The 238,790-nt window shown below is 41.1% G+C and overlaps 12 protein-coding genes and 2 long non-coding RNA genes across 32 annotated transcripts; 7 read left to right on the plus strand and 7 right to left on the minus strand.

The window, feature by feature from the left end:
* Positions 1-4,672: 4,672 nt before the first annotated feature.
* Positions 4,673-11,933, plus strand: LOC148332100 (dnaJ homolog subfamily A member 3, mitochondrial-like). Of its 2 annotated transcripts, none has more exons than XM_088302608.1 (12): positions 4,673-4,907; positions 5,447-5,580; positions 5,669-5,752; positions 6,107-6,304; positions 6,740-6,892; positions 6,962-7,109; positions 7,885-7,949; positions 8,023-8,151; positions 8,255-8,370; positions 9,255-9,349; positions 10,018-10,166; positions 11,214-11,933. In XM_088302608.1, the coding sequence occupies exons 1-11, from the start codon at positions 4,709-4,711 to the stop codon at positions 10,149-10,151; spliced, it is 1,455 nt and encodes a 484-aa protein (XP_088158734.1). In that variant the 5' UTR covers positions 4,673-4,708; the 3' UTR covers positions 10,152-10,166; positions 11,214-11,933. The 2 variants fall into 2 exon arrangements, with proteins under 2 accessions (XP_088158734.1, XP_088158733.1); XM_088302607.1 differs by having other exon boundaries at positions 4,674-4,907; positions 10,015-10,166.
* A 19,530-nt stretch (positions 11,934-31,463) lies between these two features.
* On the plus strand, positions 31,464-44,293 carry LOC148332101 (uncharacterized). 4 transcript variants are annotated; one of them, XR_015844743.1, is made up of 5 exons: positions 31,464-31,767; positions 35,833-35,987; positions 36,072-36,284; positions 43,244-43,308; positions 43,576-44,293. It is a non-coding gene; the product is annotated as an uncharacterized LOC148332101 (long non-coding RNA). The 4 variants fall into 4 exon arrangements; XR_015844744.1 differs by having other exon boundaries at positions 35,833-36,019; positions 36,198-36,284; positions 43,576-44,291; XR_015844745.1 differs by having other exon boundaries at positions 35,833-36,004; positions 36,198-36,284; positions 43,576-44,291.
* Positions 39,101-62,975, minus strand: LOC148332102 (vasorin-like). Its single transcript, XM_088303700.1, has 2 exons — positions 62,778-62,975; positions 39,101-43,039 (listed from the first exon to the last, which is right to left on the minus strand). The coding sequence occupies exon 2, from the start codon at positions 43,016-43,018 to the stop codon at positions 40,898-40,900; it is 2,121 nt and encodes a 706-aa protein (XP_088159826.1). The 5' UTR covers positions 43,019-43,039; positions 62,778-62,975; the 3' UTR covers positions 39,101-40,897.
* Positions 62,976-71,064: 8,089 nt separating this feature from the next.
* LOC148332103 (beta-1,3-galactosyltransferase 2-like) lies at positions 71,065-76,098 on the minus strand. Its single transcript, XM_088303272.1, has 2 exons — positions 75,971-76,098; positions 71,065-72,374 (listed from the first exon to the last, which is right to left on the minus strand). Exons 1-2 carry the CDS (start codon positions 76,012-76,014, stop codon positions 71,306-71,308), a joined length of 1,113 nt encoding a protein of 370 aa, XP_088159398.1. The 5' UTR covers positions 76,015-76,098; the 3' UTR covers positions 71,065-71,305.
* Positions 76,099-79,685: 3,587 nt separating this feature from the next.
* Positions 79,686-106,571, minus strand: LOC148332104 (zinc finger protein GLIS2-like). Its single transcript, XM_088303807.1, has 7 exons — positions 106,237-106,571; positions 87,814-88,002; positions 86,869-87,071; positions 85,160-85,345; positions 84,809-84,942; positions 84,242-84,360; positions 79,686-81,210 (listed from the first exon to the last, which is right to left on the minus strand). Exons 2-7 carry the CDS (start codon positions 87,977-87,979, stop codon positions 80,585-80,587), a joined length of 1,434 nt encoding a protein of 477 aa, XP_088159933.1. The 5' UTR covers positions 87,980-88,002; positions 106,237-106,571; the 3' UTR covers positions 79,686-80,584.
* A 5,592-nt stretch (positions 106,572-112,163) lies between these two features.
* On the plus strand, positions 112,164-125,705 carry akap8l (A-kinase anchoring protein 8 like). 2 transcript variants are annotated; one of them, XM_088302583.1, is made up of 13 exons: positions 112,164-112,310; positions 114,234-114,272; positions 116,112-116,322; positions 117,241-117,793; positions 121,086-121,200; positions 121,312-121,361; positions 121,487-121,508; positions 122,310-122,418; positions 122,509-122,650; positions 122,948-123,053; positions 123,151-123,281; positions 123,753-123,848; positions 124,867-125,705. In XM_088302583.1, exons 1-13 carry the CDS (start codon positions 112,286-112,288, stop codon positions 125,269-125,271), a joined length of 2,004 nt encoding a protein of 667 aa, XP_088158709.1. In that variant the 5' UTR covers positions 112,164-112,285; the 3' UTR covers positions 125,272-125,705. The 2 variants fall into 2 exon arrangements, with proteins under 2 accessions (XP_088158709.1, XP_088158710.1); XM_088302584.1 differs by having other exon boundaries at positions 121,089-121,200.
* Positions 125,706-127,510: 1,805 nt separating this feature from the next.
* Positions 127,511-154,048, plus strand: LOC148332106 (bromodomain-containing protein 4-like). Of its 3 annotated transcripts, none has more exons than XM_088302214.1 (22): positions 127,511-127,653; positions 130,481-130,572; positions 133,705-133,945; positions 134,052-134,144; positions 135,072-135,209; positions 136,437-136,569; positions 136,642-136,946; positions 138,373-138,744; positions 139,428-139,556; positions 140,342-140,566; positions 141,858-142,072; positions 142,416-142,516; positions 143,598-143,855; positions 144,212-144,307; positions 144,377-144,811; positions 145,505-146,092; positions 146,830-146,927; positions 147,025-147,139; positions 147,916-148,049; positions 149,466-149,656; positions 150,438-150,720; positions 152,573-154,048. In XM_088302214.1, the coding sequence occupies exons 3-22, from the start codon at positions 133,817-133,819 to the stop codon at positions 152,639-152,641; spliced, it is 4,107 nt and encodes a 1,368-aa protein (XP_088158340.1). In that variant the 5' UTR covers positions 127,511-127,653; positions 130,481-130,572; positions 133,705-133,816; the 3' UTR covers positions 152,642-154,048. The 3 variants fall into 3 exon arrangements, with proteins under 3 accessions (XP_088158340.1, XP_088158341.1, XP_088158343.1); XM_088302215.1 differs by having other exon boundaries at positions 144,380-144,811; XM_088302217.1 differs by lacking the exons at positions 127,511-127,653; positions 130,481-130,572; positions 133,705-133,945; positions 134,052-134,144 and having other exon boundaries at positions 135,080-135,209; positions 135,684-136,569.
* Positions 130,159-148,931, minus strand: LOC148332107 (uncharacterized). Its single transcript, XR_015844617.1, has 3 exons — positions 148,788-148,931; positions 140,332-140,522; positions 130,159-130,177 (listed from the first exon to the last, which is right to left on the minus strand). It is a non-coding gene; the product is annotated as an uncharacterized LOC148332107 (long non-coding RNA).
* A 6,796-nt stretch (positions 154,049-160,844) lies between the features above and the next one.
* lpar2b (lysophosphatidic acid receptor 2b) lies at positions 160,845-177,750 on the plus strand. Its single transcript, XM_088303535.1, has 6 exons — positions 160,845-161,005; positions 161,076-161,182; positions 167,396-167,817; positions 169,324-169,818; positions 173,935-174,194; positions 177,321-177,750. The coding sequence occupies exons 3-6, from the start codon at positions 167,562-167,564 to the stop codon at positions 177,420-177,422; spliced, it is 1,113 nt and encodes a 370-aa protein (XP_088159661.1). The 5' UTR covers positions 160,845-161,005; positions 161,076-161,182; positions 167,396-167,561; the 3' UTR covers positions 177,423-177,750.
* Positions 177,751-181,138: 3,388 nt separating this feature from the next.
* LOC148332109 (calmodulin-regulated spectrin-associated protein 3-like) lies at positions 181,139-200,619 on the plus strand. Of its 6 annotated transcripts, none has more exons than XM_088302509.1 (19): positions 181,139-181,437; positions 185,893-186,170; positions 187,579-187,719; positions 188,558-188,647; positions 188,830-188,868; positions 190,160-190,207; positions 191,314-191,452; positions 191,541-191,680; positions 192,257-192,350; positions 192,580-192,631; positions 192,707-192,768; positions 193,587-193,617; positions 193,781-196,199; positions 196,478-196,593; positions 196,662-196,954; positions 197,022-197,109; positions 197,341-197,447; positions 197,531-197,649; positions 197,837-200,619. In XM_088302509.1, exons 1-19 carry the CDS (start codon positions 181,275-181,277, stop codon positions 198,182-198,184), a joined length of 4,767 nt encoding a protein of 1,588 aa, XP_088158635.1. In that variant the 5' UTR covers positions 181,139-181,274; the 3' UTR covers positions 198,185-200,619. The 6 variants fall into 6 exon arrangements, with proteins under 6 accessions (XP_088158635.1, XP_088158641.1, XP_088158636.1 ...); XM_088302515.1 differs by having other exon boundaries at positions 193,883-196,199; XM_088302510.1 differs by having other exon boundaries at positions 188,833-188,868.
* A 2,015-nt stretch (positions 200,620-202,634) lies between these two features.
* soul5l (heme-binding protein soul5, like) lies at positions 202,635-207,998 on the minus strand. Its single transcript, XM_088302366.1, has 7 exons — positions 207,874-207,998; positions 206,038-206,097; positions 205,762-205,843; positions 204,962-205,082; positions 204,741-204,880; positions 203,753-203,916; positions 202,635-203,336 (listed from the first exon to the last, which is right to left on the minus strand). The coding sequence occupies exons 1-7, from the start codon at positions 207,996-207,998 to the stop codon at positions 202,856-202,858; spliced, it is 1,173 nt and encodes a 390-aa protein (XP_088158492.1). The 3' UTR covers positions 202,635-202,855.
* An 866-nt stretch (positions 207,999-208,864) lies between these two features.
* On the minus strand, positions 208,865-221,861 carry gpr108 (G protein-coupled receptor 108). The gene is made up of 18 exons (XM_088303134.1): positions 221,449-221,861; positions 220,137-220,256; positions 219,922-219,972; positions 216,186-216,277; positions 216,032-216,111; positions 214,561-214,739; positions 214,430-214,492; positions 214,254-214,355; positions 214,046-214,179; positions 213,895-213,970; positions 212,547-212,620; positions 212,346-212,463; positions 212,142-212,272; positions 210,942-210,985; positions 210,819-210,868; positions 210,662-210,745; positions 210,469-210,590; positions 208,865-209,906 (listed from the first exon to the last, which is right to left on the minus strand). Exons 1-18 carry the CDS (start codon positions 221,542-221,544, stop codon positions 209,819-209,821), a joined length of 1,704 nt encoding a protein of 567 aa, XP_088159260.1. The 5' UTR covers positions 221,545-221,861; the 3' UTR covers positions 208,865-209,818.
* A 102-nt stretch (positions 221,862-221,963) lies between these two features.
* Positions 221,964-230,060, plus strand: LOC148332112 (intercellular adhesion molecule 1-like). Of its 4 annotated transcripts, none has more exons than XM_088303138.1 (8): positions 221,964-222,112; positions 224,290-224,406; positions 227,221-227,395; positions 227,473-227,548; positions 227,632-227,770; positions 228,073-228,402; positions 229,438-229,668; positions 229,745-230,060. In XM_088303138.1, the coding sequence occupies exons 2-8, from the start codon at positions 224,352-224,354 to the stop codon at positions 229,813-229,815; spliced, it is 1,077 nt and encodes a 358-aa protein (XP_088159264.1). In that variant the 5' UTR covers positions 221,964-222,112; positions 224,290-224,351; the 3' UTR covers positions 229,816-230,060. The 4 variants fall into 4 exon arrangements, with proteins under 4 accessions (XP_088159264.1, XP_088159262.1, XP_088159265.1 ...); XM_088303136.1 differs by having other exon boundaries at positions 221,965-222,112; positions 224,120-224,406; XM_088303139.1 differs by lacking the exon at positions 221,964-222,112 and adding an exon at positions 222,536-222,576.
* Positions 230,061-230,164: 104 nt separating this feature from the next.
* On the minus strand, positions 230,165-236,807 carry ubn1 (ubinuclein 1). Of its 4 annotated transcripts, none has more exons than XM_088302669.1 (14): positions 236,665-236,807; positions 235,937-236,161; positions 235,293-235,397; positions 235,123-235,215; positions 234,467-234,607; positions 234,267-234,358; positions 233,657-234,212; positions 233,513-233,583; positions 232,807-232,930; positions 232,614-232,738; positions 232,348-232,464; positions 231,823-231,966; positions 231,692-231,742; positions 230,165-231,520 (listed from the first exon to the last, which is right to left on the minus strand). In XM_088302669.1, the coding sequence occupies exons 2-14, from the start codon at positions 236,159-236,161 to the stop codon at positions 231,022-231,024; spliced, it is 2,343 nt and encodes a 780-aa protein (XP_088158795.1). In that variant the 5' UTR covers positions 236,665-236,807; the 3' UTR covers positions 230,165-231,021. The 4 variants fall into 4 exon arrangements, with proteins under 4 accessions (XP_088158795.1, XP_088158796.1, XP_088158797.1 ...); XM_088302670.1 differs by lacking the exon at positions 236,665-236,807 and adding an exon at positions 236,425-236,573; XM_088302671.1 differs by lacking the exon at positions 236,665-236,807 and having other exon boundaries at positions 231,823-231,915; positions 235,937-236,219.
* Between the last annotated feature and the right edge of the window lie 1,983 nt (positions 236,808-238,790).

Consider the following 238,790-nt stretch of genomic DNA (forward strand, 5'->3'; position numbering starts at 1 on the left):
TGGTAAAATAGTCATAATCAGGGATGATGATCCTGTATGTTGAATAATTGTCACTGCATGACATCTTAAGGACCAAGATGTCCATATGAAGTCTTGAGTCACACGCTGAGGCAAGTGCATCAATCAGCCCAACTTAAAAAACAGAAACATCCAACAGGTTTTCTCCACCCATCACATCAGGACTACTACCCCGACCTTTGGCTCCCAACCTCTTGACCTGGGCTTTGTCCTGCCGTCAGGTGCCAGCTTGCTTTCCATGGGCATCGAGATTCCTTCAAGATAGTCTCACAAGAGGGGGGCCGCCTATTGTCCATGCGGGACAAAGGAAGGAAAAACCACCCGTGGGACTTGCTGAGTCGTCACTGAGACTGAATTTACACTACTCATTTAGATTTAGAGCCTCCTTTCAATTGTCTTGCATTTATTACACGACAAAAATGACTAGCGTGAATGTAAAAGGCAGGAACCCAACTACAAAATTATTGGGACTGGGTCGTGCACCCCCATAAGACCACCACGACATTCGTCCCCCAACTGCTATCATTCATTGTATTCTGTTTCAAGGTCAATGCATCGCCACACATTCACAGGTTTTGTTGTTCGGGCAGATAGGTATATACGGGTTTCTATCTTCACAATGGTGTTCTGTTTAGTGACCCACATTTGTCACAAACTGGTAAACTCCAGAACCCTGATCAGGATTTACCAGTCCTGTGAAACAAACCAAACTGAAATGAAACACTTTGTGGAAACGCCTTAGAATGATCCAGAAGAAGGAAGTCATGAGTTTAACCCAATTCTTGACTGCACATCTTTAAATGAATTAGAGCACCAATTGAGAGCCAGGCCATCTTATCCAACATCAGTGAGTGTCCTCACCAATGCGCTTCGAGAAGAATTCCCAAAGGTTCCCATGAACACGTTCCTAAACTTGTGGAAAGCCTTCCCAGAACGGGAGTGAAATTGGACCAATGTCATATGAAGCTCTTTGAATTAGGAATGAGGCGTCATATGCGAGTCAAGGCAGGTGTGCAAATACTTTAGGCAATACAGTGTATTTTGAGGAATTCAATCTTAATCCTCGTTTTGTAACATCGACCTGAAAAGATCAAAGTTCTCGGTCATTCCTTTTGGAATCTCTTCTAAGCTCCCAAGCACATACCACCTTTGTCAACCGTCTTTGATATCACCATCCGCTTCTTCATCTTGTATCTCTTTGCCCTTTCGGTTCCTCATCCATCTCTTGTTGTGTCTTATAAGGACAGCTTGGGTATTCCAATCTAGGGATTTCCAGCGATCCCAAAACAAAAGTCATCTTTGTCAATGGGACGCTCACATAGTGCACTTTGTTCTTTTTTGCCTCCAGCCTTGTTCTCTCCCCCACCTTTCTCCTTGAACTAACTCTCCTTCTCCCTGGCGACCAGAGAAGTGTATATGCGGGATCAGACATGGAGGAAATCGGTGGCAAAGATTGGGGATTACAGATGTGAAGTTTCTGGAAAGAAAGGTTCATTCTTTTTAAAAGCTTTAAATTGTGCTTCAACTTTGATTTCTCATTGACACAATTGATCTGACGTCAGGAATTATGCTTAATACGTTGGGTCAGAAAAATAACTCAGATGGAGAATGACGGGAAAGGTGTTAACACATCAAACTCTTTTATCTCATTCTCATCCTCGGTGGTAAAATGAGTCAAGGATGCGACGGCTGCTTCGCTTGTTGACTAAACAGTTTGGAGAAAGAACGTAACATCCTGCCAAGTTGTGTGGCGTGCACTTCTTTCAGCCCTCGTTCACACCTCAGTAATATTTCTTCACACTGGGGCTTTAGAGGCCTTGTCACAGAGGATAAAAACAGAGCTGTGGTTTGAGGGGGGAGCAGATGAAGAAAGCCAGAAGGATACATGGATGACAGGAACACTTAACGGTGTATTCTGTCGGGTCTTTTGTCGGCCAATGAAAAAAAATCAGACCTGAGAGAGTTCTTCTTCTATCAACGGCGGGGCCGGTCATTGACCCACAGCTCTGGTCATTGACCTGTACCTGGAGGCTGCACTCAGGTGGGCAAGAAGGTCAGAGAAGTGGATGAACTGATACAGCTTCCTGTCTGTTGGCGTGAATCACCTTTTAAGGTAGAGGTGGGCAAACTTTTTTGATTGGTGGGCCACAATGGGTTTTAAAATTTGACAGAGGGGACCCGGAGCGGATTGATGGAGTGTTTTGGTAACCTCACCTCATCGGAGAAAAAAAAATACATTTAATTCTAAATGAAAGTGAACAAAAGCATTACAACAAAATATCTGTGTTTGACACACCAGAGTATTTAGAAAATAAAACATTAACAGGGTTTATTTATTTAACTTTTTTCAAGTTTGGCGGGCCGGATTAAACCGATTAATGGTCCGCGTGTGGCCCCCGGGCCGTAGTTTGCCCACATCTGATTTGGGGAAAACATTGTCATTTCAGTCACAATGAGTCTATACTTTTGATTTGGTTCCCGTAGGACACGTAGGATTGTTGGAAATAGAGACAAGATATTCCCTTTTACCCAAATATGTTTCTTAAAGATGTCGGTTTTTCAGATTTTTGCTGGTTTGTGGACTTACTCTTTGAATACCGTATTTGATCCATCCATTATCCGTTCCGCTTCTCCACACGAGGGTCACGGGATGCCGGAGCCTATCCCAGTTGTCTTCGGGCAGGAGGCAGTGTACACCCTGGACTGGTTGCCAGCCTGCCAATCGCAGGGCACGCAAAGACAAACAACCATTCACGGTCACACTCACAACTCGGGGGCGTTTCAGAGTGTCCAATCAACCTACCATGCATGTTTTGGGAATGTGGGAGGAAATCGGAGTACATGGAGGAAACCCTTACATTTATTCAACTTTTTTCCCTTGGCTTAGAGAACTAAAACAGACACTCGTGATTTAGGCACATGTACGACTGAATAGTTTGGCATTTCAGAGTCATCTTGTAACCATAACAGCTGCGTAATCTCCACAATTGGGAAGAGATGCCGAACATGGTGTGATTTATCGTATACGTATCGTCTGCCTACGGGCGAGGTTAACAGCTGTGTGCGTTTGAGAAAGCGAGGTCACTTTGCCGTCACGCTTTGCCAGCCCTCGCGAAGCCGAGCCGAAACTGATTGGTTACCAAAATCAAAAGCCTATTCAACAACAAGAGAATCTTTCTGCTTCCCTCTGATGTTTATACGTAACATTAGAATGTCACAGTCGCATCACCAAAGGGCAAACTCATGATGGCTAGCTGAAGACAAACACATTTGTTCATGATATTTATCAAGAGCATGAAAACCGAAAAAAGATTAAATACTTCTCACATTTTTATTGGCCAGCTGTGAGAAAAAAGAACTTTTGGGTGAAGTTGCAGGAGCATCAAGAAGGTCAAGCGAAAACCTGACAGCCCTCTGATCTGATGACTTAACCTCAGAGCATCCATCTCCATCGCTGGAGAGATTAAAACGCAAATAAATTATTAGTTGAGGAGAAGCATTTGACTCACAAGACTTACTGTCTTATGAGTCAAATGGTGGCTTGTTTGGACGATTTGCACAAGCAACAAACAGAAATATGATGTCTCCAGTCTGGAGTCAGCTTGCATGTGTAATAATATCGCAAGGACGTTGGCAGGGAGAGGGCTAGGAATGAGAAACAGAAATCCTCTTTCATTACTTCAGGAATGGCCCAGTTTGTGTTAAAGTACGACTCTCTCATTATTTATTTATTTATTTATTTATTAAACATGGGCTTTTTTGTTATTAACGGATTGGTGGCGCCACCTGCTGTTTGAATTTTGCTCTGGTTCCCAAAGGACCGCCAAGTCAAAGACCGGTCTTGAATCTGATTTTAATTCGATGGCGTGACCTTTAAAACGCCGTTTATGGTCGAAAACCCTCGAGGCCAAAATATCTCCCACGGGATGTGACTCATTTCCAGTTGTTGAACATTCTTGATTTCAGTTGTTCCTGCTGGAAGTGGCGATGCCAGGGATGTTGGGCACCATGAAAAGAACTCTGACTGGTGGAAAATGTTGATACCGTTTTACATAAAACTATGCATGTTATTGGTATTATTGACAAAACAATGAACAGATATTACACTCTTCCCCTAATTTGTTGATGATCTTAAACATTTAAGCGGGGAAAATACTTTTATTTCACAGGAGGGAAAATACTTTTTCACGGCAGGTAAGTGCAAAAGGTTTGGGGACCACTCCTCTAAATATTAAAAGAATAATATCGGAACAAATGAATGAAGAACTGGGGAAAACAAAAAAGGGTAGAAAGAGTAAATGTCAGTCCCAAATCGAAAGTTAGAAATATTATAGCAAATAGTCAATAATTTATACATGATAAGTATGAATTAAATACATAAGCTAGAATTAAATCATCAATATAACATTATTTATAGAAAACCTGAAAAATGGTAAAACTGTAACACATTGAAATTTATTCAAACATGCGTATCTATGCTTTATAAAATATGAGAGCGCAGAGAATTATGTGTTTCAAAATACTTGTTTTAGTTTTCTTTTACAAAAAGGAACCGTTTTCTACGAGATAGCGGTAATGCGCCAAATCACTGTGTAAACCGCCGTTCAAGTACAAAGAAGAAGTTGCCGCAAAATGATTTTTTTTTAGAGCATGCGCAGACCGTTGTCGACCCGGTAGTGACGACATTAAAATGGCGTCCCCCGCTAGCCGGCATAGTACACTCTTCGTCACATCGCTTATTTCCAAACTCTGCCGCGCTCATCTCCAGTTTGTATCCACCCACCATGCCTCTTTTTCGGCGACGGTCTCGGTCGCACACCGGGGAGGTTCGGCGTCTCTCCCGAGCCATCGTAGCCCCCAAAATGCGGTGACATTGAGCCGACTGACTGGTGAGTGCGAAACATTTCGAGTGCTTGTCATACTAGTAATTCTACGTGTTAAGAACGGGCTTTGAGATGTGATAAATGGGACAAATTAGACGTGACTGCTACCAAAACAAATTACATCTGTTTATGGCTGATGTCATGGCTTACTCGTTTGCTGACGTAGTCGAATTCACTGACATTGCATTAAATTAGCACTATGTACGCTGGACTAAATGGACATTTAATCACAACATGTCAATGTACAGTAGCGCACATTTAGTAACATGGTGGTATCAGTCACGCAATCACCCAGTGACACCAACTGTTTGTTGTAGAATAATGAATATTTGAATTACTGTAAGATAGCAAACGTCATGTAAATACTACGACCTCGGCTTTTTGGGTTAATCAAAGCAACATAAAATGGTTGATTTACATTTTTTTTCCCTCAAAAAGATTATACAGCTTATGGCTCATAATAAAATTGGGAAAAGTTTTCCAAATTTGTCTTGCAAATAAATTCAACCAAGGTGACAAGTGCAGTTGTGTCGTCCTGTCTGCAGTCTTGCGATGTCCTCACTTTGTCCCAAACCGATACCTGCGCACTAGCGCAAGATGCACCAACAAAGACTTGTACGAGGTGCTGGGTGTCACCCGCACGGCCTCACAAAGGGACATCAAAAAGGCTTATTACCAGGTGAGATGACCTCCATGGTTAGTCACCTCATTAAAGATCCTCGCGGAAGCCTACTTAGAAGTCTAATCTGAGTCCCTTATGTTTACAGTTGGCAAAGAAGTACCACCCAGACACTAACCCTGACGATCCGGAGGCCAAAGAGAAGTTTGCCAAGCTAGCAGAAGCCTACGAGGTAGTGGCTGGTAACATACACTCTGCAGTTTTATTATTTGTTTTATTATTATTTTTTTAATGTCGTAAGTACTATCTAGTGTACCTAAGTAAAAATACTTAATCGACTGTTAAAGGAAGCTGGCTGCATATCCCTATTGTTCGCGAAGATCACAATGATATTGCTGTGTTATACTCCTCGTGATAAAGGCACCCACATTACAAGAAGCCGGACAATCCATTGAACTGAAGCATAAAAACATCATGAAAAATTTGAATTATTTTCATTTGAATGAATTATGTTCTGTGTTTTTATAAAATACATCGATGTGTGGTGCCACTTTTTTCAAGTAACCAAATCCTTCTTGCATCGCAGGTGTTGAGTGACGAGTTGAAGAGGAAGCAGTACGACACGTACGGCTCGGCTGGCTTTGACGCCAGCCGGGCGGGCCAGCAGCAGTACTACAGAGCAGGGAGTGCCAATGTAGACCCTGAGGAGCTTTTCAGGAAAATCTTTGGGGATTTCGCCGGCGGCTTCCAAGATGTCAACAGCATGTTTGAGCAGCGGCCAGAGGTGAGGGAAAATGAGGTCTTTCACTAACTAACTTGTGATTGACGTAAAAAAAATAATACAATAATAATAATTCATTGCTCAAAGTGATTTATTTATTTATTTATTTGATGGTGCATTCTTACTGGTGTGCGCTGCTTGTAATTGAAAATGACTGAGAACAGAGAAGAGCTAATTTGCCAAAGCAGTCAGATTTGCCATCTTGGCAACTTTTTTGGTCCTTCTATGGACCATATTTTTTTTTTTCCCCCCAAAATCCAATACATGAGCATGGTAGTCAATTGCACTTGTTATTTTGAAGAATGTTATTTTTGTTTTCTTTGGATACATGAAGAGTACAAAAACACTTGAAATTGGATTTTTGTGAGGAATTGGTCTCCTAAAAGTTACAACAGATGATCGCTCACCACGTGACGCGTTTCTCTTGCATGTCAATAGTTTGTGATGGAGCTGACGTTTGCCGAGGCGGCGAAGGGCGTGGACAAGCAGCTGTCAGTCAACCTCGATGACGCCTGCCCAAGGTGCGACGGCAAGGGCAACGAGCCGGGCACCAAAGTATCGCACTGCCACTACTGCAATGGCACCGGCATGGTGAGTCGCACCTCTCTCCCCAGTTTCTTATTTAAGTTTGTTATCATGCCTGCGTTTTCCTTTCCACAGGAGTCGCTGCACACGGGCCCTTTCATGATGCGAAGTGCTTGTCGACGCTGCGGCGGCAAGGGCTCCATCGTAATCACGCCCTGCGCTCTGTGCAAAGGTTTGGGTCAGACCAAGAAGAGGCAGAGGGTCACGGTACCGGTTCCGGCAGGTAGGTGTTTGACACACCATAAATCAAACCAATTATAAATGAGCGAAACAGAATTAAATTAGTGAGGTTGGCGGTACATAGATGGATGGAAAATTAAAAGGTGGCTCAGAGTGTTAATTACCTCAACCGTGGATCTGAAGTGAAGTATTGAAATGGAGATAAGTGTTCAGAACTGAGGTAGACTGATGTCACGTCGTTTTTCTGTAACACCAATTGCTGGCAACTAAGTCGACGTCTCCATATTATGTCAAATCATCATTAATATTGCAATTTTGGTTAGCAACAGAGTTCAAACAGGCCAAGCGGTTAATTCTTAAATGACCACGTGTGAATAATAGCATCTGTGAAATTATACATTTACTTTTTTTCCCTTTCTCCAATGGAGTTGTCTTTTTGAGGGAGGCATGTTTAGTTTAGTTCTTTATTTTGTTCCCAGTTCACCAAAGACACACAAATGACCAGTAGAAAGACATCCATGTATCAAAGAAAGAGTCTAAACTTGCATTAATTTGCAGCCAAGCCCTTGACAAAAACTGAGACAAATAAAATGGCTTATACTTGAACAAATAATTCAGCCTTTCTTCAGCCAACATGAGGACATCAGACAATTTAGAAAAAAAAGCCTCCTCAAATCGTGATTATAAAGTAGATAAAGCACCCAGTCCACTGTAGGACTACGCTGTCTATTATGAGGACTATTTGATGTGTTGGCTCTCAAAATGTGCTGCTGCACCCAATCATGTGGCATGTGAGTGAATATGGCATTTGTTTGCAGGGGTTGAACACGGTCAGACCGTGCGGATGTCTGTCGGCACGAAGGAGATTCTCATTACTTTCCGGGTGCGTCTCATCAATTTGCCATGACAGTGAATGTATTTTCCCTTGTTGAACTGAATGAACTGGGCCCACACAGGTCCAGAGGAGCCCCGTGTTCAGGCGCAACGGAATTGACATTCACTCGGACGTGCTGATCTCTGTGGCTCAAGCCATCCTGGGAGGTACCGCCACAGCACAAGGCCTCTATGAAAGCATCAGTATAGTGGTGAGCTGGTTAGAAAACGGCACTCCTTGATTGTCGCATGCACCCCTAATATTGTGGCTGCAATATTTAATCCAAGCAACCGTGCTCGTCGCCATGTTTGCAGATACCTGCCGGCTGTCAAGCCGATCAGGTGATCCGGTTGCAGGGGAAAGGCATTCGCAGGCTGAACAGCTACAGCTACGGAGATCACTACGCGCACATCAAAGTCAGAGTTCCCAAGTAAGAAACTAGAAACTGGGTGAATACAACAAAACCTGACAGTGCTTAACTCTGAGACAAGACCCCAATTTCTTTCTATAGTCCTTTCCCCAAAAACAACAGCAGCCTTATCAAGTGATTTCAAATGAGTATTCTTCAGCATTATCTTCACAATTTTAAAATGTTTTCAGGTGTCTTAACGTGTCTGTTACAGGCAACATCTCTTTCCTCTTTAAAATACTTTATGAGTCAAGAATTACTGCAAACCTGCAATTTGTTGTCTTGCTCAAATTGGCTTGTTGTGAGCTACATAGCTGAGCCAATGGCAAGGAGGGATTTTGTTACCATGACAACACGGGTGGGAGCAGGGGGTAGCTCATCATGGTTTCATTTACCTCTTGGTGGCAGACATTGCAGATTCATACTTGTGGCGCGTGTAGCAGAAATTAGGCCCCCACATCAACAGCTTCACCAAAAAATGGATTATGTGCAGCTAATCTGTGCATCCAACAAAATTCAATGTAGGTCTGCTTGCCTTTTGACTTGTGTTTCAGAACTTGGGCTATGACTTGAAAGTGGCCTGGGCACTTCGCCTAGCTGCAATGTATAACTTAATGGGGCCAGAATTAGGTAAATTGACGGAATTTGGATGACCCAAATTGTAATTGTAACGGCTCGCTCACAGTTTTCCAAAAAAGGCAAAGTTTAAAAAAAAATAAAAAATAAATCCTTATATATCATGATTGTTTAATTTCACACTTGATTGGTCGGCAGGCAATTGAAAGCTCAAGCTATTTGCTGTGTACAAACTTCTATAAAGTAGTTTCCTAAATGTGTTACTTTTTAAGCTTCCATTGCATATCTCTTTTTCCACATCCTTCATTTTTGGTTGTTTGTCTCTGCAGGAAGTTAACGCGGAGGCAGCGTTCCCTCCTACTCAGTTACGCTGAGGAGGAGACGGATGTTTCTGGGATCGTTAATGGTGTCAATCGATCTCCAGGTAAGCCCAGCAATGTGAAAAGGATGGAAAAAAAATAAAAATTAAAAACATGCTTTGATGCATTATTCTTACATAAACAGTGCACTACAACACTGGCTGGTGTAAAGTTGATGAATAAAACTGGTACACTGATACCCGTTTTCAAAATCGTAACTGCTTTCTAGGATGTTTTATGATCGTAACGATTGAGCATATTTCACATTTCTGATAGTTGCCCCAAGTGTTTGCAAGCATTGCATTTCTCATAGACTTCATTTTGCTTCAGCTTGCTTATAAAAGTGTTTAGTTGCTTATCAATTTCTGTTATTATTAATTAAAAATAACTAATGCAATCGAGCAGAAGAATATTTTCAAGGTGACAATTTTCATTTTGAGATTTTTTTTTCAATTCTAGATTTTTGATATTTTTATTGGAGGCTGTGGTTTAAAAAATGGAAAAAAGATGGGCACAAACCAATTTTGTTGATTTTTTTTATTTTATTTATTTATTTTTTACATTTAATTAGCTAGATCTTCGTAACGTGATGCTTTGTAACGGGCATTAATAAAGATACATTTGTTTGAAATATTAATTGAAAATGGAAAGTAACTAATGTTACAAGGAATGTGACTTCCCATCTTGAGTAGAAAAATGTACACGAGTCGAGTTGATGCTTTGCGTTCAGCAGGGGGAGGCAGTGCGTCGGGTTCTTGTGAGAAGTCAAGCAGCTCAGCAGAGGCCGAAGAGAAACAGGAGAAGAAGGAAGAAGAGGAGGAGGAGAAGGGAGGCTTCTTTTCGAAACTGAAGAACATGTTTAGCTGAAATTACCAACACAAGGTGGGCACTTCACCGTCATGTATAGTCTTCGATCATCCAATTTCTCTAGTACTTGTCCTTACTTGCTGGGGGTGTTTGCGTAGATATATATTTTTTTATCCTCAAGTATACAACCTACCATTCATACGTGCACAATTTAGAGGTTGACCTAACGCGCATGCTGTTGAAATGTGGGTAGAAACCGACCCCAGAAAAAAACTCAAAAACACGGGGAGAGGGCGTGCCACTCTCACTTTATAAGAATCAAATTGATAGAAGCCACCCGAGCATTCGCAGCATGGATGTTTGAAAGATCATTGCCAAGCAACCTGTTTTTCAACAATCGGTCACCACGGCAAAAAGATACATTTTCTTGAAGATGACTATTTTCATTAAAAATGTGAAACTTTCTCTTCAAGTACATTTTCTTCAAGAATGATGGCGTTTAACAAAAAAAAAATCCATTTTATTTTAATATAGTCAGTCAATGCTTCAAATTTCTCAGTTACAGTTTGTATCCTTTCTCTTGAAATGGTAACATTTCTTCCTCAGAAAAATCCCCCACATGAAAATGAACCCCCCCCCCTCTAAAGTCTGCATTTGTTTCCTCCTTCCTCTTCTTTTTTGTGTTGAATATGGATAATTTAAAGCAGTGGTTCTAAAGCCGATCACATAAAAAAAAAAAATACATTGCTCTCAAGTACTACCATCATGACCAACATTAAAGTATAGTGTTAATGAAAAATTTAGGCTGGATTTTATTCCTAAAAAAATACATTAAATATTATTGTAAGCCACTGTAATATTATGTCTGCGCTTAAAAATAGAAAAATGCTGAATCTGTACTTAAATGATTCTTTAATTGAAATGTGTTGCGCAATGACGTTAGACCTTAAATGTTTTGGGTTAGCTGAGCCACTTCACATAACATGATGCACCGTTTGAACCTTGACTTCAGGGATTGTTGCATTTGGATTCTTAACAGACCTAACATGCATGATTTTGGAACGTGTGTGGCTGCTGGAGAAAATAACTGTCATTCCCCCCCCCCCCTTTTTCTTCTTCTAGGAAAATGAAAGTCAACACGGCATAAGAAAGCGGTGAATCCGGAAGGAGGCACGTTTGCATGGGGCCAGTTGTTAAAGTTGCGGGCAGCCAACAGGCCAGTAAAATGTGGCAAAGGACGATTGTAATTAGTGTAAAGATGTGTATGCCTCTCAGAAACTTGTAGCAAAGGCTTTAAAAATCTATTTAAATAAATTCCACAGGATAATTTCAAGCTTTCTTTCATTTTAGTTGATGTTTGACTACAGCCAGTGACGTCCTCACTTGCCGTGTGGTTTCAAAGCTTTGCAGTGAGACTCCAAAGGCACATTTAAGTTAGACGCCGGGCGTCCCCTTTCTCTGCTTTTTGGACCACAGAAAACTTTTTTTTTTTTCCCTCAGGGTGCGGTTTACACGCGACGCCTGTAAATGTCCTGACAAAGGCGACCGAGGCATCCACACTCCACGAGGCGGTTCTGTAGCTCTCCATTGTCCCAAATAAGTGATAGAATCCTTTTGCTACTCATGTCTTTGCTGTGGTTAGCAAGAAAAATATTTGTGTCAGCGTTGGGCTTATAGCTGCAGTGTTCAAAGTTGATTTCATTTAGAGAGGAAAAATGCCCCCAACAACAACACAATCAATCAACATTTGTTGAGTTTTAAGTTTTTTTTCTGAAATTCGCTTTCCAAAGCTCAGAATACACCAAATTAATTTTCAAGAAGAATAAATGGCTCCCATGAGAATTCTGCGCCCGTCTCTTTCTCCTCCTCATGTGGGCCTGGCCCCCCTCGTAAATTTTCTTCTTTCTGAGCTCCTAAATCACTCTTGTATAATTATGGAGCGACGGTTGTTGTTCCTTCGTCTGCCTGTGGTTGGAAAAAGTGCCGAGCCTGCAGACCGAAATGTTTCTTGTGATACTGTATTTATTTTGGGGGTCCCATTATTGCACTCAGTCCCCCAAAAACACTCTTAGTGGCGCCCCCTGGAACTTTTGAAAGAAAATAGCCCCTCACACCATTTTTGCTGGTCAAGATGAAATTAGGTGGTGATGCCTATCTCAAAAAGATGCACCAAAAAAACTCTTGAGGAACATGTGTGCAGTCTGAACAGTCTGACGTTTTAGTTTGATGCTGCCATCTGTGCAAATTTCAGGACTCCTATTTTGAAGAACTCTGAATGGTCCTCAATTGGAAGCAGGTGATGTACATCAGTGTTTGCCAACCTTTATTGAGTCAGGTCAAGTACTTTATTTTTCACTCATGGTACACAACCATACAAAACATTTCACAAAATAAAAAAAATATTGAGAATACTCAGTGTGAAACCTGGCCATGTTTAGTTTTATTTATTTTAACAACGTGTTCATTGCTGTGGTTGCGGAGGTGATGTCGAAGCATTCACTTGCTGTGTAATTACAGGCCAAAAAGTCAAACGTTGAGTGCGACCTTCCTGCAGCATTGTCGGCCAGCTAATTCAAACGCAAGCCTTTTAACTTTCATTCCTTTTGTGGAGTTCAGGCGCCAACGAAACCGAAGTGAGCAATCCAAAGCTTAAAAAAAAAACAACTATTTTATATTCACCGCAGATTCAAATTTGGCATGTTAAACAGAGTGGGAACACACAGACGACAATGTCTAGAACGGTGATTAGAGACCAAAGTCAATAAAAGCCTATTCAATGCTACGCCTCAAGACTTCCTCAAAGCTTTTCTCCTCTCTCGAGTCATAATGCCAGACGCTCAATGTCGGGTCTCGTGCTTTACAAACATGTAAAAATGGCCGTGTGTCAATCCCGTGTGACTGACAGCTGGTTGCCGTGAGTAACTGGGAAACGTGAGGAGGAGTTTGCCATCTGCATTGTCAGACGGCAGCACAAAGGCCCCAAAAAGGAGCAGGACGAGGCTAATTGGACGTGGACAAGTGGTGAAATGCACAAAATCGTCACTTGTTCGTGACACATCACTGAATGAAGTCGAGAAATGCGCGCCTTTATCTTTTTCACCAGGAGTCTTTTATTAGTTTTTGCTTTATGTGGTCACCACAAGCAGCTCATTCTTTCTCCACACTTTGGCCTTTTCCATTACTTTTGTAGAAGTTAATCTTGGTCTCATCACTCCATAAAACTTTGATTCAAACTTTCTGGGCTCATTTCTGAACTTCTTTGCTGAATCCAACTTGGCCTTGTGATTGTTTTTGCTGATGAATGATTTGCATTTTGTGAATCGTGATACATTCCCCCCTGCCGTGTGGAGTTTGGCACTGATGACACCGACGGTTGTCTTTGGGTGTTTCTTCACAGCTCTCACAATGTTTCTGTCCTCGATTTGCTGTTGCTACCCTTGGCTGACCTGTTTGACGTCTGTCGCTCTGGCGCTGAGTGAGTTAACAGAGCGAAAGATTCTAAGACCAAGTAGGATCTATTTTTCCAAGTTGTAGCAGTGGTAGTCGATTGAAAGTTGCCTGGGGTGTGGTCTGAAGCGGAGTGGCTTAATTTTTCACAATTTTTGATGCCGTTATTTTTATGCCGTCGTTCAAATTTGCCAAGGTTGTTCAGAACTCTCTTATTCGTGGTGTGTTGAATTGTGAAGACATCTTTACTCTACATCAGTGCCTCTCAAATAGTGAGGCGGGTCCCCCGAGGGGCAGGGGGGCGCGTGTGTACCTGGATACCGTGCGTTTTTTTTTTGCTGTACTACAATGAAGTGTAATTGCACATCCACTCCAGTAGTTGGCAGTGGCGTTCTCCTTGCCCACTGTCTGCAGCAAGTATTCACTCTACGGTGTAAGTTTGTTTTGCAACGAAAATACTATAATTCATAATTGTGGCGGAGAGTGGGTGGTGGTAGGTACGGCGCAAATTATTTTCTTCTTGGTGGGGGGGGGGTGTAACATAAAATAATTGAGAAGCACTGCTCTACATGGACTTTATTAAGCAATCCATGAGTACAAATGTTGACTGAACTGATGTAACGTCTTTTGAGTAGTTGCATTTGAACTCCCTCCTCTTGAGAGCAAATCTTTAAATCCAAGGCATTGCGTTCGGGTGACAAAAAGTGGGCTGGCGTGAGGGCAAACAGGCTACTTAGTCAGCTGTATGAAAATATAACCAAGCATGAGCTCATCCCCGAGTGTGTTTGTTATATGTCACAGTGTGTCTAAGGGCGGCCCCGAACCGATTATAAAAGCCCATATGGAAAGCATCAAGCAATCTCGTAATCTGATCCTCAATCTGGGGTCCGCTTTTGAGGCGAGGAACGTCTCCTTGACCCCTTTATATGGACTTAAAATACACACACTCAGCAGATGCATGTGGCAATGATCTGGATGGCCAATTAGCCGAGGCTGCGGGGGTGTAAGGACACGCAGGCCGAAAGTGGAAGAGACGTTGCTGTGATTGAGGCAAAATGGGAAACAGGCAGGAATCAGCGTCACCCTTTGGCCTCCCATGCACAAACACAACGCTGTTTACTACGCCAGTAAAAATATCTCGCGTCTATCTACTCTGTCATTACGGCTGCCAGCATGTCATATATCCCAAAAAGACTGTCTTTGGACGCTGTTATTATGCAAAGAATCACTGACGATTACGGACTAGTGTACTTTCGCACAAAGACGTTTTCTTTTTTTAAATTTTTCTTTGGCTTCTTTTTTTGTGATGTCACCACAGAAGCGCACCAGTAATGATAACTGTACAACAGGAAATGCGACTTGTTCTAATGTAAGAAAGTAAATTAGCTTCAGTATGACTGGTTAATTTTTTCTTTTTTTTTTTTCTCCATTTGAGCAATCATTAACTCATTCGCTGCAAAAGTGGTCCACTACCATCCGTGTTGGAGAATTTTGAGTTGTCTCCGATGAAATAAACAGATAATCTATCAAAAGAAACCGTAGACTCTCTTCAGCAGAGGGATTTTTATTCATGAATGAACTCATTTATTTATTAACTTTTCCGTTCCTTTGAAATCAGCAGAACCAACCCCAAAGTGGAGAAAATGTGATTGCTTGTGTTCATTACAATTAAACGGGAAGAAAACCTTGAAAACAAATAATCACAATCGCAATATGGAGGAAAAAGAATCGCAATTGTATAACGTTTCAAAAATCGTAATGTTATTCAGTGTAGCTTTATACGAACATGTCCTCGTGCAGCAAACTGCACTGGACATTCTCATCATTAATTTTCAGAAAATTTACCCTGCTGCGTGTCTGACCCCCCCCCCCCCCCCCCCCCCTCGGTTAGTCTACTCTGGTGATTTTTGTTGGCCTCATGGCTAACAACCGCCCTTATAAATCACATCCAGCCGCCAAGGCACCGTGAAGAATGATTACTCAGTACAAACACTAGTTCGAAATGATGTACTTATTTTTCATTTCTATTCATAAACTGGGGCGGAGTCACCCCAAAATGTCCAAATTTAGCTTGACAACCTGAGTGTAAATTGTCACTCTTGTCCTCCAACATCTTTGACACGGGTCAGATCACGTGATGTAAACAAAACACGAAAGGCGGCAACATGCCACAAAGAATGGTTGTTGGCTCGGCGGAGCGCGTTTGATTTCTTTGCTTTTAATAAGCCAAGAAATGTTCTGCTCTTCGTTGGCTCCGAAACGTAACCCAACCCTGCCTGATTGCTCCCAAAATGCAGGAGTGTTTCTGGCTTGCTCTATCTCCTGTGATTTTTGTTTTTGCCCTTTCTGAACATTTAGCCGTTGTTTCACCAGGAAAGTCAATTAAGGGCTAATTATAAATAATGACAGCAGCGCATGAGGCAAAATTACTGACGGGCAACTGGGAAATATGACAAAAGAAGTGGAGAAAAAAAAGGCAGATGTTTTCCTCGATAGTGATAAAAGCACTAACTAAACAACTGACCTGGAAAACTACTCTTTATTATTATTATTTTAAATTTTTTTTAAATGTATTTATATATTTATTTATCTTAATTTCAATTGGTCCTACAATGCTTATGTACCCTTCACTATCACTCCAATTTTTGTCATTTTTATTTTGGTGTACTCTTCTTGACTAGTTTAGCCGGCTAGCATTAGCTCGCTGTCAACTGTGAACCATTTATTTATTTATTTTTTTTTTATGATCTGTTCTTCTCAATGTAATATTAACTTTTGAGTAACTACAAAATTTTAAAAGTTGCTTTTTTTCACCACGGCGCCATCTGCTGGAGCAGGTGGAGCAACTTTCGCCTACTCCGAATGTTTGAATTACTGCTGGATATGCTACTAGCTATTCTCGAGGTGTGCATCATATATTCTTTGCCTTTCGCCATCCATCAATTACTTTCTTTCTTCTTTATTTTTTTTTCCTGACGAACACAACAAAGCACGGTGGGAACTACAAAAGTGACACGCGGCCTCAAGCAAGTTCTCGTATGGCTACACGTGACTTTTAACCTGCGACTCGCACATCTCGAGCTCTCGTACATCACCGCTACAGATAGTGGGGGTGTGGAGGAAAAAGTCAGGCCTGTCAACTCGCCGGTTCCGCTGAGGCTCCAAATATATGTTCGCATGAACTCTGGGACTATAAGTCAATTGTAGTCAACAGTTGAGGCTGATACAGGAGTGGATTTTCAATCCTGTCCCATCCCACTCCCACAGAAAAAAATGGGGAAAAAAAAATCTTGTCCGATTCTGTGCTGACGAAAAACAATCTTATCCTGCTCCTGTTCAGGATGACTCACTCCTGTCCCACTCCCATTTTGGAGGTCAGCTACATAAAAATCACAAACAAACAAAAGAGCAATGGTGCATTTTGCTTTCTCCTCATGGACTCTTACAACTTTGTGCGATATTTTTTTTTTTTCATACTATGGGGCTGTACACCAACATTTGCCCTGGTGCGACCAACTTTTTCAGTCAGTCATACCCTTTTTTTCCCCTATTTTTGGTGCAGTACAGCATCACATATAGTTATCTCAATTGTCATACCGTCGTTTTGTATCATGTAAGGATTGACAGTGACTGACTATGGAACTTGATGCAAGGAAATAGCTGGAAGACAGAAAAACAAGCGGTTTCAAAGCTTGTTTGGTTTTAAGGGGGGGGGGGGGAATGCAAATCCCAGAAGGGAAAATAACATCAAACAAGCAGAGCTTGTTTTGAATGTCATTGCTGAAACTGGACTTTTGTGAAAACCCCCCCCCCAATAATTTTATAGACATAATCGCACAGCTCTAGTTTTGGCTGGTTGATTGACGCCCAAATTTGACCACACCCCTTTCAATGACACTTGACTTCCAAGTTTCTCAACTCTACAATGATCTGTCGTGCAAGTGCAAAAACAAGTTGACTATTAGAGGAAAGTAAAACTACAAAAAGATCCTGTAAAGGAAAACAAACGTCTCATTAACTTGAGGAATAAAGGTGTTGCTAACCCCAAAACTCCAAAGAGGAAGCTCGTGCCGGTGAGAGTTTACCACATCAACGACTGCTCAGGTCCAAACACTGGCCACGATTGATGTAACGTTACAACTATGAAAAGCCAAAAAAAAAAAAAAAAGCAAAACTTTCTTGTAAACAGTCACTGAAGTATGGTGATGTGCGGATTTGTAAGTTAGCAAGTTGTTGAATTTTGTGCATTTTGAGTGCGTGCGTCCTGAGGTTAAGAGGCTCCTGCTTTCTGTCCTGGCTCATGTCACTTTTACACTCGCCTTCATCTCTCAGCGTTTGTTTGGACGATGTGGTGACAGCGCCGTGTAAGCACACGAGGGAGGCTTTGTTTTAATACTTCATCTTATGGAAGGCTGGATTTAATAACAGCATAGTGCATCATTCCCCCTTTTCTCACTGGTCTCTGCTCCCGTGAGTAGAAAGTGCTTTTGAAGACGTAGGGTGTAAATTTAAAACGACTCCTTGAAAAAAAAATTGACTTGGCTACAGTAGCAAAATATAAATACTTTGTTACTTCTCAATAAATAAAAGAACTTTAATCCTTAGCGCACGGCGAGCCAATGGTTGCATCCAAACAGGCGTCAAAAACAAACAGCAGATGTTGACGTAAGCCGATGAGATGAGGGCGTTGAGGAGAGAATGAAATGTGTTGCATGCGGGACCCGGAGAGAGAAGGGGGGGAATTTATTTTGCTCTTTTGTTATAACAGCTGCAGGCGTGTTGAGAGCGAGAGCACCTCGCGAGAAGAGTTGCTTATCATAGAACGCGTGCGCGCGCACGCACACACACACTGGGCTGTTTACACGTTGGTTTTGGCGTTCCGACTCCAAAGTGGTGTTCGATGGTCATGAGTCACTCGGGTGCAGTGCTGTCAAGTTATGTCGATTTTTCGTTTGTCTTTATTTTATTTATTCTTTCTGTTTATATTTTACATTTACTTCCTACATTCGAAATTCCTCCTTGCCTTGTCAAAGGAGACTTGTTAATATTTTCTAGTGCTCCACTAATTAATTGGCTGGCCAATAGTATCGGACGATATTTGACCTTTTTCAAAAATAAAATTGGCCAGCGTTTTGCCAATTAAACACTGATATCATACGCTGAAATGGGAAGTCATATCTTTGTTGTCGTGAGCCTTAAGGCAACCAAAAGTTATTTAATTTATGATATATTTTTCGAAATAATCGGCTAATTAATTGGTTATTACTATTTTTTTCAACCAAATATCAGAATTATCGAAATTCTGGTCAGTTGGGCCGAGCTTTTCTCAATCGCTCCAAATGAACGAACACGATGTAAACAAGACAAACTGCGGGAGGGAACAATCAACAATCTTGATTGATTGATATCATGTGGTTGTAAATAATACGAAGGACTCACGACTATCTGTTTTGTTTTCAATGCTACAGTATGTCGCCACAATTAAGTGCTGCACAGTTTGCTAAGTCTTTGAGCATACTTCAAGCAATTATCTCCCAACATGTATAACGTATTTAGAAACAAATCTCAGAATTCGCTCACTCGTGCAGTGAGTTTTTCCACTACTTCTGCTCAACTCTCCAGCAGAAAAAAGATGCCGCCCCCAAGCAACACTCCACGTCGGCCTTCAATCAGCACATCCTGAAATGTGCTGATGTTGATTTGCACGGATTGGTTCATTCCGAATCCAACCACATTCCAGTCATAAAAGGGTGTGCTCACTTATGCAAATATATGACCTTCTAAATGATTTTTCTTTTCTTCAATTTACCTTTGTTGTACCAGTCACGTTGGTATAATTTATCTTGGTCTCATTTTTTTAAATATCAATATCTAGAAATTAAACATGGGTGTGTAGACATATGAAACTTTTCTCAGGGATGATACTGGCTGCCAGGATGGCCGTGTGGTCTAAGGCGCCGCGTTCCGGACCCAGTCTCCCCAGGAGGCCTGGGTTCGAATCTCGAATTTCCCCATTGTGGGACTAATAAAGGGAATATTATATTATTGGCTGCCAGGATGGCCGAGTGGTCTAAGGCGCCGCGTTCCGGACCCAGTCTCCCCAGGAGGCCTGGGTTCGAATCTCGAATTTCCCCATTGTGGGACTAATAAAGGCATTATTATTATTATTATTATTATTACTGGTTTAAAAATGCCACTGAAGTCGATCATCATCATTTCATCATGCGGGGCATCAGCTCATCTTGTGGCACTTGTTCTTCATGAGATTTTTCTTTGGCTTTTTTTTTCACACCATCCATTCATCTATCCATTCTCCAAAGCGTTTCTCCTCACGAGGGTCGCAGGCGTGCTGGAGCCTATCCCAGCTGGCTTCGGGCAGTAGTACGCCCCTGAACTGGTTGCCAGCCAACCGCAGGGCACACAAAGACAAACAACCATCCGCATTCACACTCATACGTAGTTGTAATTTAGAGGGTCCAATCAACCTGCCATGCATGTTTTTGGAATGTGGGAGGAAACCGTAGTACCCGGAGGAAACCCACGCAGGCACGGGGAGAACATGCAACTTCCACACAGGAAGGCCGGAGCCAGAATTGAATCCACGACCTTTGCACTGTGAGGCCATCGTGTCTCGTGATGACAATCATGGAACCCCAAAATGTTATTTATTGTGACATATGAAGGAGCAAGGTTGTTATTGTTCACAAAATTTAACGAAAAACTAAAAATTTTACGTAAAACAAAGCATTTTTGTTCACAAAATAATAGTGACAATATTTATTTTTGTCAGTTAATATCGAGAGTTTGGGGTTAATTTTAAATGTATTCATTTCTGTAATTGTTTGAGATTTGTAGTTTACTTCATTACACTTACAGATTTAGTTTTTAATCTTTCACTTGACACATAGAAATATTAAGCATTGCCATTCACAAGATGAATAAACATGATCTTCCTTTTTTTTTTTTTCCTTTTTACTCCATGAGACTGACCCCCATTCAGAATTTAATTATGATTGTCTATTTTCAAACTGAAGATAGTTTACACTTTCTTTCGACAATTTAGCAAACATACTCTGGCCGTCGCTTGAAAGTGAATCTGGATCATTGAAGTGAGACGAAGCAAGATGTCCGTGGTTGTGGCGTGCCAGTTGAATGTAGAAGATGAGAACTGCCTGTTTACGCGAGTGTGGGCGGGCGGAAGAAAAGACCACCAGGAGGGGGATTTTTTTTAATAAACTGGACTCAGAAAGCGAATTGGGTAGTGGTGGTGGAGGGGAAAGTCCCAAAAGGTAGAGACGAAGGAGAAAGAAAGTAACCGGCTAAAGAAGTGAGGTTATTATTGTTGGAAAATGAGCTGGAACAGAGAACTGTGTGTGTGTGTGTGTGAGTGTATGCTGCCAACACACTTGATACAATCTCAACTTTCCTGGCCGCACTTCCCACACACGCGGCTGTAAAACCTGCAGGGTTGAAATCTGAATCTGAATCTCTTGCACTGTCTTCAAGTTGAAAACTGTTTGAATGATTCACCTCTGTGCTTATCAAACACAACAATTTGTTTAATTACGTGAAAGAGGAGATGTACCTTCGCATCTGGATGGAGGGAAACGCTGAGCACGTCAAGTTTGGATCAATGCTAAGCTGCTAAAAGTACCTGTCCATATGAGGCTGAAGTGGGTGGTCTATGCGCCGTTCTCACCGGTTTTGTTTTTCCAAAGCTGGCACCGTGCCCCAAAAATCAACCAGCGGTCTTCCTAAGTGAATGAAGAAGAGCGTATTGAGCAACAGTAGGACATACTGGGATCATTTCTGGCAGTTCTTACAATTCAATCGCTATAGGCATGGGCCAATGACCGGCCTACCCGTATACGGTGGTTTTATCAAGTCAACGTTTCAATAACCGCTCATTCTGTCCATCACCGGGAATGCGCTCTTCTTTTGCTTTGTCAGTGGACTTCTAAACTGGGCAACATATGATTGGCTGCTTGCAGAGAGAGTGGAAGCAGCACACTTAAGGCTGGCTGCATTAGAGGATTTAAGAAGATCCCAGTGATCAGGAGGAATAATCTTAGATTACCTCTGCTGAGAACTTCCTCTCTGGCGAACGGAAATATTAGAAACAGATCTCAGTAAGATGTAATAAAGTTCGACAATCACACATTTAATGAAGTAATTAGTGATCTTTTAGTGTAATTGTTATGTAGACCACCCATTCCAAGGGGTGGGGGGTGTTGACAAATGTATCAATGAGAAAAATCTTCAATTCGCACCGTTCGCCCACGTCACAATTTGGAGTTTTGCCCGCCACTTTTTGACAGATTTTTGGTCACCTCAGTTAGTGTTCATGCAATTTATTGATATTTTTTTACAAACGCAAAACTTAAAAAAACAAAACAAAAAAAAACACAACATTCGATACACGTTTTTCACGAAATGGGATGAAGAAACTATAAATATCGAGAAATATGATTTCTTGTTCAGCAGTTTTGTGCCACCCTTGAATAATCATTTTTACTTTGCACTTCAGGAAAGAAAGAAAACAAATCACAGTGTGTAGTTATTTTATTGCTTGCTTCAAACTCTTTTGAGAAGGTTTAGAATAGTTTATCTTTTATACATGCGTTGAAAAACGTATTATTAGAACTGAAATATATTTTGAGCTATTTTGCACATAATCACTTATATATTATATATCCATATTTAAAACAGCATTTTTGTCATACATCTTGTTAGAAAGTGTGTAGTCCTACGTTCCACCCCCGCCAGAAGTCCTACTGAAAAATTGCAGCATTAAAGTTGCCGATCCCTGCCCTAAGCTAAGAAGTCTCATGTTTCCCCTATAATTGTTCAACTTCACTCACCTGTAATCTGCACAATTGTAGAGCCTTAGCCCAAATTCAGTATTGACTCTTGCTTTCTGTCTTTGGTTTCCAACCCCAACCCCCGTGGGAAGACTCATGTTTGTAACCCACTTCCTCTTTCCAACATCGGGGCAATCGTAAAGTGTCATCAGCAAACACGAAAGGACAGCTGAACGAGCCAGCGGCATCACGGCTCCCACCTGGGTGTGTTCCGTTGTCCGGCGAGACCCCCGATTATCCTTGACGAGCAAACAAGCACCCTGCTTGGTAAACACAAGCAGTGCTGTGGAGATTAACCAGGACAAACACTTTCTTAACGGTCAAACAAATGTCAATTGCTTCAAAGTGAAATGCAAACATGTTTACTCACCATTAACTTTGATGACGCTGTGGAAAATGTGCATCGGTTGATGAATCTCTTCACATTGACACAAAATAGTGCTAAATTTGCATTGTGCATTCCTTTCTATTAGCGATGGTAACTTGTTTGTATTTCTGTTTGTATTCCGAAATGCTTCAGTTTAACTTTCATTAGTTTTATTTTTTTTTTGTTTAATACCCGGAATTACAGTCTGATACAAAAAAAAAAAAACAACAACGGCGGCTTGAATATACTTTGCCGCTGCAAAGAGCTGTAAGAGCTGAGTGCACGACAATAGGAGCAGCATAAAAAGAACTCATTTTGTAAATTCTTTTCACCAAAGTCAAGTCACTCAAAATGTTCGTATTATTCAGGTAGGCTACTATGTTTGTCCCACATGTCATTACAAATCCGCCAATAAACCATTTGGCCTGCTAACAATGTATTGTAGGGCTGAATATGACCATCTAGTGGCGAATGGTGATATTACAACTTAAAACTCTCAAGTGGACCCTCACGGCGGAGGGCACAGGCCGGTCTCTGAATAAAAAAAAATAAATTAAAAAAAATCCATGACGGCCATTGAAATGTAAATAATTTTTTTTTTTTTTTGTGAACCCAAAACAAATCTTCAAAAAACGCTGATCAACCTATATGCATTTTCCACATTTTATTTATCTATTTATTGATTATCAAATAATATTTTGTTTTTTGGGGGGAAAATTAATCGAGCGTGGGCCACCAATTTCCACCCCTGATCTAAAATATACTGCCCTGTGTTTGTGTGTACATGCATGGGTGCTTGTGTGTGCTTGCGTGCGTGTGTGACGGCGACACCCGTCTTGCCTCATTGGGATCGTGGGAAGATGCTCCCGCCTGAAAAGCAAAACAAGCAGATCAATAAAATAAAGGAGCAAAACAAAAATAAAGCGGCGCACAACTGGAGACCCCCACTCACCCATCAAACCATACCCCCAGCCCCCCCCTTTTCCTGTCACTGTGAGCTATTTATAGCAACAGTTCCTTTCCACAACGTGGGCCTGCATTGAGTCAGGCGTGAAATAATAACAGTGATCCCAGGGGACTCAATGTGTGGGAATACTCTAATATTGCAAGATTTTCTCAGTGCTAACAACAGTCGAGCCGTTAAACTTCCATTCCACAAAAAGCACGGTAATTACGGTGAATAAAATCGAAAAAGAATTCAAGTGTTCTTGGCACTCCGCTTTAATGAGTGGCGATTGTGCTGCACTTTTTGTTGTGCCCGTCTTGATCACCAGAGGGAAGTGTAAGACAGTTAGACAGATATTCATTATTTTGAGATGTCTCTACTTGTCTCAGGTCTTTAGAACAGAAGTAATATTTCTCATTCTTTGCAGAGGATAAATAAAATACGAATTTGTCTCGTTCAATTGTCTACATGTGTTGCTGCACTGTTTGTGTTCCATCTGTTGCTGAAACAATTGTAGCAATGTAACTTAGATGCTAATTAGCATGAAGCTAGTGGGCTGAAAGTCTAAGCTATGTGATTGTTTTAAAAAGACAAGAAGATCCATGAATCGTGTTTGCGTTTCAGCCAAGAGGAGAAGACGGCAGAGAGGAAGTTGCTGACGCTCGAGTGGGGAACGCGTGGGTGTCGAGGTTTGAGGCGAGTGGGGAGGACTGGCCAGCCACGAGGCGGAAGGGAAGATAGATGAGGGAAGATGACACCCATTCTGAAGTAAGTTTGAAGAATGTGAGAAAGGGAAAAAGTGGCTTTTGGGTGTCCAGGTGTAAGCAGCGAGCCTGCGTGTGAACTATGTTTGTGTGTTATTGTAATGAGGCGCTCTGAATTTGCCAATCCCAAAGATAAACCACGATAATACTTTCTCGCTTGCTCTGTCTTGCTCTCACTCACACACACACACACACACACACGCGCACAGCCAAAAGAACCTCCTCAGCCACATGCCGGGCCCACATGTGGCCCAAAATCCCAAATTCAAACCACCACACATTCACACACGCATACGCACTAACACACACAAGCTAGTTCATGACTGAGAATGAGGGGATTTCCAGCTTGATGCTTCACAGCTGCGAGTCGGCAGCCGGCACGCCACCTACCTGACGGTGGAGGGTTGTAACCTCGGATTTCTATACGAATGGACTAAGAGTGACAGTGTGGACTTAGTCGATGCAGTGAGAAGTGACGACACTGGCGGCCATCTTACATTGCCACTCGCTGCGCGTGCCGAACTTGACGACATTGATTTCTCTTCGGCGCAAATGCCACACTGTGTTGTGTACGGTTGGACCAAATGATCTGGGAGACGTGCTACATGCATATTTCATCTGTAGCAATGCGATTATTTAAAAAAGAAAAACACGCCACAAGTTAATGCTTGGATTTGTTGAGCTCTTGCTTGAGGGTGTTTGAAATGCACACCTTTTGCCTGACTTCTTTCGGTAGGATTCAAAATTCTAAAATGAAGTTTGAACACGTTTAACTGAGCTCTCGTGAGTTCTGCCATTCGTTCACATCAATTTTTTTTTAGTCCTGTTATAACGCAATTTTAGTGTATATTTTTGGGTGTAATTTCACTTTTGGCTACTAGGTGGCGGCAGAGTGTACAACAGTAAATTTGAAAGACGAAGAGAAGAGGACGCGTCAGCCTCATTTTTGCTGACGTGACAAGATTAGAAAGAGACATTATGTCGCATTCCTCTACCATTTATTTGTACATATATATGAACAAAATATTTTGAATATGTTTGCATTATTTTCAAGTGTGTTTAAAGACATTGAACAAAATAAGTGGGCAATGGAGTGGAAAATGCTTCTATGTTTCCGGAACAGATGAGGACATCGGGCAAGTCAACCAGGGAGATTCATTTTAAGAGCCCCACCATTAGTACACACACAATGTGTCAGGTTCGGTGCTTCTATAATGGAAGAAAGTGAGCAGAGCTGCGGTTTGCACTGGGTAAGTCCTAAATGTCAATTCGTACGGAAAGTGAGTGGCCAACCACAGAGACGCACCGCCAAAAGTTCCCTTGGATCATGTTTGCAGAATTTTTCCGTTTGTTTCGCCGTTGAAAGTGATTATTAAGCGGTGTTGTCTTTGGCCGGTGGTCGTTGAGCAGCCAAGTCTGGAGAAGTCATCAGCAGGCTGACGCTGTCTGAGACTCACTTTGTTGATAGAGGCCAAACACAAAGATGGAGCTGATAGAGGAGAAATGACGCAAGAATGAAAGAATATTCAAAAGATCAATTCTTTGGCCTCTTTGATTGATTTTAGGATATAGTGGAACCTCGAGTCAATGGACGTTAAAGCTTATTGTGTGTTAAATTGAAGGACTCTTTTTGAGTCTTTTACTGCTGCTGTCCAAAAGGGTGTTTTGAGTGCACTGGACACTGTTTTCTGTCCATTAAATCCAGAGTTTGTTTGTTCTGGGTATTTTAAATTGAGGTTTCACGTTACTGGTAAAGGACAGAAAGAAATGTCACAGATTTTAAGGAATAAATGTTAAGAGAATCGTGGACTACGAGAGTCAATATAAGCTTGTGTCAGAAATGTTCCAGGACTGGTGTCACAAAATGATATTTCAAAGCTAAACTACAAGTAAATCCCTTGGAGTCTGACACATTTTCCGGACTTATCTGCCACGCCTTCATGCATTCCTTGAGGAATTCTTCTGCAGCGCTGTCGTCACAGCTGTCTCGATGTCTTGAGAACTCCTTGATCATGGAAAAGAGCAAAAAACTGAAGGGAGCGATGCTCCTGCACGACCAGGAACTGTCGGATGCTCAAAATTATGTTGAACATTGGACAAGTTGTGGGCAAGTCAAACCTTTAGGTGTAGTAGAAATCTAAGCATATGACAACGAGAATTACACATAGGCTAATAAAATTAGCATTGTTGGTTCGGTGTTATAACCCTTTAAAAGCAGTGGATATTTGAACATAAAGAGTGAAGCGACACATGTAGACAGACATTCTTTATTCTTTGCTGCAGCTTTTTGAGTTGTGACTGGTCTTCTTCATGTATGTTATGTAAAACATGCATGTTTTTTTTTTAATTGACCAGAAGCAACCACACAATTAATGCATGAAGTGATCCACAAACCATTAACTTACTGTATTAACGTTCTTTTTAAAATTTTATTATGAATTGTTATCATTATCAAACACATTTTTTGCAGGGATTTCCCAGAGGTTGGAGCAGATAATTATTATTTTGTGCATTGTGATTTCTCGTGTTTTTCATTTTCATCTTTCATTGAATCATGTGTAGAATTTTGAAGGGAAAAACAAATTTAATCCATTTTAGAAAAGGTTTGTGACACAACAATATGGAAAAAGTGAAGCGGTCGGAAAACTTTCCCGATCCACTCTTATTATGGTGATGCTGAAACTGTTTATTTTCCATTTACTTTGAAAATTTGTTCTGGAATTTGTTCAACTGGTTCTGATACCATTGCATCATTTAAAATCAAAACAAAACATGAAAACAGAGATCTTCGGCGGTGACATAATCAGGGGGAAATTCAGAGTAAGAAGAATCTGAAATGCTAATTTTTCCTTGTTTGGAAGCCAAAACATAAATCACTTTAATGACAAAGTGAGGTCACAAATAGAAAAACACATTCTGTTCTGTTGGCGACTGGGAAATTGAATCAAGTTAGAAAAACAAATAAAACTCTGGTGGCTTTGTAACTGTAATCCTACAGGATACATAAGCATATTCATAACCACATCATATTACAGCAACGACTGACAAGGACATCCGCTTCGCAGTTCACAGGTCCTGGATTTGAATCTGGGTTCCTTTTTGTGTGGAATTTACATGGCTATTTGAACACCAAAGGTGGCGCAGCACAAAATAACAATACTTAACTGCACACATTCTTTATCCTCTGCGAAGAATGACTATTATTATTATTCCAGTTTACAGAGTCAGTTGTAAAACTCTTCTTTTTATTTGCTCCTTATTTGATATTTTCCACTGGTGGTCAAGGTGTGCACAGCAGCACAAGCAGCACAATGTTAAATGAACTGAAGCCAAACATGCAACAAAAAAAGTTCATTCTTTACATTCTTTTGAAGTCTGTCATTAGTGTGTTTCATGAAATACATTATGATAGTGATATTTTTTAAATATAATTAGAACACCTGACACAATGTTTGTTGTTCTTTTTGGGGGAAAGTGGAAGAGACTAAATACTAATACACATCACTTTGCTTGTTAAAGTGCTGTATAAATAAAATGGAGTTGAATTATAGACGTTAAACAGCGACATTATAAAGCAAAAATGAAAGCAAAACACGCTTGACACCAATGCGCAAATCTTCGATGTGACTGTGTAACAGGAGCCCTGTTTGATTGTATCTCAAAGCGGCCATGTTGCAATGTTGAATATTGTTGTGTCAGCAGGGCCCCAGCTGAGGTGAACAGTTGTTTTACAGACTTGGAAGGTTAACTTTTGTTCATTTTTGGGATATTTTACACAAGGGATTTAAAATTGCAGTCAAAAATAATGTGAAGGGGCGGAGTTGTTGATGGACGTTGCAGTATGTGGAAGAGACCTTTGACTGTGTGTGTGTGCGCACATTGCAGCAGTAAAGGTCCATTCTGAGTGGTAAATGAGGCATGACAAGAGCTACAACAGAGCAATTGTATCAATATTAACAAGCAGTGAAAAGAATTCAACTGCGTATATATTTTCACATCAATGATATGTAATACTCGTACTGATTTTGAAGAGTTAATTCATATTTTCCCGGTTCCGACTTCAGATCATGCGCAAGTGCTAACGAGCGTTGGCTTCCATGTCCCGCGGCACACGTGTTATATAGCCCATGTGCATCCCCTCTGCGCGAGAGGGGTCAAGGTGGCAATGTGTTGCCTTTGAAGTGGGGGGCCCAGGGTTGGCGTTCTGTCAGGGAAAAAAAAAAGGTCATTCGTGTGGAGGAGGGTGGGGTGGTGGTGGGGAGGGTTTGTAGCTGTCCGTCATCCTGCCGGCGTGATTCAAGACTCAAGGTCAGGTGACTTTTTGACCCGCCGCCTTGACTTCACATGGCGATCAAGATGAGACTAAACTGGGAACGTAGTCGTTGCATCATGACCACTTGCGCATTCCAGTGACCACCCTCGTAATTCCAAACTCTACAGTGCCGTTTTTTTTTTATCACAATTTATGTATGAGAAGTGTTGTAGAAGTGTGGCAAAACTACTTCAGTTTCCTCGTTCTGCAAAAGCTGTGTGGCAAAACTCTCACCTCTATTTAACGACTCGGTATTTTTTGGTTCGCTGGATTAAATCGGCTTGTTTGTTTAAATTCAAGCTCTGTGATTCTTGATTGCAGATGGTCCCTGATCATGTGTCATGGAGGTAATTAATTCTCTATTACATATTAATATCCACTTAATCCCCGGGGTTTGGCGTTAGCTTTTGTGACGTTTTCAAAGGATTTTTTTTTTTTTTTTTTGCATGGCTTCACATGATTGCGGATTTTGAAGCATTTTCAATTTAATGTATTTTTTAGGTAGTATTTTGTTGACATGAGTTTGCAATAACAATATAAGGTGTAATACAACCTGAACAAAGCAAGTGCCTAGAAAATCAAGTTGTATTTTTTTTTTCCTAATCTCATTCAATTGATTTAAATTGTTCTATTTTAAAATTAACTGTCCTTGAATCGTATGAAGATACACATTGAATCGTCTTTTATTGGAGTTATGCACTCACCTCGACACCATTGTGCAACCTCGTTCATTTTGTGCTATTCATAACCTTGAAACGAGGCACGTAGGGACGGTTGTAAATCTGTGGACCTCCTGTAATGTTTTCATTTCATCCTGCAGCTATTTGGAGAGATGACTCTCCTTTGTATGAGAACACGCCTACGCGGAGAGGCAGGGGGCACTCAGCGGGCATGGTTGTGATTAAACCTGATGAGGTACAGCGTGGAGGATTGCCAGAGTGTTTTCACAGTCTTCATTCCGCCTGTCACTCAGCACTCTATGTACACGTATTTTAACTCAGGCAAAGACACAGAATAATGGGAAAAACATTTGCCGCAGGAGCTCCACTCGCACGAATCGCTCACTTCGTGAGCTGGAGCAAGAATGGGAAATGATTCAGAGTGCATGTTGACAGGTTTGAAGAATACCATTATTACTCAAAAAAAAGATATAATTTAACATTTACCTTCCATCACATTCACTCCGAACCTTGACACTAAAATTGCAGGAGCAGTTCAAACTCATTATAGTCTAATAACATGACAAAAAACGTCAATAAAAAAACATGCTGCTCACCAGTGATGTTCATTTATGTATTGAGAAAAATCCATCCTTTTGCCAGCTGTGTTGTAAAGTCAATGGCCGCAAGTTGTTGGCGCTCTGAAAGTGGCAAAAATAAAATAAAATAAAACGGACAACATTCAAAACATTGAGTGAATGAGTTTTGTAGTGTTCCAGTCACTGTTTATTGTTTTAAATCCAGTTCGGTGGATTGTTGTAAATGTGTTAAGTAATTTAGTACAGTTCAGTTGCATTTCACTTTCAAATGCAGTAATATATGTTTGCATTGCACAATCTTGGAAAAAAAAGACCTATAAAGTTTTTACGTTCATCAACTTTTATGTGCAATATATTTAATTACGTTTACCTTCTTCTTTGCCTATATTTAAACACATTGTTATGTTTCAAAGTGTGCATAATGTCGCAATAAGTGTAATTATCATTTTTAGGGCTTGTTTTTGATTACCACTTAGGCCTGTTACTTACTGTAGTTGGTTAATGGAGAGTTCAGAATTTTTTCAGGTGGTACTTGAGAATCACTGGCTCACTGTGCGCACACACACACACACACACACGCACGTGTGCACACGCACACACAAGCTTCTTTGTTCACCAGTATCTCATAATGCCACTCAGTGTGGTTCTTACAACCTGCTGGCAACTTTTAATATTGAAGCCATCAAATTCTTCTTTTTTTTTTACCTGAATGAAAAGAGGCTCGCATTTAAACTAACTCCCTTAGGAGTTATTATTTCAAATTTAGAAAAAGAGTTGCAAGCCCCAAAAGTTCTCACATGAACGAAGTGACATCAGTATGTCGATATAATAACAGTTCCTGATCCTCACCTGGCACACACGCATGACAAGGCCTCTTTTTCTTGGTCGGTATTTCATGTTGTTTCTCAGTGGACTCGCCAGTCAGCTGCTGAGTTTTAATACTCAACCTGCCGCCAGCCTGTCTTTTAACTCATTCGCTACCATTGACGGATATATACGTACTTTCATTTTACCTGGGCTGGCAGTGAATGAGTTAACAATTGCTTAATTTGCGGGAGAGTTGCAGTGAAATTAGTTTGTTTGGCAACATTAATGTCGAGTGGGGTTGTTTCAGTTTAACACATATCACATTACGAGCAGTCTTTGACTGTTGGGCTTGTAATGGGACCGGCCTGTTGATACAAGCTATGTCATGATCTGCATTTGTTGTTTTTGATTTAGTATTTAGTTTCATGTTTTTCCTTGTTTAGAGTTTGTCTTGTGCTCTGATTGTGTTCACCTGTGCTTGTCGTCTCACTCCCTAGTGTGAACCAATCAGCTCCCTCCAACCCTTTGTGTCTTGTTCAGGTGCTCCTCGTTGTCTCGTTACTGTGTTTGTATTTAGTTGCCTGGTTGCTTTCACTTCTTGTTGGTCCTTTGTCACTGTCACTGTTCTTGTTGTTGTCCCCGGTCAGTTGCTAATCATGTCACGGTGTCCTGTCTCCTATTAATTGTCTGTCTTCTGGTTCTGAGCGTTTTTCAATTTTCTCAGTCATAGTCATAGTATTTCGTTCTTTTCTAGTCCTTGTTTTGTTGATCCTTGTTATTTTGCTTTTTGTTGATCCCAGTCCCTTGCTTGTCTTTTTATTTTTTAATTAAACACCATTTAAGTTACCCAATCCTTGCTTCCCTGGGTTTGGGTCCTCCTCTACCTCTACCTCCACCTCAACCTGACAAGCTAAGTGAGATTCTTGATAAATATGTGTCAAAAATAGTATCTAGACTACAGACTGTAAAAACATTGTAGCATTTGTGTTCTATAATTAATTTTATTTTAATAATAATAATTGTAGGTTTATATAGTGCTGAATAAGTGACTTGTTGCTAGTTACCAATAACTACTACTTTTGACGCAATTGTTTTTTTTTTTTTTGCTTTTGGGACTCCTATAACGGTGTTTTCCTGTGTGGGTGTGGGGGTGGGTGTGCGCGTGTGCATGTGTGTGTGTGTGTGTGTGGTCCTGAGTGGCAGCATAGCTGACCTTGTGTGCCTGGTCTCCCAGGGCTAAGCCATTGTGCGCTCGCACCTGCTGACCGACTCGATATTAAACATTTCATCACAGTGAGTCCTGTCAATACAGACGGGACATAATGTCTTTGTGTTTGAGCAGGGAAAAGTCACATATTTGTTTAAAAGCCTCTTGCGGATTTTCTACATGAAGGGAAGTGGTTGTCAGTCAACGAGCTCAAAGTAGCAAGCGCCACGGAGGGTCAGATGGGAAAATAGAAAGGGGCTCATTTCTTTTTCACAGTCGCATTACATTGAGGCACTTGGATGTTTTAAAAAAGTGTTGGTACAATTGACGTGCACGGAAAATAAATAAATCTTTCACACAAGTGAAAAAGAATACAAAAATCTGAGTATTAATCAAGATTAGTGCTTTGACACTCTAGCACACAATCAACACTGCCAAGTTTAACTGAATAAAGTTCATTCGGCCTCTTATTCTTAATTAAAATCATTGATTCTTTTATCTCACTCATTTTTTTTAATTAAATTATTTACCTGGCATGTTTCAGCAACAGGCTTCAGAAGGCGAAAGACTGCTGCCGAAGCATGTCAGGTAAAAAAACCTTTAAAAAAAGCGTCTGAGATAAAATAACCAATGAGTTTAATGGCCAATATTGTTTATCATACCAACATCTAGAATTGTTCAAAATGTGGTGTCATTATGCTTCTTAGATATGATTTGAATGAATGAGCCATCAATAAAAAAAAAAAATTAAAAAAAATTGCATGGGCCTTCGATGATCACTCCCGTTGTGCGTTAGCTAGCAAGGGGTGAAATAGACAATGAGATTGTAGTAGAAAAATGTATCCTTAAGCTCAGCAAACAGTTGCCTTTTACTTTTGAACACACAGTCGCAAACATTCGCAAAGACTTTTGCCAGACATTCACAAACGGTTTAAATGGATGCAAACCGTTTTTCTTGTCAAGAAAATCTGAAACTGTGGGTGTAAAATCAACCCTCGCAAATTTTCACCATAAAGTGGAATACGGCCTTTAGATTTATTTCCTCTTGTATTGTGACCTCAGCCCAATAGAAAGCCTCTGAGAGGAGCTGCAAGCGGCAATACATTTTTGCGGTTTTCTGTTAACATTTTTAACATTTGTCGTGTCAGGCTATGATAAAACATGCTTCACATCTGCTGACTTCAATATGTCGCTTTGCTATCCATTCATGACAGGAGGGGGAAAAGCCCCCTGTAGGCTTGCCACACGTTAAAGAAAAAGAGAGGGAAATTGATGACAATGTGAGTGGGTGGCAAATAAACATGCGTAGTAAACATGCCGAGAAGTGGACCCACAATGTCACGAAGTGGAGGAGAAAACGTAATTAAAGACGACAAGGGTGGCTGGCATAACTTACTGAAAATAGTAAAACACTCGGGTGCTTTAAAGTGGCTCTGTAGAGGCCGTGACTGGGGGTCAGAGGTGGCATGTTGAAAGGTAAAAGGTCAAGGGGAACGAGCCCCGCGGCGTTTGGAGTTTAAGTTTGTTCTGAGTGGAACAATTTAAAGCTGTCCAAAAAAGGCAGCGAAAGGAAGAAGTGGGCCATTGTTCTAAATGGATATCGGAACACTTAACAGCGGTTAACATGCTTTTTAATTCCAACAAACTATTTAATATTAACAGTGCTTATCTTATTTTTGCACTTGAATATTTTGACTTTCTGCTTTTTAATTACGAATAATTTATTTCGCTTATTTGTGTATACTTGTGAATTTTTTTTTAGTTTTTTTTTTCCCCATGATACCATTTCACCCGAACGTACACAAGCGACCAAAATGAGTTTTCTCCGCGGGCGTTCCCTTAGAGATAAGGTGAGAAGCTCGGACATCCTGGAGAGGCTCCGAGTCGAGTCGCTGCTCCTCCATGTTGAGAGGAGCCAGATGAGGTGGCTCGGGCATCTTATCAGGATGCCACCTGGACGCCTCCCAGGTGAGGTGTTCCGGGCCTGTCCCACTGGGGGGGAAGCTCCGAGGACGACCAGGGACACGCTGGAGAGACTGTCTCCCAGCTGACTTGGGAACACTTCGAGATACCCCGGGAGGTGCTGCACAATGTGGCCCGGGAGAGGAAACTCTGGGCTTCCCTGCTTAAGGTGCTGCCCCCGTGACCTGATCCCGGATAAGCGAAAGAAAATGAATGAATGATACCACTTCATCACTTCCACGCCAGTTAAGATTTTTGATTTATTTGCTTATTCTTTATTAAAAATATGTTGTTTTGGTCACTAATTTATACATTATTCATTCAATATGTGGTCAATTGATACAATGACTCCACTTCCTATGCATATTCACGGTGATTAATATTTATACTTGTTTGCCAGTTAAGAATTGGAGTTATTGCGGGTTTTTTTTATCCAATTGCATATCAGTTATTTTGTAAAAATATTTTTGTAAGATTTTATTAATTAATCATTTCATTGTGTTGAATTGATTCAATGATAGCAGCATTTTCCCCATGACTTTTATTTCATTATTTTTTATTATGTTTGGTTATTTCTTCATACTACAAAATCAGTTACCTGTAATTTGCTGAGTACTTTGTTTTCATACTAATACGTCAATTTTTCCATTAGGCCTTTGATTGGAAATGCATAAAATACCCTAAACTATTTGATTAAATGGCATCATTGAAATTCCCATATCCAAAATTCTAATGGACTGACTCTTAAGAAAATATTGTGACGTTGTGCAATGTAGGCCTTTGTTGCGTGTCACTTTGATGCAACGCCTGTCGTGGGTGCAACTGGATGCATTTATCTCTTGTGTGAGAGGCTTCTTCACTCTCAGCCGACAGCTACATAGCTGACGTTAGCTTTTATGCCAAATTGCGGGTTTCTTAAGCCACAGCAGGAAACATTTACAATGCCGTTGAAAAAGAAACATTTGCCATCACGCGCTTGTTAAATTAAATTGGCAGTGGGACTGGGTAATATGGCTTTGAAATAAGATATAAAGATGAGTGTTACAGCTGTAGAAAGCTAGATAACGTCACACCTAAAATAGCTCAATGTTTCTCTGGTTGAACAAGCGCTGTTATGTTTGCAGCTTTGATAATTAAAAAAATAAGAAGAGAAAAGAAGACAAAGCCATGTGATTCTTTTTAGCATTAGCCTAACGCCTAATGTTTTACGTCATAGATATTAATAGTAAAATAGAAGTCATATCTTAATCAGTTTAATCAGTAAAGAAACCTTCACAAAAAGTTAGCTTGTTAGCCTTCTGAATAAGTTCTGTTGTGCCTGTGTTTGATAATGAAACTTAGTACTTATTTTGTTTAATTATTTTACCCAGGCTCTGTTCATGGTAACGTGCTCATTTGAATAACTCAAGCAAACCTTTATAACAACAAATGTTACAGCTCGCTAAATAGATTGCTGCACACTTTAGTAAGATTAATTTATCCCGAATTAGCGTAATGTGTAGCATGCTAGTAACTACCATGCTAGCAACGACACTATTGCTTAATTTTTTTTTGCGTGTCAATTATGTTTACAATTGTTTGAAAAGTGTGTTTTAACAATTTTAAATGTGTTTTAAGTATGTGGTAGCTGTTAACCTTTTTTTTTTTTTTTTCAATATTTGTATGGTCTTTTTAATGGATTTTCACCAATGGCAGGTTTGTGTGGCCCATATCTCATAGTTCCACATGCATGAATGCGCCTTGCCATGTTGATGAGCACCGGGCTGACAGCCTGTTGCGAATATTAAGTCAGGTGTGTTATGTTTTGCAGAGAGGACCCGCAAAGGTTGTTAATCCTGCTCTCTGCTGTCATGCCACCGGTTATCACAACATCGCCCTACCCTCGCCCTCGAGGCCTGGAGCTGGGCCAAAGAGTGGCGAAGTTCAGGAATCCGATTGTCTTCGCCCTGACACCGCTTCTAAAAAGTATTGGGACACCTCCAGTAAGAAAATTTGGAGTAAGCGTCCCCCAATTTGCTGTTTTTTTTTTTGTTGTTTTTTTTACTGCAGTCCAAGACTTCAGATTCATGCCTCAAATAGCATGGAATTCATTACGGGTTTTTGGTTAGAGGGGACCTTTGGCTTTCACCTGCCAATTAAAGCTAATTCACGCAAACCTTGGCTCATCTTTCAAAGCATAACAGCGGACTTTGTCTTCATTCATTGGATTTTCCTCAGAAGACACTAAGACAAAACGACCACTTCTCAAATTTCCTTAAAAAGGTAATCCAATTTGATGTCAGTGTTCATTGTTAATGATGCGCACACTAAAAGTGGATTTGTGTAAAAGTTCACATTTAAATCACCAAAAATACGAAACATGACCGTATTTGTCTACCTATCTATTATTGGCACTTTATTTTTAAAGAGGACCACAGACTGGAGTCAATCCCAGTTGATATCAGCCTAAAGGCCATTCAGGGTTGACGTGCAGAGACAAGCAAGCCGTCAAACACATCCACGTCTGCAGGCCATTTTGAGACGGCAATTGGGATCGTTTTAAGTGGTTCCTGCAAGAAAGACACACAGGAATGAATTTCACTAAGTGGTGTTTTGTTTGCCATGGAATGGTTTGGCGTGGTAAACCGTGATCTGACAGTTAAATCACCTTACTTCCTCTCGCCGTGGACTGCACAAACGAGCTGTATGGCTGTACGGCCATGTCTGTTTGGCTTGTCAAGTGATGAGAGTGATTAGTTTCTTGTTCAAAAGGCTGTGGGTTTTGATGGGGACAGGTTGTAAAGACGTAAAGCCTTCATATACGATTTATAGACCTTTTTTCCTGAAACTTTAACAGTGATTCTTGTTGCACGACTTCCGAAACGACTATTGATAGAAAAACCACAGAAACACCTAGAAAATTCAACACTGCTTTGTACTGACTTTGTAATTGCGTAGCACACGACTCACTGCTTTACACTCCATTTCCAAATGATCAACACGCTCCTTGCAATATTTACACAATTCTACCAACTGTCTGGCAACGCTGTCACAGCAGAAAATTGTTTTAGATAATTAGATCACTTTGCAGTCATGATGAATGAGCCACAAGTAAACTGTTGGCGTGGACTACAATGGCGGGAGCAGGAGTGAGAAGAGTGATAATTAAAGGAGGGGTAGGAAGATATGTAAGTGAAGAAGCATTGTAGACAGATTTTCTCTATTGCTCAATAATTATTTTGACATGGAAAAACACAGATTTGTTTGTTTTGATGTTTAAACTAAACACCTTAGGTAAAAGAGTTTAAATTTGGATCCTTTGATGTCTACAGCACTATAATAAAAGTATGCCCTCAGACTGACATAGCCTACCGTGTGCACTTAGAGAAAGCAAAAGCCAAATATATTTCTCATTCTTCCCAGCATTGTGTAGTTGGTGAATTTTTTGTGCTTACTAGTATGACGGTTTGGTTTCATTGTTTATTTATTGGAACAAAAAAAAAAAACTACAGGTTTTAGACGTTAAGCATGACTTATTTGCATTTACAATTCTTTTGACAATTTGGTGAAAGGTTTGCTTATTCATTTGGAGATGTTTGCAAAAATGACCAGTAGTTAAAAGAAAATGTGCGTAAGACATCAAGAAGAAAGTTGAATTTGACAACTCTAGTAAGAAATAAAAGAAAAATGTTTTTTGTGTTTTTCCCATTCCAACCCTTATTTTGAATGAAAGTGAATTTTCTTAGTCAAAAGTCAGCAATACAATAAGAGCGTTTGCGCCGTTGTGGGACTGAACAAACCCGACTTGATTCTTGATCAGACATAAACGGCTCTCCTCATTCCCTGTAAATTCAGTGTTGCTGAGTGGTGCAGTCTACATGGCAGAAGCACACAGACTCATCAGGTTCGATGCACGCTGATGTCAGATGACAGACTTAAATCACCAGTTTCAAGACGTCTAAAATTTATGAACGAATTGACTTTGTCTCAAGAATCTGCTAGTCTTGAACTTAAAGTTCATGACTTGGCAAGTCTTGTCTATTTATATCTGAAAATCAAGCTGAATAAAAACAGTCTTGAGGCTGTAGTGGTGCTAAATAGTATTTTGCCTTTACTGGTAAAATATAAAAATACAAATCCGATTTATGTACACATTTTTATAGCCGGCTTCATGCGTTACTTTTCAACATTACAAGACTTTGTCAACAGTGCTCCTTTGACCTTTGCTTTCATTATCTGTGCACCTCCAACAGGGCTCCGCTACATCTATTACCACCTGATGATTGTTTCCATAATTGGAGCCCCATCGAGCAGCCCCAGCACCACGAAATAGTCCATGTGAAAGAAGATCTTTTTAAACAGGAAGCACATTACGCTCCAAGTCTGAAATAGGCTGATTATATGTTGACCGAATGACACGATGGCCCAATTTGCACCGATAGCACATTGCTTTTCGATTGACACGTGAGGGGTAGATTTTGGACTCAGAAGTAGACATTAGTTGGAAAGTAAATAAGTAAGCAACTGATGCATCAAAATACGTCAACCAGTGACGACTTTTTTTTAAATTTAACCGTAATTATGCATTAACAAGAAAACCATAAATGGCAAAATGAAGGAGTTTAGTCATAAGTTCTTGGCTTAGAGAAAAACAAGAAAATGACCTCAAACCATCATAACGTCACAAAGGGATCACGTTGTGGTCGAGGTTAGTGAATTCACATGCATGCGTGACTGAAATAAGACAATATAGGCTGTGAGTGTGTTAATGGGAAAGCCTCCCTCAGATGGCATGACACTAGTTTCTAATTGAAACCACATTGTGACCTCTTGGATGTGGAAAAAAAAACTGTGCACAATGTACTGTAAGAGGCAGGCTTGCGCACGGTAAGTATTTCGATTTACCTCTTAAATAGTTACAACCACACCATCTAATGCGAGCCAGTCCTACCTATACATAAAAATGTATTTTTATTTGCCGTCCTCCTGTCTGCAAGACACAAAATAAATAAACCATTCATTCCTCTGAAAAGGACTTTGAAACAACGTTCAGCATGTCTGTCATTTGTAATTAAATTGACGACACAGTTGTTTAGAAAATGGATATTTTTTAATACTGTCCTTTTTGTTGACAAACATATAAACATTATCGACAAACAATGCAGAGCATGATGGTTCTTTAGCGACCACGTTGCAAACCGCTGCTGGTCCCTTTCACAGTCCAAAGCAGCATAAAAGTCTTCCAGTTGATGCGTTGATGGTATGGGCAGATGTACATTTTTAGGGGACAATGTTGGTTGTGGGTGTGTTTTTGTGGATTCACATTACACTGCAGTTAGTCACAAATATTTGACTCAGCAGTTTTACCTGTTACGTATTATCCATCCATGATCTGTGCCGCTTCTCCTCATAAGGGTAGCGGTGGTGCTGGAGCCTATCCCAGCTGTCTTCGGGCAGTAGGTGGGGTACACCCTGACGCAACTTAACCTGTAGCCAAGATGTAACAATGTTTCATGAGCACTGTTTTAAAACAGATCTGCATGGCTGGTGAAACAAAGGCACATTGTTGTAAACCATTTACACTTAAGCTGGTGAAGATTTCTCTCTTCAGACAAGAAGACAATCATAAAAATGTCCATATCACGCTGATTGGGTGTCAGTTGAGGTCAAATAGTTGAATTTAGGGAGACAGAAAAGAATATTTGAGAAAATCTGACAAGAGTTTCTTATCTAGGTGTTTGGCCTCTGTCCTCGGAACGACTATATGACATATCTTTCCGTGTCAGGAGAAAGAAAAACAGTTTATCAAATTCATTTCAATTATGGTTTACGGCCATTGAATATGGAAGAACATTCATGGAAGGGCAGTTTGCGCAGGTACCCGTCTTAGCACTTAGTCTATATAAGTACAACTACACAAAAAAGTTAAACATATCGTTTTGTATAAAGTTGTTGGCTACCTGAGTCCTATTCTTTAGTAACATTAATCTCATTATCCATTCCAAAGATTTTCTACAGTTATTAGTGACTTGTAGTCAGGCTAGTCAATGAAAAACAATAACATTTAAAATAACAAAAAAAGCAATACTGAATTAACATCTGGCAAAACAATATAAAAACAACAATTATAACATCAGCCAGACAAAGCAGCCTTCTGGCCGCAGCACGACAATGTGGACACACATAATGGCTTGCCATTAGTCTTTCATGGTCAATTTAGCTCCAATTAAGCAGTTGCATGCGTTTGTTGACAGAGCACAATCAAGCTTGGTATGCTTGGAAGTTTAGCTCCACGAATGTCCTCAGAGAGTCGGACGACACCATTTGACACTTTAGCTGGCCATCGGTCGTATTACATGATAGTTACAATGAATAGCGACAGCAAAAACTCTTCAGTTCCGGTTTAAATGCAGCTGTGTCAAAGTCCATTAAAGATCAAATGTTTTTTGTACCATTAATAGCTGCGATTTCCTCCAGTTTCACTTCCAAGTCCAGCAACAGATTTACAACTCATTCATTGTTTCTCGAACAAGAAACGGTTTGAAAACAAATTGTCAATGGTTGTGTCCATGTTAAAAATAATGGCACTTTTTCTGGAACAAGGTCCTTTCTTGTCAATTGCACTTTGTTTAATCACTTGGTTGGCTTTTTCTCACCATCTAAGCCATTTGAAACTGCACCTGATTGTTGTCCCCCCCCCAGTGATTTAGTTCTTTTCCAATATGCTGTAAATGTGACTGCGACGCTGTGTTATCTGAATGGACATTCCAATCAGTCATGGTATCGTTTTACATAAAGGATAAGTGCCACATTGAAACTGGAATAAAACCTTAGAATTCTAAACCACTACACAGGTGATGGACAAGGCTTCAAAAGTGTTCATATAGTATTGCATCTTAGAAATACGATGGCTTTAGGGACGATCGATTGTTATTTGAGGGAGAGTGTCCTTGCATCAATGGTACCTCATAGTCCAAATTGCCATTTTGTTGCAAGGATGTGGGTGGTTGTCGAGTGTGACAACGATCAATCTCTATCTGTTTATGGGATAGTGGACTGTTTCCCCCGTTTTCTGGACATGCCTTGATGCCCTCCACTTCCACGAAATCGTCGGGATCGGCAGGGCCCAGCTCCAGCTCCATTCCCGCTTTACTGCGTTTCCTTTTCCTCAGACAGATGATCAGGCCAACAACCAATGCCAACCCCAGCACCAGCGCCAGAGCCGCTAATGCAGGAATGAGAGTGTATGTGAGTGTGCTCTGTGTCTCCACTCGGGGTTCTGAGGATGTCAGTGGAACCCCGGCAGTCCGAGCTTCTGTACATGACCCCGTCTCCACTGAGCTGTTAGCTCTTGTCATGATTCTCTCCCCGAGGGGACTTGCACAGACTGAGTACGTACAGTTGGGTCTCAGTCCACGCAGAGTGTACTCTGGGTAGGATGCCGGTACGCTCAAAATAATGGGGCGGCGGTCAGGGCCTGAGAGATTGCGGTAGGTCAGCCTGATGCCACGGATATTTGGCCGTGTCTTGATGAAGAGATGCAGATCAAGAAGAATAGAGGTGGAGGTCACCTGGCGGGAGCTGATGGCATCAAGTTCCGCAAGAACCGTGGAAGCTTCAATGTACACTGCTGTTACCAGTAACTTTGGTGGTTCGGTTACATTGTCAACATTTTCGCAATAGAGTCCGGATGTTCCTGAAGGACACAGACAGCCCAGTTGCCCTAAATGGTCAAAATTACAAGTGCCACCATTGAGACAAATGTTTGATGGACAGATATGCTGGTCATATTCCCCACTGGTGGCGCTTGGGGAGGCAGGAAGATCGGATGGGAGCGGTTCTGTTTTAGAGTCCAGGGTTTGTTCACTTGGTGGTGGTGGAGGATTGGCATTGGTATGGGTCGTTTCTTGGGTTGTAGTCGGACCCTGTGGTGCTGGAGTACTTCCCATGGGAGATTTCATCAGCAAGGTTGTGGTCGGAGGACATCCAAAATCTGTGTGGTCCAGTACTGAAAGCATCTTCCCCGCATTAGCTAGAGGAAAGTGGCACCTGGTCTCCGAAAGCCTCCCCAAATTGATATTCTTCTCTTTCAGCCATAGAGCAAACGAAGCAAGGGGACACAAACAATTGAATGGATTTTCAGCTGCTGCCAAGTGCACAAGTCTGGGGAAGGACTGGAAAAAGTCTTGAGGAAATCCCTGAAGATTGAGACCACTGAGATCTAATTCTTGGAGTCCGGTGAGTTTCTGGAAGTCTTCTGTTCTGAGCTCACCCAAAGGATTGGCAGCCAGGTTGAGCTTGATCAAGTCCTTCAGGGAGTCTTTCTTAAGGGCCTGGGGAACCTCTGCCAATTTGTTCATGGAGATGTCGAGCTCGTGGAGGTTCCCCAGGGAGGCGACAAGAGCTTCATCCAGAGAGATAAGCCCGAGAGAAGCCATTTTAAGAGTTTCTAAGTGGGGTGTCTGAACGTCTGAGACATGTAAGGTTGGGATGTTGTTGTAACTCAGGTCTAGAAGTAGAAGCCGGGGTAAATTAAGAGAGGGCAAAGTTGTGAGTTTGTTCCCTTGGAGCTTGAGTTCCAGGAGCATTTCTAAACCTTGAAAAGCGTCTTGCTGGATACTCTGGATGTGATTTTGGTGGAGATACAATCTCTCCAGCTGAACCAAGCCAGAAAAGCTCTCTTTGGAAATGTGAGTAATGACATTCGAGGACAAGTCCAAGTTCTTCAGCTTCGACAGCATCTCAAATACACCATCCGGAACCTCTCCCAGCTCATTCTGGCTCAGATCTAGCAAATCCAAGTCTTCTAGACCTGTGAAGTCGTTTTGGGTCAAAGTATTGATGCCGTTTTGGAAGATGTAAAGATTTATGGTGCTGGCTGGGACCCGGGGAACAGTGTTGGACCGTCTTGTGATGCAAAATATTGAGCCCGGAATGTTACAAGTACAACCTGCTGGGCACTCCAAGGATAAAACAAGACTGGAGGAGAGGACGAGGAGCATAAGATGAGGCAACATGGTAATTCCAGGCTTGGAACTCTGAAAGACAAAATAGAAACAGACAAAAGAAAGGGGTTAAAAAGATTTGTGTCTTTGCCTGGCCACAGAATCGGAAATAAATGGTGGTTTGTAACGGTGTTACAACTTTCCATTAGATGGACCATCTGTATTTATATTGATTCCAGTTTAGTCCGACTTTATCCCTTGTATTTTAAGGGCGTGTTTTTTTTTTAAACCTTTCAGAACACCTTGTCCAATGCCAAGAATCTGTCAAGAAGACCGACAAAGCCAGTTCTTACTTTTTCAAGGTATTAATTAAATGTGACACAGTATTCATACACCAAAGCTTCCTGTTCGCGTGCAGGTGGAGCCTCTGCTATTTGCGATGTAAAACAGAAACATGACATGTTTTTTTTTCATTTGTTCAAACAATAGAGGTTTTTTTTTTTTACCTCTATTAATTTCGACGTGGAACTGCCCTCTTCTTCCGGGGCTTTGTTTGAACAAATAAAATTAATCAACAATTTGACATAAAGAACACAAGATTTTATTTCATTTTTTTTATCTTTTACTAGAACTATGGCAGTTGACGTGAACCAAAGCAGGTCAACGCACACGCCCGAGACGTCAGTCAACAAGCAACGTGGTTAACAGCAGCAGAGGCCGTTACCAACACAGCTGGATTAAGTTACCCACAATGCACTGGAGCCATCGCTCACAGTGAGACAGAACCACATGAACCTTTGTCCTCACTATGATAAGAGGGAGTACTTATGGACGAAATCTAAGAGGCTGGGAGAAAAGGATAGCGACAAAGGAAAAGGACTAGGTAGTAATTTTTGCAAATCTGTCCTAAATAGACATGTATTTAGTGTAAAAGTGTTACGTGTAATTATTATGTATAACCATTGAACAGGGATTGACGTTTATGAAAGAGCTTCATCTTGTGCATTTGACAAGTGGTTTTCTTTCAAAATCTGACTTCATCTGCCATCCTGTGAAAATGTCTATTGTTGCGATCGGCACCAGGATGTGTTTGACTTGACACTGCGCAGTTTTGAAAATGATTTTATTGTGCACGAGCATGAGGACGCTTATGTAATTAAATGCTTGTCTTTGCTCTTATTGGAACACGGCAATCTCTCGGGTTTCTTTTCCGTCAAGTGGCGCCGAGGCATCAAAAGAACTGCCATGGATGAATCTCGGCAGGTGACTGGATACTTTATATGTAGTTTGTTTATTTTTCGGCATTCCAACGAGGAGCATCAGGAGGATTAAAGAACACGGGTAGAATGAGATATGGGTTATGAAATAACCACGGTTGCACCATTAAAAAGGGTCTCTGAAGTTTTGGCCTGTGAAAATATGTGCTTTGCACAAAAGTGGCACAACTTTTTCCTGTTGTTTGGAAATCACTTTTCTACTGCACAGAGGTAGAAGAGGCACAAAGGAGGGGAAGTAAGGAATGAAGGTACTAAAGAGCAAAAAATGGGGCCCGTAAATTACATTTGTGAGCAAGTGTCCAAGGGGAGATTACTTCATCTTCTTAGAAAGGGGGAAAAAAAACATCCACTCCCACTCCCTCAAATTCCCCAAAGTGGAATATCATGTTACTTTATGCATAAAAAGCTCGGAAGTCTTTTTTAAAGGCCTAGAATGGCTCCAAAAATCAATCATGTAAGCGGTACGTGCAACCTGGTCATTGTGCAATCCAAACATTTGCTCCATGCATTGCGAGGAAACGTTACTCCTTGCCATTCTTATTGAGTTATTGAAAAATACTTTGTGAATCAGCCCAAATTCATATAATTCGATTAATTGCAAAGTACAGTTAAAGGAAAAAAAGACTATGAACCATCTCCCGTCCGGGCTGTAAACACTTGACAACTGCTGTCTAGACTGCAAAGTGACAACTGCATTGGGCTCTATATTAAGATGAGCACACTTACAATAGCGTCGGTGAGAACATTTTAATAATAATAATTGCGTTTCTCTAAGTGAAGGGTGAGATTTATTACCTGCACTCTAAAAGATGACGTGGCTTGTTAACTCACAGTTTATGTTGTATACCTGGGATGGGCACAATTATCGAGGGCCCGATTGTTAAGTATTGTTGTTAACTATTCTTTTGCATAGATTTGATCAAGTCGATGTAAATTTAGGCAAAATGGAGTACACTAAGCCATCATCAATCATTGATCCATTTTCGATGCTGCTCATCAGGGTCGCAAGTGAGCTCGAGTCCATTTCAGCTGATTTATGGGCAAAAGATATTGGAGGGGGGGGTTTAAGGTAGCTGTTTACTTGCCTTTAAGAGAATTTGCCAAGTCAAATGTTTCTGTTCGGTTGGCAGCCATTTTTTAAGTAATGAATTTTAAAAAAAAATGCAATATAGTCCTCATTTCATTCCATTTCCCTTGGCTGGCTCGTCATTTATGGTAAAGTCGTTCACACACCTTGATCGAGGCCAGTGGGATACCAGGTAGGGTATGTCATCAGCACGTATGGAATGCAGCAGCTTGTGTGCACACCTCTTAATCCCTCCCTGCTTCCGAGCCAATTGTTTGCCAGCGAGAGGAAATTAAAAGCGCCACGCAGACATACCAAAAGACATTTGGCAACGCACGCAAACGTCTCAGACAGATTGACACTATTCTTTGTTTTCAAACAATATTTAGTTTTTCTTTGTTTGAATTTTGAGGCGGGGGGGCATTTTATCTCGTTGTAAATCCAATCTTGGCTCAGATCTTTCCTGTGTGGAGTTTGCATGTTCTACCTGCGTTTCCATGGGTGACCTCGATATTGGCCAATGCCGCAAGGTGCGAATGATTGTTTGAATAATCAGTAGAACAGGATACTGAGTAGAAAATAAATGAATGTATCAGCATTACAGACCAAAACACAAGAGCAGTGCGCGGAATTCCAGTGATGGCAAGTCCACATCAACACACCTATTTTTCTATTAGTTAAATATCATACACATGTAAAGATGTGCTTCAAGTTAGACCAGTTCAGGGTGTGTAACCTGAATTTGCCCAAAGTCAACCGGGTTAGGCTCGAGCACACCCTCCACTCCAGGGAGGATGAGTGATATTCAGAATAAATGGATCTTGCAGAGCGTGGTGCACCGTTTCCGTGAGCAATTTTCTTTTACAATCTTATTGGACAAAGGTATTGTAAGGCTAGGAGTTACAAGTACCACTTGTTGCTTGCATGTGGCAGATTGCCTGCTTTCTCATTTGTATTCTCCTGGAATGGATGGACCTTGGGGGGAAAAAAATGCTGGTATACATACTAGGGATGTTCAATACCACATTTCTTTAGATAGACCAGTAAGAGTATTCACTTTTTGAGGACTCACTGATATCTTGTAAAAAAATTCACTTGACACAATGATAAAACATTGTGAATGAAACCTTTTTTTCTGACCCACAATATGCCAACTACTGCTAAGGGGACTTATTTGATGTTAGATTTTCTTTGCCTTAAGTATCGGTAGCTGGTAATGGCAGCCCCTATGAGTTCCCAATTCCCAAAAGTAAGGATAGAATCAACCCAAGACGGATACTTAGCATCGGTATTCGTCCATCCCAAGTACTGACTACCAGTTATAAGATTGTGAAGATTCTAGGACCAGACTGTGGAGACATTACTTATTGAGCAAAAGTTCAAAGCCGAAGGAATTAAAACTTAAGAAGCAGGAACTACCAAGTTTGGACTGGTTGGCTCCGAGTTTCATGACTCACTTCCTAAAGTACGCAATACATCAACCAAGTTCTTCTACTTTTCAGCAACAAGTCTTCACCAAAATGGTTTTACCTTGAGGCAACCATGAGGCTAATGGCTCCCTGCTCCCACTTTTCTTAATGGGCTGCTTACATCTGGAAACAGTGACTGACCTACAGACAAAAGCTGACAGAGGCAAGAGAAACCTTAAATGTTTTTAAAGCAAAGAATCCTACCGGGGTTTTAATTCTCCCAGACAATAAACCTTACTCCATGTCCACGCTAATTACATCAGTTTCACGGCCTGTGTACAAGAACCAAACGGATCAAATCTCCCCACCAGAGACATGTTACTTCTAAATGTCAAATTCAAACCCACATCTAAGCTTTTGAGGGGTTTTCAAAATACGGTTTTCAATCCTAATCGTTACCAGCAGTCTGGTGGACATAAAGCTTTCTGTCACCTTTGAGAAATGAACAAATTGGCACACTCCTGCTCTGTATTTATTTATCTCATGCCTTGTTGCGTCCCTTGAGCCCTGTTGGACGCAGTCGTCTGGCCCCTGGCTGGCTACAATTTGCTCAGTTGCTTGGTTTCCCTTCATTTCCGACACGTCCAAACATTACTTAAACTGACATTTGACTGGAAAACCAGATCTTCTGAGCAGCGACAAACAAAAGACTTCCTAAGTTGCTCTTCACTATTTATGGTTACATATTCAGCTTTTAGAGGAACAAGTGTAAATAGATGTGTTTTGAGAGCAGTTTTTATTCATTGCTAATCCTTTTTTTTTTTTTGGTCTGCACTACTTTTCCACGAAACTATTCTTTAAAAAAAACAAAAAACAATGTAATGTCTGTTGATTATCGAGTTAGCTGTGGTCTTAATCTATTAAGACTTGATCCGGCTGAACATTGGCACTTATATAATAGGAATGGAAATTATATCAGGCCAGCACGGTGGCCTGACTGGTTCCCACGATGGCCGCACAGTGAGAGACAGCATCGGTCGTGGGTTCGATCCCGTCTCCGGCCTTCCTGTGTGGCGTTTGCATGTTCTCCCCGTGCCTGCGTGGGTTTCCTCCGGGTACTCCGGTTTCCTCCCACATTCCAAAAACATGCATGGCAGGCTGATTGAACACACTAAATTGCCCCTAGGTATGAGTGTGAGCACGGATGTTTGTTTGTCTATGTGTGTCCTGCAATTGGCTGGCAACCAGTTCAGGGTGTCCCCCGCCTCCTGCCCGAAGATAGCGGGGATAGCAGGAAGGCCAGAATCGCACCCACGACCTCTGTACTGTGACGCCATCGTGCGAACCAGTCGTCCACCATGCCGCCTCTATATACATATTATAAAGGCTTTAAATTGAATTTTTTATTTTTTGTTGAATAATAGCAATCAAATAACAACATTAAAAAATATAATTAAATGATAGACGTGAAAAACAGAACAGATCAAATGGGGAAAAAAGCTCCTTGATTGTTATGATAAAAACCCGTCAATCCATTGCAACTAAAATAATGTTTTACTGAGTTTGTGGGACCCATTTTGACAAACGCAAGATTTTCTTTTTTTCCACACTGGCATAAAGCAAGCAAATGTGCATGAACACACACATTTGCAGGTACATGTATCCCGAACTAAAAAGTGTCCCCCACTGCTTGGATCACCTCATTACGGCAGTGTTACTTCAAGAGTGTGGGCGGATTTATGGCTGACAACAACTTGGAAGAACTAAGGATCAGCCACACACACACACGCACACACACGATTCAGCAAATGAGTATGACACAATTTATTAACAAGAAGATTAAATGATGTCGATGTGCGTATGTGGAGGAGGCTGTATGTTTACTTACATCACTTATCTATTTACTTTTGCTCCTCACAAATCTTTCAGTTAAGTAAACACACACATACTGCCGAGCAGGGGAATCAATTAGAGAGTTTGTCTGCCTGCATAGGTTCCAATCTGGCGACCTTGACTGCTTCATAGAGAAAACAATGTCTTCATTCTGCATAAGATCACACAAGTCAGACTTTTTGTTAGCGCCGCTCAGACTCATAACCTCCGCCACAAGAACAGACGTGATCCCTTATGTTATTTATTTATTTATTTTTTTTACAGCATGAATGACGTGTTAAACCGCTCGGCCTCCTTCTCGCACTGCGTCCACCAGAAATAGACAAATATGGAAGCCATTTCAGCTTTCTTGGATGAGAAACACATTGTGGTGCATAAGGCTTTGATTTTTATCGTCCTTTGTAGCAAAGTCTTACAAACGGCATCATTGTAGTCGTTTATATGTAAGCTACGCGTGTCACGGTAAGGATTTTCTGACAATAAACTATTGTGATCAACTTTTTTTTTTTTTTAAAGTATTTACTTTTTAAACGCCACTGATTTAGTGATGATGTTTGAGAAAAAATAATTGAAGTACTACATCTTTTTCGAGTGAATTTAAGTACATTTGTGACTAAATTTAGAGTTGACTTTTATTTAAGTACAATAGTCATACTTTGTTTATATTTTTGTTTACTGATTTCCCATGATTTTTTTTTTAATAATGAAAAATAAGTACCTTGGATCGGCAAATATTCCTTTTTCCAACCTAAATAAAATCCCAAATAAATACATTTTCTTGTCACACACAGCGGTTTTCCACCTTCGGTACACAAAACGCTTCACACGGTCACCTCATCTCGCTGCTGATGACAACGCATCAGGAGGTTTGGAATCTTGCTCAAGGACACTTCCACATGGTCAGACAGGGCGGTGTTGAACCTCCAACCTCGGGAAACGACCGCTCTACCACTGAGCCATCCCTCTTGATGCGCTTGTATCGGTGTGTAGCTATTTCAAGTGAGCTGTCAGCTCCCTCGATGCATCAGCATTTGAGAGATGCAGACTTGGTAATTGTGGCACTCAAAACAGATATCTATTTAAGCTCTTATTGAGCTTAAATAGATATCTGTTTAAGGAATGTAGGGAATGTTCACCAAACCCAAAATGTAGGGGTGTCAAACTGACTTTAGCTCAGGGGCCACATGGAAGAAAATCTATTCCCAAATGGGCTGGACTGGTAAAATCCTGATTGATAATGTAAAACAAGTGGCGATAAGCAGATTTCCGCTATGTGCTTCGTTTTTCATAATTATTCAAATTAAATAATAAAAAAAAAAAAAAAAAAATTTGCATTGAACACACAATAGCGGACTAAAAATAAATCAATAAACAGATTTTATGAAACACAAATATCCATTGGAAGAAAAAAGTCCCGATCAAAAGTATGTCATCTAACAACTTCTTTTCAAGGAATACAGTGAAGTGCAAAGAATTAAATTGACTACAGCAGAGCTTCAAGTAACATTTAGGAATAACTACCGTTTAACCAGAGTTTGCCAGCACAAGTTTGTCATCTTGTTCTTTCATGAATGTTAAATTCAACTGGGGTGACTCAGCCTGAACACTGGGTGGCACCCAAGTATCGGCGTGCCATAAATGACTGAAACCTCACGATGGAGAAACAATAACGTCCTGTCGAATAATGTAGCGCGATGTGCTATGAGCTGTTCTATATTTAATGACTTAATGAAATAATTAATTAATTAATTAATGGCAGTTGAATTAAACACTTCAACGCGTATTTATTTATTTAATTTTGGCACTTTCAGTCCTCCATAATCATCAAGCTATTAGCTTGTTACAAATGACGAGTGCTTCAACTACCATAATAAGCAACAAACCCCGCTCACCGATGTAGGTGCCAGCCGGGTATTTAAATAAATTGTTTTTGTGACATTTACGAACATGGAAGGCAGCAACACTTTGCCCGTATGTGCTTAACGTTGCCGTAGGCACGGGTATGTCATATCAACCTAATTTGCACATTGACATGACACAGAATGCATTGTGTGGCGCAATGCATTTCATTATTGAAGTTATAAAGACGTTTAATCCTTGTCATCGTAGTTGTATGTGCCATATTTAACACATTTATAGTTTATGTAGAATTTGTTCATCGGCGCTAACTAATTTTTTAAATTAGTTGGATCAAAAATATTTGAAGCATTTAACGCATGCACAAATTGACCCACCCATGCATCCCATAATCCCACTCAGGGATCTCAGACAATGTGATTTCAAAAGGCTCCCTCCACGCTCACAAATGAGCAAATTGTCATCCGTACTCCCGGAATTATTTGCGGCTACTTGAACAAGAACTTGAACTATCTTGCGCCGCAGCAGCATGGACTTTATAATATATGTAAGTCCGCGCACAGCAGCAGCAATGAGCTGTGTGATGCAGATCTTATCCTGCCCCACTAACAAGTTGTGTTTTTACAGAGGAGGCGCTAAGCGTGCTAATTGCTTAAGTGAAATGCAGCGTCGGGAAAGACCCAAATTAAGGGGTTGGATGTACTCGTAACTTTTGACAGGAGTTTGACTAGAACCACATTGGGGCGAAGAGCCAACAGCTATGAGCAGAAATGTTGTATTGCAATTAATACATATGTAGACAAAAAAATAAGACAATGGCTACATTAGCAATTCAGCAGACCGGAACACGGAAACGGATGAAGTCATCATGACGAAGAGCTCAATGCCAAGCGTGTATTAAATATTTATTATTTATTATTATTTCCTCAATGTTATTTGCACCGCATATGTATATATATATATATATATATATGTATATATATATATGATCACCTATGACCGTTCATGTTTTAATGCTGAATCTCATTAAAAAAAAAAACAAGCACACTCGTGGCAAGGCCCTCGACTTGCCACACGACTCTGTAACGAGCCCCGAGGCCTGTTGGGAGGCTTGGAATGGAGGGAAAGATGATGCTGTTGTGTGGCAGGAAGGGGTGTGCACACTCGCACGCACACACACTCCCTAACCTAATCTGATTTTACACTGATAACATGATTAATGCTTCTTTGTTGGAAAGACGGTCATACGACGTTTGACATGGTTATGCTCTATTAAAAATAGCATTGCGCGTTACGGTCCCTTAAACGTTCATGGGGGTCACATGGTTAGAAGAAGAAGTCATAATAGGGAATAAATGAGCAACTTATCAGTTTTGGAGAGCATGACGAGGACAAATAATTCTGTTTAGATGCGTCCAAAAAAATATGTGGCTTCAATTTTGACAGAGTTTTAAGTCATAATGGCATTGCTTTTCCTTGTTCATGCCACTGTCATACTGAGCAAAATAACGCTGCTCGGAAGATTTGTGCCATAAGCCTGGTTGTACAGTAGTTCCAATTTCCATAATGATGTCACTTTGTTTTGTTTAGACAGCAACCAACGAACATACTGTCATCGAAAAAATTTGGAATGATTTTTAACATGCAATTTGTAAATATTTATCATTCCAGTTTATAACTAATTTCTTATGAATACCATACTGTGATGGGTTTTTTTTGGACTACTGACATTTGAATATTCATGTTATTAAGCCCATTTTCTTGGGTTGTGACATACGTCTCCCAATTTTCACAGATCTAGAAAATGTAGAACCAGGGCTGCTTTGTTTAAAGATTTGCAGAAAGTGCACTTCAGATAAACCTCTAAAATATTACATTATTTTCCAAGCCTGATGTGGGTGATAAGTTTTTATAAATATTTGCACCCTGAAAAAAATAAACGTGTCAACCTTGTAAAATTGATGGGCCTGACTACGTTAGGTTCATTGAAGACTTAATTGTGTCAAGGTGTGAAAGGTTGTTGGTCAATATGTGCCCTGCAATGGACTGTGCGACCAGCCCAAGGGAGGTTCTACGCCGCTTTACTCTGAGATGGGCTTCAGAACACCGAAGACCCTAATGACGACATTCCCTATCAATCTCAACGATGGGTGGATAAACTTAAAGTACTGACACAATTTGCCAATTTTGTCACCCCAATATCAATAATATCAATGTCTTTTGATGAAACTCTCCCACAACGGAGGTGATGAAGCTGTAGTGTGCAGCCAAGTTCTTTTGAGCGATCCATTTGTGGGACATCAAAAGTGTGTAAATGGACCAACAGAGATATACCAACCTTTATGGCCTCTACAACTGTCTCATCAATCTTGTTTCTTTCCAACAGGAACCCTCTTGCAAACCAGTAAACGCCCAACTCTGAAACGTCTGTAACCATGACGACCCTCCTTTGCTTGACTGCTGGTCTTGGATAGCTTGTGTTTGTTTTTGGAGCGTCTCGGTCTGGCGAGAGGCTATGGCTACGCTCAGCATAACAAATGGCACTCGGGCCAGTGTGTGCGAATAAAGAGAAACAACTAAATCACGGAAAATATGCACTGGCCAGCCACTTCATTAGGTACGCCACCAAACGTCCATCCAAATCCTTTCAATCCAAGTGTCCATGAGACTCCAAGCGGACCAAAAAGGTTGTTCAACAAAACAATCGGGTTCATCTTCGACTGTCTTTTGTAGGTCTTTGAACTTGTGAGGAAAAGTGTTGTACATTCTGGGAATGAGTTGTTCTGCACTGCCACAAAACTAAACTAACTAACCTCACTCACACCAAGTTTTTCCACCCATGACATGATCAGCTAGGCTGGGCCAGATCCAGAGCCACTTTCAAGCGACAATTGCTGAACTACACTGTCTGACACCCACTGCAATGCATTCGGATAAAAAAAAAAAAAAAAAAAAAAAAAAAAAATAATTGAAATGGGGAATGTCTCACCTAAGTATGAAAATTAAAAAAAAATATTTGAAAAATATTAATAATCATAATAATAATGGAATAAAAATCCACCTATAGGTGAGTGCAGTATGGGGTATTGTGCTTCTAATAAAAGAAAAAAAAAAGTTACCCTGGAGCCCTGCATGCTGATGTCTGTACATAGCCCATCTAAAGCTAACATTGCCGATGTTTTATGGGCCACATGCACACTCAAAACACACTCGGGTAATCGCTCGTCCCGCTTGTTTGGATCTGTTTGTTGTCTCTTTCATGTGGCGTTCAGCTCTCATCTGTGAACAAGATGTCCACATACCACACAAGCAGAACACATGCAACGAAACAAAGTCTCTTTGGTTACTTGACGAGAAAAGATAAAAGTTTCACACATGTTGTGCAAACCGCAGGTCATACATGAAGCGCTGTAATGTGCATGCCAGGCCAGTAGTTGGCAATGTTTTCTTTTTCGATGATGATTTTTTTTTTAACCATTTTTTAATTAGCCATTTTGAGACTTGTTTGCAAAACTTTTATGTTGGATTGACATGTTGAATTTGAAAATGTCAGAATCCCCGGATTTCAGCACCTCAACAGTAATTATCCTCAAATTTCTGTAATCCTTCATGAAAGCAGACAGATTATGTCCTTTTGTGTTTAATCAAAATTAAGAATTGGCAAACATCTGTTTAGACATTGGAAAACAATGACTGGATCAGAAACTGAATCAGTTTCAAAAGGATTGGTGAGTATGTCAATCTATCATGTGTGATAATGTTGAATTGTTGTTTCATTATAATTTTTTTTAATCCCTAAACAATACAAAACAACAATCGAAAATTTGTTAAAAACAGTAACTGGTATTATTTTTGTAATACACTAATGCAAATAAAATGTTATCCAATTTTTATATTAATCGATGGAATAATCAATAGAATAATCGATACGAAAAATATTTGATAGTGGCAGCCGTAATACACGTCTTTCGTAAACCTGTCAAAATAAATCGTTTTGACTACATTGTCAAAAATAAATAATCTTTTTTTTTTTTACCAGCTCATTGTCATGTAAAAATGCTTTATCGCCCAAACACTCAACTTGATCTGTTCAACTATCTGCTCGCAATTTGAATTTTACCATCTCGCGTCTACAAGAAGCAGATGCTTTTATAACAAATAAGTCCAAACTTCTCTTACCGAAGAGCAGCTGTGACGATGTCGCGATCTTTCATATTTTCTGAAGGTTTTTCTGCATGATGTGAATGTGATTCATCTATCTGTCAAACATGCTGTCGTCTACTTTTCCATTTAGTTCTTCATGTGATGCGTTGATGTGGACTACACGAGACGACCCCCGCCCCCTCCTCTCCAAACGCTGACTTTTCACCTCCTAATCCCCAGACAGCCTGCAGCGAAACGTGCGACATTGACAACATTGTGCGTATGCTTCTCTACACATGATGTTGCATCAGTGTTATGTTTTCAAGGGCTTTTCTCAATGACGCAGTTCAACAAAGTCGTAGCTTGGGGTTCCACAAAATAATTTGCAAGCAGTTACATATATCCTTTGCAAATGTTTGATATTTTTAGTTTTCTATGAATAACTAATTGACTAATTCAGCTCTTGTTCCAAACCATGCAGAAAGATCCTGTTATTCACAAACTCGGAGTGAGAAAGGAGTCAATTTGGCTACGTGCACTCCATTTTACTACAGTTGCTCATCCACAGCGTGACTGCCATGGAAAATGTTTTGACTATTTAAGCATCTCGCCGGGCATCCTCAACAATCACAGCCAGTCATTTTTGCCCATCTTGTCCCCCAGCATTGTCTCATGACCACAGTAAAACCTTGTCTGAGCATTGCCTTCGCTTCCGAGATCAGATGAGATTGGGTGTAATTGGAGTAGATTTCATAACAATTTGAATTTCGAGAAAAGACAACTTTTGGCATTTGGGGGTACGTGTGGTAGTTATGTTTGTCGCCATTAAGATTCTTGCGGATGGGGGTGAATTCTCCCCTGGCAGCAAATAGTTTGAGAGCCCTTGGCCTCCTGTCTTAGAAACATCTGAAAAGGCCGAGGTTGCGACCCATGAACACCTCCAAGGCACAACAGGTGATGAGAGGAGCGGCTTGTATGACAACATTGTAAGTTACACGGACACGCGTGTCTTACCGTCTGAACTGAGGTTACAGGATAACTGAACAAACGTTGCCTCAGGCGAGGGAGGTTCTGTGCTTTTGTTTTCCTGGTGACTCTTTTTTTTCATGCAACTGTTCTGCAACTCCAGTTTTGCGCATATCTATCAGGACAGCTTGTAAAATCTGAAATTCACAATATTGAGCCGTACGTAAAGTTCACACGCTTGGGGGGAATGCAGAAAGAATGTTGTGGTAACCTTGAGGTGGCAAGACAGCTAACATTAGAGTAGGCAGGTGGTAGGTACGCATGGTATGTGGGTGGGTTAAATCTCATGATAGTGCAACAGAAACATCAGTGAAGGTTGAAAAGTAGGTGGGCAGATGGCGAGGTAAGTAGGTGCAATCGGAAAGCTTGTCGGTTTGTGAGGGAGCAGGGAGGAATGCAGCTAGGTAGATATAGCACATCTAAGTAGCTAGCTTGTTGCTGAAATATGCAGCAAGGTAGATTAGGTACTGTGCATTTAGCAGAGGTGGGGGGCTTGAGTCATATGACTTGTTGGACTCCAGTCGACTTAAGTTGTGCATTGTGACTTGCTAGGCAAAAACCTAAAGACTCCACTTGACTTTGACTTGGCATTCTTAAGACTCAACTTGATTTTTGATTTGAACTCCGTGACTTAACAGGTTATGGTGTTAACATTAGAAAGTCTATTTTTTTTTTAATAGTGTGCCATTAATTTTTGAAAGAAGTCATTAATTTTGGTGTCATGTGTGCAACGATGGTCACCATGCTCCGGCCACAGACGAGGGCTGAGGCTGACTGGTTGACGAAAGATGAATACAGTAGGATTCAAGAATTGTCATTAAGATGAAAGCGGGAAAAAGACAAAAGCAAGATTTGTAACTCAAAGATAAGAGACACAAAATGTACGACTTTCACTTTCTTCAGTTAGACGCAAGTAAGCTTGCTGTGTTAAGTGTGAAGCTGAGCTAGCTAAGTTAGCTCAACAGTTTAGCTCCCCTGTCGCCGGTCAAATATTAACTACAATTCACGCTGGTTATGCATTTAATTGAGAAGACAATAAAGTCATGGAGGGTATAATCTTGAAACTAGATCATTAAAAACAACTCCACCTTTCTGGGGGAGGGCATGGCCGCCATATTTGATGTGGCATGGTCCCAAAAACGAATGCACGTCAACTTCATGAATTGAAACCTATAAAGTGCGCAAATGATCTTATAAGTTTTCATTCATCTTTTTACACACATCAATATATTTGCCCCAAAAATGTTCAAATTTGATGATTATACGTTAATTACAACATTCTGCTTATTTCACCATTTTACGTCGTCAAAGTAAAATTTTAGCAAAAATAAGAAATTACATCCATTCTTTTAAATAATTTAAGTCTTTTTCTCTATTGTTTAATTTTTGGAGACGTAAATGTCTAAAATCTAGTTTTTACAGTTATTGTACTTTTGTTATGATCGGTGAAATCATTTATTATCACCACATTGTAGGTTCTGTGTGAGCAAGATTCTATGAATTAACTTACAATATGCTTGAATCAAGTTATGACTTGACATTTTCTTTGGACAGCAACTCAAATTGACTTTGAGACTTGATTGATACTTGAAGATTACGACTTGAGACATATTTGCTTCTTGCACATATGTGACGTACTCCCACCTCTGACATACACAGTAGTGAGTTGATAGCTAGATAGGTAGATGTTTCGGTTGATGGGCATGTTTAGCTTGTAGGTTGGATGCTAGGTAGGTAGACATAGGTAGATGTGTGCCTGTTAGTAGGTACACAAGAACCTATGCACGTATGTAGATAAGCAGCAGGCTCAATGGACAATTAGCTTAGCAAAAATATTTGTACGTCAGTATGTTCACTTATCGGTACAGTAGCTCGAAAGGTAGCAAAAACGGGTAGGAAAGCAAGTTGGTGGTGGACAAAGTTTGAAGTTTATATACCACAACAGGTCCAAATATCTCAAAGTGTAGTGGTAAACAGGTTCCCTCTAGTGGTATGAGAAAGAATCACATAATTAAATACTTAAAGTGTGCATGTTGTTGTAAGAGAAGCTGACAATAATTGAAAATATAATTTTTAAGAATAAAATCTCTGCCTTTTGATGATTTAAGGCGATGACCCGACGCAACGCAAAGTAATTTTTGAACGTGGTGTAAAAAATTGGAGAACCACTGATAAAATGCTGACATCGTCTCAGACTGCTATCTGCTCGTAATAATGTTACTTGAGCTCAGATCTGCACCTCTGTATGCCGGTGCCTCCTGGTACCGCTGCGGAATGTTCACGGTGAGCGCTTTTTCTACAAATGTCACGCTCTTTACCTTCCTACTGAAGCGCCGTGTTTATACAACACGCCGAGGGGATGAGGGGGGAGGTACTTGGAGACACACTTCATGGCTTACAAAAGGAGTAGCAAGCCCTAAAGCCTCCCTGGGGGGCTGGACTTCTAAGGGAAAAGAAGTTCCCCTCTGGTGAGCGTGCCGAGGCTCGGGTTCATCCGTGTAGTTTTGCTTCTACAATTGCTCAGGTGTCAAGATGACTTGTAAAGGTGTAACGTTAGCCTGTTGTCAATGAAACCTGAAACCATATTAGGCATAGAGAAAAAGATTGTGCAGACTACGTGAACATTAATTCGACCAAAGAAATAATTGTACATTTATTGGAATGATGGAGTAATGCTACGAGGATTTATTAATGGGAAATATTATTTTTTTAAAAAATACAATGTTAGACCAAAATTGGTATTTTCAAAAGAAAGAATCTAAAATGTTACCAGAATAAAATTGTGTACAGTATCACTAGCTACTAGAGTAAAGTTGTATTTTTTACGAGAACTTTTACGAGATAAGAAAAAAAAAAAAGATGTTATGATAATAATGTTTTGTTAAACGCGGCCTTGTCCAAATAAAGCATTTGTGCAAGCCACAATATTTGAGCCCAAACCGTTAAAGAGCCTCTTGGGGGTTCAACATTCCAAGCATAAAGCACAGCAAATTAATACATCTTTTAAAAAAAGAAAAAAATCACCCAGATATGGTGAAAATGAGCGGCTTGCAGGAAATGTTTTTTTTTTGGGAGGGGGGGGTCGCGGGTAGCATTGCGAGCGAGTGGAACCCGTGGAATATAGAAAATGTGTTATGTATGAGTTGACTGTCTCAATATGTTAGAGTGGAAGTCGAGTTGAGTGCAGTACTTTGTAACATACAAGAAGAAAACACGGCAAAAAGAAATTAGCCGGATTCTACTACATTCCACATTTGTGATGGGAATACATTTGGCCCCTGCAGGCTTGCATTTGCCACTGAACTCTCGTTGCCCCGTATCAAAGAGAGAATCCTATTCATTTCGAGGCATATCTGACAAAAGATGCTTACTGAAACATTCAGAGTTTACCGCAGTGTCAAAGCGAGGACATTTTTTTTTCGTTTAGATCATATGGCGTTGAAATAAGTTTGAGATCAAGATTGAGATCAACATAGCCAAAGTTTTAAGTTTGTAATGTGACTTATAGCAGCTCAACGGGAAAAAAAATGCCAAAGACTGAAATAATGTTGCACAAGTGTGCACACACTCGTATAACAGGGAAGTGGCTGTGTTCTGAATAAAACGATCACATTCAAACTTAAATGAAATTTCACAAACTACAATTTTTTTTTTGCTCATTTACACACTAATTGAAACACTTTCACACTGACTACTAAAATGCTTTCGCTTTCACACACTACCGAAAAGGTCGTAAACAATCTTTACACGCTTAGACTGTTACAAACACCACTGAGACTCTAGGGGAGTAACGGTAACCAATTGAAATCGGAAAATCGTTTCTTGGTTGAAAAGATCAAAGTGCATCGATACCACAAGTATGATCTGGTCTCAAAATCGCTTCAACCGACCGATTTCCCGATCAAAAAATTGTTGCTGATGACTTGCTGTTATTTTTTTTTTTTTACTTGAATTAACGAGGATAATTTTCGCTTTGGAGAGTTTTTACATGTTGTTACCTCGTAATAAACATGACAAAAGCTTCAATTATTCTTCTTTAATCTTACTTTCAAATGTACCGTCCTTGAATAGTATCGGGATACGTATCGAATTGTCTTTTATTGGAGAGATGCCCAGGCCCTTTGAAAAGCTCTGACAAAAAAAAAATCTGAAACGCTTTCACTTACATAAGCAAATGTAAGGCTCACACACACATGCACACTTCCGCCCTCGGGAATACTTTTCCACCTTGGACCTCTTAACTTCCTTGATTAGACGTATTAAGTGGGTGATTGGGGAGCTTTCCTCGCATTCAGTTGTCACGTTGGCTTGACTGCAGCCCTTTCAGGATGACCCTCAGGATCACTCCAAGCTGAGGAGCAAGCTGGTGGGGGGGGTTCACCTCGAGGTGCTGGCCCCCCGCAGCATCTTCCTCTCCTTGCCCCAATACCAACCACCCACCCTCCTCCAAAATAAAAAACTTAATTAAATTGCTGAGGCAGCGAGTCAGGAATGTTTGCTTTCCTCTCTCTCTGCCTCGGCCAGACTGGCTGTGAGCGTTCTTTGCATTTTTCAGCCTTTTGCTTCTTCTTCTTCTGCCATCCTTGTCACAACAAGAAGGCTTTTGGTTTTGATGAAATGGAGTCACATTCGTTGAGAGTCTCCTTCTTGGCATTACTTTGATTTTTTTTGAGCCCATGTTCCTTGTTGGCTTTTCAAGCAATTTTCAGGATGCATTTTTGTCACTGTCCGTTGATTTTAACCTTTTAATTGTGGTCAGTGATATTTAGAAGGCATTATTGCTGCATAGCAACTGAAGAACCTTATTATTGGTTTGAATGGTGTACTTTTTAATTTATTTTTTTTTAATTACGAATCCAACTAATTTTGGTGTACATGCCACTAACCACACTGATTTTTTTTTTTGGCGCTCTTTTAGTGGTGTTGAGGATTTACTGTGATGTGTCTGATCAAGAACCCGACCGCTTTGGTGCATCCTATTTTATTTTATTGTCTTTGTTTTTGTAGTTTTGACAGTTTATTGTTGTTCGACGTCAGACCGAAAACCCAACAGCTTTTTGAGGGATGTCCAAGAAAAGAAGTTGGAGGAAAGCCAAATCTTTGCCAGTCCTAAATTAATTTTCCCCACACTTAACTTTTTGGGGGACAATTTTTATTCGGCATATGACTTTTGTGTTGTTAAGGTTTGTTTTATGAAAAAATTACAATTACATTTTCAAACCCAAAATGTTCTTCATAAAACACTGATAAACATTCAATATTTGTAATAAATGAAATGAAATGTACACCAAGAATTTTTTTTTTTAATCTGCATCCAGATGACTATTTTGTGCAACCCATTGATGAAATAAAAATTGACTGTCTTCAAAAAAGCTTTTTTTCAGTGAAGCCCAGTGGTCCAATCAGTGTTTTTGCGCACAGCCTTGTTTACTTTTTGTAGGATTAGTATTCTGCGTCAAATCAATTGCCCAATTGCATTTGAATGTTTTCCAAGCCCAGAAGCCAAAAAATCAAGTTAGTTCATGTTCGCCGTCACCTCTCGACTGTCATGCCACCTGTCAATGCGGCTTACTTCAAACGATTGTTGAGAATGTCTAAGAGCCCGATTGATTTTCAACGTTTCTTCCTTGTTGTCAAGTAGCCAAACCCAAAAAGAAAAATATGTAGAAAGCACACGGGAAACAGGCAGAGCCACTCACACACTTCAACAAACACGCTCATCACACATCCTACTGATGACATGCCATCAGGAGCAACTGGGAGTATCTTGCTCAAGTATACTTAGACATGGTCACAATTGACGGGGATTGAACCCACAACCTCTAGGTTAGACAAAGTGAAATGGGCTACAAAATCTCAACATCAGATGCATCATGCCACGATGCAAATAAATTCCAGAAAAAAAAGATTTAAATTAGTCAGTCTGTAAAATGTGCCAAATCCATTTCTAAGGCAGTGGGGCTCCAGCGAACCACTGTCAGAGCCATTATTCACAAATGGAGAAAACTGGGAAGAGTGGCAAACTTTCCCAAGAGTGGTTGACCAACGGAGATGACTTCAAGAGTGGGACGACGACTCATTCAGGAGGTCACAAAACTACCTCGAAAACCATCCAAAGAACTGCAGGCCTCTCTGGCCTCAGTTAAGGTCAGAGTTCACGACAAGAAAGACACTGGTTAAAAATGGCATCCATGGAAGCTTTCCCAGGCAAAAAACACAGCTGACACAAAAAGACACAAAGCTTCGTCTCACATTTGACCTAAACCACCTGATGATACTCAAGACGTTTGGAGAAACATTCTGTGGACTGTTGAGTCAAAAATAGAAGTTTTGGAGCCTGTTACATCTGCAATAAAAATGGCACAACATCTGATAAAAAGAACGTGATGCCAACAGTAAAGCATGGTAGGAGCAGTGTGATGGTCTGGGGCTGCTTTGCATCCTCAGGACCAGGACAACTTGCTGTGATTTTCGGAAACATTCATTCTAATGTTAACCAGAAGATCCTGAGGGAGATCATCCAGTTAAGCGCTCTTGGAATATGCAGCAGGACAACAATCCGAAAAATCTAACAAGTCCACCCCAGCAGGGCTAAAAAAATGTTTTAAAAATTAACGCTCTAAAGTACCAATTGAGATGCTGTGGTGTGATATTGAATGGCAGTTCATGCTCGAAATCCCTCCAATATGGCAGTGTTGAAACCATTTCAAACGTTTGATTTCAGTTACTGCTGCCAAAGGTGGCAGAACTCGCTATTATGTTGAGGGGGGCAATTACTTTTTCACTTAGGGACAGAGCTTTGTATTGCTTTCCGTCCTTAGGAAATTAACATCATTTAGAGACTGCATTTTATATATTCTTGGGTTGTCTCTGTGTATGTTAAAATTGGTTTGATGAAATGAAACAATTGGGAGTGATAAATGTGCAAAAACACAGAAATACTTTTTCACATGTTTGTATGAATGTGTGTAGGCATGTATGTATACGTGTATATGTATGAATAAATGAAATTGTTTCAATGGTGTCCCTGAGCACTTCAGAAATATGTGACTGGAAGAGATAAACCTGTCCTTGTTCCAGACGACCTCTCATACAATCTAATCGAGTTTTCTTTCTACTCGCGACTCTACATGTGTGATGGTTCGTGGGATGTGACTTACTCTTTATGACGGAGTCCTAAGGCAAAAAAAAAAAAAGAGAGAAAATATCCCAGCGGGATACACGCTCGATTCCAAACTTTGTATCCAAACTGCGCGTAAACACAACCGCGTCGCGCGTCCTTCCACGCGGAAATTCTGCACGACGTGCCAGTGCCCGTGTCTACTCCTTGCGTGTCCTGATCCAAACTGCGGCAGAGTTTCGCCTCCACTCCACTCGCAGGGAAACACTTGGAGGAGGAGGAGGAGGAGGAGGAGGAGGAGGTGCACAGAGGAGCGACGAGGCGGAGACGACCTGCGTGGGAGTCCCGAACTGCAAGTGTGCACAGTAAACAATCAGTCAAACAAACTATCAAACACAAAGCTTTTCGCTTCGAATTGTAAAAAGACGCATGACATCATTCGTCTGATTAGCAGTACAAATCAATAGGATTCTTGCAGCAGCTTTCCATCTTTGAATTCTGGCTTCGGTTTGAATTCCTTTTCAACCAATTCGAACCCAGTCTTAATTGACACTTCATTTAAAATCAATCGTCTTTTTGCTCAGATTTCGGGTGCTTCTTACCTTTCTGATCGAAATCCTTCCTTCGAGCCACCACTCGCAACTCGAGACAAAAAAATCAAGGACATAATCACTCTATCGTCATTGCTTTTTTCACTTTTATTTTGTCTATAAAAGACTGAACAGTGCTTCAATTTCTAGATCGTCTCAGGCGTCGAAGTCTCAAGTTGCGACGCCCCTCTAAAACAAAGGAGTCCTTAAATGCATCAACTGGTAAGGAAAAAAAGATTTACTTAATACCCCCTGCTGCACCTGATGATTTTCATTTTATTTTTGACACGAAGTTTAAGCAAGAACTTAACCACGATTTTAAGATTTACATTGGACTAGTCTAATACTCAAGAGCAGGTGTGGGCAAACTACGGCCCCGGGGGCCACATGTGGCCCGCCAAACTTGAAAAAAAATAAATGAATAAACCCTGTTAACATTTTATTTTCTAAATACTGTGGTTTTTCAAAGACATGTATATTGTTGTAATGCTTTTGTTCACTTACAATTTAAAATTAAATGTATTTTTCTTCTCCGATGAGGTGAGGTTACCAAAACACTCCATCCATCTGCTCCTGGTCCGGGCCCCTCTGTCAAATTTTAGAACCCATTGTGGCCCGCCAATCAAAACGTTTGCCCACCCTTGCTCTAGAGGCACCTTATGGGGGGTCCCCAAAATCTTTGTTTTTTTGTTGTTGTTGTTTCTGGGTGATTTGGACAGAAATTTATCAAGCAAATTCACATCAAAGCACTCAAACTTGCACACCAGCGCACAGCTTTGATTGGTCATGTGATCAACATGAAAGCAAACGTGAGTGAAATACTTCAGTCAGTGCTAAAGAAGCAAACACTGCACTGATTTTATCTTTTTTTTTTTTTTCTTTTTTTTTAATTAGCCCTCCATGCCCAGGTAGGTCATCCCTAATGGCGCCAGATATCAAATCAAATCAAATTTTATTTATATAGCACTTTTCATCGCCTTTTTGTGCTGCATGACCAGCTTGACAGAGTGCTTGTCGACTTACTTTCTGTCGAGCAAGATGAGCAATGGTGATCAAGCCAAAAACTTTGCGTGCGTCAAGAAAAGCGACGGCCGTTGTGCCTTGTCTAGGGGTATACCTGGTGCCGTAAGGATGACCTACCTGGGCATGAAAGCTAATTAAAAATGATAAAAATTGATATAATTAGTGCAGTGTTGGCTTACTTTCAGACAGACTCTTTGGCACTACCAAAAATAATTCACAAAATTTTGTTGATCACTTGAAGACAAAGCTTTGAGCTGATCTGCAAGTACTTTTTTATGAAGATGCCCACTAACAGTTGAATTATTTGATTTAAATTTGTCATATTGTAATATTAATAAATACAGGATCAGTCTGTTGATGAAAGGCAATACTTCCTGCCTGTGCCACTTTAAAAAAAAAAAAGGAAAGTGCGCGTGTGCAGCGGCCAAACTTATCAGTGCTACATATGGACAAATCTGGCCTTAAAAGATGCGTATGCAATGTCCTGCGTTAAATGTGATTTGAAAAAAAAATGTTGGGAAAAAGTGTTCTAATGTATGGAAGTTTTAACAGACTTGTACGCACATTTTGGGGACAAGGAAATTCAGCAATGCAATCGATGAATTGAAGCTCAGGCAATATCAAACAGTAATCGCATGGATTATATTTAGAGATTTTGTACTTCGTGTTCAACTTTCATTTTGTCGCTATTTTTATTAAGACGCTGCTCATGCTTTTTCTAGTGCACTTTTGGAACAGGTCATTTTTACTACATTAATATAGATAATGATGCAATCTGATTAATGCAAAGGGCGAGCAATTTAATGTACACTTGTGAGAATTCGCCTATGTCATTATTAATAATTAATGATAAACATTTATGTGAGGACACTAATCCCGTTCATGATTTCTCACAACTACGAAACAGATGAATTTCATTAATTCCAATGTTTTCAAATCACATCTATAGCACTCAGAGAAAATCACAATGTCCTATCACTGATGAGCTACTTCTAGAACGGGTCTGCTGGCGAAACAAATTTACAATGAGCAATATCATGTTATAAACAATGAACTACATGATCATTGTGTGTCCGCAATATTCAGAATGAGCGTCGATGGACATTTTATGTTTGCGCGTCTATTTCAAGTGGCCGTCTTGGGAAAGCATTGGTCCAGGTGCACTTCCCTCCCGACACCTCGGGCTGCCAACGAGCTGCCGGCGGAGACGTTGGAGGTGACAATGTGGGGGGGGGCTGTGGGGGGTGCGGGTTGGAGCGCACCAAAGCACACGTTCAGGAACGCCAAGAAACAAGATACGCGGGCCATCGTTTGCAGTTAGCTGACGCTTATTGTTAACCACCATTAGTGGGCTAGTGTACGTGCACACATGTGCGGAGGGCCTTCAGGCGGTCATTCACAGTCGTGAGCTGCTCTCACACACACTCACCCACACTACTGAAAAAAATCATACACACTAGAACACTTTAATTCACGCCCAAATCTAATCATCCGCACACACATAATACAATGCAACTTTATCAATATAGCGCATATCACACAGCTGCAGCTGTAACAAAGCACTTTACAGTGGAGTATAACGTAAAATAGCAGAGCTGGCCACTTGACCCTTTTTTGACGGTCAGTCCCCCGCCCTCCGGCCGCTAAGTTATAAAAATTGTTGGCCCCCAACCACTATAAACCCACGCACACAACCCCCCCCCCCCACACACACACACACACAGTGTGTAGTCGTATGCCCGTTTTGCGAGTAGGTTCATCACACGAGGGACGATTAGTGGGCCGGACTAAAATCCACCATTGTTAATCGAACCCTTTTTTTTTAATGCGTGCGTGCGTATGTGTGTGTGGGTGCGTGTGTGTGCCTGTGTGCGTGCATTCGTGTGTACGTGTGAAGGAGGTGCAGAAAGAGGAACATTTGACAGGACCAGGTGAAAACAAACAATGGCGTTTGCTCTACTGCTTTACAATAAAAAGTTACAGTGTGAACTTCTCATGGGAAGAATCACACCAACTAGTGACAAGCCCACTTGCGCTTACTGTTAACATGGCGAAAACAATGATGGGTCGTCAGAGTTGTGTTTATTGGTTGGTTGACTTGGCTGGCTCCATTTGCACCTATGTAACTGAAAGAGTGAAATGTGAACGTAATGTTCCCCTAATACCATGGTTGCCCAAGTCTTGTTTAACTTACTGTCACATTGTCAGTCAGAAATCGCGACGCGCTTGCTAAAAAGTTTGTCTGTAGATTCTTAGTCATCCAGGTCACGGTAATCAGCAAACGATGAACCGAAACAACTGAATTGTTGTTTGTTGATTTTTTTTTCCCCACAAAATGTAAAAAATAGAAATACATCAAAATAAAAACCCTTAGACAATGCTATTGCGCCTTTGTTTCCTGATTCGGATTTGCTCAGTTTGTTTTATCTTGGTCTTCTAGACCAGTTGGATGAGTTTGGCAATAAATGACAATGAACTCTAAATTATCACTTTAAACGGTGATTTTGAAAGTGTGGTGTGCTCCTAGTTGTACGTGAAACAATAGCCCGATTGAAACTTCAAACTGTGCATTGAGTTACAGTGGCTGACACATCTTTTAATCTTGTGCAGTACATTAATTAAATACAGGTACATTAAATACATTCATTATATTGACTTTAAAGATTTTGTAACTTTTGTTTTCGTGTATTTATTTAGGTACACTTTTATTATTTAACCCTAACATGCAATGCATTTTAATTTAATCATTATTTAAGTGCAGTCTTTGATATTCTTACATTTAACCACGGTGTTCTTGTTCAAACTGTGCATAATGTTACAGTGACTTACTATATTGTTAAGTATACTTTTTAGGAGTAAACTGCCTGCTTTTTGATGAACACTTGAGCCTGGTGTATATATTTTTTAAGTGCTATTTGCCACCATAAAATGTTGGAATGACTCAAAAAAAATGTGTGCTGTCACACCCGATGAGCTGAAAAGAGAAATACTGTAGTCACTATGACAATATTTCACATTTTCTGCAGTATTTCCATGTTTTGGGGAAAAAAAAACTCTGAAATAAAACAAAAACACAATGAAACCAAAGTCTCCATGTCTTTTTGTCGTGGATTTATTACTTTGGCGAAAAAGGTTAGTCGTAGGATTAGGCAGATAAAAAAAAAAAAAACCTCAATAACTTCATTTTGACGTGCCTGTTTGTAATGGATGTAATTTCACTATCAACCACGAGATGGCGACACACTTATTTAGTTCGAGACTGTGCGTTTTAATGAACGTCATATGAATTATATCAGAATCAGTCCAGCCAGCTACAGAGAGCAGCGGCTGTAAAGCTAATTTTAAAACGTACATTCAGGATTATCGATGTATATTGTGAAGTGGTAAAGTAGTTGAGTGTTGCAGGCCACGCACAGACGAAGAAGGCCTAACCCCTTTCCCTTTCCTCCACCTCAACACAGCGGAAATGGCTTGTGTCTATCTAAGAAGCGTCACTTCTCCTTCACACCCCTCCCAAAATGTCATCTTCTCTCCACTGAGGAATGTAAACACGATGAGAAGAGGAAGTGTCCATGCGTGTATCTGTATACTCTGCACAGCACGTGTTTTCTTAATTTTCACATGACTCACGGTAGTGTTTCATAATTTGAAAGAAAACAATGTCAAATAAAGTAGGTGTAACATTACGGAAGCGTATTGCATTCACTTGAGAAAAAAAACCCAACTTGTTTTTCTGAGTAATTTTTTGGGGCCTTTGTTTTTTGTATATATTTCTTTCTTCTCTGCTTCAGTATAACTTGAATTAAATTAGAATTATATAATTTCATCAATAACAATAAAGAGACACGCACACAAAAAAAATCTAATTTCGTTTTTTTAATTGTTTTTTTAAGCATTAAAAGAACAGACAGTCCTCGTGACAGAGCAAATGGTGGTGTCCCACTTAATACACTTCTTACATTAAGGCAGACATAAATAGCTTCATAAAAATCGTGAGTTACACATTTTTTTTCTCTTCAAACTCTGTCGATACAAGTGCATAAATTACCCTAACTACTCATTAAACCCATTACACTCTTTTCTTTATAATAAAAGCAATGATGTGCAATAGCTCTGACATTTTCACAAATTCCTACATCTCCAAAACAAATATATATTTTTACTGTCTGCTATTGTGTGAATGTAAAAATGGATGCCTCATCCTGGCACTTCAGATCACAAATCCCACTGGTGTATTGCAACAATATAATGAGACTCTCTCCAGTGACATTAACAGATGCACCTTGCAAAATAACAACTAAAGAAACTCTGAAGACATTAAAATGCATTCATTTTTATTTTATCATTTGAGTCAGTTGAAATCTGACTCAAATAAATGATAAATCTGATCTGGGCCTTTGGTATCAGTTGTGATTTTCTCTAATTTCGATGGTCTCTGTAATTACGGTATGAAAGTAGAGGTCTTACGTCAGCTAACACACGTGCGCGCACCACGGTCTTCCCCAAGCAATTGCGATCAGAGTGCTCCCTCTGGTGGACAAAAAAAGGAGCAACCACAACACTGCAACTCGACTCCAAATGAAGCTAAGGAAGGACTCTTTATTAAATCATATCACATTTTAGGGCACTCAGGTCCATTAAATAAAATATGCCTAACATTAATGGTGAAACTCAACTAGTGCATGAAATGACGAACTTGTATTTTAACTGTTATGTCTGTTTGATTATTTAGGTTTTTGTCCTTAGTTTCATGTTTTGGCCTTGTGTTCCTGTGTCTTCTGTCTCGTCACGTCTATTGTGTCCACCTGTGTTCGTTTACCCAAGCCCTTGTGATAACTCATCAGGTCCTTCCAACCCTCTGTGTCTTGTCCAGGTGCTCCTCGTTGTCTTGTCAATTTACTTGCATTTAGTTGCCTTTGTTTCTTTCAGTTCTTGTCGGTACATTGTCAGTTGTTCTGAAATTCCTTCCTACCCATCGAGACGTCCTACCAATGCCTAGTGCGCATGCGCACAATGCACATTTTAAAAATAATTTTTTATTAAATACCCCTCATGTTTTCCCTCCCTCACTTCCCTGCTATTTTTTTAATCCCCCTCTTCTTCAACTTCCACGCCACGCGACCTGACATTAACCAACTATTTTCGGATTCTTCTTCAGCAAAATGGACGAGTTTGTTCCTGCGATGTATTTAACTCTGAGTGACGAAACTTCTTCCAAACTGTAAGTAATTGGTTCTCTGTGTGTTGTGCAACACAAATATCAGAAAGTACAACTATATTAAAAACAAAAGCGAGCAAAATAAGACATAAGAATGAAGTTGTCAGCGCGCAAACAAATATTGAAATAGTGCAATACAATTGTGCTAAATAAGGTAGGTATTATTAGAGGTAGTCATATGATGAAAATGTCATAAATATTAATATTATATCCTTTTTGTTATTTCTACTCTGCTTCATCCACATACAGTTTGTACACAATACATTCAAACTACCAACCACAATAATAGTAATAACGTATTATTTTGTAGTAAGGAACATAACGTCTTTCAATATTAGTGTTGTACATGTAGTATAGTATCTTTATGTACCTTATCCTAATTGTCATGCTGTGGTTAGTAGAAGTAGCATTTGTATTAATTAATATTGGCATCATCATATGTTGCTATATTTGATTAGAAAGTCACAGCGATAAATGAGTAAATGTGTTTGTAATTGAATAACACATATAATATACGTCTGCTGGCAGCCGTGATTGCCAATACTGGCCCGTAAAAATCTCAGGAAGATATGTGAATTTTCCCGAAATTCCCCATGGCCTCACCGCCCCTGTACATTGCTCACGCTCTGTGCCCATCCCAATGTAACATTAGCCTTCTGTTTAATTGGAGCATTGTACCGCCTGATGTGGTGAAATTGGAGGGGACGGATTGTGGTCTTTTTTAAACTGAGTGGGACATGTCCCCCCCCCCCCAACCTTAGTGCCCTCTGCGCCCAAGGCTGTGGCGAACCCTGACAGAAGGAAGTCATTTCTCATTCTTGGAAAACATTGGTCATAAACATGGATTACTTTCAACCAGTGGCGGGCCGTCAAGACCGTCTCTGCTCGCCTAACATCATCAAGAAAAAAATGATCATATTCTTCACATCGATGTCATATTATATCCTAGCTTTGTATTTTTAGGTGAGAGTTTTTATCCAATCAGAATTCTGCTAGCTCGTGTTGCCAGGCAGGTTTCACAATACTAGTAGCGCGCACTATTCCATCCGAGGCCTTCAGATGCAATCGTGCGAGCATCTCTTCTGCCGAAGCCAATGGACTTTCAGATTTGATAGACAGTTGCGATAGCCAATCAGATCACGAGTTGGTTACAGTGAGCCTTCTTGCTGGCCTTACGCTGAAGGTGATGAATGTGTTTTGTGATTGGATACTCACTCTTGAGGGGGGGCAGTGCTATGCGGAATCAACACACCCCAAACGCATAACTGGTGACCGTTTAAAAAATCTAAAATATATTCTTGCTTTTTTTTAAACCACAATGGCCGAAGGAGGGAAAAGTGTGGATTAATTGAAGATGCATTTGCAACGCCATTTTCAAGGGGTACCTTTCAAGAAAAGCTAGGTCATCCAACACTCACTCAGTACTGTGTAAGAGTGTGTTTCTGTGTATTAATTGTCCAGCCGTGGTGTCATGGTATGATGGTATTATTGAAGTAGGACTTCACTGAAGGCCCAGGTGTGAAATGCACGGCCCGCCACTGTTTTAAACACATTTATACTGACAACCTGGTAACGCATTTCTTGGTAGCTTTGATTCATCATTATAGGTCGTTTTCAAAATCTACTTATACCAACGCATTGGTTAGAATGAGTTTATAAAGGTGAAGACCACTGAAAAAGTTTAGACAGTCCTGATAAAGTGGATAGTGAGTGATTCCAAACATAGCCCCAAGTGTTTTAACAAGGAGGTCCAGGCGCCATCTTGAGATTTGTCCAGAAACTCAGCAGCTCATTGGGGGACGTCAGGATAGAGGTGATGATCTTGGAGTACTTGCAGCGGTTGTACTCGATGTTGAAGGTTAGAAATTGGGAAGGATCAGGCGGCGATACGGGCGCCAATCCGAGCTTCCTCATGCACATTCCAACATAGGCGTCCTCAATGTTGAAGGGCGTGATGCTTTTACAGATCTCCACCAACTTGCGCGGCAGATCATTGGAGAACACGTAGCCCATGCCCAGAGTGTAAAGAGGGTATTTGAGATCCTTGTACAATTCCTCTGGGACATACCACTTGGAGGTCTTTAAACGAATGACCTGTATGTTCCACATGAGCTTCCCGGTCAGGTAGTTGGTTTGGGGAATGCCCGGCTTCTGCAGCATCAGCACTAGGTTGTCGATGTTGAGAAACATGTCCGAGTCGATCTTCATGGCGTAGGCGGCCGTCGAGCAGCGCGTGGTCAGCCACTCCATGATGACCATGGTCTTGATGGTTAAGTTGAGGTAGGTGTCTCTGAAGTCACTCTGGATCAGGTCGTTGTGCAGCTCATTCTCCTGCCTCAGATCGGGCCCCTCGGCCAAGCCCAACATGAAAATAGTCAAGACCTTCTTGCCCTGGACCACTTTCTTCTTACCCCACGTGCTGCGGATGGCGTCCCGAGCCGCAACGTTTTTGGGCTCCACCGGAACCATCAGCACCAGGAAAGGCTTGTGGCTCTCGCACACATCGCCAACATCCATGATGAAGTGATAGTTCTGCGGGTATGCCAGGTGGTATTGAGTGCCGACAGTCAATGAGACATCGGTTGTGTTGGAATTGTTGGAATCCATTTTGGCTTGGTGCTTTGGATGCACCCGATAAGGAGGGGCTTTGACATGATAGGACTGGTTCACCAGTTGCTGGTAGTGCTGATGGAGCAGAGACTTACCCTTCCAAATGTAACTGAACAATAGCACGACACACAGCAGGAACAGGGACTTGAGCCAAATGTTTTTCCGAGGATAATGGTGCCATCCGCTGAGTCGTATTCTGGGAAATAGACACAGTTCAAATTAAACGCATAGCAGCATTTGTTATGCTTGTTGCGCTTGATACAAAGCTGTTTCCCTCCTCCAACACACCTGATTAGAATTATCAGCTCATCAGCAAAATCTGCAGAAACCTGATAACGGTCCTGAAGCGGCTAAGGTACGCACAAATCCGTTTTTATGGCTCAAGTTAATTATTGTCACTTTTAATCAGGTGTTTTGAAGTCCACCTACAAGACATGACAGAAAATGGATGTGAATACAAAATTCCGACAGCTAATGTGTTTTAAGTAATGTTTATGAACTATGAAATATCTGCTGTTATCCTCTCGTCATGCATGCACACCTTTTTATTTTTTGCGCGGAGGGTGAGAACAGACAGCGATCGAGGGCGATTATTTTTATGAATAAGGACAGACGGGGCAGGGACTGGCAGCATAGGGTAACATGCCCATCTTTGGTTAATTCTGACTTAAGCGAAAATTTGGGTTACATCGCCAGCATAGGAACGAAACTCGTTCAAAACCAGAGGACCTCTTGTACATGGAAATGTGCCACTGTTAAGGTTGAGCGCGCATTCGGTCTTCATAAAGTCTCTGGGAGAACGCTTCAGGTGAATATCTGAGAAAGGTTGACTGGGAGCATTATGTTTCTCTGAGGTTTATTATTAAATGTAGGGCCTTGACTTTTCATTGTGGACTGTATTCTCAAGTGGAATGGCCTTCTTTTTCCAGTAGGTTGGCTCACTGGTACACATTTATTTCAAATGACTGTCTCCCGCTTACGTTGGTAACTTAATCACACAAAAAAGATTCTTACAGTTTGTGTTCAAATAACATTTTGTTGTAAGGTGTTTCATTTGCTCTCACTGTGTTGAGGAGAAAAAAAAGGTCTGCCCCTTCTACATGGAACATGTTTCAAAATGCCTAGAAACCAATGTAACCTATCTCATTGAAAGACTTTAAATGCAGACTTGAGTCTCCTCGACCTGTTACTGTTGTAATTTTTAACTGTGTTGAGACTGTAACTTTTTTTTTTGGCTAAGACTCCCTTAAAAAACAGGTTTTTAATTTCAATGGTATAGTCCTGGTTTAATAAAGTCTACGTAAATTAAATGTAAAAAAAAAAAACCAACAACAAACTAGTTCTGTCAAGTGATTAATTTTTTAAACGAATTAATCACAAAAAAGTCCATGTTTTGTAAATGTGATTAAACAAAATTTTCAACTACCATATTTTTGTAAAGCTTGTAACAGATATTTACTTGAATTATATCTTGGAATGAATGTAAAATCACCAAATATGAAGTGTATTTAATCCAAAGACTGTTCTAATAGCTTTCTTTGATTCTCGAATACGATCTAAAGGTCTTTACAGGCGTTTTTCTTAGAAACATTTCTCAAAACTGCCGACAAGCACCAACATTCCAGCAGTGTTGGTTTGCAGGGCCCAGTATTAACTTGAACACAGTGTTTTGTTCTCGAATGATGTGCTAAAGATTTACAGCTAATATGTTACAATATTTGCTAATTTATTTGAGTCAATTAAAACTGGTGTTAACTGAGTTAAAATATTTAACTGAGTAAAGAAAAAATAGATTGATCTCCAGAGTTAACACTTTTTTGACAGCCTAAAAAAAAAGACAAAAGCATATTTTGAATACAAGGAAAAAAATCCCATACTGGGTTTGAACCCAAGACCTGAGATGTGCGCTCGGGCCAGACCAATTAAATGGCCAACCGATTTAATCGGCTGGTATTAGCTGTTTGAAAATCTGCAAAAAAAAATAAAAAATTTGTTAAATATATAATTTTTAATTACTCAGATGATTATTTGGTCATCTGAATTTTATTCTGGATAATTTTGGAATCGACATGGACCTCAGAAATCCATATAGGTCGAGCCCTAATTTGCATCTTGAGAAAAGACGAGGTTAAAAATGTCCATGAAAATTTTGGCCCAAGTTGAAGGCACAGTTCCTATCCAATCCCATGCTCGTGAGCATTCTCCCCAGCATGTGTGTTCAAGACTCATATGCTTTATGTTTTAGGTATGCCATTATTGCAGCAAAACCATTTACAAACGTGTATTTCAATCCACAAATGTGTAAAAAGAATCCGTATCTCTCACTACAGTCACAAATGTGTAACATGAATATGCAAATGCATAATTGAACTCACGAATGTGTAATGATAATCTACTAAAGTATACATTGATTTGTGAGTGCAAACGTGTCGTTAAATGCGTACAGAAATCTGTAAGCACGTAATGTGTAAACACTGGGCCTCTCGATTGGCTGTGTTCTTACATGTGACTTGCTACGGTCTTGTCACAAATTTGTGTGGCGATTTGCTAATGCGTGTTTGGAGACTTGTGTGTGGCTCCGTAGCTACACATTCAGACCACAAGGGAATGCTAGTCCTTCCTGACTTTCTTTGAGAAACCTATGTGCCGACTTCACAACGTTCGACTTCGGGTTGGTGTGTAGAGGCCTTAAAGTGTCACACAACAAAGGTGTCGCTCCAGTATCCATCCATCCAGCCATCATCTATACCGCTTCTCCTCACAAGGGGCACGGGGGCGCTGGAGCCTATCCCAGCTATCTTCGGGCAGTAGGCAGGGGACACCCTGAACTGGTTGCCGGCCAATCGCAGGGCACACAGAGACAAACAACCATCCGCCTTCACACTCATACCTAGGGGCAATTTAGAGGGTTCAATCGGCCTGCCATGCATGTTTTTGGAATGTGGGAGGAAACCGGAGTGCCCAGAGAAAACCCACGCAGGCACGGGGAGAACAATCAAACTGCACACAGGAAGGCCGGAGCCGGGATCGAACCCACAACCGCTGCTGTTACTCACTGTGAGGCCATCGTGCTTACCAGTCGGGCCACCGTGCCGCTTCGCTCCAGGATGATGCCATAAAAACAAACAAGAGGTAGAAGACTTCTGCTTAACCGTGTCAGGTAGATTATTGACTGAAGGTGTGGGTATCAGTGTTTCTTTCGTCAACAATGACGAAAATATTTCATTATCGCCCCATTATAAAAGCGAGACGATGACGAGCTAAACGAGACTAGACCGGGCGAAATAGTTCGCATTTTTGTTTTTTGTCCTTTTTTTCTTTTTTTTAAACGTCCGTCAGACGTTCAAAATGAATATCATCCTTTCCTGTTGTACATGTAATCTGTCTTTCAAAAAAAAAAAATTGCAATGCTGTTGCAACCTAGCCTTGTTTGGTCACGCCCACCACCAGGACGGCACGCGTCGCACACACCGTTGCGCACACGCGCACAACACAACACGGGCAAGTCTGCGGTCTTTCGTCTCGGCTCACACACCCTGACACGCTTCCCTTTGACGCCCCCTGGCAACAGTGACACTCTGTAGGCTACTTGGTTCTGATGCCAGCAAGCTGCTACAAGTCAAGACGCGTTTGATAGACTTTGTACTTGTTCTACTGTATTAGAACAAGTCTGCTACTACAAGTATGTTGTTAAAGTTTTTATTTTATTAATTTTGCCAAAACAGTTGCCACTTTATCTGTTTAATATGCTTAATCCTTAGTAATAAAAAAATGAATAGAATTAATCAATACCTTGTGAGTACATTCCCCCGAGGACTTCTTCTCTGGTCCTCCATGGTTATAGTCCGTTAATTTGTCCCACTGTTGCACTCCATTGGAAGCCAGGTGTGATCACTCCGCCTTACACTTGTGCAGTCTTACCTTCTTTGTTTGCTTTCCCCATAAAGGGGCCGCACCCACACACTACTCCCGCTCAGGAAGTTACTTTTCACACACTGCCACTCCTGCCTAAGGATTCCCCACAGAGGTGTAACGAGACCACTTAGGGGGATGAAATGCATTTCATTAAAAAAAAAAAAAAGTAACTTGTGACATTTTAGTTGACGCTTCAACCTTCGTCAGAGGTGTCACTGCTTCCAGGTGTGATGTGTCTAAATGAGAAGTATCAGCCAGAAATGATAGCCAGGTAAGAGAACTTCTCTTAACCTGAACAAATATTAGACCCGGACTGGTTTCTAGTGTTGTCACAAACACAGCCTCCAATTATGCTTGAACATGTTGGCACCTGTAACCGTGGAGCTTTACTCAGCTGTATTTTTATTTGTTAATCGCCACTTTTATCTAGACTGCGACCAGTTTTGAATGTGACGCACACACACACACACGGGATTACTGTCGGTGCTAATCAAAGTACAGTACAGCAGTAGGAGAGATCGGGTGTGGTTGGAATCAAGGGATAGTTATATAGGTGGGCAATTGACCCTATTTTGCCAGTCCATCCTCAGTCCCCCGACCTGGCCACCCTTCTGTTATCGTTCCGCTGCTCTGACCTTATTCATAAAATAACTGTCCTCCGTCCTAGGTGTCCTTGCCCTGCATTTCACCAATTTATTTAAAAAAAACTTTTGTTCCCAAAGTTTGTTTTAAAAAGGCAAATATTAACATTGAGTGTTTCACCTTTTTGCAAAAAGTATTGAAATATATCTTGTTATCAGTATTGAAACAGAAATTTGGTATTGTGACAACCCTAGTCCTGCATCAACACCACCGCCACGTAAAAATGAGTTATAGAGAGACAAATTCTGGGATCTTGTGGCAATCTGTTGGTAATTATAGTTTTATATTTGCAGGGGGTTATCAATTATTTTAAGAAATTTGTTGAGTAACGAGTTTACAGTAATTGAAAACATGAAGAAAGAGGCCATTCATATTTGTCTTTATTGACATTCTGTCATCGTCATTTGGCAAATGTCACAGTGGCCCTGATGCTCAAGTCACATCTGTTGTCGTTGTTACAGTTAAGCTCCCACAAAAGAAGGAACAAACAAGTACACATATACACTTTTTTAGGGGGGGGAGCGCGTAAATGTTTTCAAATACGGTGCAATACATTTTGGTTGGAAACACAAGGCACATTTGGGACACGTCAAAAGATATTCACTAAGATATAACATAACACAACACAAACAGGCCACATGTAGCCATTGTCAGACTTGGCAAAAATATCCAAAAGTAAAGTAAAAAATACCTTCCTCTTCTGTAACTTCTATGTAAAGAAGGATAAACAAGTCTGTTTCGTCACCTGTTTGTTGACCTGTCCAAATTTGCTCCTCACTAGTTCTGCGGAGGACACGTAGGCAGATCTCATGGAGATCTTTGTCGTTGATTAACATGGCCAAGAGGCAGGCAGAAAGAAGCGATGATTCCTGTGGCTTTAAATGTTACACTGTCACTGCCAACAGAATGCAGGTGACAAAAAAGTCACGGTTCGTAATGGTTTTTAAACGCACATAATCTGTGGACAAGAGTATTGATACATGAAAAGTGGAAGTTCACCAAAGTGTGTTTTCCAACAGGGTGCTCAGATGCCAATAATCGGATGTAATCGGAGCATTTTTCCTCTCTTACAGTCAAAATCAGCAAAGATCAAATTGTCTCTCAAGATTGTAATCAGTGATTATCACGTGGTGTAGGGTGTGTAAAGAGTTGTTTTTTTTTTCCCATCTACTTGGAAAATAATCTGGGCCGACAATCGTAGATGTTAAACCCGCTCAAATATTTCCAATGGCAAATGTGGGAATAGCACCATGTCAGATGATTCACGGACTTTGTGATTGAATAATCAAAATTGTCTACTCGCCAATTGGGAAACAACCTGAAACTCGAGTTGATACAGATCCTTTAAACGTCATGAGGCTGTTTTCCGAGGTTGTACACGCACACCAATAATTCCTGCTAATTTGAGTTGGGGTTTTTTCTCTCTCTTGTGAGCAATGGCCCAAATTGACTCTGAAATTATTCTGAGGGATTATCCTGTTGGGGTGTGTCAAGCGTCATTTTTTTTTTTTCCATCCCGGCCAACAATCACAATCGTTACAACCTGTTCAGTATTAATGATCATGACTCCTCATAGTCAGTCATCTGGTTTTGGGCAAAGTGATTTATCAGTGGGGATTTGTTTATGTGTGTGTGTGGTCATTTCGAGTATAGCACACAACTTCAGTCGGATGTACTGAGTGGACTGTATTTTAATATTTTGTGTACCAAAGTTAAAGTAAAATGGAAGTAAGATTGGTAGAATCAGTGGGTAACACGCTCCACTGCTAACCTGGTACTGTAGTGTATTTTCATATGGTCTAACATATGCAACTCATTTTATGGCCATGACGAGATTGTTGCTCTTAGGAATAACTAGTCTTGTGTTGGACCTCCCTAGTACGATGAGTTACGGTCTTGAGAGGCATCGGGCCGCAACATTGTTTATGACGGGTCAAAGATTCCAACAGGGGTCCTCAACTTCCCAAGGCACGTGTATGCTGAAAGGGGGTCTGGCGCCGAGGAGTTGCATAGGGGTGGGGGATCCGTACTTGCTACCCTCAGGAGGATGTTGAAAGGCTATTTTAAGGGAAAGCAGGATAAGAATGCATATGCAACAAGGGAGAATTGGATATTCATGTCTTTTGTTAGTTTTCCCTGTAAGAAGGGAAGGCTCAAGAGTTGTGCGAGACCTTTTCTTTTGGGGAACTTCTGGCATCAGCTGATTTGACACCAATAAAATCTTTTTCCAACCACCGCTGTGTCCCAGAAGTTTTTTCCATCATCAATCCGGCCGGTAGCGTTGCTCTTTTGAATCAAAATTTTGACCCAACGTGCTGGGTATAAATAACCCATCATTGGCCCTGTCAATTTTGTGCCCTGAGCTGAGTTGTCTATTTCAACAAATTTAGGTCACTTCAACTAGCAGTTTTAAGAGAGTATAAGCGTTACAAACACCACAAAAAAAAAAGCGTTTAAATGACGCGTGTGCCCCACTTGAGATGGCCTGCAAACACGCCATATTCATTGTGATCTGAGATGCATCGCAATACTTTTGTCCACAAATGATGTCGCTGCGTTAAAACATTTTTGACTTAAAGCATTTTATGCTTGCCTATATTTTCCCTGAAGATAGATACACCCTTAGTAGAGCCCACAGGCTACAACGGGTTAGTCGTTAGTCATACGTTAAATTATGCTGTATGTTTCCTCGTTGCACCCCATGCTGCAATTCCGCTCTTTACACCCATTTTTGTTTAAAGCTAAAATACGGGCAAGCGGAAGTGTCAGCGAGGTTTGTCAAACAGGAAAAGGCCGTTGATTGTCCACTGCAAGACGTCAGGATGAAGTCTTCCAAAGCCTCCCATCCTCCGTTTAAATTTCTGTTTTACAGAGGTTTGATTATGATAAAAGTGCAAAATGATACAATAAGATTTTGAACACCAGATGATTTGTCAACTGGAATACATACATAGATTTACAGTGCTTATCAAAGGATTAGCGTCTATTGTGTCTTTTTGTGTGTATTGTGTCTTTTTAAGGATTTGGCACAAAAATGGCGTTATTATCCAGGAATTTTCAAGGGAATGAAAAATCAAAATAAGAAAAAAAACAGAAAAGCACATTATTGGTTATTGATCCAGATGTCTGAAATAACACATTTTAGAGGTTAAATGTTTGTGGTTGATTCATCCTTGCTCAAAATGGTTCAAAATTGAAAGGAGTTCACATTAAAGGACTTCATGATGCTCTCTTCTCCTTTTTTTATGACCGGAGATCTAATCCATTTTTTAAGCACTGTATCTCTTAAGCATTGTAGACAGCACTAAACTTGCTGGATGAATGTAATTGTCACGTTGTGCCTGACACTTCGTGTTGTCTCTTTATGATTAAAGTACATCCACGCCATTTTTTGCGGTTTGGCATTAACTGACGTTTTCTTTTTTCTTTTTTTTTAAGAGGGGTTGGTTCTGGGGGGAACGTATCCTTTTGTTAATTGCTTATTCAGGCCATAGCATTGTCTAATAGACCAAAGTGCTTGTGGCAATAGGCAGTTCCAAACTTTTTTTGGGTGGGAGTCAATGACTCAAATTTTCTGTGTTCGCTTCATGGTCTATTTATCAATGCTTTTGTGTCGCATTGGGACACTTGTGTAGCCTGTTTTTATGATTGCGTTCAAAACTTTGTTATAACTTTGTTATTACACACAAGTGAAACCTTTTGGGTCATTTGATAGGCCAAATATTAAACTTCTTGGAAATATCATCCCTGCCCTGTATGGGTAAACAAAAAAAGTCAGTGATGTAAAAATAAGATGAGAGACCACGCCTGACCTCTTATTCCCACACCCCCAATCAGAGAGAACCCAACCTAGTTGACAACAGCTGGTTTGAGCAGTAGTGCCCTCGGAGGAACAACCACCCAGGACCGGGAATCTCCCCTTCTGGACACCACCTCCGCCGACAGGTTTAAAGCCTCCCCCTCTGGCTCAGCACCTCCCTCGTTGCCCTCAGCACGGCATAGCCTTCCCAGCGCGCTCAGCCCCAACACCGACGCCGCCGAAAGTCCAAAGTGAAAAAGCGGCAGGTCCGCCAGGCCGACCGGTCCCATTACGCCTCTTCCTCCCATGGAGAAGAGTGGCGCATGAGGGTGGCACAGCGCCGACAGGGGCAGTGTCGTCCCCAAACCACCCAGGAGGGCCGCGGCCGCCCCCGGGTGGATGAGCCGGTTCCCCCCTGCCGAGGGGAGGTCAGCCGTCCCCTGGTTGCCCAGAGGAGCCGGCTTTTGGGCGGCGCCCTGCTCCTGGCTAACAAAGTGCCCGTGGGCTTTGATGTGCTTGCGTAGCGAGCTGGGGTCAGTATAGCGCTTCAGGCAGCCGGCCATCTTGCAGCAGTAGGGCTTGTCCACGTAGTGCGTGCGGGTGTGCTTGAAGCGGTCGCTGGAGTTGGAGTAACGCTTGTTGCAGCCCTCGTATGGGCAGATGTAGGGTTTCTCTCCTGGACAGTGGAGAATAGGAAAACAATTTGATTGTCCACCTTTCGCCCTACAGTCAAAAGGTGGGTTATAATAACCCCTCTCTTACAAAACAATCCTTTAAATCTTCATATTGTAAACGCTATGTTTTAGACTTGTCCCAGCTTGGATCGTGAGTGTGTTGGTATATATGTGCAATTTATTGCATGAAACCCTGATTGCGAATGTTATGATAGAGAATGACATCTCAGCCATGTTGATTGTGTACTAAGGTGTGAAAGTGACATTATTATGCTTACTACAAATATATATTTCACTGTCATGAAAGATTTTTTTTTCATGTTATATGTAGTTCAATGGTATCAACATTTATTTAGATGACTAGTCTGTGTAAATGTATGGCGGCAGAGCATCCAAATGCGTCAGTGGAAATGGCAGTAAGATGGAACTAATTACTGGTCAACATGTTCATGAATATTTATTTTTTGTGTGTTGATTACAAATCTGCCGGAATAATAATAATAATATATAATGAAGTATTTTCATTATGAGTTAAGAGTTAGATTCAGCATCAGGTGTAATTTTTTTTTCATAATTAAAATTCGAACACTTAGTAAAATCCGTATTGCGCAAGCTTTTATAGGTCAAACTACAACACACAAAATTACAAAGCTCGAAACTGTTTTGTTGTGCTTTGGGTTTCAGCCCCTGCTGGATTGGTGGGCAGGCCTTCACATCAGTGCATTTTTGGCTGATACTATCAAGGGACTATTTAAGGACAATTAAATATTCTCCTTGCTCACGTTCATGTTACCAAGTGTAGAATTTCTAGACGTCACGTTTCTGCCCGTAGTTCCATGTTTCGTTTCTTGCCGTAAGTAATTTCATTTGTTAATAGCCTTTCTTCTCGTTTGACAAGACACGTGGATTGGTACCCGTTTTCCTTCTGAGGCAAGCGATTTTGCTCTTTTTCTTCCTTGCCTATTGCAACCGTTTTTTGTTCTACACGTTTTTCTCCTGTTGTGTTAGCACCAGCCTAATTTGTTGTACTTTCTCGGTTTTGCTCCTGATTTAATTTTTTTGTGTCAATAAATCTTTTTGAGAAATTTATCTTCTTTTGTCTGCGATTGAGAATCCAGTACATTTCCAGAATTTCTGGAAACCCATAACAAAAAATACCTTTAGAGACCCATAAAAGCCATCTCTGATTAAAATTTACTGTTGATTTATCGAAATATTCCATGGTGAAGAGCAGCTCCACCATTGGCCACCTGGTAACTCCGTCGCTGGGTGGGGAGTACATTTATATACGTTTGTATACTTTATGCTAGCGTGTTAAGGCTTGTATGCACACTAATGCTATTAATGAACATCAAGACCCATCAAGACACATTTTTATTCTTTGGCATTCAACTAAACATGAGACTCTTTCTTTTAGTGTTTTATTGTGTTACTATTTGTATTCTATTGATTTATTGTTTAACTGTCTGTTATGTCTAATTTTTATTTTAAATACTGCGCTTTGTATGCAACTGTGGTTGTTGTTAGCGTGCTCTGTAAATAAAGTTTGTAGCCCTCGCTGTTTTATGTGTTTCGCTGCTAACTTGTGGCATCTCGATGCAATTACAAACCCATTTTCGAGGGGCGGAAATTCTGCAGTTTCTTAAAATGGGGAGCCCGAGCAACACGGAGTAACGGGAATCATCCATCCCACCCAGGGACGCAGCTTTAGAGACGCAAAATATTCCCCATCCATTGCCTTATTTATTGCGTTAAAAAAAAAAATGTTTGATACCGTTGCCTGCAAAAGTGATTTGTGGTGACGACACTGAGTGAAAGAGAGAGTGCCACTGAAGCCCGAAACAGGGTTACCATGGCGATGCAAGGTTGTTTATTTGCAATGATGGTAAATGATTACCCTAAGCCGCAATTCATTCTGCCCTTTTCACCTAAGCTCAATAAAGGTGTGTGCTGTGTGAGCTTTCGCACACTACAACACACACAGGCACAGTAGAAATATTGATTTAAAGCTATTTCAATCAACATTTAATCCGCTTGTCATGTTTGTTTCTTTTTTGGCACCAAAATTGGCTATGGCTCAATTTGACCCGCTGCATGTTTAGCCCTAAAAAAATAACAGGTGAAAAACACTATATCCACATTATTAATTCTATGAACAATTTATTTTATTTATTTTCATTTTTTTGGGAGGGAGGGGTGAATATTTTGAAATGTAGATGAAAAATAAATTAGTGTACATTAACAGTGTGTATTACGTTTTGAAAAAGTTTGTAACTTGGATATTTCTACCCCTTTTTGAGTCTGGTGAGCTGATTATGTAGTACATTAACAATTTTAATATACGTTAAAATAAATAGAATGTATTATGTCTATTAAGGTATATGGTCTTCTCAAAAATAAAATATATTAGACATAATGCATTAAAAACATACCTAATTAATCGTCATAATACATGAAAAACAAATTACATTTACATGAGTAAACCGTGTAAAATATATTGTATGTAGAATGGGGCAGTTCTTTTATGAACTGTTTAGTTTCAGAGGCATTCAAATATCAACCAAATATATTTATTTTATCATTTTGAAAAGTGTGTTGTTTCTATTAAATATTTACAGATCTTAAAATTTTAGACTGTATCTAGCCAGGTTTATACTTTAATAATAGCAGCAGTACAACACGGGGGTAATTAATACACGGGGTCCCTACGAGGTTGCCCCCAAAGTATGCCCCCTGTTATAAAAGAGTAGCTCACCACTGATGGGACATTGTGATTTCCTAAAAAAATGATAAAAATGCTAATTTGAAAATGTAAACTCAAGCATTCCAAGCTTTTTTGCTCATGTTGTTGACCAGTGTAATTATTCATCACTTTCTTCTTATATCAATGAATATTGTTAATTATTTTACATATAACATCAAATTGAAGGTAGTTTGACCAAATTCTTTTCAGAAACATGTCGCACTCAGCTCTCAGTTTCAAAAAGCTTAGTGATGCACCGCATTCGCCTTTTTACTACTTCCGGAGCTCACCTGTATGTGAGCGGGTGTGGATCTTCAAGTTCTCCAGACGGGAGAAACTCTTGCTGCAGGTGGGACAATGATGCGGCTTCTCGTTGGTGTGTGTGCGGATGTGGATCAGCATTTTATACCTAGAACAAAAAAAATATATCCCCACCTATTTAAAACAAATATACTTATGTATAGACATATTGAATATGTACTAAAGTTATGTTATTACTATTAAGTTTTTACCGTAATTTCTGTAAAAATAAAATGCATAAATAAATGCATGCATTTTATTAGTATCTGTGACAAAAATGAAAGGGAAGAACTAAAATTAAAAAAATTTATACATATAGATAGATATAGAAGAGTTAATATTTTTTTAATAAATATTTGTTCGATGATGTGGTACACACAAAAGTGCAATTATGTCTGTATCCACTGTCATTTTGATTCATAAATGGCTGAAAATTTACTAAGTGAACTTTTACATGGAACCTAACGTGACTTGTCTTGAGACAAAACTGCACACACCCACGCGCACCCACACACGCTCGCACACACACCGAATAAACACTGAAAGTACGTGCACACCTGGCGTTGAAGCCCCGTCCGTTGCGAGCGCATCCCTGCCACTTGCAGCAGTACCCAGAATCCTTTTCGGGTTTGACGTGGGCGTCATTGATGTGGTCCACCAAATCCTGAAGCGACTCGAACAGCAGGTGGCACTACAGGACACACAAATCAAGTCAGTTCCGACGGCTTCCAAATATCACACTTAGTAACACTGGGGACTTCGTTTCGGGTATATTTAGGGTTTAAATTATTTATTTATTTATTTTTTTTATTTATTTATTTATTTTTGCTGGGGTGAGGTTCAGTACTTGGGGGGACTGCACCTTATTCCGAAATACATTATGTACATGATTATAAAATCGAAACTACCTTCATCCAGCGGCATTCGAGCTGCGCGTCCAGTGAGGGCTCGGGTGTGACTTGCTTGTCCCTCTTCTGACCACTGAAAAGAGAAGATGGGAAGCTGTACCCCACCGGTGGGCTTGCGATGGGCAAATAAAAAGGATAGCGCTGAGGTGATGCGTCACCCTCCACCCTTTGATGAAGTGGTCCTTCCTGCAATGTACATAAATTCTATTGACAATGTCCATTATTTAATAGCTTGTGTGCTGGTTCACCCGGAATCGGCGATCCCTTCTCCGGTTTTTCCCTACCCAGATGGGTGGTCTGGCCAAAGGAATGTCATTGGATTTTGTGAACTGTGAGCCTGTGAAGCCTTTTGAGATTCTTTTTTGATGAACTCATTCACTGCCATTGTCTTTTAATTATCCAGACATTCAACCCCAGGTATGTTTATAATATATATATATATATATATATATATGTATATATATATATATATATATATATATATATACATATATATGTATGTATGTATGTATGTATATATGTATGTATGTATGTATGTATGTATGTATGTATGTATGTATGTGTGTGTGTATATGTATATGTATGTGTATATATATACGCACGCACACACAGGAAGTCCTCAGTTTACACATGCAACATACTCCACCTACGACGTTTCAACTTTACCATGGCCGTGCCTCATCCGACATTTTAGGTTCACAGAGCAAAAAATGTGACCCAGATCTGATTTTTTTTTTTTTTTTTTTTTTTTTTTTTTTGCCCATGTGTGACCTCGTGTCTCAATTACAATTTTTTTTAATTCAACTTGGGCCAATTTCATTTGTGGTCCTAGATTGGATCCATATGGGATTTTTGGGGGAATTAACCACAGCCAAACGTCCAGGTTGCATGTATCCCTCATTGACGTCATCCAGAGCCCAAAACGTGGTCTGCATGGGCGGAGGGAGAGTGTTGGCAGCTGGGAGATCGAATCTGCAATGTGGTTTTGAGTACAACAGCATTGTCTGTATATTTTACTTTAATTGAATCCCACTTGAAACATGAAGCATCAAGTGGAGATTTATGGTGATCGGAATAATTCAGCCCCTAATGTTTTTTTACGCTCGGAAATGACATGATGTCTCTGTGAAATGACAAATACTGTATTTCTACCTCCTTTCGAATCGCTCTTTGTAGCAATTGTAATTGTAGAAATGCTCCACACGCTGGACCACTTTTACTTTCGTAAACACCGTCGTGAGTGACGTAGTCTCTTGTGCACTGTCACTGGGGACGCATAACCAAGGTTACATTTTCAATGTAATGTGAACGCTTACAACAAAAAGATTCACATGATGGCCCCACTTTTCAGCAGTGTTGATAAGTTCAGTATCTTATTTTTGTTTTTAATTCATTTTATTTTATTATTGAGGACTTCCTGTAAGTACACACCCACGACCCTCGTGAGGATATGCGGTTTAGTTAATGAATGGATGGATATATAAACTTTTTTACGTTTTCCATGGTAGGAGGGTCCGAAAATGGTTAATATAGCCATTTGCCCAACATATCAGCAAGCTCACATTTGTGCAAAATGAAATACAATTTCAGAGCTTAACGTCATTCAATGAAAATCAAGTTCACTGGAAGTTTCTAGTGAAATGGGAACGTCGCAAAGACACCTTATGGTGATTTCCTGGTTTTCGACTCACGACGTAACGTGGACTCACCCGTGAGAAAGGGTGCGGCCGAGGGCTGCCGCTGCTCCTGTTGCTGTGGGGGGACTCCAGAGGCGACGGAGGGGATGAGGGGGAGGGGGACGAGGGAGATGGAGAAAGGGAGGACGTGTGTCTGGAGGAAGGCGACAGGCTCAGGTCCATGGCTGGGGGAGTGAAGCACGATCCAGATCGCTCGTGACATGGGGATTGGGAGTCTAGAATGAGGGCGATACTGTAAATCAGCACGAGGATGATGATGATGATGCTGTATATGTATTCCCAAAATAAGACCTCATGAATTTTTTGTTTTAAGTTTACTTCATTTTGTAACAATATCATTTATTTTATTCTATAAAAAAAATAATCACCAGCAAGCACTTTTTAAATGGTAGCCCGCTCCTGTTTATTTGTCTATCGTGGTTCGAGGGATCCATATTTACCAAGACAAAGCTTGAACTGTCACATTAGTGATTTGTGCTGAGCTTTCTTTATGTTAGTCAGCATCAGCCCATCTTATGATACATACTCACAATTACAAACCTATGGGGGAGTAGGGAGGAGAGGCACAATGCATTTCTATTTGAGAAGACAACACAGTGAGCGAGCTCAGCAAATTAAGTTATCGCAAAGAACAGAGAATCCACTTATGACATAATTGCATTAGGAGGATAATGTAGCTAATTTGCTCAGTGTGGCATCACGCGTCAACGGGGACAATAACGCTTGACCAGAAGTGGCCCAAGGTATAAGAGAAATAAGCACCTGTTAAGGGCCCGGCCACCACTAGGGGGCCCCAAGAGCAGTTAATGGTCAAAAAGCCTGGAGTTGTACTCAAGAAACGTTTGGATTAAGATTACATAAATATATCGTAGGGCTATGAGTATTGTTGGCCAAAGAAGAGGGCCCAAAAATGAAGTTTTGCTTTTGACCCTCATGACGCTTCTGGATGAGGTTTACCTGGGGAGGAAGGCGGTGATGGGAACGTGGTGTAAATCAGACGCGGTCTCGATTGGACGCCGAGCGGTGCGCAGATGGATGACGAGTTCCGTTTTCCCAGTCGGAGTGGACAGCGCGTCCGCCCCGAGGGAAGCTTCAGGTCCAGCGGCTCGTCCGAGGACAACATGGTGTGTAGTGCCTTCAGCCCAGCTGGGAATGAAGAGAAGTATATTAGAACAGCTGAACTTTATTGATTCATACCAATGCATAGATTTTTGATCGGTTTGTTCAATCTATATGAGTTCATTAGTTCATATACTTAAGCACTCGGCAGTGCGAATCATCACGGTGAAAACCATTTCGGGGACTGACTCAGTCGACTAAATGGTAGTTTTTTCCATCCTAGGTCATGTGATACTCTGGAAGAGCAAGAGCGAAAAAGCAGCTCCGTGACTCAAGCGCAGGAATTCTCGTTGGGGCAGAGTGACTCAAAAGGCAGTTATATGCTGCACGAGACACTCCAGGGGTTGGGGGGGTAAGCTGCAGGAGATGAACGGAACGGAACGTGCGAGGAAATGCGTAACAGCTGCACACATGGTTGCAACAACACACGTTTATTTACACCTTTGGTCCAGAAATGAAGCATAAACGGGCTGTGAGCGGAGCGTTTACGGCTCTGGTGTGTGCTCGTGTTTTGGTGGCTCCTGCAAAAGAGGAGAAACTTTCAGTCCGGTGGAAGCCACAGTGGTGGACCGTTGCAGTGTTTTCTCTTTTTCATTGGATTTAGGGATCCTTTTTTGTGACACTTATTCCAAAATACTGACAGTAAGACTCTTCAGCGTTAACCAACAAAACAACTTTACTCTCGATAATAAAACCTTTTTTCACCAAAAATATAACTTTAATAAAAAATAATAATATTCTGACTTTTTTCAAGAAAATACAGCCTTAATTACCTCTTTTTCCAGAATGAAAATATAGTCCTAATTCTTATAATAGTTCAGATTTGTTGGTAATATTGTGAATTTCTTCTGACAATATTAAGACTTTTTTTCTTAAAACACTTTCTTTCTGTGATACTGCAACTTTTCTTGATTATCAATTTATTATTCAAGTATTTCGGTTTGAATTTTAAGTACTGGTATTGTTTTTCCTGAAAGAAAATCTAAATAACGTAACTAATATTCCAGTATTTTTCTTTTAATATTATTACTTTTTTCTTTTGATAAAAGCCTGTTTAAGACGTATATTTTTTTGCTTGTCCTAATCGCTTTTGTCCTTAATTTACTCTAATCATATTGTGATTTGTATTATATTTTATTTATATTATATAAAATCGTACTACCTCAACTGTTTCATTGAAGAATATATATATATATATATATATATATATATATATATATATATATATATATATATATATATATATATATATATATATATACGCACACGCGCACCCACACACACACACACACACATAAGAAACGTATTGTGTCATGCTTTCTCTAACTAAGCCATAGCATTTCAAATCGAATTGTAATCCCACTGAATTGGACCAGATCAAATTGTACCACTTTAAACTTTCAAATGAACCAGCCTGGAATCTTATCACACCCTATTGGCAATTTTTTTCTACTTGTATTATTTCTTTTGGCAGGTTGACCTGTATTCTGCCACTGTATCCTTCAATCTATCCATCTATCTTCCCATCTAGTTATTAATTCATCGCCAGATGTGGGTGGACAGATTACCATTTGGACTCTCTTTCCTCTCGGAACTTGGTATCGCTACAAATAATCCATCCCGCGATCACAGGCAGGATCCCTCGGCATTACGCGAGGCAGAGTCTAAACCGCTGTGAAGTCAGTCTGCCGGCCGTCCACATGGCCGCACTGGTTTCACATTCCACTGCAAACTCACTGACTTCTGTCTCGTCTCGTCTCTCTCTCACACACACAAACACGCACACACATACACTGCTATTTGGAGTTATTGTGGAAGCACGCACATGCGGGACCATATGTACTCAGACACGCACATCGAGGGCCTGAAATCACAGCGGCAGACTCGTAACCCCACGTGAGCCAACGCACACACACACACGCCAGCGTAACACCCCCATCCAACCTCCTGCAGCTCCTCCACCACTTTTCCCTCAATGACCTTATGTTTGTGGCAGTATGCCCAGACCCTCTTATGGATCCCTCGCCTGCCTAGAAAAACACCCTCTCACGCACATACATACTGTATGCTGGAGATTCTAAACACATGTCAGGGACCAGAGACTTTTCATTCGGGGTTAGTTAACACGCATACATCCACACACGCACATGCATACAATTACACTGAGGCACGCCCATAACGTACGTATACATACATAAACATGCAAAGACTGGATGACACCTCTGCTATTGGTGGGAGGTAACAAAGCACAAATACTTTGTTACTGGACTTACAGGGGGGAGTTTAGCATTTAAAAACTTTTAGGCATGATTTGCATGTGGCATCACTTCACTAAAGGATGGATTTTGCGCTGTGGTTTCAGCAGAACTCTTAAAGCGCAAGCTAACAGGTCAGCGGGAGTCTGCGGGGTTGTGCCAGCTATTCGTGTGCATTGGCAGTCACGCCTTCTGTCTCTGATTGGTTGTTTCTCCTTGGTCACGGTGGTTTCTTTCAAGGGATGTCAAGTCCAAGATTTCTTGACAATAATATGTTCTATGCACACCTGGGAGTCTAAACAAGGCATTAACATTCTTTTTATGGAATATGAATAAAGAAAAAGAAAAACAGCCATTTTAATCCATCACATTTTCAGTCGACAGCAAGTGGCAAAATGGCCATTTTTTTTTTATTTTTGACTTAACTTCCCCTTTAAAACTCATAGTAGAGATACAAGATGCAGCCAGAGAGGGACTTTTTTTTCCCTTCACAAATCATTTTACTAACTACTGTCATGTCTGCCAGACCGTTTTAACAAATACAATAATATCCATCCATCATCCAAGATGCTTCTCCTCACGAGGTCGCGGGCGTGCTAGAGCCTATCCCAGGTGTCTCCGGGCAGTAGGCAGGCACGCACAAAGAGGAATCTTCTACAAATACTGCAAGTGACTTGGTAAGTTCCTGTAATACTTGGAATTTTATTTGAAGCAAATACTGTATGTGTGTGCGTGTTTTTATTCGGTAATTTCTGTCTAAATGAGTTGCTCCATTCATTTCATTTCGTGCGGAAAGCTGATTTGCAGCACAATAGTTGTTAGTAATGTGCGTGGTCACGGAATCATTTAAACTCAAGGCACTAGTGTCATTTTTTTTCCAGATATCATGAGTTAATTGTGCATTTTTCAATCATGAAGTTGTTATATAATTGACTGGACATTTCAGCGTCTTTGCTTTTTCACTTTTACCGAAGTAAAGGAGTAAAGCAGTTATTATATAGTGCAGATGCCACCTCTGCCCCTCTATGCATGCGGTGTGTGTGGGGGTGTGTGTGTGTGTGTGTGTTTGTGCTACATACATACATATACACATCCAGGAAACCTTCCATGGCGCCCCAATGTGGCCTCTTCCTCACTTTCTATTTACTTTTTCTCTCTGCACTTCCCTCCTTCTCATTCCTTCCTGTGGTTTTTTTTCTCCCAGTCCTCCAGCAGAGCACATTTCGCCTGCTTTCTTTCTGTCTGTCCCGGCAACATTTCTTCTCCCTTATTTTTAATTTTCAACTTCCTTTGACTTTGTTGGGGGTTTTTTTCGAGATGCAGCACTCGTTGCGGAAGGGAGGAGTCACATAAGTCGCCCCATCACTCAAATGAGGGGAGAATGTCGGCTCTTAATTTTTTGGGGGGGTGGTCAGTGCCTTGATGTGGCCATACTCTAAGTCCTTACTTCAGGTCTTGAATTAGCAAAACGCCCTTTCGGCTAACTTTCGGAGAACTTAATTTCGATATAAACGTATTGCCACCATATGATGGTCATTATGCCTTTCTGTTGTTAAAGACCTCCTTCATATCTTTTGATGACTATTTGTGCCAGCCCCTCAGGTGAATCCCGCCTTTAACACCATTGTCTGCTATCTTTATTTTGAATAGCTCTATTTTGGATTTTAAAAAAGAGGTTAAAGACGTAAATGAGATCCCCTCCCTGGTTTTGCAAAAGTCAATTGAAGATGACAGGGTGCTTGTTTTTGAGACTGTGGTCTGTCCATGGGAAAATGTCGAGCACTGACTAAAACTCCAACCGCTAACGTCAACTAGGGTCGTCCGGCTGCATGCGTGTGTGAGTCTGCATTTGAGTTTGACATAAACAAGAAAATGGTGTAGTTTGTCATAGGGATGTCAAGGACTCGTTGGATGAAAGCTTACAACAGAGAGAATTCTGGGTTTCCCCCAACCACACCAACAACAACAGATGCAGATGGCACAGTTTGGAATTGTCAAGTCCAATGTGTGTGCGTGTGCATGTGTGTGTGTCTGTGTGTGTGTGAGCGCACTGCCACCTACAAGGATGGAATAGAATAGCATTTCCAGGCATTTCATATTCTTTGGAAACTTGAACTAAGCCTTTCCACTTGACCCCAGTGCAAGTGGATTGTATCGGTAGAGTTGAAATACATTTGTATCAAGAGCTATAGTCAGAGACATGATAACTGCTGACAATGTTTGATGTACTTTGTGCAACTAACAAACAATACAATGTTCCCCAGTTGCATCGTCGTTAATGGCCACACTACATTGCAGTATTTTTTTATTTGAAGAATCTGCTTTTCAAGACGGGGTGCCTCATCTCAAAATTCCCAACAGAGCACTACGTGTTGCGTCCTGAAGGCGCAGGGTGATGCAACTCTGCCGAAGCAGCCTGCAATCTGCACCATTCAGGGCCTTCATCGCTTTGGGTGGGGGGTTTCAATGATGGATGAGTGGGTGGAACCCTTCCCAAAAAGAGAGATGAAGATGTTTTTGGGAGTGTGTGAATCGTTTCACTGATGTTCGCTTGGGACTGGCTGCAATGAGGTGATAACAACCAACAGCACGCAGAACCCACTACCCTACTTGTCTTAAAGTACAGATACAAGCATGAATTTTAAGCAGGTCACCTATGAAAAGTTCCAAGAGGCAAATTTTAAATCTGATTGGTCAAAGAAATAATTCCTTTGCTAATACAATGGAACCTCAATTTAACGGAGTAATTGTGGGGCGGGGTTGTCCATTAGAGCCGATTGGCCATTAAATTAAAGTACTTTTTTATTACCTAAAAACATGCAAATACATCTTACATGGCCACCACAAAGTCATCCGTGAGCCTTCTCTAGTCTACTGTAAATCTGGAACAATTTGGGCAAAAATAATCGAACATCCACACACCTAAGCAGTGTAGCCAAGAGAAACGCTATGAAATGAAAAAAATCGATTGTTGTGAATGAATTAATACAATTTCATGTAACCAATACCAGAATTCAAGGTTGTTTAGTGAACGGCAAGTCTTTTTATTTTTTTTTCATCATTAAAATCATCTGTAGACTGAAGCGATTTGTCTGACAATTTTAATCTGGATTTTGCAGTCTTCACTGCGGTTCTTTGCTATCGTTATTCGCCGAGGCTTGTTGTTGAAAGTTGTCATAGCTGTCATAGTTTCTGCCTAATTACACTCTTGGAATCGCATCGTGGTGAAAATTAAGTGAACGTTTTTTAGGAGTCTCCAGTGTGTCTATCGGCTTTTGGTTGGCTCCTATACTTACATCTACCTGCATTCCTCTATTCCCTCAGAATACTGCGACACTTTGACCCTGTCATTGCAGTACTCTGCATGAACCGTGTTGAGGCAAAACACATTTCCTCCATTAGTCAGTTCCATAGAAAAAGCAAAGCATTATAAAAGGTGGTTTTGTATAACAGCTCAATAAGGAAGAAAAAAAGTCAGACATTCCTTAAATTATTTTTTTTTTTTGAACGAGTAGAATTCAATTTCATCTCTCAAAGTCTCAAGGGAAAAAAACATTAAAACCCATCAATTATGGGTCAGGACCTTCGTTCAAATTGGCCTTCGATACAGCCTCTACCGCGGGATGATAGATTGTTTATTTGACTACTAGGGATGGAATGGATAACTGATACACATCATAACTATATAAATTGCAAAAAAGTGTTCTAGATTCATAACATGTTCTGCAACATTTTAGATGGATTGAGATTTGCTGCTGCAGTGCCGGTGCCGGTGCCACAACTGACTTGAGCTGAAACAGTGCCATGGTGTCAACATGCAGTGGTCTGCCTCTCCCTCCCATTTGGACTTGTCTGGATTTGATGTTTGTATGTAAACCGTTAAGTTTTTTGTTTTTTTTTTCATTGGTTTGCATCTACAGTTGCTTCATAATTATCCTAAACGTAACAAATTGATAGAAATACACAGATTCCTAAATTAATATATTGTTGAGAATTACATTTGTGAAATGTGCTATACAAATAAAGTTGTATTGTATTGTTGTTGCTATGTTGCCTCTCATGACCAGCAGAGGCGCTGTTGATCACTCTCAACTAGTTTGTTGTCTAATGAAGACGAAGAGCCCTTTTCACACTGCACTTAGGGCCCAGCGCACCATTGACAAACCCATTTGCAGCAAGAAGAAGTCTGCGCAAAGGCACGGCGACTTGAATGGAAAAAATGTTCAATTTGAGAGCCTCCAATAAGAGAGGAGAAGGCGGAGTGATTTAGCGTTATTTTTGTAGACTTATTTACATGGGAACTTTGGGACACACGGAAGATGACATAGAGTGACATGTTGAAGTATGGATCCCGCTGTCTATATATATATATATATATATATATATACCTTGTCTTGTGGTTTTGATGGAACTGTAGTTCACCAACGAGATAAAACTCTACAAGTTCCAGCTGAGCCGTGAATAACGGATGCAACATTCCCTTTTTACATCTTGTCGAGATGCGGTCTACTTTTTGTCTGAAGCGGGGGGCAAAAGTCATCGTTTTTAACTTCCTAGTGCTGATAAGACAGCATCTCCAAATATGGACACACTCGCCATCATCGTTTGCGCTGTCGCGCGATCCTTTCACAAGGAGCAAGTGCAGTGTGAAAAGGGAGAATTTTAAGTGCCAACTGAGATGTTGACTGTGTCTTCGCCTTAAAAAGGAGGGCGTGGCCTGTTCAGTGAGCAATGCAAATATAGAGTTGACCGGCTGTTAAGTGGCTAAAGCGTTAGCCACTGCATCTCTATCTAAAACACCTGTTGTAGTTTCTAATTCATTATAACTAGCAATGGGAGGGTATGTTAAATAAAAATATATTAACAATATTTACTTTACTATAGACAGGCAGTTTGACTTTCCAATAGGTACATTTTTCAGTATCTTCTTTTATTCTGTGTTAAATGATCTCAAACTTTGGAAATTGTCTGCCATTGACGTACACTTTCTTCCTGGCTGCCACTTACTGCTACATGAGTCTGCAGGAGCAGTCTGTGTGGAAAAGTAATCACCGCAAAATCCTGCTATATAGTGAATAATCCGCCATATAAGTAAAATAAAAATTAAATCGGTGATGCACTGAAGCTGCCTGACTATAGAGTGAGGGACGATTGTATCATGCAAACAAAAAATAAAATCAATAAATTGATTCATATTTTTCCTGTTGTCAGTCAAGGATATGTTCTCAAATTCCTATCCCTATTAGGTGGCCTAAACCACAACGGTGTATTCTTACCAAGCTTTACTACTACTTTACTAAAGACTTTGATCCAAAATGATGTCTCGCCTTTGTTTGAGTCTTGTTTTCACACCAATTTAACCACTTTAGATTTTCAAATTAACACTTGTTTTCTGCCCTTCCACTGTTCTCTTCCCCCCACTCATGCGTTTATCATCCACTCACCATCCCCCCAGCGCACCGCCACCATCCCGCCACTTGGCAGCAGGACAAGGTCAACACACAGAGAGCGTTCTCTCCTCTCTGCTTTACCTCCCTGTAATTCCTCATCAGCAGCAGAGCAACAGATCCCCCTCCAAACACCCACTCCTCATTCCCCAACTTCTCTCTGTCGTTTCATCCCCCGCTGCTTTTGGAGGAGCAAGAGAAAGACTAAAGATGGAGTGGAGGATAAAGAAGCGGCAAAGGTAGAGTGAAAAAAAAAAGCTTGTTGTAGGGGAGGCAGGCGAGGTCAAGCGTGGTCTGAGCAGCAGCGACCTTGCTTGCTTTCCACCTTTTCTGTTTCGCTCTTTTGTTTTCCGGACTAAAAAAAAAAAAAAAAAAAAAAGACATTGCAGCGCCTCACATTCCTGAGAGCAGAGCAGATTCACCCAATTTGTTTCCACTCTGAGAGCATGTGCCAGTAAATAATAATCAATCCCAGCTGTAGTGCTGGCTCGAAGTCTTATTATCCTGTAGGGAATCAAAGAGGGAAACAAGCAAAATGCCTCCATCAAATAACCACCTAACAAGGCGGGGAGAGTCGACAAATCATACGTTTTAATATGAAGAGACAGCAGTTAACTGGGAATTTTTCATTTCTTGTAAACTGCACTTACATACACTGCAGATCTCCCAATTCAGATTTCCCCAATGTGAGACGAACAAAGGTCACCTTATAACTGCCTTTTTTTTCTTTCATTATACAGATGTGACTGTGTTTACACCAAGTACGTAGTGACAACACACACGTCTGCAATACAGTGAAGTTGTGGTTTGCCATTTGAAAAGTTGCCAATTCTCTGACTTCATTCTTTGAAACCTGTCCCCCGTTATTGGCTATAAAATTCAACTTTTATGAAAACAGACCCTTTTTAAATACTCCCCAGGAATGTTTTTACATTTATGGCACTTGTTTTTTTTAAAGGTCTGTAAACACACTTTAAAATAATACAAAAGCATTCAAAAACATTTGATATATTGAGAGAGAGCAAGAAGAGCTATGGACAAGACATAAATATTGCCCGTTTTTAATTTGTTAATCAATTTTTTCTAAGAAACTTATCTTCTTACTATGTACATTAATAATCACACGCCAAAGATGTACATTATATCATGAGCCTACAGCTCTTATATTCTGTCGGCATAAAACGCAGGACGATAGAGGATAGCAAACATTCAATAATGTCTTCCAGATCTCATCATCTCAAAACACTTCCTGTTTTCTGTTCTTCTTTCAAATTCACATTGTGTAGTGTCACACTACCTGGTTCCCAAAAGTGAAATTACATCCCAAGTAAAGCACAAAATTGAGTTATAACTGGATATAATAAAATCCGCAAAACAGTGGGACCACAATTCCCAATTCACAACCAGGCTCCATCCTGAAACTCACAAATATACAAATATTAAACGTACCATGCCGTTTCGTTGGCCTTTCTTTGCTGACACTTCCTACCATTGATTTAAATTCGGGTAACTTTCTAATAGGAAGACCTCTTGCCAATTTGTGGGACACTATAGATTATTTAGGATTTTTGCCAGCGCAACCTATTTTCTGCTTTTCTGCAAATTATGGGTTCTTTCTGTAAGTTTAGCTCGAATTGTTCGCGGATGCTCATGTTTTTGCACTGCTAAATGTCATTTATTGTCAAGGGTAATGTAAGTTGAGTTTGAAATTATGGTAAAGTGTTTTGGGTCACAGTTTGTGGTGCATTTAATTTCCAACTATTCATTTAGACAATTCTAAATTCTTTTGGGTTGGCGTCACGGACTTTTGGTTTTTCACTAATCGCAGCAGGGCTCTGCATGTCCCTAGCTTTTATTTTACTTATTTAATGGTGGACACACTCAAAGCCCGAACCACTTTTTATATTCCCTCGATGGAAAAGCTTGGTGGATGAAGGTCAAGGTGGGTTCGGCATAACGATGAAAACGGCAGACTAATTGCAATCTGTAATAACAGAGTACTGAGGGTGCGTTAAGAGAAGAGGAAGCAGACACTGAAAAAAAACAAGGAAGGGGAAAATGTTTTCACCAGGTAATGTTGATAAATTTATATCATATACTGGCATCCATTAGTGCCTTGAGATACGAGCGACCTGGTGTACAAGTTTTACAAGATTCGAGCCATCATTCAGCCGGGCTGATTGTTTTCTTTGACTTGCTCGTTGCAAGGCCAAACTTTAAAAGAAGCTTCAAGCTGTTTATTGTGACACTCAGTTGAAGTTTACTGTCAAACTGAATTTCAAACAAAGAGATTTACATGCTGCTTATTTTGACTAATCACATTTAGTTTATGCTAATAAATAATGCAAAACATCATTGATTTGCATGTACGCAGATAATATAACAATACTCGCAAGCATATATACTTTATCCCAGGCGTGGGCAAACTATGGCCCGGGGGCCACATGTGGCCCGTTAGACGTTTTAATCTGACCCGCCAAACCTGAAAAAAAATTAAATTAATAAACCTTGTTAATGTTTTATTTTCTAAAAACGGTGATTTTTCAAATACATTTATATTGTTGTAATGCTTTTGTTCACTTTCATTTAGAATTAAATGTATTTTTTTTCCGATGAGGTGAGGTTACCAAAACACTCCATCCATCTGCTCCTGGTCCGGCCCCTCTGTCAAATTTTAGAACCCATTGTGGCCTGCCAATCAAAAAGTTTGCCCACCCCTGCTTTATTCTCTGTGAAACAAAGACTAATATTACTGAGTAGTTGCATTTGGAGAAGAAAAAGAAGTCGATTCTTCTTCGTTTGTGTCTGTACGACTGTATTATACAGTACTGCTTCCCTGTGGCCAATACGAACACATCAGAAGGAGCAGCACAAGAAATTGACAAGACAAGCCAATGACCCAACTGTGATTTTTGTTTTCCTCAATAGTGGGATTGCGATTTAATATGAAATTATCATTCACGGTCCTCTTCCCATTTATTTTTTAACAAATATAAGCAAGAAATTCATTTTGATTATATCAGATTTATCATACATAAATGTTTTGGTCTTATTGATTGGTTCAATTTATGCTAAAAAAAAAAACAGAACCATAAATTAAGCTGGGCTGTCCGTCACGGTGCTGGAACAGTCCAGCCCTCCGGACGCCCATTTTTGGGCGGAGGACTGACAAATTTTAAAAAAGGGTTCGGTTAACAAAGGCCGGAGTTTGATTTTCGTTCGGCACACAGATGTAATGAACCTACTCGCGAAATGGACAAAGGACAAAAATTGCCTCAGAACGAGTCAAAGGCACCACTACCAACTGTTTGTGTATGAAGAGACAGCAGTGTGCGTTCAAGCGTGCCTGTATTTCCGTATTCTGACATCACATTACCCACTCCTTCCAACTGCTACTGGGGCATACCATTACAAGAGGGGGGGGAATACCACAAAATACTTTTTTGGGGGGTGGGGGGTAGGGGCCTTAAGTTATCACTTCTACTTTTCAGGTTTCACAAATAATGATATGTAATCACGTGGACTGAACTGTTTAAGATCTTAACTTACTAACTTATTTACATAAAATATCAAACAATGTTTTTATTTTTTAGTACCAAATGGTTGCCTTGGCAATTTGAAAATTGCACTCTACTACATTACAATGTCGATTTGAATTTGATTAATTGTTCAACTCTACACAAACCGCAGTACATGTCTTGACCCTTCTTCACAAAACTACTCCCTACACCCACAAACATGAAAACTGAAACAAGAATAACACATATTTTCAATCTCAAAGCATTCTGATGATGATGTAGTAATAGAAGACACATCTGGGTGGGAGGCAGACACCAAACCGAAGCGTCAACACCATCACAATGCCATAAAAAAGCAGAATGAAAAAAATGGTATGAGCAACAAGGCTATAATCTATCTGGCGCGACACTTCATTCTTGTTTACCATCAAGACCATTTTCTTTTCTTTCTCACAATCCACTCACTTGCTTTGACAGATCCTCCTCAAGGAGATCAAAATTATGTTTTCCTATTTCATCAAACGCAACCCTAGAAGAAAGCAACAGGCAGGCAGCGAGGGGACGGGAGGGGGAGAGAATGAGAGTGATGGAGGGGAGGTAGAAGGCGGGTGGGGGGTTGTGTCGGGTGGGGTTTGTGGAATTTTCTCTATGTTTGGTTTGGAAGAGAAGACCCCGGCTCTGCACTCTCATGAGGATAATGGAAAAGAGGGGAGAAGAAAAGGAGGGTTAGGTTTGTGTGTGTGCATGCGAGTGCATGTGCATGTGCGTGTGTGTGTAGGGGTGTGTTTGTGTGTGTGGACCCTCACAGGTGGTCGTGCTTTGTGTGCGCACGTGCGTGTGTGTGTTTGCCGAATTGTGCAAGCATGATGGCACAGCTATGCGAGCCCAAAAAGCATGTGAGCACATGTGTCTGCTTATTTGCAGATGTTGGCACCGCGGCGCATGCTAGCTTTCAGTCAAGAGACGGGGAGACGAGGTGAATAAGACATTCCTGGGATGAATGGATGCAGGGAGCCAGCGGTTGGTTTGTGGTCGCATACTAAGAGGAGAAAAATGAATGTCTGGTGCAGGGCTGCGCCCAGAAACAATACCGCAGCCAAGCAGGGAGCCAAGCAAAAGCAAGAGAAATAGCGTTGCATGTGGAGGAGAACCAGGGGAGGCCCGCTCCACCGCTCCACAACCTCCCACCCTCCTCCCCTCCCATGGAGGACCAGCTCACTCCTGCCCCTGCTGCTGGGCCAAGCGGTGCTTTTATGGCTGATCTGAACCCGCTGAACTTATCATGTACAAACAGCGGGCCAGTGATAGGCAACAGCCAGCAACGCAGCGATGGGAGTTGAGGAGGAGAAAGGAGCTGGGAGGGAAACCTCACTGCAGTCTCCTCCGCCTGTATTTTAAACTCAAATTCAGCTTTTGATTACTTTTTTTTTTCTGCCTTCTTGTACTCTAAGGACAGTTGGGTCAAAAATAACCCAAATTGGGTCAAAAAGAAGTCGACCCAACTTTTTGGGTTATTCATTTGACCCAACTTTTTGGTTTGAATAATTAACCCACGGTGCAACCCATTAAAGTGTAAAGTAAATTCATTTCCACTCTAAAAACAGTTATTTTATACAAAAATACCCATTTTCAAAAAGTTGGGTCAAATTGACCCAAGGAGTGGATTGATTGTATTGTATTGGATCTGGTATGTTACGGCAAGGAGAAATGGACCGGCAAGCAGGGCAGCAGCCCTTGTGAAACCGGAAGTCCGGTTTGGAGTTCTTTTATTTTAGACAAAAAAGATTAAAAATCCAGTCAAGAGAGAATTCTCTTATTTTGCAGATCAGATCGTTTTTTCCCGCTGATTTTAGACACGTCACAAAAAGTTTTTTGTCTCAAAAAAAAAGAAACTCCTACTCCTACTCCTATTGCCTATTCCGATATTTGACAGAATAAAATTCAGATAACTATTTGACCAATTCATTCAAAGAAAATGTAAGAATAACATAACTTTGGTCCTTTCATGCTTTTTCTATAGAGATATGAATAATAGGCAGAACATTTGACTGTCTTACAATACTTTGCCCATTAGTATTTGTTTAACTTTACTTATTCTATAGCCACAGCAAACCACTTGCATAATATGTTTGGAACAATTTTCCGTACCTTTCGTTATCTCGGCGGCAAGTGTATGTGCAGCAGCAGGCTGCATCTCACTGCAAGTGTCTGCAAAGCTGAAATAGGCAACTCACAAAAGATATGCTGCACTCGGCTGTTTAATTTCACACTTTGATGAGTAGGAAAGCACTTCAGCGATACAACGATTTGTATTCAAACATATTTCCATAATGTGCTGCCTTTCTGTCTTTTTTCAATTGTACACTTTCAACTATGTGTGAGCAGTTTGAGGGAGACCTTTTGCAGTTCCCAGTGCACAACACATCATCCATGAATACATGCTTGGATGAGTATGGCGTGGAAGAACTTCGCCTCAACCCTCATTAAATACCATGCATCCATCCATTATCAGTTCCGCTTCTCCTCACAAGGGTCGCAGGGGTGCTGGAGCCTATCCCAGCTGTCTTAGGGCAATAGGCGGGGTACACGCTGGACTGGTTACCAGCCAATCGTAGGGCACACAAAGTTGAACAAACATCCGCTCTCACACTCACAACTCGGGACAATTTAGAGCAGGTGTGGGCAAACTACGGCTCGGGGGCCACGTGCGGCCCATAAAACATTTTAATCGGGCCCGCCCAACTTGAAAGAAATTAAATGAATAAACCTTGTTAATGTTTTATTTTCTAAATACTGTGTTTTTTCAAATACATATGTATATATTATTATAATGCTTTTGTTCACTTCCATTTAAAATTAAATGTATTTTTTTTTTATCCGATGACGTGAGGTTACCAAAACATTCGATCGATCTGCTTCCGGTCCGGCCTCTCTGTCAAATTTTAGAACCCATTGTGGCCCACCAGTCAAAAGGTTTGCGCACCCCTGATTTAAAGTGCTCAATCAACCTGCCATGCATGTTTTTGGAATGTGAAATGAGGAAACTGGAGTACCTAGAGAAAACCCACGCAGGCACGGGAGAACATGCAAACTCCACACAGGAAGGCCTGAGCCAGATCATTAAATACCTTTGGGATGAAATAGAATAGAGACAGTGTCGCACTTAGTTCCCCAGCATCACAGATCTGATTGGATGAATTTAATAGTTTGCAAATCAGATTGGGTAACGCTGGTGTACTCAACAACAAAGGCTTGGATGACCACAGAGTCCAACTGTACAGGATAATGGCCCATCACTCCAAAATACTGTGGTGTTTTGAGATAAGAGTGACTCAATGTCATTTTTTTTCAACATACCAGCCCTTGTTCGACGGATATTTTTGTTTTGACTTGTAAGCACAGACATGAGTTATGAGCACTGCATGTGGAAGTGAATTCAATTTAACACGCTTTACAATAAGTAGCTGTTTGACAATTAGTGAATAGTCCATCAAAAAATAGGCTGAAAGTGTTTAATGCCACTCCCACTTGTAGTTTACTGTCAAACTAAACATGAAACAAAGAGAATTACACGTTGTGTGCCTAATAACTGCCATTAAAAAGACCCTGCTAGCTTAATGATAATGATAATTAGCATTTAGATTGTCGTGCTTTGACCCTTTAAGTAACAGATTGAGAACTCATACTTGTTATTCCCTGCTTAAAAAAAACAACTATTACTCACAGAGGATTTGAGATTGTTGCATGTAAAGGCACCAAAGTACTGTATGTCTTGGATACTCTGGATAATGTTGGTGTATCATTGTAATACTCCATTATCAAGAGATGCCTTTATGGATGTAAGCAAGTGCAAGGAGCCAAAAAAAAAAAAAAAAAACCTCCAATATTTTTAATCAGACTAACTGGACAGATGCAACCAAGATCTACTTAACCAGTCCAAAGCATACCACATCAATGCTTGACGGTGAAGGCAGTTTTATGGCTTGGTATGTATGGCTGCTAAATGAACGGGGTGTCGGAAGATGCTCGAGTAACTCAAAATGCTACAAAATTGTTATAGTACGGTGCTTCACATTGTGTGCCGTATAGAGCAAATAAAGTAAATGTGTTTCAAAGGCCAAGACAGCGGAGGAATTAAATGAAAGCAATATGAGCCACAAAAAAACAGCAAGCAATGGCGGGAAAGGATCTCAAGGGAGTAAACTGAATTTTGATAATATCCATGGACTACTTGTCTGAAAAATTGAACAATCTAATTTGGGGGTGCAAGGATTGTCCGTTACAGCCGACAGCACTTTTTTTGAGGCCTAATTTCCGATTTACTGCAAAATTAGTGTTTTGTACTTTTTTCATGGTCTGTCGTAGGCCCAGATGTGTATGTGCGGCAAAATGAAGCCTGGCTCGCTTTCGTAAGTGAAATGGACTGATTTCGGCAAGACTAAAAAAAAATATGGTGTGTTAATTGTTTTGGGGTATTTCAATGAAAACGAGTGACAGGCAGATCATGTTTTACATTACAGGAGGGGGGGGGGTCAATCAAATGTAAATCCTATATAGTGATATATAAAGGCATCACTGCCATTGTCCAAATATTTGTGAACCTGTGTTTGTGAGTGTCTACAAAGCCCTCCACTCGACACTCACCCACCCTGCAGCAGACATTGTGGGTGGAAAGGGGCTTTTATGCAAGACACACCCAAGAACAGGAAAAAGACTCGTGTCTGACCTTTTGGAGTCCACAGTATGATGCAACAAGATTGCAACCTACTGCCGTCAACAGCATAGAAAGCCTCACATTACGCTACAAAACCACCGCCGTCGTCACCATCACGGCGAAGAAAAATCTGGCAAGGACCGTCAGGATGAAACCGCTCCGCCTCTTGGGGCCCTGGTGGGTCTTGAAACCAGAGTGAGTCGTCTTTGAGGGGAAGCGGGGAGTCAAGGTTGGGGACAGGAGAATTTGCGGGAATTCAGGGTGGAGCTAGGTGTATTTTCCACACTGTGGGCAGGCAGTTTTGATGAGAGACGGAGGGATGCCTTCCTGAATGTTCTGAACTCCTATTCCCATTGCAGGGTTGTCAGAACAATGATACCCGGAGGAGTTGTGCCGCAGCGTGGATCTAGTTTGGCTTCTCATAGTTGAGCAGTTTGCTTCTTTCGCATCAGGTTGCAATCCATCATGAATCAAATCCAATACAGCGCTCCCCCACATACTTACTTGGAAAACGCTTATTGGCGGTTTATCAGCGATTTTTCAACATTAAACCCACCTCCATCGTGGGGCCCGGATTCATAGTCCTGCTCCGTTGTTGAGGGTTTTTTGTGTAGTTTATAGCTGAATTGTGTTATGCCTCCTGATTATTTGGGGTATAATTCCACTTTAGCACAATAGATGTGAAATGCTATGCACAATATCCAAATGCTTAATTTTAGTTCTGGTCTTGTTAGTTTCAGAATTAGTTTTAGTTTTTTTTTTATATCCATGTCGTATTTGTCCAGTGCAAGATTAAAATAAAAAAAGTCACTAAGTATTGTGTAATTAAGTAAGTAAACTTAAATGTCCGAAACAACTGATCAACCAATCTCCCTCAGGACAGTTGAACAGTAAATACATGGACGTATACATGGAAAGCAAACCCCGAAAAGCACATGTGTGATATTAATTGACAGTGACGAAAAAGAAGGGCATTTTTCACTATCATCATAGTTGCAATAGTTTGAAATTTGTTTTATCACAATAACATGTACTTTCAGTTTGTTATTCTTTTTTCAAAGCACTATTCTTTCTATTTTATTTCATTAACAAAAGGGTTTTTTAATTTTATTTTGTTATTTCATTATATCTAGTTAACGATAATAACCTTGGTCCACACAACAAACTTCAGGAGTAGAGGTAAGTCTATTTTTGTAACTCGGATAGTATCTATTATTCATTCATTTTTAGTCATTAGGGTCAGAGCTGAGGTGGGGCTTAGCCCTGCTGACTTAAGGTGAGGGAGGAGGGAGGGGTACGCCCTGGACTGGTCTCCAGTCAATCGCAGGACACACACAGGCAAACAATCCACAGAAAACTCTCAAAAACACAGGGAGAATGTGCAAACTCCAGACAGGAAGTTCAAACTCCAAACCTCAGAACTGTGAGGCAGACATGTCAACCACTCGTGCACCGCGCTGTTGCTGTACATTTACAATTCCATGACAGTAACATGGCATCATATTATTCTCTGAAGTTTTCTTCTAAAACATATTTTGACAAATATTTCTTCCTAATTTGTGTTTTCATTCCTTTAATAATTTTGTACTTTTAGTTTTCATTTTCTGTGTATTAAATATATATATATATATATATATATATAATACATATGGTTTATACCAATATTTGATAAAGGAGATGTTTTTATACTTTACTTCTAGATTTTTATTTTATTTTAATAGCTTAATATATTTGGATTAATAAAAGTTAAATCATCATTTCAAATAGTAGTAAGCCTTATATGACATTATAACAAAAGCAACCTGTGGATGCTGCTTAATTTTCATGACATATTTTTAATTTAATTTTAATAATATAGTTTTTATATTGTTATTTTTTTTAAGAAATTATATGTAAAATGACCAAGCAAAAATATTTATTGAATAATTCTTAAAAGTCATTTTTAGTGACCGGTTATGTTGTGATAAATTATATTTACTTTTTAATTGTCGAGGGAAAAATAGACATGCAAATACCAAAAAGCCAATATGTTCAAAATAAGGAGTAAATGTGCTCAAATCTTAAAATAAAGAGTTTGCAGTGGGTTTTGTTTCAAATCGCCATGTTAATGAATGAATAGAATCGCTGTGATAATAAAACAGCATTAGTGACCATTTCGTGCAATTACAGTTATTTCGAGCTGTTGCCACTTCAGAAATTACGCACTAAACCGCAGAAATAAAGACAGAAAACGAAGAAGTACAGTATTTGAGCATTTCATGGGCGTTTTGGGAGCTTTTTAAAAACAGATGAAGCAGCTGAGTGTAGCGTGAGAGTGAGCTATTTACCTCTCAAATGTCTTCTAGCCTAGACAGCCTCCCCTCGTCTCCAGATGATTCCCAGCCTTCACAAAAAAAAAAAAAAAAAAAGCAACAAAGAGCGAAGACACAAATGACCAAAAAATCAAACGCGCAGTTGCCTCATTTCTCGCAAAATCATCGACAGCTTTTTGGCTTGAGTCGAGGCAAAAAAACAAAACAGATCCTTTGGCCGTGCGGGCTTGTTTCGGGTGCGCAAGTAGTTTTTACTCGAGAAAACCTTGTCGTGGAGAATAAAGTCAAGAAACGCGATGACGGAGAGGAGGTAAAACGAAGATTTGCCGGGCGCAGGAGCGACGCTCACTTGCGACGCTGGTCAACTGAGGATCCAGGGGGGCGGTGATGAGGGAAGAAGAGACTGCCTGGGTGGAGACCAAGGGGTGGGCAAGAAAGGGTGGGGGCATCAAAACATCTGTCCAGGGTCGTGTGTAATCATTTGGGGGCCCAAGGCAAACACGGTCAACCCCACCACATCCGTGGGCTAAAAAGAATGTCAATGTTGTACACTGAAGTTTACATACAGTCAGGGACGGCGGTCAATAAGACAGATAGGGATTGCTAAGGGCGCCGTAGACTCTAGGGGGCGCCAAAATCAAGTTGGGAATTCACCTTCAATGTTAGGGCTGGGCAATTTAACGTGTAAATTTCACTTAACTCACAAGTTTATTAATGCAGGCAATCATTTTATCACACATTAAAGCAGTTTGTGCTATTTCTTTTATTGTGAAAGTCTGTTGTTTCCGGTTGCGGTGCGTACTGGAACAGGCGGGAAAAAAAAATCTGTAATCTCTGGTCACGGAGAGCGCACATTGAAGGAAAGTGACGTGTAGAAAGCGATGCGCGTTTCCACATTTTGATTTGTTACTCCAACAACGTTTTACAATTAACTCGTTTTTAATGACATGACCAGAGCTGGGCAGTCTGGCCTGGAGGCGTAACTGTCCGGCCCTCCAACCCGCATGCATGGAGCCTTTTGTGTGAGATTGTGGAAAAACATTTGATCCGTCCAAAACAGTTAATACTTTACCGTTTTGCCCGTATATCCACATGGCGGGGGCTTTGCCTAGCCCCATGTGACAATGGGTGACTCTTTGGCCTTAACTGAAATCAACTAGTATGTGTGCCAAGTGTATCATAGATGGAAAGAGGAGAGGTCACAGCAACACGACGGCCAAGCTCCAACTCACCTACCTAAGTAGTGAGAGTATAATCTAAAAACATTGACGAGTTTATTTTGCAAGGATCGAGTCTGCACATAGAAAATGAAGTAAGAAAATTTAATAATCTGTTGCATTAGAAGTAAAGGATGGCCACTTAAAATCAATTTTTATGTTTTCAAGTGCAAGAATTGAGACTAAATCAATAGTTTCTGCTTTAAACAAAATAAATCTGTATTAATATGTTTTCATGTGATGTTAGAGGGGCTCTTGGAAATCTCAATTTCAGACACAAAGTAAATTTTAGTACTTGGACAGGTACAAGCCCTATTTAGGACAAAAAGTAAAAATGGCAACCGGTGTCAAACAGCTGTTAACGGTTTCATAGTTACCATTGAGGTGCCCTTGAGTAAGGCGTCATCCTCATGCCCTCAGCTCAAGAGGCACCACACTATTTTGTTTTCACTCTGACATCTCTCCTTGCATTCTGCTTATTTCTGTAGTGGTTTTCTTTGTAGTGTGAAACTCAAAATATACAGCCGAGCGGATTGGGTTCAATTTGCCCTTGAGAGATTATGAGTGTAATAAACAAATTGAATGGAAGATTTTTGTAGTTGACGTGGGTGTGGTGTATCATCATCAGGAAAATACATTTTAGCCGCTCATTGAATTTTTCTGACGGCAGGCTGTGAATGCCCTGCCTCAGGTGGATGCCCGGGCCCACTGCCCTTTTGAAACCCCTCCTTTGCACACCATTGGTCTGCACATGAGTGGAAACACTTATTTGTCTAGTGATTGGCTGGCGACCAGCATAGCATGTAGCATGTTCACCTAGAGTGAACTGGGATTGATTCCAGTTACCTGTGACCCTAATGAGCGATGGATGGTTGCAATATTTGTGGTAGCGCAGTGGGCCAGTGGTTAGCCAGTCTACAAGACATTCTGGATTCGAAGTTTGGTTCAGGGCTTCCTGTGTGTTTGTTTTTGTAAATTCCCACTGTGCCTGCGATGGGTATTCCCGCTTATTCTCACGTTCAAAATGCATGCGTTAGACCCATAGAAGACCAAGTGAGTGTAAATGGTTGTTTGTCTATGTGTGTACTGGTATTGACCGGGGCAAGGACTATATTTATGACAAACAATGCCATTTTAAATGCGTACATGTGCAAATAACGAAAATCCACATACAATTGACATCCATCACAATGCATTTGAGAAATGAAGTGGAGGGCTTGTAAACACAAGAGAATATTCAAAACACATTAATAAACCTCCCTATATATATTTACACAGAAAAATTGTGGTTGTTGCCCCATAAAAAGATTAAAATAAAAAAAACTGAAAAAAAACAAAACAAAAAAATAATTGAAAAAATGTATTTGAAAAAAATCTGCAAACAGGTGAATCTGCGGGTGCTGAAGCACGAGTATGCAGGGATCCTCTGTAGGAGAGGAAACATGGTCATAATATACCCACCCCCAAAATATGGGGGGAAAAAAATACTTAAGGGCCGCTCAAGAGTAAGGGCCACATGTTGCCCACAAGCCACCAGTTGGCCAACCCTGATATCATGTTAGTGATGTGGAGTTTTTGTCGAGTGCAAGACAAAATTTGAAAAAAAATCCATAATAAAAGAAATTCCCAAGGACTCCTTAATAACACTCCTTCTTGATGTACACAAGAAGGAAGACTGTAAGTAATAATGAAATGAAATGAAAGGACAACCCTTGTGAGGATGATGGATTATGGATGGATGGACAAAGCCGAAGTACAGTACACAAGAGGTTTGGTATGCACAATGTATATTGCAGCTAATACAATAAAGCCGCAAAAGGCCAAAGAAAAGCAAAACACTTCCTTGACACACTCAACTGTGGTTTTATGCAACCTGATAGGCTTGTGGCTAGACAAGCTAACTGAAAAAAAATCCTCTTTCATTCAATGCGTTGCGGTGGGGGAGAATAAAGACAATGGAACGATCAAAGCAGACCAGACATTTTAGTCATGTCGTGCTTGGCTTTGTACCAGTTGAGCAACCGTTTCACTGTCCCAGAATAATAAAACTCTGCTGCCCCCTAAAGGCTTCAACAAACTCCGCAGTCAGGTGCATCTTGAACGCAGATTCAAACAAACGGGACAAAAGGTGTTGACGTTATTTTCTTAAAGAGATATACAATAATGGAAAATTAGCTTTACCGTCTGATAAACTTGTCAACGTTGCGGTAGAAGACATTTTCTTTAATGCTGTCGCACATCACACCCCTGTACAAATTAACTTGGGAAATTCAGTGGCTTGGTGAAAAAAATGCCGTTGTGCAAGTGCAATTGAATCTTAAAGGGAAGGGAATGTTGTAGGTTTTACGGACAGTACAAATGACCGGAAAACTTTGCTTTATTTTGAATAGTGCTCGTTTCCATATAAGTATTATGAAAGAAATGGGAAGGCTGTTCCAGTACTTCCAAAAACACCAGAAAATTATTTCTGGTTATGTAATACAAGAAATAACACGTCACATAATTTATTTAGAATGTAATAATTCTATTGTTTGTGTGTCATGACAATTTATTCAATGGTCATTTTGCAGCGCTTTATAATTTTTTTGCCACCAGGGGTCAGTATAATAAATACAGACATAAGACAGGTAGATTTTAGGAAGTAACGGAAAGACTTGCAACTAAGTTGCAGGTTCAGCAACATCCATCTATTAGCTGAACCACTTTTCCTCACGAGAGTCGTGCGGGTCATGGAGCCTATCCCAGCTCATATATAATTTTCACAGAATATGAAGAATATTTGTATATGCACAGAGCTGGGCAGTCCGTCCTCGGGAGGACCGGGAACGGACGCCCGTTTTGGGTGTGGGGGCCACACATCATTAGCCAGCTAATGCAATCTCAGCATCTTCAAAACCTCTGCCGTTGGCATCTATCCCAAAGCGGCGTCATGCGCGGACGCTTTTTTGGGGGTGAGTGGGGAGGCTGCGACTGGGGGCCAATTTTTATGAATAAGATGAGGCCGCAGGGTGGGCGGGGACTGACCGGTAAAAAAAGGGTCAAGTGCCCAGCTCTGTGTATGCATGCCTGTGATTAATATGCTCTGTCTGCATTTGTTACAAACAGGGTGCTACCCCCTTTGGGTGCCCTAAACTGAAAGGTCAGAGGGCGTCCTCCACCCAACCTGATTTTTTGGTGTGTTTTCTGCATGGGGGATGCATCTGCCTGTTAAATGGATACGTACAGTATATAGTTACCAGTTGCCTGTAAAAAAATGCAGTTAGAAATCAAAATGATTAGCACAATGGCCTCACAGTTCAGAGGTCGTGGGTTCGATTCCGACTCTGGTCTTCCAGTGTGGAGGTTGCATGTTCTCCACGTGCCTGCGTGGGTTTTCTCCGGGTACTCCGGTTTCCTCCCACATTCCAAAAACATGCATGGCAGGTTTATTGGACACTCTAAATCACCCCTAGATGTGAGTGTGAGCAAGGATGGTTGTTTGTCTATGTGTGCCCTGCGATTGTCTGGCAACCAGTTCAGGGTGTCCCCGCCTGCTGCCTGAAGACAGTTGGGATAGGCTCCAGCATCCCCCCCCCCACCCCCGGCCCTAGTGAGGACAAGCGGTACAGATAATGGATGGCTAGATGTAATCAAAGTACCATAATATTAAATTAAAGTAACTTGAATACATTGAATTACTTTTGGAGTGCTCCAACACCAGATATGTTGAAAGAAATTAATTTAAAAAAAAGGATAAATCAATACAATGTTTATTTTTATATATTTCTGTTTTGTTTTAATATAAATGGTAGGGAGCCTGAGCACCCACAATTCAAATCCAAAGCACAAGAAATGTGAGGGAGTAGTACTAACCTCTTGCATGCTGAACTAGACAGATAAACTGATAGACAAGTTCCTCAGGTGAGGGAAAGTAGATTTGGTAGCTTCATAAAGTTTTTCAAACCTTTCTACATGACTAGTTTGTTAATTTGTAAAAGGTAGAAGAGAAAAAAAAGTTCCTTTCATGAACCACACAGCCATTTTGGTGGGATAAAGATTTAATTTGGGTCACATGCTGATATCAAAAGAAGTCTCACAAAATGCCTTGTGTGCGTGCTTGCTCCCAAGCTCCTGCGTCTGTCTTCATATAGGGAGCGGTATGAATATTCAAACTTAATTATTACAGCTGCAATGCCTACACCTAAAACATCTTAGTCTTTTCATCTCCTCCAAAACCCTTAAGGAGGCTGAGTCACTCCTCCATGTCTCCACCAGAGCCAAATGGTCAATACAATATGCACAAGACTCCTTCCCCTTTCTTGATAATGATCTGATTGCAACCAGAGGAGCGACTCCAAGTGTTTTACAGTACATAGTGGGATGTCTGCTATCTCACTAGCCTTTGTGAGTCTTCACTTTGAAGATCCACCCCCACGCAGACCCTAGCAGAGCCTTCAAATACTTTAATTTAATCAGTCCCCACTCTCTGCATAGTTAAGTGAGGAGGACTAAAGCAATATCAAAATTAGTCTATAGCATAATATAACTCAACTCATAGGAAGTCTTTTTTTGTGGGGGAGGACAATGCATGAAATTAAAATGCCAAAGTCTCCTTCAACGCAACAAAGAACTGCGGGCTTGACATTTTGATGAGCCAGGTGGGTTTCATTTCAAAATCGTAAAGTTCTCTTACTAAAAGCGCCGCTGCAAAAGAACTACAAGTAGACCACACCCCTCGCGTCCGTGTATCAGATAGTGACGTCAGAGTGTTCACGTGACGTCGCTAGAGTCGTCGTTGCGTCTCCTTGCTTGTTGTGTAAGAGCTCGCGCCTCTCGGCCCACTTGCGTGCTTAAGACCATAAAATACGATGGACGGGAGAAACTACGGTTCAGGTAAATATGCACCTATTTAGGTAGCATGTCAAGCTAACGAAATGCCACTTGCTATGTAGTACATTCGTTGTTTTATGTATTTATTTATAGACTACTGTTAGCCGCTAGCTAAGCCCATTGGGAACAGTGGCTAGACATTTTTTATTTATTTTAAATATTTAAGTATTTTTGTGTGAAATGGTGAATCTAAATAACGCTCCTTTATTATGTTTAAATGCCTATTGGCATGAACGTTCTAATAGCAAAGCCGTCGTGGGTTTCTTCGTCATCAAACGCAAATGTTAAGCTAACTCCTCTTTGTTAGCATAGCCATCGCCTTGCGTTTGCCTGTAGGCGCGTTGCCAAAGTCAACGATTTCCATGTTTCGTAAATTGAATTATTCATTGAGTGCAACACGACACATTATAGTTCGGCATTCAAATGGATGTCCTTACAATGTCTTAGACGATTAACTTCACAATATGTTTTAAAAAAAGAATACTAATAAATTGGCGAAATGCTTATGTGTCGCAATTTAGAAAATAATTATCTCAAATTCTAACTCTCAAAACTGCACTCCGTAGGATTTTGAGTTCAAAATGCCCCTGCAACTTGCGGTCGAAAAATTAAATTGCACATACCTTTCTTCCCGTGTGAGATGCACGTTCAAATTGACAGTGTTGGGCAAGTTACTTCCAAAATGTAATGTGTTATATATTACTAGTGACTTGCATGTGAAAGTAATGCATTTATTTACTATATTGCTGTCTTTGTAGAGTGATGAGTTACTCAAGTTTAAATTACTTTTAAATTACTTTTGATTTGTTTGTTTTTTATCGGGGAGTAATTTATTTTAGAATGATTTCCACACTTAAAAAGGAAAATGCAAGATTTGCTACCGTACTGCAGCTGGTAATGTGAATGTTAACTTTTTATGAGGATATTTAACGATACTGTGTCTGCAATAATAGGGGTGCTCAATTATGAAAAAAAAGAGAATAGATTTGTATTTTTTAAATTCCTGGTGGCAAATTTAGCAGACAATATTGGTGATATAAAGCAAAGCTATGTATAATTTGGAACGGGAATTAGTGAAGTATTAAAAGTTGCCGTGCCTGGCATGCTAGCTCTTCAAGCTCCTTCATGATAACAAGCAGTTGGGATGAGCTTGACAGTTGACACCTTTCTTTATAAATGCTATTTAAAAAGAATAAGTCCTGTCGTGAATACGTTCCAAAACCTCCAGTCACTTTTGAAAAGTAACCATGCTAAATGCGCACTGTGTTGTAAGATTTAAATAAACAATTTCTATACAATGCTCAACTTTTAAACTCAAGTATACTAACTATAGCATTAGACATTGTAAAATGAGTACTATTGTAACATGTTATACATGTTATAATACTGTGTATAATAATAGTTTTTTTACGATTATGCTATTTTGTAATCGTTGTGTAAAAATTGTAATCGGAATTGAATTTCGATTAATTGCACAGCCCTGGGCTATAATAAATGTTCGGACTCAATGGTGGGAGATCACTACCTTTGATCTGTTTTGGGGCTAGTAACGCGCTACAAAATTAATGCGGTACAGTAATGTATTACATGTTAGCAGTAATAAAGTAATATAATGAGTTACTGAGTCTGGTAACGCGTTAACGTGACATCCCATACAAATAAAGTTGGATTGTATCTGCAGAACGAGTGCAGGAAATTTTAATCAGATTCCAGTCTGAAAATTTTCCATAAGCTTGCAAGTATACCCTTTGTGGACAGCTAATGTGTTAATCTGCTATTTATAAGGTGTGTGAGTCATAAATGTTTAAATGAAAAGGCTGTTCGAAAGATATTTTGGGGCAAAATCTTACGGCGTGCATCTTTAATCCTAAAATCCTGTTGCATCACTATTTTGGCCCAATTTGACGCTATTCTTATATTTTACAGGTTATTCCAATTGGGGTGATGGCGGGTCTGGAAACAGAGGTAAGCGATAAATAATTACAGTGTTAAAGTAAATTTAGTAGCTCATATTGCGCAGCCAGATCTCCATCTCGACTGCATTGCACATAAAGAACGACCTTTAGTAAATCTTCCCTGTTAATGTTAGAATATAAATGCAAGTCAAATGTAATACAGTTATCCAATCAAATGTTTTTCTTTCAAAGAAATGGTGTATTTAAAATATACATTTGCTCACTTACTCTGATTTTTTTAAATGGTAGCATGTAATCAAAATGGTCTTTAAAAAAAATCAGTATTTTGAACACGATATAAAGGCCAGAAATTCTTAAAAAAGCAGTTCTTTTATTTGAGAGAAAATATCATGCCCAATATATTTCTTAAAGGCTTATTAAATAAACCATTATAAAGAAGCTAAACAGAAAATAATCATTGAAACATAATGCAATATATCATGAATATACACGGCCAGTGCTGGTTCTGGCAGGGCGTCCACAACATGGATCAGAGGGGCCTGATAATACCACCATCCAAAAAGGCCTAATGTAGAGCTTGCCATACACATTGTAGCCTTTGCTTGGATGAAGAAAGCTCACCCACATCACAGGATAATATTTCAGACAATCAGGCCTGTGAGGAATTTGATCAGAATGGCTTAATGGATGCTCAAGTTTGATGGAGATCACAGTACTTTCCCATGAGGAAAATTGGATTGACAAAAAGAAAATGTAATAAAAATAGCATTGAAGTGGGTGGAGACAGCAGTAGGTATTTGTAGATATTTTTGGTGTTACCAGTGGCCATAATGAATGGTGAAAGTATATATGCAGCTCAGTGTTCAAATAGTTACCGTATTTTCACGACCATAGCGTTTTACCGTATTTACAAGCGCAGTCTCAGTTGCGGGTGCTATTTCTGTATTTAACACATACATAGGGCGCACCGTATTATTGGCCACAGTTATGTCAAGACGTACCCTAGCGCTAAAACATAAGCTAACACGCATGCTAGTGTATGTTTTGATCCTATTTTTGCATCCTTGGGAGTTGGGGCCAAAGCTGAGTTAGTCACGTCATTGACAGTCATGCAGTCCCTCAGATCCAAGGGCAGCTTTTGTGACAACTCAACCAGCAGTGGGTCAGATACATTAACAGTACGTGATCACGCAATTTCTAGGGCGGAGTGTCACTCGTCACCACACGCGGTTTCACATCAAAACCAAAACTATCACCCAACATCAACTGAACAGCACAGCAGACTAGCAAATACACTAGCAACCAAAACAAGGAACAAAGAACTAAAATTACCACAAGACATATCTCTCATGGCATTTATATCCCAGGTGCTACAAAGCATTCTGGGAGTGCCTCAGTCAATCAAATGACTGGTTAGAGAGATGTAGTGAGTGGTGTGCTTTGGGCAACGTGTCTATTTTTAATTTTTTTAATTTTTTTGCGGCGTCTGTTGTGTAAAGGTTAATCTACCCTGTGATGTTTCTTGCTTGCAATAACAATGATAAGACAGACTTGTGGCATTGTGGACAGTGGCCCTTTTATCCAGTTTTCTCCCGCACGTACATACTGGTCTGTTGTCAATCGAGTGTCTCAAACCATGACCAACAGTCGTGCTCACACCAGTCAATTCTGCAGCACGTTGTAGTCTCTAACTTTACACACTGAGGCTGCTAACATGCACATGTACGGATGTATATTATAGGGCACCCCGTCCGTTTTGGAGAAAATTTGTGACTCTCGGGTATGCCTTATGGTCGTGAAAATATGCTACTTGAGTTGTGTAATGACAGTGTATGAATGAATAGTTGATGATATAGTGTTGTCTATATAATACTGTAATCTGTATTAGGTTCTGGGAACTTTGATCTATTTGGTGGCAATTATAAGAATTCCATGTCGGGGTTCGGTGGCTATGGAGGCGGCAATTCCAAAAGAGGCCTCTCGGGGTCCTCTATGCTCCAACAAAAGATAACGCATGCGGATGAAGTTATTGCCAAGATTAATCAGCGCTTGGACATGCTCACTCAGTTGGAAGGAGGCATGAAGAGCCGAGGTGACAGGTAAGTCGTTTTGTATTCATTCATTGTTGCGTCATTGTTATGTCATGGTTGCGTAAGTCATCCTGCATGTATGTCTTGTGGGCCATGTTACCGGTAATGGAAAGATAAAGTATCTTCTCAGCTTACTCTTCTTTGCTTTTATGTGTTTAGTCCATAAGATGTTTTTACACATGCTCTGTATCAAGAGAGAAAAAAAAGCTCGGCATCAGTTTGTTTGACAAAAGTGATGAATAGAAGCATTTCAGGGATGTGTTCTATTGCTCTTCACTTGCCATCCATTTTGTTAGTTCACATTCTTTCAAGTCAAAGGCGACCATTTGCTTGTTGTTGCTGGTATCGGGATACTTGTTTAGACGTTCTTCACTCCTTGAACGCTGTCCTCTGTCTTCTTGACTGTGTTTACTTTATTCACAAGCATTGCTCTCCTCATCCATGTGACCTAACCTTGCGCTCTGGTTTTAGAGTTCACACAAAAGATGAGTTAATAGGCGCTGGCCTTACAATACAGTGAATTGCTCACAGCTTTCTGCTGTGCCTATAACCTATAAGAAAACACTTAATGATTGTATAAGTACTCGCTGTAATCTTTTATTCTCTGCTGGTCTGCTTATTCTATAAAGAGGAAGTAAATTTGCATTCCCCTCGCCTCTGATGGCAACACTGGTTGACCTCTGACTGAAAATGTAGTTGGAAGAGTTCTTGTTAATGTAACTATCAGAGCTGATTTCCATTGTTAAACCGTAAGATAATGCAAGCAGACCATAGTTTTGGTGGATGTCTGTCTTGTGATCTGACAAGAAAATGGCAATCTGTGGAGGCGCATAAGTGTCAGGTGGAGCAATCCAAACCTGCCAGGCCTCCCCGCCTCCTGCCTTGCTCTCTGCTCTTCTCTATCAACCCTCTCCCTCCATCCCGCAGGTTTGGCCAGTTCGATTCTTTCGACTCGCTCTCCTCCTCCCGAGATCTCTACAGATCCGGTGGCAGTAACTATGGCTGTGATGATGGCCGTGGTGACATGCTGTTGGGCCCGCGAGGAGGCTCGGGCTTCGGGGGGGGCATGGGGCAAGGAGGGGGAGGCGGCTTCAACAGCCTCTCCCCTTCCTATGGAGTCGCTAAAATGCGACAGAATATGAGGGAGTCCTTCACCAGTGGCTCTGGTGGGGGCGGATGGGCCGGAGCAGGCCGTCGTTCCCCCAGAAGGGGCGGAGGCGCTGGGGGTCGAGGATCTGGCGGAGGGTTTGGGAGCTACAGGTCAGACCCCATGTCATTTGGCGGAGGTGGCCGGGGAAGCGGTCACTCCCCAGGGGGTGGTCGAGGCAAGCTCCCATCCCTCCTGTCCAACCGCATGTACTCAGAGAGTGGAGGTTTCCACCAAGGTCCCTCCCAAGAGCCCCACGACTTTCCTGGGAGGCATTTTGGAGGGGGCCCACGGGCTGGCCGCCAGCGAGGCCGCAAGAGACCCTTTAACAAAGTAAGTACCTCCTGTCAAATTAGGAAGCCCGACTCAGATACTGGCCAAGAAGCCTGTTCTGATTCCCACCTTTCTCTACCATATACCAACTGGCAAGCCGGCCTTTCACATTAGTGCCCACTCAGCTGAAATTTACCGACATTTAAATCAGCTGCCCCCTGCACTCTGCCCACCGTTTTATTTACTAGATTCAATGTAATCTCAAGTTCTCTATGGAACTGAACTGCTGTTTTGTAAGTTAAAGGCAATTTGTGCTTCTCACTGACTGCACCTGCTATTTTCTTGGTTAGATGTGCTGTTTTTCAATCTTTGGATTTCATGATCGATTTCTTGTAAAAAGCTACTGTATATGCTGTCTGGTAGAAAGTCAAAACATTAAACATCATACTGGTGCCCCTTTAAACATTTCCGGTGGTACAGTGAAGTCCATAAATATTTGGACATTGGACAAGATGTATTTTAAGTGCAGACTTGATGCTTTAATTTGAGGGTATTTGCATCCAAATCAGGTGAAAGGTGTAGGAAACACATCTTATGTGTGCCCCCACCTTTTTAAGGACCAAACGTAATTGGACAATTGGCTACTCAGCTGTTTCATGGTCAGGTATGTGTCATTCCTTCATTATTTCTGTTAACAAAGAATAGATCAAAAGGCCTTGAGTTAATTTCTAGGCTGAAAAAAAACATACCCATCAGAGAGAGAAAAAAACTTTAGGTTTGGCCAAATGTACTGTTTGGTGCATTCTTTAAAAGAGGGAAGGCACTGGTGAGATCTATATTCACCAAAAGACCCAGAAGACCATGTAAACAAGTGTGGTGGATGACAGCCAAATCTCTTACCAAAAAAAAAAAAAGCTCTCAAAAATTGGCATCAACAACACTCCAGCAGGTGGGTTGTATCTGTCTCCAAGTCAACAATTGAGATGACTACGCCAGAGGAAAGAGGTTTTACCTAAAAAAACAGGAAGGCCACACTAGAGTTTGCCAAGAAACATCTAAAAGATCCTGTACAGTTCTGGAACAGAATCTAATGGACAGATGAGACAAAGATGACCTTGTGCCAGAATGGGAAACAGTTGGGAGAATGGAAGGAACTTCTGAAGATCCAAAGAATACCACCCTATCAGTGAAGCATGGTGGTGGTCGTGTAATAGTGTGGGCATGTATGGCTGTTGATATTTATCGACGCCCTCACTCACTGGATGGAGGATTTAAGAGGATTGGCCACCATACAAATATCAGACATTTACACATACCTAATAAAAACAGCTAATGTTCATTCCAAAGAAAGTGAATGAATGAATCATTAGAAGCCTATAACTACGTTATACTCTTTCACCTGGCCCCACTCTGAACTTCACTTTGAATGCCCTGTTTACACCGATGTCCAACAGTTGGAGTTCCTCCATCAAGGGTCCTGGAATGATGGCAAACTCCGAGTTTATTTACTGCACTACACTTTTTCTACTGGGGGCGTCACTTTAGCGTCCTCTTTCTCGTCCGCATGGTGTCCTCAGTCATGTCCACCTTTCCTCTAAGCAAAATAGTGCTTGCGAGAAATGCTCCCAGTCAGTCAAGCGGAGCACTCTCGACATTTACTGATTTTGGTAGAGCTGTGTAATTTATCGAAATTGAATCATGATTATTACATGTGATAATTACATAATTGGCCTAACTTTAAAAAGAAATATTATTTTATAAGGTATATATTTCATATATAACATTATTAAAATGGTACTCATTTTACAATGTCTAATACTATAGCGTGTATACTTGAGTTAAAAAGTTGATCATTTTATTGAAATAATTGAAATGTTGCAACAGATAATTGTATACCAACTCAACTCCAATACACTGTCTCGTTATACAAAGAAACCATACTCAAATTTATACATTTGCACTTTAAAAAAAAAAATATATATATATATAAGAAAATACATTTGTTGGAATTTTGTTTCCATTTATTTTTCCATTTGTATTGTAACAAAAAATCATTTGAATAATAGGTTATTTCAATTTTTACTAAAATAATTGTGATTGTTTTTTTGTTTTGTTTTTTTCATAAATGAGCAGCCCCAGATTTTGGTATTAAAGATTTTAAGTGTGCCTTATGTTAATGAAAATACGGTACTCATGGTCCCTTTCAGAAGGGCACATATAAAATATGTTATAATTCACACTTCGCGTGAATTTGATGCAAATATCCTCAAATTAATGCTCAGTCTGCACTTAAAGCACATCCTGATTGTTTAATTTCAAATTCATTGTGTTGTACTGAGCTGGGATTGTGAAAATTGTGTCAATGTCCAAATATTTATGGACCTGACTGTAATAGAAAGTTAGAACAACAAAAGTTATACTGTGGTTCCTTTTAACATTTCCGGTTGTATACGAACTTGATCTGCAGGAGTTGCTGGTAATGTATAGTGGTTATTAAAAGTTGAGACAACCATGTTCAAATGTCGGGTTTCTGATTGTCAAATATGACTGAATAATTGGAAAACTTTTTTCCTCCAATAATGTCTCCTTAAAGCGGTTTTCAATTGGTATTTGTGACAAGGTAATTAAGAAAAAAAACTGAAATAATGTTTGCACAAGTCAAACACACGCTGTGTTTTGAATTAATCAAACGCATTCAAACTTGTTAAACTGAACTCAGGACACGTGTGCCTCCAATAAAAAAACTGCTAGTTCAACCCCACATAAAGTTAAGCAGTTGGAGTAGGCATTTCCTTTTGATTTAAAATGTCTTTCTTTTATTTAATTTCTATCAGAAGCCTGGATGTTTTGTGCAAACACTGACTGCTATTTGGCTCTGCTCCTAAATCCTTCCACTTAGACTGTATCACGTAACCAGGCATTTGCACAACAGGGCTGTCGAGACTTTTTATATCCATAGAATTGCTGATTGCAACATAAACATGTACACCCTAACAGTTTCTCATACTCCCACAAATGTAATTGACTGTAAATGTTCACTCAAAAAAAGGCTATTTTTGATCATTCAACTGATGTTCCAAAATTAGTCCACACCCATCAAAGGCGAGCAAGGTCATTTTTGATAAAATTCAAATTCACAGAAATTCAACCGCAGGTGAGTCCTTTCAAATTTTAACATTACTCTTGCGCTCACTGAAACCAAATTTAAATGGGGTGTATGTATTTGTTGGGAATTGATTTTTTTTTTTTTGTGTGTGTCCTGAAAGTGAACAAATGTTCTTGCCCACCATACAAATGAAATACCGAACTATTTTTTTGACTCTATTTCAAGTATGTTTTGTGTAAACCTCAGCAGGCAAGACCACAAAATGATTTCCAGAAGAAGCGAAAGCAGATGCTCACTCCTGCAGATGAGCCGGAGTCAAAAATTAACAAGACTGAAAGCACAGATCTTGGCGCTTCTCAGGGTAAGTTGCAGGCATGCAGCACATTTTAGCCGGCATGTTCCTATTTCAATTGAAGCCGCTCTGAGCCCATTAAAAACACCAAACGACTTGTCGGATCATTTGTCTGTGCAGTGAAAGAAGAAAAAAATGATGACAAGAGTGAGGCAACTACTGCAGCTGTGGTGAGTATCAGAACTGCATCACATGGGAGGTACATAGGAATTGGGGCTGTGTCTGCCTGTCATAGGACTCAACTATACCATCTGCTCCAAACGCAAAATAATATTTATGGTATTTTTCTTCTCAGGAGACTACTGATGGAAGTTCAGGTGAGCACTTTTCTTTTCCTTTTGTCATTGGTTGTTATGTCCATATAACGATGAATGGCGTTCTCTCACTGTTTTTTTTTTTATTTATTTATTGCCTTCAATTTCAGTTGCACCATCAGTTATAAACATCTCAGAAATGCTGGTACAAGCTGGTCTTATTAATTTGTACATACCTTAAAGAATTATGGTTATACAAGAGCAGATGCTTGCTGGTACAACATGCCTCTATTTACATAGAGGATTCGATTAGTCGACTAATCGCGACTGCTGTTTACTGTCAACTAATGAAAGAAAGATGCAGATAAACAGAGTGTAAATTCAGACGCGGTGCCCAAAAATGTATCTAGAACAGTTAAGATTTAATAAAAACGTGTTGGCCAGCGTTCTGTGGCATCTTGAAGTTAGCCGACTAATTTACCACACATAAATGTCAATATTAATATCAACTAAAAAGTGCCAATGAGAAAATACTCCCATTTCCTGAGCTAGGTAAGTCAACATTTAATTGTTTAGAATTCCAACCACTTCTGTAACTTGATTGGTGATGAAAATTGTCAGTCGTTTCACCCTCCACTAACATATTCTATTTTGTAAAAAAACAAATATTGAAGTTGTAATTTATTAATGATTATGAGTTTAGCAAAGTGTTTTTTCTTAATTAGAATATTAGAATTACTTTTGTCCTATGAAATAATATACTGTCTTCTGCTCATGTTTTGGACATTTTTTTTTTAATGTGGAAATTACATGTTGAGTGTGACAGTGTCTCAGCACAACTAAGCTCTGCTCTCGTCTTCCTAGGTGCGGCAAAACAGGATGAGGGTGTTGAGAAGGTGGAGGCACAGGACAAACAGCCTCCTCCCCGAACTTCAGCCAAGTCTGCTAAATCAAAAAAGAAAAGGGGCTTTCAGTGAGTAGGCAGATTAAAAGAACTGAACTCTGGCCGCTATCCGTGCACATAGGTATCGGCAGACTTAAACAGCCCGTTTCCTCCCTCCAGGGTGATGTTTGCATGCTCTGTGTGCAAGTTCAAATCATTCTACAAGGAGGATATGGAACGTCATCTGGAGAGTCGCTTCCACAAGGACCACTTCAAGTTCCTCTCGGGCCAACTGACCAAGCCAACCACAGACTTCCTTGAGGTGATTAGATCTCACTCGAAAATGGTTGTATGCTTTGTGGTATTTCAATTTGAAGCAATTGCGCACATGGTTTATTTGAAGGCATCCTCTCTTAGACTTTGCAAATGCCTGCTCACAGGCACGATCTGACGCTGACGTTTAGCACGGCAGATTTGCCAACATGTTAAATATTTCATCATTGGGCCAAAAGGGAATTGGAAAGAAAAAAAGATTTGTTTGCTGGCAAATAGCACATGCCTCATTCTGACAAATGTGCAGCACACAACTAAACTCTTTCACTCTCTTTTTGATTCCCAGGAGTACTTGCTGAACAAATTCAAGAAAATGGACCAAACCGTCACACAGATGGAGCACCACAGTGCTGCCATCTGCCAGATGTACAGAGATCAGGACCTCACTAAGGGTAAGCAACTGCAGCCGAGGTCCTGATGGTGTCAGATCAGAGAAAAAAAAAGTCAAAACAATTGGTGACTGGCGGTGATTTGCACAATCGGTTGCAGATCTTGGCATGGAACACTTCATGAAGAAAGTGGATGCGGCACACTGCAGCGCATGTGACGTTTTCATTCCCATGGAGCTTCACCAGATTCAAAAACACATCAAATCCCCTGACCATAGCTACAACCGCAAGGTATGTTGATGGATGCTGTGCATGGTGTGCTGGCTTTACACAACTGTCATGCGAGAAAACAGTTTGTTCAATGACATTCAAACTCATGTTGGCATCTTTGCACTGGCTCACTATTTTTTTTAGAATAGATTAAAAAAAAATGCTTTTATAAACATGCTTGATCGTTTAAGTCTGCAATTTCTCCTGGTCGTTTCCAGGTGACAATAGAAAGAGCAGGGGAGGCTGAGCTTTTGCTCTCGTGGAACAAACTGTTGTCCCACATTAGTCTCACACCCAAAATGGAGTTAGAAAACTGCTTTAGCACTAATTACCCTGGTGTATGGATTGTTTTATTGGTTTCATATTTTTTTTGTATTGTTTTTTTTTTTTGATGAAATGCAGTCAATTGGTGAACCCTCTTGTTTTAAAATGTGCTTTAAAAATGCTTGCAGATTGTTTTATATGACAGATTGCCCTTTCTGTGATCTCAAGGGAATGATGGAGCAGTCGAAGAAATCCAGCCTGTCAGTTGCACGCAGCATCCTCAACCACAAAGTCATTGGGAAGAAGTTGGAGAGCTACCTCAAGGTATGCAGCAACATACATTACCAATATACAAAAAACCTCAAAAGCCTTAAAGGGGACTGGTACTATAAATGCATTAAACCTAACAGCAGTACGGTTCCAAACAATGGCACAAAAGTTAGACTCTTATTGCTTTGGCTTGAGCGCAAAAAAATGGAATGATGAGTTTTCAATAATAAAAGGAAGATAAATTCGAAAACTAACTTTTGTGATTGCCAAAAGGCAAAGATGCAGGGTCACTGTATTAAAATTCATATAACATGATTCTAAATTGTATGTTCTTTCACACTCATAAAAATGGTTCCACTTACTACAATGAACCACTCAAGGTTTGATTATATTTTCACTTGTGGAGTGGTGCTTCGCTTTACCTTTCATGACTTAGCCGACGCATTCAGCTCTTTTCACACTGTACCTGCTCAGTGTGAAAGTCTTGCAGCAACACAAAATGACCAATTTCCAGCATGCCCATATTTGGAAGTGCTAATGTGGTAGCCTCCTAGGAAGTAAAAACTTATTTTGCTGCTAGGTAGACTGCATCTCAACAAGGAATATCATTCATTGTGGCCCCAAAAAATGACTTTGCTCATTTTAAAGAGGAGGAGACCAGCAGTAGAGAAAAAAAAATCATGGCTCTGTGGGAACTTGTACCTGCGCCAGCTGGTCTCCTAGTGGAGGCTCGTGTCTAACGTCATGACGACAACCCTTTCGAATAGAACATTTTCCAATTTGAGGTGCCGCGCCCCCGCATCGCTCCACAGTGGACTCCCCTCCATGTGAAACATGCAACAGACACATCTGTGAACACAAATGCGGGTAACACTATTTTCAAATGGTAATCTCTGCTGACCTTTTGGCTTTGACATAATAGTTGCCACTTGAATAGCGGGGTTACAGCCAGCCTACCTTCCAAGTCATGGGTGGGAAAGCTCTGCAGTGGGCGCCGTTATGTAATTAGCCTGATTTGTATTTATAGGGTTGGAATAGACATGTTACCGACAGCCTTGTTCCTTTTTTGCAGGGAGAAAATCCATTTACTGAGAACCCTCAGGGCCAGGATGCATCTGCTTCCATGGTGGTGGAAGCAACAGAGGGACAGAAGCCCCCCGCTGTGGCCAAGGAAGATACCAAATCGGCCGAGGCGACAACTCCGCAAGAAACTGAGGTGGAAGCAGCCAAGGAAGTAAAGTTGGCGGAGGAGGTTGGGGAGCATGAGGGGGAGAAGGAAAAGGAGGCAGTCATGGAGGGTGGCGAGGAGGAGCAGGAGAACTTGGAGAACCAAGAGAATGAAGCAGAGGAGGAAGAAGGCTTTGAAGTTGGAGAGGATGAAGACGACGAAGAGGGATACGTGGTCCACGATGAAATTGATGAAGAGGAGGGAGCTGAAGTGGCCGCTGCTGTTGAAGATGACGAGCACAAAGAATGAACTTTCGTGCCTGGTCAATGGAGCAGACACATGAAACACAAACGAAATATGTAACCCTTACATTTTTCACGCTTTATTCCACTTAGATGTTCGTGTTCCTACTTTGTGCAGTAGTCAGAAAATGCATTTGGAACATGGCAGTTTGATACCAATCCTACGACGACCATACAAATGTTTATTGCTTTTAAATATTTTGTGTGCCTTTTTGTTCAAGTTGTTAATTTACATTGCTTTGTTAAATTGTTGCAAGGCACTTTGTGTTATACATTTGTCAGACTACAAATAGCATTCTGCCCATTGCAAATAGATTTTTTTTCACCTTTCAACTGAGAAATGGATGTTTTACTTAAAGCAGCTGTGAATTGAACAGTTGTTATGTTTCTTCGCTATTGTCATTTCTGCAGTGTCATGAATAAACTTGAGTAACTCACACACTTAAGTGTCCCATTACCTGGAGAAAACCCACGCTGGCACGGGGGGGGGGAATGCAAACGCCACACAGGAAGGGAACCAGAATCAAACCCTACACCTCTGAACTGTGAGGCGGACGTGCTAAGCAGTTGTTAACAGTCCGCCCCCTTACTCCACCTCCAATCATCAGCAAAATTATACTAAAACGCCCAAAATTACTGTCAGGATTTGAGTAGAGAAGAGAGTTCAGCAGCAAAAGCCAGCAACTTTCTTCCGACTTTTTTATTTTTATTTCTTTGAATAGTGTCATTTTGTTACACCATTCTGGAGACTCAACTTAATTTTGTCAGACAGGTTCTACTTAAACGATTTCTTGATTGAACAGTTAGGAAGATAATCAGGTTTGGGTGTGGTCCGTGGGAATGAAAAGTTGATGCTCACCTCTCTTTGTTCTGTAATAAGAGTTCTGACGAAAAGAGTGATGTTTTTTGTATGGGCAATTTGCGCCCCCTTTTGGAGAAGAGATGCCTTTTCAAAAGCCAAGTCATGAGTTAACATGTCCCAAGACGTTTTAACACAAGGCCATCATAGATTAGTTTTAGTTCATTTGTCACTAATTCCGTTCAAAACTTCTATGGACAGAAATTTTAGGTGCAGCCGAGGCAATGAGGGGGTCGCGGTTTGGTCTAGTAGTGCATCTCTGCTGTTTGCAGATGATGTGGTACTGTTTGCTTCTTCAAGCTGTGATCTCCAACGCTCAATGGAGTGGTTTGCAGCCGAGTGTGAAGCGGTTGGGATGAAGATCAGCACCTCCCAATCTGAGACCATGGTCCCCAGTCGGAAAAGGGTGGAGTGCCCTCTTCGGGTCGGGGTCGAGATCCTTCCCCAAGTGGAGGAGTTCATATATCTTGGGGTCTTGTCCACGAGTGAGCGTACGATAGAGTGTGAGATCGACAGACGGATTGGTGCTGCATCTGCTGTGATGCGGACGCTGTATTGGTCTGTCGTGGTGAAGAGGGAGTGGTGATGGACGGCGAAGCTCTCGATTAACCAGTCGATCGATGTTCCTACACCTATAGTCACAGGCTGTGGGTCGTGACCCAAAGAGCAAGATCTCGGATACAAACGGCCGAAATGAGTTTCCTCCACAGGGTGTCCGGGCTCTCCCTCAGAGATAGGGTGAGAAGTTCGGTCATCCGAGAGGGACTCAGAGTCAAGTCACTGCTCCTCCACGTTGAGAGGAGAAGATGAGGTGACTCGGGCATCTGATTAGGATGCCTGCCTGGTGAAGTGTTCCAGGCCTGTCCCACTGGGAGGAGGCTCTGAGGGCGACCTAGGACACGCCGGAGAGACTATGTCTCCCAGCTGGCTTGGGGAAGCTTCGGGATGCTTCCAGAAGAGCAGGAAGATGTGGCTTGGGAGAGGGAAGTCTGGGCTTCCCGACTGAAGCTGCTGACTCCGTGACCCGATCCCAGATAAGCGGCTGGATGGATGGATGGTTTTGCAAGATTTGTTTTTTATTTTTTTGTTTGTCTCCTTAATTACAATTATTATTTGCTATTTATATTGTCAATCTTGGCATATTTTAGGGGGAAAGGTGGGTGTTGCACAGGGTGCCAAAAAAACTAGAAATGCCGCTAAATTCGATATTTGGGGACAAGGTATATTTTCTGAAAATTTTCCTTTAATTTACATTTTCACGAAATGAAGACCAATATCTATGACCCAAAAATTGTCGTGATAAGCATTTTATGTAACACAATTAATTATTGTAGTTGTTCCAGCGTTGAAATGGTTGCAAATGGTTGCGTAATATGCCCGAGGAGAGGGCGGAGCTTCGCCTGACACTGACAGCGGCGTCCCTCCCGCCCGGCCGCCGTGCGTCTGACGTCAGCGACGTCGAACGGGGACTGTTTGTTCTGGATTTGGGGCGAGGAAGGTCTTCCGACCGCTGACAACCTACTCAGCCAGGTATGAATTTTGCTTGCTTGGGTCACACCGGTGTATATAGCGAGGGTGGGAAGCCGGCGGGGCCCGGTAAAAACGCGTTCAGACCCCGTATCGGTGGTGTTTTTCCCTCCCCCTGTCAAGAGTGAACCTCGGCATGAGCTGTGTTCGCGCGGGGCCTTGCACCGGTTCAGGCCACACACGAGATGGATCATTTTGGCGTCTTCTGAAGCTAACGCTACTTATGGCGCATGTTGTCTCTCGGCTCCTTTCGTTACGTATCACAAGCGCTAAGATGGTTTTCGTGGTGTTTGAGACACTGCGCCGTTACAAGTGTGTGCACGTTAGCTCGCACTCGTGCTAAAAGCAGCTAGCTTCGCTCGAGCTGTTTGTTTGTAGCCCCCGTAGGCCGTATTCATGACATAACTTACGTACAGCAGACGGCGTAGTCCCGGCGCCATAACGCAGGGGCCGTGTGCAGCGTGACGTAACTAGTTTTCGTGAATACCGAGACGTCCTGGTTGTATTCTGAAAGGCGGTTTACGTGTGAAGTTGACACTTGATGGTGAAACATGGCGACGTGCTCGCTTGTCATGGAAGGTTAGCAAAGACAGCGGTGAAGCAGCTAACACAGCGCTTTTTAGGTTGATCTGAACGCTCCTTTATAGCTGCTAGTGGGTCCTACGGACACTTGGCGTTACGTTAATTCCCTTGTATTCCCCTGTCGGTTGTTTTAAGACGTTAAATTGCCGTCAAGAACATAGTAGCTCAATGGCTAACAGTTCATACGTAGGTAAAATTAGCTTCCACTAAACGGCTTCGCTTTGATGTTTGCACTTTGAAGAACGCCACAAAGGTTGTTGGGTCTATCGCTGCCGGCCACTCTTAAGTAGAATCAAACATTTTTTACGACTAAGGTAATTATCTGCGTGCCTGCATCGATGATGTATTCATCCTATGATACTGTAAGTAACTAAAGGACAAAATGGGTGAGGTTCGACGTCATCTTATCCACAAACAAGCTTGTTTCGTGATTGAGTATTCAAGGGATATTTGGCATGTCACCTCGTGCGAAAAAAATGATACATCGCCAACAACGATTTCGACAAACTAAATCATTGCAGTTGCCTCGACGCAAATCTTTGCAGATTACCAGTTACAATTTATCATCTATACAAATATACCCCCCTATTTTAAGCAAGCAAATGCTTGTCGTCTTTATATAAACTGTATTTCAACAAGATTAGAAAGAAATGGGGTGAATCTTTACTGTTAGTGGTGTTAGAGAGCAAGTCCCACTATATGTATATGTTCCAGCTCCAAAATGTTTTACGGCACAGGTGTCAAACTCTGGTCCTGGAGGCCCGCTTTCCTGCATGTTTTCCATCTCTCCTGGGTGCAACTCACATGATTCAAATGAGCAGGAGACTTATCAGGCATCTTCAGAGCTTGTGGATGAGCTGATCATTTGAATGAGGCGTGATGCAGCCGGGTGAGATGGAAAGCAGCCCTCCAGGATTGGAGTTTGACATCTATTCTTTACGGTATGCTTTTATTGACAATCCACAACATGTGTGAACCACACAGAGAATGGGAAATACATTCTAAATCTAAAGGGTATGCAGTCTCAAAAATATGACACAAAACAAGAACAATCATCCATTATCTTAGCCGCTTATCCTCACGAGGGTGCTGGAGCCCATCACCGCTATCTTCCGGCAGTCGGCAAGGTATACATGCATGTTTTTGGAACATGGGAGGAAACCGGAGTACTCGGAGAAAACCCATGCAGACATGGGGATAACATGCAAACTCCACACAGTAAGGCCGAAGCCGGAAACGAACACTGCACCTCTGCACTGTGGCCATTTTGCTAACCAGTCATTCACGGTGCTGCCCACGAAACAATGTCAAATCTTGTCTGTTTCTTTCAAGCGTTTATATATAGAGGAAAGAGGACAGCTTTGAAATATTCTTTCACTAGTGGATTACAGTGCTCATGATGTGATTCATGTTTGCTGTAAGTTGAAGATTCAATGCAATACAACACAACTTTATTCACAACAGCTGGAGCTGTAACAAAGCGCTTTCCACATGGGGCAATATAAATTAGTGGGAAATTAGAACACAAATTGAAACACAAACATGTATACAAGTTGGAGTAACTCACGTGGACCCTACGAAAGGCAGAGTTCTTCAACCCTCCTCTCTGTTAAATTCTTCAAGTGTATACCATAATACACCCTAATAGTGTGTATTGCAAAAGGCCTTTACCTTTGGTTGGCTGCTTAACGTACCATAGATTTAACAGGTCGTCGTTACCAGCTGATCAGCTATTAACTTACACCACTGCCAAAAGTGATCTTGATCTTTTTCTGCATCAACTTGAGGTTTACGTTCTCTGACGTCAACTGCACAAGGAGCCTCGCTTGTCTGTTAGACCTCTACTGGAAAGTTCCGTCACGCTGTCGGCCATCAATCAACCGGTGGCCACTGCTATCTACTCCTTTGATAACAACATGACGCTTTAGAAGGAGCAGAGTGGATTCTGAGGACGTGACAGAAAGAGTACCAATGAATAAATTATGTGCGACATAAAAATTGAGTTACAATTACTTTGCTACTGAAAGATGTTGGGCTATATGTTTAACAATTTGAACCCAGTCATAAAAATATGAATAGAAATTAAGAACACAATGTAAAAAATTAATTGTACACATAATTGATTTTATCTTGCTGAAAATGCACTTGTGATAGCTCCCCTTTAATTATTTTTTTTTTTTTACGCTTCCCTCATTTCTTCTTGTATTTCTGATTGGGTGTCGTGCCGTTCTCACTCACTGTGTTGCAGTTTGCACCCTCAGAGAGAGCGTCGCTGCCCCCTCATTGACCACACTATGAACAACCAGGCAGTTTAAGTAACGGCAAGACGGCAACAAACATGTAAGTCTTAACTCATTTAAACCAGGCCATTATCACTGGAGATTCAATGCCAGCGCTTTTCTGGATTTTGCCAGGCCCAGAGAATTTGTGTTCTAATCTTGTATAAACATGACACATACATAGAGAAAGATTGGACTATCCTTTTTCCCTTCTTCAGCAATTAGCATTAGAAAAGTTTCATCAAAATTCCAATCTCTGGGAAAAAAAACTGAGAAAATGTATCTTTTTGTGAAAGCATACATTTCAAGCATAATTTCAATTATGGCACAGTTGTTTTTGCTTTTGTTAATGCTCAAACATCTAATGTTTTCGTTCTACAAAGCAACATCACACCCCAAAAAGGGGCTTTTGATAGCAAAATAATTAATTTGCACAACACAAAACTAATGAAGGATATACGCAAGTGGACGTGGGTGCGTGCGTGTACACAATGTAACAGTCCAAGGACACTGAAGAGGTTTTGTGAGGGTAAAATATATACCATATTTCCCAGACTATTAAGTCACACTTTTATTCATCGGTTGGCTGGTCTTGCAATTTATACTCTGAAGCGACTTATGCATGAAAAAAAAATCCGAGATAGCCACAAGCGGGCACTCTGGATTTATGCACCGATATCTCCTACTCCTTACAGAGACTTAGAAAAAAAAAATAATTTCACAGACATCCACGGGAGGGAACTCTCGCCTTATGGACCAATATCTCCGACTCCTTACAAAGACAACTGAGAATGATTGAACACCAATACCCCTCAAAAGAATCATATTCTGCAGACTGCAAAGCTGTAGTAAAATTTACATCTGAAAACTAAACTGTAACCTGGCAGCAGAGAACAAAAAGGGACTGGCGAAAACGCTACTTTTAGTGGGATAAACAAAAACAAAATATGCTGAAATCTTAGATGCATCTAGAGGAACGAGTTTGCCAGTGGCTGCTTAAACAACGTGCGTGAGTCTTGTCTACAGGGCATTGAGGGTACTTCTCCACACTCTGGTATTAATATATAGGACATTGCGGGAGGACCTTCTTGGTGCTTCCGCTTCATGCAACGCAACTGCTTCTCTATCAGAGCACAGACAGCAGTCTCCCATGAACATGAACACTGGACACCTATTCTGTTCATGTTTATTTTTTGTGTAGCTAAGTAACCTTCTTTATGTTAGCATATCTTACACCTATTAAGCCTGTTCTCTATTTTTATATTAATGTTATAACGTTCCTTGCAAGAGTGAAATGTGTCTTTGAGCTATAAGAAAATATTTGTAAATAAATTACCCGCCAAAAAATGTGACTTATACCCCAGTGTGACTTCTGTATGTATTTTTTTCTACTCATGCATTTTTGGGCTGTTGGATTTTTACTTTGGAGCGACTTGTAGTCCGGAAAATACGGTACATTTGATAAACAACTAGTGTAAGTAGTGGATAAACAACTACTGTACCGTATAGTGAAATGAACCCTAATTATTAGAGAGAGACCAATATTCACCAATTGCAGAATATCAGCATCAGAACACCTCCCCCCTTTTTTTTTAAATATATCTGAAAGCTGATAAGAATTCTTAAAACTGGCTTCACTTCAGGGAACTATTAATTTAATATGGCACTTTATAAGAAATGCTGTAAGACTTTGATGAAAGCTGTAAATACCTTGTCTAAAAAGACAAACCTTCCACATGCATTGTAAATTTATTATTATATGAAGTTATTTTAAAAAACGTGCTTAATGGAATTTTGACGAAGTTAAGAGTTGGACGCTGTATGCCAACTTTACGATACTGATATCATCGTTTAACCCGAAGGGCTGCTCTTCTAGTACTGAAAAGCAAATTCAACTTTTCAGTTTCTCATCCCATGTTGCAATTCATTTGGTCTTATTTTGTCAACAAAAGTCAAGTGACTTGGACAGTGCATCACTTAAAATAACGCACAATACGATGATCAGATGGCTTGTAGCAATTCTCTTTGGTGTGGGCGGTACACCAAAATAGGTAGACTGGAGCCCTCGATGTTTACCCTCACATATTTCTATGTCGACAGCGGCTCAGTTGGTGCACACAGAGACCATCCTTGTCTTCGGCCCATTTTGGCACCCTTAATTTTGGTCCCCAAATTACCTGGCCACACATTGTCTGTACACACCACCATGATTACTTCCGGTGATAGTGCGTCTTCGTGTGTTGAAAAGAAGAGCAAAATGAGAAGATGGCTACAATGAAGAGGAAAACAACGAAGACACAGGAGCAGCAACGAGCATAAGTAATCACCGTAACTTTTGCTTTGCATAATGTGTTTAAAAGTGCATTAATCCACTAGAATTATACTTTGTGGCTAAAATTATGGGCTTCGAGTTAAGGTAATCCAATTTTAGGATGAAATTTTGAACTTTAACATAGTTATTAGCTAACGTTCCGTCGTAATCGTCCGCTTCCGGGTTTGGAGATCGCATTCCTCTCACAGAATGCAGCTTGGTATTCATTCTTCATTTAGGATTTTTTTAAGATAATTTTGTTGCGCAACAAGTATTTAGAAGGTTGTGAACCATGTCTGGCGGGGGGGGGCATAATAATAAGATAATGCAGAAATACCTCAAAAAAAAAAAAAATTGAAATCTGAGGGATTACTGTATTGAATCTGAGCTTGGTATTGGCAGATATTCAACATTAAGGGACTTGTTCTTGGGTGCAAAATGTGATCCGAACAGCTAAGAGGAAGAAAGTGTTGAAATGACCATGTTGTTATTCATGTTTTCTTGCGTGCCCAGTGAATCAAATTTAAAATAAAATTCCCTTCCCGTTTTTATCTGTTGTATGCTCATTTTTTTGAGGCATCAGATGGCAACTCATCCATTTGACAAAGGTTCTTGTTTTGTGGCTGTTGTTTATTAAAACTGCCCTAATAGATTATAAAATGCTGTTTTTGGTGGTGGTTGTTAAAGTCCAACACAAAAATAACATTTGGACACACCCAAAGCTTTTGTGGTTAGGACTGTTTGAACTGGCACTGCAAGTGTGCAAAAATGTTCTGACGTTATTGTGAGTTGCTGTGGAATACGAGGTATTATCTTCCTCTTGATGCTGAGAGAAAAATGGAGACCCATTTTAACCCCAAAATTCTTACTGCTGTTGAACAGAGAGTCGAGCCAGGAGTGGAATGGCCTGAGGGGGATCCCCCCGGTCCCACCTGCCCCCGCCAGGTCCAACCTGCCTAAACTGACTGCTCGGCCGCTGCAAACCACCACTGTGATGGGGGACGGACTGGAGCCAGGCAGCAGCCACAACCCCCCCCCAGCCCCGCAGCCTCACATCCTGAACCCCACACCCACTGAAATAGGGAATTCCACCAGACCCAAACGACAGACCAACCAGCTACAGGTGTGGAAGAGGGACCACTGCTTTTCATTGTTGAAATTTACTATTATTGTGGAGACTGGGATCAGCCAGGAGTCTACAACTGATTGGGCTCATTCTCTCTTTTCAGTACCTGCTCAAAGTGGTACTGAAGACATTATGGAAGCACCAGTTTGCGTGGCCCTTTCATGCGCCTGTAGATGTCGTCAAACTCAATTTACCCGTGAGTCACTTGTTTCTCTTTAAGAAGTTCCAATTGCCCATTGGTGAGGGCAGCCAACGGTCAGTGGAACACAATAGTGTTTGGAAGCTATTTTCCCCATTTGAAATATATTTAATTAATCCCAGGATCAAAATGTCACCATAAAATCTTTCTTAGTTGTACAGCTAATTTGACATGTTGACATTTTCTGAGTTACACCTATCACACAAGCGTAATTAGAAGTTAAGTACTGGTTAATAAAAATAGAAATGGTGTACTCACCCTTTGATAGCTGTTGAAGGGATGATTACTAAAGGTGTGTCACCACAAGTCTTTATGCAGAGTGATTTTTTTTTTAACCTTCCTGAAATGCAAGTGTAAATAGTTGTTTTATATTGATTCTACTGAGCAGTCAGGACAAAGAAGTGTGCGCGCTTTATCCCACGTCAGAATCATGTCCTTTGCAGCTTGTGGTTGACATCACACTTGTGCTTCCTTTTTGACATCAGTGTTATGCTTCTGTGGTGTCATCATGAGGAAAAAAACAGAAAAAAGCAAAACAAACTTGTGGTGTTAAATGCTTAAGGTAATTAAGTGTTGTGTGACGTCATGCATGATGTTTTTGTGCCACTTCAGATTCTGGTCGGTTTGGGGAATTATAAACTTTTAGGGACTGAATGTTATCACGACAGTACATCCTATTGTGTGTGGAATAAAAGTTACCAGTATGTATACTCATTGTAAGTCAAGCACTTGACACCATAGTCAGCATTTCTTTAAAGATGCAAATTGACTGAACTCATCTCATTTTACGATAGCCAGTGAAGTTTTAAGATAAAATTCATCCGAGCACAGCGCTGACAGGGGATACCAACGTGACCTTTAATCTTTGCCAACCACTGTTTAGATAACGTTTAATCTGTTTTCCCCTTTGTCCCACCTTTCTAGGACTACAATAAAATAATCAAAACCCCAATGGACATGGGTACAATAAGAAAGCGCCTGGAGAACCACTACTACAAAAACGCCCAGGAGTGTATTCATGACTTCAACACCATGTTCACCAATTGCTACATCTACAACAAGGTCAGTAGCTCTGGACACTTAGTTATAAATGTAGGGGTGTAATGATTCAGCATTTTAATCAACATTTCTATTGTTACCATAAAAAAATTTCACCAAGATGCTTTGCACCCAGTCTGCTGTTTTTACGCATTTTATATTCTTTTACTTATGTTTTGATCTTGTTGATGTGCATGTGTGTGCTTAAGTCTTTTGGGGTTGGGGGTGGATTGCTGTACGTAAAGGGCTTTACTAAAGAGATCAATATGTATTTGTGTGTATAGGTTTGTGTATATGTATGATATGAAGAGAGAACATTTACATGTATGTATGTATGTATATATATATACAGATGTGTGTGTGTGTGCATGTGCGTGTGTGTATATATATATATATATATATATATGCACACACATGCTCACGCGCGCACACACACAAGATATTTGCACTCATAGACAAGCAGTCCATTCAAGAATCCTCTCCTTTTCTTGTATCCAGCAGCGTCGAGAGCAGAGCCCACGTGATCAAAACAACCACTCCTGTAAAGGAGCTAGTGAAGACAGTGTGGGAGTCGCCATATTTATTAAAAAAATATTGAAGTTTGTGGTTTAAAAAAAAAAAAATCATGTGCACGTGCACTATTGTTATTCATTTCGTCATGGGCCCGGGTGAAGGCTTCAGGTGGCGGCTGCCCATGAGGTCGGATGAAGGACGAACGGCCGTGCCTTTTCTCTTTTAACTGTATTTACAGCTTTGCTGTTGGTTATTAAAAGAGTGTGGACTTGATCGACATTGGATTTTAGGACAAATAGACGAGTTGATGAGCACTTTTAACATCCCAGAAGAAATCGCGTGATGTGTACTTTGCTACCGGCTCTGGTAGAGGCTTCAAGTGGCGCAGGTCATTTGTAAACAAAAGCAGGACTACGCAGGACTGGCGCTCCCTATACACAGGTCACGCACAGTGCGTCGTCCATGGGGCGCGCCATCTCGTTCTCATTGTGCGCAAACTGAGGACAGTTATCATGGTTAAGGCAATATTCATGGGTATTGGCTTTAAAATCATAATTTCATGAAGACTAAACACAATTCACAATTTATCAGTGTTAAAGAGTAAGTATAGATCAAGATCATGGGACTGTGAGAAATATGCAAAGAGACTGCTGGGTTAAATTAAAGCTGGGGTTTGGAGCTGTGATTTATAGTCTTAATTTTACAGTATAGATAACAAAGTGTGCTTCCCTCCTGCAGCCCAGCGATGATATTGTGTTGATGGCAAAGGCCTTGGAGAAGCTCTTCCTCCAGAAGATCACACAGATGCCACAGGAAGAGACCGAAATTGCCGTGGTTGCCAAGGGACGCCGCGGCATCAAAAGAGAGCCTGGTAGAGTCGTAGTGTACTCAAGCTTCAACTCAAATCTTCTTGTGTTAACTCATTTTGTGTGCTTTCTTTCAGCTCCGATCAGCATGTCAGAATCAAGCCAAGAGCTATCCTCCCCATCCAGCACTCCTCACACACGAGGCTTCTCGTCCCCTTCCTCCTTCCCGCAGACTCACACGTCATCAACCCCGCCTGTTCTGGCCCAGCCTCCACGTGTGCCCCCCACACCCACAGCCCACGCACCTCATCTAGGACCCCCTTATCCACTCTCAACAGCAGGCATCCTGTCCCAGGGTATGACCGCTGTGGCCCCTCCGGCTAACACGCACCCAGGCCTCCATCCTAGCCCGATGCTGCAGAGCAATCCCTCTCTCATCAAGGTAACTACAGAGGGATAAGAGCTGGGCGATATGGCCTTAAAATAAAAATGTGATTTATTTTCACAAAAATGCCATTTCTAATCATAAGCGCTTTGTCCCCACCTTATGCTTCTGAGAAAAGAAAGTATACGACAGTAACGTCATTCAGAAAGGGTTTTGCATTTGACCTCCTTTCTGAGTCTTGTATTGACTTTTCCTGAAACCAAGCAAGATTTGGTTGTTTTTTTTTTTGTAGAGTATTCATCTCTTATCAAAATAGGTTGTTTGGGATGTTCAATCCCACTTTTTTTCTGACTTCGACCTATGAGAGTGACGCATTTTCACGACCATAAGGCGTACCGTATTTAAAGAAACTGTCTCAGTTCTGGGTGCTATTTCTGTATTTAACCCATACATAAGGCTCACCTTTGGTTTAACTGTGACGCACGCTGTGCATCCACCCTAAAATGTACCCTAATATGCTTACTAGCAAATGTTTTTAAAAAGGCTATGGGGGAAAAACAGCACGGTTATGCTTTTTTTAAGTAACACGACAGGTTCCCTCTATTCTGTGTCAGTCAATGTCATTGCCTGGTGGCTCCTCAGAAATGATGCCATCTTTTGGCAAACGCTCAAACAGTTCACGTAGATACGTTTGTGACTAACGTGGCCAATGGTTTGTCCAAGCATCCACATTCCATTCACAAATTGTTGCGTTACTTATTCAGCGCTGCTTCCGAGTCTTAGTAAACCTGTGTTCACCAGCTGTCCTTCACTTTAAACACCCTGTTTACAACGATGTCCTTCGTCAAGCTTCCCACAATGATGACAAGCTCCCAGGTCATTTGTTGCACTACAGTACCTACCTTTAGCCTCCTCTTTCACGTCCGCATGATGTCCTCAGTCGCATCTGCATTTCCCTTATATAAGCAGTGTGTCGGCAGGAAATGTTCCCAGTCAAGAGGAGCGCTCATCAGTCTTAACATTTACAGATTTTGTAACTCAGTGCACACACAAAGCATGCCTCGTTATTAGGCGCCCCGTCCACTTTGGAGACAGTTAAATACTTTTGAAAGCGCCTGATGGTCGTGAAAATACGGTAATCATGGTCAATGGTGCCCCTGTGTCGGGTCACTAACTACCGTCAGATTTACCCATAGGAAATAATAGAACTAGAAATATAGTGGGCCCAGCAATTCATGAGCGTTCAGGGACTGATGCCAATAGTGAATAGCCTATCTATGGGAATAATTTCCACTCCCCTAAAAGTGGTCAGAATTGTCTGAAATATAAATAAATCAAAATCATCCATATCAAACACTTTGACAGCATTTCAAATGCTTACCACCATCTTCAAATTTATTAATTGTTATTGTTGCAAACTGCATAGTCAGTGACCTGATGCCATTTTGTTTTTATGCTTTGACATCTTGTGACAATCCAACAGCAAAGGAAGAGCCAGAAGAGGAAAGCAGACACCACAACGCCCACAGCCAACGACCAGCTCAACGAATCATCTCCAGTCTCGGCGGAGACCCGGACGCGCCGCGAGAGCAGTCGGCCCTTAAAGCAACCCAAGCGAGACCCGTCACAGCCTGACTCCCAGCACCACCTGGTTGGCGCGTTGGAGACAGGAGACATGTTGACGCCAAAACGACAAGATTTGATTCATTCCTGCTCCCTCCTTGTCAAAGAGATGTTGTCCAAGAAGCACTTTGCGTACGCGTGGCCGTTTCACCAACCCGTTGATGCAAAAGCTCTTGGCCTTCATGACTACCATGACATCATCAAGCATCCCATGGACCTCGGCACTATTAAGGTAATTAGGCATGCCATTTGAAAAAAAACAAGTCTTTATTACACATTTTTTGTCATTGCTGTTAACAAGTACTTTGGTTGAAACTACTGCACTCTCTCAAAATCAGTTGTGGGACATTGTTAAATCTGCTGATTTGTTCAGACTTTGAAACTATTTTCACCATATGAAAAGATTATACTAGAAATATAGTGGGCCCTGCTATTTGCGATGGATAGGGCATTGAGGCCGACTGTGAATAGAAAATCTGTGAGAATAATTTCCTCTCCCCTAAAAGGGATTAGAATTGCTTATAATATTTAAATAAATGAAATATAAAACACTTTGATCACATTTAAAATGCGTACGACCATCTTCAAATATCTTAATTGATGTATGCTCAAAAAGTCGCTATTGCAAACTGCATAGTTAGTGCAAGTTCAGATTCAGACTTTTCCTGATATGTGGTCGAATCACAAATTGTTAGATGTTTTACACACTATGGATTAATCTGTTCTTTGAATTTGAACACTGTTCTGTTTTTCGCATTTCAATTGAAAATATTACAGGTTATAAACCGCACTTGTACCACCGAGAGCAAGGATGTAAGGCGTGGGTGGTGCTTTCAGCTCTTTGTAGCGATTGGCATCTACATCCTCCCAACTAAATATTTAAAATGCCTTGAAAACAATATTTGCTTTCTTTAGAAAAAGCTGGACAACCGGCAGTACAGAGACCCCCAAGAGTTTGCAGCAGATGTCAGATTGATGTTCTCCAACTGTTACAAGTATAATCCGCCGGGCCACGATGTGGTGGCCATGGCACGGAAATTACAGGTCAGCATTTTGTCCTTAGTATATTCGCAAAAATTGTTAATGCAGAAATATTGTACTTAACTGTGTGAATTAACTGAATTGTACTCAACAAATGTCATGCTATTAAGGGCTTATGGCAAATGGATTGTCATGTTTTGTTCCTTTGAGCGCTGAGATTTCCTAGTTTATTAACGCAACAGAGTACGTGGTCGCCGAGTGATCGTAATGGCATCATAGCACATGTGCTATCGTTGTTTGATGAACATGAGTATAAAAAAAAATGTGTTTTGGTTTTCATAAACATGAGTTTGCTGACTAATGCCACCATAATCTGCAGAATGTGCACGCGCGGTTCCTTCGCCGCTGCTGAGAGTAGCGAGCATGCCGTTGCCGCAGCCTCGCCTCGTTTTGCCTCACCTCACCTCACCTCACCTTTTTGGTGGAGAAGAGCAGGCTCAGACTTGAGAATCTCTGTTTCTCTATATTAAGTAATTGACCTGATTTGTCAGTCACTGCTTGTTGCAGACAAACTGATGTTCACAGTAAATTATTTTGCAAATACCTATTTAGAGTCACTGTCAACCTTAACTTCACATGAAGCATGCAGTTTCATGCACTGCCTGCCCATAAAAGGGTGCGGCCAAATCATATGTTGGTGGGACCAGTTGGTCAGACCAGTGCACACAGTAGTGTACATAGTGTGGAGCTCTGATGAATTATTTTATTTGTTAAAATACTTAATACTAAATGCTTCATTTTATTTTTCCACTCTCCTGCTAATAAGCCTTTCTCATACCTCCTCACAGGACGTCTTTGAGATGCGTTTTGCCAAGATGCCTGATGAGCCGGAGGAGGCCATACCAGTTCCCACGCCTTCGTCTGTCCTCCACCCTGCCCCCTCCGCTCGACAAGCGCCGCCACCTCCACCCATTGTCTCAGAAGACAGCAGTTCCAGTGTGTCCGAATCCGAGTCTTCAGCGGGAGATTCTGATCAAGAAAGGCAGCAGCAATTGGCTGTGTTACAGGAACAGGTTAGAGCAGTGGTTTTCAAAATTTACCAAGCACCACCTAAAAAATACATGGCTCTCAAATTATCAACATAAGGACCGTTAAAATACAGTAGCATAGGAGGCCCACGTATTCATCAAAAAATGATACAGGGATTTTATTTCAAAAAGCTTTGTTTGTATTTTTCTTACATATACAGTATGTATGCAGACATCTTTTCATGGGACAACACTAAAGAAATGACACTTTGACGCAATGAAAAGTTGTCAGTGTCTGGCATATGTAACATGGTAAATGTACATTGTTCTCTCAAAATTAATCCCTGGCAACAAAAGTGAGTGCACCCTAAAGTGAAAGTGTCCAAATTGAGCAGTTACCGTATTTTCATGACCATAAGGCACTGTCTCAGTTATGGGTCCTATTTTTGTAATTAACTCATACAGAAGGATCACCCACCGTATTATTTGGTGCAGAGATGGTAAAACATCGCCTACTTAAAACATTTGGTAGCATGCATGCACGTTAAAAGATAAACTTGCATGGCATGTTTTTAAAAAGGCAACGGGAGCAAAACTGAGTGTCGTTGGTTATATATATATTTTTTTAATACATCACACGTGCCATTTTTCTCTCTTTTTCTCTTTATATCGTGAAGCAAAGGAAAACGTTTTGTATTCCGGTTAAATAAAAACAGAATTGAAAATGAATTTTATTAATAGTTTTTCAGTCACTTCTCCATTAAAAAAATGGATTGGTGCTCAAGAAAGTCCATTCTTTCAATGTATTTATAGATAGTTCCATATTAGTAGTGCAACTTGGCTTAGTGTATATTTTTTCTTTCGATTTAAAATGCACTAAACATTTACACGCTTGCGGTAAACATCAATATGCATCGCGTTTGTGGATGGCTGCTGTACCCACAAACGCACAGACGACAAGCAAGGCAGCAGTTAAAAAAAAAAAATTGATTACTTTATTATATTCGGCATTGCTGGGATAGGCTCCAGCAACCCTTGTGAGGAGAAGCGGTACAGATAATGGATGGATGGATTATTTTCTCCATTTTCACTTAGTGGGTGTACTCACTTTTATTCACTTGGGTTTAGCTATTAATGGCTGTATTTTGAGGGAACAATGCATTTACACGGTTGTATATAAGGTGTACACTACTTTTTTTTTCATTGTGTCAAAGTGTCATTTCTTTAGTGTTGTTTAAGTATTCTTTCACATAACACAAGAGAGCGACCCGTTATTTTTTTTTAAAGTAGTGTTAATGAGGCATGTTTGTAAACCTCATATCTTTCTCCTCTGCAGCTCAAAGCTGTGCACGAGCAACTGGCCGCGCTGTCTCAGCCTCAGATTTGCAAGCCCAAAAAGAAAGAGAGGGAGAAGAAGGAGAAGAAAAAGGAAAAGCACAAGAAGAAAATGGGAGCGGAGGAACCCGCTGAGCCTGCCGTGCTTCAGATTTCCAAGAAGATCAAAAGCAGCAAAGAGATGCCCACTTCCAAGAAGGAGAGGAAGAAGCCGGGGTCTGTAGTTTTTGCGGCACATTGGATAGTGTTCCTTGTAGAAGCATTTAAAAAATATTTTAAATTAATGCATAAAATGAATAATGAATTACAGAATATACTGGAAATTGCATAATAGATGTATAAATAGTAAAAAAAATTCTACAACTCTAATGTACTTCGGGCCACAATTTTAGTAGGTTTAATTTCCATTTTTGTCAAACTTCTTTAACGACCATATTTGCAGCCATTAGCCAGCCTTCTCATGACATAGTGTTACATATTCCTTTATGACACGCTTAATAACACATTTCAAAGGTAAATGATGCATTGTCTAATCAGCTGATGCGTTTATGAATTGCAGTAAGAAAGAAGGCATCAAAAACAGTCGTCCCACCGTGGCCCCTCAGACTGGGCCAACCCCTCTCGTACCTTCAGCCTCCCTTGAAGCAGAAGATGACATGGGTATGCATGTTAGCTCATAAAAAAATTCCGTAAAATCTCTTTGTAATTTATTAAAGCAGATGTGTAGACAAATCTAGGGACATTATTATTACAATACAATACAACTTTATTTGTATTGCACATTTCACAACAGCTGGAGCTGTAACAAAGCGCTTTACATATGGTGTAAAATGAAAACTAGATATTTTACTCATTTACTTAGTTATTTATTCATTTGCACATTCATATAGTCACCATTAGTTGCATGAAGCATTTCAAGTTGGTACGTATCCAATCTTGTTTCAATAAACCATGTTAAACATCTTGGAGACTAGCCATTTTTGGTTTACTTAACCTATTCCCTCAATACAATTTTATTTATATGGTGCATTTTACAACAGCTGGAGCTGTAACAAAACGCTTGTATGCCGTATGCCGTCATATACTATATTTTCACAACCATAACATGGTAGTTGAAGTATACGCACACTACGGTGTTAGATAATTTGATAATTACTAATTATCTTCATCATATCTATTGCAACTAAGTCTGTGGCAACATTAATCAATCTCAAATTGCTTGTATCTGAACTAATTTCTCCTTACTAAAATGATTAGGCTATCCATTAAGCTGTTCCAGAACCCCTAATTCCCCCCCCCCCCCATAGTTTTAATCACGTGATCAAACAATGTATTGTGAAAAGTAAATCTAATAACATAACATCATAGGTAGTCGTGTTCAGCGTGGCATTGTGTTCGGAAAACTTGAGCATCTTAATACCCCTATCACGTGCAATAATAAGATTTGGAACCATAATGAGGACTAGTTTAGAGCAAAAATTACTAAAATACCTGAAATATGTAATGTGCTGAGAGTTCCGTGAATATAAATCAGCAGAATAGTAGTCTGATAAGCTTTCTTAGTGACCCGAGGTTCCACCTTAATTGTTCCACTTTATTGGCATGGTGAAGGCTCGCATTCGTAAATCGAGGTACCAGTGTGTGAATTTTAAATAATAAAAACGACATCGTGGAAACCCCTGTATTCATTATGTCATTAATTACCATTGGTCAGAGTAAACCTGCCCCTTGTCCTCACCAGACCTGTTCGGGAGCTCGGCAATTGTTGGAGGCAAACCCATGTCGTACGAAGAGAAGCGGCAGCTGAGCCTCGACATCAACAAGTTGCCTGGCGACAAGTTGGGCCGTGTCGTGCACATAATCCAGACCCGAGAGCCCTCCATGAAGAATTCCAACCCGGACGAGATTGAAATCGACTTTGAGACGCTGAAGCCGTCCACGCTCCGTGAGCTGGAGAAATACGTATCGAGCTGCCTCAAGAGGAAGAAGAAATCCTCAGGTAGGCATTTTCAATTTGAGACGTAGGTGAGACCGGAATGCGTACGCCCACATTGGCTCACCTTTTCTGTGAATTATTAAATATTGTTTTTTTTTTTTTTAATTTATTTATTTATCCATCCATCATTTTAAATTATATTATGTGAATTTAACAGCCACAGACAGAGCAACGAAGCCTCCCATTTTGTAAAATGTACTCATTGTAGTCTAGTGCCCCCTCCTTTGGACTATCAGTGGCCGCTTTACAGTGGCTATCCAAGCAACTAGTTGAAAAGGCGTGTATTCCTTTAAGAATAATTGAGTCCTTGGTTACAAATGATATTTACTTGTTTGAAAATCCACTGCGTGTCGTTGTAGAAAAGCCCCCGGACATGACAAATGTCATTAAGTTGAAGACGGGATCTTCATCCTCTTGCACCAGTGACTCCTCTGATAGTGAAGACTCTGACAATGGTACCAAACTTAATACACTACCGCTGTATTCTTCTATTTAAAAGCTTCTAATTGACTGTATCTGTTTAGCAGGGCTGGTTCCCAAGCAGCAGAAGACGCTGTCCAACAAGGACAACAAGAGGACGCAACAGCAGCCGGTCACCACTGTCACCAGCATCACTGGCCCGGGCGCGCCGCAGCCTCAAGTGGTCCAATCCAAACTCCCGTACATCGCTCCCCCCCCTGTTCCCGTGTCGATCCCCGTGTCGATCCCCGTTCCTATCCCTACCCCCGCTGTCCCTGTCCCTTCCCTGGAATCTTCCCAGCTGTTAAGCACCGGATTTGACCCATTGACCCACTTTATGAACCCTCACCTAACCCAGCACAACACAGAGCCCGGCCCGGTCATCACAGCTGCTTGTCCCCCTCTCACCTCTGGCCTCCTCAATGTCACCGCGCCTGTTGGACCCACACCTTCTGAGACGCACCCTTTCCTGAACCAACATCCCGTCATACCCTCGCCAGGTCAGTTCCAATTTGCAACCAGAGGTGGGATTTTTAACTTAAATAAGGGCTGTCGTTATTGAATCATTTTAGAATCCCTGTCACAAAGGGCGGTGTGGCTCAGTGGTAGTGGTCGTTTAAAAACCTAGAGGTTGTGGGTTTAATCCCCTGCCATTGTGACCATGTTTGACATATCCTTGAACACGATACTGAACCCCCAGTTTCTCCTTGTGTTATCAGCTGGTAGATGCATCATCAGTTTGAAACTATTTGAGTGCCTTAATAGGAGTAAAAGTGTTATACAAGTGAAAGGCCGCTAAAAGCCTACTTTGAGCCCTTACCAGCGTTACCCTGTACCAATTATTTAGCTCAACATTTTTCCCCTGTCCTAATCTTAACCAAATTTAAAATATGAGCAGCATGATGCCATGTAAGTGACTACAGGAAAGTACAAAAAGAACAAGGGCGGATTACTGTTGTCTTATCCGAAAACTAAATTTTTGTTGCAACCTCTTCTAATCGTCATTTTTAATGTGGTGACTGACTTGTGCAATAATGCAAACACTCAACACAACCAGTTGCCCCAAAATAACTCATCACAGGATAATACCTTAGGATAATCTTTCCAATACATCTTTTGCCAACGTATATCAGACAAGACGAAAAATTAATGTCCTAATATGTACTCTTTTCTCTTTTTTTTTTCATTTTCAGCCATCCATAGCGCGCTTCCCCAGCAGCCATCTCGCCCTAGCAGCCATGCAGCACCACTTCCTCCCAAGAACACCCATCCACCCCCTTCCTCGCTCCTCTCTCTCCCCACGCCTCCACCTCAACTTCAGAGCTCGCTTCCCCTCCCTCCGCCTCAGCCTGCTCCACGGCCCCGTGTACCTTCGCCACCTTCTCACGGGATCCTGGGCACCCTCTCTGCTCAGCCGCCCCAGGCCCTGCTGGAGGACGACGAGGAGCCGACGCCCACCAGCGCGGAAACGCCGCCTCTCAGCCAGGTCCAAAGCTTCCTGCAGTCGCTCCAACCGCGGACTTCCGGGCAGGTTCAGCCGCTGCACTCGCCTGCACATGGTGCCAATCAGCTGGGACCCGCAATGCAACCCACAATGACGACCACACCCACGGCCATGCATCGACACGGCAATGCCCACGGCCACACGCAGCAGTCCTACCCACACGCTCTTGCGGCAGCGGTGCAGCAGCAGAAGGGAGCGAGCCTCCAGCAGAAGCTTCAACAGTTGCAGCAGCATCAGCAGCCCTCGCCACGCATCAAGGCCGACCAGTTTTCTACTGGTAAGATATCTAGATAAACACCTGCCGGTCTTAATACACCTTCATTCAAAGGGTAATTGTGCATCGGGTTTACGGTCGAACACTGCCACAAATAGTGAAAAAGGACCACCAGAATCAGAATGCCCTTTATTGTCATTGTACTCGGTGTACAACAAGATTGGAGAGCTCCCCTCTCCTGTGCAATATAGAAAATAATTCAATTAAATATATCTATTGAATTAATTAAAGATTAAATAATAAATAAATATGAAATAAAATAAATAAAACACATTATGTTGCAGTTCTACAAGGCAAAAACCTTTCTTAATTGCCTATACACTGGTACCCTGATTTAGGAGACAACCTAATTATTAGTTCTAGGCGTTGCGAGACAATATGTAAACTTGTGAGTGATTTCTCTCTACCTATGATGAGCATTCTTTGTGCCATCTGGCAGCTGACGTCTGCTTGCTTTAAAATGTTTATTGCCATTCCCAGTTGAATTTTACTGTCTAACTTGTTTGTGTTTTTAAGCACCACGCATAACTTTGAGCCAAAGCACACATTTTCAATTAGAAAGAAATCTTGTCACGTCATTATTATATACCATTTTTTTCCCCAATTTTACAAACAGCCAGCAGTATGAACAAGGGTGTTTCAACTTTTTATATCCACTAAAAGGGTTAACTTTCATTTTTCACAATTGTGTTGGTTGGAATGCTTAAGCAAAGCATTTTCAATCACTGCTGCTCTTTTAGGTTGCCTGCGTGACAGTTCCTCCCCGCTCATGATGCACTGCCCATTGATGCCTCAATTCCAGACGACAGGACAATCTCCATCGCAGATCAAGAAAAACGTCAGTCTTCGGTTTACTGGCCCGTGAAACGATTTACTATTCAGCTCATGTTTGGTTCTTGCATATTTGGACATAACACTTCAATATTTTTTTTTAGGATCAGAGGTCAAACTTGATAAAAGAGGAGAAACCGTCCCACTCGCCAGTGCTGACCCCTCCCCCGTTCAGCCCTGCCATGCGCCTTGACACACAAAAACATGACAACAAACACAGTAAGTGCATCCCTTTATGTCTTCATTGTCAAGTTATAAAGTAAAAAAATGCAGTATTTCTTCTAACGGTTCCCTCCCCTTTTAATTAATCACAGGGTGTAGCAGCCTTAAAAAAATGCCACACACAGGGGTTCTCCGCCAGATTTTTAACTCAGTACTTTCAGACTGTTGGGCACCCAAAATCCCTGATTCATTTAAGATTTAGAATGATATGGCCCCGTGTGCAGTAACTACGCGAAGTTTCCGGCATAAGCGGGCAGCAAGTTTTTGTCACACTTTGTCTGTCTCGTGGAATGTTTGGCCCAGACTTTCTTTATTCCAAATTCAGCAGCCGAATGTGCACGCCACTGTAGGGGTTATTCAGTTCATATGCATATGCAGATGGAGATGGGGCGGTCACGGCCAGTTGACTTTGTTTAATTGCAAAACTGCTGATGGAAATGAGCCATGTTACTAACAATAATGTTGTCATGAGTTAGTTGATGTTAAATGGACCAGTTGACTAGATTGCTGAGTCAGGTCATATTGTTACCACAGCAATCGATCTTTTGGTGTGCTGATCGGGACACAAGACCTCACGCTACAGTAGTAAAATGCAACTGCACTAATAAGATCCTGCTTGCTATCTGGTAATCTGTACAGTTAAATCAACCCAGACAGTGTTTGAGGAAAGACCGTCATAGGCATGTATGCATGCATGCATGACCATCTCATAGCAATATTTTTTTCATAATTGCTTTTCAGAGTTATGCTTTGTGTTTTTTTGCCTCCCTCAGGATTAGATGCAAAGTCGTCGGATGGTTCGCGTCCCAGTTCACGTCTCCCCGACTCCCTGGTGCAAGCCTGCCCTCAGCAGGACACCAAAGTCAAGCAAGAGCCCAAAACTCCCACAGCGTCCAAGAGGACACCGGTATGTTTGAATGCATGATGACTAGTATTTTTAGGATTTAAGTCCGTAGTTCTCAAGCTTTTCACACACACTACCATCTCCAAAAACAAAACGCTTCTTTTAATGTCCCACTAAAATGTCCATTAAAATGAACTAGCATAACACAATATTCATTAAATATAAGGTAGTGATTTTATTCCTAAATAGTCCAAGACTGTCATATTATGCACAGTTTAAACAACTAATCAACAACATTGTGCTTGAATTAGGAACATTTGTCAAATTAAATTGAACTATACTTAAGAAATGTATTGTATTCCCACCTACGGACCTCTGTCGGAAATTCCCTCACCCGGGAAAAAAAACGTATGCATTAAATTTTCAACTACTATGTTACATTAACGATTGATTCCTCACTCCGGAAATTCCGATATCCCGGAACCCGGAAGCCATAGCGCCAGTAGCGCAAACTCAAGCAGTTCATGCTCCGTACAACAGATAAACTTTGACCGCTCCGTCATGATCAGATTCAAAACGACGACATGTAAATGACTTCTTTGGCATGAGTTTTACTGAAATTGCGAAAGATTTCAAATCCATTCATTTACATTTCCGTCTATAGATCATGGCATCCTAACGACGAAGAACGGTAATGACCGTGGAAGAGAGTGAAATGCATTCTATTATGCAAAGTGAGATACAAAGTAAAAAAAATAAACAAAGAATCGATTCTGGCTCAGTACGACTCCGGCAGTTTACCTGCTCAGACGAAATTGCTTGCGGCTTGACAGAGGAAGTACAGCGGCGTAAATGAACGTGTCCTGGAATGCTTTAACTGTTGTCGTGCTAAAATCTTCCCGCTAACCAGACTGCAAATTAGAGCAAAGGCTCGTTCAATAGCGCGATCTTTGGACATAGGACTTTGAAGTGTCCCACGACTGGCTTCAAAAGTTTTTGCACGACATCAGCTGAGCAATGCCACTTGTGTGGTGAGGGAGGGTAGGTAAAGTTAGAGAGTGAGTGAGTGGAAGAAAAAGCTAAAAAAAGAAAAAAAAGCTGTATTTTGTTAACATACTCGCACGTTGATGCAGGTGTTGTGAGCATTCTGACAAGCCTGTTTGTGACATGTCGGTGTGTGCGCGCATGCGTGAGGAAGAGTGCAGTGGCAGCACACTTCACACTTGTACCGTAGTTGTTTCCCCACAAAAGTAAATTCTGTTAAACGGAAAGAATGGACAATGCAAATATGATTCTGTACTTACTGTAAACGGTTTGCACACTTGGATTTTGTGGTATGTTTCCGTACCACCGGAGGGAGCCAGAATCCCTGATTTAAGCGCGTGACCTCGAGATTTTGATCATCACAGAGAACACATCATTTTTGTTACACCTCTAACTCACGCCGCCTAACAATCTTCTCTTTTACCTTCGTCACAGGATGTGAAGTTAAAGAACATGGGCTCCTGGGCCAGTTTGGCCCAGAGGTCTCAATCCACGCCGGCGTCGGCCGTCCGCTCGTCCAGCGACAGTTTTGAGCAGTTTCGACGGGCGGCCAGGGAGAAGGAGGAGCGGGAAAGACAGCTTAAGGCTCAGGCGCAACAGGCCAGGAGGGAGCAGGAGAAGCTGCGGTAGGTCATAACACAGCCAAACATTATTGAGGCAAAGCACAGATTTTACATGTCAAAAAATGTCACACGTAAACTGAAATAAATATCTCAAATTAGTATACTCAGAAATGTGCTTACTCTATTAGAAATAGAAATAGTTAATTGCACGGTATGCCATCAAGTGGAAGAGCATTTCATTGTTGTGAATGTTACAATGTGCCGTGGCTGTAGAAGGATGGACAAAAGTACATAACTTGTAGTAATTGAATAATAATTTTTGGGCCTAGTAATTTAAAACCGATAATTAGCTACAGCACACGATATGATCCCTTCTGCGATAATCAGTTACAAAAAATATATAAAGTGAACCTATTTGTTAAAGGTTTATGCTAATTAACTAATTTAATGAAATGAGATGTTTTTTTTTTTTATTTCAGTACTTTTTAATTCTAATTCTAAAATCATAAACAAGCATCGTAACATTGCGCAACGGCGTATGTCAAGTACCGTGTAACCCGAGGACCTGCTGTAATACAAATTTTAAGTGTATAATTTTCAAATTTTAGTCATTCTGCATAAAATGCTTATTTTATGTAGAATTATTTATTTCGTTTAGAAGTAATCAAGTAACACATTGAATGAAAAGCTGAAATTAAAACAAATGATTTTTTTTTTTGGGACCAATTTTAAAGGAAAAAAATGAATGCAACAACTATTACATAACCGAGTGAGCCCAGTGTTGCCTGTGGGCTCGCGTTAGTTGCAATAACGCCTCCTCTTAGCCCGGCTTCTTGTTCCACAGCCGCGACGACGACGACACTGTGGAACACACTCGCAGGGCGCAGGAAGACACCCGCCGACGGCAAGAGCAACAACAACAACAACAACAACAGCAGCAGCAGCAGCAGCAGCCATCGCCCCTCGCGCCCACACCTCCCTCTTCCACCCCGCCTACTCCCTCTCCGCAGCCTCCGGCTGTCCCTCCTCCAGCGCCGTCCCCGACCTCCTCAGCTGCGCAAAACGCCCTCGACCAGCAGAGGGAGATGGCGCGCCGTCGTGAACAGGAGAGGCGCAGGAGGGAGGCGGTAAGTAACCTGAAGTAACATGACTCACTTTGGACTTTTCCGCAAAACCCAGCAAAGGGAAATATTTCTACTACATTCACATAGCAACTCAGCCTCCAACTACTGAGATGAATCGATTTGTATTAACAACACCACCTGGTCTGATTCATAAAACTCTTCTATATCCACATCTCTAGCATGGAAATAGGGCCTTGGCATAGTTGAGCCTGCGGTGCGCGGTCAGATCCAGGCCGTCCACAGTTTTTACCAAATCAAACTATTACTACCACTAACCATGTAGTATTTTTTATCTGAAAGCAGTGATTTAATTTGTTTATTTTTGTGTCAAAATGGTTTGGTGGGAAAAAAATGAGACCATGAACATTAGAGCTTGTCGCCTCCAAATCCGCATTCCGTCATCATGGTTGCGTTTGTAAATGCTTTGCTCTCAAGACTGTTGGGAAAATTCGGAACATTGTCTAAAGGTGCCTTTCACTTATTCAGAGTGCCCCAAAAAATGGAATACTGGAGCTCAGTGCGTTAGGTAGCGCAAAGGCAGTACACAGTTGAGGCACAAGATGCTGATTTTGGGCTGCCTTCAGAAATTCATGTGAGCCAGGCATGCACAAGGATGGCCAAAAATATTAACGACGTTAAAAGTTTTTCTTTTTAGTTTAAAGTGGCTTGCCGTGACCAGAATGCCGCATCACATTGTAGCCAAAGGTACAAATACCTTTGAAAAAAACATTGTTCAGTCCTGACGTTGAGTAAATAGTGGTATACAGTGAACCCTGGTTATCGCGGTTAATGGGGACCGAGACCACCCGCGAAAACTGAAAATCCGCGAAGTAGCGGCGCCCCTTCAGAAATGCTTAAAAAAAAACTATACAGGTATACAGTAAACCCCCCTCTATACAGTACACCATATAGAATACGGGTAGAGAGAGAGAGAAAGTGAAATTCATGTTATAACAAAAAAAAAATATATTATTAAAACTTTTTTTTTTTTTTTATTCCCCAGCCATTATTTTTGTATTTATTCAATTACTTTTTGTATTTATTTATTTACTTCGACTTTTACCTGCTGGTACGCCGTCCGGTGTGCCCTGTGAAATGAAAGGTGGCATTCTTCATTGATTTATTTATTCATTCATAACTGACAGCCTCGCGTTCCGCTCATGCCCGGGCGGAAGAGGTGCTCCTCTTCGGCTTAATTGTCACGCACGCCAGACTTGCTCCCCCAAAGCGTGTCTCCGTTTGGTTGAACTCGGTTTCATTTCGCCCCGCTCGTGCCCCGGGCGGAAGGTGCTCCTCTTCGGCGTAATTGCCACGCACGCCGGCCGGCCTCCTCCGGAGCTCTCGTACGGTCCCGAACGGAGCGAAACGTCACCCCCGATCGTGCCTGGGGGAACGTGCTCTTCTTCGTCCACTCTCCTCTCCGCCCACGCTCTTCTTCGGCGCACGCCGGCCATCTAACCGCTCCAGCGCCCCGTCGTGCCGCTCGGCGAAACTACAATGCCCCCGCGGAGCGGAGCGAATGGAGAGCCCCGATCGTGCCCGGGCAAAAAAGTTTTTAATTTTTTAATATTTTTTAGACCCGCGAAGCACTGAACCCGCGAAAGGTGAACCGCGAAGTAGTGGGGTTTCACTGTATTTCATATACATGTAATTTTAATGACGGCTTAGATTTAAAAAATAATAATAGCTGTTGCGGTTCGATTGTTGCCTCAACAGTTTTTCTATTTCTTTTGTGACCCTGATGAAAAATTAATTGCCCACACCTAGGCCAAAAATAAACAAAAAACGGTCTGTTAGCTTTTCCAGTTTTTGGAGTTGACAATTCACATAAGTCATGTTCTTTTCTCCTATGCAGATGGCCGACACCATTGACATTAACTTCCAGAGCGACCTGATGGCCATTTTTGAAGAGAATCTCTTCTGAGTCGGAAGGGCGGCAATGGCTGCATGAGAAGGACCTACACGCACACGCACACACACCCCCACACGCACACGCACACACGCATCCCCCCACATGAACGTAAGTACATGGACTACAGAGTACTTGTCCCCTATCTCACGCTGTCGTACCCCCCCCCTCTCCCAGCGCAGATACGTTTTGGTGTCTGACGAGATGTTTATAGTTATTGGCTTGCAAAATGGAGTTAAAAAAAAGTCATTTAAAAGGCAGAGTGATAGTCAAGGGGGCGTGTTAAGAAAAAAGATGTAATTCAAAGAAATTATGTGGAAGACAATAGATTATAAAAGGCACACAGACTTTTGTCATTCCCCTCTCTTTAAATTGTTATTCTGAGATGGGAGTTTTTGATTGTCTCTGACTCGTTGGGCTTGTTTTCTCAGGACACAGCAGCACAGCACCCCCACCCAGCCCCTGCCCCGCCTGCCCACTACTTTGTGGTGTAAACCCTCTTTTGCACGAATTAGTTTAAATGAGACCCGACGACCGAGTGATTAAAAAGAAGCCCACAAGTGTGTCATCTCCGCCTTAGCGCTCTGGCCTTTATTGTCTATGATCACACCCTACAAATTATACATATTATAAATACATATATATAAATAGATATATATTCTATACAAGGACAAGGCAACATAAGAGAATGCAGGAGGAATTGGTTTCTGTGTGCGCGGCGGGCGACGATCTTTTGCGCTCTTTGCATTTTATTTTGTAGAATTTACTGTAAAGATGAAAAAAAAACTTTTTTTATGATGCCATTGATGATTTTGTTTGTCTTTCTTTCCTCCCCTCAATCTGTTTTATCCTCCCACCACGTGCACACTCTATGCCAAAACTATTGAGTTCTGAAAGTCCATTCACGTTCTTTCACTTCATAAGAAAAGCTGTTTTTATTGCTTTATTTTTACCCCCCCAGTTTTGAAATCAGAATGTGCGGCATTTTTTGCTCTGGATTTTTGCTCACATCGTCTCTGCACTTTGACTTGATAACACCCACTTCCCATGCAAAGTATAATTTTCCGTCACACTATACATGTTTAAGGCTTTTTTAAGCCCTCTCACCCTACAACTCCTGCAGCGATTTATCTTTCCGGAGTGTTTCCATTGTGACTAGGCTTCCTTTACACTGGCCTGCTGACCTATGAGTGTTTTAAACATTCTGATTAGATCCCTCCACCTTTTCTTACTTGCTTGTTTTTGGACTTTTATTGTTCTTCCCGTTTTACACCTTTCCCACCCACTGATTCATTTTATCCAGAACAACATTTGCTATGTTGACAATTGAGGCATTGATCAATAGATTCTTCTTCAGACTATGGACATGTTTTTTTGTTTTGTTTTTTAAGAAAAGTATTAAAATAATATTTCAAAAAAATAGTGGCGTGTTTGGGGTCTTTATTTGTTCTCTATGTTGGTTAAAATAGTTGCTGTCGTGATCATCATTCAAGAGGGGGTGCTGTTGAGAAAACTCACAATGAATGTAATTAGTTCCACCTGCATGAGATCATGAGATCCCGTACTGGGGAAGAAAAACTTGCAGGGCCCCCACCAGCTGTCGTGTGTTAAGGCCGAGACACGGCCAATATCGATTCATATCAATGACACATGTGACCTGAAAACTCCATAGATACTGCAGCGACACGTTCAAAACCCCCCTAAAAGGGGCCCGACTGCCTGTGGCGGGCTTTCGGCAGTACTTCTCATCAAGGAAAAATGAAGCGAGAGTATCTGTCAGGGCATGCAAAAAGTAAGAAAAAAATATGACGAAAAAAGCAACGGCAAAGTGGTAAATTCAAACGTGTACAATCTGACATTATTAAAAAAAAAATTGTAGTGATGTTACCTTGTCATGGTCGTATAGTCTCCTGAAGCACAACTAGATGTTACGTTGACTGGACCTGCTTGGCCTCGATTATGTAAACACAGTAAGCGAACCAGTAACTAATTTATATTTGGTAGAGGGCAATATTATATCTCATTGAATTTTCAATCTAATATCAGGAACTGTGAAGTTGTCTTTTCTGTTAATTATTCCAAACTGGTCTGAATCTTTAGTGTGTTGCAACACCACTGTAGCACACAAAATACTTGCAGCTTGAATATAAATGTGCTTTATTCGACCCGGGTGTTGGTTGTTTAAGTTCTTGCAGCCACAACAAGTTGTCAACAAGAACAACAACTACAGATAAAAGGGATAGACTGTTGTGATTCTTATAAAAATTCGAGTGATTTGCTCTTTTAAATTGATCATGATATGATCTGATTTAATGCAATTAAACAAATGTCATACAGTTTTTCTTGTTCTTAAATTGTGGATATTTGGGTGTCATGGAAAAGCGCAACATATTTCAATTCGTATACTCTTTTTAGTGGGGGAAGCTTTTCCAAGCATGTTTCCAAGAGTCTCCAAAAGGGGCCTTCTGCTGGGTCAGTTGGCTGTTTTGCGCACGCTGTGGCAGGTTTTAACTGGTATTGCAGGCCGCAAAATCCGTAATTCCCCGTGGAACTGAGAGTTGCGGGGTGCGCTTGGGACTGAGTTGTTTTCTGTGCCGTATTTCCAGTTTACTTCCTCTTCTTTGATGTGAAGTGCAGTAAAGTCTTTTGCGACACGCGTCTCCTTTCCTTCGGCACCAAACCAGCTGTATTTCATAACAGCTGACCCGCACGCAGTGCGAGAACCGCACGTGACATTAGACGCTGGACCAACTGTTTCACATGACATTGACATATTTTACTCAACTGTATTCCTAAAGCATTTTAAGACAACCACCACTGTATGCAAAGTGCAGTACACGGAGATACAGTAAGTCACAGAACAATATACAAAAAAACAAATTATCAATGAGAGTAAAAAGCACAAAAACAGTCAAACCAAAATCAAGAGTCATGCTAAGTCAAAAGCCAAAGAATAACAATTAGTTTTAAGACAAGTTCTACAAATGGGAAGGGTGGGCGCTTGACTATTTAGCCTCAGGTCATTCCAAAGAGACCAAACGGCAACGGGAAAGGCTCGATCCCCTCTGAGCCATTGCTTAGTCCCCGTTAACTCTAATGGCGTCTGGTCCACAGACCTGAGGCACCATACAGGTGCATAAGGGTGGAGAAGCTCAGAGTGGTAAGGTGGAGCGGGACCATTTAAAGATTTGAAAACAAATAATAGAATGTTAAAAGAACTCTGAAATGTAAAGGGAGCCAGTGAAGGGACACAAGATTAGGACTGATGTGCTCCCTCTTATGAGTACCAGTCAAAAGACCAGCAGCAGCATTTTGGTCCAACTGGAAACGCTTGATGGAGGATAGGCTGACTTCAAATTATAGTCCATTACTATAATCCAGCCGAGTTTTGCCAAAGGCATGAATTACTGTTTTAAAGTGCTGTTGAGAAAGGAGATACTTTACCTTAGCCAACTGCCTAAAATGAAAAAAGAAAGATGACTTTAACAACAGCACTTATTTGCCGGTCCAATTTAAATTCACTGTACAATTTAAGACCCAAGTTTGAGACTGTTTGCTTAAGATAAGTAGCCAGGATGAAAAATACAAGGAACACAGGGACCAAATACCATAATTTCTGTTTTCTTTTCATTGACATTCAAGCAGAGATCGAAGAATGTTCGGCGGCGACGGCGCTTCCCACGTGACAGGTGTGCATGGACTTGGAAGAGGTCATGCCAGAAATGGAGGCAAGGTCTTCTCACCACCGAGATCAAACGGACTCGAACTTTTTATTGTTGAAAATTACATTAAAAGATATTCACAACACTATTTTAGCAAACAAAATAAATTGGACACTCGAGCAGCTAGTAAAAATAATTTTAGCTAATGACGTCATTCCCAAAGTGCAACAGGTCGCGGTCCTTCAAAATGACGGCTCTGATAGGTCTCATAGTTTCAAAATTCTGGTGATCCTCGTTCATTAGCTGGCTAATTTGCTATTCACATCCACTTACTGGCTGGGAGTATCTTGCAACACAAGATACTCCAGGAGTACAACGAATGACTTCCCCTTCTGAATCATAGCTTTAAGTGTACGGCAGCGCTGGCATGAGCATGAATGATGGTTTGGAGATGCCCCAGACTAGGCCATAGTTCACATGCAACGGGATACGATATGTTCTAAATGTTTACAGTTTGATAACAAAACAAAATTTATATCGACCTTTTTCCTATGCCTCAATCATTCCGAGTCATACATACAAGTATGAAGTAGTTAACACGCGTCCTGTGGTGTAATGAATGGTATTACATGTGTGAAACCACTAGAGGGCAAACTATACCAATGAATACAATGTTACTCCAGGGAATGCGCATGAAAAATAAAATGACAACAGGGTTATTGCAGAAAGTTAATAAATGTGTCTCCGTGGTAACTCAGAAGAGAACAGCGGTCTTTCTTTTAAAAAAGAATCCAACAAAACACGTCCGTGGGTATTTGACACGATTAGGGACAATTACAGGGACGAACAAAAAATTCCGTCCTTGCTGAGTCCTTTAAAAAAAAAAAAATCTTCTCATCCTCCTTTCCCAAAATAGGCGCCAGACGGTTCCATCTCTAGGACGGAATGCTCATTTCTGAATATATAGAACACAAAAAGCTTGTCTTCTGTAATTTTTTTTTCAGGGGTCAAATATAGTTGATTTGAGTGGAAATATTCTGCTCCTGATTCCCCAAATAAATGTAATAAGTTCGAAACTTTTTGGTGATGAACGAAGAGTGTGGTTTCATCTTTCATTTGTTTGGTTCTGACTGAATGTTTTTAATTGTCTGCGACTCAATATTCTCTTTTTTTTCTCTTTTATTTAATGGCTGCAATCCTAAATTTGGGGGAAGGGAAAGGTGTGATTTGAATTACAAGCATGGTGAATGAACAAATTTAAACACGTGTTTCAAGACACCACTGTACCATTTAACCAACACCTCTCTGACCGTGTCAATCTAAAGTGAACATAAGTTTGTGAAGGCATTCTCATCAGCATTGCTCCATCAACCACACAAGGCCTGCATCCATTCAAGAGTCTTAGGAGACGTGTGATGTCATCTTGAAAGAGTGAAAAGTATGCCGGGGGGGTTTACAAACAAATGCTCACCAGCGCTGCGTTTCTTCCCGTCGATGCCATTAGGAACAGCTCAAGGGAAGGCGGGGGTGTAAGTCACTGATGAGGGCAATCAGGACCCTCCCTAAAATCTATTCCAGATGACAATAAATCAGTTCCGCATGTGATCCTCACACACACAACACGTTCGAGTCACACATTGCGCAAGAGCTTCTTGTCAAAAACAAAAAAACATTGCACATGTTCGCCCTCTCACACGCGACACTCAAAGTCACCAGGCCTTCATCGCACTTCTGCTTTTTCTCCGTCTATGGATGCCCAACCACTTCCTCGTCAAAAGTACAAGAAAGGACACAGTTTAAAACACACACACCCTTTATCTGTATTGCTTCACTGCATTTATTCCTGGAATTTTTGTCTCAATCTAAAGCCACTTTTCATCATCACAGTATATCAAGTCAGTATGTGCTATACTTGTGGCAATGATGCAATCTAACACAAACCTTACAAAGGCATTATCTTAGGAGTGTTGAACATTTGGTGGGTGGGTCAGGAACTGAGTTAAGGGAGCACTAACCTATCCCAATTCACACATCACCCTCTCACCCCTCCACTTGTCATCAGCCAATCAAAGCACATATATTGTACGGACATGGACAGGTTTTAGAAATATTGGAGAGCAAACACGTTCCACTCAGGAAGGCCGGAGCCTGGATTCAGACCAACCAACCTCAGAACTGTAAGGCGGGTATACTAACCACTAATCACTGTTGTTGTTACTGGCTACAAATAGGGGTACAGTCCGTCCACAACCCATGATGACTGAACTCCAAGGTTACTATTTGGACGGTAAGTATTCAGTAAAACAAATGGTTTACAATCTGGAAGTAGTAGTTGCACAACCTGAGTGACCAAAGTGAAAATTCTACTGCAATTGCTACAAATTAAATGAGCCAAAGAAACAAAATCAATAATTATGCTTTGTGTTTACTTTTTATTTTAAGAAAAACAAATTGCTAATTAGGATGAACACTTCTAAAAGAAGATGAAAAAAAATCTTTTTACACTGTAATTCTCTTAGCAAGCTCAGTATGGCCATCTAGAGGACTGGAGTGTAACTGTTTGAATTCCAAAGTTTTGTGGACTGTTATTTTTTTTTCATTCTTAATAAAAGCAAAAGCGGTTTAAATGATCTGTTATTTAATCGCTTGGGTGTATTTTTCAGGCTTGTCATAGGTCTCTTTATGTTAAAAAACAAAAACACAAAATTTGTCACGTAATGCTCATTACCAGGAGCGTTTTTCCATCACGCATCAGTCATACAAGTCCAATAACTTTTGCGGACCGGCAACTCCGTGGTGGTCACCGCATATTATGAAGTGCGAGCTTTGTACATAGTCTGTGATCTTTTTTTTTTTACTAATTTTGCGAGCTAATGGGTTTAATATTAGTGTCACGCAACAAGACAGTTAGCATCTTGACATGCATCAATAGTCCGATGTAACAGTGAAAAGCCGGTCACTTTTCAAAATCAAATATTTTTCAGCCTCAAAAAATAATTAAACTGGAAGTACTGCAATTTTTTTGGGTATTATTTCATCTGTGTACTGTGCTGTGTTATGGTCGAAAGTGGGCTAGTGGTTGGGACCACTGATCTACAGCACTGGAGTGGAAGGGTTTCAACTAGAACTTGTAACTATTAATGCAGCCGGTGTTGAAAAAACATTGCATCATGTTTTTCATAATATGATTTCTTCTTCTAGTTCTGGTCAGCACTTGAGCAGCAGCTCAGGTTTTAAGCGATATTTTTCCAGCAATACTTAGTATGTAATGTATGGTGCCATTAAGTCCAATTCCCACCCCTACTGGTGAGCGTGATCTGACAAATGAAGGATATCACTTGGGAATTGAAAGCATTGAGGCCGCACCTCAGCATCCGCTGTTGCCGTGCCGACGGCTCTGGGAAACATGTACACTATGGTGGCTGCAGTGTACGCACATATGCACACACACCACATAAGGTAACGTATACAGCTCTCATACTTTGTACTACGTCACGCGCTAACCTTGAGGCCAGAAGCAGTTGTAAACAGGAAGTCATAACTGCGTTTTCCTCACTGACACCCCCCCTTGCTTCTTCTCACTTACTCCACGTCTGCTGTCTTTCTGGTATTTCCTCCTCGGCTTTTCCCGTCATTGTCATGACACCATTGGCCTGCCACAAACACTGCCACAAAAAGTTCAAGTATGATCCATATCAATGAGGGAATAAATTATAGAAGGATCCTAATTGCAGCCTAAGCATCCAATGACACGTTTAATGCACAAATGTGGTTCAGAGCCACCTGCATATTCTATCTCTTTGTCCAATGCCATTAAAATCCAATTATCTGCACTGCTTTATGCATCACATAGGTCAAAATGAGTCTGCGACATGGTGTAAATATGACATACTGTATATGTGGTCGATTGTTGGCAATAAAAAATAAAAGGCAAAAAGGAGTGGAAACATTTTCATTATTCAAGTACCTGCAGATTTCCCAAGTGCTCACTCGTCTGGGTCTGACTGATTCAGAAAAATAATTTAAATGCAATTTTTTTCCTCTCAATATTACATTGGGTATTTTATAAAGTCATCTTCTCATGTGTTTTTTTTCATTTGTTTAACAAGCAATAAATTAATTTATGGAGAAACAAGATTAAACATCTTTTCTGGAAATAAATACAGGTTATAATAGCAATTAAAAGTGTTGTTACAAATGTCTTTCATCTCTGTATTCTGTATTTCAATCTATATTCATCTTTATTTGTATTTTAAATTATATATACAAATATATATATACAAATATATATACAAATATATATATATATATATATATATATATATATATATATATATATATATATATATATATATATATATATGTAGTTTTCATTGTACAGGGACTTGAATAACTCTCGTTGATAGTCGCCAACCTGGAGACCTGAGCGCCCTCCCCTAAACTGTCAATCAAGCAAAGTTCCTTGTTCTTAGCCAATGGAGACATTCGTAGGCGGAGCTCCAGCACCGGCCAAGATGCTCCACCGCCCGATTCTTGAAGGAGGCGGTGGTGTCTGCCTCGCCCTTTCCGCTCTTCTCTGCACAAAGTCAGCGAGCGCTGGTCCCGCGTGCAGGTAACGACAGGGAGCGCGGATTCCAGTCCCGGAAGCAGCCAGGCAGGTTGGCCTGAGGACATATTGGGCTTTTTGCCAAGAAAACGAACGAGACTCGCTGGAATTGTAACAAAACTTTATTTAGTATTTCTTTTTTCTGGTCGTGTTTGTGTTCACCTTTTGTGGGGCGTCACAGCTTCTCCTTGCGGGAGGTGACCCTCAGGTACTTTCAGGTACTGTGTTTGCTAGCTCGACGACTCCTGTGGACTAACTCGAAGAACAACCTCAAAGTAACCAACGAAGGTGAGTAGAGTCGTTTTCTTTATCACGTGCGTGTTATAAATAAAAATTTTGCGGGGAAAGTAAAATTTTTATTGCCATTTGTGGGGAGAGTGCGCGTTCGCTGTGTCGTGTCTGTCAAGAGGTGTTTCTGTAAGGCAGGGACGTCTTTGGTGTCCCCCTGTCTTGTAGAAGCGCCAGCCCGGTGCTGCCTGTCGTCTGCATCTTGAACTCACCACGTCTCTCCAGCCGCAGATGATGTGATTTCTATTTATTTATTTATTTTTGCAAATCTCTTGATTTGCATCAGCCATCGTCTTTAATGCTGTTTTGCATAGTATTATATGACTAGTAAGAACCCTTTCCCGAGTGAGCAGGCTTGTTGCACACAATGTAGCTGTCAACGTGGAGTATTAAAAAAAAACATGGTTGGGGGGGCTGCATCGTGCTCAGGACAAACGCATTGTTTTGATTTGTTAAAAACAATCAAGTAGTGTGACCTTTCAATCTTGGACTAGGATTTAACGATTTAATCAAGAATAATCAAATTGAGAATGAGATTTAACGTGAGATTATTTTCCTCCATCTCCATCATATGTATCTTCTTTAACAAACACAAGCAATAAATTAATTTCTATTAAAATAAACAATGTTCGAGTTATGTAAATGTTTTTATTTTATAGGTTATTCCACTAAACAAACTAATTTTTTTCACGGGCCACATCGTAATTGTTTTTCCCTGGGAACTACCATTATTACTGTAATGATATAAATGTTTGATTGTCCAATATTACAAAATACTGTGTACACAACAAATTAGTGGATACCAAGTCATGAAATTGTAAGACAGGCAAAAAGTTAAACTATTAAATGTATGTAAACTTGTAAAGAATTTCATGTGTCATTTTTAAAAATGAAGACAATTTAGATATTTAATCGAGAAACAAAGTCTTCATCCTCAACATGATTTGCCTTTGCGGGCCACATAAAATGATACGGGGGGCCAAATCTGGGCCTGGGGCCTTCATTTTGACACCTGTGCATTAAAACAATGCCAAACGAACCCTCATGAATTTATATGGAATATTTTTTTCCATTACCTTCAATTAGTTGTTTATTTACCAAATACTTGGAGTTGGACTCTTTCAAGCGTTCACTATGACAACTACACTAAATTCAAGTCGGTATGTCACAAGTCAGATTTCAACAATAATGCAAACAAATCTATGGCTTTATCACTTCAACTTTTCATGTTTCATGAAACAATAATCAAAATTGCAGCTTTTGTGATTTGAAACGTTACATTCCACTTCATAGCGATGTCAATTAGAATTTGGGTGACCGTTCAGCACTACCTTCTAGATGTATAAAAGAGATGACTGCGCTTACATTTCGCGTAAAATTCTGTCACCAGAGACCACTTGCCACACTGACAAGAAAAAACAACATTGCATTATGAGAAAAACCTCGATACAGTGGTGCCTTGACATATGAGTTTTATTTGTTCCGTGACCGCACTTAAATCGCACAACAGTCATATTTAGAATCGTCTTTCAAAATTGAAATTAATGCAAATGCAATTGATCCGTGTATTTCAATGAGAGAAAAAGCACTCCATACAATATATCTGCCTGTGATTATTATATTGTCTGTCCATGTGTTTTGCTGCACCATTTGTCATTAAATCCATTTGTAACACAAATGCTACTTTGATTAGCCGCCAATGGTGGTCTGTATTGTGTGTTAGCATTAACATTGAACTGGCAGTTCAGTTTAAAAGTTAGATTTTTATTTATTTTTTTTGGGGGGGGGGTTCAATTTTTTCTGTGAGAATGTTTTTGAGAAAAATGAAATTTTTTTTTTTCAAGAAAAAAAATCGAAATAGTCCACATTGCACATCCTTCCACTGGCAACATGAACTGCTCCTGTCTAAATAGTGTAAACTGGTAATACTTGACTTTGATCTGAAAAAGATCTAACTTTTTATTTCAAACCTGCATTTTCGTTACCAAATATGCACATTTATCTCGTTAAAATCTAATTTAAATAGTCTTGTTTTGTATTTTTTTCTTTTTTCATCGTGGTCCTAATATCAATCCAATGTAAACGATTTGATTCTAACAAAAGATGCAGATGAGTCATTTCTCAGTTGAATGATTCATTGGCAGCTGAAGAAGTTGACATTTTTCCAAGAAATTTCGCTGGCTGTAGCGTGTTGAAATATGTGCAGAATTTTCAATAGTCACTTGTACTAGCTTCATTTGACCCAGCTTCAACCATGTAGCTAGTCTAGTATGAGCTGCCGATTACTTGAATTATTTAGTATTTGTGCAAACATAAAGAGAGACCCCTTTTTTTTTTTTTTTTAACCGGTTCCTACTGAGTCAACACCAAATCTGCCAAACACCCGGAAATAACAAATAATCTAGGGCTGTTCAATATCACTTTTATTCAAACCGAAGCCAGTAGGAGTACTCAAGTCTTGGTGCTGACTAACCGATACTACTACTGTACTTTTGATACATATTTCTATTGAACCAACGACGGATAACTTTAAAGGAATACTCAACTGTATTTATAAAGCAATTTAAGATAACCACTGCTGTAAGCAAATATCTGTCTGTACATGGAGCAAAAGTAAGTCATCCAACAACAAACAATAAAACAAATTAATAAGGAAGTAAAAAAACACAAAAACAGTCAAAGCAAAATGAAGTCTCAGGCTGAGTCAAAAGCCAAAGAATAAAATGAGTTTTAAGACATGTTTTAAAATGGGAGAGCGCTGGCCTAAGAGTGGGACCGGCAACGGATAAGGCTCGTTCCCCTCTGAGCCTTTGCATAGTCCTCTGTACCTCTGACAAAAGTCACTCAGTAATCAATAATTTGACTCTTAATTGTCAATTGTGGTTGTTTGTCTGTGTGTCCTGCAATTGCCAGGCAACCATTTCAAGGTGTATCCCGCCTACCGCGAGAAGGCAGTTGGGACAGGCTCTAGCACAGTTCAGACAATGGATGGATCAATTTTGTCAAAACATTGTGAACAAAACCTTTTTCTGACGCATATGATGATTTGTGATACGTCAAACTCTCGCAATATAGCGCCAACTACTGCTGAGGAAGACTTATTCAATGTCATATTTTCTTTGCCTCAAGTATCTGTGGCTGTGATCGGCAGCCTCCATGAGTACCCGATACCCCATAAATGGGTATCAGCCTCATACCGATACCAACCAGGTATTGGTACTTGCCCACCCCTAAAAAGTGTGTTAAGTTCAAATGTGTATAAAGCAGGACAGGAAAAATGTTGACTGAATGGGGTCGATATGAATGATGTCAGTTAAGATGATCTTGTGTAAACCGCATCAGAAGATAACTAGCTCCATTCTAGCACCGCACTTTCCATTTGGGTGTATGGTGCTAGTTGTTGACACAAAAAATACTCAGCCCAACCCATTTTGGTGTGGGGAGGATGATATTTTGGCAGTTGACAAAAGAGGACAATTGAGGATCTCCAGCATTTGTGTTCTTCTTTGCATGAGAAGACGACTTTCAGGTTGGGTTTATGACTCTTAACCGCTGAAATGCGATGCAAATAAGACTTTTTAACAATGGGTCACCATCTTCTCTTGCGTGTGTGCTTTGCAAACTGTTGTAATTAAATTGTTTTATTGTGTTGTGTTTTTACCAAGTATTCCCTTTTGTCCATCCACTTTGTTTTGAAGACGAGTGAAAACTCAACAAAACATGTTTTAAAATAAATAACTTTATTGCACACTTTAATTGCAATAATATATACATAAACTGATACCCATTTCGGTTTATCCTGAGGCGTGTGGGTTTCTGGAATGGGTTGTTGTTGTTTTTTTTTTGGTTTTTTTAAATAATTCAATGGGAAAATCAGTACAATAATCAATTCTAGAAAAAAATTATCATGACAGCCTTAATATTTGCTTATATTTTTCCCATGACTGTCTGTTTGCTTCGTGGACTCCCAGAGTTATATTTGCTTTTGTGTTTTGCTCTTCTTGCGTCTCCTGCTCTTTCCCATTCAATCAACAGCATAGCTTTCCATCCCACTTGTCCGTGACGTGTCGGTGCATGTGTCCGGGTGATTCAATGGCTAAAGGGTACAATAGTGCAGATGTTACTTGCTCAGAGTAGAGATTTGTGCCACTTGATCTGCACAAACCCAACCAGAAGCTGAAGAATATTACCTTTTTTTTCCCCCACTAGAACTCCACCAAAGATAATTCTCTCCCTCTAAAGGTTTGTACACCCGTAGGGTGTAAATCTTCCCTGCTAAAAAGAATCGCTGGCTCTCACAGATATGCAATACTTTTTTTCCCTCTAAGAATGGCGGGAGGAAGAGGAGACTCGGGCGTGGCTGCCCTGCTAATGACGGGTTAGCGTCGAAACTGCTGTTTACTGTCGACGCTCGTTCCCGGCACGCACAAATGGATGCAAGCGATGCATAAAAAGGCTAAGTCGTGTGTAGGGCGACAGAAGTAGCGTAGTGACTTTGGAAGCCAGCATTGTTTCACACTGAAGGAAAGCTCTTGAAATGTTTGCTCTTTTGTCAAACTCAGATCAGCCTTGCATCCAATAATTAATAACTGACGTTTTTGTTTATGTCCCATTCACTTAATTTGTTTTACCTGTACTTGAGTACATTTGACAGTAACTCCATAAACAATAGTTTCCCTCTTGTGAAGATTTTATTTTATTTTAGTCTTGATTTTTCTGAAAGCGATTCTCTTCTGCTGTGCTCCTCTCATGACTTATGTCAACACTACATTAGATGAGATGACATATAAAGGTTACTTAACGGGTATTTCCTGACGTAAGGCGCGCTCAAGGTTCTGGGTTCAAGTATCAAGTGATGCTCTGCGGGAAGGAGCGCTCTTCCTCTGCTCGCCTCGGATGCATAAATGGAAACTTTTGCAATGTCTCAGGCGCTTTTTGACGCACACGCAGTCCAAAACGCAAATCCTGTTTGTGCAAGCAGCACTTGAAACTTACACGGCTGCAAGCATGCGTGGCTGAACAAACTTGAGTGCACTGAAAAGCAACAGCCATGTCAGCTGATTACAGTTTGAGAAAACGATGGTGTTCTTACTCTCTTTTCCATTGATGTTGACACAAGGACGTGACCATTTTCACAACCAGACGGCACAGTTTTCATTTCTTTTAGACATTTTTACTGAATGCTGAAATAATAATAATCTCAATGGTTGGTCTCAATTTACTCGTATAATTTACTTATTCAATGTGACATCTGGGCCTTTTTAGTGGAACCCACACAGAGAGGTCTTTTAAATACATCAATCATTTTAATCACTTTGCATAAGTGCTGGAGGGGTAAAAGGCTCAGTGGGAAATCTAGTCACAACTGCTTCAACAGTTCCTCTGCTGACAAAATTTCTGTTAATAATGAATCGATGCGTGAGCGGAGGTTGTCTGGAAATTGCCGATTTTGTCCGGCAACATTTGAAAACACCTCCCTGATTCAATTTCTATTCTGCCTTGGCTCTAAACATGTTAAAATCGCACAGTGTATGCCGAGATTTAGTTCCACCCTGTCGTATTTTATCACTGAGTTTACTAGCCCAAAAGTGGGGGGAACAAAGAAGTAATACAAGAAGTGTATGGTGCTATTTTGTAAACTCCCTACCTTGAGATGTTGGACCGCTTTTGATTTTGGGGGATTTCGTCACATTCTTTCTGAAGTGGTCTAAGTTTGTGGCCCTAAACTGCCTCTCCCGCACTCCATTTTTTTTTTTTCCCCCACGATTTGGCGTCTTTCTCTGCGCAACCCTTAGAAGGAGAGTGGGTCACCGAGGCTGTGTGTGTGTGAATGTTTGGATTGAGATTGTGTTACATAGCTGTATTGTGTAATTGTGAGGTGTGTTCCCGCCGTGGCCGCTCTGCTGTCTCCGCTGTGGAGACGCGGCAAAATGGAGTGTGTGAGGGAGAGGAGGGTGACTTGGTTGGGAGCCTTTCACAGGTTAGCCATTGCTATCGCAGAAGAGGGAGGTTTGTTGTTTAAAGTTTGCTGTTAAAAAACTAAATTGGTTCTCGTTCAGACTTCCTGTGTGGGAAAAGTGAATCAATAAAGCAATAAGTTATCTGTCTCGTGAAAGCTCAAAGGTGACAAAACCTGTCTTGGTAAGCTTCACAATATTTTGGGGGAAAGAAATTGTGCATTAAAAATGGTGTTTGTGTGTGTGCGTCCCACAGACGAGCATCGTCACCCGTGCAGCCGATGGCACGCTGCCCTCGAGGCCGTCAGAGAGAGGGCCTGTCTGAATGGCGCCCTAGTGCCGCCCTTCTTCCCCCCGTTTGAAAGGCCTCACCGTATCACCCGCGTCCTCCGAGCCCAGCCCCCGCCAACCTCCTCGCCGCCATGGATATTCTGACGGACGACACGGAGGGATGCTACTTGAACCGCAGCGTCAAATTTTTCTACGAGAAAAGCGGCAAGAACATCAGTGACCACTGGCGCCGCCGTGACTATGTGATCGTCTCACTGGGCATGACGGTGTGCTTCATCGTCATCTTCTCCAACCTGCTGGTCATCGGGGCCATTCTGAAAAACAGACGCTTCCATTTCCCTATCTATTACTTGCTGGGGAACCTGGCTTTGGCAGACCTCTTCTCAGGTATGTCAACTGCGAACATTGTTCTTTGTCGGCGGACAATCAACTCATTTTCTTGATTGACTATGGGGAAAATTACCTTTTTTAATTTTTTTTTTTATATACTAGAATCCTTGACTGTTCTGACCTCACTTTTCTAGGCTGTGCCGCATTGTATTGAAAGTTTTATGGAGTATTTGGTGTAGCTCCACTTCCCAAAGTTGATGTCTATTTGAGTGACTCAGCAGTAATTTCGATTTTACTCAACTGCTTCAAGACACAATCAACAATCAGTTTCTTAAATGAACACAAAACAGTACAGCCGCAGAGTGCTTTGGACTTTGTCTGGTTTCATAAAAATGATACATTAACTACTGTGCAAAACCATCAGTGCCTTACAGCAAACTGAAACAAATGTAGGACTGGCGTAGTGCTATCAAAATGACTTCGTGTAAAAAGTGTGAAGAAATTACATTTTTTTGCCCTCATCAAAGGTTCACCGACAAAAAAAAATAAATCCAGAATGTGTCTGCCTCTCAATTCAAATAGTTCCTGACATTGAACAACTAAATAATCATTCTATTGCACATGCATATACCTAAAAGTAAATACTGTATATTTTGACGTACATCACAGCCTTTTGCTTCCTCAGCCATGAAAATTCAAATTATCGACTTGAATCAATGCAAAATTCCCATCCAGGCAATCAGTTGTTTCATTTTTGGTCATTGTGAGAGCTCTTGTGTGTAAATAAAAACATTCTTTATCCAGGAATGTTGTCTAGTTAAAAAAAAAAAAAAAAAAAAGGTAATACGCAATTGGAGGTGCGATGCTGTTGACTGTGTGGGCTTTGCTTCCCGCAATGAAGTTGCAGTTGACATTTTGACTGACAAATGGTAGCCGCAGTGCACTGCAGCACCTCAGACGCTGCTTGCATGCATCTGTGTGGTCTTCCACTGGCGGAAATTAGTCATACTACAACAGCATGTTGCCTTTCAGGCGCTCGCGCTCTTCACTGTAGTGTCAAGCCTAAGAATCTCACTTGGTGGCTTTGTGGGTTCAAACATGACTCACATGACATGGGCAGCTAGGACACCAGCTGATGATGCGTTGGTCACGTAGCTCGATTTCACTGGTTGATTATGGGGAAAATAAATGATTCGGGATTTTATGAGATATCTTTAAAAGTATAATAACTCTCAGAACGTTCGGTACGGCAAGGTGCTATTATTCTCTGGTATGAATGGCAACAGGTGGGTACACAGTTTAATTGTACCTTCTGCCATCTAGCGGAACTTGGCGTGGCAAGACTTTTATCATTGGGGGCACGTGGAGTCCAAGGCTATCTCAGCGGGTCCGAACCAAATCTTCACAAAACGCTGATAGACATTCATTATGTTTTCAACGGAGAATGGGTGGAAATGTGGAGAAACAAATTTCGGAAAAAAAATCAATTATTTGTACCATTCATATTTCAGGGGAGGCAGTGCCCCGCAGCAGATGGTAATTTCTATCTTCCTTCTTTCGCAGGTGTCTCCTACCTCCACTTGATGTTCCACACAGGTCCGTGGACTATCAAGCTCTCCAAGTACCAGTGGTTCGTGCGTCAAGGGCTGATCGACACCAGCTTGACCGCATCCGTCCTCAACCTTCTGGCCGTGGCCGTGGAGCGCCACCAGACCATCTTCAACATGCAGCTCCACAGCAAGATGAGCACCCGGCGCGTCTTTGTCATCATGATCTTCATCTGGCTGGTGGCCATCGTCATGGGCCTGGTGCCCACCATGGGGTGGCACTGCCTGTGCGACCTGGACAAGTGCTCCACCATGGCGCCGCTTTATAGCCGCAGCTACTTGGTGTTCTGGGCGCTCCTCAACCTGCTCACCTTCTCCATCATGGTGGCCGTCTACACTCGCATCTTCTTGTACGTTAGGCACAAGAGTAAGCAGATGTCGCAGCACACCACCCAGATGAGACACCGGGAGACGGTGCTCAACCTGATGAAGACCGTCTCCATGATCTTAGGTGAGCGCTTCATCTTTACACAGTTGGCAGCTTCATTTTGTCGCCCGACTTAAGTGGGGTACATTTCTTTTCCTTTCTGCTTGTTTGGGGTTGTCAGCGCAGCCTCTTTTTCCATCCAAGCTGTATCCTTTGCATCTTCCCAACTGACATCAATTGTCTTCCCTCACTATGGCTGTTAACCTTTTCTTAGGTTACATCACCTCTATTTTTACCAATACACCCACTGTCTCTCCTGGACGTATCCAAACTATCGAAGGCTGCCCTCTCCAAAACAGCTGACCTTGGAAATCTCTTTGATGAGCTCATTTTAAATCCTATCCAACCTGGTCACTCCTAAAGAGAACCTCACTTTTTTTTCATTTCTGCCCCCTCCAGCTCTGCCTCCTGTCCTTTCTTGAGTGCCGCTGTTTCTGATCCGCACATCATGGCGGGCCTCAACAGTGTCCTATAAGCCCGAAGGTTTCATCCTAACAGACTCTTCGGTCACATGACACACTTGACACTTTTCTCCACCCATTCCAACCTGCTTGGATCTGTTTCTGCCTCGTCTTGCCTTGCCTTGCCTCTTTGTAGCCTCCCTCGTCTCTCTCCCTCCACCCCTCTCATTTGTGCCCATATGTTCTGTCTATCTTCGGCTTCATTCCTCTCCTTTTCAGTGCATGCCACCTTTTCAAATGCACACTGCTTTCCCTGCTTTTTTGTAATCTGCAAACCTCATGGACAATGGTGATTCCACTCCAAATTCATCTGTCAGATTAATATCACAATTGCAAAGAGAAAAGGATAATGAACGGAACCCTGATGGACTCCTAACTTCACCTTAAACACCTCTGTCGCATCTAAAGCACACCTTGCCATTCTCCCGCTGCTTTCTTACGTGTCTTGAGCTGTTTGTATATTTATCCCTGCCACTCCAGACCTCCTCATGCTGTACCAGAGGTCCTCTCTGACTTTCTCTAAATCAGTGATGGTCAAGTGGGAGCCCGCTGGCCACACCACACTCTGAGTGGCCCCTTGATTAATTCCACCGCCCCCGTTTTTTGTTTTTTTTTTAAACTCCAAAACCGAAACATTGTCCAAAATGTTAAATATTCGGTAAGATTTCTTTGAAAAATGGGGGGGATAAAAATCCCAGAAAAACAGGAAAATTCCAGAATATGAGAAAATATTGGTAAAAAAACAAAACAAATGTAGAAAACCACAGGTGCATAAGTGTAATATCACCATTGACCACTAGATGGCAAACATGTCTCAATTGAGCTTGCATCACTCCTGATACCACCCAATATTACGTGAGTTTGGGACTATATGCAGGAAAAAACACATTTAATTAGTATTATTAGTATTTATTTAATATTAAAATTTCTAGTTGATTTTTGTGAAAGAAAAACAAGTTGTTCATTTTTTATTCAGCAGTACCGTGATGAAGACACAGATTTGGTCAGATTACTGATGTATTTATAATTAATGGATTTCTGTTCAGGCCACACTTCTTCGGTAGAATTTTGTGACATTGTCATACTGAGTCCACGTATTTATTAAATTAACAACTCTTATTGAAGTAGATAATTTTTCATATTCTTTTCATTATAATTCATGTTAATTTACTGTTTGTGTTTGCAAAACAAATACATGGAAGATAACCTTGAAAAAAATAATCTCCTTCAAGCGCAATATTAAGGAGGAAAGTCTCAGTGAGATTATTTTACTAAATCTTTCAACCCTGCCATATCTCATGCTTTAGTAGCCAACTGCTTGCTGCTCGTAAGCATGCCTGCACTTGGTATGCCCACACTTGTTCATCCAGAATCTCTCGGGAACACACACACAACTCCCCTTGCGTCCCATAGTAGAACAATCCCAAAGTACCTCCCTGTCCTGCTCCTTACACTGTGCCTGAGCCTCCCCCTGCCTCTGTTTTGCTTTTCCAACAGGACAATAAATTCCTCAAGTTACTTAAAGTTCCGTTTGTCTTTTCTGCCGTCGCTCAGCAGCGAGCGCCTGCCACCTCTGGCATGTGAGGGAGGCCAGGAAAACCCTGGCGTGCCTTGACAAGGAGCTGCATACTTGAGTTACTATGACACAGTGAAGTGTGTGTGTGTGTGTGTGGGGGGGGGGGTGTTGTTTGTGCGTCCCAGGCCAGAACCATCTCAAAGTTTACATCTGGTGTGTGACACTCAAATTTGTCCTTGGCCTCACGCGTTCCTCAAATTGCCCGCATCACACTTTACGCTGTAGCGTGCGCACATTGTTATCAATTCACTGAAAGGATTCCTGAGCTGCCCAATCAAGTGTTATGATAATGAAACGTGATCATGCAGACTAAACTGCGTGTGTGCGTGCATGTGTGAGAGGAATTTACAGTACATTCCCGTTCTCCCTTTAGGACCTCCTGCTTCGGACATTCTTCAGCACATCCATCTGTTTTCTTTTCTCGTGTACCGGCACAATTGTGTATTTATTCTTTTCAGTTATCTCCACTAAGACAAGTTGTTGTTGCTTTGTTGACCCGACGCTCAAGGACACTGGCCCGGATAATTTCATGAATAAATACGACGACATCAACACGTTCTTAATATTCAATATTTTGAGTTACATTGATTTACGGTAAATGGACAACACTGGGCCAGTGCAGGTTCTGATCGGGCCAGCAAGAGCAATTACGGGAAATTACAGTGGAACCTTGGTTTGCGTGTGTAATCCGTTCCAGAAAGTCTGACTAAAACCCAATCGTACAAAATTCAAAGCAATATTTCCAACCTGAATGTAAATCCAATTTATCTATTCCAGATACCTAGAAATGTTCACAAAAATATTTTTGTCGAGAATATTAGTTTCAAATACAAAACTAGTGTGAAATTAATATAAATGACAAGATAAGAATATGAATGAAGGCTTAACATCACCTTTAGCGTTATTAAAGCCTCCTGATGGCATATATCGTGCTAAGGGGGTGACGGGTGCCATTTTCCAAATTCTTTCTTAAATTCTAAAGTTTTTCTTGACTTCTTTATCAAAAAGCCATCAATCATTAATTTTAGATTGTGTAAAAAGGGTCCAGCAGATGGCAAGGTTCATTCCACAATGCAAACATTTATTAACTGAAGACGTCTGCCAGCAATGAAAAATAAAAGCACGGCGAGTCTAACGGCTTCACTGGATTTCGGCGTCTTATTTAACAGACTCCTTGAAACACTTTTGCACTGTTTGTTTTGAAGCTCCGACTATTGACAGGATGTGTTATGCGGATGTTGACTGAGTCGTGCAGAGCAGACTGGGAGAGTTATTGCCTTGAGTTGTTGATAATGCTTGCATTGTGGCATACGCCTTGCCATCGGTTGAACGCTTTATACGCAATCTATGAAATGCTTCGGATGAACACTGGGATTAGAATACAGTAGATTTTCTTTTCATCAGTTATTTTAATTTTGACTTTTGTGTGTTTTTTTTTTAAATTCAGTAAGTTTTAATCGTTTTTTTAGAGCAACTGTCTTTATTCATCTCTTTATTTTTCAAAAATGCTTTGTGTAGTTTTAGTTGTGGTTTTAGTTTTTAAAAAAAATATGGGATTTTGTTGGTTTTATAAACATTAAATGTAGTTTCAGTTAGTTTTGTTTTTCAGTCTTATACTATCTATTTTATTTATTTATTTTTTTATTTTAGTTCATTACTTTTTGTTAAATATAATGTTGATGAACATGCATGGAATCAGAGAAATGACTTGGCAAAGTCATTTTTTTTTTTCCGAATAACAAGCAGAGGTCTAAGGCCACTTTTATTGTGCCACTGTACCATAATGAATCCCCTTGCATATCTTCAAGCTAAATTGTCTATTTTGCATGGATGTCATTATGATGAAGCATAATAATATTTTTGGGAATTTGATACTTGATTCATTAGATCATTCTTAATTCCCATGGAAAGTGTTTTTTGGGGGGAAATCCACCATCTCAACTCTCAATGGAAATTTATCGGAATTTTATCAGACATGCTCCACCCCTTCTCAATCCTAGCTGACGCTATGTGATAGGAATCACTCAGATTTGTGCACTTAGACTTGCAATGTAAAACCAGCCTCAGTGAAATGACGCAGCATCCCTCTCTCTCCCTCTACAGGTTGGTTTGTGATCTGCTGGACCCCCGGCTTGGTGGTGCTGCTGCTCGACGGCCTGGGCTGTGACGAGTGCAAAGTGCTGCGCTACGAGAAGTACTGCCTGGTGCTGGCAGAGTGCAACTCCCTGGTCAACCCCATCATCTACTCCTTCAGGGACAAGGACATGCGCAGGACCTTCCGGGAGATCCTGTGCTGCCTGTGCCGGCGCGGTGGCGACAAGTCCGGCGCATCGGGCGTGAACTTTAACACTCTGGAGCACGAGGTACTTTCTGAGAGCAATGGAACCGAAGTCACCAGTTTCAAACAAAACAGACACTAGCCCCTCCCCCTGACCCTGATGACTGTATGCTCACCTTATGCCTTTCAGGAATCAACAAAATGGGCTTGCCACGTTTGTCCTTATTTTCTGATTTTCTTTAAAATCCTGTAAAAGTAACCAACGCAGATAAAAAAAAAAAAAAAATAGTTTTCACACGTTTAAGCGCTTTATTTTACAATTCGAACACGGGGGAAGGACTGTTCATCTTATCTACACATTCCTCACATTTTTTAAGTCCATTTCATTTGCTCCCTGTCAGTTTAGCCCATCTAGCATGCATCTTAATTAGTTGTGTACTGGGGCTCCCCCGATAACCATCTCTTGTCATTCTGGAACATGCCAAAATCCTCCATAGCGCCCTAGTGCCTATATTTCTTTACGGAATTTTTGGTTGCTTTCCATGTACTTTCAAGTGAGACATATCCGGTAACACTGTTTTTACGAAACATGCGACAAAAACTAAAACTAACTAAACTAATGATTATTTTAATAACCGATGAATCTGTCTGTTTTTTTTTTCATGAATCGATGAGACTATTTTTTTTTTAATTAAAAAACAGGATAGTATTCCAAATTGGCAGTGCAGAAAATGCACAAATATAAATTGATTTCTTTAAGTTACTGATTACTGGTTTAACCTCCACATTAGATTTTGGCATTCAGATGTCCATTAGTGTCCCTTCCCTCCTTTGGTTTAAATTCTGGGCATTTCACAAAATTTCCAATCAAGTAAGTACAGTTTATCTGTTAGCTATTGCGAATGTGCGCACCCACCAGAACTCAATGCAGCTCTGTCTACCTTTTGGCTTTGTCAGATAGCGGGGTGTTGTAAAAATGGGTTTCTGTATGATAGTTGTCAAGATGGTGCAGATGGTGATTGTTGCTTGAAAGTGGCTCAGTCGACCTCATTACAGAGTATATCTGATCTGCCCACATAATTATAAACCAAATATGACTGAGGCTTGATTAAAGCTGCACATATCCTTTTACAAGCATTTTTTTCTGCTTACACTGCTTGACTCATGCAGGCATTGGCATTATTAACAATTGGGTTTAGATTTATCACATCTTGAATTGCATCTTGACGCAAGTGATTTAAATAGAATTTTCCCCTCAGTCAGCTAAATCATCACCACTGCGCCGTGACATGTACTAAAGTATGCCGTGTGGACGCTTACAATTAGGACTGTGTCACTTGTGTATTGTAATTCCAGCCTCAGACGTGGCCTTGGGAAACTTTTGACCCCGAAGCACAAAGTGTTTTGCGTTTTTAGAGCTGCATATGCAACTATGATGAATTCCATTTGGTTGGGAGGCATCTTATTGGAATGCAGTGGTCATCTGTGACTCACCTCGCTGATGGCCTCTTGGCCTATGTTCCGAAAAAAAAAAAAAAAAAAATCCCTTTGCAGAATTTAATGGTTGTTTTTATGACACCGTTTGCTGCCAAACACATGCTGCCTTCGGGCCGCATTCCAAGTGTGTGCATTTAGATTTTCCAGATACACGGTAAATGGACATGAAAGGCTTGCTAAAGTGTGATTATCTCAACTCGGATGAAACTAACCTTGAATGAATCTCAAAAGCAAAGAATAACCATTTCACTTTAACTGCTGTTTGGTGTTGAAAAGCGTTTGAGTGGATTGAAGTGAATTGCGCTGATTGGTCATGTGTGTGCGTGCGTTTGTGTGTGCGTGCTGTTAGTCACACACACACACACACACACGTTCATCTGTTATTGCTGTTTACGGGAAACGGGGAGGCATGCAATTACAATCTCATTTAGCTGTAGGGAAACTCCAAAAAGGCAGGAGAGGGCGCTGTTTCCTGTTTAAAATGGAGACTATCAAACCAATCCGTCGTTATTTCCCATTCGACATGATGGGAATGGTTTGTTCCAGGGTCAAACCGTGGCCATGACAAAACATTTCTAAGCAATGAAGTTAATCAGTAACATTTTAGCTTTTCTCTAGGGTTGAAGATAAGATGGCCGCTGTTCTATTAGTGCCGTCAAACAATTTTTGAAAATGATGTGATGCTACTAAGTCACATCAGCGCTTCGCCTCTCGTGCTTCTCTTAAGGTCTATGTTTGCTTAATTTGGAATCATACAACCAGGAGGCTCTTGGGATATTTAGCGCTGTACTCAAAATCGAAAAAGATTTTTGCTCTGACTGTCACTGAACATTACATAGTCACAGTTCTTTGCCGTGTGAATGAAAGTGATCTGTCTGTTCATAATCGTTGCCTTGCCATCACCGCGGTTATACTCCTATTTGTTGTATTTTGTTGCAATCTATTTGAAAAATAAATTCACAAACCAGCAGCACATGTGAGGTGTGTGATGTTTAACAAGCCTCTTTGAGTTTTGACTCAATTGCTGTACAAGACATTTGCCTGTGCCATTAACTGCCATCTAAATCCAGTCCCAGCTTTGTGGTATATATCCTTTCGCACGGGTGGTGTCCTTCCTTTGATACTAACCTCTGAAGGCGGGTCAGCTTTATCCCTCTCACCTTCCTAAAAGGCAATACAACGCCAGCTTGTGTGAAAGGGCATTCTGATACGACTTTGAAGCCAGAACAGTGCCGGTTGGACTGTGTTACCATTTTGTGTAAATGATGCCAACATGAGGTAAAGAAAAGCCAGTGTAAAAGGGGGTTATGACTTCCTAAGGCAGAAAATTGCTGGGTACCGTACACCGAAAATCTTATTATTACTATTTTTCACAGACAGTTTAAAAGCGTTTTCCAATATGAATCCTGTAAGCAGATAATTGCCAGCACTTGTATGCCTTTGGACGTCGTATCAGAAACCTTCTTGAGCTAGAACATTTTTAAGTCAGCTTCATACCACCATCATGTTTGGCTGCTGTTTATTCTGAACAGCAACACGAGGTGGTGGGGGAATAGCGTGTTATAGAGGGACTGTCTGCACGTTTTCCCCTTGGTCCTGCTCAACTAACTTGTTTTCCTCTGCTTTCTTTTTTTTTTCCCTGACCCGGTGACCCCCCCCCACTTCCTCCTCCACGCTATCACCTCTTCCTCCCTTCTCTTACCTTTTCCTGTAGAACTCAAAGTGTCGCGACATGGAGCTGACGGAGAAGAGCAACGGGGCGCCGCTCATCAGCAAACACTCGGACATGAGGCCATCTTCGGAGTCTTGGAATTAAAACAAAAACCCTTGTCCATATAAAGGCCTCGAAAAGGAACACGTACGCACGTTGACGCTAGGATTGTGTGACAGTTGGTGTGGTCTGGGCTTCGTTTTCTGTTTTACTACCTGCCGGCGACTCTCAAAACATTTGGAAAGACTGCGGAACTGCCTGCATGATAGATGTTGCCGCAACCGAATGCGTGCAAGTCTTTTTTTTTTTTTTGTCTTTTTTTGTCACGTTTGTGAGCTGCTCAGCAAGCGTTTGTCAGCGTTCTAAGAGGAGGACACACAAGTAATAAACCAGCAATATGAGCAAAGAACTAATAAACTTTTTTTATGCAGTCTACCATCTCAAAAGTACTCTGAATGTTATATTTAGGATGCTTTTGTTTGTAGCAAAAAGTGGTACCTCAAAATTCAAGATTAATTGACAGATTTGTTGGGGGTTTTTTTTTGGCGGGGTGGTGGTGTATTCAACCTTATGTTTTTGTGTGTGTTGCAAGTGTTGATTTGTGATTTTATTTATTGTTTAATGGCAATAGTTGGCCTTTTTTTTTTAAAGGCTTGATATCGGTCAGGTCTTGGTTTATACATTATTGAACTATTAGCAGTGACAATATATGTAGATAAACATAAACTGAAGCAGAAGCCTTTGTCTGTTCAGTCTCTGCCAAAACTTTAGTACACAAAGCTATCTACCGTCTCGTGTGCATTTACTAGACTGACGTTGTTGCTGTTGTTGGGTGCGCGTGGAACTGATGCGTCACACTGGTGTAGTTCTAAGTATTTATAACGCCATTGAGGAGTGTGTACAGTACAGCATTTCGGCTTTTCCACATTCTGATTGGGATCATTCTGTTTTTGTTTTTTGTTTTTTTTTTATAAATATGACTGACAATGTCATTAAATACTTTCCCTTTCCAGTGGTGTCACATCTCCTTTTGTGTAGGTCCGCATGTGGTGTCATTTACGTTCTTAGATATGAGCTTAGTAATTCTTCATCCTTTTGCCCATCTTTCTTGCTGTCTTCCTTAATCTCTCCTGCATGGGGTCCCTGTCAGTGTGGCCTGTGGACAGTTTTTTTCAGCCACACTGGCAGTGAAAATCTGCTGTGGTCTGACGTGACCCTCCGTGGGTTCAGTTTGTAAAGCGGCTTCATCATCTTCTTGCGCCTCCTCACACGCATGGCCCTCTTGAACGGAGACAGAGCTTGCCTAATGGGGGACCTCCTCCAGCCTTTGGAAGAGGAGCCACCCATTACCGCGTGACCTATTGGTGACATGGCAAGTATTCAAGAAACACGTTTTGGTCGACATTCTCTGGGAGACATTTATGCAGGGGCGGAGCTATGTGGTAGCGAGAGGTGGACATGGCCACCTCTGGCCGACCCCGCGTTTTGTGGAAGATTTTGATCATTGGAGCTGTGTGCGCCGGTAACACTCGTCGACATATTTTTACTACGTTTCATAATAAGAGATGGAAGTCAACGTTTCTGCATGCGTATGACTCACGTCACTCACTGGATAGCTGAGCATAGTTTGGGCTTTCCCACTGTGCTCGCACAAACATGGGCCATAAAACCCGTTTGTTTTATTCCTGAATCGTTAAACTCAAGTCATTGTTCACATTGTAAGTAAAATAAATAAAAAAAAACTAAAATTCGTGCTCTTGAGATCCATCAAAAATAAAGAAGCTCCAATATCAAGAAAATGTCTCTGCTGTAAACCGACCGCAATAATAAATTCTAGGTTAAATTGACATCATTCTGATAATGAAGTGTCAATTAAACATGAGCATGCTTAGCCATTTTTTATACACGTCTTGTATTTGATGTTGCTTAGCGTTCCAAATGACGGGTTTTACCCCAAATGTACACTGTAGTTATACAAAAAAGGTAATGTTCCATCTACGCAAGAGCTGATGGAAAGACAGCTGTCACAAATGTGTGAGTGGATGTGCTTTGTCGTTGTTACGTTACCTTGAGCATGGTCGAAGTTTGCGATGTCCTCTTAAATAATCCACTCTAACTTTATCATGTATTTCCCTTACGAGTCACGTTTGATTACTCTTTTTGTTAAGGAGCTATTTAAAAAAGTGAAATAGAGCAAAACAGGTTGCGTTGCATTCTTATTGGCTGACAACTCCCATTTGTTAAGTTGCTTTCGAAGCTCTACCACAAATCATCCCACTGAATATTCACCTCTGTGACGGCTGCACTTTTATTTATACTGCAGCAAATAAAAGCTTGCACTGTGACATGAATCTCAAAATTCTCGCTGTCATCTGATATCATTGCCGTGTGACTCATGTTTTGCTAAAGAGTGCCATCGTCTGGTTATAAGGGGAACTGCTGAAATTGGATAAACCCATGAATAATGGTTAAAGTCTGTGATGTAATGTAAAGTGGATACATTAACCAATGGGGGGGTGGGGGGGTGAACTACATTTTTTTTTCATTTATTTCCAAATTTCTGAAAAAGGTGGTGCATAAACAAGTCGCTCCCTCCTAAAGACCACTTTAGTCTTGTCCAGAGGTAATTAAACCCTGGATGTCACTGAAGTTGTTACATTTAAAAAAAAAGAAAACAGAAGTTACGGTTTTCAGTCCCAGTGGCCCTTCTGAAATCCACCCTTTTGACCTGGGGCACCTGGAGTCTATCTAAACGGTTTAGATAGAGTCCAGGTGCTGGGTTTTGAATTGGGCACTGATTTCAATTGGACCAGCAAATAGTGCTGCTGTTATATCTCTCTCTCTCTCTCTCTCTGTATATATATATATATATATATATATATATATATATATATATATATATATATATATATATATATACATATATATATATATATATAAATATATATAGGCACTTTGTCAATTAATTATTTGGTGATATAGTTTTTGTATTACATAATCTCTCCCAAGAGTCAAAACAGATGTTTGAATGAATCACCCATGAAGACACAAGAGCTGCCCGTAATTGTATCCAAGGGCAGCAGGTGGTTTCATGTGCGCTTGAAGCATTATGAAATGAACCAGTCCCCGAACCACTTGCCTGAAATGGTTCGATGCGTTATGTGGCTTCATCTCACCATCGCTACTCAACAAGAGAGACACGAGGTGCTCAGAGCACTGGTACTTGGAAAGGTGGATGAGAAAAAAACTGCCGTTGTTCAAAACAAGATGGTATTTCATTTTCAAAAGAACATAACCTCTAATCTCGTTGCACACTTGAGTACAATGACAATAAAGGGATTTCTGATTCTGATAGCAAAAAGGTAAACAAGGTACTTGGGTAACAAAAACTACAAACGTTCTACAAAACAGGACTTGACGATAAGCAAGACGTGGCACGGGCGGAGGACAACTGACGTTCACAATGAATGGACCAGAAACAGGGAAATAAATACAAACAAATTGACGAGACAATGAGGAACACCTAGACAAGCGAACCCCCCCATGAATTACAATGGGAGTCAATTATACTCGGATTTTCGCTATTCGCTGGTCAGCTCGATCTTTTCTCCTCGTATAGCGGAGAAAAGATATAATATCGAATAATAACTTTACCTTCGATTTTTTTCTTCAAAATTATTTCTTCCGTTTTTCTTTGATAAATGTATTTTTTTAATGGACTGTGCTGGGGCGATTGGTGGCTTGGCGACGATGAGGTGGGGTGGGGGTGTCTTCTATGAGAAATTTGATTGGCCATGTGATGATTCACTCTTCTGGCTGTGTTTACATCACCAGATCCTCTCTCTTCCTCCTCCTCTTCCTACTCCTCCCTCCGCCTCCATCCTCCATCGTCCATCCTCCTCCACCTCCTCCTCTTCCTCTTCTTCCTACCGGTGCTCCGTGCGCCTCAGCGCGGCCATGGTGGACTCCAAACCCGGCGAGGCCACGCCGACGACGCCGTCGTCGTCGAGGAAGCCTTTCTCGGTACCGGAAATTCCCCCTCTAGACCGCTGCGACTTTGGCCGTGCCAAAATCCGCGCCAGCGTGCGTTGGCTGCTGTGCAAGTCTTACGGCCGTGCAGGTAAGAGCACCCACGGGAGGGGGCTCCATCACTACGTGCGTGTGCTTGGGTGGGGCGTTCCGTGGAGAACCCGCCCTGGCTTCGGGGGCCTTTTGCGCGTGCGTGTGTGTTTCTGTCGTCCATTTGGTGCGGCAGCTCCTCGCAATCAAATGATCGCTTGATGTATATCGGAGGTTGTCTCGGAGCAACCGCGTGGGTTGTGTGGATGCTGCATTGTCAGTGCAACAAAAGACTCAAAGCTGCAGCAGGGATGCAAAAGTACTGTGCGGCGTGGAAGTGGGTCAGCACGATGCAGAATATTGGTGTCAGTGTGTCTCACTGTTGCCTTATTGTTGTTGGCGAACAAAAGACACGCAGGGGAGAAATGCAACTTTGCAGAGGCGATGCTTCACTTTATTGGTCCTTTGTCGTGGTTTGGTGCGTGACGTCATTCCGCGGTTACCGTGGGCCTGACTAATCAATGTGCTTGCTGCATTAGACTTGACTCCTGAATTGCTCAAAAGTACACAAATAAAGTGAAGGATCCTACCAGCTGCAATACATGTCCAATGGGATTTTAACATACAATTTCACTACTGATTAATGCCATTCCCTGTTTAAGTTTACTGTCTAAAACTAAACATAAAACTAGGAGACTTGCACGTGTATTCAAAACAACCACATAGCTTAGTCTTTATTCGGCCTATTTCATGCTAACACATAATGGCAAAAACACATTTAGGAACACATTTAATTAACATACTCTAACAGTACTCGCCATGCATTATTTATTGTCTGCATCGAGACTGTCCTGACGTTTATGTATAATATATATATCTGTATGTCTTATACTCGACACGGTGAACGACTGGTTAGCATGTCCGCCTCACCGTTCGGCGGTGCAGGGTTCGATTTTGGGCTCCGGCCTTGGAGTTTGCATGATCTTCTGTGCCTGCGTGGGTTTTCTCCGGGTGCTCCGGTTTCCTCCCACTCTCCAAAAAACATGCTTAATTGTTGGTGTGCCCTGCGATTGGCTGGCAACCAGTTCAGGGTGTACCCCGCCTACTGAGCGAAGACAATTGTGATAGGCTTCAGCACGCCCGCTCCCCTTGAGAGGAGAAGCGGCTCAGATAATGGACGCATGTCTCCGGGTGGCCAAGGCGAGCAGCAGGAAAATTACCTTTCAATTGATGCAAAGAGTGACAAAAATCTTGTCTTTTTTTTTTTCTCCATTTGTTTTAATTATATGCAGACATATGCAGTTCAATTAAAAATATTGCACAAAATGCAAAATAATAATAATTGCATCTAAATATGTGTTTTAAAATAAGCCATTCCTAAACGCAAACGTATTGCACTTTAAAGTCAAATGAAATTGAATTCTGCTTATATTCTGCACACAGTTACATTTAATAATAGAGTGATTCTTTCAGTGATTCTTTTGTGTACCACTAGAGGGAGCCCGCGTGTGGCCCTCTTGTGATGCATGTACCGTATTTGAGAAACACTGGTAGAGATAAATGACTAAGTCTTTTAAAAACTGTTTCTGCAGTTAAATATACAATGCAGTACACTGAATGGACAAATTCACTAACAGCGACTCGGTGTGTTGTTACACATTGAAATGCTGTCAGCGGAATGCATTTAATCAAATGTCCACCATGCAGTAAAGTAATGGCAGCCATGTTGGCCTCCGTTGACGAAATGTGAACTCATCATGTTTGTGGGGAAGAGACCGAGAGAAGCTCTCTGCAGGGAGGCTTCATGTGGAAATTGCCCAATGGGTGCCTTGTTGAATTTTAATAGATGCTAGGAGGAAAGGAAGCCCGAAGAGAGCAAATGAGGAACCGCTCCCTCCAACACACACACACACACACACCCCGACCTGAGGCTTATTCACACAGACATAGCCAAAAGATGACTCCAAAAAGTGTCTTGATGAAGACGATCTCTTCCTTCCTTGTAGCTGTACAGTCATTCAAGCCGCCCATCGTCATGACATCATTTGGGTTGAAATACACAAAGTGAAGAATTTTAACATCTTGAATAATGTTACTGTGGTGTCACTCTACAGTAAATCTTGCTCCATCACGCATTCCAGGGTCGGATATTTTTGGGATACAGTAAATAACTATTTCGGCCTAACTCTCGTTTGTATTGGGTCTAATTCCATTATTGAGTAAAAGATGGTGGAATATTTAAGTTGAGGGAGTGAATTGATTGATTTGGTCACAACCTAGTAGTGTAATTATTGAATGCTATCCGCTGTATTCCTGCTTTTTACGCCTACAGAATGAGAATGCTTTAGGTTTGTTTTCTAATTTTTGGGCGTGATTGTTGCTATATATTGTGCAAGTTTGTTAGTTAAAAGAAAAACGGGACACTATTTGTACAATATTTGTGTTATTCATTGCTCATCCTCTCTTTCAAGATATTAAATGTTTGAATGTTTTTTTTTTTTTAAATAATTTGAAGTGGGTTCAAAGTCCTTAAGAAAATGAAGTGCAATGAATGCTCTAAAAATTTCCCTAGAGAGTATTTAAATAGGGTAGCACTATATCGCAGGTAACATTTATTACACACAATTTCACATTTACTACTTAATCAATGGGATTGAACAGACTAGTCAATGTCTTGACGAGTTGACTTTACTACTCCACAACGATGTTAAGAGGTTGAAATTTGTCTGATCACTAATCTCGTGTTTTTGTCTGTCTACTCCTGTCACTGCTGAAATATAATCTGCCAGACTATTTTAGAAAGTAGTGAAATATTCCTTCAATAACCTGTACAAAAAAAAATCTACTGCTTAATGAGCAAATCTGTTTCAACTACGACCACTACTACCCACCAGAAACTGTCAAAATAGTATATGACAAAAAAAAAAAAATCATACATTTTGCTGTTTTTTTTTTGGGGGGGGGTGTTAATATAGTTCAAGCCGTGCTCCACTTTTTCTACCATTTCTTACTAGATTCCTATGAAATGTAGTCAAAGCTAAGGCAGTGCAGAGATTAGAAGCTTTAGCTCGTTCTTTTTCTGATGGTGCGTCGACAAGATTAGCTCAGCATTATGCTAACCAGGTTAGCGGGCCCTCGCACGTTTACTCTGCCGTCTCATTGTCTCTGTCGACATTGCAGGGACACAATGACTTCTTGCCTTCTCCGTCGTCGTTTCCATAGTGACGCAGTTACCATTTACCGCGAGAAGATTTACGCCCGAACCCACTGCAGTGATTGACTCGATCACGCTTGTTGCTGATGATTGGCGGGGAGTCGGACTTCTTGAAGCAAAGAAGTAGAGCATCTACCCGGTCATAAATGTTCGTGGAGAGACAGGGAGGGAGGAAAGGGAGACTCCCCTCCAGTCATCCCGACAGCTCGAGCATCCTTCGGAGACTGCGACAGCTGAATGTGGGTCAGAGTTTCGATGCCGTCCCGCTCTCCTCGTCTTTGTCGTCTTCTTCCAATTGCGTGACCCGACTCTTACTTTGGTACCGCCAACCCAGCTAAACTGTTCATGCAGAAGACATTATCATCTCACAGGACATTATGAAACATGAGGAATAACAGTTTTCATTATGATATGTTATTTTCTTTCAATGTTGGATGAACAGTTTGTATAACTTTTTGTATGTTGGGACCGAGCTAAGTTTAGCCTAGCTTTTTACAGAGCGTCTTCACCTCATGCATACAAACGTGCACTTGAAAGATTTTACCCACAAAATCTTCTATTGTTGCTTTATTTTTAAAGTTTTTTTCTGTATTAAAGTATTCTTGTTGAGTGGCATTGCTCATAAAATGTATACCTGATACAGTTTTGTGACAATTCGGGCCTGATCTAGCACTCAGCCCATTTTTAGCTCTTTTAAAATATTTAGGTCAGGGATGGCTGACACAAAAAAACCTGCCTTACCAACACCTAATCAATTTAAATCAATAATACCATTCGCTACCAGATTGTGTACATCACTTGATAGCACTTCCAGCTGTTTATTTCCTTTAGAGAAGAACATCTTGGCATTTATTTTTTCTTCAAGAACCGTTGACATTTCATCTAAAGCACATCAACTTGCCCATCCTGGGTCTAGATTACTCCGACTTTCAACTACTACTACTTTCCTTAAACTGCATTGCATACAACAGTGGGCTCTTTCAAAAGCCGTTCACATAGGCCTGGAACTTGTTTGTACGTTTACATGTCAAAACGAAAAGGTACCGTCAAGGTCGCTTTTCAATCCATAAACAGTACTTAATTGTAATTTGCAACACAAAGAGTTGGCCATTTGGAGAACAAAAACGACCCCTTTTTTCTGACGGTGTAACAGATGAACAAAAGGGATCCAAGTGTCCATGGTACTGGTTCATATTCCCGGGCACCACTATCGCATGAGACAAAGTTTGAAAAACAATCTCGGAATCTGCACCTACGCGTCCACCCATTCCAAATTTAACGACAGATTGCATGTGTCTGCAGATAATGTGCCAGTTGAGTTGCGGGAGCCGCTCTACAAGGACCAGTATGACCAAGAGCACCTCAAGCCGGCCGTCTCCAAGCTGCTCCTTTCCCCGGAGTTCTACTGCCGAGCGCAGGCCTTGCTGCTTCAGGCCCACGGGGCTCCCGCTACGGCCTCGCAGGACTCGCCCTCCGACAACTGCGCTCTGTTGCACTTCCTCACTAAAAAAGGCGTGGCCCCGCAGGTGCAGGAAGTGGACGTCACAGAGGACGACCTCAGATGCACCCCCATCAAGATGGTAGGACCTCTGGTCAATGTTGTAAAGACACTTCATTAGGTACACCAGCGCAATCTTACGAGAACTGTATCAACAGTCCACCTTCACAAATATAACACAGCTATCATTTTATTTTTACTTTAGTGCTGGTCCTCTATGACCACATCAAACATTTTTTTTAATGAATTATTTTCTTGATTGATTGATGATTCAACCCAAATATACCGTAATCAATCTGCTGACATGGAAGAGTACTGAAATCTAAGAATGTTTAATGTTAAGATTTGAAATTCTGAGCATTTGGACAATCTTGAATTTAAAAAGGTGTCTAAACCTATAACCAATTGTAAAAAAATACATTGATTAATTGTCAATTAAATTTATGCGCCACTTTTGCCCTCGTTAGGGTCACAGGTAACTGAAGCCAATTTCAGCTGACTTTGGGCAAGCAGAGTCGCACAATTGTAGACCTCCACCAAGGCAAATACTAAACAATTTACTACAACATCTACAAACGTACGAAACAAAGGAACTAACTAAAGAGGGCAAAAATTAAACCTTTAATTTGCCCATTTTTTCCTTTTAAGCAACAAAATGTAATGAGTTATTACTTTCTCTTTCTCTAATAATAGTCAATTTTTCTAACTAACAGGTTATAGTTTGTAGTACGATAGAACTAATTGATTTGACTGTCTTTTTTTTTTGTTTCTGCTTTGACGCACAGACCCGAGAACTAAACTTTTACACTTCACAATTATCAGCAATTTGACAAATTGTAAACAATACGTTAAAAAAGAGGCTTCAAGCTGTTTAGCGCCACTCCCATTTGAGGTTTACCGTCAAATTGTACATCAAAACCAAAAGAACGACAGCAATTTGTTGATTAAAACATTTAAATCAGTGCACCAATTGCCAAAAGAAAGACATGTTAGCTTGACGTCAGCGCTAATTAGTACAGATGCTGCGGTGCTTTAACACTTTAAGCGAGGCATTAGCAACACAAATGGTGCAGCAATATATAGACAGACAGCAAAAAAGTTTTAGTCTTTATCCTCTGTGACGAATGATTAATATTAGTGCCATACTTCTCAGCTCAGAGAGCAGTTGAGGTGTAATCAATCCCATTTGAGTTGAAGGCAGGACTTGCCCTGCTGCAATACACTTGGTTGCTACAAAGTGGCAAGGACAGCATAAATCTGGGATTCATATTAAATCTGCCAGTCTGTCCTATACTGCCCCCCGGTGGCCAAGGTGGGCATTTAATTGAGGCAGGTGACAAAAAACGGTCGAGTTCTTTTTAATTCTAGTTCTATTTAATTGTGTCCTTAATCATTACTGTATGTTTTTATGAACTACAACATTATGGAGTAGAATTTTTCTTTTTATGAAAATACAAATGACAAAATTTCTTGTCTGCTGATTGTTGCAGAAAGCACACCTGGCCTTAATGGACTCGATGATGTCGCTGGCCGCCAGGGAGATTGTGGACAGAGTAAAAATGGCGGCTGAGGCTGAACAGATGGGTGTCGGAGCGCCCTGGGAGAACGCGCTGCTCTTCTGGGTCAACAGGGTGAGTCGGCAAAGGGTCCTCCTTAGTCACAAAACCCTTTTCAGACTGCGCTCGCTCAGTGTGAAAGGCAGCACGGAAATACGATGGTGCCCCCGTTACCAATGTGCCCATCGACCAGCATTTAAAAACCAAGACTTTGGCTGCTTGATGAAATGAGAAGTAGATCGCATCTCGAAAAGGTGCCTTTCATTGTTGCAAAAGGAACCACTGCTCAATTTCAAGAAGGAGGGGGGGAGGGTGGGGGGGCAAGGTACATCTTTAATAATGGCTTGGCTGAAAATTTGCAAGTTTAATCTTGTTTATGAGCCACGGTTCCACAAAGACCTCTTTGAGGCAATGGTGCATCGTTTACGAAGAGCTCGGGAGGAACTTGGAGAGTTTAAATTTGTTTGTGCGCTACAGTTCCACTATGATTACTTCAAGGTATTTTTCAGGTTGGGCAAGGAGCTGTGTCTTCTTCAACATTTTACCATGTCATTTTTCGTGTGTCCCAAAGCTCGGGACACTGGGAAACTGCATTTATTAAGGCTTCCATCTCTGTCCTCATGCCGGTAGTTGAGGATACAGTGAGTCTGTCAAAATAGCACTCAATCACTCCGCCAGCTCCTCACACAATGAATGAATTCATCAATGGCGAGCTGCCCCCTGCTAAGTGCAGTGTGAAAAGGGCTGCAGTGCTGTAAATGCTGCTGGAAAGCATTTCCCTCTGGAACTGAGGGGTTCTAGTTTCAATTGACTGACTTGAATGGAAAATCATCTTCCACCACTAAAATCTACGGATTGCTGTCATGTATCAACCGGCGAATATATCCTTTAAGTCAGTGACTGTTTTTTTCAGTTGAACCAGAAGCTGCGAGAAAGCACAGAGGAAGAAGAGACGCCCAAGCAGGCGCAGCTGAGCGCTGAGCCCCAGCCGTCCCAGGAAACGGTACTGTATACACACGTGCACACTCACGGTGTGTGTGTGCGCGTGTGTGTGTGAGTGTGAGACTTCCCTCATTGAGGTGTGTCAGTGCAGCTTCTAACATCCTCATCCTCATTATGCCTCTTTGTCCCCCATCCCTTCTCCTCGGGCTCATGTGTGTTGTGGCACCTTGCCTTGCTCTCCAGAAGGGCCCGCCCACCCGTTGGTACTGGAAGCTCGTCCCCGTAAGTGTGCGTTCTCTTGCTCATGCCCTCTCGATGTGTGTGTGTGCGTGCACTCGCCAAGGCTGACGCCGCTGTGCCTGCTGGAAATGCCATATTATAATATTTATATCTATATATATATGTGTGTGTGTGGGGGGGGGGTGCGTGCGTGGGGGTGTGTGTGTGTGTGTTATTTCATTAGCTGGAGGTCATGCTGACCAACGAGTGTGTTCATTTGTCCCTCAAGGTGTTGTCTGTTCATGTTTGTCTCTCTCAAGCCACAACTGCATGTTGAGTTCCAGAAAATCATTGGTCTTGCTAATTGTCTGTCTAACTAACTAACTAACTAACTAACTAACTAACTAACTAACTAACTAACTAACTAACTAACTAACTAACTAACTGACTAACTAACTAACTCACGAGAGTTACAACTTGTATTACAACGGTTATTAAAGTTATTTGCAAATCTAACTAACATAAACTGCAAAACTAACTTACTAATGTGTGTTTTAAAACTTGCAAAAAAATTCAACAAACTAACCCATGAAAGTTACAACTTGTATTTGCAACTTTAACTCATGAAAAGTGTGTGCAAATCTGAGTACTAATTAATGAGTTACTAACTAACTAACTAACTAACTAACTAACTAACTAACTAACCAACTAACCAACTAACCAACTAACCAACTAACCAACTAACTAACTAACTAACTAACTAACCAATTAGAATGAAAATCCTGTTAAATGGGAGTTTACACTGACTCTAATGAACTCCCCATAAAGTTCGAATGTTTCAGTAGGCTTTTTCTGACTGCGACTACCTTTTTGCTTTCTAGCGATTGCCTATTTGGAACCATTCATAATTCCGGCCACCTCGACTACGGCCCTTATTCCAGCAGAAGAAAACCAGAGACTTGTAGACTTTTTGCTCCAACTGTCACTAATTGAGTGACCAAATAAACAACTTGCAAAAGTAGAAAATGGATGTCTCGTTTGAGTCATTGAGCCAAAAATAACACTGTAAAGCCAAGGTATGTTAATTACGCAATTGAATCATGACTCTGTATTCAATATAAAATATACACTCGTGACAAGCCTCTCGGACATCAGTTTGATGAGAAGGAAGGGGCTGTTGGGGGGGAGGGCGATCGAGGGCGATCAAGCCACATTCATCTTGTTTTTCCTCCGCCTCTGCCCCCCATTGCGCTCCAGTCCCCTGTGTGTCACGCTGTGACAATTTTTTTTTTTTCAAGGGACCCCTTTGTCATTTTTACGCTTGTGTCCCTCTCTCTGCCACGCCCCCGTCCAGCATGCTATCGCTTTTTGTTTGAAGGAGTCGGGGAACAAACCTCCAGTGGTAACGTATAACAGCTCGTTCTTGTCATCATCCACGTCTCCCACCCTGGCACCGCATAGCGACTAAACTAACCTCCACCACATCTACTGTAACTTTGAACTTCTGCAACAAAACTGCTGGAATGAGTCTGATGTCAGTCAGTCTGTGTGTGCGCTTTTGCTGCATGCAGCACACAAAATCTCACCTAAAGCCACATTTTTTTTCAGCTTCTTCATGTTTAGTGATGCCTGTTTTTGTTTTGTTTTGTTTTACGCAGCTTGAAATCGCACCCTGTGTTTGGAGTGTGCTTATTTTGTATTACTTGACACACGCTGTCTTGCCACAATATTAGCTACACATGCACAGTCCAGGGAAAACAAATCAGGAGTTGTGTGTTAATTGTCGAGGACGAAAATATTGCTAGAATCACGGTTTGGGGACACTTTTAAATAATTGTAAAGTTGATGTAATAAATCTCAAGAAGAAAATTGTAATTAATTGTAATTGTATTGTATTATTTATATATACATTTTTTAACATTTTAATTTAAATTATAAAACTTACTGAAAAATGACTAATATTTAATCAAAAATTTGTCTTAGCTATGTACATGTTTTTGAAGGTAGCATGTCACATTTGATTAAAAAAAAAACGTGTCTTTTTTTAAATCCCAAATACAATGAGTGAAAATGTAAAGATTCAATGAAAGGACTCTAGATGTAATAATTTTCAGGACTATGCATGGCAGGCGTGTCCTGCTCCCTCAGCCAATCTTGCACCTGACCACATACCAAGGTGGAATAAAAATAGTAAAGAACCTTTGTTAAATCCGATTAATTTACACTGGATATTTATTTTAGAGTATGTTAATCAAAAGTGCATGTTATTTTCTTTGCAGAAATTTTGATACAGCTCGTGCATTGGTTGTTATGAGATTGTGCAGGTGTACCTAATAAAGAGGCACATTGTCTTGATATTTTTTTTCGCTGCAGGCCGTGGCTTCACAGCTTTTTTTTTTTTTTTTTTTTTACATCACGTGAGGAGGACCCACACCTCTTCTAAATCCTTCCCTCCAAATGTGGATGGCGCATCTTCAGTATGCGCTCTGCTATCTTCTCTTCCATTAGATCCGCTACAGGAAGGACAAAGTGCAGTCCAAGCTGACCCCCACCTTCCCTTTGGTCACGGCGGTCAAAGATCTCTCTAATGGCTGCGCTATAGCTGCTGTGCTGCACTTCTACTGCCCCGGCGTGTTGCCGCTAGAGGGTATACACACACATGCATCATCAAATATTGATATTTACCACCCGGCACATCAATTATCAACTCGCACTCCACATATTGTTTCTGCCAGATGTATGTCTGAAGGACACCATGTCGGTGGCAGACAGTCTTTACAACCTACAGCTGATTAAAGAGTTTTGCGAGAGCAGTTTGCAGAGCTGCTGCCTACTTCCCCTGGAAGACCTTCTCTATGCCCCACCTCTTCTGCATGTAAGCTCCACCCCCTTTTAAATGTACCTGACATAATTAATTTATGGGCAACGAGTACCGTGCCTCATTGTAAGACAGGTGAAGCGCAAGATTTGTCTGAAAGCTAGTTATGAAAAAGTTTAATTAAAAAATAATGGAGAACAATTATACTGTGTAATACATCATTGGTCCCCAAACTCCGGTCTGCGGTCCGATACCGGTCCATTGGCCATTTGGTACAGGCCATACAGACAAGTTTGAATAATTTCCTTTTTTTGTAGCTGAGCATATTTGTAAATGTTATGTCGTGACACATGTGATACCATTCGTAGTATAGGTCATTAGAGCAATCTCGCAGCGTACATTGGTGGTGCTGGATTTTTGCTCTATAAATCATCCAGGATTGATCAAGGATTGCCATGACCATGAGAAAGATGGTGACCGTTTATTACTAGCCAAAGTTACATCAAGACTATTTTGAAAGTGCTATTCTGCGGTGAAACTGCTACCTATGACGACTTCTGTATTTATAGATTGTTTTTTTTTTTTAACACAATGGCAGATTTATAAACAATCGCTTTTTTCTCCCCTCCTCAGATGAACATCATGAGTTTCGTTGCTGAACTGCTGGAGTGGTTTGAGATTAAGAAGCCGGATTTTGTACAACCGATACAAGCCATTGACCTCACAGGTGAGTTTTGAGCTATTGGTCACAGTTCTGTCTGGTCAGTGGTGGTCCAAATGTCAGCCCATGTACAGCACTTTCTATGCAGTTGAGGTAATTTATATAGTGCGCTATATATAAAGTTGAGTTGACTATAGTTGAGGTTTGTACTGTACCGAATTGAACTGCACTGCTTGGTGAAAAGTCGCCCTCACATGCAGTTTCTAATAAGCTGCACCTCGTTCATGTTTTTCAGATGTGTCGGGTGTAGTGTTCTGTACCAGTCCTGTCGGTGGGAACAGCAACAGGTAGTAAAAAATGTTGTTTCAGTCCAGAATACGATCAACAATAGTCTCACCTTCACTTATCAACCACCTTTCCAGTGGGTCACCTTTGTTCGTCTTCAAACAACCTTTTGTGACAGTCCCCTCCCCAGTGGCACCAGGTAAGATGCACATAAACATTGGGGTAAACCTCAAAATCCATTAGTCTTTGGACTGCTGGATTCCTTCGCAGTTCATCATTTGCAACCCCTGTGGTTTTGCCGATATTTTTTATGGAATGTATCCATCCGTCTGTCATTTAGATCCTTGGTGAAGTGTGCAAATCTTTGTTCTATGCTTTTTTTTAAATGTGTTTTTACTGCACATTTACTTTTTGTAATGCCTATGCATATGGGAAAGGGGAGCCACAGTCGCCCTTTAACTTTGCAGATATTTATTGAATGATGGGAAGACAAAATAAGCACTCAAGAAGAAACTGCTGTTGACCACAGCTCACATGCCAATTCAATGACGTCAAACTTCCCCCACCCAGCACCGTCTTTTAAAGCCACATACATGTATCTAACGCAGAGACACTCGAATAGGTACAGTAGTTTCTCTACATTTTACGCTTACAATTTTTGGTGTGTTTAAGTACAATTACCGTGTATTTAAAAAGCGTCTTTTAACAAGATTAAAGGAGGGGTAGTTTTTTTTTTGTCTGTCTGTATTGCAAATTTCATCTATAGCAGGTGGATCTAGAGCCTTTTCACTTTATTCCTCTGTGATTTTACCCAGACACATGGAGTAATGCCAACATCCCAACGTTTTGGCAAAACCCTTTCGGCATGCTGCATGATTTTGACTTGGAGGAGCTTGAGACGCACTCCAGAATGTGGCAGAAAGTCAGAATAATGGAGGCTCTTATAGCTTCAAAGGTGGAGCAACTCAGTATTTGCTTCTGTTTTCACTACTAACTTATGATTATATGTCCTTCCAGAAAACAAATGCTGGACAAAGAAACAAATCAGGTATTACACTTGCCGGATGTGTTTTTCTGTAGTCAACGTGCTCTTGTGTTCATACTTTGCCTTAATTTTCTTAACCGTCTTCCTTTGGCTTCTGTGGTCTCACTGCACTCACATTTTCACTCCCCCACCACCACCATCACGGCTATCATCCGCCCTTCTGCAGTCGTCCTCTGTCCGCAGTGACTTTCAGCATCCCATTTGGGCTGGACAGTGATGTTGATATTGTCATGGGCAACCCAATAGATTCTGTCTTTCGCTCTGTCAGCACGGACAGCCTGGGCACCGGCATCCCCGCAACAACCTCGCTGGCGGGGATGACTCGTGTGCCGTACAGCCCCCCAGAGGACCTCAGCCACCTGGTCAGCGCTTCGGCACCATCGCAGCGGTCTTCTTGGGGACTTTATGTGCACCCGGCGCCTCTAGGAGAGCTGCCTACTGTTGAAGAGGCGTTACATGTGGCTCCTGGCGGTAAGGATCGAAACAAGGGAAGGGCTGCTGACAAAGATGTGAAGGGAGTTTTGAAAGCAAGACCAGAACCTAGGTTATGTCCTGAGGGTGCCCCTGCTGGTTTCTTCCTGCACTCTCCATTGGAGGATAATTCTCAGCTCAGTAGTTCTGCCCCCTGCCAATCTGGAGTCATTTATCGGCCAGTAGGTGGAGAGGCAAGTAATAATGGTGGTAGAGGTGAGAGGAAAGCGAGGCAATCGCGGGCAACCGATATGTCACGTGACGATGACTCTGTCCTGCGAGACGGCAGCGTTGACTCATCAGAAGCATCTGACGACACCCCCAGAAATGCCCCTGGTAATATGCGACCCAGTAAAAGTCATCAGGGACACTACAGCACCAACAACACCCCACGCATGACAAGCTTTGCAGAGCGACGAGACAACAGAAGAAGACATCCCGTAGCTTCTGGGGAAGACTTTGCCACTACCCCGACACCAACAACCCCGGGAACGCCCCACACGCCCTGCACTCCAGTAGGAACTCCGAGTCAGAACGACAGTCCAGGCCCCAAAGGTCCTGAGCCGGGTTCAGAGGCCTGTGAGCTGGGAGCTCGTCTGGAGGAAAAACGGAAAAGCATTGAAGCTCAGAAAAGACGAATTGAGGCCATCTTTGCCAAGCACAGACAGAGGCTTGGAAAAACAGCTTTCCTTAAAATGAAACGAGAGCAAGGAGAGGGTGGAGGAGCGGGAACGGACGAGGATAACCTCTCTCTGGAGGAGCGCCTCACTCACATGGAGGAGGAGCTGAAAAAGGAGGAAGAGAAGGAAAAGACAGTAAGGCAGGCAGACAAGGAGAAAGTCAAGCAAACCGTCTCTAACCCTCCACGCCTAGAGAAGCAGGTCACATTCTCTATTGACAGCAAAAAAGGACAAAACAAAGAAACGGTTTCGGAGAAAGAGAAAGGAGGCGATGGCATCCTTGTGGAGTACAATGAAATCGTCCAGAAACTGAGTGACGCTTTGCAGTCACTACAGAAGGACATGCAAAAACTAACTGAACAGCAGCAACAGCTTCTGGGCAACCAAAGACCAAGAAGCTCCCAAAAAGTCACCCCGAAGTCAAAACCGAAAAGTAACACTAAGGCAACAGCCAAAACCCCTCCTCATACACCCACAAAAACTCCCCCAAGAACCCCTACCAAGAATTCTGCCATGAGTACAAGCAAAGCCTGGATGATTCCGACTGGTCCCAAAACTTCCTCTGTGTCTTCACCGTCACGACGGACCCACAATCTCTCTGCAGCTGCTTCTCCAAAAACAATTGTCTCAACCTCTTGTCCTGCCCCCCGCACCAAGATCCACATCTCGTCGGCCCCCCGCAGTCCCAAACACCAACCAAGAACACAACCTCATCCACGACCCTCAGAGCTGAAGTTTCCCCCTCTCAATCGTGTTTTGACACCAACTCACACTGTGGATACCCTCCCCCACTTGCGGAGAGTGTCGCCCAGCAAGTGTCAAATGCAGACAGCGTCTTCCTTCCGCATCGGAGGACTTCGAACTCCTCAGGAGGTTTCTCAGCCTGAGCCGCAACCTGATGATAGCACCTCAGACACGGCATCCAGTGAGACACCAACCCAGTTTAGCCTGGAGCTCGAGCAGGATGAGGCCGAAGCAGCCGTAGTGCCCATCCGGCCTCACCCAAGGGCTACCAGTGGCAGTAGTTCTGGAGCTCCCTCTGAATGTTCTTTTGAGAGTGAGACTTTATCAATTTCAGCTGCATACAGCACAGGACAGGCCAGAGGCAAAGATGGAGGTGCTGAGAAGAATTGCAGTATGATTGAGGTGTCACTCTCTTCCCTTGGAGGACCGGAGGGAGGCGGTGATGAACCAACGGATCAGGGGCAGGACTTTTCTTCTGACTCCATGAGTGACCAATTAGAATCTGCGATGGAGCCTGGCATTTTAATCACATCCGATGCCGCAGAGCAATTGGATTCTGCCACAGAAGCTGGAAACTCTTCAGACCAACAAACGGAATCCAGTGAAGGCCAAGCAAAAATCGATCCCGTGGAAGCGCTTGGAGAAAACAATGAGCTTGGAGCCAGAGGAGGGTTAGGATTCATCTTCAAGGTGAGTGGGCACAATAAAGTTAAAATCAGCTGTCCCCAGCATTTTCTGTACCATGGACCAGTTTCATGTCAAACAATATTTTGACATCCCGGCATAGGAACAAATAAAAATAAATCATCAAAAACACGACTCAAATCATGTTAAATGCAGTTGTTCTCAAACTGGTCCCTTCTTTTTGTAATGGGAGACGTCACAACACAGCCTATGCTGTAATTTTATTTTGGATGCGGAAAATCCCGTTTCACACAGTGAGGATGGTCGGTGGTGTTTTGGTGCAGGAGGATGTAGACAATGAAGAGGAGATGGCCCAACGGAAAGCTATCCTTTTGGAGAGGCAGCAAAGGAGAGCCGAGGAGCTGAAGAGGAGACGACTGGAGCAAGAACATGAAAAAAGGTGAGGACCATTCCAAAAACAATGTCATGAGTCAAATCAAAGCTAAGACTGTTTCTCGCTTTCTTCAGAATGGAATGTTCCGACAAGACTGCTTCCTCTCCCTCAAACACACCTCATGTTGGAAACACCTCACCCTCTCCCACTCCACCAGCCACCCCAGCCCGACGTGGAGATTTTACTCGAGCCGAATACGCCCGCAGGCAGCAGCTTCGGATCATGGATGACCTGGACAAGATGTTGCAGCAGAAATCAACAAACCAGGGACGATCGCCTGTCAGGAAGACGCGAACGCGGGCACGGCCTCGCAGCGTCACCAGGGAGGAAGCCCAGCTGTCTCTGAGCCCTGCCAAGAAAGCCACTGGTAAAGAAATACTACCATCTGTCAATAGTACCAAAGAACTTGTTGACTACTGCTTATGTTCCTCCAGCACCTAAGATGACCAAGTCTCACTCCTCACTCAACCTGGCAGCTGCAGATGTGCCTGGAAACAATGATGGGGATAAGAAAGTGACAAGGTGCTCGTTTGATCTGCAAATATATCAGATGAGGACTTCTCTTATTGTTAGCTTCTCTAAAGCCTTGCTTAAGTCATGTACATCATTAAGCATGTCTGTTGTCAATAGTCAACTCAGTTGCAGACCTGGAGCGCTATAAACCTCACTTCAATTCATGTTCAGATCAGTTGTACGACTGATTGATTGAAAAACAAAGCCACGATATATGCGTCTGTGATCTGCTCCTGACAGCCGACCCGATTCGCCTGCCGGATGCGTGACTCCGAGCAGACTTGCAAAGCAGAACGGAGACTGGGAAACGGGTTCAAATGGAACCTCGCCTGCCCCGGAATACACCGGTATGAAGCATTCTAACATAGCTCCACATGAACAGACACAGCTTTTCCAATAACAACAAGTGATGTTATGCTTACCTGATCAGGTCCGAAGCTCTTCAAAGAGCCGAGCTTCAAGTCCAATAAGTTCATTATCCACAATGCTCTGTCTCGTTGCTGCTTGGCCGGGAAGGTCAACGAGCACCAAAAGAACAAGATTGTTGAGGTACAAATGAAACAGATTAATGGCATTTCGATTCATTTCAAAGGGGACATTTTGATTTGATACACGACTAAATAGAACCGATTGAAAATTGAAGGGGTACCGCAGCAGGTAAAGTGATGAATAGTGAACAGCAAACTGGTGGCAATTCAATGTATACCATTTTGACTTGCTCTCCCTCCAACCACAGGAGATGGAGAAGAGTCCCGCCAACCACTTTCTCATCCTCTTCCGGGACGCCAGCTGCCAGTTCCGCGGCGTCTACACGGCGACCCCCGATTCGGCAGAGCTTGTGCGCTTGACCGGCGTGGGCCCCAAAACCATAAACTCGGCCCAGGTGGAGTCCATGTACAAGTACAGCTCAGATCGCAAGCAGTTCAGTGCCATCCCCTCGAAGACCATGGGCATGAGTGTGGACGCATTCACCATCCCTGGACACCTGTGGCATGGGGCAGGGGCGGCGGCGGCGGCGGGAGGTGGAGGAGGAGGAGGAAGCAGGAGGGCGAGCATCACAAAGAAGGCTCTTGCTTCCAAGTGACACACACTGACTATATTTGACCCTGAGAGTCTTTGCAGTGCAATTCTCAACCCGACGACTCCGTCAAATGCTCATAGTTTTCCCGAGTTATCTTATACGCATCCATCCATTTTTTTCAGGTAAACTGGCGTCTTGGGTGTGATGCCCCTGACAATTAATCCTAAACTGCTTTTATATGGAGATTTTCTAGCTATGCAAAAATGCAAAGGATCTATTTCCAACTACAACAGAGTGGTGCCTTAAGATATGATTGACCGAAGTTTTTGGAGATACAAGCAATCAACCAGACGATTGCTTTTTTGTTTTGTTTTGGGTTTTTTTGCTTTGAATTGCTGAATTGCGAACGATGTTCAATTCAATTTACTTACTTCTAGCGGTTTAATGCCGCTGCTTGTTGAAGTTTGCTTTCAAACTAAAATAAAACAAAGGCATGGATACTTTGTGTATTTAAAACAAGCGAACTAGGTGTCCTTTAGCCCTGCCCCCACTACTTCTATGCTAACATAAATGGAAAAGGCTGTTTACATGCTAACGTTAACATAACTAATGGCAATTTTACAAGCCTTGTTTTCAGCAGCTATTTGAACACAAACAGTTGAACATTACATGTAGCCAGATGCAATGATTCTTTATCCTCTATGACGCATGACTCATATTACAGCAACATACTGAGTAGTAGAAGAAGAAGAAGGAAAAGAAGGGCTAGTCATCATTGACACTGTATGTGTCAGTACTGCCTCCTGGTGGCCAATGCGGGAACCCCAGAAGGAGCATTGCAATTAACTGGATTGCAGCATTAGATCATGATGCAGAAATAGTTTACTTAGTTACATTATATTTATTCATGTTCAACTTCATACCCTGTGTTTTTATAGACACAAACCAACCCAAAGGTTTTTCTGTGTTAGGGCAAGAAAGGATTTTTGATATTTCCGTTTGTGTTATTTGGCAACGCTGCGAGATGTGAGTTTTGAGTCGTAAGCATGGTCATGGAACAAATATATTCTAAACTCATATCTTAAGGTACCACTGTAGAAACAGAATTTCTCTTTGTTACCCAATGTGGAGATCTGCCAATGTCTGCCAAAATCTTGAAATATTAGTAACTATTTGCCTTTTAAACCTTAACAGAAACCTGTGATCTAGCAGTTTTTCAAAAATAACTATAATAAAAAACTGAAGATTTTTTTTTTTTTGTTTTTTTTTTGTTTTTTAGCGGATTCAAGGTGAATACTGTCAAAGTAGCGCTTGCAAGCCTGTTTGTTTCCGGCCCTCAGAAGAATTCATAATTTATTTTTTATTCATATTTATTTATTTATTTACTCACCCCAATCAAGAGCTTGATTAAATTTGAATCTGCCAGGGACATTTTTTTACACTAATCTTCCATGTTGGTTCTATAGTTCTTTTTCAATGTTGGTTTAATTATTTTTGACCCAGTAGATCTGGTTGAAGATTGAATTTGGGTGAGCTGAAGACTGTAAGCTGGTTGCCATTTTGGGTGTGTATGGATTTTGAATTAAATTGAGTGAAGTTGTCATAACCTGTTAACCTGTAAACATTTAGAAACGTACCGGGTAGTGCCCCTTAAGAACGAGAGTTTGGCACTTGGGGTCTAAAACATAAAAAAAATTAAATATCTCAAATAAATTTGATGTTTCCAATATTTTCATTTGCAATGAACCAGCTGACACATTATGTAATTAGATAAGTGATTATTTTACGTGGATGGGCAGCTAAATTATTATAATAAATGGTACCAGACTCTTGATAATGTACGGTAGATGATAAATGGGCGAGATTAAAAAAAAAAAAAACCTGTGGGCTGTATTTGGCCCACAAGTCGTATTTCATCCACACCTGTGCCATGGACACTGAAGGAATAAGCAGCAGTATTGTTTTACATTCGCAATTGGTCACATTTTGCTGGTTTCCGAGTTGCTTCAGTAGAACTTGATTTTTTAAACAAACTCCAATCTGTCAGGACATTTCGTCAAACATGTATGGGACATCAAATATATCTGGGGTGAATGGTGATCGTCTGTAAGTGGGTGAGGGAATGAGAAAGTGAGAAGTCATTCTAACTATTGTATGCTTGTGCACCCCAAAAAAAAATAACAGAAAACTTGATGTTGCTGGTTGCAAAATGAAGCTGATTTTGTACCTTGAAATGAAAGGACTTTAGTATTGCGCTCCTTTGGCGTGCACATGAATAAAGTGGTGTTTTACAAAAAGGACTTTTGCGTGTGTGAAATGACAGATTAAACTCTTGTTCAATCAAAACAGCTGACTGTCACATGATTTGTTCAATTCAGACTGTTTTTTTAGTGATGCGATGGGAATATCATGAGGTCAATTTTAAATTGACTTTTTCTTAGTTTGCAAACTGAGACAAACAAGCAACACAAATGATTTGATATATGTATATATATATATATATATATATATATATATATATATATATATATATATATATATATATATATATAATGTGTATAATAATAATGTGTATGTATTATAGGCTATTAATTACACCCCAAATTTTGTTTGGTGACAAAAAAGACCCGACAAACTCATGATGATGACATCCACCATCCACCACCTAAGAAATTTTATTGCAATTGTATTGATGCATTTGAACCACCAGGACAAAATACGTTAACTGCAAAACAATTACAGGCACTTCTAATCACAAATCGGAGTTGACTGCTACATTCCTCAAATAATGGCCATTTCTCTAATAGTTTGTGACATCCATTTAATTATCTGCAACAGTTCAGAGTGCACTCAATTGAATTTGACATATGTTGCTAACCTAAACAGCAGCACTAACTGCATGATATAGACAGGTTCAATTCACAGTATTCAAGATGATGTTCCAAAACATTAGCGTGTATGTCTAATAATACGTTTAATTTCACTTTTATTTGTTTTAATTGTAATGTAACACAATTCAATGACTTTCCACTTCTGTGGCTGAATAAATCAATGCTGCCCCTTGAACACTCTTTGCGGGAATTTGTTGATTTTGTTAAGAAAGCTATGCAAGCGCAAGCATGCTTTAATGTGCATAAATCGCGATGAATGACGTGATTATTTAGTGCATGGAAACAAATCAAAAGTTTGAAGTGTTGCAATTCATACCAGTCATACAACGGAATCATAAAGTAGTTTTGTGCTCAACTAAACAGGCGCCGATTTCACATTTCAAGTCATTTCTGAATTAAAATGAAGTCCAGATCATCGTTATTTCAGCGTACAGATTCACCTATTTGCTTCTTTTTTTCACCGGATCCTATCCTCCATTATTTGCTGGAAAAGTCATCACTTTGCATTTTGATTTGATTTGGGGTGTGTTTTTGTACTCATTCGCTAATGCCAGAAAATGTCACAAGAAATCATTTAGGATCATAAAGCTTAGGAAAGTGTTTTTTTTTTCCTTTTTTGCTCACATCCTTCACCCCCGACCCAAAAAGACAGTAAATTCATTGATCTGTATGGACCAGCATTCATCATTGAAAATAAAGAACTTGGGTTATAAAAAGTAGTTGTCCTTTTCATTTGATGGCAGCAAATGTTCCATTTCCTCTCAAAGTTGAGCTACCATTTAGGGATCTTGATGATAAATCTGCTCAGAATCGATTATCCTATTGATTATTCCAGCGATTAATCCAGTATCCTCCAAATCGCTCTCACACACATCGCCAAGCCCTGGATAATAGTCAAGTAGCATTTGTTTGCTGGTAGGAAGTTTTACTAGAGTTACTTGAACGTCAGGGAGGAGCTAAGTTTAGCCTGGGTTGTTATTGGAAGTGTACAGCTGTAATTAAATGACCTGAATGCTATTTATTTTCAAGGGTAATGTTGTAAAATGACTTTGAACTGTGAAATAATATTAAAGTGTTTTGGGATGACAGGATAATTGTAGTCTATTAATGGTTGAATCCACGTACAATTGACGCCAATTATAAATGCAACCCCTCCACCCCCACAAATGATTCTCATTTTAACTGATTTTAATTGAGTAACATTTTTTAATCCCCAAAATTATGAATAAGTGGGAATAGACTGCCATGATGCATTTTCAATAAGAAATTGTGATTGACACGTCCTTGGAAAAAAAAGGGAATAAAAATTACGAATCTGCTAATCCATTGCACAATACACTGATGCCGAACCACAAGTATGCAGGGGTCTACTATATCGTGTTCTGAGGAAATGAACTAAACCTGTGAGAATTGACATCCATAAGGACAAGATGGCGGGATAAAAAGCTTCCTACTTAAATTAGCCCCTCGGCACCAAGATATAGTGCAAAAGCACAAATTTGATGTCACAGTTTGGCCTGAGCACAAAAAACAATCAATAATGGAGGACGGGTTCCCAAACAAAATCTGCGAATGGACTGCAGGAGGAGCTGATTTTTATTGTTATTTTTTTTTTTGTGGGGGGGGGGTAAAATACATATGTGCCTCACTTCGCAAAAGGTAAGAAACACTGATAGTACGACTCCTGATTATACGAATCAAATTCTTGATTTTAGCATTAAATTGAACATAACTCTGCAGCTAATACTAACAGTTGCCGTCATTTTCTGATGCATACGCGTGTGGCTAGTGAAGCACAAGGAGCTAACATATTGGATATTGTAGCGCAACAGCACGTTTCCACTTAGACGCCATCTTGTTGGGGGTTGACCAAAATGCGCTCGGTGCTGTTCCCCGGGACGCCATCCCCCTGAGGTTCCAGCGAGAGGGCCGTGGAGGCGGACCAGGTGGTGTTGGGCGCCACGTCTGTCACGACCTTAGCCGAGGTGGGGGCAGGGCTCAGGTTGACCCAGAGGCGAGAAGAAGAGGGGCTGGGGGGTATATCGGTGGGTGTGTCAGTGTGCACAACGGTGGGCGTGTCCGACTGCGCATCGGTGGGCGCGTCCGAGGATGCGTCCGCCGGCGTGGACGAGGTGTTTGATGACGTCAAGTTGGCGGCTGTGAGGGAGGCGGAGTCTGCAAGGGGATCCAATGGGAGGTTGGTGGGAGTGCTGGGTAGCATTTTGGGGGTGTGAGCGGGGGTGGGCTCCTCTGGATCTGAGCACACTCGCGGACCCTCGGACACATACCACACCTCGTTGTGCCTGTTGAGGAGCTTTAAGGGACTACATGCACACACACACACACACACATATACACGTTATATGATTTCTTAATTAAATAAAAGCATGTTTAGTTTGGCAGTAAACTTCAGCTGGGTGTGGCATTAAACAGCTTGATGTCTCTTTTTTGAAAAAAAAAAAAAAAAAAAAATCACCAACGGTTGCTAATTGTGAAGTGACTTGAGATCACTGCCACCAAACAGTGCTCCTAGCTCGACTTTGCACTCGCAATTCGAAGCAAAAAAATTAAATAAATTAAAAAATCCTATCTTCAAAAACTTTTAAATCGTGTCACTCGTATATCAAAATACCACTATTATGGTCTCCTTGCCAAATGGTTGACCTCCCAAAATCAGTTGCAAAAACAGTGTGTGTTTGCGGCATTTATTCTGCAGACTCGTGATACGTATTGTTCACACCTGTCGTAGCCGACACCGTAGTGGTAGCTGTGATTGTAGGATGCTCGCACTCTGTCCAGCTCTTTGGTGAGAAGGTGTGCATGAAGCCTGGACGTCACCGATAACATCCAACCTCCGTAACTGCGCACGTAGACATCCATCTCGGGCATCTGGGTGAAATACAACTAGAGCGACAAACATCGACAATGAAACAGAGGTGACCACGATTCTGCAAGGTGTCATCAAAGCATCTCGAAGGCATTTTACTGAAAGGGCAATGCTGTGAGATGATTTTGCAATGATATTAAAGAATTTGAGGATCGCAGTTTATTGGACATCTATGGTTAAATTGTGGATAGAGACAATTTTAAAATATTTCTTCATTACTCAAGGTGTTTGTCTCTTTGGTTCGATCTCTATTCCTATCAAATACTTTAGTAATTGTAAACGAGGTTATAGTTAACAAATAATTGATATTGAAAAAACATTTCTGTTCCAAAAAAAAACAACAACTGAAAGACATCTTACGATTATAAAAATAACTAAGACTTACTATAATTGTCACGGAAATGTTTTTTTATTTTTCTTTCTCAATTAATATCATACCTATGATTTATCGGGGTTCATTTTAAGTGTATTTCTTTTGGATTTACGGCCACACAGAAGAATGAAGCGCAAGCAGTTGATTGAGAATTGTATTTTACTTTACTTAATTATCCAATACTTCTAAAAATACTAACGAACGTGCTCTATACCCTTGTCAAAAGTAACTGAATTAAAAAAAAAATAAAAGTATAACATTATAATGACAAATCCACTACACAACTATTCTAACACAGAATGTAATCTGGAAATTTCTGAAAATGTTTCTGAGAAGGTTAAATGAGTCATTGCTGTTTCCGTGCAAGCGCCATTCATTTGAAGTCTGGACATGGTGGGGTGAAAACCTACGTGGTCAGCAAAGTTGCATCGAGTTTTCTGGTGGACTTCTGACGGCATCGACACTCACCTTGTCATTGGTGGGTGCAGGCGGCTTGTCTTGATAGGCTTGCGGCAGCGGGAAGTTGAGCGTGTAGATGGCCGGCTCCCACATTTTAGTCTCCTCCGGGATTTTAACCAACACGGGCGCGGTCATCTCCATCGAGATGCCTGCCAGCAGCACGCAATTGCTCACTTTAATGCAGGGGGACCACAAAAGTTTTCACAAACATGACAATTTGCTCTTCTCACCTGCTTCATTAGCACCGGTGATGTACTGAAAAAGTCTCCTGAAAGCCATGGCAGCACCCACGCCCATGAAGTAGGCCTCGGCGTCTGTGGACACCCAGCGGGTGGGGCTGTAGTGTCGCAACTGCACATAAAAGCAATTTTGCACTTTAGTGCTTAATCCAAGACGAACCTTCACTTTAAGTTGCAATCGTTTAGTTCATAGATGCCCATGGACAAAACTGTTGGTAAGCTTTTGTTAATGGAAGAAAAATAAAATTTTGAAATAACTTCAATATGACAAAAGTAGGCGGCACGGTGGCCCGACTGGTTATCACGATGGCCTCACAGTGAGAGACAGCATTGGTTGTGGGTTCAATCTCGGCTCCGGCCTTCCTGTGTGGAGTTTGCATGTTCTCCCCGTACCTGCGTGGGTTTTCTCCGGGTACTCCGGTTTCCTTCCACATTCCAAAAACATGCATGTCAGGTTGATTGGACGCTCTAAATTGCCCCTAGGTGTGAGTGTGAGCGCGCATGGTTGTTCGTCTTTGTGTGCCTTGCGATTGGCTGGCAACCAGTTCAGGGTGTTTCCCCCCGCCTACTGCCTGGAAATTGCTGGGATAGGCCCCAGCACCCCCCACGAGCCTCATGAGGAGAAGCTGAACAGATAATCATTTACTGCAACTTGTTGATCCTATCCATTATCTGAAAATGGATGGATGAATTTCATGTGTTTAACTTCTCACAACTGAAAATGTAAAGCCTTTATAAATACATTGACTCATCGTACTGACATTGTTCAAATCAAAGGCGTCATCACTTACTTCATATTCATCTGTTTTGCAGACCAGCTCAAACTCCAGACATTCCTTTGACTCTGTGCAAAAGCTGCCATTGGTGCTCGGGCTGCAAACAGAACAACAACAGGACAATTCCGTTTTTTACAAAGAGAGTCATGTAAAACCGAAATATGAGCCGTTATTCAGACAATTTATTTGCTTTGACTTGCAAGCACAAACTTAAGATAAGGGCCCCAAAAACTATTGTATCTCATTGAACATGTCTATTTTTTTTCCCTTCGCTGGCATGCTCCAACTTACCCAACACTTGCTTCAGTGGTAACCACAAGGGCCAACACAGCCAATGCTGACAGAAAAGTCCTGCAAAAGAAACACACAACTTTTTTATTTTTACAAATAGAAAATTGTTTGACATACTTTCAGTTAAAGTTGCACTCTGCAGGATTTTGAGAGTTTCTAATCTCTATTGCCATCTGCGGCCGAAAAATGAAATTGAACTTCTTTCTTCGAATTCACATCAAAATGTCCCTTTTTTCCCCTTCCTTCTTATGAAAAACTGCAAATTTCTCGGGCTTGGAATTGTGTAGGAGTGACTGTGAGTGTGAATGGTTGTTCGTCTTTGTGTGCCCTGCGATTGGCTGGCAACCAGTCCAGGGTGTACCCCGTCTATTGCCCGAAGATTGCTGGCATAGGCTCCGGCACCTCCGCAACCCTCGTGAGGAGAAGATAATGGGTGGATCTATCGTAAAGTTTGTCAAATGTAAAATTGTCGATGCGTTGTATAAACGTTATGTTGTTATCAAAAGCACAGTTTAATTATTGTTGTTGGTAATTTATTTGAGAAAGGGGCGATTCAGGTGATTGAGGTGACACAATAAAAACATTAACACTAAAGTCACTGTTGCATGTCCTACGGAAGAGGATTAGGGCCATGAATGAGAAAAAAAAAAGATTGGAAGGATTCTGACTTTAATCTCAGAATTCTCACTTTATTCTCAGAATTCTGACTTTAAAGTGAGAATTCTGACTTTAATCTCAGAATTCTCACTTTAAAGTGAGAATTCTCACTTTAAAGTCAGAATTCTGAGAATAAAGTGAGAATTCTGAGATTAAAGTCAGAATTCTCACTTTAAAGTCAGAATTCTGAGAATAAAGTGAGAATTCTGAGATTAAAATCAGAATTCTCACTTTAAAGTCAGAATTCTGAGATTAAAGTCAGAATTCTTCCAATCTTTTTTTTTTCTCATTCATGGCCCTAATCCTCTTCCGTATATTTGAAAGGCATTGAATTAAACCGCGCAACTTCTGAAAGTGGGCTCATTTTATGCTAACAAACAACAAAACGTTTCCGACATGCTAACGAAATTCGCGTCAACGTCGCGGTAAAAACCCTTAAAGCTGACATTTTTATACAAACGCGCAGCACCACACGAAGACACAAGTACATATATCCTCTTTGAAAAACATCTCTTACTACAACTTGCTGACCCTTGGCGAGTGTTTTTTTTTTGTATACTCGACCCTCTGCACAATGTCCAGGTGCAACGAAGAATGAAATCAAGATGCACATTGCAAAATACGTGCCATTTACTTTCTATTTAATTATGTTAATACTCTGTTATGAGTGTATAATGTCATTACTCTTATTACAAACCATGTTTCAAAACTTTGTGGGCTGGGAAAAAAATAACGTCATCTCTATTCATTGGAATAAGTTTGCGTGGTGTGCAGGAGCGCGCACGTTGCGTGTGGCGCAATGTCACTGCAGCAAAGAAGGAAACGTTGTCCTATTGCTGCATCATCCTCACCACACTCGCTCGCTTTTTCTCCTTTGTTGCCACGGACATTTGGAGGTCAAGTCAAGCATCAGCAAGCAAAACGTCCGCTCTGCTTAAAACTTATCAAGCTCCCAAAGATACAACTGATGGCACCATTTTCAGAGGATTTCTTCGGGGTTTTTTTTCAATACTTTGCGCAGGCTGCTCGGCAATGACGCAAACATAAACGTAGCGGTGACACAGCAGAAAAAAAAGTCCCGTAAAATGAACGTGGGCTGTATTTACCCATGATGAAGACGATGGACAGCGTCTCTAGTGTGTTGATGTCAATGCGCGTGTGTGTTTGTGGGCCACTTACATGGTCCCGGGTGTGTGTCCTTCCCGCAGAAATGATGGAGACGCCGTGATGATGATGCGGCGGCGGTGGTGGTGGAGGTGTGCTGCAATATGACGCAGCAAACCTCCAGCCAAGCACCGCAGCATTCCGGAGGGAGGGGTTGCGAGGGGTGAGCACAGTATAAATATATTTTATTGCACATGCAGCCGAAAGAAAGAGAGCATGACTGCATACATAGATGGATGTTTGCTGTATAATAATAGACATAGCTTGAGGTGAAAAAGTATTTTGCCGTCGTCATCATTAGTACATTTTATAACACACAAATGAAGAAATGAGTCATAAATTTGCAAATATTTCATATATGATACACATAAAATACATTAATAATGCTGCAGATGGGGCAGCCGTAGCCTCATATCATAGGAATTTAAAATATTACAAAAAATAATGATCACACTATATTTTAGTCAATATTCACAAAATACATCACTTTTTACTTAAGTAAAAATGTATTAAAAACGTAACGGTGTGTTTGAAATCTACTAAATAAAACAAAGAAACAGATGAGTGTGATTACTACAAATTTCAACTTCAATCCGTGGCAACAGTCACACATTTCCTTCTGATTTCAAGCTATTCCAAATGGTGAGCACTTTAGTGTTTTACAATAATAAAAGGGATACCTGCCAACACGCCGATTCAATTTTTTTCATTAACGCCTTACTCAGAATTGGCCAAACTTTTCAATTCAAGAGGAAGTGAAGTCAAAAATGTTCTTTACAAATTTGTTCCATGCAGCAGTAGTCTAAACATGACATGCCGATTAGTACTGCATTAGTGGAATATGAATTCAGCGGCAAAATCCACGTTTTTATCCATGTCAGCAGACTGCCATTTTGCTAGCCACATACAACATAGTTTAAACAAAATGTTTGACTGAATTCCTACATACTCTACATAACACGTTATGAGAATTTAACATCTCCGTCAGACAAGATGAGAGACGACATGCCCAGAACACCAGCTTTATTATAGACAGGTCACAGACATGAAAAGAAAAACAAAATCTGTAAAGTTTATTCATATTTTACCAACAATAGAGTCCCCACACAAAGCAGACACATATGCACGGGTGTGTGTGTGTGGTCACGTCAGTAGTCCTGGCTTGCACTCACACCATTTCAAAGTCACTGAAACCACACGCAAGTTTTCTTCTCAATAAGTTGCGAGGGCTCTCGTTCTCATTATTTACATTCACAACACACCTTTCAAAACCAAGAATTTGTCAATAAGTATCAATAAAATAGGCATCATATTGAGAGTAGCAGGCTTAAAAAAAAAAAGCAAGAGAAGCAATCTGGTCGTGTTTCAGAGTGGCACCAAATCATGGGGTATGGGGAAAAAAACTAAAGAAAAATGTGGTCCGTTTTGTGACCAATAATTTGGGCTCACCTTGAGAAAATAATACTTAACGCGACCAATAAGCAAATCTACTGAAATATACAACCGCAAACATGTCCAAAAATTAACATGGTGGTTTTGACCAATCAGTGAGCCCTGAATGTTGTAATTGGCCAAGCAGGAAGGGGGAACCTGAGCATGTGAGGGGGTGGGGGGTGGGGGGGCTTCTTGTGTTCTCAGGACCTGCACACGCACCATAGAGGAAGGCTGATGCACAAGTACCGTGTTAAATAGAAACACACACATCCGAAAAGCTAAAATGGTCTTTGGAGAGAGCGAGGTCAGGCCTCTCGTTCGTCCGTCTATTTGTGTTTGTCCAAAAACACAAAGAAGTCTGTTTGCATAGCCAGGCAGTGGGAAGGAGCATCTGAAAAGGGTGGGACTATGGCAGTGGTTGGTGAAGAAGCCTTGGTCCTTGTGTGCGTGTGCCACACAGTGCCACGCAGTGCCAGCTGGTCACGTGACGCTCCTCCCCAAATGAAGGCCCCACACACCCACCCGCTCACAAGGTGGCCTCCTTCTGCCGCTCGCGTCCGTTAGATGTCTTCTTGACTTTGGAAATGCCCTCCAAGGCGCCTGACTCGGTCACGCTATGCACATGGAAAATCAAGTTAGTCATTTGGAACATTAAGCACACCTGTGCAATCTAGTTAAATCCAATCCAGACCTCAACCAAGTCCTTTATTTAGTGCATCACTTTGCTTCACTTTTACTACATTTTGTTACAGCCTTAATTCAAAATGGATTCCATGGTTTTTCCCTCAAATTTCTACATGCAACATCTCTTAATGAGGGAAAACGGCCGCTTTCAACCAACTAGAGTCCTGTGAGAGGCCAAAAGAGGATTCGTCCCAACTTTCCGAACAGTACGTATGTGTACATACGTACACGCAATTACATAACATTGGTCAGAGGAGGCAAGGGAAAAAATACTGGGATGTAACAGACACTCAACTCTACTGAATGCCCCCGCTCCCCCAATTGGTCCGTTAAATTGAGGTTCCACCATTCTGAATAAGTATTCCATTTAGCATTTACAAATTTTGCAATGTATGTGTGATTTCGTAGTTTGTCAAAGCATAGTTGTGGCTCATTATCTTGTATTGGATGTAATTGCACACATGCATTTTGACACTGGTGACGCCGCCTTACATTTCATCCATCTCCTCGTCTTCTTCGTCCTGGGGCAGCTGGAGATATGGATTGTTGGAGGCAGGCCTGAATTTGTAGCCCGTCAACACAAAGAAGATCAGAGTGGATACCTCCACCAGGAACTGAGAAGGGAGGATGAAGATAAACATTAAAAATACCACTTCATTTGACTACTTTTTTATTTCAACAGTACCTCATAGCACCACTGCCACTGGAAGGGCATGGTGACCTTGAGCAGGATGGCGATGATCCTCGTAAAGTAAATGTAACAAACGATCTGAAAGATGAAAAAAAAACAATCAGGAAACAGGAGAGAAAAGAACAATGTTGAAGTTGAGGCCAAATCCCACCATAACGTAGTAGTGACGGAAGAGCTTGAGCTTCTCCAAATTCATGGCAGCTGGAGGTCAAAGTCAAAATCAAATCCATTATTTGGTTGATTGCGATTTATTTGACCCATTTAAGACTCTCACCTTTTCCGTCCGTGCTTGAAGCCTCCTGGAGGTGACGGATGGACCTACAAAATAAAGATGCAGTACTTTCACAATAGGGTTTTATTTTTAATGGCAAATGCTGACTCATCACATTTGCACCGAGCGCTGTGGTCCAGCACAGTGATAGCTGTGTCAGCTAGCTTGAGTTATGTTAAAAAAAGAAGAAAAAGAACGAAAATTGTGACATCACAGCGGTGTGACACAATGACAAATACTAGTAAATTCAACAAAAAAAAAAAGCAAAGGGACACAGTATATAGTTGAGCACATTCACCATTTTGCGCTTTTTTCTGTTATCTTTGTTCCTCATGTCAGAAAGAGATTACTCTCTGTCATCCACTCAACTGACTGCAGTGTATTTAGCACCGCTCGCTCTTTAGATACCGCACCTTTGCAGACGGTCACTGGCTACCTTTCTCAAATATTGACAATGGAAACAAACTTTGACAACAATTCTAGAGCCGTTTTTTTTTTTTTAATTATAGAAAAGCAGTCGCTCATCCATAAGAACTTTGGGTCACACTTCACATCCTGCTACTCATCGTGGTATGTAAATATTTCAATGTAAAGTACAAACAGGCTTCAACTAACAGTGGCCAGCATGACTGTTTCGGGCCACCCAAAGTTCACTTACGCTGGCCCAACTGGGACAGTACACATTTCATTATGAAATATATAGAATGAAATCAACACATTTTTTTCATATTTACTATTCAATATTTTCAGTTTTATCCACTTTAATTATCCATCACCATTGGCTTTTTGTTTTTTACTGTACTGCAAAAAAATCTTTTAGACCCTCAGGTCAAATTATTCTTTACGGATTGGTTTTGACAATATATACAGTGCAGAATATTTAAAAAATAATAATAAATTGGAAAATAAAATTCTAGAGCCGTCATTGTGTTCTTTTTTAGATAGCTAAGTACATAGGAGATTGAATAAAGAGTGACTACAGATCCTCACTATAGGTGGAATTAATCTATTCAGGGAATCCTTGACTAAGCCCATGCCTAAAAGAGCCTCATTACACCACAAAAAAAGGCATGGCACCCAAGGGAACTTGGGAGATGGAAACTGGACTACAGCTAGCGCATATACCACATACGCTCACCCACTACGTCTGTTTGCTGTAACATTGATTTCTTTAAAATGCAATTCAAGACACTGACAACTGACCAGACGACAGGGAACAGGATGGCGCCGCAGCAGATGAGATCGACTAGGAAGAGAATCTCCTTCCACAAGGGGTACTCGCTGGAGCCTTCCTCTGTGGACTCGATGATGATGTAAGCCACGTTGGCCAGGCACTGCAGGCATGAAGGCGCAAGCAGGTCAACAACAGCAACAGTAAAGTTCAGGACCTCGCACGACAAATCTCACCTGTAAGGGGATGACGATCATGAAGATCTTCTTCTCCTTATCAGACAGAATGTACTTGACAAAAGCCCACCCGGTGCCGATCAGGGCCAGTGTGATGAACAGCAGCGCCCCCTTGAGCCTGAGAGGGGTAGTTAGGAGAAGGCTGTCACGCGCCAAAACACACCCAGACAGATGTGGGCAAAACAGAAACTCCACGCTCACAGGTGAGTGATGTAATACATGACAGCCCAGCCTTCGATTGGATGCCCCTTGGTGTTGATGAAGTGATAGTTGATCTGAAAGACAACAAGAAAGGCTGCATGAGAAAAATTAAATTAAGGCCACGATGCGCACACAATACTAACCTTAACTTAGTTGCCACGTCCCATAGCAACCGATTATTTAAAAAAATAGATAATTACCAAAAGAACTTATTTTTTGGTCTCTTAATGTAAGATAAGCTGAAGACCACATAAACCTCAAGTAACTTTATGTAATCAGTTTGTGTATTTCTAATCATGTTTTTATACACTACTTGTCTTAATAATTGCACACGCACACACACACCTACATTTTTGCTCTAGACTTAAGTTTCTGTTTCCTTAAGTTTCGTTTTGTCTAATCTAACCTTCGTTGTGAGTTAAGTTTCTGTTTCCTTAAGTTTTGTTATGAGTCTGCTTCAAGCTTTAATAAAAGAAGAGGCGGCGGGACGGGAGGCCAGAGGGTGCGCAGAGCTGAACTGAGCGAGTCGCCTGTCTGCTCTCTCCCTCACTCCCGCTCGCGACCGGTAAAAATGAACAACCTTGCCTGGTTCCTTCTGGCCTCGGCCACCTTTAGAAAAGCTCTCCCAAAAGGCATCAGGGCATTTAAACCCGACACTTAATGCTAACAAAATTAACTGTTCAATGGGGGAAAAGTTGCTATCAACCACATGTAAAACAAAAAGCAATACAGTACGCTCCAAAGGCTTCTGGAATAGGCCATCTGAAGCCTGAAAAAAAACAGATATTGGAATTTAAATCCAAATTGTTGGTTTGTTCATGTATAAATTTCACAAAATTTCACACTGGCTCTGCATTTTCTAGGGATAAAACATTAATACAAATTTACCATAATTGTTTTGTTTTTTTCATTACAGTTGAGTGAGTTTGTTAGTTTCTATTTTTGCAAAAATGCTTTGGTTTAGTTAACTTTTTATGTGTTTTTTTTAATATATGGAGTATTTGTCAAGTGCAAAAAAATAATACATTTTTAAAAAGCGAACTACAATTCCCAAAACTGTTAGACCTTCCTACTTCTGTTTTGCCATGAAGTAATACAGAAATAAATACATAAATGAACCACAAATTAATAGGCAGATGAAAACCAAGGACATTTTCACTATAATTCATTAATTTTGTACCGTTTGTTTTTTTAAAGCAAGTTACAGTTAAGCAAGTAGTTTTCATAACATTTTAATGTTTAATAATAAAGTCATATTAAGAATTGACTATTATTTAATAATACCACTCATTTACAAATGTATTTATTTGTTGTATGGACATGTTATATGCTGTGGTTCAAGACTCACGCTGTGGAAAACCAGTGAGGTGGACTTGGTGAAGGCCAACGCCGCCATCAGCCAGTGGATCTTGAACACGCTGTACCTGCGGACGCAACACAGCCAACATTGGCGATCGTTCCAACGCATCCTTCAAGTGAGAGGCAGTTACTTCCTGTACCTGTGCTTCATCAGCGTGTACACCCACACCATGGCGGCGGTGAAGAAAACTCCGGCCATGCCGATATAGAGGCGCGAGAGCGGGATCTCGGCCGCTGACAAGAACCCTCCGGGATTCGTCTCTGTCATTTCCAGCTGCAAAGGACAGGCCGAGTCTAAGTGAGTGTGTGGGATGGTGGTGGGTTCACAAGAGGCAACTACAAACTCACAGTGAAGGAGTATGGCCGGTTGATGCCAGGCACCATATTCTGGCAGTAGTAGAAGTTTAAGTTGTACAGGCCTTCGGCCAGCAGACCCAAAAGCAAGTGAAACTGTGGAAGAAGAGGAGGTGGTCAGGGGCAATCAAAGGCATTGTCACATGGTCATTTGTTGGGGGTGCTCTTACGTTGAAGGCGTAAGTGTCATTAACTTTCTCCAAAGCTAGTGCCAGCTGTTTGGTCGACGCCAACTAAACGCAAACACATGTTAGCGCATTTTTACAACTACGTTACGGACACACAGAGAGACAAAAGTCACCTGGAATTCAGTTGACGTCTTTTGCTTCGTCTCAACTTCCTTTGTCTGAGCCACGGGCTCTGCATTTGTTTTCACCTTTGGTGCGTCTGCCGTTTTGTCAGGCGTCTTATTGCCGTCGTTCACTTGCTCCGCCGGCTTAGCTGGAATCTCAGCAGGAGCCTCTCGGCTGGACCTCTGACCTGAATGGCACACAGATCCCTATTTGGAACTGCTCGCACCTTTCAGTACATCGGTGTATTTGACAAAAGGACACTTTTCGGTTCGGCTAGCCACCACAGCAGTATAGCACCTAAAAAGCCGGCTAAGAACTGAATAGAAGATAAAGGCAAGACCCCTGAAACTCAGAAATCAAATAGTACAACTTCAACTTTATATTGAAATTTCAGCTCTGTGAGAAGCCAAAGCAAGACAGGCAAAGTTTGGCGCATGGTCCATGTCAGAAAGTTGCAAGACCAACTCCAGCAATGTATTAATGATCAAAGAGCAGCTGGGAGAAGCGTCTCAACAGTAACCAGTAACGGGCTGAGGGCAATAACGCTTGTTGAAGAAATGCAAATCGAACATTTGACAGCTCCAGCTGTTGTGAAATGCGCTATTTAAATAAAGTTAATCTCTGTGTTGTCATTTTATGAATCAGCGCCATCAATCCATCCGGGCAAGGACTACAGTGACGCAGCAACTTTCGGAGATTTACAAGGAAAAACTGGCCATTTTCCACTTCTACTGCAGTAAAAAGATTGCCGACAAACATATCAAGCGCCACCACATCAGCAACTTGGACTCGGTGTCGCTCATTTTCAACATCCCTGTGAACCACATTGGGGAGAAGTGGACCAGCACGTATGCCATACGCACAACGGGGCATGAGAAATCAGCTTTTCTTGATGTGCTTGGTTGCCATGGTAATGTACAGAATCTATCACCTATGATGATTATTAAGAGGACGAAGGAACTCAGTGTAAAGAGCGTGTTCAAAGTGAAGTTACAAGCAGCGTGGGAGCAATGGAAGACAAATGGCGAATGCAACTTTACCAAGACTGGGTGGCAACGAGTTGAGGCAAGGAGGAACAAAGGAAGGAAGGGGAAGAACAAGCGGAGATTATGTATAATTGCGTCAAGACGTTGACCGTGCGTCGCCGTTTCAGTCGGGTTATTTGAATGATGTGAGGGGTAACTCTGACCACTCAAGCCATGTAAACATTTATTCTGAATGGGTCAGAAATCGGAATTGTGACCTCTACCCAAATATTGACTGCATGGTAACAGAGTCACTGTTTACATTAATTACTTCAATAAATGTACAACAAAACACACTTTTGCTCCTGATACATTTTTCAAAACATATGCTAGCATGCATGCTACTGTATGTTTTAGCGTGCATGCATGCTAAGGTAAGGTTTAATTTTTAATACGGTGCGCCTTATGATGGCAAAAATACGGTGAACTAAGTGACGGTCTAAAAAACACAAACCTTTCTCTTGGGTCCGGACATTGGCCTTCAGTTTGCCGGTTAAGATGTTGTCTTGCTCTCCGAGGACACGTACGTTGACACTGCACAGCGAAAGAACAGATAACATTAATAATCCAAGTCAACAAAGTCAAACCAGACGCGCACCATCACCCACCTGAGATTGCTGACATCAATAAGAAAGAGGATGAGAGGTTCATTGTTGGTGACTTTCGTGAGTGTGAGAGGGCATGTCTCAGTCTCTTCAGCCTGTCAAGAGGGAGAGGCGAAGCATGTCAACAAAAGGATCACTGATACATTATTACCGCTGTCTAGTGACAACCATGAAAGTCATGTTGCATGTTTTTCTTCTAGGAACAATGAGCAATATTTCATAAAAACAACTGTGATTACATCACACTCTATGTATAAATGCCTTCTTATAAATGTCACAAGTCCAACATGACCAAACAGATGAGCTGAGACGTCCGGAACCTGAGCCCCGACGTGGCCGCGCCTGAGATGGATAAAAATGGATGGATTTTTCGACTTCATTCATATTCCAAAAATGCAATATTCATCAGAAGACCACATCTAGACTAGTGTGCATAGAACATATTGTAAATATATTTTTTGACAGTATTTGTTCCTTAAGAACCACTGTGCTCATAGATGTGAACATTTTACAAAGCTCCTCTTTTCTTTTGTGATGTCACTCAACTCACCCTGTAACCCAGTGATGCTGAGGGGGGCGCGTGGCACCCTGGGGAACATGTTTTTTTGCATAGTTTTGGGACAGAAAAAGGCGATCTCAGACAACGCGAGTTTGAGCTCGTCAAAGCTGTTTGTGCCCCTAGTTCAAGCAGTACTGGTTTTAAAAAAAAAAGTGGCGCCATGTCACGCAGTACTGTTTAAAAAAAGCGTCGCCCTGCCGCTCGTTGACCGGGAAGTGATTTCTTTTGGCGCTACTTAAATGCCCCGCGCCGTAGCAGAATGGACTTTATTTGAACTATATGCAAGTCTGCGCACAGCAGAAGCAACAAGCTATGTGATGGCAAATAAACGACTCCGCAAACAAGTAGCGTTCTAAACGAGGAGGCGAGCAAGGTTAGCAATTGAGGAGACGCTCTCAGGCTTGATCATGGAAATGGCTGACGTCATCATAACGGAGAGGTTCGACGTCAAACGTATTGTAAACATAAAAAAAACGCATAGTAAATATTAAAACTGTTGCTTTATGTTATTTATGTAGAATTTTTGTTTAAAATCCCCCTGGCTCTTTTTGTCTTTTCTATATTATGTACGTATAAATAACTGTTTGGTTTGTTCATGTTAATAAAGTTAAAAAAAACAAAACAAAAACGTATAGTAAATATTTATCATCTCATCAATATTTGCACAACAGTACTGCGTTTCGAGATCCTCACAATAGTCGTTCTCAAAATGATATATTTTTTTTATCAATTTAGCTTTGTTAAGGGATATTTTATTGACAATCTAACATTAATATACAAAGAACATGTACATTAGTACGAAATTTTGAAAAAATGGTGGTGGGGGGGCGCGAATTGTTTTCTTCTTGGTAGGGGAGCCCAAGTTAATTTGTGGTCTAGGCATGGATCGTGGTTTTAAAGTCAATGCCTCAATAACCACTTAAAGACTGTCACCAGTAATGAGTCTTCTCTTTTTTTTTGAGGGGGACTTTCAACCAGGGCACAATATTATTGGCTGCTTGCAGAGTCGAGTAAACAAGCTTTGTTGTTCATTGGAGGCCAGTCTCTGTGAGTTGAGAGGGGAGGGGTGAGCAGTTATGCAAAGAGGAGGAAATTAAGGTGACTAAAAGAGACACTTAGCAAACATGTAGGGCTCATTGCTCTTGCAAACATGGAGGCCTTTTTGCTCTGATGATTGGGGTGATGGACCCAGCAAGATACTAGTTAGCCCAAGGAAGACATTAGTAGCCCACTGGTCTGTTCTTTAAAAAAAAAAAATAGATAAAAAAAAAAAAAAAAACAACAGCTCACCAGTCACAGGATGGGAATTGTGACTTGCAAGGATTAAAACAGAAGAACATTTGTATTTATTGATTTAAAGTTAACATGATGCACATTTCTCAATATACCACATATTCTATATTTTGTTTAAAAATAAAATAGTGTTCAATGGAAAACAATGCCGCTATTATTTACCCAAATATTTTTAATAAAACATTTTAGAACTGTAATTTTAATACTGCAATATTTTTGCTCACGGTTATTATACCGCCAGAATCTATTATTGGCCCATGGCTAGTGCGGTCGTTTCCTTTTTTTGTTTCATGAATGAACAAATAAAGGCAGTACAACTGCTCTTCGCTAGTTGTAGCTTGAATACGCAGACATTTTTGTCGAAGTCTTTTTCACCATGCAACATGAACCAGAAATGTTACATTGTATTAGGGCTGGGCGATTAACCGAAAATTTACCGTTACCGAAATTTATTAGAATGACCGACATCATTTTGCCCATGTCGGTAAATTCGGTGTCTAAAAAAAAAATGAAAAAGGAAAGTCTTTTCTGTCTGCGGCAATGTTCATGCCTCTTTAAGTCTGCTCCAGCGCATGTAGTCACGTGACTCAGGCGCTGTAGAAGAATGTAAACACAAGACGCGTTCGTAGCTGGCGATTCAAATTCAGAAGCGGCTGACACGGCTAAAGACGAAGTAACGTTAGTTGAAATTGGTCTTGTCGCGCTTGTCCCAAAAAGAAATTCGACATCTGTCGTTTGGAAATGTTTTGGGTTCCATAAAGACGATGTTTGAGCAAAACAACATGAACTACAAAGTGCGTCGTAAGCACCTGAAACAGCGCGTCCAACCTTTTCTTTTTCACCACCCACAACACAACCATGCTGTTGACTTGGAGCTTGTGCTAAAAGTTCAAAGTGAGAAGCAAGGTTGGACAAGTGACAACAGCCCACTAACGGAGGCGAAACCATACGAGAGAACGTCTCAGTGGTGGACGGGATAGCCTAGCACATAGCTAAAGATAGAGCTCCTGAAGTTACAGTGGAGCGCACAGGATTTAAACGCCTCAGGAACGTAGCCGACAAGAGGTACGAAAATATTTGCCGCAAACAGCACTTCCCGATATGGACAACATCGGGACGGGAGCGGAGACATGTCGAGCATTTTGCATCCACATCCGACTTGTGGTCGAGTCGCAACATGCATCCCTGTTTGAGCCTGAAATGTGCAGTACATAGACGACAAGTGGCGACTGCGCACCGGAGTACTCGAGACGGCACATTTTACTGATGAAGCACACGCGTTTGTTTGGCACTGGCATTCCATTGATTTTTTTTTTTTTCATTTTATTTAGCATTTTGTTTACAGGCGACTAGTGCCTTTGCACATGGCATTATTTATATTGTTTACAAGATACCTTTACACAAATCTAAGCATTTGCAAATGGCATTACACCATCTCGGTGAGAGGTACCCTTTTTTTCCTGTTCTTTGTGACATTGTTCAAGTCATGCAAAGCAAGCTATTTTGAATGTTTATTCAAATGATTTTTGTACTTCTATTTTTCATTGAAAGTAATGTGTACCAGTTGGTCAATAAAAAAAAGCAGTTAATATGCATTTTCTGCATTTATTTTGATTTTGGTCCTCAGGGGGAATTTATCGTGCATTTATCGTTATCGAGGTAAAATTGCCCAATTTATCGCGATATTGATTTTAGGTCATATCGCCCAGCCCTACATTGTATAATACAAAACTAAGCTATTTCTGTTCCATTTGGCAACTTATTTCCACCTTAAGAGTATTTTCTCCATTTATAAACTTGAGAAATTATTTTAAAAAAGAAATAAAAATAATCTTTTTCAGTCTATACTAATCAAATGTAAATTATGTGATGAATCGGAGTACTCACTGTGTAAGACAAGACTCCACTCACACGGGCCCTGGAGAGACTGAATCCCACCTGAAATTAAAGAAAAAAAGACAGCGTGTGTAATGAATCACGTGATGAAGAGAGAGGGCACTCATTCAGCACATGATTCCTTTTCCCCAACACAAGCCCGTGTTGAACAAAACAGCCCGCCAATGCAACTGTTGGTGAAGACAGCTCAACGCAAAGCTTATTACCGGGTAGGCGGTGTAGTTGACCAGCTGTTGTGGGAGGCGCAGCGAGTGGAGGCTCATATCCAGAGTGCCGTTAGCATAAAAGCCAAAAGTGTTGAGGTGGACGAAAAAGCGAGTTTCATTCTGGTGACACAAACAAAAACAAGAACTATCACTTTTGACAACTTCAACTTTGTGTGTGTGATTTAAGCTTGGGAAGAAAAAAAGTCAACCACAAAAATACAGCAACACAAATTTTCGGCCCGAAGTTCGCAGGCACCATGTTACAGCATTTCCAGTCTACACACAACTCCATTCTACTTTATAGGTCTGTCTAAAATCAAAAAGATCACTTTTTTGTCATTCATTTCAGATAGAGAAACTCATTGTTCACAGATTGCTGTAGCCACGTAAATTAACAGAAAACTAAGTGAATACTGTCGTTTCATTTGTGAAATCAAGGTCCGAGACTGGAGGATGAAGGGACAGGGACAGAATCCACATTGCTTAAAGTCCTATGTATAGTTTCCAAAGTCAGTTATGATTTGTGTTGCAATGGCATCTGAATGTATCGGACCAATGTGTTTGCTCAAGTCCACAGTCAAGCCATCTCGCGGGAAATTTTAGAGCACTTCATAATTTTGTCTAATGGAATGCTGTAAGGAGATGCCGATTTTATTTTCTAGCAGGACTTGGCACTTGCCCACACTGCCAAAGGTTAAAAAAATCTGGACTATTACATTACTGTGCATGATTGGCCAGAAAGCTCCCAAGAGAAAGAAATAAAGACTAACCCACCAATGCAGATGACCAAAAGTCAGCTATCAAAGAATACATCTTTTTTTTTAATTGATCGTATTTTCTAATTAATTCTCTGAGACAATTCATTTTATGTTCCCATTATATGGAAGCAATCATGAACAAAACGAAAGAAATACAAGCTTGAAATATTTCACTCCATGTGAAATGTATAAATATAAAATAAAATAATATAATTAAACACTCTGAAAAGACTGACAAAAAAATGTTGAACTACTTCAAGATATCCTTTTTGTTTTTATTTAGACGTACCTGCTTCAAATTTAATTTAACAGGCCGAGAATTCACACTAAGTAAATTAGCGAGTAAATTGAGAAGACATAGTAGTCATTATGCCAGCTGACAGATTCTTTGTGACATTTGTGTTCGCTGGTGTGCCATATGAATGTTGTAATGTAAAAATATATATATAACTTGTCAGAGCTGAATAAAGCGAACGAGGCGGTTCATCAATGCTACTGTCGTGCTAACTGCCCGAGCTAACGCAGCTGTAGTTCGCCGCTGTTTGCTGACTTACCTTCAGAGTGAGTTTGTGTATCCTTGCCTTACTACCATCCAGAATAAAAACGAGTAGTAAGGCAGCCACGACGCCAGTTCGGTGCGCTGGGGCCATATTCCCGTAGAAAGAGAAGCGACACTACGAGCCAAAACGAGGGACCGAGCGGCTGACAGCACACCCGGTTGCTAATGCTCTCACAACAACACACGGGGTGCAACGTAGAGCGATGATAGCTGTCGATCTTGGAATTGAATCGCGTTGTGTTGTCAAATAAGCACCAATTGGCTCATTTGCTATGCTTACATCTCGTCGACAAAGCAACGGCAACATACATCTCCTAGCATTTAGCAATTAGCTCATCTCGCTTCCTGGTGCTTGACTCATTATGCCAAACATTCAACAAGGAAGGTGTCCACGTCATCAGTCCTCGTCACGTTTGTGACACGATGAAGGCACGAAACAACAAAGGTGCTGTTAAATTGATTAATGTATGTTTAATAAATAATGCTTTTTGTTTACGATTGAGCGGATTGAATTTTATTTGTTTATTTATTTTAGCTTAGTTGAAGCGGTGGAATTCGAGGCAAGCCAGTTTTTGTCATGTGACTTGCTGTGATGACTGACGGCAACTTCCGGCTCCACGTCCCCCTGGTTGCGATGGATGATTACGTCACATGGTCGCGTGAGTTTCACAAGTCTGACACGTGGAAGCTACTCTATGCTGAGTTACACCACGAGTTGTTGTTGTTTATTTATATATATATAATAGATAGATGGCTAGATGGCTTTATAGATATGGATGAAAAGATATTGTTTACAATGAAATTTCAACACAATTATAAATTAGAATAGGGCATTTGCAAGACTTATAATAATAATATATCATATTTTTGTTATTTCCATCCAGTATATCTTTGTGTGTATATATATATATATATATATATATATATATATATATATATATATATATATATATATATTTCACTTGGTGACACAACCACTTAATTTGGCAAAAGAATTATGTCAAGGATGTACTTTTTAAGAAAGGTAGGTTTTCCAACTGAAAATTCAAGATGGCCATCAGCTTTCAAGGCTGGAGACTCACGTTTTGCCCTGGTGCGACCAACTTTTTTCCTTGCTACAACAGTAGGTGCACCAACATTTTCTACTTCATGACATTCATCACTGTGGCTTTATCGGTTCAGTCCTTTTTTTAACACAATTTCTGCCTTTTTTATTAAGCAACATTGACTACACCGATTACTACAAATTTTGTATAATACATTTTACTCTGAAAGGACTATATTTGATCCCAGTAAACATAGTAACAATTCTCAGAGTAAATTTTACACTGAATATTTTAATCTCAAATTTTACTCTGTTTACTAGGACCAAATATGGAATTTTTAGAGTAAAATGCATTCCATGAAACTAACTAACAACCTGATTCTGATTTATTTGAATCACAATTCCACAAGACAGATAACTTACTCAAAAGTATATAGGTGCTTGAAGTGTCTGTTGGTTATGTATTTTGAACATACTGGTCCTTAAAGAGTAAGTCAAACCCCAAAAATCCTTAGCAAAAATATGTTCTATGTAGCCCCATTAATTGAAACATGGCATTCTGATTAATATTGCGTCGGTGGAATACGGGTTAAAATGGCAACCCCTTGAGATGGATAAAATCAGATGGATTTTGCTGCTTCACTCATATTCCACAAATCAGAATGCCATGCTTAGTTAGGTTAGTGAAATCACATAGAATATATTATTGAAAAGAATATTTTTGGATTGACTTCCCCTTTAACTTAACATTCAAGACGTTTTCATCGTTTCTCCCACAGCTATTTCCACTCTACAATGGCCTTAGGTCACTCACCTAGGCCTGTCACAATAACACTTCGAACTATATAGTTTATTTTCCACAAAACTATCATAAGAAATAATGTGGATGTTTTTTTTTGCCGCTGATATTATAGAGCATCATAAAGCCAGTGCTGGATATCATATTTAAGAGCCAATAACTTTTCATTCTCTAGAATATTGAATATTGTTATTGAAATGTAGAATAATAAATAAAATATCTTCAATAAATTAAAAATACTCACACTCTTCACCAAAATTGCACTGAAGGAAAATATTAAACATTTGGTACAAAAGTATAGAGCTGGGGTCACCAACGCTGGTCCTCGAGATGTTTCCCTCCTCCAACACACACAAAAGAAATGATCAGCTCATCAGCAAGATCTGTAAAAACCTGATAACAATTCGGATCACTTGAATCAGGCGTGTTGGAGGAGGGAGAAGGCCAATTAGTGAAGAAATGTAAGGATCATAATAAAAGAATTAGATGTAGTATACTGACGTATCATTTAACAAATTGCTAATTATTCAAATGTATGATGTGATACTGAATGATTTCAAATTGCGACAGAGTGGGGTAAACATTTTACTGTGGTTAAAGAAGTGCACTCCATCATACTAATGTTTTGATCTCTTACCAAAAAGGTCATCAAACTGCAATATTAGCAACACCTCTCTTTTTAGACTGTGTGTATCTATTGATCATTTTTTGGAGTTGGAATTTTCACACACTGTTCTCTTTAACCTTCTTGCCCAGTGTGCTGCTGCACTCCACACCATTATTCTTGACCCTCCCTTCCTTCCTCCCCCGATATACCAACAGAGAACGCCCATGGTGCCTTTGAGAGGCCAAAGCAAAGGAATTGCCTGATCATCAGCTTCACACACACCCACACTTACACACACAGTCCCATAAAAGCCTGACATCTCTCCAAAGTCTCCCAGTGAGGTGTTGCCGCCTGCCCGAGTTACTCTACAAACTGCTGTACTTAGATGCTGAATTTCGACTGCTGCTGCTCGTGAGACGTTAACAGAGATCTAGAAGTACATCAAGGATGTGTGCCTCAAGGTCGCTCAAGGTCACGTTGCTGCTTCACTTGCTTTGCTCAGGTAAGTAACATCAACGGGGTGGGCTGGGACTCTGGGAGGAATACCAGGGACACAATTGGAGATGTCAGAAGATCAAAACCTCAGGGAATATATTGATTTGGATGTAAAAAGTATAATACACAAACAATCAACAGCATACAAAGGTAATTACTTTGGTGTGCAATAATGTAAATAAGGCAGTGACTTTGCAAGAACTGTGTGTGTGAATATATATATATATATATATATATATATATATATATATATATATAAAAATATAATATAGATAGATAGATGGCTAGATGGCTTTATAGATATGGATGAAAAGATATTGTTTACAAAGAAATTTCAACACAATTATGAATTAGAATAGGGCATTTGCAAGACTTATAAAAATAATATATCATATTTTTGTGATTTTTCATACAGTATATCTTTGTATTTTTCAAACAACTGAGAATGTCACATTAGGTGTGTGTTTTAGGACCCAAATGCGGGTAAGATGGGACGTGAGGAGCACCCCAAAAATAATTTTATTTCAAGAGCATGAAAAGGCAAACAAGGTACCTACTTGGGTTAATGAAATAAACGGTAGTCCAAAATCAGTAAAACAAAGTGTAGGAAAAGGATTTGTGATTTCCAAATCATTGAAAATTGTTATAGGATGCGACAAGACTTTTTGAACTTTGGTGATATTTCACAAAGAGTACATCAATGTACAATATTTACGAATAATGACACAGCAATAATCGAAATTATTTTACAGGGCAAGATTATTGTACATAGTTCATATTTAAAATGTTATATTATTGTCTGACATCACATCCCTTTTGTACTACAGTCATTTTTGTATCTAAAAATATGTCATATTTTATTCATGATATAACAGTAAAATATAATTGTCAATATTTTAACTGTAAAATAATGAAATATTGCAGGTTGTTTAGAAGTTTTTAATTTAAAAATGAAACAATTATAAATTTATTTAAAATAATAAAGGGACCCACAGCACCCAAAGACACTACACTGTCATATAGAGAGTACCATAGCATCGCAAACATACATAGCAGTAGCTCATCTTGCTTCATATTATTTAAATGTAATTTTATTTCATTATCATCAGCTTTCTTCACTGATTGGCTAGTGGAAATCAGATGGAGATTTGATGGTATCCAGACAGGCTGAACGTGTTACTAAGTTACACACATCATTTGATTGCAGCCACTCCCTTAAAAGATTGTACAAAAAAACATTATCTTAAGAGTTAAGTGTTGATAATAGTGGGCTTTTCATTAAAAGAAGAAACTTTTTGTCCTCATCTGTTGTGCCAGTCAACTGTTTTCAGCATAGCTGAACCTGGCAAATTATGGAGTTGATCTTTTTAAAACAGAAAATGTTATTCGTGGTCCTGTAAAGTTTCTGTTCTGATTTATGTTTCCCAGAAACATAGGAAATATTGAGGCACACACAAAATCTCATACACAAGCAGATTCATCAGCATGAGGAGGGAGGAGAAGGCGCTTGGGGTCCAGTGGAACAATGGTAGTAGAAAAGAGGAGCCTGTTCTTTGGAGTTGGGCAGGGTGTCCTTCCTTCCTTAGAGGAACACATTGGGTGTATTCAGCCTGCAATAAAACAATGGTACACAATAGATCATCTAAAAGGAGTCCGATTTTACGAGATGGCAAAATTCAATTGACCTTTGTCTGCCATGCATAACAATGACTCACGTGTTGATTTCCAGCCGCCATGGAAAATGAATTAGACGCAGCATTTTATTTCACTTCAAATTAAATCAATACAGTGGTGAAATAGCAACAAACTGTCTCAGCTCCTTCCAAAGGACAGATTAGGCAAAGTAGGAAGTAGCTTTTTATCCAGCCAGCTAAAAAGCTTTAACAAATGTTTATGAATTATGAAACCTCTGCCGTTAGCCGCTCTCCCACTTTTTTGGGGGCAGGGGGACAGACTGGTGAAATTTAAGGCTGAAAGAGCTTTAAAAGGACAATTATTTCATGAATAAGGATGGAGGGACAATGATGGAAGGGTGCCCACATCGCGGACGGAGGGTAAATTGTCCATCTCTGATTGCTATCCACTTTTATAGAAATTAAAAAAAAACATTTTTTGTTTGAGAAAAGCCTCTGAAAATTTGTATTTTTTTAAATTGTGATTTCAAATGAATTTTTCTATACAGAAAAGCATATGGCTCGTTATGATGCCTGCCAGCAAAAGGCTGAGCTGCACTATGTTCACAGAGTAAAATATATGACTGGAACTCAAGTGAGTAAAAAAATAAAATGCTTACCTCCAGATGTACACTACTGAAATGTACCCCCAAAAATATGTACATTTTTACAAGCCGCCTGCGACCCGCTTTTGGGTCCTGACCCCCCAGTTGAGATTCGGTGTACCTATAAGTGGGGTAAAAATGATAGATGGATATATAGTGTTCTCCATCATGTGTTAGCATTCACATTAAATTAGCAGACCAAAGACGAATGTTTGCGTATGTGAGGTCGCACTAAAAAGGCAATGTGTAATTCTCCGAGATTGTTTAGTTTAAATTTAAACTAGGCATTGCATTAAACAGGCGAAGTCACTTTTTGTATTGTTCGCCATTTGCTGAAACGCTGCTTATTGAGAGTGAATTGAGTTCATTGCCAACATACAGCGCTCATATTCCAACAACTCTCCGCTTGAAAGTCCGAGCAAAATATATCTGAGACGATTCATGTCTGAAAATATGCAATACTTGGGTTACTCGTATGTCAAGACAGCGCATCACTTCCTAATTACCTTTTGTCCATTCGTGTTTGATCTTCCTCTCTGACAGCTACCTCATCGCCTCTTTCCCTCCTCACCCCCCAAATCTCTCCTCCCTTTCCCACGATGTTACCATCTTGGCCGTCTCCCTTGCTCAGCAACCCGCCAGTCGGCGGAGACCAGGAGGATTCAGTGGAAAGAGCCCGCTGCCCTCTCACCCTTTCCCCCTCCAGCCTTGTGGTCAGGTCAGGCCAGACTCCCAATTCTGCACAATATTCACCAGAACCGGTGGCACAAATGAGCAATAATGAGTACCTTTTAGGTTTGGAGATCCAGTCCAAGTCAACTGCTCTGTACCAATGAAGGGATTTTATCTGCTGGGATGGGAGGTCACACTGGTGAGAGCCATCAGCATTCCAGAGTGATCTTTGCTGTGATTGGTAGTTGAACATTTTTACGGATGTCACTGATGATATTCTAGGTGGCTCCAGAGCCCACTATGGATAGCTTTCTGGTGTGGAAAGTGGAGCACATGACAGAGTGGAGTATTTCACCCATGTGCTATGCAGCTTCAGACCTAGATGGACCGTGTCATCTTCATCTCCCGGTCCTTGTTTACAGTAAGTTCTAATCAAATTCCTTTATAGAGTGGAAACATTGCACAAAATGACATCAAACAAGTTTCTCACATATCAGTATGGTGTGTATCCAGATTAACTTGTGAAACAGTATCATCCAGTTTCTATCATTGACAAAATATTGTGACAGTTGTGTCATACTCAACGATACTAATACTGACGACAAATGATAATATTCAGAAATTAGCGGAGATCGGTACTGATGTACGATGAAACCTCAGAGGAAGTCTGGAGTTTAAATGATTCCGGCTGACTCTCCCATCCTTTGGTCTTACTTTATGCAGAACTTCCAGACAGAGTGGCCTTCAGCTTTGTGAACCACACGGGCTCATTGTTGGAGCATAGTCAGTACACTCTACGGTGCACCGTTCACAACGTCGCCCCTGCTGGGAACCTCGTCGTGACGTTCTACAGAAGCCAAACCCAACTGGGTCGAAGACATTCAAACGCGACGGAGAAGACGCCGGTGACTGAGGTCTTTACGCTAGACATCGTACCCAGAAGAGAAGATGATGGTGACGTCTATTGGTGTGAGGCTGAACTACAACTGCACCCAACAGGAACACAGCAGAGTGTGGTGGTTGCATCGGTAAAAGTGACTACCACTGTCCTTTGTAAGTGAAAGACAAAATATTTCTATATCACAGTAGAGTATGGTTGCGAGGCAAAGGTGACGGTCAAGACAGAATACCACACATAGTCCCTCTGGTGAGGTCATTTCTAATCCTAACCATTCTTTTGAGTCTTAAAGAAAACATTTCCACCACCTCCAGCTATGCTGCTAGTTGTATATTCAGTGCTGCCGTCTCGAATTCGTGATGGCCGGTATCATCACTGTTTTATAAACATTCCCCCTCATCCTAGCAGAGACTCTTCTGTCACATAACATACCTGACACCTTCCTCCACTCATTCAAGCCAGCTTGCATCAGTTTTTTCATCACTTTACCACTCGTGTTTCTCTGGACTGTTGAAATCCACGTTTTTAAAGTCCTCTAAACTCAGTTCGTCCAGTCTCTCATTCACGCACCTAAATTCAGTTTAATTTCCACTGAGCTTTCTCTCCTCAGCAGCATGTTATTCCACCTTTCTAAACGTTCCCTCACCGGCTCTCACTGCAGATCACAATTTCATCTACAAATATGATGGTCCATGGGGATTTTAGTCTCAGGTCATCTGTCAGTCGATCCACCACTATTGCAAAGAGGAAAGGGGCTTCGAGTTGATCCCTGATGCAGTCCCACCTCCAATTTAAACTCCGGTCACATATAGCACACGTCACCACTGTCCTGTTGACTCACACATAACCTGTACTATTGTAATCTCTACCACTCTTGACTTCCTCTCCTTTGTATGAGAGATGGGAGAATTGAGAAGGCAGTTATGTAAGAAGTCACAAAAATAATTTGAAAATCACTATAAAATTTTGTGGATGGAAAGAAAAAGATATTTATGTCAATATTTATTCTGGACATGTTCACACGTTCACTTGTCGATGGGGAGAATTCAAACAACTCAGAATATGGCCAGCAAACAGCAGGTCAAGCCAGATCCATCTTAATGAATCCCATAGCAACTGGAATGACTTTTTTTCCTCTTACTGTTCCCATTTTGTAGAATTCTCATTTTCAAGCCCTCTCCTTCCCACAGTTGGCCCGCAACTGCTCTGCCCTGCAAAGCTACAGGTAAAGATGGGCGAAAGCCTGAACTGCGAAGTCCGAGGAAATCCCGAACCGTCGGTCATCTGGCTCAAAGATGGTCGCCTGGTGATCCCGCCCAGCCACTCAACAAGAGCGCATGCGGGAAAGTACACAGTGTTGGCTACGGGACTCTTCGGACAGAAGAATGTGACAGTAGAGGTGGAGGTGGTCACTAGCAGAGGTACATTTTGGCGTTGGTACTTTACAGTTGAGCATCACAAGTGTTCATTTAATATGTCAATGTCTTCCCTTCATAGGTACTACAAGCACACGTACAAGACACTTCCTGGTGGCAGCCCTGCTTGCACTGACATTAAACTTGCTGTAAAGTTGAAAAATAACCCAATGGGGTTTGTGATTTAAGTCGCACTGCTGTTAGGACAAACGTCTCCTGCGGGGAGGCTCATTTGTCAGGGAGTTATGGTTTCATGTGTGGTCTTGTGTTCACATTGGGGTCTATTTTGTCATAACTCATTCACAGTGATTTATATTTTTCCCCAGGTACTTCTACAATCACAAAATTTCACTCGTCAAGTAGAAAGTTAATTTTTTCATGTTTAAAAAAAATGTCAATAAATGTTTTGTTCCATGCTTTAAACTGCTTTTATAATGATCTACAAGAACCTTTATTAGCTGGCGGTGTGTGTATGTGTTGGGATGGAGGCGTGGTTTCGGAAACACGAGCGACTGAAAATACCCACAATGGAAATTAGATTAAGTAGTTGAGATAGTTTAGATTTGAGAGACTGAAAACCAGTTACAATCTCTAAAAAGTTAGTCTTCAAAATTTAACACATCACAAAGAGTTGTCAGCAACCCTGACAAATTAGAATACGAAAAAAAAAATCTGCAAGTACATGTGAGGCGTCCAAATCTTTTTCAAAATCAAGCTGGAGTATCTGCTCAATTGTTGTGTGCATGTCTGCTGAATGCATGAAACCTCAACCCGCTGAAGAACAGATCTACTTAGTCTAGCATCTTTCATATGATTAAACAGGTTTGAGTATACGTACATAGACATCATTTCATGCCATTTTAGCCACGTCCATATTCAGGAAAATTTAAAATGGTGAAAAACACAAAACATGGATATTTCCAAAATTGAGTACTACATAGTCTTACACATTTAGAATGAATGAACAACAAATCTCTGAACAAATGTCTCTCTTTGGATATAGAAAAAGAAGATATTCTAATTTTTGAGGTAGTGTAACTATTAGTCAGTGTTAACTCAATACATGTTCATACTCAAAAATTTTGCATTTACACGATACATATTGTATTCTTAGTGTGACCATAGCTCAATGTTCTGTGGAGACAATCATGCGATATCTTTATTATTTTTTTTTATTCAATCAAAAAAGAAAAATCAAGTATTAAGGCGTTTAACTTTTTTTAAGCTATGCCAAGGCTGTAACAATGTTTGACCATAGGTACTGATCATCACAATGGAAATACACACCTGCGGGAAAAAAAAACTAACGAGCTGTCGAAATAGCTCGACTTACTTCGTGCAAGCAATACATGGGAAAGTTCATTCAATGACATCATCAGAGCCCATCTGTAGATCTGGGCCAACACCTGCAGGGGGAACCATGGAGTCTTGTAGCAGTTCTGGCAGGACCACATTACACAGCAGGCGGCCTGCTTCTGGAAAGGTGACTGGACTGCACTGAGGAGGGGGCGGCGGAGAGCTGCCATTTGCCGCACTCAAGCTCCATTGCTGAAGAGAACTTTTATATTTGGTGATAGCAGCCGCAAACAGCTCATGGGGGGGAAATGGTGGGCCCAAAGGAGCCAGAGCCTGGTCAGTGTGGACCGCTGGCGGTTCATCATTGGGTGATGAAGAGTCCGAATCCAAGATGATCACTTCGGTATCCTCTGTGGTCACGTAGGACGCAGTTGAGGCATTAACCAGTGAATTTGCCTCAGGAGGAAGTTCGACTTTAAGAGACAGCGGTCCCGTGAATTGATCTGACACTGATGGAGCAATGATTGACGCCTGCTTCTTTTCTGATCTGGATCTCTTTGTTCTGTTCAAATATGGGGGAAAGTTTCACTGCATGAAGTGCAATGAAAAATGAGTGATATTCACAGGATCTTATCGTAATCAAACAATTAACCAGTTATCAGAATTACATTCTGCCATACATCAGAATCATCATCTAAGAGAGACAGCAAGAATGGACAGTTCATGTACTCACGGAAACATCAGCTGGAGGCCCAATATCTTCCGGCTCTCACTAAGCAGCACCCTGAAGGCACAGGCGTGCTTAGATGCAACAAAGCAGAGTTGACTGATGAATGTAAGCGAGCAGTGGCACTCATCGCATACCTGGACTGCATCCAGCCTTTGGGCCAGAGAGGTTTGATGTCCTTGACCAATAAGGCCTTGAGGTACTCCTCCAACTGCTGCTTCCCTTCAATTCTGCTTTGAAATACGGCAAGTTTTTCTCTCAGCACGTGACATAGCACCTCCCTGCGTGCACAATTGCCACAATAGAGAGTTGAGTTTATTAGGCCGGGCCTAAACAGTTACACAGTCCATAACCGCAAATATATTTTTTGACATTGTATTAAGTTATTTGGCGAAATGGGGACACTACACTATCCACAATGCTTCTGTTTTGCATCACGGATTACCCAAACTACCACTAATGCGCATGTGCGTTGCAGACAAGGAATTGTGCGTATATGCATTTTTTTTTGCAGCAGAGACTTGAGAGAGTGGTTCTGGTTAACATGCCGTTACGAATCGAGCCTTTTATTTTTTACATCGATGCATATTTGAAGCAGTTTAAATCGATATATCGATTTTCAATGAATCTTTACATCCCTATAAACCATTTCATTTCATCACCTGATCTCCTCATTCCATTTGAACAATTTCTTGGGACTGCCTCCTCTTTTCGGCCCCTTCTCTTCCACATTGTTCCCTTGGCCACCTTGCCTGACATCACTCCCGTCTTCCTTTGCCCTGAAAACCAACAGAACCATTTTGTGCGTGACAATTACTTATTATAACTGGTAAATCTAATCTCGTTGCACACTTGAGTACAATGACAATAAAGGGATTTCTAATTCTAATTCTAAATAAAAAAAGCAGACTTTTCCAAAAGTAGTCACCTCAGAGTTTTGATTTGTTCATATTCTTGACAATGTTGGTCGAAACGCATAATCTGCTCTGGCATGGCTCGCCCGATGGCCTCCTTCAGCTTCTGCATGGGATCCCCCACGTTTAAAAGGCCTTCCTTGGTGCCAGGGTGAAAAAATACTCAGTTGAAGAAAAAGAAAAGTATGATTCAATCGAACTACTCACTGCAAGCTTGAGTTTCTTGACACGTTTCAGGAGCGTCTCCTTGCTGCAGGGCAGGAAGGATGACAGGTGCGTGTACACTCGGGAGCGCAACTGGCCACCGTGCTCACGACACTGACACTCTATGCTGAAGATGAACATAGGTCACAAGTGAAAAGCACACTCGTCATCTCTGGCTCGATTGAAGCATAGGTAGAAAACAATTCAATTATTTGACTTTCTGTCCTCTGGATTGGACTAGCAGAGAATCCTGACATCATTCACAAAACCTTGACGTAGTCGCTCACACCGTCATAGCGAGTTGAAATAGTAGCCTTCGCGAACATCTTTCTAATGATTTTCAGATCAGTGATTTACTCGCATAGCATTTGGTTAGGTCATTTGTGGTAGAAATTATTTACGTTGTAGTCTTCTGCTGTCAATCACAGGTAGACCACAGTAGGGATTAAACACTCAAAGAAACCGCAGCGTACACCTTTAGATGTACAAGGTATAGTTGTTTGTTTTATGTTTAATGCAGTGCCTCTCAACTATTTTAGGTTTCGGTTGTATTTTTGTTTCTGTCATTCAGTTGAACTATTATAGCGAGGTGGTGCTACTTGCATGATCAATCTTGGGCTGTTTTTGTTTTGTTTTTTAACGCAAGTAAAAAACTGCACTCTTACTCAAGTACAGAATGTGTGTGTGTGTGTGTGAGTGTTAGACTCACTCTAGCAGGACAGAGTTGATTTCTGGGGTGAAGAACTTGAGTTTGGACTCTCCCTCTGAGGTCTTGGCTGCCTGCATAAACAGAGTGCTGAAAACATGCTATGACATCATCGTGTCTGCAGCCAATTGCACAGGTGCACTTTACCAGCATCAGTTTCTTGATGCTGTCCTCCAGGGAAAGTGGGAGTCCCTCAGGAAGGGCGGCGCATTGAAGAGAGGACACACCCGCCGAATGAGGTTTTTGGGGTTGGGTCACCTTTCTGCTTGGAGGCTGTGTTGTATCACAGGAGGTTGCAGGCGGGTGGTGATGGTCTGTTGTGGGCTGGTTTGGAGGGGGCGCCTCCATGAAAGACTGGGGTGTTATGTCGTCGCCGACATCCAACAAACAGTCCAAGTCGATGTCAAATTCCACCGTGCTGGCGGCCTGTAGAAGTGCCTGCTCATCAGTGGATCCGATCAAGCTGAGCAGCGGGTCAGCCAATCCCGAGCCTCCGCCGCCGCCCGCGTCCGCTGGGCAGTGTGGCGTCAAAGGAGTTGGCGGGATGCTCGTCAGGCGCTGATGAGCTCTCTCCATTTTTTTCTGCTCCAGCTCCTTTTCTCGCCGGAACTTCTTCAGCATCCTGGTGACGCTCAGAGTCCCGGCCACTTTTTTTTTCTTCTTCTTCATTAGCTCGTCACCTGCTCCAAGCTCAGATGCGACACTGCGGACAACAGCACATCACACGCATGCCAAACATAACTTTAAAAAGTCTCACCTTGTATTTCCATCAACATCATTTTCATCCTGTTGAAGTTTTCTGTGCCTTTTCCTCTTTGAAATCTCTTGTCCGTCTTTGAGTTCACGTTTCTGTACAATAAGAGCAAGTCAAGTCACGTGGCAGCTTGGGCTATCCGACTGAGCCTTCAAGTGTCACTGCAGGAACTGTGTTCTTAAGTGAAGAGATGATTGGCCTGCCTTGGAGGTCTCTGTCGTTCTGTCTCCTGTGGTGTCGTCATCCATTTCAGTGTCAGAAACCTGGCGGAAGTGCAGCATGCCAGAGTTGACGTAGAAGCCGCCAAATTTGGTGGTGATGGAGGATGGCACAAACTCATCATACTGTGGAGTGGACCAGGTTCGGGATATGAAATAACACAATGATGGAACCAAGTGACATGACGATGTCAATATTTTGAGTTACAGAGTGTGAGCCAGTGGCACAGCAAACACTCAGAGCCGACAATACAGAATCTTGACATCCAATTGATGAGATGTATCTTTTTCTTCGGGATGAAAAAAAATCCAATGACTGTAAAGCAAGGCTGGGCAATTTTATCAATACCTCTTTTTTGGATCACATTGATTAAGAGTAAATAAAAACTCTTCCCCCACAGACAATCAGCTCTAACAGATGACGCGTGAGCCCCTTTTAATTGAGATTCAATTGTAGTGAATAAAATATTATTCGCAACAATGATATATTTAGAGCACATCGTAATGTGCAAACCATTAGGAACATATATCTATGATGTCGTGCAAACATTAAATACTCTTTGACAGTGTAAGGGCATATTTTGTGGTACAGCGCTCGTTCTGTTGGTCAAAAAATGACACGCTTGAGAAACAGCACTCACAGCCTCAGAGTTGTCAATGAAGGAATCCTCATCATCATAACCGTAGCCAATATCGATCAAGTCCTGAACGCGGTCCTGCTTTTTCTTGTCTGCCTGGAGTTAAGAAACATTCTGCTTGTACAGATCAGCCCAAAAGAAGAGGACATAGCGGATATAAGACAGCTACTCACATATTTTTTCTCCATCTTCTTTGCAAGGTCAGTCATACGCTCCTTCTCACATTGCTCCTCCACTTCAAATCTGGACCTCGGCGGGACATCTTTTCTGTTGCTGTTCTGAAAAAGTTCATGATCGCACCTATTATCGGCTGCGTTCACCACTTCTAAGTCCCACTTGACTCCTGCATTCCAATCATTTCTTACCCATCAATTATTTCTATTATTTTTTTCCACATCTACTTACATGCACTCATGTGAACAATTAATGTGTTTGAAATACATGGAAGCACTGGGACAACATTCAAACTCCACACCAGGAAGGCCGCAGCCTGGATTTGAACCGTCAAATTCAGAACTGTAAGGCAGCATTACTCGCATTTTGTGCCACCCTCCTAGAATTCAATTGCACACATCACCTTGAAATATGACTTTGCAAAGCAAATGCTAATTGCAGTCAGTTATGGAAAAACCTTTAACATTATACCTTCTGATTGTAACTTTACAATTAGTTTCTAACAGATGTCAATTAATTTCAGATGTCAAATATGAATTATTTTATTGATCAAACTATTTTTACCTCAACGTGCACGTTGTTAAAAACATTTATTTACCACATTCTTTACCAACAAGTTTAAGATAACATTTTCCCACTTTACCTTGTTTTCCAGCAGCTGCGCGTAACTAAACTCGGCGAAGCTGCGCTCATCCGGCTCAAACAACGAGACGACGAGGCGAACCGAACCTGAGCTGCACTGCGCTGTTGGTCGGGCAGCACCGCCGCGTTCTGGGGGCGACTTTGGGGTGAGGACGGTTCCGTTGGCCGCACAGGACTGGACGGCAACGGGCAAAGAGGTGAGCTGGATTCGTCGAGGCTGCGCCATCTCGCGTGGGGAAAAGACGCGGATGAATGTAGTTAACAACTAAATAGTGTCAGGTGTGCTGTTACCTGCACAACATGGCTGACACTCTTCAGTCATAGAAGAATGCTAATTTGACATTCCTGTCAACTCTGTATTTCGACCACTGGGATCCATTCAACATTCCCATGACTAACTAACAAACTAACTAACAAACTAATTAACTAACTAACTATCTAACTGAGAAACAACTGTACATCGAGTAGGAAATTCCAACCCCCACTTACAAAATGGCTGTGAGTGCTGAGTCAGAAAGAATAGAGGAGAGCACAATAAAGTCTGTTAAAATACATCACAACACATCATGGCACTCTGTCCCAGTTACTCAAGGATGACATGTAAATGACACGATTGGACGCCTTTTGAAAGTGCTGTGACCCATCAAGACATCATGCGTGACGCCACGGTTGCATCATTGCTTCAGTGGATTTGGAAACATTGTTTGAACTATTCATTTTGTATAGCACCTGTCCTCATTAGGGTGGCACGGTGGACGACTGGTTAGCACGGCCAGCTCACAGATTAGAGGTGCGCGGTTCGATCCAGAATTCCGGCCTTCCTTTGTGGAGTTTTCATGTTCTCCCTGTACCTGTGTGGGATTTTTCTTGGTACTCCAGTTTCCTTCCACATTCCAAAGACATCCTTGGTTGGTTAATTGGACACTCAAAATTGTCCTTAGGTGTGAGTGTTAATGGTTGGTCATCTTTGTGTGCTAACGTTTATGACTGAAATTGTAATATTAAAACGACCTACAACCTACTTGATTGTCGGAGGAATCAGAATACATGAACTAGTAAGAGCTGTTATGTTCCAAAGTAGTGTGTTGTAGGTATTAACGTCTAAAACTGGTGCCAATCCTCATCCAAATAAATTTGCACGTCTACTCATTCTCACTTTAGTCTCTGTAAATATCCCCATTCCTGATTGGTGCTTTATGCCGCGCACGACCTCACCGTGATCAGCAAAGAAGCAATGGGCTAGTGTGGGCGTCCTCCCTGCCTCATAACTTCCACATTTCCCCATTCGCATATAAATCTGCTGCGGAGAGGTTAATCCTTTTGATATGTTGAAGTGGTCATAGGTAGATAATTGATCACTGTTTTTGGAAATTATAAGCAATGAAAGTACAATGATTTCCAATGGAAGGTTTGGAATCAGTCCCTTCCATGACTCCCAACGAGACACGGAGAGAGCTGAGGGAGGTGTGGCCATATTCCTCATCAATAGGTGTTTTTGAAGTTGTCACTTATTTCCTAATTTCTCCAAAATGAATGGGAAAAAAGATTGCTAATTTCAGTTTTCTGATAAAAAAACAAATATAAACTGAGCTTATTATTGGAAAAATGGGCCTTCTCGGCTGGTTAATTCTTTTAAATTTCAAAGAAAGAAAAAAAAAACCAGACGTTATGGTGTTCATCCCAGTGACCCTTCGTCATTCCACACTGTTGACCTGCCCCCTCAGGTGTATTTTCTAAAGCCAACAGTCTCAAAGTAGGGTTTTAAATTGCACTGTAATTAAATTTAAAAAATTAAATTTCTTCTGTCATCTTAGATGAAAACGCCCTTTTTTTCTCAGCAGCATTTGGCAACAGCAATCCATTCCTTCGTTACATTTCAGACTTTATAATTGTAATGCATTTTATTTGGGAGTCAGCCAATCCTCACTCAAGCGTCTCCAGCTGTTTCAAACATTTTTATTGTATTGGTTTTTTGAAATGTTGACAACCAACCTGCAATGCACCCTTCCAACACTTTGGGGCAGTAGAGACAAATGGAAAGGATGACAATACTGCACACTTTTCCACCAAATAACCTCATAATGTTGGGCAATTTGAAGAATGATAAGAACAAAATACATTTTCAGTTGTTGTTGCGAATAAACATGAGAGAAAATTGCATCACATAATTTAATCTTTAATCAGTGAAACAGAACCCTAAAACCCTAAAATAAACAGCAATTGAATTGAACAAGTTGTATACAATCATCATTTTTTTTTTCTCGCTTTAAGGCCATTGTAACTTGTGTGCTGAATATTTGGTTTCCAGCAAATCCAAACAGCAAGGAGACATTTAAAATGCTCACCAAAACATACTCAGGAGAAAATGACACTTGGCATGCAGAAACAGAAATCACTCTGAGCTTCCTGCTGACATTATTGGGACTGATTAGCAACATGTTTACATAATTGGGAAACAAAAATGCAGCCCATCTCAGCAGGTGGTGGCGTAACTGCTTCACATATGTTCACTTGACATACAATTGAATTTTTAAACATTGGATTACTGTGTTTCTTCAAATTAGTCTGTGGGTGCATCAAGAACACTAGACAAAACATCTCCATCAAATAAATGCCTGCGTTTTGCCAATGAGCTCGGCCGTATGAGGAGAAGCGGATCGGATAATGGATGAGTTTTCAGGGTTAAAAATAACCCAACATAGGTTAAAATGTCTGATTAGAGAATCATGTACATAATTGTTGTTGTTTTTTTTTTTAAACCAATATTGGATTATCTTTTAACACCCTTAAAACTGCTGGTTAAAAAAAGTTTTTAATACATGCTGGGTTATTTTTTTCACTCACATTTAGGTTCA

Source organism: Idiotropiscis lumnitzeri, chromosome 8 (genome assembly GCF_059441095.1).
Source record: "Idiotropiscis lumnitzeri isolate Australia: NSW breed Sydney's pygmy pipehorse chromosome 8, RoL_Ilum_1.0, whole genome shotgun sequence".
Classification (NCBI taxonomy): domain Eukaryota; kingdom Metazoa; phylum Chordata; class Actinopteri; order Syngnathiformes; family Syngnathidae; genus Idiotropiscis; species Idiotropiscis lumnitzeri.

What these genes read in the sequence shown, in the direction of transcription:
- LOC148332100 (XM_088302607.1), top strand. Translation starts at nt 4,709, where the DNA reads ATGGCGTCCCCCGCTAGCCGGCATAGTACACTCTTCGTCACATCGCTT. An exon ending in AGCTAGCAGAAGCCTACGAG is followed by an intron (nt 5,753 to 6,106) that starts GTAGTGGCTGGT and finishes CTTGCATCGCAG; the next exon opens with GTGTTGAGTGACGAGTTGAA. An exon ending in ACTGCAATGGCACCGGCATG is followed by an intron (nt 6,893 to 6,961) that starts GTGAGTCGCACC and finishes TCCTTTCCACAG; the next exon opens with GAGTCGCTGCACACGGGCCC.
- LOC148332102 (XM_088303700.1), bottom strand. Translation starts at nt 43,018, where the DNA reads ATGTTGCCTCATCTTATGCTCCTCGTCCTCTCCTCCAGTCTTGTTTTA.
- LOC148332103 (XM_088303272.1), bottom strand. Translation starts at nt 76,014, where the DNA reads ATGGAGGACCAGAGAAGAAGTCCTCGGGGGAATGTACTCACAAG. An exon ending in CGGGGGAATGTACTCACAAG is followed by an intron (nt 72,375 to 75,970) that starts GTATTGATTAAT and finishes TCTATTTCCCAG; the next exon opens with AATACGACTCAGCGGATGGC.
- LOC148332104 (XM_088303807.1), bottom strand. Translation starts at nt 87,979, where the DNA reads ATGTTGTCCTCGGACGAGCCGCTGGACCTGAAGCTTCCCTCGGGGCGG. An exon ending in GGCCGCACCCTTTCTCACGG is followed by an intron (nt 85,346 to 86,868) that starts GTGAGTCCACGT and finishes TGTACATTGCAG; the next exon opens with GAAGGACCACTTCATCAAAG. An exon ending in CCACACCCGCTCACATACAG is followed by an intron (nt 81,211 to 84,241) that starts GTGAGCTCCGGA and finishes TCCACTGTCCAG; the next exon opens with GAGAGAAACCCTACATCTGC.
- akap8l (XM_088302583.1), top strand. Translation starts at nt 112,286, where the DNA reads ATGGACGGGAGAAACTACGGTTCAG. An exon ending in GCAAGAGACCCTTTAACAAA is followed by an intron (nt 117,794 to 121,085) that starts GTAAGTACCTCC and finishes TGTAAACCTCAG; the next exon opens with CAGGCAAGACCACAAAATGA. An exon ending in AGGCAACTACTGCAGCTGTG is followed by an intron (nt 121,362 to 121,486) that starts GTGAGTATCAGA and finishes TTTTCTTCTCAG; the next exon opens with GAGACTACTGATGGAAGTTC.
- LOC148332106 (XM_088302214.1), top strand. Translation starts at nt 133,817, where the DNA reads ATGGGGGACGGACTGGAGCCAGGCAGCAGCCACAACCCCCCCCCAGCC. An exon ending in CCATGGCACGGAAATTACAG is followed by an intron (nt 139,557 to 140,341) that starts GTCAGCATTTTG and finishes ACCTCCTCACAG; the next exon opens with GACGTCTTTGAGATGCGTTT. An exon ending in TCCCGTCATACCCTCGCCAG is followed by an intron (nt 144,812 to 145,504) that starts GTCAGTTCCAAT and finishes TTTCATTTTCAG; the next exon opens with CCATCCATAGCGCGCTTCCC.
- lpar2b (XM_088303535.1), top strand. Translation starts at nt 167,562, where the DNA reads ATGGATATTCTGACGGACGACACGGAGGGATGCTACTTGAACCGCAGC. An exon ending in TTTGGCAGACCTCTTCTCAG is followed by an intron (nt 167,818 to 169,323) that starts GTATGTCAACTG and finishes CTTCTTTCGCAG; the next exon opens with GTGTCTCCTACCTCCACTTG. An exon ending in TTAACACTCTGGAGCACGAG is followed by an intron (nt 174,195 to 177,320) that starts GTACTTTCTGAG and finishes CTTTTCCTGTAG; the next exon opens with AACTCAAAGTGTCGCGACAT.
- LOC148332109 (XM_088302509.1), top strand. Translation starts at nt 181,275, where the DNA reads ATGGTGGACTCCAAACCCGGCGAGGCCACGCCGACGACGCCGTCGTCG. An exon ending in CCCCTCCCCAGTGGCACCAG is followed by an intron (nt 192,769 to 193,586) that starts GTAAGATGCACA and finishes ATGTCCTTCCAG; the next exon opens with AAAACAAATGCTGGACAAAG. An exon ending in GCCTGCCCCGGAATACACCG is followed by an intron (nt 197,448 to 197,530) that starts GTATGAAGCATT and finishes TTACCTGATCAG; the next exon opens with GTCCGAAGCTCTTCAAAGAG.
- soul5l (XM_088302366.1), bottom strand. Translation starts at nt 207,998, where the DNA reads ATGCTGCGGTGCTTGGCTGGAGGTTTGCTGCGTCATATTGCAGCACAC. An exon ending in GGACACACACCCGGGACCAT is followed by an intron (nt 206,098 to 207,873) that starts GTAAGTGGCCCA and finishes TTTCTTTTGCAG; the next exon opens with GACTTTTCTGTCAGCATTGG. An exon ending in ACCACTGAAGCAAGTGTTGG is followed by an intron (nt 205,844 to 206,037) that starts GTAAGTTGGAGC and finishes TTCTGTTTGCAG; the next exon opens with CCCGAGCACCAATGGCAGCT.
- gpr108 (XM_088303134.1), bottom strand. Translation starts at nt 221,544, where the DNA reads ATGGCCCCAGCGCACCGAACTGGCGTCGTGGCTGCCTTACTACTCGTT. An exon ending in GTGGAGTCTTGTCTTACACA is followed by an intron (nt 216,278 to 219,921) that starts GTGAGTACTCCG and finishes CCCTCTTGACAG; the next exon opens with GCTGAAGAGACTGAGACATG. An exon ending in TGTCCGGACCCAAGAGAAAG is followed by an intron (nt 214,740 to 216,031) that starts GTTTGTGTTTTT and finishes TGTGCCATTCAG; the next exon opens with GTCAGAGGTCCAGCCGAGAG.
- LOC148332112 (XM_088303138.1), top strand. Translation starts at nt 224,352, where the DNA reads ATGTGTGCCTCAAGGTCGCTCAAGGTCACGTTGCTGCTTCACTTGCTT. An exon ending in TGGGATGGGAGGTCACACTG is followed by an intron (nt 227,549 to 227,631) that starts GTGAGAGCCATC and finishes ATGATATTCTAG; the next exon opens with GTGGCTCCAGAGCCCACTAT. An exon ending in AGTGACTACCACTGTCCTTT is followed by an intron (nt 228,403 to 229,437) that starts GTAAGTGAAAGA and finishes TCCTTCCCACAG; the next exon opens with TTGGCCCGCAACTGCTCTGC.
- ubn1 (XM_088302669.1), bottom strand. Translation starts at nt 236,161, where the DNA reads ATGGCGCAGCCTCGACGAATCCAGCTCACCTCTTTGCCCGTTGCCGTC. An exon ending in GAACAAATCAAAACTCTGAG is followed by an intron (nt 232,465 to 232,613) that starts GTGACTACTTTT and finishes GTTGGTTTTCAG; the next exon opens with GGCAAAGGAAGACGGGAGTG. An exon ending in GGCCTCCAGCTGATGTTTCC is followed by an intron (nt 231,521 to 231,691) that starts GTGAGTACATGA and finishes ATATTTGAACAG; the next exon opens with AACAAAGAGATCCAGATCAG.